This window comes from Scomber japonicus, chromosome 4 (assembly GCF_027409825.1).
Source record: "Scomber japonicus isolate fScoJap1 chromosome 4, fScoJap1.pri, whole genome shotgun sequence".
NCBI classification, from domain to species: Eukaryota; Metazoa; Chordata; class Actinopteri; order Scombriformes; family Scombridae; genus Scomber; species Scomber japonicus.
In genome coordinates this window covers 7,034,459-7,297,292 of record NC_070581.1, presented here as the reverse complement: position 1 = coordinate 7,297,292, position 262,834 = coordinate 7,034,459, and the positions used below count along the sequence as shown (strand labels likewise).

The 262,834-nt window shown below is 39.3% G+C and overlaps 12 protein-coding genes and 1 pseudogene across 19 annotated transcripts; 10 read left to right on the top strand and 3 right to left on the bottom strand.

Moving 5' to 3' along the window:
- Positions 1-38,577: 38,577 nt before the first annotated feature.
- Positions 38,578-89,550, top strand: tns2a (tensin 2a). Of its 6 annotated transcripts, none has more exons than XM_053318476.1 (28): positions 38,578-38,789; positions 52,467-52,572; positions 53,015-53,052; positions 69,599-69,637; positions 70,161-70,199; positions 71,269-71,318; positions 72,193-72,373; positions 72,646-72,696; positions 72,803-72,925; positions 74,460-74,524; positions 74,992-75,075; positions 76,574-76,686; positions 78,379-78,439; positions 78,951-79,026; positions 79,425-79,554; positions 82,027-82,092; positions 82,453-82,569; positions 82,880-84,466; positions 84,717-84,882; positions 85,103-86,310; positions 86,427-86,558; positions 86,693-86,788; positions 86,922-86,999; positions 87,146-87,223; positions 87,734-87,902; positions 88,035-88,103; positions 88,368-88,397; positions 89,415-89,550. In XM_053318476.1, the coding sequence occupies exons 1-28, from the start codon at positions 38,661-38,663 to the stop codon at positions 89,548-89,550; spliced, it is 5,217 nt and encodes a 1,738-aa protein (XP_053174451.1). In that variant the 5' UTR covers positions 38,578-38,660. The 6 variants fall into 6 exon arrangements, with proteins under 6 accessions (XP_053174451.1, XP_053174448.1, XP_053174450.1 ...); XM_053318473.1 differs by having other exon boundaries at positions 72,190-72,373; XM_053318475.1 differs by having other exon boundaries at positions 70,158-70,199.
- Positions 89,551-92,002: 2,452 nt separating this feature from the next.
- Positions 92,003-98,153, bottom strand: tmem106c (transmembrane protein 106C). Its single transcript, XM_053318479.1, has 8 exons — positions 98,091-98,153; positions 97,563-97,828; positions 96,644-96,707; positions 96,396-96,555; positions 95,752-95,892; positions 94,042-94,091; positions 93,844-93,897; positions 92,003-93,644 (listed from the first exon to the last, which is right to left on the bottom strand). Exons 2-8 carry the CDS (start codon positions 97,774-97,776, stop codon positions 93,476-93,478), a joined length of 852 nt encoding a protein of 283 aa, XP_053174454.1. The 5' UTR covers positions 97,777-97,828; positions 98,091-98,153; the 3' UTR covers positions 92,003-93,475.
- Positions 98,154-109,295: 11,142 nt separating this feature from the next.
- On the bottom strand, positions 109,296-120,793 carry gss (glutathione synthetase). Its single transcript, XM_053318203.1, has 13 exons — positions 120,715-120,793; positions 119,965-120,106; positions 119,382-119,527; positions 119,073-119,148; positions 117,491-117,630; positions 117,006-117,122; positions 116,155-116,235; positions 115,719-115,796; positions 115,525-115,594; positions 113,824-114,018; positions 113,494-113,575; positions 112,364-112,553; positions 109,296-109,760 (listed from the first exon to the last, which is right to left on the bottom strand). The coding sequence occupies exons 2-13, from the start codon at positions 120,094-120,096 to the stop codon at positions 109,637-109,639; spliced, it is 1,431 nt and encodes a 476-aa protein (XP_053174178.1). The 5' UTR covers positions 120,097-120,106; positions 120,715-120,793; the 3' UTR covers positions 109,296-109,636.
- A 1,518-nt stretch (positions 120,794-122,311) lies between these two features.
- On the top strand, positions 122,312-126,162 carry zgc:103759 (U8 snoRNA-decapping enzyme). Of its 2 annotated transcripts, XM_053317674.1 has the most exons (5): positions 122,312-122,384; positions 122,576-122,707; positions 122,878-122,918; positions 125,331-125,556; positions 125,659-126,162. In XM_053317674.1, exons 2-5 carry the CDS (start codon positions 122,576-122,578, stop codon positions 125,902-125,904), a joined length of 645 nt encoding a protein of 214 aa, XP_053173649.1. In that variant the 5' UTR covers positions 122,312-122,384; the 3' UTR covers positions 125,905-126,162. The 2 variants fall into 2 exon arrangements, with proteins under 2 accessions (XP_053173649.1, XP_053173648.1); XM_053317673.1 differs by lacking the exon at positions 122,312-122,384 and having other exon boundaries at positions 122,438-122,707.
- A 2,038-nt stretch (positions 126,163-128,200) lies between these two features.
- Positions 128,201-155,746, top strand: arhgap4b (Rho GTPase activating protein 4b). Of its 2 annotated transcripts, XM_053317505.1 has the most exons (24): positions 128,201-128,407; positions 136,477-136,836; positions 138,334-138,505; positions 138,593-138,755; positions 140,317-140,379; positions 140,493-140,663; positions 141,013-141,141; positions 141,424-141,645; positions 141,885-141,986; positions 142,085-142,270; positions 143,004-143,088; positions 143,194-143,221; positions 143,479-143,575; positions 145,862-145,922; positions 146,071-146,148; positions 147,429-147,557; positions 148,244-148,349; positions 148,466-148,693; positions 149,655-149,710; positions 149,963-150,134; positions 151,576-151,677; positions 151,907-152,017; positions 153,718-153,820; positions 154,251-155,746. In XM_053317505.1, the coding sequence occupies exons 2-24, from the start codon at positions 136,767-136,769 to the stop codon at positions 154,467-154,469; spliced, it is 2,853 nt and encodes a 950-aa protein (XP_053173480.1). In that variant the 5' UTR covers positions 128,201-128,407; positions 136,477-136,766; the 3' UTR covers positions 154,470-155,746. The 2 variants fall into 2 exon arrangements, with proteins under 2 accessions (XP_053173480.1, XP_053173481.1); XM_053317506.1 differs by lacking the exon at positions 151,907-152,017.
- A 2,413-nt stretch (positions 155,747-158,159) lies between these two features.
- On the top strand, positions 158,160-162,083 carry cav4b (caveolin 4b). The gene is made up of 3 exons (XM_053317507.1): positions 158,160-158,399; positions 159,831-160,018; positions 161,877-162,083. Exons 1-3 carry the CDS (start codon positions 158,160-158,162, stop codon positions 162,058-162,060), a joined length of 612 nt encoding a protein of 203 aa, XP_053173482.1. The 3' UTR covers positions 162,061-162,083.
- A 511-nt stretch (positions 162,084-162,594) lies between these two features.
- fam50a (family with sequence similarity 50 member A) lies at positions 162,595-175,829 on the top strand. Its single transcript, XM_053317463.1, has 13 exons — positions 162,595-162,839; positions 163,957-164,041; positions 164,342-164,441; positions 167,725-167,846; positions 168,612-168,688; positions 169,177-169,243; positions 169,385-169,446; positions 169,549-169,625; positions 170,319-170,373; positions 172,109-172,157; positions 172,291-172,361; positions 173,034-173,144; positions 175,532-175,829. The coding sequence occupies exons 1-13, from the start codon at positions 162,729-162,731 to the stop codon at positions 175,538-175,540; spliced, it is 996 nt and encodes a 331-aa protein (XP_053173438.1). The 5' UTR covers positions 162,595-162,728; the 3' UTR covers positions 175,541-175,829.
- A 718-nt stretch (positions 175,830-176,547) lies between these two features.
- On the top strand, positions 176,548-190,676 carry si:ch211-207e14.4 (interleukin-17 receptor D). Its single transcript, XM_053317344.1, has 12 exons — positions 176,548-176,670; positions 182,956-183,040; positions 184,373-184,531; positions 185,059-185,177; positions 186,943-187,066; positions 187,328-187,366; positions 187,481-187,626; positions 187,780-187,854; positions 188,484-188,559; positions 188,957-189,127; positions 189,239-189,411; positions 190,128-190,676. The coding sequence occupies exons 1-12, from the start codon at positions 176,548-176,550 to the stop codon at positions 190,674-190,676; spliced, it is 1,839 nt and encodes a 612-aa protein (XP_053173319.1).
- Positions 190,677-192,718: 2,042 nt separating this feature from the next.
- Positions 192,719-199,951, top strand: sars1 (seryl-tRNA synthetase 1). Its single transcript, XM_053317852.1, has 11 exons — positions 192,719-192,861; positions 193,907-193,977; positions 194,135-194,215; positions 194,363-194,521; positions 195,491-195,634; positions 195,937-196,092; positions 197,025-197,246; positions 197,351-197,480; positions 198,327-198,484; positions 198,599-198,728; positions 198,929-199,951. The coding sequence occupies exons 1-11, from the start codon at positions 192,726-192,728 to the stop codon at positions 199,093-199,095; spliced, it is 1,554 nt and encodes a 517-aa protein (XP_053173827.1). The 5' UTR covers positions 192,719-192,725; the 3' UTR covers positions 199,096-199,951.
- A 9,951-nt stretch (positions 199,952-209,902) lies between these two features.
- On the top strand, positions 209,903-218,943 carry LOC128357103 (glutathione synthetase-like). The gene is made up of 12 exons (XM_053317343.1): positions 209,903-210,037; positions 212,007-212,152; positions 212,411-212,486; positions 212,873-213,012; positions 213,111-213,227; positions 214,628-214,708; positions 216,610-216,687; positions 217,183-217,249; positions 217,415-217,609; positions 218,269-218,350; positions 218,514-218,703; positions 218,820-218,943. The coding sequence occupies exons 1-12, from the start codon at positions 209,903-209,905 to the stop codon at positions 218,941-218,943; spliced, it is 1,431 nt and encodes a 476-aa protein (XP_053173318.1).
- A 15,339-nt stretch (positions 218,944-234,282) lies between these two features.
- Positions 234,283-243,370, top strand: LOC128357518 (glutathione synthetase-like). Its single transcript, XM_053317879.1, has 12 exons — positions 234,283-234,417; positions 235,983-236,128; positions 236,370-236,445; positions 236,740-236,879; positions 236,978-237,094; positions 238,657-238,737; positions 240,951-241,028; positions 241,535-241,601; positions 241,767-241,961; positions 242,585-242,666; positions 242,830-243,019; positions 243,137-243,370. Exons 1-12 carry the CDS (start codon positions 234,283-234,285, stop codon positions 243,258-243,260), a joined length of 1,431 nt encoding a protein of 476 aa, XP_053173854.1. The 3' UTR covers positions 243,261-243,370.
- Positions 243,371-249,080: 5,710 nt separating this feature from the next.
- Positions 249,081-250,277, bottom strand: LOC128357102 (putative nuclease HARBI1; annotated as a pseudogene).
- A 1,537-nt stretch (positions 250,278-251,814) lies between these two features.
- LOC128357509 (glutathione synthetase-like) lies at positions 251,815-261,167 on the top strand. Its single transcript, XM_053317871.1, has 12 exons — positions 251,815-251,949; positions 253,975-254,120; positions 254,387-254,462; positions 254,851-254,990; positions 255,089-255,205; positions 256,610-256,690; positions 258,828-258,905; positions 259,407-259,473; positions 259,637-259,831; positions 260,492-260,573; positions 260,739-260,928; positions 261,044-261,167. Exons 1-12 carry the CDS (start codon positions 251,815-251,817, stop codon positions 261,165-261,167), a joined length of 1,431 nt encoding a protein of 476 aa, XP_053173846.1.
- Positions 261,168-262,834: the final 1,667 nt, after the last annotated feature.

The window sequence follows — 262,834 nt, the reverse complement described above, 5'->3', positions numbered from 1 at the left end:
GTTACCTATAACAATTCCACATGTGAAACAATAATATGCTAACTTAGTCCAGCCAATGCAATGAGCAAACAGCACAGAGAGAGTGAGAGTTAACACCAAAACAAACAGCTAATTCCTTAAGTAAAATGCATCAGTCACGCTCACAGCCAACATTAGTGATGTGCATATTAACAACCATTTTCCAAAATAAACTCAAAATAAACATACACAGTGGTGTCAGCTGCGGTCAGAATTATATCAGTTGGTAGAGTGACGGTTATTAGATTTTAACAACATACAGTAACCCATAAGTCCCCTACCCTCCATATTAGCTGATGGGACATGAACCAAACTAAAAAATCTAAGTACATGTCATATAACTTTTGACATTTGGTTCAGGTAATTCTTATTACACCTATGTTTGTCCAAATGCAAATTTATTTATTATTTAATCAATCAATCAATCTTTATTTATATAGCACCAAATCACAACAAAAGTCATCTCGCAGCATTATTAATGAGTTATTTTACGATATAAATCATGATTGACAGCTGTGATAGTTGCTCTCAAACCTCCTTCAGGCAACATGACTGCTGAGGGTGTTCCACATGCCTCACGTCATCCCACCACCCGACTATACTGCACAGACTCTGGCTCCAAATGACATCACACAAGCAAGATGGAAGCTCCAGGAAAGGCTTTTGGCTTCACTTTTGCATAGTGATATGAAGCTAAGATGTGTTGCCCATATTTACAGTCAGTAGTTACTCCTGGCGTGTTTATCTGTTTATTTGTTTCTTTTTTTTGCTGTGGAAACTGTTTACAGTGGAGTGTAATATTTCAGTTTTGGCAACTCTTCCAAGTACAGTGTAAAAAAGAGCCATTGCAACCTTTAAGTTCTTATGTAACAAGCATCAGAGGTTCTACAAGGTGGACATAGCTGTTTACTCTTGTGTTCAGTCTTTAAGCTAAACTAACCATCTTGTAGCTCTAGTTTCATATTGAGATATGACGGCAATCAACAAGAAAGTGGAGAAATGTATTTCCTAAAATATCTTTTTGGGAAATACACTTTTTTAATAATAAAAGTTTTAAGTCAGATATCAAATTACTATGCATGTACTGTTAACTGATATTATACCTACATATTATACCTTAATAAACTTGCAACACAGATCCAGATGTAAAGCAACTCCCCTGTTATGCACACTGATGGCTGTCTGGCCTCCAGCCATCATCCTCCTACACACCCAAGTCTGCAGTGAGTTCAGGAAATTCTTTCAGCTTGTGAGAATTTCACATTCTGACCCTCAGCTCTTTAGCCCTGTCCCATAATAGGCAGAAGGCCTCGTTTCCCATGCCATGTCCAAGCAGACCAGTTAAGCCCTGCGTTGCTGCTATCTGTTTATTTTCATTCATTTTAGTCATTTACATTCCTACGTGCTGTTTGATAAAAATGTAACCTCTTTTGGACTCAGTTGAAACACTAAATAACTTTATGTTAACAGGCTGTTCATATGTTGTTTATAGATATGTGTGTGTGTGTGTGTGGGGGGGGGGGGGGGGCAACAGAGTTTGGTAATTGGCTGGGAATTTTCTAGACTGTAGGAGATGATAATACAGCTTATACTTAACCTTTAAAAATCAATGCACTATTCATCTTCACAATGTCACGCTTTTAGGAAATGCACCCTTACAGCTTTCCACAGAGGGTAACATTCATCATTCTGCCAGATTCTAATCACGACTAGTTTCCCAACCGCAGCTGACAACAGTAATAGTTTTCTAATTTGTGCCAGTTTTCAGTGCAATATTGTATGCCACAGCTGGTATTGTGTAAAGTATCTGTGACAGTGTGTGTGCTGTCTTCTCTGACGCTCTTGGCCTTTGTTGCAGGGTTCTGCCATCACATCCAATTTACAGACAGACGCTTCACATTCTGTCCTCACTGGATGAAGCTGGGCCGACAAACCACAGAGACAGAGGGAATTCCAAAGGAGGTGAAGAAAAGTAGGGATGAGTGGACAGACAGATCTATGAGATAGATGGGATGATAGAAAGTAAAAAGGACAGAAGTGCATATTTCAACTGCATGCCAGCAATTCCTCAGTGAGCCTCGTCAAGATAGTCGAGATAACTGAACAATACCTTTTTTCCTGCATGGACAGAGGATACCCAGAGGATTTACTTTGCTCAGTCATGTTACTTGCCAAGAGTCATTCATACACTGTGTTCATGTTCACAATTCTAATGCTAGCATGTTGATGTTTAGCAGGTATACTATTTACCATATGTTGGTCTAGCATGATGGCAAAGTCATGAGTTCTTCAGGTATTTAGCCAAGTGAAATTTGCATCATAGTACATGGTGAGAAAATGACTTTAACAGCTGCTTCTTGGGGAGTCTGATTTGAAATTACAATATAAAGTTTTGGGGGAATTTATTGGGATCTGTTTCTGTTGGGATGAAACAGATCCCAAAAAAACAGATGAAAAGTCAATGTCAAAGTTATTACAATCCATCTATGAATAGGTGTACCAAATCTCACAGTAATCCATCCAACAGCAGTGGAGACATTTCAATAAAACTTTAACCTATGGTGGTGCTAAAGGAAAGGTTAGATGATCACCTAAGTAAGTAGAATACACCATCTGGTAACCATGAATGTATGTACCAAATATCAAAATGTGCCAATACTCCAAGTAGACTATTCCATAAAGGACTGTGTACCTGCAGGTTTTTGTTCCAACCAATCAAGAGCACATGATTCAATCAATCAACTGTCTAAAGACTTTCATTTGTGTTATTCAGGGCATGATTCAACATATTTCCCATCAGCACAGACATTTAAGAGAAAAAAAAAGATTGTGCACAAACTGATCCAATTTATTCAATAAAAAAGGATCTTAATCTTATGATCTTGTAACGTGGTGACATGTGATCTGAGCTCTCAATGTGTGTTGCAATCACCAAAAAATGTGAATACAACATCTTATAGATGAACTCCACAGTGTTGCAAGCACATTGCATCACCCAGAGTGTAGAAATCCATGCTCTGCCTCCTTTTTTTTATCTGACAGAATTACAGACCTTGTTATTTAATGTTAACAAGGGCAGGACTGTCGGAGGTTATCAGCAGCTATTATGAGTTAAGATAAACTGCTTTAGTGACCATAGAGTCCATTCAGAAGTTTCTCCAAGCCAGGCATGAGTCACTCATCACAGGACAGAGGCCCGCTCTATAAACTGTATAATCTCCTTTCCTCTAGAAAAATAGTTAACAGGGTTAGCGTAGATAAACCATGAATCATCTGTTCCTGTCGCACACACATAAACTCACATTCTTGACGTGTCCCTCTACCCCACACATCTGTTGGGTGTGTCGGGCGTGAGGCAGTAAGTCATCCAGTGCTCCCAATTCGACAGGCCTCCTCCCAGTGGAGGCTAAAAAAGGGTGGGGGGGGGGGTGGAGTGAGGGACGAGCAGTGGAAAGAGAAGGGTGTGGTATGTGTGTGCGTGCCTGCTTGTGTGTGTGTATTTCATTTCCTGACGGCCGCTAAAGCCACAATATTGACGTAAAAGATGACAGAAGAGAAAAAAGAAGGCATTGCTTCTTCTCCTCTTTAGGATATTTTTCCTCTGCTTGATTACTTAAATTCCCTGCCTCTTTGTGTGGATGTGTGCATCTCCACACACTGAACTGGAGCTACAAATAGGACAGCATATTAGTGTCAGTATTGATACTTTTGATATATCATATTTAACTTTTTTTTTCTTACTATTGGAAAAAAGACATGATTAGCATTGCAAATAAACTTAAATTTGCATCAGGTTTTTTTTAACTTGATGCAAATTCGAGTGAAAAAAATTCTTCTGAAAACTCCATAGCTATTTACGGTCAACTAACACAGAAAAAGTGACACAGTGTCTTTACTTGTTGTTGATTAATGTTTGCAGAGGAGAAGATGATTACTTATAGCTTTTAAGATCCCTACTCTGTCTGCCCTCTGCATCCAAGATTAAAGATGCTATGAGTGTGGCCATCATTTAAACATACACTCCCCTTTAATTGCCCTTCAGTCAATTTACACACACAGTCCCACTTGTGCATCGGCCCAGTCACATTCCCATGGAGATAATCTGCTGTACTCATGTACATATACTCTCACACGCTAGGTTAACGACTTGGTAGTGGGTTCATCAGTGTCATATTATGCTTACTCTTTTTTTCATGACATTTTTCTCTGTCTGTTCCCTAGAGGTTTGCACATTGAAAAACCATTCACCCTGTTTCTATGTTGCTGTTTTAATATGCTGTTTTATGCATCTCCCTCCATTTCTTTCCTTTTTCATGTTATTAAGAAAGGCTACTATGTACAAGTCATTTAGCAATACAGTTTATATGATTATCAAGTAATAATTATAAAGTGATCATTCTAACAGAACCTTGAACCTTTTACTATGTGGTGATAGTGAAAACCATTACACCACTGTGCTGCCCTGATTCATGTCATTCTCTATGCCTGAGTCTAATTGTGATAATAATTTTAGAGTCAGAGTTGCCAGAGCAGCCCCTAATTTAACATGAAGGGATGCTCATGGTGAGTCATCATCGTCATCTTCAGAAATCTCCATTTCTGAGAGTCCGTCACTGGGACTTATTTGAATCTCTCTCACTCAGACAAACAGTGGGAGATTATTTCCTGAAGCCAGTCCAGGGTGGAGTTTGGACAAAATGACGAACAATAACACAACAAGTCACATAACAAGCATAGTTGGGTCCAAAATCATCCCACCCTAATACGTTGAAAGTAGTAGTGTCTAATGGTCCTTCAAGGACCATCCTTGAATGGATGAACCTACATCAAAGAAGTCTTCATACAGTAGCTTACACAAGTACAAGACTTGAGCTGGATTTGAATAGTCAAAACAGCCTCTTTCACTTTCACAGGTAAAGCTGTGAGTCAGTGATGGTTTCTGTGTCCTCCTCGATGTCTGTGAAGGAATCTTCTCATCATCAGGTAGGGAGATGTTCATATGATCAATGGCAGCATAGGGCTGGTGTCTATATGGTCGAACAGGTGAACCATTATGACAAAAGTGTGTTTTAAGGCTTTCCTAGGAGCAACCATTTAAGAAGGTTTAAAAATGCTGTCCTCAAACTCAACAGCATCCCCCTTCTCTGGAACTCTTCACTGCATCTTCCAAATTTCTAGCAGTGTTCAAACACCTTGAAATTTGTGTCTTGACACCCATTTCCTTGTTGTATTCATCTAGTGAGTTAAGTCTCCATCCTGCATTGATAGAGCCCTGCTGCCTGCTGAAATAATGTTTGATGTTTCTCCCAGTACTAGGCAGGTGGTCTCCTGGTTGACCGAGTAGCTGGCAAATAACTTTCATCCGGTGGTATTTGCACTCCTACAGGGAAGAGCTTGATCCCAAAGCACAGGAATGCAATGACACATCCCTGTATCCATTGTATCTGTATCCCTGTATCTGGCTTTTACTTTAGACAAGGGAAGGGCCAACCCAAAGTCAAGAGTTTATCTTTGTGACTGACACACATAATATTGTCAGGTTTCAGGTCTGTATGAAGGATGCAGTAGGTTAAGTTAGGTGAGAAAAGAAAAGTGTGAATTCTGGAAGGAATTTAATCAATTCTGCAGTGCCTCAAAGGTAGAATGATGGACAGATGTAGTATATTAGTATTAACCCAGCATCAATTTGAGTGAGGGGTGGGGCAGGATGGGAAATAGGGGGAAGTAATTGAAGATAAACAGAAGCAGTGCTGAGATCAAGGGAATCATTGGTGGAAAGACACTGAATTGATTAAAGCTGCAGGAGGTTCAGAAACAGTAAAACCTACAATAGAAATCCAAACAGTGGTGAGTCAACGGTCTGCATTGTAAAACTATGACTCACTAATTAGATCCCACAGCATCACAGATGTGACAGATAAACATCCTAAATCACCTTAAATGACTTATGGGAACAGAAAACAGTTACTGTAAGTCTCTCTCACACTATTTGAAGCTGTCATTGTGCAAATATACTCAAAGTTATGGTGGTCAAGGGCAGTGGAGAGGTGACAGACAAAGATACAGGGGAGGTTAGGGGACTGGAGAGTCAATGTGAGGGAGAACTCAAGAAAATTAAAAATAAAGCCAGTTAAAAGAGGGGAAAACAGAAGTGTGGGAGAGAAATGTGGGGGAGGTACAGAGGGAGGAGGGGCAGAGGGCAGATTAAGTAAGAACAGAACTTGGCAATGTGCCACCATCCAGCCGCCGTTTTTCTCTCCCCATTTTCATTTTCCATTCCCGTTGCACAGGGAGCGAGCTGGAAATCCAAGGTCTGCCTCCTGAGTTGAAGAGCTGAATTGGCTGAACTTGTTGAGTGACTCATTATTCGTCTGGTTTCCGTGGAAACTCACCAAAAGAACTTGGTGACCAAGAAAGTCGCAAGCAGTATACCCAAAGGAGCAAGATGATTACCGCCTATGCTCTGCTAAAAATACAGCGGTGCAGCTCTCTGGTGTGCATGAATCTATACTAAAATGAGTCTTTCAGAAAGATGTTCCAAAGCCAAGACCAACACGTAAAAAAGCGTCCAGCTTTGCCTATGATGAAGCAAACTCTTAATCTTCATGATATATAGCAGAGCACGTTCTTTTTCCTTTCACCAAAGGGGCCTTTTTGACTTGAATCTCTTTAAAAGAAACAGTTTCATTAACCTTGGCATTCTTTGAATGAGTAACCAACTCACATTCCAGAGCAAAGGGTAAATGATTAAAACTGTAAATGGGACTGTGCTGGCCTGCTACTAAAGGTCTGTAACATGTCTTTCTATCCAACTGTCAAGCAGATCCCAGCTTGCGTGGGACCGATTCCTACAGAATATCACAAAAGTATGATACATTACATTTTCATTGGTTTTAACTGTACAAAAAAATTAACAAAGAACTTCTTTCTTCTTCTTATCTATTCTTTCTTTTTATTCTTTCTTTTTAAAATGCAAACTTTACTCAGTATTTTACCTACAAGAAAATGAAGAATCAGCAAACTACAGACATGTGTGAGGTGTAAAACCAGTGGAGTTTTGAGCAGCACTCAGTGCCAAGTTGGAGCTATAAACTTGTATACTCGAGGCCACAGACCCGGCTCCACCCTGACTTTTCTCTCCAACCTCGCTCACCCCCTGTCCACATAATGGAGGGTGGCCCATAGATTTATGGAGCATAAATCATCATTTTAACAAGAGACATGAAAGCCAGGCAAGAATATACAATTGCTGCTGTTGAGATATACTTTTACTTCCAATGTTTACAAGTCTAAAATAAAGAATAAATAAAGTTAGTAAAGCTTATTTGTCAGCTAGGCCAGACCACTGACTTTGGTCCATACTAATACCTTTGTAGTTTACTGCATGTTCATCAGCATGCTAGACATAGACTCACCCAGTACTTTATTTGGAACAGCAGTACACCTGCCTATTTATGCAAAATATTCCATCAGCCAATCATGTTCCAACAGTTCAATGCATTCAATCATAGAGATACAGGTGAGGAGCTTTGTCTAATGTTCAAATCAAACATCACAAAATGTGATAAAATGTGATCTGAGGACTTTGACCATGGCATGATTGTTGGTGCCAGATAGGCTGGGTCGAGTATTTCTTTTCATGCACAACAGCCTCTAAAGTTTACTTAAAATGGTGTGAAAAACAGAAAAACATCCAGTGAGCAGAAGTTTGGCAGCCGGAAATGCCTTGTTCATCAACAAGCCATTCTCCTCTGACAGGTCAGAGGAGAATGGCCACATTCTTTCACATGACAGAAAGGCAATGAGAACTCAAGTAAACAAACTGTGGTGAGCAGAAAGGTATTTCAGAAGACCATGGCGGGTTCCACTAAAATATTGTTTAGAATAGTATAGTATTGAACACCACAGCCAAGAATAGCTCATCGTAACTGCACAGTTCCAAGACTGGAAAAAACGTTGCCTGCTTTGATGAATTTCAATTTCCACTGAGAGAGCAGATGGTAGGGTCTGAATTTGGCATCAACAGCACAAATCCATGGACCCAACTTGCTGTGTGTGTTGTGTCCAGGCTGCTGGAGGTGCTGGTGGTGTAATGGTGTGAGGATTTTTTTCTTGGCACACTTTGGGCCCCTTAATATCATCAACCATTAATATAATTAACCATTGTGCTTATGTGAGTATTGTTGCTGACCATGTGCATCCCTTTATGGCAACAATTCACCCATCTTCCAATGTTTACTTTTACCAGGATAATGCACCAGGTCACTTTTTTTTTTTTACATTGTATTGTGCCAAATCATTTTTCACATAGAGAATTCAGTGTATTTCAAAGGGTTCCCCAGTCACCAGATCTGACTCTAATAGAAAAGCTTTGGGATGTGGAAGAAAGGGAGGTTTGCAGCATCAATGTCCAGCAGCTGACTAATCTTCAGAAATTACAGAATGTGATGCAATTATGTCAAAATGGGCCAGAATCTCAAGGGAATGTTTATCTTGTGAAATATATGTCACTAAGATCTTAATATGTTTTGAAGACAAAGGAAGGCCCCAACCAGTATTAGTCCGATGTTACTAATAAAGTACTCATTGAGCATATTTCTACCATAGGAAAGGGTTTCAGTGTAACTTACTGTATACTCATTATGTCATGATAGAATACAGAATGTGTTTATGCTGAACAGATTTTACCACACAGCCCCAAATATCTTTACAGCATGAACATACAAACCACAGACATTTAAACAAATTAATTCATTCAAGATTCAATTAAAAATCTGTTTTCTTTCAAATGTGGTTCCCTCACTTTTAAATGCCAGACAAAAACATCACTGGCAAATATGTAAATTATAAACCTAAGATGATGATGACAGCAAAGGCATGTGGCATCAGGATCATTACTGAGTTGTACTGGTCAGGCCTAGCCTAGCCTAGCATAGCCTTTTGTGTGCTTTGCAGTGAGTATGGCAGCGTTTGATTTGGACAAGTCTGTGATTAATCCTACTTTGTCTAAACTTTAATTTATCATTCTATACATGTTTTGCTGGTGGATGCATTGGTTTACCCCAATGTGCAATTAGAATAAGTCGAACTAGACAACTGGTTTTATATTTCCTAAATTATGGATTACTTTTACACTACAAACTGTACATTTCCTCTTATGGGAAGGGATCTAGTGCTGTAGTGTATGTTTTTTTCTCTGTGCTCACATATGTTTCTCCCCAGATTCCACCCTTCCTCCTCCTCACTGCTGCAATGATTGTGTGAGTACAGCTGTGATCACTTGTTCATCAGGGTGTTGAGAACAAAATCCAGGAGAGACGAGCAGACTAGGCCAGTGGGTCTGTCGGCAGCTTTTATGTTATGTGTTGAGTGTAAAACCTATCCTCAACTCTAGATGTGTACTGAGGTCGGTAAACCTTACTCCATTTTTAAGGGAGGGTGTTTTTTAATAGTGATGTGTTCAGCATTTGTATAATTTAATGGTTAACCTATTTTTCTTCATCTAGTCCTTTCTTTTATAGAAAGTCTTAAGTTATCGTTTTGTAGTCTTTTGTACATTTAATTTACATTGTTAATAAACTCTTGATTTTTTGTTAATAATCTTCCATGCTTTTTTTCGTTTACTCTCCTATGCTGGATTAATTTTGGGGACATAACAATACATTTTATTTCCTTGGCTTCTTGTCCGATGTTGGATGGGCTTCTAATTTATGGAAAGAACCAAATAAAATTGGGATAATTTAGGGACATTCATAAGGTATGTTTTGCTTGGGCACAAAACAAGTGGCAGGACTTTTGGCAAGATCTGTCGTCTCTCTCCTACCACAGTTTTTCTAATGTGATAGTGTGACAGGAAGTCATGCTGTGGTTCTTAAATGGTTTTAATATGCTCACAATGCCAACTCAGGACAAGAAAAAGGTTTGCTCAAAGAAGAAAAAATAAATTTAAACCACCACCTGATTTTGATGAGTTTTTCATGATGACTATGACACTTTGTACAAAGGCCGCTTTATTTCTCTTTATTTAATCCCAGATAATCCACTTACTGCAATGTTATTTGTGAGAGCGCTCTAATTATAGAGACCTGTTCGGGAATGTTTTTTTCTTCTTTTTTTTTGACAAGAGGAATTCCATCACAGGAAGGGAGGGTGTGCATTTAAAGAGATCCAAAGGTTGGAATGACCCTCTGTCATAACAGCATGCCCGGGAAGGGTTCACACACGAACATATACAAGCACGCACACACACACCGAGTTCAAAGACACGCACAGGAACACCTGCATACTTCATTTTCCTGTGCTTTCCTACAGCACAAAAGGCCCGTGTAACATAATCTTGACAAAGTTTGAGCTTGTTTGCGCGGGTGACATCTAAATCTCACTTAATGAGATGGAGAGTAAGAATGGGGTGTGACTCTGGGAACTTAACGACTGAGGCTTCTTTCTAATGGTTAGGAGTTGAACAAGAGGGATTTAAGAAGGGAATGAGGTCTCCAAATAGACCAGTGAGGGTTGGATGGGTCCCAGAATGAATCATCTGTAATGTTTAGTTGTTTCCCACATGATAAATAAATACTGTTTTTTTGTTAGCATATCCCAACAGGGCTGGATGAAAATATGTTTTAGATTCTTCCCATTCAGTCTCAGACTGGATAGCTCATAAAATTTAGGACTGGATAAGCACAAAACAACTTAATATGCACACTGTGGGTTTAAAAAACATTTTAAGCGGATAAGTTTAGCAAACTAAAAGTGATTAATGCTGGGAAAGATTATCTTCATCACATTGGATCAAAAGATAATACTGATTTTATTTCTGCCCTTGGTCTAAATTGTAATTGTATATTTCTGTGAGTTTAAGGACAGTTTCACAATTGTTCACATCTGCCTTAAAACAACAGTCAGGTACCAGAATGAACACTGAAACAGGTTTTTCTTGCTTTAATCATTCCTCCTGTTCATACTGACATTATAAGTTCCCTTCATAATACACAAAATCCACATCCGACGCCTGTGCAAAATCTGTATTTCATAGTTGATCTGAAGCTAATTAGCCATCCATCCAAATGAGTCAGATCAAGTCTTCTATGTTTCAAGGTTGCAGTGTTTTTAGTACCAAAGTCCTTCTTTTTGTTACTATATGTCCAACACAGCTCAACAGGGAAACACAGAGGGAATTAGATGCTAAAAAGACTGTAAATGTGTCAGATATCCACTAGATATGACTAACTCACACTGCTGAAGAATCACATAATCTTCACATCTACTTTAAAATGCTTTTTTGTAAGTCAGTAGGATTTATCCTCTGGGGACTACGAATGAAAAAAAGTAGTTGTCATGTTATATTTCAGTCTGGACCAAAGCTGGACCTTCAATAGACCAACACTGCCACCTCTAGAACCATGCTGCCAGCTTGTTATAAACATACAGTTTATAACAAGCTGATAAGACTATGGCTATTTTAAACAAGCATGAAAATATATGTAAAACACCAACTGAAAAACAAACATACTTTATCTACAGTATATGCGGATCATTGCATCACCGTATGCTAAAGGTGTGGTGGATTTTGTATCTATCCTTTAGTCTTAACATGAAACTCTTGTTCTGCACCTGCTCTGAACACAGGTGGAATAGTCCCAGAGCTTCCCAGCAGAGACACAGCAGTCACTTTTCATTTCAGTCTCTCAAAGCACACAGTAGTCCTTAGTGTCATTATTCATCCCCCCATTAAAACACTCTTAGAAGCTTGTTGTTTGTTGCTTTTTGTGAAAGTCCTTGCTCTTAAATACCACAAGCATTCCTTCCATGAAGAGGTTCTCTCCTTGAAACCTTTTACATGCCCATATATTCTCAGAGAAGAAAAAGCCACAGGATGCTCACCTGACATCATCATTTCACACAGGATGTTTTTTTTGGGATTGGGAGTTGGGGGTGACCGCTGAGTGGCAACAAACTCAAAAACATAGAAAGAACAAGCAGCGATTAATCTCACTGGATGGTGGTGCACTCGTGGGTCAAAGGTTAGGTTCATTCAGGGATTCTGTTTAGCTGTGTTTACTCGGTCGCCATGGTAACATGCTGACAAGAAGAAACTGACAAATTGTATGCTAAACACAAGCAAATAAAGACTTGGGGTTTGTTTAGATATTTCACAGGGGAAAAATTACATGTCTAACAGCTGGGCCGCACATGGAGCGTCATCCGTTTTCCAAGTAAATCCTCGATATATGTAAATGCAAAAAAATCTATTCAAGTTCATGTGTGTGCTCCCTCTTGACTTTCAATGTCTGCTTTTGTCTGCTATAGCCAATTGTGCATGACGGTCCATATATGATGTCAACAGAGGCCAGTCAGCGTCTGTCATCACACTGATACCTCCCCATGACCTCACAGAGTGTGGAGGCAGTGACAAAACCTTCACAGTCCTCTGCAGGCCAGTCATGCAGGACAGCTTATAAGTCCTGAGGTAGAAACAAACACGCAGGGGTTACCTGGCAGCAGTTTTCTCCAATGTTATAGAAAATAGGATATGGGATTGTACTTTTTGTGTAATCCGAGTCTACGTCAGCCAGGTCAGGTATTAACAACTACCAACATATAGTGGTAAACTTCCACCCTTTCCCCTATTCTTTAACACATCCTTTCCAGTGGAAGTGTTGTCCCCAAGGGAGCCACTTTTAGCAATGACTAACAGACAGGAAGTGCCACAGTCTGCTCCTTTCTTTCTGTAAGTGCTATACAGGATGTGCTGCTGGATTTCAACAAGTGCTACAAGGCAGGGCACTCTTCACTGACATGACTTTCATTTCTGAAATAGATGGACAGACAGTTGATATGTGACTAATGGGATCCTACAGTCAAAAAAAGCCAGTTTACGCAGCTATTCCTCATTTGGCTAATATTAGCACTTCACTCCCCCCTTGTGTCTGTGTAACTTCAGAGTGAACCAGAAAAGTCTAATCATTACACAACCCTAAAGAAAGCAAATAAAACTCTTCAGCTGTCACAGCCTGAAGGAGAAAAAAAGTCTCTAGTTATAAATCTTCATTTAATCATCAGGATCTAAACTATTTCCTTAATCCAAATCTCCAAAAACAGCCCTCTTCAGACCGCCCGTGCATGCTGATGAATTTTGCCAGGTCAAGCAGCAGTAATGCAGTTCAGTGCTGAGTCTAGTCCTTCCCAGCAGCTGGCTTATTTGGCCTCGAATTACTGTGATATGACCAAAAAAGGCCTTTCAGTGCTCGCTGCTACTGGGAATCCGGCCTTTATCTCTCACCCACATGGAGTTGGACTGTTGCAAAACGCTACTAAAGGTCACCATGAGGCGCTTGGGAAAATTGCAACAAATGAGGAAGACAGGATAGGTTGGACAGGAGGTGACACTGGTCACGTGGACACATCGGGACTTGTGACCTTTGAAAGCAGCTATGAAAATGATAGGATCATTCATACTTAAACGCAAGTTGTTTAATTATTAACTAAACTGCCTGATTTATAAGATGTATGTGCGAATGAGAACCACTGTAAAAATGTTAAAGGTATTTTATCTGTACTGGTAAACATTTACAAACCCTGCCAATATCTTGATGTGACAAATATGGCATTAACATATAAGAGTTATGACCTCATCTGTGGTAAAACCAGACGGCAATCTCTTCCTATGTTAAATATTCTGTCTTATCACACTGTGCAAACAAGTCCTTTATATGATGAAGAACAACTTCAAAAGAGAGTGAGAGACTGAGGCAGAGTTAGAGGAAATTGATTTAAATGATAGTAGACAGGCTGATTATAACCTCTGGAAAAGCATCAAACTTTCAGGCTTGGCCCAGATACTGTGTTCTTATGTAATCAGACTAAAGAGTGCTGTGGTCTTCCTGTGGTCTTTGGGGCCAACTTTGTGCTTTTGGACACAAAAACCTGAGGCTATGTAAGGGAGATTCCCGGAGTGATCTCATTGTAAAGGCAGCCCACTAAGTTGACCCCTCAATGTTTTGTCTTGACTTTACCTAATCTGGTGCGTCTCTTGGGAGTTGGCTCACCTCTGCATAGCCACAGCTCCTCGTCCTGTTCAATTTAGGCTGCCTCACTTAACAACAAGCCATCCTTATAAGAACAGAGAGGAGAGTCCAACTTGACCGTGCTTCCCACTTGGGAGGGTGTGAAATAAATAACCTTGTATTTAGTTTGCTTCTGACGCAAAATGTGAGTATAATGGTAAACAGATATGACAGTATTAACATTTCAACTTGCCTGGTTCAATTCATAATGACAGACGATCTGTTCCGTTTCAGGCCACCAAATTTCAGAAACTAGAACTAGAACCATATGTTTGATGCAAAATCAGACAAAATATCTTTCTATGCATCATTGTAATGTTGCCTCTCTTTTAGCCACTCTAGCAGCAGGGCTCTAGAGATGTCTATGTTGTTCAATTGCTCAGCCAATTTTAGACTGAATTATCTCAATATTGGATGGATTGACATGACATTCTACATGGCATTCATGGCCCCCAAAAGATGAATCCTGATCTGACTTTTTATCTAGTGCCACATTTGGCTCAGAGTGAAATATTGTATCTCAACAAAAATTGGATGGATTGACATTGTGTTTAGTGGAAAATATTGTAAATGTCAGCACTCTAACATGCAAAAACCCTGCCAATACCTCAGCATGTTACTGTAGGATTGTCATTGCAGAATGTGCTAAAAGCTGAATTACTTGAAGGTTTTTGGGTAAAGTTGATGCTGTGAAATGAACAGGGTGCTTCACATTATACAATATACAATAAAAGCATGCATTTAAAAACAAAGGCAATAAAAGCATACAATCAATGAGGCAGAAGCAATAAAAGCAATAAAAACTAAATGAAAACATAAAAGACCATTTAAAAAAGTAGACAGTAGTTGTGTGATGTATGTAAGTAGCTAGTAGCAGCTAAATGCTTCAATATGTTCACTATACATAGGCTCAGCACCATATAGTTAGGTGCTGGGCAAGTGTACACTCCCTGGTTTATCAGAGCTTTTACTTTGCAAACAGCTGCCTGCTGTAAACAATGCTGATGAGAACGGTGGGAGTGAATCACAACATTAAAGTTGTGGGCCGTAAAACCAAAACAATGAACTGAAGTACAGTAACAACACTCAATAGAGGCTAAGAGGAACAGTAAACTTAGTAATCCCCCTTAGGTATGTGACTAATAGTGTTCCGCTTTCAAATTACACATTGTCATCTGACCCACTGTTGATATAAAAATATTGATCAGAGTACCCTAGAACAGCCTTGTAGAACTGCTAGTGTGTCGGAAGAGTTTAAAATATGTCTCATACCTTCAATTAATACAATATTTAAATATACTGTATATATATATATGTTTGTCCATCCTCACTTGAACCACAGTATGGGAGTGATGACCCACTTTAAATCCACTCTGGCTTCTTGCCCATACATGTTAAAGACAAAAAGACATTTGTCTCAATCTAAGACACACACAGTCTAATGGGTCCTCACCCAAGATAATGTCTGCCTAACTTTAAGCTGAGATCATTGTCTGTTTTCTCCAGACACAACAGCAAAGAAGAAGCCCCAGCCAAGGCCTGGGCATGTCAGACAGCGTACTGACATGTCAGATAATTGAAGGCTATTGAACATAAGCAGTTGGGTCTTACTACTGTATCTTATGTCAGCAAATTACATATTTAGATGAAAAGAAATACCCACAGGTAATAAAATTGGATTGCATGACGTACACCGGTGTCAAAGAGGGTGTTAGTGTGTCACGCAATGAAATCATTACAAGAATGTTTGGGAGGTCCTTCCAAAATAATGATGTCAGTATAACCAAGCACCTTCCTCCCAATGACATCACTCCATTATACTATAATCCCACAAGTTTTCCTAGACAAGGGTTCACACAGTATGTATGTGTTCACAGGTGATGTAATCCACAAACCAGGCAATGGTATCAGCTTCACAAATATATAAACTGACCACTTTTAACCTGAACTTTAAACTTGAACAGGAATGGTCGATGTTAGACTCAAATCAGGCATAAATAAGTGGGAGGCTATAAAAACGACATCTGATTCCTCCTTTCTCTGATTCATGCCTTATATCACTTCAAGCAGAATATGAAGCAAACTGACATTTCCGTGAGCCGGACCTCTGGAAAACCTCATGAGACCTGTTTGCTTGCCAAGTGTGTTAAAAAAAAAAGGAGAGAAAGAAGAGGGGAGTGCAGGGTACGGATAGGAGAGACAAGGGAGTTTGAGAAAGTGTTGAGATAAGGGAAGAAATAATGATGCTGTTCATTAAATTGACTGAATGCCGTCGTAAGCCTTTCACTTGAACTGGTTCATCATGTGGTGCGTAATGACAAGGTAAACAAGTTGCATCTCTGCAGGGATTGTAGAGCTATAATTAACATTAGAACAATGCTGTATTTTACCAGACATAAATTCCTAAAGGAATAATTTGATAATTTGGAGCAATACACTTATTTGTAGAAGATTGATGCAACTCTGATTGATGCAACTCTGACATGTTGTACTTCGTTTGTTTAATCTGTACTGAAATTTAATTAAAAAAAAAATGTATACTTTCATAGGTTATATGCTGGAATTATTTCTCTTTCAAGCTAGTTTTTATGCTAAGCTAAACTAATTAACTCCTTGCACCAGCTTAATAGTTAACATACAAATAAAAGACTTGTATGTATGTTCTCATTAAAGAGTCAACAAGAAATAAGCACAGGTACATTTTTTGAGCAGCTACACTGCAGTTAGCTTAGCTTAGCATCACTGAAAGCAGCTGTAGTTTCTCAAGTTATATGCTGGAAGTATTACTCGTTCAAGCTAGTTTTTATGCTAAGCTAACCTAACTAGCTCCACATTTTTCTGAGAAGCTAAATGGGCATTATATCCTTATTTAACCATTGTTAGCTTACGTAACTCAAAGAAATACCTCTATTTAACCTTTAAGGTTGTACAGTAGCCAAGTCATTACCTTAATCATTTTGTTCATGGTCCCATCAGAGCTCACAGTAACTCACATTCTTACATTTATAGGCTTATTGTTTACAACTGTAAAAGAGTGTGGCCTTTTGTCATTTTTATGAGATGTTAAATCTGCTGGGTTCAGTGCACGTGGACAAGTCTTCTCTCTTTTCTCAAGTTCTCTCTGCTTGCCTTATATAATGCTGACAGGGATGCCTTCTGTGGGGTTTCACACCATGATGCTACAGCAAATAACCCTGTCTGCAAGGAATGTTGGACACCTGCAGGTTTAAAAGTCTATATGTACACACACACATGGATTTTACCATCACACAGGAAATTGTCCGAGTGGATTACAAGCATGGCATTAAGAGCCTTCCAGGCGCTAAATTATTAGTGTTTATTTCACTTCAACTCCTATAAATCAAATATTACAAAGATCATACTGTATCCTTCCGACCAAACTCATACATTCAATAAAAAACTTTGGAACAATTTAGCTGATTCACTTGTTCCGAATGTGCCATAAAGGTTTGCAGACAATATAGTTCTTTCACTGGTTGGCCAGAGCCCAGCCTGGCTCGCCTAGAGGGGGTAATGTGGTTGGGTGAATTTGAATTTCTAAAAGCCCTTCAGTCCGAGTACAGCAAAGAGTCTTTCTGAATATGTTCATGCTGAGGAATCTAAGGGATGACCCTGCCAGGAACCGCACAGTGATCTTACTCAAATCAAACCGTGTTTCACCCCAGGGCGTTAAACTGTAGTCAGTCAATGCTGGAGCAGAACAAGATTCAACTCCAATTTTTAAACATTATCAGTGTATACATTGGTCATGGAGGTAGTGCGTACTATTTTATATCAATCTTGTATTTTTATGTGTATTTGGTGTTAATGTTTTTATATGTCTTTGTATTTAAGTGCAGAAATGGTTTGGAGGATGGAGTTAGTGTCCCATCACAGTCTTTAACATTTGACAGTTGCCTTTTTATTAACCATAACCATGATATATTCCCAACCTTAATAAAGAGTTTTAAGTTTCCTAACCCTAACTATACATTAACTATATTTCATTTGCTATTTTTGTCTGGCAACAGTGTATGTTCTGACCACCCACCAGATGTTAGTCTTATATTTCCGTTCCTTTAAGCTGTTTCTGTGTCTACCAACTCCATCAAGGGAAATATCCATCTCCTTAACATCTAAATGTTAACAACCTAGTGGCTAATTTTGTTTGCTTGTTTTGTACTGGGAAGGAAGTTCACATTGAGTTTGTTGGGGAGGGGTTTGTTTGGTTGGTTTGGTTTTTTGTGGAAAGGAGCTGTCTGTAGGGAAACAAGAATGGTGAGAGTGATGAAAACCTAAAACCTTGTGAAAAACTACAAAGTCAGAATACAGTTTCCTTGTTGTCGAATCACAAGGAGCAAACCCTTTCAGCTAGTTATTTAATACAATAAAATATTGATTAGTGCAGCAACAAAAATGTGTTGGTCCTTTGTTAGCAAATATCTAATAACTATCAAAGAGAATTATTAATGATTAAAATCTATATAAATTATTAATAAGAATTAATAATAATAATGGGGCACCACCCTGAGATCAGGGAGAAAGACAGCCAACCGATAGATTCAGTTGCACAAATGTACCAAGCTATTGATTTGAAACCCTGATTTATAATTCATTTAATAACAATAACCAAAATTACCATAGCAACAGCAAGTTAATGTGTAAGATAAAGGGCTGCCAGGTTGAAAGAGGTTGTTTAGTTGCATGCAAGGCCTTTTCGCTGGATGTGATGTATGTAAAGCATATAAACATCAACTTAGAAGTGTGGCTATCCACGAACCTGACTATAAACATACAACCATACATGTACATCAGCAGCTGGGTGCTAACAACCGAGGACTATGGAAAATTGAGTTTCTTAAGAACTCCCATTGTTTCTTAAAGAGTTAAAATGTGGTTGGCCTGTGAGACTCAACAAATGCATTAGTGTTATTATTATTAGTATTGGGCAGGTGTATTTACTAGGAGCAAACATTATGGAAGGACATCCGTTGCACTTCCTCCAACCGTTGATTGACATAACCTCAAACACATCTCAACACAACATATATTTTATTAGACCAGGTATGATACATTGTCACTTATTGTGTAGCTTATATATGCGTTCTGAATACAGATGAGCTGATGACGTTAACTTAATAGGTTTGATATAAGACTCATTATGAACTGCTGTTGAGTGTCGGCCTAGAGTTCAATTGGGAGGCGATGATTGAAGCTTTGTCACTATTGGAGTTTTAGTATTACTCTCTGAAAAAAGACTAAAGTTTAATCTGGCTTGGTCTAAATAAGGTTTATGGAGTTGTGTCACTACATGACAGACTTCTGCCTAAATTCAGTTTTTGGAATAAAAAGAACAGTTCTGAGGAAAAAGTGACAGAGTGAAAACCACTCTGGGAAATTTTCCACGGAAAAGGTCGACACATAGCCAACTCACACACACACACACACACGCACGCACACACACACAAAGTCTATTCAAAGCACAATAATTTATGTCTACCCATCTCCTTTCCAAGCTCCATGTGTTTTTAGGTTAAACAGTTTACTGGCAGATGTGTGGTAAAGACACAAGAAGAAGCGCTTCAGTAATTAATTTTGAACTTTAAGTTGGCCAGATACAGAATAAACTATTGCGCACACATCGACACAATTATATGTTTTCAGTACAGGGAACTGTACAAAGAGTTCAAAAGTCTTGTCTCTCTGTCTTTGTTGATATTACAGGAGAAAAAGGTCTTCTTAATTATCACGGCATCGGAAAGGATGTCATTTGTTACTAGAAACTCTAAGTAAAGCTTTAGAAATAGGGTCAAGAACTTGCCACGGATATTATACCACCAGTCAAGAATTTAGAGAGCTATCAAGCTGCACAAAATCTCCTTCTGTGTGGTATGCATCACACTGTCGGGCTAACTAATACGTTTGTCTGGAGGTATTAAAACACACTTTCATCTGTATTAATGTCAAAGCTCTTACTCTCTCTCTCTCTCTCTCTCTCTCTCTCTCTCTCTCTCTCTGTCTCACCCACAGAAATGTCACATCCCCTACAATAAAGATCATATTTCCTGTCTAGCGCTGACAAGTAACTGACTGGTATTTGTGTTTGCAGCGGTTGTCATGACAACAGTAAATGAATGGGAAGTGCACTGTCCATGTGACGCTGCCTCGTCTGTCCGAACAGTCCAAAAAACGTATCAGGGTAAATGATGAATTTCTTTCACAATACTTTAACATTTCTCTATCTTCACTGAATAAACTTCCCTCTCTTTACTTATTTTCACCAATGACGTGACTAGTCAATTATTAGCCAGACAGAAGGCGATATGTCTAGTGGTGATCACCAAGCAAAGTCAGGTCATGTTAAAAAAACATTTTATTCCTGGGTGCAACATTAATAAAACATTTCAAACTGACAACTCCACAGTAGTTCAGACCTTTAGCCACTGCTGGAATGTGTGGGGGTGCCACTGTTGTCAAAACAATGATTGAACTGTTTGGGAGTTACTAAGACTTTCAGGCTTTGGTTTTGATGACCAGAAGGAAAAATTTGTGAAGGAGAAGAAAATCCTGTATAGCTGGTATTCTTTTCTTCTCTCTCGCCCTCCAATTTCAGGTTTACTCTCATCTTCATACAGGCTTTAGCCCCTATTAGTGGACTTCCCCATCCAGACTGCATTTGCATGTACACAAAACACACAACTTGTCCTTTAGGAACCATGCAAAACCTGTTACTAAAGAGATTATGGTCAGGTTTTGGGCAAAACAGACAGTCATTGAGCCAGGTGAAAGTAAAATCAACCTGACAATCCTGTAGCACCTCCCCTTAGTCCAGTATCACTTCAGTTACAGGGTGCAATACATCCACAGAACACATTTAGTCATTCAGTCTCATTCATTCAGTTGTATAACAGCAGAAATAGTTTAAAGAATAAGAGCCTAATGCAATAATATGACATATTATACCATAAATGTCACAGTTCAAGATGCATTAAAAAAGTACTAAGTTAAGCAGAGGTCAATAATAATTGTCATGGTATATTAAACTGCAGCGGAACAGCCTGAAATAAACTGAGAGCAGAGGTTCAGACAAATACATTTATTGGAATAGTCAGTGTAAGTGAAATAGATTCCAGCTTATTACTTTGCCTGCACTGCCCCCTAGTGACGGTTCGGTAAAAGTGCATCATCAGGACGTAAAGGGAGGTTTTGCTGAGTTCAACCACCAGATGACGCTGTAGTACACTGCCTGATGATGTGGTCTCAGGATTCACTGCAGAATACAAACAGTAGATAGGTAGGTAAAGTAAGAACAAAACATCATGAATTCTTAAACAAACACACAAATTAACATCAAACATGATGCTCTAAAATCCATTTTTCACCATGGAAACAGTTGATAATAGTACTTAGTAGCTATTCTGAATCGTCTGTTTCAAGGAATTTCTACTTCAAAACTTAGTAATAATAATTTGATTATGGGTTATTTTGGTGATTATTTTCTCAATTATCATTCAGCCTATAAATTGTCAGAAAATTGTGAAAAATGACCCATAAGCGTTTAATTTACAATTATATTAAATGGCGAAAAGCAGCAAATCAGCCAATGGCAAAGAATGTTTGGGACTACAATGATTAACTGGTTATCAAAGTTATTACCAGTTCATATTCTATCCGTTGACTAATCAATTAATTGACTGATAGTTGCACTGTAGACGGACCACGAGATGACCTGTTGTCAATCGCTGATTCAGAAGTCAATAATCAACTTTGAATGTAAACTTTTAAACCTACACAGATAAGAAATCTTTAAAGTATTCCCCCCAAAAATGTACTTGAACAATTGAATAAGAGAACACCATGTATGTAATGCAATTGAAAGATCCAGAACAACTACTAAATGGACTATGTAATGGAACTGCTTTTTATTAAGATCAAATCTGTGTGTAGTCTAACAGATGTGGATGACAAGAATCTCAGGAATTTGCGACTGCAGAGGCTGCAAGCAGGTGGTAAGGAAAAGCAGGTTGTAAGCAGGTTGTGAGGAAAAGCAAGGGGAGAGGGGGGAGGGGGATGGGCTGACTTTGATGATTATGATCCCAGGCCACACAACACAAACTGCTGCTTGGTCGGTCAGCCCAGGGCGCAAAACTAGCCAGGACTGCCTCTGAGACATAGCATGTTAGTGATTATTTATCTGTCTATACACACTGCAATATGCTGTCATGAAAAAGAGGAGAGAGACTACTAAGTAAACAAACAGAAAAGAGGTCTAATATCAGCCACATACATTTTTATAAGGGGGAAAATAAAAACTGCGTCACATCAATATCAAAGACAACTTGCACTAGTTTGTTGTAAGACATCACAGAACAACCAGGCTGAATGTTCTACACTGGAAGGAAACAATGTGCAGCTTGCACAAACCAGACTCAAATGCTTCCGAATAGCGTCTGTCTTTGAATGGGAAAAAGTCAAGTGCTTCAATCACACGTTATCAGAAAAAGCATGCTGCAAATGTTACTGAACATACCACTCTGACTTTGGCTACACCAAAAAATGCACAGTAAAACTATTGTCAAGGATGTGCAAAGGGGTGGAACCAACAGAACATACACCAAGTATAAAGAGAAGTCTGTGATGTTTCTAACATATGTAATCTAAGCTTTCAGAGAGAATAAAACAAATGTGCTACCTCACCAAGATCAGTTAAGGTCAGCTGTGTGCCCCGCCTAGGACAGCCTGGTGAAGAGAAGAGAAGCAGGGAGTGACGTCAGGAGGATGGTCCTCCCACAGACATGTGCAGATCATGATTCCAAGATGGAAAATGTCCATGTAGGCCCGGATCACAAAGCCACCTGGTCAATGCTGCTACAGGACAGTAAACAATTCCAGTCAAACAGCCGATCTGTTTTAGTTGTGTCAGTGTCCTTGTTCATGCCCTCAAGTAGTAAATGTTTAGGTAATTAGGGACCGAGCCGAAAGGCAAGAGGGCGAGGACTCCAGAGAAGTATTTTTAAATATTTTTCCTACTATCAGCCCTGTACTAGTGAACCATGACATACAGCAACATCCTGGCCGGATATGTACAGCTGACGCTCACAAGTAGAGTGTTGAGATCTTAGTGAAAAATTAGACTGTTCAAAGCTTAGTTAAGGTAATACAATATAATGACTGATAAGAGCCTAAGTAAGATTGAGGAACCATATGATGCTATTCTGTGTGGTAATCTTAACTGTAAAAACTCTAACCATAGATTAAGGTAATCAATAACAGTAAGACACCCTTGCCATCCAGTATTGATGGGATTACTGGGTCTGAAAATATTGTTGAATTATGGAAGAAACATTGTAGGGACATCTTTAACTGTGTTAAAAGTAATGAGCTCGGTGTGCAGGTGGTTGAGTGGTTAGAGTGCATGCCATATACCTAGCCGACCCCGGTTTGAATCCTGATCGGAGGTCCTTTGCTGCATGTCAACCAAATCAAGAAACACCTTTTTTGTATTGCTGTAGTATAATCTGTAGTCAGAGTATGCTAAGAGCAATGTGACAATATGGAAGATAAGTGGTGAGATAGTTAAAAGGGTTATTTTCAAATAATGTTATGTTATGTGTTAAAATGGTGCTGCATACATAGCACCCTCCCCACCTCCTGGGGCACGGAAAAAAGATGTTCCTACTATCAGCTACTGTACTAGTGAAGCATGACATACAGTAACATCCTGGCCGTATATGTACAGCTGACGCTCACGATTAGAGTGTTAGATAAGTGTAATGTAGATCTTAGTGAAAAATTAGACTGTTCAAGGCTTAAGGCAATACAATATGATGACTGATAAGAGCCTAAGTAAGACTGAGGTACCAAATGTCATATCAGGTTTCAAAGTCAGATACTTAACTGTTCTTTATCTAAACCTGTTGCGGTCAAGAAAGTGCATTATGTTGCAGCCTGCAGCTGATGACTCATGAGTAGGACATCTAGCAGTGCCATTTCAACTCCTCCCTTCTTTCTTTTCCTCAAAATAGTCCCACAGTGTGACAGAAATGGAATGTTGCTGTAATTACCAGTATGATTATTTGGGCCAAACTCTCCTCAGACTTGCTAATTGTATTCTGTTAGCATGTTTACTGAATTTGTGACAGAGTCAAAAATGCATGTGCATGTTATATATATTTTTTAATTTGTATGTATGTCACAGCTGACAAACTTAGCCAACTGAAGAACACATCATTAGGCTGAACTGTGCTTCTCTACTATACTGCTCTACTTTACTCTATGTAGTAACTGTAATGAGGAGGACAACACCCAAGTTATACTGATGTGAGATTTGACCGTTTAATGCTTTTCTTTACAATACATGATTGTAAACTGAACATCTTTGAGTGTACAACTGTTGGTCAGACAAATACATACATTTGAAGATGTCACTTTTGATTCCAGGAAAATGTAACAGGCGTGTTTCACTATTTGATGATTTCAGTTTGGGTGATTTTTGGTGAGTTCTGGTTTGATTACAACAAAGATCAGATGAAACTCCACATTCAACAGGTCTTCATTGAATCAAATACAAAGAAAAGCTCATTATGCAGATATAGATAATGACCAACACATAAATCCAATGAATTCATAAATTAGTATAAATAAGTGATTTCCCTTTGCAGTAGTCCAACCAGCATTTGCAACAGTTCTCACTCTGGAATATCATGGTTGCTGTTACTTTTCTGTGAAGGAGAGAAGACACAAGATCCCACTGTTAGTGATTCTATGGATGACCCACAACAAGGGTCCTAAACTCATATAACGATCAGAACTCTGTTCATTCTAACCTTCTTTTTGAAAAGCACAATTCAGACAGCAACAATGAAGACTGCAACCACGAGGCAAACTAGAACAAGTATGAGGTGGCTCCTCCTGTGAGCAGTGGGGTCATGTACATGTCCAGCACTTGGTTTCATGAGATCAGCATCTGTGAGACAACAGAAGACAACAAGCTTCATTAGCAGCTGTGAGACTGACATGAAGAGAAAGAACAGGTACTAATATACAGCCTCAAACACTAGACACACACACACACTGAACACAATTATTTGACATTTTAAAATACTCACCCAAAACAGTGACATTGTAATTGACAGTGTAAATTTTGTTATTTTCAGCAGTAATCCATCCTTTGTAAATGCCACTGTCAAGGACCTTGGCAGATGAGATGTTGACAGAGCCTGTCATTATGTCGTGGAATAGTCTTCCAGCAAACCTATCTGGGGGCTTCTGGTCCACCTGGCCTCCATCCACATCAATGAGGGTCTCTGGTTCCTGTCCTGTGCCAAAAGACCAGTGAAACTGCGAGACAGCCTTTGGTCCACTGAGATCACTTTGCAGATGGATTTGTCCTCCAGACTTCACTGTTAGTGTCTTTACTTCACTCTGTGCAACTGCCAAAATGACTGCCACTGAGAGAGAGAGAGAGAGAGAGAGAGAGAGAGAGAGAGAGAGAGAGAGAGAGAGAGAGAGAGAGAGAGAGAGAGAGAGAGAGAGAGAGAGAGGCAGAAAGAGAGATGTTTATTAATAGGGGGCAGCTTTGGCTCAGGAGGTCAACTAATCAGGAGATCGCAAATCTGGGTTAGGGTTAGGAGAATTCACATCTCTGTGTTTTATTATCTGTGTGGATCCCAACATCAATTTAGGCAGAGAGGGTGTTGTGCCATACTGTGCCACACCCATACACACATGCCAGAGTTGTCACATGTTCTCAGACACCGTCTCACACTCACTGCCCAAAAAAAGTCTCATGATCCAGGTAATGTAGTTCAATATTGAGACCCACTAGCTTCTAACCAGCCTTGGTTACATATATACCACTCCCACTCTGAGTCTGGTTCTGAGGTTTTCTTCCTGTTAAAAGGGAGTTCTTTCTTGCCACTGTTGCTCATGTGGGAATGTTGGGTCCCTTTAAAGTTTGGTTTAGAACCTGCTCTATGTGTAAAGTGCCTTGAGATAACTCTGTTGTGATTTGGCACTATACAAATAAAGATTGATATACTGTATGCTACAAAGTCTCTATAGTGACTGACCACAGCCTCACTGTTCAGTCAGGTACTTGCTATGAAGAGAGCCCTGGTAGCAGAGTGGTCACTGCGCCCCTGGTTATGGCATGTCTTACAGTCGCGATGTCCACGTTCAAGTGTGGTATCAGACCTTTGATACATGTTCTATTCCTGTTTTATTTCAGCAATTGTTAATTTAAAAAGAGAAAAAAAGGAAGCACTAACAATATATCTGAAAAATAGTGAAAAGATGAGCAGGGTGGGTATTTGGGTATGAAATGTGCTTCATAAATAAAGCTGCCGTGCCTTACCTTGCTTTGCCTTACATTGCTTTGCCTTGCCTTGCCTTGTCTTGTCATGCCTTGTGTAACATACATCTGATGAATTAGATAATCTAAACTTTGGTACCAAATAAAAAGTAACCATACGTTTGTTACTATTATTAGTCTGTTTTATTCCCTGCTTTCTCTTGCAGCCCCTGCTGCTCCTTACATCTCACACACACACACACACACACACACACACACACACACACACACACACAAGGTCAAACTTTCATATGCGGGTGTGTCACTAATCTATCTCTGCTTATTACTGGAGACGAGTGAAAAACACTGTTGGAGTTTCCAGTACAAACAACTTCTTTTTTCTCTAAAACAAATCTCAAAGAACTGTCACATGATGAAGAGTTTCTGCACAACTTTGTTGTCGGCAAGTAAAAAGTAACCATACTGTTGTTACTATTATTAGTCTGTTTCATCCCCTGTTTCCTCATCCAGGCCCTGCTGCTCTGTATATCTTACACACACACACACACACACACACACACACACACACACACACACACACACATATGCGGGTGTGTTATTCTACTGGAGACAAGTAAAAAATACTTGGTGTCCAGTACAATCAACTTCTGTTCAGCAGCTTTAAGATACAAGTGTGCTACTATTGCAATAACTTTTTAGTTTAAAAAATCTCAAGGAACTGTCACATGATGAAGAGTTTCTGCACCTGTCTGAGTTCACAAGTTTTCAGCTTTTATCAAACAGAATGACATAATGACAAATTATCACTTCATCATAATGACAATACAGAAGTTTAGAAAGGTACTTACATAGAATTGTAATCAACACCATCTTGTGAGAAAGCATTGTGTGTAGAGCCTCTCTGACTGCTTTTCCAGAATGACTGCACTGCCTGCACTGCCCTCACCACAGACTAGACTCTTACAGGAAGTTGACATTCTACATGATTCCTGAAATTTTCACTTTAATGTAATGTGATGCAACCTGTGCTCCAATTACACAAATGACAGCAGATAGTTCTTAAAAAGAGGTTTAATGAAGGCACTTGGTATGATGAGAGTACTTTTTTTAGATGGATGCAAACAAATGGACTGAAGTACTCCCAAGACTAAATATACGACATGCTGGAGAATGTGTGGAGAGAAAAATGCAGATATATATATTTAAGTGAACACATTTCACATCATTTCCTGTCACCACCCTATAAAGGCCGAAGGTGCAAAAGAAGAGCAGAAAAAGATAAGGAACAGAAACAGGAACATGAGGACAGGGAGGGGGAGTCTGCAATGAGAGGAGAGGTGAGTAATAGAAAGATAGAACAGGAAATACCACAAAACACATGAAACATGTAATACATGAGCATGTGAAATTGGAGTTTATATGGATCTTATACACAATATGTCAGACTTTACTGCTTCACCTGCAAATGCTTGCAAAAGTTTGACACTGTTAGGACAAGGGACAAAGCACCAATTACACCTGTTTTTAAAGTATGTCTGTATTAGAGAGAGAGAGAGAGAGAGAGAGAGAGAGAGAGAGAGAGAGAGAGAGAGAGAGAGAGAGAGAGAGAGAGAGAGAGAGAGAGAGAGAGAGAGAGAGAGAGAGATGTTTATTCTTCAATAATATGGGGCAGCTGTGGCTCAGGGGGTCAACTAAACAGGATATTGCAAATCTGCATGTCAATGTATCCTTGGGCAAGATACTTGACCCTTAATTGTTCCACAGTGTATTAATGTGTGTGTGAAAATGAGTTTCCCTCTGATGAGCAGATTGGCACATTGCATTGCAGTGTATGAATGTATGTAAAAAGGTCTTCTAACTCCAGTTAGTGTAGTTCAATATTAAGACCCTCTAACTTCTAACCAGCCTTGGTTACATGTATGCTACAAAGTCTCTGTAGTGACTGACAGCAGCCTCACTGTTCAGTTAGGCACTTGCTATGAAGCAAGCCCTGGTACTGTAGCAGAGGAAGCACTAACAATATCTGAAAAATACTGAAGATGAGCAGGGTGGCTGGTTTAATGTTTGCTCCTTCAGACAACATCTGATCACATCTATGTTGATGAGCTCCATCTGGATGGCTGTGTTATAATAATTGGATTTTATTCATCTATCTTTTTAATTGTATGTTTTATGCTTCTAATTCTTGCTGTCAAATGTTTGTTTTTATGTAAAGCATATTGAGTTGCCCCTAGGTATGACATGTGCTTCAGAAATAAAGCTGCCTTGCCTTGCCTTGTATAACATACATCTGATCAATTAGATCATCTAAACTTTGTTGTCGGCAAGTAAAAAGTAACCATACTGTTGTTACTATTATTAGTCTGTTTTATCCCCTGTTTCCTCATCCAGGCCCTGCTGCTCCGTACATCTTACACACACACACACACACACACACACACACACACACACACACACACACACACACACACACACACACACACACACACAGGTCACACTTTCATATGCGGGTGTGTTATTCTACTGGAGACAAGTAAAAAATACTTGGTGTCCAGTACAATCAACTTCTGTTCAGCAGCTTTAAGATACAAGTGTGCTACTATTGCAATAACTTATTTCTCTAAAAAAAAATCTCATGGAACTGTCACATGATGAAGAGTTTCTGCACCTGTCTGAGTTCACAAGTTTTCAGCTTTTATCAAACAGAGTGACATAATGACAGATTATCACTTGATCATAATGACAATACAGAAGTTTAGAAAGGTACTTACATAGAATTGCAATCAACACCATCTTGTGAGAAAGTATTGTGTGTAGAGCCTCTCTGACTGCTCTGTCAGAAAGACTGCCTGCACTGCCCTCACCACGTCTGCATGTACAGGAAGTTGACCTGATGTCGATGCAGGGGTGTGTGTCATAAAACCTTTGGCAACAGGGGTTTATTACCACCCTAGCTTCTATTTGACAGCAGATAGCAGCAGACACTGTTTTTTAAACACAGTTTTTCAAACAGTGTCTGCTGCATGTAACAAAGCGTGCTCATTTTCTTGTTCAACATGCTTTAACTGGACAGCATGTAAACATGAGTCCAGGATTATTTACCAAAGAGCATCACAATCCCTCCTGTTTAATTCAAAAATATCCAGTACTGTATAGTCACACATGGTGAACAAATATTTACTTTTTCCTGTGACTGACTGACTGTGGCTAGCAGCATTTTCAAGCTGCACAGCTGCACAGTGAGTACATGTAAGTAAATGTAGAGAACTGTTATCAAGTAAAGTTCATTAAAGTTTGGAGAAGAGTAATAATTACACCACAGAATGGCTCCTAAGTGTTATACTATCATATATTTCATTATTCAATCATTGAGACTGATTCATGATGTAAGTACTGTAGCAGTTTATTGCTGTAGTCTTGGTGGAGCTAATTCAAACTATTCTATATGCTGTTGTAAACTAATACTTGGCAACCTAATTTGGGGAAGCAAGTCTATAGAATTTATGATGGAATTGAAGTCTACGAGTGTACATGTGACTCTGAAAAGAAGGTTAGCAGGAAATAAAGAACATCTTAAATTCTTCATCCAACATTAGCACACACTTCCTAAATTCTTGACCTTGTAACCTTGTAAAAGTTCTAATTTATTTTGTTCTCCTTTTCTTCTACTGTGTGGTTAGCCAGAGAGCTTATTATTGTTTTATTGTTTGATTCTGTACACCAAGTGAGCTTTTCTTTTCTAGTTAGTGTGGGTTTTTTGTTTATTATTTTGGCCTTTGAAGACCCTGACACATTATTCACTTCCATTTCTGCAATTTAGTTTATCTCTGTCAATCATTTGTTTATCTTATCGTCTCAGACGTCTCCGCAACAGGAAGTGGCTTCCTAACGCTAACCCTAACAGATTTCACACTTCTATGCAGAGGTGTTGATGATATTTGCCAGATATTTTACAAAAAGTAAAATTATAGAATATACTTAATTACAAATAAGTACAAATATTATCATCTAAATGTACCTAATCTATTAAAATACATAATGCTGAATGGGCCTTTCATACAGTTATGTTATATTATTGTGTTACATTCTGATTTATATTGGGCTTTGCCTCTTTGTACTGAATATCTTTGGGTTGAGGACTGTTGTGGACATTTGAGTTGGAATCAGTGATTGACACTTTTCATCATTTTCTGATATTTTACAGATCAAACAATTATAATATATAATTATACATATAACAACAATAAATAGAGAAAATAGTCAACAGATTAGTTGCTAATTTGATATCTGACAGGTGTAATGTGTAATGACTCATAGAGTCTATTTGTGTGAGGCAAAAGTATGAACCCTTTCTTTCAATAACTGCTGTGACCCCCTTTAGCAGGAATAACTTAAGGAAGGACATGCGGGTTGGAATATAATGAATGAACACATAAAGACATAAATAAAGTATGCCCTTGTTCCTTGTCCTTCATCTCCCTAAGATTTTAGCCCATTCCTCCTTGAATATCAGTTGGACTGCCCCCTTCAGGTCTTTCAACGATATTTCTACATAATTCAGGACAGAACTTTTGATTCAGTCATTCTTGAGTTTCAGGTCAGTTTTGTTTTCGGTTTCAGACTTTCGACCCTGATATTACTTTGGGGAACAATCATTCATGATCCTTGTGATGGACTATATTCATGGGTGATGTTTGTAAGTGTTTGTAAATTGTTTGTAAATTAAGTTAGAAGCATATTGCTAGCATTTGCTAAGTTAGCTTCAAACTATAGCTGTTTTTATATAGTTTATGTTGCAGTGCTGTGTGGTCACACACTGGTGCACAGTGAAGATGAAGATTTCCTGTTTTGTGTTGTTGTCAAGAAATAAAGACATCAAATAATAAGGACATCGTTAATTACAGCCCTGCTTTTGACAGAGTCTCAGTTTAACCACAAGAGGGCGCTACATGCTTACTAACATACACCAACTCCTTTTGTTTTTCTCTTTTTAATCACTTGAATTATGAGTCCCTTGTCTAAGACATTTTTTAAACTGTAAAAGGAATATAAGCCTGGTGTTATTTTTCAGAAATGCAATTAGAGAGATATTTTACCCAACAACACATGGTCCAGCATTCCCTCATTGTCCACAAAGTTCATGAGATCATCAACAAGTTTTTCATACCACAGCCACAGGAGATTTTATCATTTCTCTTAATCAGCTCATTATGAGTCTGTTTTAGAGTGGGCCAGATTAACCAACATTTATGTGAGGAGTTTATTACTTTCTCATCCGCTGAAGGAAAGGCTCTACCACATATTTCAGTCATCTTGTGCAAAGTGAACATTACCTAGAAAAAAAATCACATCTTTAAACCACGGTGAGGTTAACTGTGTAGCAAAGTGGAGCCTCTTTTATGTTCACACAGACCTGTGGCTCCAATTTCATGATACTAAGTTATCTAGTAAAAATACCAGCAAAAAAAACACTTGCCGAGTGATTTTACAACATCATTTTCTAGACTTTTTCATACACAGTTTTGCTGATCATTAATGTTGTAATGAGTAATTGATTTCATATCAACCCTTGGACAAATTCTGCTACCATGTTATCCTTTCTTTTTATTTTGAGTGATTAAGAGCACAATGAGAGAATTGTTCTTTTATTGAACAGCTGCCTACACTTAGATACACTTTAAGCACAAAGACATTTTCCCAGCCTCTCCTCTCTGTTTCCTATGTTGGGTCAAATCCACTGGGATAGAACGTCAGCGGGTTCTGCCTAATCCATGTCAAGATGCCATCTCCAAAAAAAGAAATGACTGTCATTGCTGCTGTGTTCTCGGAACAGAGGTAATAATCTTTTTTTTTAATGCAGAAATGATATTGATTACGACCCTTGAAGTATGGGGATTGTATGTTGAGCTTCAGTCATTCCACTTAACCCCCTACAAAGAAATGATTTGGGCCCCAGCGCTGCTTTAAAGTTAGGATTTTGTGTTTTTGTGACAACCAAAAAGCAACGGTTAGATATTTTTAGGAAATAAGCTTATTTGCTTTCTTGCAAACAGTTAGATGATCTAATGCTTGACCTTAACATATGAAACTACAACCAGCTGGTAGTTAAAATGAAGACTGGAAAGTGGGAAACAATAGCCTGGCTCTGTTCATGGGAAGGTTCACAATTTTTGGTTGCAGAAGCCTAAATGAACAGTGAAAGAGGTTTCCCTGTAATCCCTGTTCATACTGGCTTCTAAAGATCCCCTTCAAATGTACTTTCAATGTAAGTGATGGAGGACAAAGTCCGGCAAAAATGCATTCAAAAGTAGATGTGAAGCTTGAATGCGGCTTCAGCAGTTTGAGTTAGTCATATCAAATGGATATCTGCCAATTTACAGTATTTTTAGCATCAAATTCCCTCTTTGTGTTTCCCTGTTGAGCTGTGATGGAAGAACAGTAACTGAAAGAGGGACTTTTTTGCACAGAGGACTGTGGATTTCCCCATCACTTACATTGTAAGTTTATTATGAAGGGATTTTCTAATTGTCAGTATGAACAGGAGGAATGATTACAACAAGAAAAATCTGTTTAAATCTTCATTGGACCTCAGGACTGTTGTTTTAAGACCAAATTTAAAAATTGTGAACCTGACCTTTAAAGGTAGAACAAGTCCACATACCAGCACCTCAAAAGCTCAATAATTAACATGTTATGTAATGTTTGTTTAGTTTTACTGGGGGTTATGTGTTGAACTATGTCTTGGCTGTATGCAGTGTCTTCCTGAATAATCTACTGGTCCCTGCACATAATAGAAGATAATGTGTTAGTGTAAAAATAAATTATTGTCTAAGCTGGTTCCTACACCATACTGAAGTGAATGGAAATATCTGCCTTATATATATTCCACAACACTACATATGACTTTAAAAAGTGGTTGAAGAAATGTAAACATGCAACAGCAACGTTATAATTCTTTAAGACCTTAATCCTCCTGTTGTCTTCCCATTGATTATGCATCTTTTGTCCTCCTGAGTGAATCTGACCCAGTCTGGTTTGACTGTTTATAAAGCATAAGGTATAAATTATCACCCAATTCTGTGTTAGACTCTTTTAGCCAACTTCATTCCAATTTATTACCACAGGTTTTGCACATATTTTGGGAAATTATGGTCAATAGGTCTCATTTAAATGAAATTATATCTCAATTTTGACTTAACACCTGTTGTCCTCCTGGGTCAAAATTGACCCTGGTCGACTGTCAGCGACAGAAAATCTGTATACTTTTAAAGCATTGAGAAATGTTCAGAGATTTAACATCACAGCATGTTGTTGTTGGTGATGTATGCACAAAAAAGTAGAAAACACTGACTGTCCTTGCATACAGCATGTCACACCATGTGGGTGCCTCATTTACTGTACCGGATGACGTGTAAGAGTCTTTGTGTCTCCTTTGTTAACCAGTTTATGTGAGGCACTGATGGCAACAGTGGTTTTTAAGATGGTCAAGCAGGTGTGAAAACTGTAAGTTAAGAAAAGTCAGGAAATACAAAGTGTAGGGGATGTGGAGCTGATAAAGCTGACCATTTCCATGTTTTGGGGCTGTCCATCCATTGGCAGCTACTGGCAGGAGCTTAAGAAGTGTATGGATAAAAATGAATGGTATTATACTTGGGGAAACTGGACATAGATTTTACAAGATTTGGGGACAAACATATTTATAGAATAATGTTAATTCCAAGCAAAAAAGCAGTCTGGGTTGAGGTAATACACAATATATATATATATATATATATATATATGATGGAAAAGTGAACTTTCTCTTTGAGACTGGAGGTGGACAGATTTAAAAGAATTTGGGAAAACTGGATAGAGTACATAAAACCAATTAGGTCAGACTTTATCTGAGATGTACGACATGGAAAAAAACCCTATTCATAGCTACAGGAGTTGAAATGTTTTGTTTCTTTTTGTTTCATTGTATGTTACTATACTGGCTACACTGGTAACATGGTAAAACTCTTAGTTTAACTGGTCAAAATGCATGGTAGAATGTAAATAACTATGTCCTGGGCATAATTTTATTTGTGTATGTAAATAGGTATTTTCCTTTATTTTGATTGAAAGTAAAAGACTGAGGAAGAGCGCCATGTTTAATTTAAAGACACTGCATTTGAAAAAAAAAACTCAGTCATTGTGTACCACTTGTATGCAGAATGTATGTTATAATGTTCAATAAAAAGAACATTGAAAAAAAGAAAAGAAAAAAGAAAAGCCAGGAAAGTTAAGAAAAAAGGTTTAAGTGATGAATTGGTAAAATAATATTGGCCAAATTTGAAATACCATAGTAACATAGCAGTAACCTCCTGACTGCTGTAAGAGTTTGGCCTCACAAAACCACCGCTGCACTGTACTGTAACTTACTGTAGATTTAAAGCATGAGTGATTGTAAACTTTTATTGGCCACTTTTACTGTGCTTTCTATTTGAACCTGTTGATTTATGCAGCAGAGGAAAGAGAAAGCAGCGCTGGATACTATTTTCTAGCTGCAGGATCATCACGGTGATTTGGATATGACAGATTTCTAGCCTGGCTTGGCTTTTATTTCAGTTTCCTTCCATCCTTTCCATGATGACTAAGCTAGGAGAGCGAGACATTCTGTTTCCGGCTTTTGTATTCAGCGTGTGCTCGGTGTCTAATCTGACGTCAATCTCTAACACGAAAGTAAATCCTCCCGACAATGACATTTCAAGGTTTATCTGCACCACACCTTTATATTTTTCAGCAGTGATGTTTCATTTTCTGCTATATTATTGACTTTTTTGTTTGTTTGTTAGTTTCACAACAGCTTGATTTAATATTTAATCCAATTTTTAAAGACCTGGTTTTTATTCCATTTCCTGTTCGTGAGCCTGTGACGCCCATTGGGCACAGAGGGCAACACAGGTGTGAAATATCTAGTCTAGCTTGATCCCATTACTTTTTACAGTTTCCCGTATGTACCTTGTTTTTGTTTAACTTTTAGGTCAAGAACCAGATAAAATCCTGATTAATTGAAATGCTGCTTGGCAAGCACTAAGTATGATATAAAGGATGAGATTTGTGATATTTTTAACAACTAAAACCTAATGCACTGGTTTGTCTCACAATTCTTCTTAACTTCACTTCACTCCCTGTGACACTCAGTCTATTGCTTTCCTGCTAAAGGCCTAAATATTTAAAAACAGCTCATCATTTCATAGCTTCTTTTTTTTTAAAGACACTAAATCATTTCTTAAAACAGCTGGGCTTTGTAGTTTAAAGCAAACGTTGAGACACAAAGAGAAGGTATGGTACATTTGTTTGACTATTTTTAGTGGCAGATTTAAACATGATTGATGCTCATGGCAGCAGGCACAAAATATATTACAGTCCTCATCTTCAACACAGAGGAGGATCATATCAACCAGTGCAGCAATGTGGAGTCTTTGACATGTTTTTAATATTACTGGGCAACAATGGAGCTCTATAGCACAGAGGAATAAGATCTAGACCAAGCACACTTGTTCGGAGGTTATTTGTTGGCGTTATCTTCTAATTGGACTTGCTGACTTTGAGAAAAATGTAAAAAACAGACTTTTCCTTTAAATATAAAGTAGCATTAAGGTATTTTTTGCTCACTGGGGGGCAATAAGACTCCAAAACAAACCCAGAAAAACACAGCTGTGATGCACCATCAGTGCAGTATATCAAGCTGTCTGTATGTTGACTTGCAATAGTCCTCCTGTCCTTTCAGTCCTGTGGATCTTGCACTTAGTGAGATGTGAGCTTAACCAGTGCACACACACTCTGCATGGATGTCCTTGGTCTTCAGCCCAAGAACTACTGACACACACACACACAAACACACACACACACACACACAGACGCCACACGCAATGAGGTTATGGGTAGTTCAAGACTGGCCCATGAACACAGATGCTTGGACACAGCAAAGGGGCCAAGGAGAGGGTGAGAGAGGCTTGTCTAGCACAAAGAGATGTGGAAGTCTGTTTTATAACCTTGGCAAAGTGTAACGCATGTTTACAACCGCTGTCCATCAGCTGGAGGAGTGAACATACATCCTCAGAGAGAAGACGCTACGAAAACGGAACAAGGCCTATAGATAATTTGAGTAGCGTCAACCCTGACATCATCACGACCGTGTCTATTTCTGTACTCCTTTGTTTCTTTTAGCATTTGTTTCTTCAGAATACAATCCCTCTCCTTTTCTCACCCATTCTCCATATATGGACTTGGTCTATCTTGTCTTTCTTAGCTCTTCTCGGATATGTTATACTTTCTTTCCCTCTATCCCTGTGTCCTTTCCTCCTTATCAACAACTCCCCCCCCTGTTTTCATCTTCCACAGATCTCTCATTAATCTCCTAGGATCCAGACTAAAAGTGATTTCTGCCAAGTCTACCAACCAAGTGCCAAGTATGTTGCAATAGGAGATGCCAAAAAAAGACCAAGTATTAGATGGTTTTGGTATTGGTGCCATCTACTTTCTAATCAGACGAAATCCTACTTTTTGGCTTTGACGTTAACTGTTCAGTCTTCCTAAACTAACTCCTGTCAGTTTCCACGTTTTCCATATGCAAAGCTAGGAGTCTGAAGGCACCTGAGTTGATTAGAAGGAGTTAATTTCATGGCATGTAAAACCAGGAGGGGGGTTTGTTGTAAATGCTGTCTGCACTCTGAGCTCATGTCTGAGACCTTGCCTGAAAGTGGAGACATACATCGAGGGGGAGGAATCACGTGAAAGCCAAAGGAGGAGGGGTTGGGTTGGCGTTGACCGGTTGAGTGGATGGATGGATGCATGGTAGGGTAGAGGAAGGGAGGGTCGAGGCTGAAGGAAAGGAAGGACACCTGGAAAGCTTGTCTGGGGCAAAATGTCTGCAATAACAAAAACCGCCTCTGCGTTCGAAGAGGCAGAATAATAAGAATAAAGAGGGAGACACAGTGAGAGAAGGAGAGAAAAACAAATGAGAGGAAAGGGGGAATGTAGAGAGTAAATACAAAGATGAGAGGAGGAGGAGGCGAGGGGGGAGGGGGGCTTTTTGGAGGCACATCAAGAATTTGCCTTTTAAGGGGTACAGTCTCACTCTTCCAAGCCTTGTGAGCTCTTGCGCAGCAGCCAAAACACTCAAGAGAGAAGAAATAAACAACAGCAAAGAGACTGCGAGGGAAAGAAACATGAGTAATGCTAATATTTTTCACACCCTGTGGCGATATTAAAAATGCAGGGGGACACTTTAAGTTTTATTTTTTATTTTCCATCACTATCGAGATGTAAATCATCTGAACAATGACGAGGATGCATCTGACTTTCGTAGATACAGCATCACGCATCCTTTGTTACACGTTAGGTGAAAGAGACCTTGTTTACCGGCTGTCGCACTGTAAACAAGGGAAGGCTCAGTCCGGTCTGAATCACTGGCTTACCAAGCATCCTAACAGCTGCCGTCACTGTTGTGGTTTCTTGGTTTGTTTTTCTAGACAATACCAACAATGAGTTGCCTGAGCCGAAGGGAGCGACTGCCTGTATCTAGGAGCAGGAAACAGAGGGGAGCTGAGGAGGAGAGATGGGTGGGGGTGAGAACAGAGAGGTAATTGTATATGTAAGAGTGAGGCAAACCTAGTAGACGGGTAGAAGCAGGAGGAAAGGGAGAAGGGAGGCAGAGACGTGTTTCTTGGGATGGCAGGATTGCAAAAGAGGACGAAAAGGAGAGTTAAGGGTGAAGGCAGGATACAGCTTTACTGGATTTGGAAGATGAATCATTGAGCATCAGCATTTGAGTCAAGGGTCAGATGAAGGAATTCAAATAAAGTAGGGGAAACCAAGTGAGCCTAAGAAAGTTAGGGGTGTGAAACAAAGAGGAGCAGTGAGAGGGGGTGGGGGAGGCAGAAAAACGGGGAGTCCACATGTGTGACTGCAGCAGGGCCGAGTTGGAGAGAGAGGTGTTTTTAAAAGTGTGTGTAGAGAGGAGAGGAGGGGGGAAGTCAGCGAGAGAGTGTATCCTCCCCTCCGTCCCCGTAGCAGTGAGGCTGAACGAGAGCCAGGAAAAGGGGAAGGGCCTCCCTCTCCTCCTATCCAGCTGACAAAAACAGCTGCCCAGGAGCCCAGGCTGGAGCCTGTTTAGAAGACGAAGGGGAAGAAGACAGAGAGGGAGAGAGAGGAGGGAAGACAGAAGGGAGAGAAGAGAGAGAGAGAGAGAGAGAGGAGGAGGAAAAAGACCCCAAGTCCAGGACCCCTTCACCTATATGGGTTGCGTCCTGAGTTCGGACTGGTGTGGGGAGGAAGAGGTGCAACCGGTGCCGGTGGTCAGAAAATCGTCTGTGAAGAGAAGGAGCGTGGAGAGGAGTGACAGTGGCAGGATGAGGCTGACGAAGGTCAGTGTGCATGCAGTGTTCACGTGTGTGTGTTTGTTTGTGTTTGTGATGAAATTACAGATAAATATGTTGACTGAAGCTGGGAATGCATTTGTTTATATTGACATCCATCCATAAAGTCTGTGTTTGTAGGGTAACTGCAATCTTTGACAAAAATGTAGGATATTTATTTATTAGAAATAAGTTGTTATTTATGGATAGACTGAATTTTAGTGGAAATACACATAGTAGGCTACCTTTGGGATATTATGCTAAATTGATCAACATCTACAGTAAAAGTTACAAAAATCAGTTACTTTTAAGTTTTACCTTGAATATCTGATGGGAAACAGCCGTCTTCTATTGAAAGGTCAAAGGTCAGCATGAGCTGGCAAATATCAGGTCCATGTGTCACAGAAGCGTGCCAACACATCAGTCATTCTTCTATAATTTAAGAATATATATATAGTATTGTGTTGCATTAACAGGTGATTTGGCACTAGAAGAAGTTGTTTTCTAAATTGGATTCTTACTGTGTGTGTGTGTGTGTGTGTGTGTGTGTGTGTGTGTGTTTATTTGATAATGATGATGTGGATTACGATGGCTTCTCCAAGCCAGGGCCACATCTGTCTAGATACAATAGCAGTGTTGTGATAGCCACAGCACTGGTGAGGAATTACCATAATGTCAACAAAGGCAGGCTAAGTAGTTAGCTGCCTGAAGGGATCTGTACTAATAGCCATCAAGACAAGCTTGTGAATCTTAACTTCTGTGCACCAGTTTACAGTCAGGAGTCCTGGAGGCTTTTTATCCAGATGTGGAAAGTTCTGAGGATGTTTGTGTGCATTCTAAAAGTGACACATGTCTTCTGGCATCCATGCTTGTTATCCAATATTTGTGTGTGTGTGCATGCTTGGTTGCACCACAGTCCCAGTGGCTCCATATCACATGCAGAGCAGCGTGGGAATATGGAGCCCTGTGGACTACGTCATCTTGCAGTGACTGACCCCTCTACATGGGTGTGGGAACCAGTTAGATCCCACTAGATGAGAAGATGTTGCCTCATCTATTTATGATCTTTTTTCATGTATTTGTTTATCTCAATTTTATCCTTCTTTTTTCCACTTCTTTTTAACAGACCTGCAAACAATCATGGGTTGCATGAAGTTCTGTAGTTCATAAGCATCAGTATCAGCATCAGTGAGAATATGACAAGAATATTGAGATGAAGCATTTAAAGTCTTAATACCCTGGCAAACATCATACACATGCAGACTCATGCCAAGCACTGACTGGAAACACTTGGTAACAGGAAAATGATGTTCCGCATGCATTTCTCAGTGTGATTACATAATTTGCTGATGATATGTCAGTAACATAGGAAAGGGATGCTAATTTCAAGGCTTTTAACAAAATATCACAAAGTGAATCTTTTTGATCCATTTATTGTACTGATTCAGTGAGATTCATATTTTCAATTTTCAGTTGTGTTGAGTGGTTGAAACACATCCATCAGAAAACACTGGATTCTGTCTTTAGTTTCATTAGATTTCTCCATAGCCTTAGCATGAATCCACATTATCAATCACCTTATGCTACCCAAATGTGCTTTCCATGCTCAAAACACGCCAAATATGCTTCTTGGACAGCTGTTGATGTAGAGTAGCTGTGCATCAATAAACAGCTCTCTATAAATGGATTCTTGAAATAAACAGTTCCTGACAGTGAGCATTAATAGTCTGTAACTGTTTTCTGTTTAAGTTCATATGGTAAATGATACAGATTTCATGTTGGACATATCACAGTAGATGAGCTTTTGACTTGATTGTTCTGATCTGTCCCATTGTGTGTCATATGATCACGAACAGACCCTTGGCATTAAAAGTTGAATGTGTTAAACATCTTGGCAGCCATCGTGATAAACATGTATTTAATTCATCTGGATGCGGAGCCAAGGTTTCAAGCCTGAGATTCATTAATGTACTCACTTGGCAGTTCAATTTTGATTATGAAAGCTTTTCTCTCACAGCTTCCAGAGACTCTTTAAGCCACGCTAGCAGCAATGTCAGTCAGCTGGTCAGTCCAACACTTTGGTTCAGACTAAAATATCTTAGTAACTTTTGGATGAAGTGCCATGAAATTCGGCACAGGCATTCATGTTACCCACAGGATGAATTGTAATAACTTTGGTGACCTCTTGACTTTTCATTTGGTGCCACCAAGTCAAAATTTGAATTTGTCTAATACTTTGGTTCTTGGTCAAATACCTGTAAAGCTAACAACATGGCATCAGCTAACATGCCAAATTAAGACATGGTAAACATATCTTGATAAATATCACTACATCAACATTGTCATTGTGTACGTATTATTATGGCTGACATTCAGCTCAAAGCACCACTGTGCCTCAGCTGCTTTGGGTAATTCCGTTCTTTCGACACACTGTTTGTCGCCGTCGAGGATTAAAAAAAGTAAATATAATCATGCTATTTCTCCTTTCTCCACCTCCTCCTCGTGGTGTCGGTCTGTAGAAAAACACTGAGACCTGGCGTGGTGACAGTGGTTGTAGCATTATATGTATTTGTTCAGCCTCCCTGTAATTTCTCATGAGCAACAAAGTTTAGATTGGCCATGACCAACACTGAGGCCTTGAGCCACAGGCATTCTCTACAAACCCAACCCAACACAGGAAGGAACACTGACCGACCAGGCGTAAATATAGACCCCTGCAACAGCCAGAATAGAAGAGAATAGAAGAGAAGAAAATAGGAGTGATTTGTGCACTCCTGCATGTTAGCAAAAAGGTGGATTTCTATGTAAAATCCAATGTCAGGGGGAGGTTGTCACACACTCGATTCCTGTGGCTTGAAAACAATGAACGGTCCCCAAACTGTGAGCAGGATTTTAGGAATGCCCGTTGTTGTGTGTAGTGGGCACACAGATGAAAGCTGATAGATGGAAAAAGGAAAAGACATAAACCACTTCCTCCAAACCCCCCCCCCCCAACATATCCCAGCACCACCCTTAAAAGAAAACACCTCACAGCAAACTATGCATGAAATATTTTCCTCTCTTACTCGTAAAAAATGTCGAGCTTGACGTTCGTCCAAGTTTTGAAGAAATATGCCGAGAAAATGTGTTTGGGAATACGGAGAGGGTTTTATTGAACTCATCGGCACAGTAAACGTGAACATGTGCCTCATTTGTGTCATCGCTATCTCTCACCGTTTAGTTTGCTCTTCCCACTGCTTTCTCACTCTTTTCTTGCTCCTTCAACAGCTGCACCTTATCAGCCTTTGGCTTTAGCGCTGTCTTACACAATCTGTCCTCAAGTCAAGCTACACACAGCCCCCTTTTTCTAGCCTCCTCCCCTCATTTCCTCTTGGCTTCGGTCCCCACTCTGTCCACCTCTTTCTCATTTACCTCCAAGCTCGATCCAAGTTCCCCCCAAGCTTCCTCAAGACTCTAAATTCACTGTTCTAGACATACCAGACAAAAACACACCTGGCTTCCCATGCAATATTTCATGTGATGTTTACTTGACATCAAGCACCTTGCATTTGTCATTAGAGTTGGTCTGAGTATAGCCAAAGCTTGACTCACTCAGCAGTCATTCCACTTGTCTGCCATATAAAAACAGCTCCCAATTCCACTCTTCTCGTCTCTGTCACAACAACTTCACCCGTTTCCCCATCTCCATCTTCATTCCAACATGACCCTCCCCCACTTTACTCACCGACTCCAACCCCTCATTCCAATCCCAAGCGCCAACTTCCTGTCTCTCTCCCTCTCTTTCTTTCTCTCGTGGTCACCCCAGTGTTTTGTTAGTCTCACATGTGGCCTCTCCACCCCTCCCATTACCTTTTTTCACCTTCTTACTTTGTTTCCCGCTACTAAATCCATCTCAACTCCCTCCTGTTCTCTCCTCACTCTTCCACCATCCAAAAGAAAGAGAGCTGAATATTCCACAAACAATTAAACTCCCCAAACTCTCTCAATCCATCAGTCCCCCTTTTTTTCTATCATGAGCCGGAAATTCCTGGGTTATAACTTAGGAATGAACTGCATTACTGTGCATATCATGAGTCACAGTCACATTTTGCACTGATTGGCAGTCTTCATACCTGCACGTCAATCTAACACATATGGAAGCGACTAAGAGATTGAAGATGCAGACAGAAATAATGCTCTGTGCATTAGGAGTCTGAGATGGGGGATATTATGGGGTAATAATTTGAACATGGCAACTAAAAAAGGAGGGTATTCCCAACATGGACCTACAGTATATAGAGTATAATCACAACCATAAGCACATATAGGCAACTTGGCAAATCATCAAAGCTTTCGATCACTGTGTTTGACGTAAAAAAGGTTTTGGCTTGTTGTAATTATATTGAATCCACTGATAGCTGTTTGGTTAAACCATCAAAAATGAATACATGCAAAGTTACATGATAGATGTTTTCAGACTGATTTCAATCAAGCATTGCCTATTGTTCCACTGTTTCAAAAAGCTGGTTGGTGTCGGTCTGTATTAATGACTGTCTGAAGCTGAGGGAAGAGTCTCTAACTGCAGAGCATCTGTGTCCAATAAACATTATGATTGATATCAAGAGATGCTTGACAGCACAGCACAGCTCAGCCTCATATGGAGCTTTTCTCTTGTTTCACCACTAGGTGCTGCTACTAACACACTAGTCAGTCTGCAGAAGTGCCAATACAGATGTTAATCAAGGCACATCTGTGTTTGTGTGTGTTTTGGGTATATAATGAGAGAATCAGGGCACTGAGCATACACAGCCATACATCTGACTAACATACTTTTGTTTCCAAAGCAGGCTAAAGTAAGATTACATTAGTGTACTGCTTGTACACATGTCTGTAATGTTTGATGAAGGTTTCTTGGAGGATGAAAGAAGAGAAGAGGGGGGCCCAAATCACTTTAAACATATGGGGCTCATAATTAAGACCCCCTTAATAGACTACATGCGTGTGTGTGCTACATTTCTACATGTATATTTACATATTCAGATCACATGTGCTATAAGGACCTCTCTTATGATCTTTTTGGACGTGTAGCTATAAGTATGATTTGTGACATCATGACTAGTATGCAATTTAAACAAATGTAATGTTTAAACTTGAGGCCCCCTGTGCACATATACTGACAGTAGAGTAGGAGACATCTTGTATCCAGCAGTTAAACATTTGAAATGAAAAATGTCAGATGTAACAAAGTAGATGTCCCTTTAAGAATTGACCTCATATTAGACTGAGTTTATTTCATTTTCATATGTCTTAAAACATGTTTGGAATCTCTTAGCTACTAAAATGCCAATAATACTGGACATCTCTAACATATCAGAAATCAATCTATACCTGGCCTGCTGTACAGGTATCATCATGTGATAGAATAAACCACCAAGAAGGATGACGTATTTTCGTGATCGATCACCTTAATCCTGCTGGTGGGTCCTCTAGGAATTACAGTGAGTAATTCAGCCAATCGGGATCGGGTATCCTCACGCTCCCCTCCTGTTATCACCCAATCAGGGGTCGTAACTCCAGTAATAGTACTCCCCACATGCTCCTAGCTGCATGTGGCTCCACCCCGCGAGCCCTAGCACTGAGCCCTCGCGCTGAGCCCTAGCGCTGAGGGTGGACCGGAGTAAAGAAAACAAGTTATCTCATAGTCGCAGGCCATGTTATTGATGGCTTTCCTCAGAATGAGAGGCAGCTTTTAAAAAACCAGGGGGCTATGATTAGCGGGAAAATGAACAAGGTAAGCTCACAAAGTCTCATTAGTCTGGAAAGAGAGAGAGTTAGAGTTTGGTATTGTTTGTCTTACATGACTTTAGTCAGTATTTAGAGTGTGTATGAAGGATTCAGGGGATGTATGATGCTGGTTTCATGTGGTGCCTGCTGCAGTTGCGCACTTTGAGAATATGACTGCTTTCTGTATGGACGCCACAACTTAAAAAAAATAGAAGAATTTCGACAACACTTTGTCAAATCTTTAATGTTTGACTAGTTCAGCCTGGTTTTATATTAAAACTTACTCAATACCAGATGTTTTTGAAGGCGGCGGCTCCCTAGCATGAACAATACTGTACGTCTGCGCTGTTCAAATAGCTTTAATTTGATATTACCTCTTCCCGCGTTTAGGTACTTCATGTTTTTTTAATACTTTGTGGTTACAGTTTAGTAGTTTTAAACCTCAGAGGGACTTGTTGCTGTTCTCTGGGAAGCGGCTCGATGCGTCGCACTTCATTAAAGTGACATAAAATGTTCTGAATGGGGGTCATATGATGTATTAAGCAGCCCCCCCCCTCTATCCACAGTGTTACTGCGTCAGAGCCATTCAGTCACTGTTAATGTCGCTAAGTCATGTTGAAGGAGGAAAAAAAACGGCGTCACCAATCATGTCTGTGCGCGTGCACGGTTTTGACGCAATAAGAGGCGCTTTAATTAATAACGATTCTAATTTAAAGTGCGTAGCCTGAGCTATTTATAGCTTTGAGCTGATTTTTCTGCGTTTATCTGCTAACCTTGCTAGTGTGTACCAAACTGTAAATCTGAATTGACCAAGGAGAAGAGTTGGAGAGGTGTTTTGACTTTCCTCAGCACTTATGTCGACCAGTTTTTAACTTAATGGAGAACTAGGCTTAAGTTTGTGTTTTGTGTGTGACGCAATGTAAAATGTGCCAAAATAGTTGAGTTAAAGTTTAATTTGGTTTTTAAAAAAAAGAAAAAGAAAAAAAGAGTGACTCGTTAAAGAAAAGTACATTACAGGAGAGTGATTGCAATTTGTTGCTTCCAGCCCTGTCAGATTGTGATGTCAAGCTTGGGTTGTGTGTGTGTGTGTGTGTGTGTGTGTGTGTGTGTGCTGTACAGTTTTCCTAAGGGCACTTTTAAGATCACAAGTTGGCTAAAAGAATGTGTACTTAGTGTTTTTGTCCACACTTCTTACTGTAAGTGTGTGTGTTAGTGTGTGTGCGTGTGTTTTTGCATGCAGACGCTGATTAATGACTCCTGCATGGCTCATACGTTGGCTAATTAGTGTTGGCTCCATATCATGATCCCTTGTCAGAGCTCCTATCCTGCTTTGCTGCATGAGGAAAAGTGCTATGGATTAATAATAAGATAACATTGTAAGACCCCTCCAACCTTTCCTTTACTGATAGCAGTGTGTTGCATTAGCAAAGTTCATCCTATGTTAAACATATTTGATGCATTGGGTCAGCCTGCCTTTTCAGTTCAAGTTGGGAGCTTGTGGTGAAGACAAATCGCACTTTCTTGGAAAACTTGGGGAGGAAATAAAAATGAGTAATGATCCTCCAACAAAAACTACTGTTGCCTTTCAGCAAGGCACGTCCTGTATGCCCACTCTTCCTTCTGAGATGCTTGATGACTAATATAATACTGTTGTTGTGCTCCGTGTTGAGCATCTATATTTCTATTTATTGGGTGTAACTGAGAAGTCTGACGGCCCATAAACGGCACACGAGGGCTGTGTTCCCTTGCATGGGAGACCCCCTCTTCGCTGCCAAGCCAAGAGGCTGAAAAAGAGGCTGTTTCACATTCCCCCAGTTCACATCTACAGTAGCAGCTATTCACCCTCACTTGGAAAATCCTGCAGTGTTAAAAGACGACGGATGCTAAATGATTCACACCTATTGCCGGCGGAGGCAGGAGACTGGGATCTGATGAGATCTGGTCCTAACTAACGTGTTTATAACCATCATTTAATTATGACCTCCGGATGATGTCATTCATTTACTGAGGCCACATCACAGCTCATTTTTGAGGTGAAACAGATGTTGTATTTTGCCAGTAAATATGAGCAACAGCAGCAGGGGTTGTTGGTGGCAGTATATTTGTGTGTGTGTGTGTGTGTGTGTGTGTGTGTGTGTGTGTGTGTGTGTGTGTGTGTGTGTGTGTGTGTGTGTGTGTTTGCAGCACAAGTCTTGGAGAACGGAAGTGTATCACGACGGCGTACTGACCTCACCTCAGGAACAGGCAGTCTCTGTTCCCTCCACTGCCTGCCCCACCCTTCGGACACACGCACACATACACACACACACACACACACACACATACAGATGTATTAACACACACATGCTGGCCTTGATGCCAACAAATGATGCAGGAACCCAGATACCGGCCCATGTGAGGTACTCTCAATGGAGGGTGGGATTTAAGTACACACACGCACGAGAAGTCACAAACACACCCATGAATGACTTTACGTGTGTAACCAACACAATATAATTAGCAACCATTGCCGAATTAACAATTTGGGGTTGTGTGTTATTTGAAGATAAAGTCCAGTGATGATTGACATTGAACTTTTGCCACTCGCTAAAATAGAGCCTTTTCTATTGAAAACTGAGGGTCAAGTGTGTAAATTCCTTCAAGGGCATTAAAAACCCCCCCACCCGCCCTTATTGCAGTAGACTGTGGTTGTCAATGGGAAAACCTGCTTTGCACTCACACCATTTGCACACCAGATGCGATTTGACCTGACAAACGGTGCCCCCCTTTTATTCATTATAGAGCCGAAACACTTATTGAGTCAGTCAGTTTTGAGAAAATTAAGTAAAACAAGAGAAAATTATAATCGGAAATTTTCACTAGCTTATTTTCTGACATTTTATAGACCAAACAGCTATTAGATCTCCACAATTTTCTAGAGTAATCTATAGACAGCATAATTGTTAGTTGCAGTCCTTATTCTTTATCAGTGAAAGCGACTACCATAGCAGTGATGTCACAGTACAAAAAAACAATCAAATTTAAATGTAATTAGTTTAATTTGATGTACAAAATAAGTTTGGCGTGATCAAATAATGTTAACAGAAACCAAGCATTTCCTCCAGTGCTGAAAGCCAGACTGAAACACCTGCCGCTGTAAATAACAATCAAAAGATCTAAAGAGCCATTATAAGTGACAGGCATGGAGTTTTTCTAATGGTAAAATCAGTTTAAAAAAAAGACTTTCTCCTTAATGGTGCTTTCAATGTGTGCTCTCACTGACCATCTGCAGCTGAAGCTGAGGTCACAGTGTCCAGTCTTGCAGTCAGTAATGTACCACTCCCACACAATGCCCATCATTGTCTAAATATCAAGACTATTTTTAGATAGAAACAAGAGGGAAAAGCAAGAGAGTTTCCAGGGATCTGAATGTGTGTGTGTGTGTGCATACGAATGGCTCCCTGTTTCTGTGTATTTGTTTTTACATTTGTATGCCTCCGCTTCTGTGTGCATCTCTTGTATATATGCGTCCAACCCCTCCTTCATTCAATCCAGCTTCTGTTCTTTGACGGCTTGGCAGACGTACAGCGAGGAAAGGGGAGGGATTTCTGGTTAGAAAGCATCTCTTTGACTCCAGAAACCTCTGGTTACCTTTTTTTTTCTTTCTGCCAGTAGTCTAAAAATATTAGAAAAAGGACCTTCTTGTGTGCGTAGCAGATGTTGTAGAAGAGGTTGGGTCTGTCCTGGCGCACGGGTGGACACGGGCACGGGAAGAGGAAAGGGAAGGGAAGGTTGTCTGTTTCCACTGACTGTCTGCAGGGATACGCATCAGCACGTGAGTGAGTGTGTGTGTGTGTGTGTGTGTGTGTGTGTGTGTGTGTTGAGTTTTCTTCCTGAGGTCTCAGGTAGCTGTTTACATCTTTGTCACTTCTGTGGAAATTTGGGCAGGTCCCAGCTGGTGGAGGATGTGTAGTTTAAATGGACACTTGTACTGTTTGCTTGTGCAGGTTTGTCCATCACTAACAAATCAAATCAAGGCATATCTTTTTTTATTTTATTGTTATTTTAAATTCTCTTGTGATCTTCAGCTCATTTCTCTTCGGGAGCAGAATGATCTAACCAGTAACAGCTTCTTTATTTGTTCAGAGAACAGTGCTGAACAACACATGTTTTAGCAGAGGAAGATGTTTTTTATCTATTACAGCCGTGACAGTAATTACTATCCCGGGGACCAGGTCCAGCATCACAGGTTGTTCTCATACGCTCACTCTACCAGCTGTTTTCTTCTTCCTCTGTTGTAATCCGTGAAGTTGTAAACGTCCTTCACTGGGGTTTCCTCTGCTGGACTCCCAGGTTGAGCTGAGTAGACTGTTCTGACAGATTTGAACTCAGTTTGCATCATGTGCACTTGTCTCCTCATGACACAGGACTAATACCAAGAAGTTGTTGTGAAGGGGGCATTTTGTTTTTCTTAGGTACCATAACTACACATATTAATCTTAAATACTGCATAAATAAGTAAATAATGTGAATGTTAAAATGCACCTCTTTTTTATCAGGGTAGTGGCAATTGCAGTCTTAGACATAGATAAAAACAAGATTAGTTAGTCACTGTTAAAGGTGAAATCGATATATTTACATATTTTGTTGCCCTTAATGGAGCAAGCTAATTGAAATGATGGTGAAATTATGCAACTATACCCGCCCGCACAATGAGCAGAAGAATTTTTGTCAGCTTAGCTTTCTAACATATAATTTTCCAAAGAGCGGTATTTCTATGCACACCTGGCTAACACGCTTATTTATGTAATTGAACAGCTAGTTACAGGTTGTATTATAGGCTAGTATTTTACTTTTTAATTTTGGTTGCTTCCTGTTACTTTCTAAAACTAATTTTCCACGGTGGTAATACTCCTTTTAGATTCATGGTGTGCAGAGGGTTGAGTTGCAGCCTGTGTTCATTTGTTGAAACGATTCCAAAAGTTGAAAAAAGTATCCACTACTTTCTGTAGTTCTCAGTGCGAGACTACAAATAATAGTCCATTTCCACAGGGTGTATTACACATGACAACACTATCTCACCTCAACCTCCATTAAGTAGCTATTCTGGCGCTTTTGATCATATCGCATGATCTTCATTAGCAGATGGAGTTTTCTTGGAATAGCAGGTGTTCAAATTTCCATTTTTCGTAGAACCTGAATGACGTCTTGTCCATGTTGCTTTAAAATATGAGTTTATTCTACTAAATGGACCTTGAAGTGAGACTGTTTTGTCAGCTGCTGTTTCCAAGGTCAAGAATGAAGTTTGCATCAAGTTATGCTCGTATCTGTTTATTCCAGTTATTTCATTTAGGTTCTACATTTTTGATACCATATTTGTTTTCAGGACTTTCTCTGGATGAGGTTGGTGGAGAGATCAAATCTGAAACCTTTGGAAAACTCAGCGGTTGCTCTAAGCACTTGGCTAACCTGTCACCCTGAGGAATAAATGGTTGCCATGGATGTTGCATTTGATACAGAAAACAACTTCACAATTCTTTTAGTAAATTTCTACGCCTTTAACGGACAGCCAAGTAGAGATGTGACAGGAAATGAGGAGAAAAACAGATGAGGGGATGTCATGCAAAGGTCCCCTGCTGGGCGCCAAATGGGGACATTGCGGCTTGCGGTCGGTGCCTTAACCTCTGACGCCGCCAGATGATGTCAGGTGCATGAAATATAAAGTGGACTCGTCTATGTTAAGTGGAGATTTACTTCATCATCTCCTCACACGAACCCAAGCGCAGTTGCTTATATTGGTGTCGATCCATTTGAGACCTTATAGCACCAAGTCGTGACTGTCTAATCATGATTGTCAGCGGTTGGACTGCATAGTGGTCTTGTTTGTGTCTGAAATAGGAAGAATCCTGTCAGCCTCTTCTCTGTATTATATGTGTTTATCTCTCAGCCCACATCACCAATGTGGTTTAGCTGACAGTAACCGGTTGCTTTTTTAAACTCAGTGTGGGCCTCATGGTTGCACACACACACACAGATTATTGCGCAAGATCACAGATGAGAATGAGGACATACTATAGATGGATCAGCAAGTAGATGAAGAAGCTTGCCAGATGTAGCCAGGTTTTCTTTTGTGACTGTGCGTCCACCTCTTGATCCTAACACGCTTGGTCTCTGGGCCATGAATGTCAAGGCAGAGCTAATGAGCAAAGAATACATGAAGTAGCTGAACTAGTCATGAGGAGCGTTTGTTGTGTTTGGGGTTCAGGAAAGGGCGGACTTGGAGTAAGACGGGAGAAACGCCAAATCATGGATTTATCAAAACAGGATCAAGATAACGTAAGATAACACGAAACTTCAACGAAGCCTGTAGCAGTTCAGGTTTGTTACTGCAGAATAAGTTTCTAAAATGAGAACAGGGCAAGTCAGACTGAGTCGAATGAAAACCCCATCGTAAAAAAATATGCAATTTCCGAAAGCAGTGACTGCACACTTTTAAAGAGGGACGTCAATCTCCTGACCGCACCATATTACATAACAGACATCAAGCCCCAGAACCACCCACCAGGTCTACCTCCACCATCCACGCTTGCTGCGGTCATAGTACACTTGTACTGGAGCCACTGAACACGGCTGGCAGAGGGTGATGCCAGGCAGGCAGCTGTCCAAACACTGTCCAGTCCCTAGCGCAGAGTCAGAGCAGCAGGATAATGGAAAAAGTGTGCAAACAGCCCTATTTCTTTGTTACCAAGGAAGGAAAAGCACACAGGGAAACAAAAAAAGCCTGTGTGTGTGTGTGTGTGTGTATCAGTTTAATTAATACAAAACTATGGAAACACAGTCCACAGCATCATCCCTTTCTTACATATAGCTGTTTTTTCTCTGTGATGACGTTCACGTGTGTTTGCGCTCATATTTACATTTAGGTGAGTGAACACATTCAGTCAAATATACTGAAAGAAGCACTGAGCCTGTTTCCAAGAATATGCGTGCTTCCTCTGAGCATGACATTGCTTGTTTGTTCACATCCCCCACCAGCCCACCCCCGCCTATTTCCCTCTTCCCTCCTTCTCCTTCCACTATGTATCCATGCATGAAAACATGCTTAGCAATCCCCGTACTTAGCCCGTGGTCATTAGCGTTCTCATGTTCAAAGCCTCAGTGAAGTCACGTCAGGCCCAGTCATCTGCGGATCTGATCCCATGTTGGGAAACAAAGAGGCACTGGGCGGGAATGGCTCTCATATGGACTAATACACACATACAGTGACATACACACTAATACACACACAGTGACACACATGGGGATAAGACAGAAAAAAGTGGTGTGACTTCTTTTATGTTTTCTTGCTGTCTTTTAGGAATTAGACCAACACATGTGTACCTTTTTTCTCTTTCTGAAACCTTCACACACACACACACACATTGAGGATTATAATGGGGTATGGGTGGGAACCACAAGGATTATTACTGAAAGACAGTTACACAACCAGAACAGAAGTTAAACAGGCACAATCTGGAGAGAATGAATGTAACACACACACACACACACACACACACACACACACACACACACACACACACACACACACACACACACACACACACACACAGACATACATTCACAGACATACATTCACTGGTCATATGTACAGGTTAGAGCCGACAGGTCTAAGCTCCTGTCATTTTTTCACTGTTTCTTGGAAGGAGTCACAGCAGTCAGACCACTTTCTGTGTCTTCTTTTCATCCTGTAAGTTTGAAGGGTTGACGGTTAACAAACCAGACGTAACGTTTGCCAAGTCAACCTCTTGGACCGAGGTCAAACAAGGATTCTTTGTGAGAGTTTGCAGCTCCGCATACTGAATTACCACGTCTGGTCCTGTATCCAATTACTAAGTTTAAATCTCATATTCCTTTTTGTGTGTGTGTGTGTGTGTGTGTGAATAGGCGGGGAAGGGAGAGCCCCATGTCTTCAAAGAAAAGACCTTCAAGAAGAAGCGGCAGTGCAGCGTGTGTCGCCAGAACGTCGACAACGTAGGCTCCTTCTGCAGAGGTAAACGTTCTACGATCATGTGTTTCACAGTTGGGTCACTCACAGCTGATCAACTCCAGAAAGTACCACAACGATATATGCTAATTGGATTTTTCGGAATAGTAAGCCCACATGCTTACATAGAAATCAATACAGCAGGTAACATTTTGGCGTAGTCTTTGTGTATGTTCCTCTTTAGAATATCAGACATACATGTAGTAAGAGGAGAGACTAATTATACAGTGATATGACAGGATTATACCAATATTAGACTTGGATCATGATGTGTAACCTGCCATTCAATGAAGATGGAGATCATAGTGAGCAGGTTGACCTCATGACTTTGGATGTAGTTTTCATGCTAATATAAGTAACATGACAATGCAATAACATGACAGTACTCATTGTGTTTTTCTTTTTTTCCTGTCATCCCTCCCTCCTTCCCTCTTTGCATTCCTCTTAGTATGCAAGACAGCCACCCACAGGAAGTGCGAGGCCAAGGTAAGGATTTAAAGTTCGTCTTCAGATCTATTTTTTTGCGAGTTCATGAGATCATCCAAAACAAACCTTTATTTCCCACAAACTGTGATGCAAACTGGGAATGAAAGGAATTCACATGGTCAGTGATCCAAGGACTGTCTTATGAAGCAATGTCAAAACAATCAGATAATAAATATGATAAAGGACACTGGGAACATTTTGGGGTTATATAAACATAACGCAGCTAAAATTAAGTTTGAAGCAGACTGCAGAAGTGGCAAGGAAACATGTTTTATCACTTACATATGAGAAATATGAAACACAGTAGTGACAGGAAATGCTACTTGTTAGCTATAAATACAGATAATATAAATAAGTACTGAACCTATCTGTCATTGCAATTATATAATCTGTCACCAAACATTTCTCTTGAGTCATCTTCTCTAAGGTTGTGGTGATAGAAATATAATTAAATATAAATTTCATTACATTAACACAACATAATATAGCAAGTCAATCAGTGTCAATGGCTGTATTCATTTAAAATATTTGAAGCTAATGTGCTCTGGTTGCTGAACTCTAATTCAGGGTTAAGTTCAAATGCTGACCCACTGATCATGAGTCAGCATTTGAAACAGGCCATTGGGAGAGCTGTGTTTGTTAGTATTGAGGTGACTGAACTGGACAATAGGAATATATATAGAAGGTTTTATCTCAGTTGTATAATTGAATAGTTATTCACACAGTGAGATGTGAAAAGTCCCATGACGGTGACACTGTCAGGGCAGAAGTCTTGAGATCTCCGCTAATATGAAGGCAGCTCCGTCGCATTCCTCGCTCAAACCCCTCCCTGCTGCCTCAGTGAAAGAGTCATTGATGGAGGGATGTTATAATGAATAGACAGAGGGATGCAGAGGGGGAGAATGCCAACCAGTGGCCAGAGCGGTGAAGAGGGGGTAGAGGCTGAGGCAAGGGAGCCTTGGCAGGCAGAGGGCAGAGGCATGCGGCAACGATGAGACTCATTCCTCCAGCATCCCTCCGTCCTCTTCTCTTTTTATCGAAAGAAGAGAGGAGAGCCCTCGGGATGAGTTCAGAGATGAAAGGGTGGCTTTGAAAAGGAAAACGCAATAAAAAAGTTAAATACGTTATCAGGCGTTTCAGTACAACTTGTGATTTTATCCTTGCTTAGAGTTTACAACATGGTTTTCTTCAGTTATATTCTTTGTACTATAGTCCTCTAGCTAGGGAAACCTAAACCTAAATGTTTAGAAACTGCACTTATACACCTTTTTGCAGAGTTAGATAAGTAGATAAACACCACTCTCACATCTCTACGTTAAATATTGGATTAAACATTATCATTGGACGGAGGCAGGCTAGTGTAGATATTTGCATTTCCTAATTGGCTGTAGACATTCCTTAGATAGGTTGAGTCACTAAACGGCAACAGTCATCGTACTAAACCATCTAATCTTTCTAATGTTTTTTCTCCTTTTGGAAAGAAATCCTTGAAATGTTGCATGGATTTTTATTAAAATTCAGATTTATGACACTTCTAGAGAAAGGCTGGACAATCTCCTTGTTGAGATTGATTCCAGAAAGCAGCAGGATATTGTTTGATAGCCTCACTGTAACCATCTCATGCGTGGTTGTTAGACAGTGATATCCATCGCTACTGCCCAGGAAGGGAGAGGTCAGATAAGGCAGGGCGTGGGGGTCTGGCTGCTGTGTCCACATTATCTAACCTCCAAAGTGAAATACTACAAAAATTCTGAAATGCATATGCCGAGACCCGGTTCTGTTATACACCTAAATAATGGATCTCAGCTGTCTGCCTTGCTTATTAGCTTTAGTCTGTCTTCAATAAAGAGAAACTTGGATTGCGCTGAACAGCTGTTGTCACCTGGGTTACAGGTGTGTTAAGTTCAAGGTCTTTCCTCACTTGCACTTCATTCACATTTGGCAGTTTTTATATATAACCTTGTGTTGAATCAGGAACCTCAACCCTCCTACGTGAACATATTTACAGTCCGTGTGTTTGTATGTGTGGTAACACACATCTGGAGGACTGCCGTCTGTCATCTGTAAGCTATCCTTTTCTCACCAGGGTTCTATTTACATTCACACCCAGCTGGCGTTGCCATAAGCTTGGTGACAAATCCTCTCATTACCACACTGTCCAGTATCCTGTCAGTGTGTCTGCTACAGTTATGTGGAAAAAACACATCTCTTAAACATCCCTCCAAGAGAGAGTGATTGGTGGTAATAGTTTGACAGTTTGTACAATTCATGTGTTTCTTTGCTTTTTCGTTGTTTTGTTTGGTCGTCCTCTCTCTCGATCTGTTCCCTAATCTTTGCCCACAAGGTCAACAGCCTCCAGCTGGCCCTTCTCTATTCTATTAAAAACGCCAGAGACTCTCTCTCACACACAAACAGAAGGCCATAAACAGTTTTATTTCAGCATGTTCTTCTCTCAGAGAACAGTTCCTCCTTATCTTGATCCCAAGTGGAAAATTTAGTCCACAGGGATTTAGGGGGGTGGGAGAGGGTGCGTGGGGCCTAGGGGCAAATAGATGGAGAGAAGGTTGGGGCAAGACAAAGAGATTGGGGGAGGTGGGGACAGCGTGAGGAGGAAGGATTAAAATTTGTGAAATGCAGCCCATGACGAGTTGACTGGGCTGTCTGTCTAATTAGGCAAGAGCAGGCATTTCCTCCGGTCAGAGGGGAAAAATGTCCATCAGTAAGTTACCAGCTATCTGCTCTGCTCATAGACTGAGTCACACAGGAAATCACAGCTTCACTGACTGACAGTACAGATGATTGGCAGAGAAAGATGCATAAGACTTATATGAAACACTGTGACTGAGTGAGTGGTGCACATCTAGACTGACTGATGTGGTGACTGGCTGACAGTTTGTAACCTAAGTATGGACTGAAGGTAACAGCAGAGTTGCTTTGTGTGATTAAAAGCACATGTTGGTGTTTCATTGGGTGTATTTTGGACAGGAAACAAACCCAGTAAAACACCAAATGATTACCTCTGAAACTAATTATTAGTTTGCTCAACATTTGTTATGGTTTAGAGCTGAATGATTTGACCAATCTGACCAATATCACTAATGCTAACTACAGTGTAAACTACAGCTTTAAATAAGATATGATTGTTCCAGGCTGCATCATGAACTTACACTGCTTCTAAATGAACAGAAGCAGTGTAAGTTTGCTTGACTAACAACCAGTATAGCTTACGTTTATGCTAGCTATATCTTTGACATCAATTAAAGTAAAGTATGTACTTGAATGTTTAACAAGAGAACTCTGCTACACTGTAACACTCGACAAATGCTTAGCCTGCTAGCTAGCTGTCTGAATTGAATGTGCACAGTCGCCTAAGCTAGATTGCATTAGTTATTATTTTGTCAAACATGAAATATGATACAGTTGTGTTTTAGCATCCAAAAAATTAACTGTGTCCTAAAAAAAGAAAAGAAAAAGAAAGCAAGGGTTTCTCATTTCACAGAAAAAACATTAACTTGCTACAGCTGAGGACGTTTTCCAGCAACAGTTGACATTACAGCCACCAAAATCAATAGACGCTGGCTTAAACTTTAACTTCCAGCTTGTTAAGACTCTATTATGTAAGTTATAATTAGAACAATGTCTCTTGCCATTTGAATATTGCAATGTTGATATAAAAATGATTAATTGCCCAGTTCTAATGAGTAGACCAACAGATCCAAATTCTTAAGCCTGTCATAGCACAGACTGCAAAAGTGGTGAACTGATAAGCCATCCTACAGATGGTGTATGTTGGCAGTGCAGGGCTGTGCATCACTGTAATTACAATCCCTGCTTCCCCTCCGTGTATCCAGTTTCCTCCTTGTCAGTCGTCCTATCCACAGAACATGTCAAAATACATTTTACATGAGACTAAGCTGCTCTCTGCTCCTCTTTACAAGAAGAGGATGTACAATCAAGTACAGATAGATAGAGCGGAAGTGGGGGAGGACTCGGGGATGAGAGGAAGAACAACAAACCCCGCCTGATGTTTCTCTAACATAAAACCCCTTTCATCAGGACAGCTGTGGTTAGAGCCCTCCACCCTAGACCCCAAAAAAACCCAATGTTTTTTTCTCGATTGGAGCCGTTTTCCTTAAAGCCATGGTGCATACATTTAGTTTTTCATGGCTAACAGGCAGTAAATTCACTTCTTCCAACTCCGTTCGACACACAAAAAACTGACCCGAACAAAGTCATACAGCAGAAACATAACATAGGAAGCGATGAGGAGATGGAACGATGGAGTAAAAAGCATAGTACGTGTTTTTCCAACATGCAGTTCAACATCACATTTGACCCAACATCCCCCCTTACCCTTCAAACTTCCTATCCACTGGAAACCTCCTGGTCAGATCTCTTCCTGATGGTTGCAGTGATGTCATTGTTACTGAAGGAATATGTCACACATGTCAGCCACAGCTTAGTTTCGAAGCAATTTTAAAAGGATACATCTGGTGATATTCAGTAACTTGCCTATGTCCAATCCCAATAGTTCCTTCTAAAGATGTAAATCAAAAGCAAAGAAACAGGCCATGAATATGTCATTTAATAAAATAAAATAAAAACTTAAAGATCCCATTCAGACATGTACTGTATGAAGATATAGAAAATACTCCGCACATACATCATTCTGCACAGTAAAGCTCAAACATCCAGCTGCAGTAGCAAGAAGAAAAGCATATTTTTAATTGTAGAAAGACTTTAAATCATTTTCATGAAACAGCTGGATTTCGTACAGAAGTTTTTAGCTAACGTTACTCAAACGGGAGTCAGGAAATTTTCAGCCTCAGATAAGATGCTTTACTCAGTATTTGTAAGGCAGAAGGATGTCATACTTGGGATTGACTCAGTATTTTGGTCTATTTTTTTGGATAAGAAAACTACACTATAACCAGCCTTATCTTGGTAAAAAAAAAAAGATAAAGTATGCATAGAGTTCTTGCGTTTGCTTAAAAAACGCTGATATTATTAATTCAATCAGTTTACTGTAAGCAAGCCTCTGACCCATTTCAGCAGGTGGTGGAAAGCATCACAGAAATGTTGTTTGGGGTGATGTGAGTGAGTAATCTCTCGTTAACACTTTGCGGCCTTGAGCTCAGTCCTCTGGTTTCCCCTCCTGCAGTCGCGGCACTTCAGCAAATATTCAAGCAGTCAGCGTGAGTCATTCAGGATAACAGCATCCAACTGTATCGTTTTAACATGAGCGGGACAGAGTCTGGCTCCGCACGGCTAAAAGGAGTCACCACTTTATCACGGACAGCTCTGGTAATTGCAGAGATAGGCCAGTGTGTGTTGAGTTCATGCTGTGTGCGCACGTGTGTGTGTGTGTGTGTGTGTGTGTAGTGCGGTGTGCGGCCTTAGCCAGGGAAGAAACAAGTGAGCGATGTTGATGAGAGTTAAAACCATAAGCATGACAGCTAACTTAGCCAAGTTGGTACTCCGCCAGACCGCTGTGTGTGTGTGTGTGTGTGTGTGTGTGTGTGTGTGCGTGCGTGTGCGTGCCAGCCAGCAGGGGCAAAAGCCAGACTAATTGGCCAGTGGGTTTGGTCTGTCTTGCATATAACACAGGAAGGGACAGTTTGAGTATCTCTGCTACCACGAATCTTAAATATTGACACCCACGCTGGTGCAGGACATGAGTCACAGATCTGAATGATAGCTACTGTAACTATTTGGACTGGCTTTCAATTATTCACATTATGAGAAATCCAAAAAAAAAATCCCTATTGAGTTAAAACTTAATGAATTTTAATCTGAAGTTGGAGAAAATATGTAGAAACGTCTGATATCGATCTCACTAAATGTAACAAAAATCATTCCAGATGTGCGCCTGTGACTGATGGGGTATCCCTGCAGTTGTGTCTTCTTGCCTAGCATCCTGTACATTTAAATTAATGAAGACTTTCCCTGCAGGGCCGTCTTGTGTGTAATGTAGAAGGAGACTGGCCTGAAAGCACCTAATGTACTATCTCTGTTTGAAGACTGTAAATATGTTTCTGTGCGTACGGTAAACACTGTTTAGGCTGCAGGAATGCTGCAGCTATAGAAAGAGGAGGGGACTTTGGGGAATTGTGTGTGTGTGTGTGCCTTCTTATCAGCAGGATGAATGACAGAGATGAAGTTGAGGGAAGCTCGGCCACAGAGGGCAGACAGGGAGGGAAAGACTGAAGATCTGTAATACTGCTCTGTGGTTGGTTCACAAGAGATTTTTTCCGTTGTTGATCTCTCCCGGTCTCATCACAGCTCATGTCTTCCTGCTTTGTTTATTTACCCGTGTTTATTTTTGTCCGGCTTTCCAGCTTTCTGCACTTGTTTTGCTCCGGAGGAGGATAAAGATAGGTGGTTGCAGTTTTCTGTGCGTGTGCTCCGGACCTCCTCATGTACACGCACCCATGAAACCCTCCATGCAAGCAAGCAGCAACATGTGTGCATTCTTGTTTGTGTCTTCCATCTGCACTGCTTTTATGGGTATATCTTCAGTATATATATGTGTGTGTGTGTGTGTGTGTTGTTGGTGTAGTCATAACTGTTGACCCCTCAGCTCCATAACAGGGAATTGCATCCCACTCGGTCATTAACGCTCCACCGCAGGGACCCACGTGACCCCTGCAATATCTCCAGCCTCCCTCTCAGCTGCTTGGAGCGAGAACGAAACACGGACAGACAGAGACCCCTTTCTTTCCTTTTGGGGTCAAAAGAAAGTGTGGGAACAAGAAACAAAAGAGTGTGAGAGGGGGGGTGAAACATGTGCTGAACAGTGAGAAAAAAAATGTAGAAAAAGTAAGAAAACATAGATAAACTCTCTGCTAGCTGGCCTCACATAGAGAAAAGCACTAAAAGTGTGATATGGTACTTTTAAAGTCCAGAGGATAGATGTGTTTCACCCATCGGTGTTGGTTTTGCTTATCCGTGGCCTTGAAGCCCCCTTATGTTAGGCTGGGTGCTTTCTGGTTTTCTCATGAAGTCCACCTTGTCATGATTAAGAGGCATTAGACATGTGGGGTGCATTTGAAGGATAGTTATACGGCTAAGCCAGGTAACTCTCAAAACTGCCATAAAATGAGTCCTGCAGGTTTGTGCAAAAGGGAGACCATCTGCATTTTTGACTGCCAGACATACATAAAAGTTTTGTTTTTTTAAAAGTTAGTCTTAACATTAAGGCATCGCGGTCAATCTTCACGAAGGCGAGCGGACCTCAGCCATTTCTGTTGGACGAGTCTCTTGGAAAGATGCCACATGGATGAAACCAGCTTCGGAAATGAGGGCTCAAATCAGAGATACTTAAATGCAAAAGCATGATGAACTGTACTTTGGTAACTATTACAATAATCCTACTTGAGTGTACATATAACACACATGAGAACCACTTCCCGAATGACGGATCCTTGAGTGACATTCCGGTACAGCTGCAGTCAGCGAGCATGTTAAAAAAAAAAGCGGGATTCCTATCAGCTTTGTGAGAACTAAATTGCTCCCCTAAAGGCCTCCTTATACTGTGGGATTTTGGGATGTCTGAGGCAAGAGCTGACAACCGTGAGAGAAACGTGGTGAGATCTTCGGTTGCCAATCCAAAAAACCATTCACAACTTCCTTCTTACAAACCAAAAGACGTCACAAATCCAAGACCATGTTCTGCTGCTGCACCCCACAACTAGAAACTAAGAGAATATGACATGAAATGATGCAGAATGCCAAAGTAATTGAGCCAGAACAAAAAAAAAACTGTTTTGTGGGACTCTGATGAAGGAGAAACCGTCCGGAATTCTGCTGCGTCTTCGAAACTTAAGGGAAACTCAGATGGATGATGACGCCTCTGCTCTCATATACACTTTTCTGTTTATATGGCAGCGCTATGGTTCACCACGCATTCGTCGCAGCCCTAAATTGATATCGTACAGTACTGACACAGATTACGACCCTGATTTAATTCGCCCATCTTGCACAGTATGTCATGCAGTAAACTTACACAATCGTTGTTGCCGCCCAGTCGAAAAGTGCCCCAACTCCTCTTTAGCAGGCTTTGAAAAACAGAGTGGTGCAAGGTATTATTTTCCACCCACATAAAACCATAGGGCTTCAGTCAACAGGTGGATGTAACGTTATGTGAAATTAGATCGAGCGTGGGACTGCCGAGCACTTCACTTTGAACAAATTGGTATGAAAAAGCATTCCTGCTGCTCCCTTAGCTCCTTTTTTTTAACATGATTTCAATTGGCTCGGACAGCTTTTAACATACATTCCTTAAACCGTTCATCCATTTGGAATCTGAGGAATGACAAGAAACAGGTTTAAGAAATAAAGACATACACCAGATCGCCTACACTCGTGACAAGCATGAGTCATGTTGCCTTAAATGTAGTGTAGGGCTCTCTGAGAGTGTAGTTAGCATCTTTGGTACATTAACCAGAACCTCTGTTTGAGAGGAGGCAGCTGTTATTATAACAAGACTTGACATGCAAGCAGTCTGACTGGTCAAATTAGTAGAACAGTAGTAAAAATGACCAACATCATAAGCATATTTCCTCTGTTTTTGGTATTCCACTTCTTCTTCTCTTCTATTTCCCTTGGCAAAACACTGCCCCTCCAATCCCCTTCCGTGCCTCCTCTCAGGTGGGTCCAGCTGGTGACCCCATAACATCCCTCCCGCCCCCCCTCTTTCTGTATTCCCTTCATCTGATCTGCCTCTTTCCTCTGCCAGCCCTCTGTCTTCTTCCTCTCATTTCCATTTTTTGCTGCAGTGGCCCTCGCTATTGAGCTTGCAGGACTTTCATCCCATTCCTGCTTACAGAACAGATGTTGTTGGGCTTCTTGGCATGAACTGCCTGCTTCAGGTCCTTCCACAGTATTTCTGAGCTAGCTTTCTTAATTTAGAGCAGCTTGTATGTTTGTTGTCTTTGTCTTTCTTCATGACGCACTTTCTGTTGAGCTCCAGGTCATGGACGGATATCTTGACCTTTTTTTCTGTAGAATTTGCTGGTGTAACTCAGAATTCGTAGCTCCATCAGTGTTTGCAAGTCATCCTGGTCCAGGCGCAGCAAACATGATACTACTGCCACCATGTTTCACAGATGGGATGAGGTTCTTATGTTGGAATGCGGTGTTTGCTCAATGCCAAACAAAACAATTCTCATCAAAGCCGAAAAGTTCAATTTTGGTCTCATCCATCAGACAGAACATTTTTCCAGTTGCCTTCTGGCTCATCTGCATGGTCATGAGCAAACCGTAGACGGCAGCGATGTTCTTTTTGGAAAGCTGTGGCTTTCTCTTCATAGCTCCAACCATACACACCCTTGATGTTCAATGTTCTTAGTTTCCTAGATGTTAACCTGAAGTCCCTTTTGAGCTCCCACACTATTACATGCATTGCTCTTTGTGTGATCTTTGTTGTCCAACCACTCCTATTGAGGATAACACTGGTGTTGAATGTCTTCCTTTTCTAACCCCTATCTGCCTGATAGTCGACTGGTGAAACCAAACTCTTCTGAAATTGTTTTGTAACCCTTTCTAGCTGAGGGCGTATTCACACCTGCCTTGTTTGGTTCGGACCAAACCAAAAAAATCGCTGGTGCGGACCTTTTGGGCTGGTGTGAACACAAACCATCGAACTCTGGAGCGGACCAAACAGTCGGACCGAGACCCAGTCGGAGAGGTGGTCTCGGTTCGCTTCCAAACGGACCCTGGAACCTGGAGCTTTTTGTCCAATGATTGAACGATCTTTGCACACATGTGGGTTTGCTGACAAATTCTGGTCCACTTGCGAAAAGCGCAATGTGAACAGGAACCGCACCAAGCCAAAAAAGAAACATTGTATTTTGGTCCGGACTAAATAAGCGGACCAAAGGACTTTCCTGGTGTGAATACGCCCTGAGTCTCAGCAACTCCTCCACACTTCCACCAACCTGTGTTGTGAAGCTCAGACTTTGACCGTGACTTTGACCGTGAAGACTTTAATTCTTTAAATAAATCAGGGCCTCCTAGAGTCACACTTGATTGTCATCCTATTAATTGAAACTCCTGACTCTAATTTCCCCTTGAAATCAATTGATAATCCTAGAGGTTTACCTACTTCTGCCTCACACAAATATGTAAAATTGGATCATTTTCCTCAATAAATAAACTAAAAAGTGTAAGATTAAGATGTCTCTTTATCTAGTTTTAGGACTTGGATGGAAATCTGATCACGTTTTAGATGATCTTTATGCAGAAATAAAGCAAATTCTAAAGGGTTCAAAAACTTTAAAGCAGCACTGTAAGACAGCTGTCCTCTGTGGCTCACTTTCTGATGATGGTGATGATGAAAGCACACAAGGTCATGGTCAGCATCGGCTCGCGCTGCTAATTTGTTACAGCTTTCATCATTGCGCTTTGATTGGGTCTCCCAAGGGAGTCTTAAGGGATGGAGAGACTTTTGGTCGAAGGCTTTATACCAAAAGGCTAACCATCAAAGAAAGTGCTGCGTTCAAATGTAACCAAGGAGCGAGAAATAGTTTGGCCAGGGTCAGGACTGGTACACAGTTATAGTGACTATCATGTGTTAGTACCTACTCTCAGTGCAGCTATGAATTGTTGCTGTGAGAATGCAGGACTTTGTTTCCTTCCTCTACAATTTATGATATTGTCAATCTCTCTGTTGCCTTTCAACTTATTTGTTACATAACCTAAATAGAGACACTTCATTAAAGTATCTGTCTTTCCCCTCTGTTCAGTTCCTGGAAGTAAAGGAGCATAAAGTACAACACACTAGCTGCTTTGAATCATTTGATGCCTGTAGCACAAACTATACACACAGTTTAGACAGAAATAGCTCATACTGCTGTACCTGAAATACCACTGTGTCCCGAAGCAGAAGTAGTCGACAGGGCATTACTTTTCTTTTTCAATAAAATAATAATAAGTTTGATTCAAACATAGCTCATGTAACCTCAAATGCAATATAGAATTGTAGGTATAGTTCAACATTTTTGGAAATGTTTTTCTTAATCACTTTCTTGCTGAGGCTTAGATGAAAGGATTGATGTCTCTACACTAAATATGACGCTAGAGTCAGCAGGCAATTAGCTTAGTTTAGCATCAGCCAGAAGCAAGAACATAGCGAGCCTCTGTCAGTGCAAAGCTTAAAAATATACCTACCAACAGATGTTACCAACCAAGATGTTATATTTGTTTCATCCAAAATTTAAAAAAGAAGTAAAAGCAAAAAAATGTGGTTTTACGGAGAGTTATGAGCTGGAACTTTTTCTTTTGCCAGGCCAGCTAAGCACTTAAGTAACAAGCTAACGTTACCGTGACTCAGTTGCAGAGTCAGCAACAGTCTCACCTTTATACTCAATATTTCCATTTATGCTTTCCAATCCAACATGCTTCCACACTTTTCTTCTCAGACAGCTTGATGACATTATTCTCCAATCAGCATAGCACGCCAGTTTAATAAATGTACCTCATTTTCTTATCATATCCTGTATTCACACACATACACTAAATTACACTCAAACACAGTCGCAGGCTCTCACAAACATAGCACTCACGTACCCGTTTCTCACACTAATAACATACCAAGGCTACTACCTCACCCCCTAGTTATCCCTCCCTGAGCCCACAGCTCTTAAGCCATGCGTTGAGAGGAGAGAGCTGTGCATTATCCATTAGCTATGCTCCTTCTGGCTTTGATGGATCAAAGAGCATGTAAAGAGCTAGAGGAGCAAGGGCCACTGCTGCAAAACAAAATGGACTGAGAGGAAGAGGACAGAAGGGCTGGCACAGGGAAGAGATGGAGGGAATACAGAAAGGTAGAGCTGCTTGGGGAGGGAGGGGGTATGTGTTATGGGGGTCAGGGCTCTGAGTGTCACCAGCTGGACCCACCTGAGAGGAGGCAGGGAAGGGGAGGTTAGGGGCAGTGTACTGAGAGTGAATGAGAGGCTGGGGGAACATGTACAGAGAGGAAGGATAATACCAAAATAGAAGAAATATACATATTGATATATCATATTGGTTATAAAGTCTACTATTACTTGTCTCTATTACTTTGCCATGTATTAAGATGATTTCAGGCATGTCACCAGCACTTGTATCCACAGCAAGTTAGAACAAGCGAGCGAGTGGTGGGTCTTTGTCTTTTTCAGGGATATTTGGTTACTGATGGACAGAGGGGGGGATCAAACCTGTGACCCTCTAGTTTTAAGACACTTCAAGACTGGCACCGTGAAGACGTAAGAGCAATGGTGGAGGTTTAAAAGAATAGTGAAAACGTTTTAAGAAAACAAGGCTGGAAGTCAGAAAAAGGTAAGAGGAAGCCAAACAGGAAGGGTTTTTATTAGAAATAGATTAGGGAAGAAAAGGCAATGGAAGAAAGAGGAAGGAAGTATTGGAGCAAATGGAGGAAGAGAGGATAAACAAAGGAAGAGAAAGGGTGATTAGGAGAAATTAGAGTGATGGACAGAACAAGAAGGACGAGGTGAAAAGTAGAGGGAGAGGGGAAGAGGTAAGAAAGGTAGGAAAAGTTCACAGGAAGAGATATGAAAGAGATAAGGACAAAAAGGAAGTAGAAAGTACAAGATTTAAAAGACAAAAGTAGAGCTACAAAACAGCAGAATAGGAAAAGAGAAAGGAGAGAAGAGAGATGCAAAATAGAGGGAGCGATTTGAGAAAAGGGGGGGGCAGAAGGAGAAAATAAGGAGAAATTAACTTGCAAATGGGGAATAGGCGAGAGGAGAGAGGGAAAGGAGGCAAGGGGGAATAGAAAGAGAGGGAGAGCAAGATGGGTGGAGGTCTATTAGCAGGAAGTTTGTGCGTAAGTGTTGGCCTGGGGAGATGGAATCTGGTGTGGTGTGTTTGTTCTGGCTTAGCGGCCGCCCTCTGCAGGCCCCTTCACTGGGCACCAAGAGACAGAAAAGAAGAATTAACAGAGGAGAGGGAAAGATTGGAAATAAGAGAAATCATTTAATACTTTTGACACACGCAGGATAAAAAGGTGAATAAAGGGTGAAACTACCGAACACTGATACGTGCTGCAGGGTGCAAAAAGTGGATAACGGTAGTCATAACAAGTTGAAATTTGAAACAGTGTGGACTGTACTTGTGTGGACTCTTTCCAGTATTGGCTGAGCGAGGAGAAACTGGAATCAGTGGGTGACTCCAGAAGGTTTTGATTTTTCTTATTAGAAGCTAGTTGGATCGCTGCATTTTCCAACAATACCACCAAATTTCATCACGAGTTCTGCGGCGTGGCTTTCATTGAACATCGTGCATAACATACAGTATAGCACTTGCCAAACCTCCCAGTTTTCCCAGGACTCTCCGGTTTACATTGTCCTCTTTTACCTCTCGGGTTATGATTTCTTCAGTAATTCCATTTTTACACAGTACACTCACTTCAAAAAGTATTTCTTTATCATCAGAGGCACTAAAATACATGCGCAGTTTTACCAATCCTGATTAAGCGATGTTCTTATGATGTTGAACTTGATGTTCAGATTAAACGATAAAATGGAATAGTCATGTTAAGTGAACAAAATATCTAGATGAATGATGAACGTGAAGTTAAGGTGCCACATTTTTGTAGTTATGCAACATCGCTGGACCGCCCTAAGTGAGATACGGTAGATAAATCTCATCCTGCCTCGAGTTTATTTAAGGTGTTTAATTAGAGGGAAGGCAAAGACAAAGACGCAGTAAATTCTCAGCACTGGGTGGTGGGAAAGTAAGAGTTGAAGACAGTCAGATGAATGGATGGATAAATGCTGAGCAGGCTTAGTTGGCTTTGATTGTGACTAAAGATGACAAGAGGATCCAAAATGAGACTGAGAGAGGATTTAAAGCCTTGAGAAGTTGCCTTCATGGTTACCAGATCTCAACCAAAAGCTCACTAAGACACTTTGTAAGTTGTTTCTTTGTTGATTTTTACTTTAAATCGTCACCCATCTAGAGTTGACAGTTTTTCCGTGATTTGTAAAACTTTGCAAAATCACTCTGGTAGCTACTGTACTAGATTCATAAAACAACATCCATCATAAACATCTATATTTTATTCTTTCATATTCATAGAACAATTCCTTTCGGGTGGCAATAGACGGTGTAAAACATACAGAATTGTTTGATCCTCTGCTTTTGAGCGTGTCCTCTAACTCCTATTACATCAAAGTGGTTGTATGATAGCTGACCCCATGTTGCTGTTGTGTGCAGTGGCAGGTAACGACTATTTCAGCATGTTAGCTCTGTGGTTTGAGGAATGGGAGCATTGTTTTTGAGCATTTAATTGTGACGTTCACTTATCTTCTATCCACCTGTTGAATGGGGCTTTACAGTGAACCGTACCGCTCTGATCTGAGATAGAGATGCATGTCACACTTGCTGAACCGGATTTTACACTGAGTTTCCATCACATATAATAAAATGTATTTGTCACGGCTGTACTGAAACCTAATGTTGAAAATGTATCTAGTTTTATTGCTAATAATAGTGGCAATTGAAGGTTGCATAAAAGGGTTAGGGAGGTTTGGGGAAGGTGCCTGTGTTTCATGATAATCTTTAGTATGTGAGTGCATGCACAGCCAAACAAACAAGCACATACTCGCTCCCAATACCTGGTGCTCAACCCTACACCCAACTGTAGATGTGCTACATATTCAGTTTCTGCAAAACAGTGACACAGAAGATACCTTTCAGTCCTGCCATCTCTCAGATGCCGTGCCTGAAAGTTGGAAGGACTGGCAGTTATGTCGAGCCTGTCCCAGAATGACACAGAAGACTGAGACAGGAAGGAGGTCATTCATGCCACGATTGTTCGAAAATGAGTGGTTAAGAGTGACAGAAGTAGGATACAGGATGTAATGTTCTGCTATTGCCCCGAAATCAGGTACTGCAACATTTACAGATCATGAACCCGATTAAAAAAACACATTTTTTATCACAGCAGAGGAGTTTCATATGTTGCTACACAGTCAACCTCACTCTCTTTTTAAACTGGGACTTTTTTAGAATTGCAGCATTCACATAAAAAAAAATGACTGACCTGATCCAGTCAGACTGAATTAACAGATATTAGAGCATTATGCAACCCAAACCTCTGTGGTGGTGAATCAGATTCAGGCTGAGAATGAAAAAGAAACCACAACACAGAACAAGATTTGAGATTCATTTCATCTTCATTTTCAGACGGAGATGGAAATGAACCATTAATTCTCAGACTTGAGTCATACAGGAACAGAGTCCAGTTAGTCATTTGATAGCTGATACTCAATCTTTGACTTCAGCCACACAACATGTCTCGATTTAGCTCTTTATCTGGTCCTCTGCCTTCCTGTTGATGTCTGTAGTTAGTAACATATGCGCAACACTGAGTGACTAAGTTCGATTCTGAAGAAGAAAAGGAAAGAAAGATTAACAAGAACTGTACAACAACACATACACACACACACACACACACAAACACACACCGTGGTGACACACCCCCAGGTTCAGGACCTGTGTAACTTCCTTTTTGTGCACAATGAGATTAAACAAGCCCTTGCCCTTTTCCTGTATCCAAATAAACAGTCCAAAAAGGACTGTGTTGCGGGAACACTGCCTTGTATTCGTGTGTGTGTGTGTGCGTGCGCGTGTGTGTCCGTGTGTTGCGTGAGTTACGTAAGCATGACTGTGGCCCAAAGCCTCCTTCATTAGGGCTGCTGTTCAGCTCCTGCTTCCTTTGGTCACAGTTCATTGACCTGTAGGCCCACAACAGACATGGGAATCGGATGTGTCATTCTCTGTATGTGTGTGTTTCTGTTTCAGCGCTCCTCCAGCTGCACGTTTGGCTCCACATTTACACATACTTTACATTTCGTAAATACGCTCTCGAACATCAGCTGTACTTGTACTTGTACTTGGCACTTAAGTGCATCAAAGTAGTTTTACAGACACTATCAATCAATAATGTAGCTCTTAAAAATGTCTCTGTCTGTGTCCCCCCCCTCTCTATTTGGGCCTGAAAGTGGTGAAATAGCATCTTAATCTTAAATGGGCAACATTCCCCACAGTAGTTGACAAATTAAGATATAATAAGATAATGTCACAATTGTTTTTAGTTACACAACACTGAGGCACTCACTGTTACTTGTTGATGCTCCAAAATTCCTCTGTAATTCATAATATTCTCATCCTCTTAAAGGACAGGTTCACAGTTTTTCAAGTCTGTCTTAAAACAAGTCAGGTGTCTGTATGAAGCTCACAAGTTAACATGTTTATATATTGTTTGCTCATAAATAAGCATATTTCACCAAATGTTGAAATACTCCTTTAAGGTGAACTTGGGGTTGTGTAGTGGGACAGACTTGTTTTTTTATTTGTGGCTTTTTCCATCTTTATCTTATTGTGTGAGGAAGCATTCGCTCTTAATCAAATCTGAGTGGTGACCCTGACTTCTGCCCTGAAGCAAAAAGGATGTTTCCTTTTTTAAAATGTGTGTGTGTGTGGGGAGGGGGCGGGGGGGCTCCGTCTTGGATTCACATGTGTCTGTCTTTGTGTGTTCCAGGTGACCTCTGCGTGCATCCCAGCTCCCTCCAATGATCTGGTAAGTCCCCTTAATCTACTCATATCTTGACCTCAAAAAGCTTTCTATATACTAGACTAGCTTCTCCCTCCTGGTCTATCCTTAGTTAGAAGATATAGCTTTCCAAAACCACTGTATGGTTTCCTCCTGCCGAATTCCTTTTGGGAAGAGCCCAGCCCTCAGCCCAGTTTGAGCACGGTTCATTCCCGGAGCGCTGCGGGATTCCAGTCCCCAAGAAGAAAAAAAAATGTTGATGTTGCCATAGGAAGTAGTGATGTTTATCCATTAGAGAGTCTGTTTGTTTAATTAACTCTCCTTTCCTTCCTCTGTATCCTCCCTCCTCTTTTCTCCTTCTCTCCTCTGTCCTTCCTCTCTCCCACCTCGTTTCAACCTCTTCCCTTTACCCTAATTCCTCTTATCTTTTTGCTCCTCATCCTGCTTTCTCTCCCCCACCTGCCTCCTTTCTTTAAAATCCCCCTCTCTCCCATCTCCTGTCTCCTCTTTCCCTTTACATTGTCACTCCCTCTTTCTTTGCATCCAGCAGCGCAGAGGGACCGCTCCATCTCGACACATCCAACACCTGGTGAGCACATTTTAACCTCCGTCGTCTCTCCTTGCCTCCGTATATCCCCCCCTGTACCCCCCCCCGTATCCCCAGTGTCAGGCCATCTGTCTCGGAAATCGCCAAAAACTGTCAGGATTGAACCATCTGTGTCTCCATCAAATTTGATTGAACACAGATTAAACAGAGCAAAGTGAGAGCAATACCAGCTCTTAGAAGACATAATGTTCATTACATGCCATATTATAAAATTGTCTTGACAGGTTTGTTAATGATTCCGCTTGGGGGCTTGAATGCACTCCACAAATTTAATGACTGCTCGTAAATGATGAGATATCTATGCTGGTATTTTAGTCTGATGGTGGCACGAAAATATTAACAGACGAGACACGCTAGAAAACATTTTCGTTTGTTTCATTCCTGTGAATTTTTATGTTTTTATGATGCATGGTATAATGTTAGGCATGTTTACCATCTCAATGTTAAACATGCTAAACAGTTGCTAATTAGCACAAATGCCACTTGCCTAGCTAACAAGATCGCTCTCATACTAGCAATGTTAGCACGCAATATTCATAAACCAAAATGTCATCACAGTTTTCATTTGCACAACTAATTAGAAACATGCATAAAAAGAAACTTAAAATGTAAACATTATTCGGCTTCCAACAAGGGTATATATGATAGAAGAACTTAGAAACTAATGTGTCACTGTGTTAAATAGTCACTTTACTCAATCATTCATGAGCATTTAGAAAGCAAAACATCTTTCTTCTCCTTTAAAATGTTCATATGTAAAATATTTTGACGATTCATCTTGAATTCTAGCTGACACTGTGAGCCCACAATTTGCCGTTAGCTAGTGAGCAGTAGTAGCTAACAGAGTGATATTACAGGTCAGAGACTTGTTTACATGTTGAAAAAAGCATAGTTGAGGTTATTCATTCATGTTTCCTTCCTCCCCCTGATTAAAGCAGGTGAGGGTGGAGGCTAAAGATGCTCTGACCTTAATTTTACTCTGACATGATGGTGGTGTGTACTGCTATCACCATGATTATTAATTGTATTTTTACATTTTGCTTTTCCACAGGGGTCCACCAAGTCTCTGACCTACACCAAACAGAGGAACACCCTACCAAGGTAAAAGTCAACTCATTCATTCTGTTACAATGAAACATGTTACTGTAAGATGAGAAGATGAAATGATGATGAAGATGAGAAGAACCTTATTTTGGTATTGGCTGCATGTTTTACATGATTTGATAAATATATTCTTTATATTGTTATGTACATTTGGAACTACTTCCCACTGTGTAGTTTGTCTGTATTGTCTGTATTAGTTTAGATTGGGCGGAGTGATATGCTACACAGTGAAGTCATGTATCAATTGAGTTGTCTGTGTTATGGCACTGCTACTTTTTTCGGGCCTTTTACTCAAGTTGCTCTCTGAAGAAGCTGTGCCCTAGTTGTTTCTTACCCACAACTCGAGGTAGGTTTAAGTAAGGTGACGCATTACATCATTGAAGCTGCTTTTCTGTAGCCATCCCTTAATGCAAATAATGTCTGTGGGTTTCCACATCAGCTCTGCTCTACATTCTAATCAGTGTCCTCTTTGTTTCTGCCTTCTTTCACTTGTTCCTCAGACTAATAGCCATCTCTCCCTCATTCTTTCCGGAAGGTTTACTGTCAACCATGTGATGGAGCAAGCTGGCTTTTGATCTGACCCACATGTCACACTCAGTATCCAGTTTCTCTCTTTTCTCCCTTTTTTTCCTTCCTCTCTCTTTCTCTTCACCTATCTAGCCAGAGGTTTCATTGACCTGAATGAAGGAGAGCGTTCACGACGAGCTGATGCAAACGACCTGTAGTAACGCTCATGACCCATGTCCACCTCTCTCTCTCTCTCTCTCTCTATTTCTCTTTATCTCTCTCTCTCTCTCTCTCTCTCTCTCTCTCTCTCTCTCTCTCTCTTTCTCTCTCTCTGTCTTTTCTGCATGAACCGTTCATCCAGAAGCTTCAGCGTTGACCGCGTGATGGAGCGAGTGATGGAGCGCCACTACGACTTCGACCTCACCTACATCACAGAGAGAATCATCTCTGTCTTCTTCCCCCCAAAGCTAGAAGAGCAGCGATACCGACTTAACCTGAAGGAAGTGGCGGCCATGCTCAAGTCAAAACATCAAGACAAATTTCTGGTGAGGGAACAGAACGACAGTAGAGCAGGACAGCTTTCACAAGAAGTCTGTGGTATTTCTTGCATTATTTGGTTGAATTCGGCTGCAGATGCTCGTTGCACAATAGACAGCAAAAGCCACAAAATACAGTTATAAACCAGCAAATAAGCAGTCTGTTTTTTTTTGTTTTTTGTCACACCCATAATAAAATAAGTAAAATGATAACTGGTTGGATACAGTACATTGTGTGGTTGGATGTGATGCAGTGATACAAAACATCCTTTCTATTCCAGCTGCTGAATCTCTCAGAAAGGCGCCACGACATCACCCGACTAAATCCAAAGGTAGAACTTCTTTCTCGTAACTCGCGTAATTTGGTGCTAAAAATTCTATTCGCAGCCTTTAATTAAATCACATGATCCTTTCTCCTCTGTCTCCATCCACCTCCAGGTTCATGACTTTGGCTGGCCCGACCTCCACGCCCCACCGCTGGATAAGATCTGTGCCATATGTAAAGCCATGGAGACGTGGCTGACCTCTGACCCCCACCACGTGGTGGTCCTGCACTGCAAGGTCAGAGTTCAGGGGGGCCGCTCTGGGGTTTTTCAGACGGACGCCCGTCTGTTTCCCAGGCTCAGAAACTAGCAGATGTATCACAATATAATAATAATAATGATGAGAACATTTTTATAGCAACATATTCTGAATTATGAGTATTCATTTTCTAGTTTTTAATGACCACATTTCAAATAAACAACATTAAAAAAGACAATTTAACATATTAAGTAGCTTACATAACAACTAGTTCAAGTAAAGGTTATATGAAAAAAGCAAGTGCATAAAGGAGGATGTAGCAAAATAACAAAATGATGTAATATTGCAAGTTTTTAGAGCGACTTATGTCATTACTCTTGAAACAGACCTGCTACTCTATAATATTACCACTGGTAATCCTGTCGCTGTAAGGGAACTTTAATGAGCATTTATTGATTAACATTCATGTAGTTGGTTGCCACAATATTACTAATTAGAAATGATAAACACTTTCCTTCCTTCTTTTTCTTCCTAATTATAAACGCTTCTTAACAGGTGCTTTAGTAGAAAGTGGTAATACTTGTGATTAGCTGTGTGCTTTTATTCCAATGCTTCCACTTAGCTGTGCAAGTTTAATATAGAAGTGTTTCAGATGACCACTTCATCTAATGCTAATGGAGAGATTAAGGCACATTGCCTGCTATTTAAAATGCAATAAATTGAGCCACTTATTGCAAACATAACTTGAATGAAACCAAAATTACAGAGTGCACCACATAATTCAATAACTGTTTTCCATGTTTGCCAGGAAATTAAATGTACAATCTATATGAAATTCTGTCAACCCAGTGTTTAACTTCCTCACCGTAACGCATCATTTAGTGATTAATTTATGTCAACTTTTCAGGAAATCTGTGGCAACGTTAACTTTTCCGCAGCTACCAGACACTGACCAGCTAACATTGAGGGCGACCGAGCTCCCACGGCTTGTCTGGATGTTTTATTTATTGGTTTTGGTCAGGAGAATTTAAATACTAAAACCAGACTACTTCTGTGGTCCACTGAGTTTCCAGAACATTCCAGCTACAGGCAATTCTTTCCCAGCTGTGGATCACGCCAGGGACGGGAATAAACAAGTTTATGTCAATAAAGAATCTTCCATTGAGGGACACACGCTGCAAAACAAGCTGTAATTTGTGCTGAACGTGTGCAGATTTCAGCCTGCTTGCTGGTATCTGGAGGGGTCACACTAGGAATTGGAAGCTGGAATGTCTTTGGAATGTGTCAGGAAGTACGGAGCGCCTGGTGTGAAAAAAAAAAAACCCCAGGGAACTTTTTAATTTGAACTCAATCTGCTTGTCCAAGTCCCTCTATGTCCCTGCCTCATCTCCATCTCTCTGTCTCTCTTGTTTTCTGTGTCTCTATCAAAAAAATCCACCCTGCAGCCAAAACTTGAAAACTGTATAAATCAGCTGTCTCCGTACCAAACCCACAGCGCCTGGGGATGAAATCAGCATATAACGACTTCATGAGCTTACATCAATTTTACTGTTGTTGTGTCTCAATCCTACAGGGCAACAAAGGTAAAACAGGCGTGATCATTGCAGCCTACATGCACTACAGCAAGATCTCTGCAGGGTGAGTGTCTGTGTGTGTGTGTGTGTGTGTGTGTGTGTGTGCATGAAGCATCCAAAGCCACAATTTGACAGTTTCTTGTTCATCAGAATTTCTGCACATGGAAAATATTAAAGGTTAATGAACTGACGTGCAGAAACATATTGGACTTAAATTCCAATACTTCAATGCCGATGCCAAGTATGGCAAAAGAAATTATTACAGCAGTATATCAAGTGGCTGATGTGCGTTACTTCAAGTATATGCAGCACAATGATTTCCATTCAGACTTTGTTGATAAGTCATTTGATAAATTAAGCCCTGTGGATTTTTGCAAAGGAACAGTGGAAACTGGTCTATCCTGTGGCCAGTGCCAGCTGTATCCTCTCCATGTACTTTCTGGCATCTAGAGTCTGGTGCAAGTCCCATGATGGGAATTGTTGGCTGAAAGCAATGTGTGCCTCTGTGTGTTTGCATGCATTTATGTGCAGGGCGGACCAGGCTCTCAGTACTCTCGCCATGAGGAAGTTCTGTGAAGATAAGGTGTCCTCTTCCCTCCAGCCATCCCAAAACAGGTAGAGGCCACGGGATGATCTGAGGGGTACTGTGTGTGTGTGTGGGGGGGGGGGTATCCCACATAAATGCATCCTTCCTGCATCCTGTTAAAGGGAAAAGGAAGAGAAAACAGCTTTTAGCTTCAAGCAATACATCTGCACAACTGCTGGATTTGATTCATCTTTAACTTAAGGTCAGAAATGTTGTCATGTCAAAGCAGGAAAAGCACAGGTGTAAATAATAAATTGGCTGAATTCCATTTAGCTGCTTCAGTTTCCAGGTCCTGGTATTTTCCTGTGTATTGGGATCACTGTAACACGGTAAACGTGGTTTACAGGGACATCCCAGATATGAAATAATTTAGAACAATTACAACACATTTTGTCAATAAAGAAAAAGCCTTTCATTTGAAATGAAGCAGGCTAGTTTAACTGCATGTCACCATCTTTTTATTCATTGCAAAAAAAAAACCTTAGATAACAGTTAAAGAAATAGGAAACATTTTAGGATATTGCTTTGCAAAAATGTTACAAAAACCACTTCACTTAGCATTACTTTTAAATGTGATTGATTAACACATTATATCTTGGTTGTTATGTCCTTACACAAACAATTATAAATCTCCACTCCATCCTCACAATGACTCAGCAGGAAATCACTGACCCAGCCAAGAATGTAACTCCCTGTAAAACCACAACTTGACTTTTTTTCACACTTGTGTTTGTGTACAGATTAAACAAATGAGATATAATGTGTTAATCAGTCACATTTAGTGGTGCTGATAGGCAGTTAAAGAATAAAAAAGAACTCGACGGAGCCAAGACAGCTGTTTGTCCCTGCGTCCACTCTTTATACTAAGCTTAAGGTATAAACTAGCGTCATATCGAGTGTACAAGCATGTGTGGTGTCAATCTTCTCATCTAACTCATGGCAGGATAGCAAGTTTTCTCATCCCCCCAAAATGAAGAACAAGTCTTTTGATTTCTTTTAAACATATAAATATACTTTCGGAAATTCTAGACTCACTTACAGTAACCTAGAAAACTAAAATAGAGAAAAAGAGTCAAGGACTGTCCTGAATGAACTTTAGCTTTGACATACTCATGAAATATTTCATCACCTAACAGTGAGATATTTTAAGTAAACAAGATAGTTTTTTGTTTTCTTTATACATCCCTCTCATCCTTTTTGAAGAAACCACCATTACTGGCTATCTGGCAGCAGCATCGTCTGCTCCAGGGCTGTTTGCATTTTTCCTCTCTCTTTTAAAGATGTTTGTACTTGATCTCAGTCTCCATCTGTTATTGTTATTCCCCATTTTTATCACATTCATTTTATATCATCAGCATCTTTCCCACTTTTGTTCCCTATTTTCACTTCTCTCTCTCTCTCTCTCTCTCTCTCTCTCTCTCTCTCTCTCTCTCTCTCTCTCTCTCTCTCTCTCTCTCTCTCTCTCTCTCTCTCTCTCTCTCTCTCTCTCTCTCTCTCTCTCTCTCTCTCTCTCTCTCTCTCTTTCAGGTATATCTATTACTTTGGAGGCCTTCTGTCTGGGGCAATCAAGATGAACAGCAGCCCGCTTTTCCTCCACCAAGTTCTTATCCCGTCACTCCCCAACTTCCAGGGTGAAGGAGGTGCGTGTGTGTGTGTGTGTGTGTGTGTGTGTGTGTTGTTTAAAGCAAATCACATTTATCTTCCTGTCGCTAATGTATGCATCTCCATGGTTACATCCCAATTCAAAATTTGTGGCTTCCATCAGTGTCTCATACTTGGAATCTACTCCTAGTTACAAGCTAAATTTAAGATTAATCCATGTCAGTCATATGTGAATAAATAGATCATCTCTGCCGGTCTTCACTGTGGAGAAACACTGGTCTGACTTTGAATTATGATGCCCTAAGTTAAAGTAATAACTGAATGTGAATTAATATCTATGTCTAACTGTTTTGGGTTTCCCCCAACTGATTAGCGAAAGCAAGACTTCTACTCTTTTTTTTTTGGTTTTTGTTTTTACTGTTTCTGAACTTTTTTTGTGAATAAAACCCACAAGCAGAGCGGAACATAGAGCCTTATATGGCAGTTTTAGTTAGGCGTGGATTATGTTAATGATCACATCACATGAACACGCAGCTCCTCATGAACAGGTGGCATTTAACAGACTGAAAGGAGCGAGTGCAAGGCCGTTCAGACAGTTTGTTGAATCAGACTTGGAAACGTTACAGAGAAAAGTCTGAGTTTTAGGATAAGAATACAAAAATGTTCTTGCATGGGGTCCATTAATCTTAGAATGATACACCAGAACTGCCTTTGCTCAAGTCTTTTATCAGACAGACGTTTTCATTGGAAATCTGTCAGTGATTGGACACTGCAGTTTAATACTGAGAGGAATAACAGAACCAACGTAGGTTTGCCATCAGTCCCAAGTTTCTTTTGTCCACATCTCGTGGAAAAAACAATATTGGATGTGTAATATATTCCTCTTTTATCTGGGAGAATCTTTTCACATATTTTAATCATCCATCAGCATAATTTCCTTCAATGCCATGTGATGCTGAAGTTTATATTTACAGAACTTCCTCTTTATCTAAAACATTTAAGATCCTAAATTATTTCTACAAATCCTGAGACATTGTCATCACATCCTTGGATTATTGAGTAATGAATTCACAAACTAAATATTTATAAATACAGACAAAGAATAAAGAAAATAAAGCGATTGCACAGCGTTGTAAATCCACCTACAAACTGTGGTTAGGATTGATATACACAGTATGAATAACACATTTGCAGATGTTTGTCAGACAGTTCATTTTAAGGGGAAGCATGGAAGGGCGTCTGTTATGAGTTCTAGTATTAATACATGATATTATTGGGCACTATGTCACAAAATGTGCAAGTGCAATGTATAAAGCAGCAAAAAACATCTTCATTCTCTTAAAACATGATTGGTTAGGTTGTCTCTGTTGCATCTTCAGTGAGAGGGAAGTTCAAAGGAAACACAAGTCTGGGCCAGAGTCTGCTTCCATATTCTGCTCTGCTGTATGTGTGATGTGATGTTTGTGTTGGCATGATGCTCTAACATGTTTCCCTCCTGAATCACAGCAATCTTACCCACTGCGAATCTCACAGACGGTCACATTCACCCTCCACCCACACACACACACACACACACTCACACACACACACACACTCACACACACACTCATGTGTTTATCTTTAATCTAATGATCATGTCCAGGAGGAGGGGGGTGGCAGTCAGCACATTCCTCTGTCTTGGTGTTGATAATGCTCGCTATGTCTAAATTTCTCCCTCTCTCTCTCCTCAGGTTACTACCCCTTCCTGAAGATCTACCAGTCCATGCAGTTGGTCTACACTTCAGGCATATAGTGAGTCTCTATCTCGCTGTCATGCGGCCAAATGATAAGGCGCACCGATAAGCTGGAGCGTATTTGTTGGCTCGGGATTGTTTTCTTTCCCGAGCTGAGGTTTCAACATCGTCACAATGTAATTAAAAAGATGGGAGGGGAGAAAATGAAGCAAAGGACATCATCATCTTCTATCAAGCTTTTAGCTTTTATCTTGTTTCAACCTTGCATATTTCTAACATTTCCAAATTAATTAATGGGACACAAAAATCTGTGACCCAGCAACTTCAATGCAGGTTTTTAATCAAAATAATGCTTAAATCACTCATTGAAACAGATCATCATAATTATACAAACACGTTCGTGATTATGTTAAGATGAGTTGTCCACGGCAACATACAAACAAATGAATCAAACTTTCACTGCGTGTCAGTTTGTCCCTGTTTGGTTACAAAGTCTGTCAGCTCGTGTCCCATGTGTGTTTTTTTTAGTTATCTAACAGGCTTGTTTGTGTTCTTTGTGTTGTCTACAGTGACCTTCAAGGCACTGGAGGAAGGCGACTGTGTGTGACCATCGAACCAGCTCTGCTGCTGAAGGGTGACATCATGGTGAGTTCACATGGGAAGGAAATGACAGAGGACCCCAGATATGGGTGGGGTTGTAATTGTGAGTGTTCTAATGCAGAAACACTTTGCAGTTTTTTGTAATCTTTTCAAGGCCAAAAAATAAACAATAATGAAAAGCTGATATATTTTTTATTGCTCTCAAGATCTTTATAAAAAATAATAATAAAAATAATAATAAGCTGCAATTCATAGCTCATTCCTAAAATATAAATCTAAGTCTGCCTAAGAGTTCTGTCACCACACATCTCATAATCATAATTTGTCTGCTTTTGTGCAGTTAAAGTGCTGGAACACAAAGCCTTACATTTACTGTCCCAACCCCAAATTATCCTGCATGTAGTTTGATCTGTGCTTCTGCCTCTCTCTGCTGCCCTCTGCAGGTCAAATGCTATCACAGGCGAGCCCAGGCCGCTGACAGAGACACAGTGTTCAGGCTGCAGTTCCACACCTGCACCATCCACGGATCCCAGCTCTGGTTTGGCAAAGGGGAACTGGACGAAGCTTGTATTGGTACGTTTATGTAGGTGGTAGAAAAAGGAATTGGCAGGAAATCACAGGCTATGAAGTGGTTGATTTGTAGGTGAGAGGGCAACTTTTTGAGTAAGACAAAGCAAGTCACCCCTTTTAACCCTGTACTTATATTAGATAAAAACATCCTTTGGATTAGAGCAGGTATTCTGTAGCATGGGCCACCGACAATGACTAGAATTGAATCTGCTTTTTTTTTTTTAATGAGCAATAATTCATATTTTCAATTATCACCCAAATTTCCCATTGTCTTTATACTCATTGTTTTTGTTTTACGGCCCAGCAACCATACAGTTTTGGTTCACTCACTGCTCTCTTCAGCAGTCAGCTATTTTCAGAGAAAATGTTTGATAAGCAGCACCAAATTTATTTATTAGTCTTTATTTTACCTCAAAAGACCTTTGAGGAGAAATCCTCATTTACAATGGTGTCGAGAAACAACAACAATGCAAAACAATATTAGGCAGGCAAATAGAAGAAGATTAAATGATGAATAAATACAAGTAAACAGATAAGATTATGATGAAGTTAAAAACATTTGTAATCAATAAAATAAGATCTGACATAAGGCCTTTGAACAGCTGTAATGGTGGTAAAGAATCTCATTTTAATGCGTTTTGTTTGTGTCCAATCTGAAAAATCAGTTACTGCATGTTTAAAGTGTGGCTATGTAACTTTTACTGAAGTAATAATTCTGGTGCATCCTAAAACAGCGTAACAGTAGTACAAGTTAAATGGAGTCTTGAAGTCACCAAACTGACCCAGTAATGTCAGTTACACAGAAATATCTATCCAGCTAGCTGACGTTAGCCACTGTAGGCTAACGGGTCATACCACACAAAAGTAAGTCTTTAACTGTAAAATCCCTCAATGTGTAGACTTGAGCAAGGAAGCCTTTTATTTTGTAGTAGTTGTTCTCTTTTTAAAAGTTGCATAGTTTCATGTGAAATGTACAAGAACAAATTACACAGCTCCCTGAAGACCAGCGTGGATTTTGCCTCATTTTCCTTCCTCTGAGAGTCTTAAATTGTCATTTAGGCACAATTTGTTTATACTGGTAGGATAATCACCACTTTCAAGTAATAGACTTACATTATGGAAATGTACTCACAGTGGTCTGGCCTCATAATACCGTGGTTGAACAAATCCCTAAACAGTTGTAGCTTAATCCCCATTCTGGAAATAATAACAGCTCCCTGGAGGCCAGTGTAGTGAGAATGAGCTGCACTGTAGCGAGGGAGAGGGTTTCTGTAACTATGCCTGTGAGAGTAAAGAAGGAGAGCGCTGGTGTCTACTGCTTAAATCCATAATGAACATGCTCATTACCTCATTTCCTCCTTGGTTTCATTTTCTGTAAAATGACAGAATACATGCAGCCGAGACGCACGCCTGTAAAATGTGATATTCACTCCGATACACTAAATGCAGCATTACAAATGTACAAAATGTACATATGTAAGTCACACACATCTGTGGAAGATATTAGTATGTTTGATAGATTGGAGCAGAAATGATGTTTGATTCCTTTCTGGGGGTTCCCTGCATCGCTGAAGCACCGGCACGCTTTCATAAATCTGGCTCTCATAAGGAGATGACATATACATTTGGAGAATAATATATAAAACTCCATTTCCACCATAAGTTCCAGGTATTTTGGACCCAGAGGAACTAATCTCAGAGACTAAACGTGGAACTTTAAAGTCCCTGTTGTGGAGTCCTGTTTGCTTGTCCGTCAATCTGAGGAACCAGGTAGATCATTCAAATTAGATCCATGAGAAATTTAAAAAAAGATGGCAGCATTTAGAGATGCACATATAATGAGGAAACAATAACACATGTTGTCCTGTTGTTCTCTGTATTTACTGAGTAGGATGTAATGAATGAATGAAAACGAAAATGTAGAGAAGGAAAGAAGGAAAATGAATCAGAACCTCATCTGTCTTCGCAGTATAACATCTGTTGAGTGTTTGACAGTTTTATTTCTGCTTAGAATGTAACTGCTGTAAATCAATCAGAAAATAATGCTCTCTCTCTCCCTCATGATCTCAGTTTGCTCATGCTATCAGTTTTTTTCTTTTGCGCTTTTATTTTAAGTAAGTTGACAATGCTTTACTTTTAACATTAACAAACAAAGAGAAATGTCCTCCACTTGTCCTAAAATGGTCCTGGACTGATATGAAAGCACTGCCTTGTTTAAGCTATGCAAGTTGAAGCAGCCCTGAAAACCCCATAACCAAAGTTCCTGTGCTTTTGGGAAGTACTACCAATCTCCCTGGAACTCAGTTTATCTCTCCGCTGGAAACACAGGTAGAGGGACCTGAGTTCCTCAAAGGGTTTTTAGTTCCTTCTGAAAGTTCCTGTGGCCGAAACACAGCTTAAGAGAAAAAGAGAACGATTTACTATGAACTTAAACTCTATGTTTTGTTGAGCATTTTTTGCTTTTCTTCTCTCTAGATGAGCGTTTTCCATCTGATGCTACAGTAGAGTTCGTCTTTTCCTCCGGACCTGAGAAGATCAAAGGTTTGTTCATCACTTCAAAGTCCTCTTCACGGGGTTGAGCATACAGTCCTCGTTGCAGGTGACCCCAGTTCGAATCCCGAGCTGAGCGGTCTTATCCTGCGTGTCATTCCCCCTCTCTCTGCCTGTTTCCTGTCTATCTCCACTGTCCTGTACATTAAAGGCAAAAGGCCCGAAAAAATATACTTAAAAAAAAAAAAAGTCCTCTTCATGTCTGTTCTATTTAAAAAGTTCAGTTTATCTTTGCCAAAGGGATAGAAGAGAAATTGCTGAACTGGAATCTAAATGCTTGTTGTCAAAAATGCTTTGGGTTGGAAAGGAAGGAAACAAATGGAAATCTAATGTATGTTTTTCTTTCCTCAGGCCGCGAGTACCAGAAGAACGACCCAGCCGTCACGGTGGACTACAACACTGCTGACCCAGTGGTTCGCTGGGATTCCTATGAGAACTTCAACCAGCGATACCAGGACAGCCTTGAGGGTAACACACCAGCTGTTGTCTTTATATCCCATCTTAGCTCAGTTTGAGGTTGTACAACTGAAAGGAAAGTCAAGTAACTACATTTATCTATAGAACACATTTTAAAACAACAGATGACCAAAGTGGTTTACAGGGAGTGAGAAATCAAATCAAATGAAAATACAGACAAAGCTATGAGGATCAAATGATTAAAAGTGTACAATAAATAAATAAAAATGGGATACAAATCCTAAAAATACAACAGCATTGTATAGAGAGAAAACAGTGTGACCGTTCATTCTTCATTATTATCTTTGTCCTTTTGTCTCAGATATTGCCCACACCAAAGGTCCTCTAGATGGCAGTCTCTACGCTCAAATAAAGAAACGCAAGGGTCCCAGCTCAGGTTCTCTTACCTCAACCAATGGCAGCAGCCCAGGCGGAGGCCTTGCAGAAGATCGGCCTGATCATCTCAACTCTCAACGTTCTGACTCCGCCCTCTCAGCCCACTCCAGCCTTTTGAACCAATCATCACAGCATCCTGACCACAAGGAGGAGCCCATTCGTCCGCCGCCTCCGACCAGACAGGAACGAGAGGAGCTTGAGCGCCTTCTCGGAGGCATAGAGGGAAACCGGGATGGAGAGCGGGAGACCGCCATCTTGGATGATGGTGATTCTTTGCCCTCAGAGCGAACTGGGACGCTGAGGCTGAGTCGGTCATGTTCCTGCCGGGACGGTTACCGGTCCCAGCGCTGCGCCGAGCCCGGCTGTGACCGCACCCTCCTCATGCCTAATGGTTACTGCCTCGATCGGGCACCCGGCACCAACGGGCACCACGGGGCCACCCCTTCTGCCAGCCCCAACTCAGCTGCTCCACCATCACACATGGATCTGTGCCAGCACTACAACCCCCACCCACACCCCCACCAGTCCCTTCCACCTCCAGATCTGGTGTGGGATCGCCAGAGTGGCCCGCCACACCACCTGCACCGCTCCTGCTCAGAGGCCTCGTCATCTCGCCACCTCTGCCCTTACCCAACACCAGACCTCACCCCCCACCCTCACAACCACCCCCACCACCACCCCCTGTCTACGTCGGGTCGCCTCTGCTGTCGAGAGGACGACTACGGCCCCTACCACCACCCTCCTCCACCTCACAGCCACCACCATCCCCACCCGCACCACCCCAAACCGTCCACCAGCCCGACATACCATGACATAATGTTAATGGATGGTATTCCACCTGCTGGCTGTCCTTGCAGGGACTGCAGCATCAGGAGGGAGGACACAGCAGCCTATCACACCCTGAGGCTGGACCGAGGCGACAGCTTCCATTGGGACAGAGAGGCGGAGCTTCAGCAGAGGGAAGTGGGGCTTAGGAGAGCCAGGGAGCCAGAGTTACCAAGAGGAGGGTCAGACCTTCACTGGGAGAGGGATGCTGGACTGAGGCGAGGCAGAGAGTTGTCCCTCCACTGGGAGCGAGACAGGGAGGCTGAGCTGCAGTGGGAGAGGGACAGAGAGGCTGAGTATTGGCACAGGAGGGCCACCGTAGCCTCCTACGGCCCACAGGGTCACGATCTCCCAGCCTTCACCTTCGACCCCTTGCCATCAGGTCACCCAGCTTACCCAGAGGCATCGAGGTCCCACGCTCATTCCCACCTGGACCTAAAGTACAGCAGCAGCAGCAGCGGATACCAAACTCCCCGCCAGGTGTACCCCTGCTCGCCTTACCAGCCCTCGCCGTCTGAAAGCAGGGGCTATGCCTCAGGCTACCAGTCTGAGTCCACATCCCCACTGCCTCCCGCTTCCTCCATGACAGGGCCCTGCAGTCATAGCAACGGACAAGCTGAGCACAACCACAACCATCACCATCACCACCCTGACTCTCAGCAGTCATACAGCTCTGACTCACACACTGGTGAGTCATTTCAAAACAGAGTCACTCAGAAATGTGTTTTCTTTCCCCAATGAGAATTGGGAGGAGATGAATTATCCATAATCAACAACAGCATGCAGGCAAACATTACTGCTTAACTAGATGGATGCCGTACTCATTACTCACATGGGTTTTTACACGCTTAATACATTCAAGTCAGGAATCTAAATGATATCAAATTAGCCAAGGTTACTTTTTGATAACGTTGTGCATTGTTCCCTTCTATTCTCAGATGGCCTTCGTAGCTCTGGTGAAAGTATGGGCTGGAGGGATCACATTACCCATGGTTCCTTCAAGAGGGTCCACAGAGAGGGTCACGGCCCATGCTCCACACCATCTGACATGTCTGGACCATCCACTCCTGTCCACACCAGCAGTCCTCTGCGCACACAGGAAAGGTATTCCGCTTTTACTCTTTTACTAAGTTAAAGTAGTGTGAGGTGGAAGGTTTCAGTTGAAGTCTCTATAAGTTATCATCATCAAACATCCAAGCCAGGGTAAAGCTACAGACTAGACGTTTGTGGTCACTCGATGACTATAGAGATTCAGGAGGTAGGAATTGTAGCACTAAATCACAAGGAGGTTTTTGACAGTAATATTCATGTCTGTCTGCTTAAGTCCTAGTCCAGGAGGAAGAGAGTATGAGATCCGGACCACGGACATCATCAACAATGACTACGATGCACCCCAGCCCCATGATGGACATTACCGAGCTGATATTATCGTCCAGGAAAGTCAAAGAAGCACCACAGACCCGTCTTCCCTGCCACAGCCCGCCAAAGATACACAAGCACACACAACCACACCTATTCAAACAGAACCCCACAACCACTGCACTGCACCAACCGACCCGTCCCCCTCCACCTCCCTACAGCAGCACTGTGGCTCAGATACACCCTCACCTTTGTCAACGCAGAACAATTCTTTTGACTCTGTGACACCAGCCATATCAAAGCAGGGACACTGCCAGGCCCCTTCGTCCCCCGTCCATGCTTCAGCTGCACCAGATTCGCACCCCCAACCATGCCCTCTCACTCTGCAGACCCCCCATCCTTCAGAGGCTGCTGCTCTGCCTTCCACTGTGATGCAGGCGGCATCACAGCCTCAGAGCCAGGTTGCCGAATCTGTAGGACCGACCCCGGTGCAGGTCAATGGACCTTCTGCAACCAGGCAGTCTATCCCAGAATCCCCAAAACCCACACCCAACTCCACAGCCGCCCCTGCATCCCCTACCCCGGCTTCACCGTCACCCCCTCAGCCTTCATCCAGCAGCATGGAGGGCTCCCCCATCTCTGATAGCCCTGTTCCTGGGTTTGCCACCTTGGGCAGGAGGTTGATGTTGGGCGGTTCTGACCAACCCCATCCGAACCACATCCAGCAGCACGGACCCCCGCATCACCACTACCCAGGCATGGAGGGACACGCCGCTCCTCTGGACACTAACAAGAGGCAGTGCTACTCCGCTCACAACCCACAGCTCCACCCATCTTCCTTCTCCAACTACTCCACTATCTCCATACCCCTTCCTCATCCACAGCCGCCTCTGCCAGAGAAGCGTCACCCGCCTGCCCAGCCAGGTTCACCCAACAATGGGGTGGGGACTCTGAGGCCAGCCGGGGGCCATGTGCCTCCTACCTCCACTGCCAGCACCACTCAGCATCAGCACCATGTCACATTCTCCCCTACAGTGGGTGAAATTGCACCCCATGCAGGCCAAAATGAGGTAGTGTCATCTGTGGAGGCTGAGAATGGAAATAGGGTCAGTGTGAAGTTTGTCCAGGACAGTTCAAAGTTCTGGTACAAGCCTGGAATCTCCAGAGAGCAAGGTAGATCTGAAAGATTTTCTTTTCCCTAACTAATGACAAATGTTTTTTTTTTTCTAGAATTACAGTTTATGAAATGAATCATTCCTAACGAGGACATTGGTTGTGTTTGACTGTAGCAATCGCAGCTTTGAAGGAGAGAGATCCAGGAACCTTCCTGATCAGGGACAGTAACTCTTTCCAGGGGGCTTATGGCCTGGCACTGAAGGTGGCTACACCTCCTCCCAATGTCAACAACCACAGCAGCAAAGGTAAAATGATTGTTTCTATCATTTAGAAATCTCATTGTCACCTTTTCGCTCCTACTGTTCAGCTCCAGCAGCAGAATGTCCTTGTTTGACAGTGATGTGTGCAACTTGTTAACAGTAACTCTCTGTTGTTACAGTGAGTGACCCTCTGGAACAGCTGGTTAGACACTTCCTAATAGAAACAGGCCCTCGTGGAGTCAAAATCAAAGGGTGTCAGAATGAGCCTTACTTTGGTAAGTTTAGGATACTTTCATGTATCATTCATTTCCTAATCCATTAGTATTAATGTGACAACTTAAGGAGAGAGGACTGTTTATCATGTTGCTTATGGCAAATGAAATGGACTGTGATTTACTATATCCACAGGGAGTCTGTCTGCATTAGTCTACCAACACTCCATCACACCCATCTCTTTGCCCTGCGCTCTGAAGATCCCAGAAAAAGGTTGGTACTCCTAAAATTAATAGTTTTTTGGATGACAGCCAGGATAAGTTAAAGTAATAATACCCTCAGATGCATTGCAGTATGCACTTTGATGAATTCTGAATGTAAAAAGCACTTTTATCTGAGTGTGATCTCCATGTTGTCAGATCTGATAGGAGATGTGCAGGAGGTTCAACCGGTGAGCAACATCAGCACGGCTGCTGACCTGCTAAAACAAGGAGCAGGTGAGTTCACCATCCTACCTTCTTTCTCTACTCGGGTCACATTATTATGTACAGTATATACTTTCTTCTCTACAGCAGTAGTCTCCAATCCTGCTCCTGGAGAGCTACTGCCCTGCATGTTTTAGGTACAGTATCTCCCCACTCTGACACACCTGATTCTAATCATTAACTCACTATCAAGCAGCTGAAGCTTGTCAAGGGCTTGATAATGAGTTAATGATCCAGGAGCAGGGTTGTTGACCATGGCTCTACAACCTTGGGTATAGCTGTTATTTCTTATACTGTTGGCCACTAGAGCAGCTTGCTATATAAGCACAGTCTAGAACAGGAACCAGAAACTATCACCTCAACCAATATTACCACAAATATCAATATCAGAAAAAGAAAAAAAGATAATAAAGCTGCAAATAATGACTGTAATAGACATAACTTCATGAAAACTTCACTTTTAACATAAGTTAATTATATATTTAAAAGACGACACTATTCATGCTCATGTTCTTCCTTCAGCCTGTAACGTCCTCTACCTGAACTCTGTGGAAACCGAGTCTCTGACCGGCCCCCAGGCCATCGCCAAGGCAACGGATGCTACCTTGGGTCGTAACCCGCGCCCCTCTGCCACCGTGGTTCAGTTCAAGGTGACATCGCAGGGCATCACACTGACCGACAGCCAGCGCAGGTAAGAGACATCCCACCCATAAATGAATACTGTAATTCTTCCTTACAGTCATTGATTGATTTACTATTTAGTAACCTCTAGTTATTATTAACAATGATCTTTTATGTGTTGCTTTATTTGTGCTGTATCTAGGGTTTTCTTCAGGAGACATTACCCAGTGAACAGTGTAACCTTCAGCAGCGTCGACCCTAAGGACAGGAGGTAGGTGATCAAGAGAAAAAGATTTCATAGCTGAACTATAACTAACCTAAAATCAGCAGAAATCGTAGACACACCACTGCAATCATTCATTCATTGCCATGAGCCCTCGCATGTATCTGGAGCTCTCATTTGTCAGTGCGTGTGAATGTTTGTGAGCATGCCTGCTGCGGCTGAATCGTGCAGCTGCATCAGCTTTTGTTCTGAAGCTCAGCCTGCATGTGTATGTCTGAGTCTGGTTTCTGTTTCTCTCTCTCTCTGCTTTAGGTGGACTAACTCAGACCGCACCACTGTTAAGTAAGTGCTCTGTGTTTGGTGACTGAGAGGAAGTGAAAGTGTGGGCATGTGTGTATTTCAAAGAGGCTTTATATGGTTGACTCAAGATGTTAGAAGCCTCTGCATGGTGTGTGAACCTTGGCAAACACTTCCAGCAAAACATGATTTAATAACGACAATCAAATCTTACATGACCCCATGTTACATCATACTAATTCCTTCATTAGTCAACTCTTAACCTTGTTGTTGTCTTTCTGTTGACCATGCAACTTCTGGTTAAAATGGACCTGGTCTGGTTTAACTGTTTATAAAGCATAAGATATAAGTTATCACCCAATTCTGTGTTAGACCTTTTTAACCAACTTCATTCCAACTTATTACCACAGATTTAACACATATTTTGGGAAATTATGCTCAATAGGCCTCATTTAAATGAAATAGTAAATATTTTTTAAGTTTAAAAGAAAAGCAGAAAATAACTAAATTTAAGATCAGAGGAAAATATGTTGATGGACTATCACACACTGGCATATGTGAAAGTTTACTCAGGATGCTGCTCTGAAACCATTTCAAATGTTTAATGCCGGCACATAATCACACCTGTTGTCCTCATGGGGTATAAATTATCACCCAGTTCTGTCTTTTTAGCCAACTTCATTCCAATTTATTACCACAGATTTAACATATTTTGGGAAATTATGGTCAGTTGGCCTCATTTAAATTAAATTATTGCTCATTTTTGAGTCAAAAGGGCAGAAATCAATTCATTATTTTAACTAAATTTAAGATTAGAGGAAAATATGTTGATTATCACAAACTGGTATATGTCAAAGTTTAGTCAGGATACTGTTTTGAAAGTATTTCAGTTTTTTTAATGGTGGTTAAAAATGACCCAAGGACAACAGGAGGGTTAAGGCTGTTACAAAGTGATGGTACTGCCTCACTGATGAGACAAATTCACTATTTGTGTGATCTCATTAACCTCCGTCTTGTTCTCTCCTTCTTTTTCCTCACATCTGTTTTTCCCGCCTCTCTCAGAGTGTTTGGGTTCGTAGCCAAGAAGCCGGGCAGCATGGCAGAGAACGTTTGCCACCTGTTTGCCGAGCTGGACCCCGAACAACCCGCCTCAGCCATCGTCAACTTTATCAACAAGGTCATGTTGTCACGCCGATAGACTGGAACAAAAACAGAAAACCAAACTCAGAGCACACGAGCAGTGGCAAGCAGCATATAGTGTAAACACATTTACTGTACATGAGCGCACCTGTTTGTTGTGTTGTTCTGAGTTTTGGGCAGCAGCACAAATTATATGATTTCAGTCGGTTGAAAATATTCCAGATCGTTTCAGTTTTCAAATATATTTAAGTATTGTTGGATGAAAAATAGACTAAATGAAACACTGTGTACAGACAAAGCCATGCCATAAAATGTTACAACTCCTCCAAGGATGAGGAGGCTTCAGGAGAAAACTCAACAATCCATCTTCGACATCTACCAGGGGCCTGTATCATGAAGTGGGTTCACTGTAAACCCAAGCAGACTGCCATGGCAACCTGTGCTCTGAATGCTACCGTGCTCCAGAGCAGAATCAGTTCATATGATCACATTGAAACCTGTCAACAGTACGCCCACTGGAAAAACTGACATGGACAAAAAGTACTGAGCTTACAGTCAAGTGACAAGTGTGAAAAGAGTAGGAGAAACTTTTTATAGATCAGTAGAATCACTCTGAGTGCCAAATCATTGTGTTGATTCTGAGTTTGATACAACACACTAAAGACTAACTGCTATGTTTCAGTCAGATCAATGATATCAGATTTATTCATTTTCTTCAGGCCTTTTTTTTGCACTGCTATCTGTACTTTTACTCTGAAAGTAGCTGAATCAACCTTACATTACTTTCATTTTATTAAGTGTGTCATTTTGTTCATAATGAGACAAAAAAGGACCAAAATGTATCAAATAAATCATCCAGTTATGGATAATGTAATACATTTTTAACAAGCCTAAAACTATTCTCATACTTATTATAGCCTTAGCCTCTAATCTAATAGTTGGCTGTTTTTCCTTTTCTTTCTACAAACACAGATATAGAACATGAACAAAACAAGAATACGTTTTCAAAAAGGAGCAGGAAGAAGTACACACATAAATTCTTACCCCTTGCTTATTACTCTACTCACCCGGTGTCAAATAATAAATAATACATTCATGTTTCTGATTGGCTTGTAATCAGGAACTCTTTTATGTGGACGTGCTCATAGGTGGATCAAAAAAATCCAGAGTAAACTGAGCTAACCAGTAATCCAGGCTCATTAAAGCCAGATAACTCAAAGAAAGCCAGACTTAGTTGAACTTGCTTGGTGATACAGACTCCTGGTTAAATGATGGTTGAACGCAGCTTTTTATCCTCTCGGTAAGGCTGGTGGTGTCCGGTTGAACAACAATAGAAATACTGAAAGTAGCTTTAACGGCTGTGTGGAGCGCTTACAAAGAGGATCTTTCCTTGCACTGTTCGAGGGCAACGACGCCCTATAGGATCAATATTTCACACATGATTAAAAACAAACAGCAGGTGTTTATATTTTGTATTTTTCTTTGTTTTTTAAAAAAAAAGAGAGAGACCAAAGCCCTGATGATGTAATTTAGTTTCTATATGTAGAGGTGTTCAGGTATCCAGATGTATGTACAGCATATTTACAGCCACTCTGCAGCACCTTTATCATGTAACATACACAAACACATGTAATCACAATTGACAATCATGTTTTTTTTGTTGTTATTTTTTTTCCATTCACACTTTAATCATCGGAGCGAGCGAGAGAAATAACTCTCTAACGAAAGCAAACACGAATGTGAGGTTCTTTTAAACTTTAACCAGTATGAGTGTGTGTGTGAGAGGGAGAGGGAGAGGCATGTGTGTGTGTGTGTGTTAAAGGGTTTTGGTGTGTTAAGGAGATTAAGGTGGAGTAACGGTAACGTCCGACTCTTAAAGAAACACGAAAGTGAAAACGGGGAAAAAGCTCGATGAGGAAGGACGTACAGTGTTAAAGCCGCACCATTGCCGTGAAATGTTTGGCGTTCATTCACCAGGTCACGCTTTTCATTTGGTGTGATCACGTTCATTATTAAACTCATTCACACGCACGACTGTCACTTATCCACGCATCCCAGTTAACAGAGCGGAGACACACACAAGCAAAGACAGACGTACTTAACCAAAGACAAAGCACTCTTGTATTAATAAGCTTTTTATCCAGCTATATTTTTGTACTTATTGCTTCTTGTATTTTTTACTACACATTTATTTTAGTGTGTCGCCTGTTTTGGTAAAAAGCTAGAAAAAAAAACACTACTTGTATTACAGCGATAATATATTGTGGTCTGTTTTCTCTGTTGATCTCTTATATTATGTAGTAATATATTTTCACATGCAGCTATAGGACCGCGTATGAGACATTTAAAAAAAAAAGGAAGCGTTTTGTTTTGAAAAGGATATTCTGCTATTTTGTATGCAAAAAAAATGAAGAATAGAATTAAACTGAAAATGATGTGGTACCTAAAATGTGTCTGAGTTGGTTATTTAAAAAAAACAAAGAACAAATTCTGGTGTCCATTATTCATTTTATTTATTCACAATCCACATGAATGACTTTTTTAGAACTTGAAAATATATACTGCCCTTTAAAAAAAAAAAGAAGAAATTCAGGTAAAATCATTTCATGATGCAAAAATTTACAGAGAACTTTCCCTTTAAAAAAAGTCAAATCAATAACTGTTTCTATGGTGGAAGTGGAGCTTATAAATATACGGAGTCATTTGAGAATACTTGAAATGTAAAGCTACAGTCAAACTCTCTGACATCATTTACTAACTGGTTTGAAATGCTCTGCCGAAGCATCCAAGGTTTGATTAAGCCACAGAGGAGTTGAGTTAAATACACAGATGTGCATACAGATGTTACATGGTGTAATATCTACTGTGTTCTCACTCCATCTTCTGTCTGTTCCATGTTTAAACGCTGGTGGCAGGACATGCTGCACATCTGGACTGTATTGCAGATGCTCAACAGAATATATTATGAGGTACAAATGTGCTTTTCAGTAATTTAGCTCGGAGTGTCAATGATTAAAAGAAACACTAACCAGAATAATCTCAGGCTCACATCAACACACAAGCTTTGCTGATGCCTTCAAGCAAATCTGGATACCCTGAATCTAAAAAAAAAAAAAAAAAAGTATCAGTGTGCTTCGACTTGCTGAGAGGTACCCCGAATTAACTGTATCACTCATTTAAAAACATCCAAATTTTGTAAATGCCAGTTTTAAATTTAGTTAAATAACACAGCAAAAAGCATTAAGTTTATCATTTTCCACATACTTTAAACACAATCCCTAAATGATCCCTCCTGCACTTGCATTAAATATTTATTCCAAAACATCAGCAGCCTCTCAGTCTACGCAGTGTTAAAGTGTCTTCAGGTCGCTCCGGCTGTGCTGAAGAATGCAGCGGACGCAGACGGGAGCTCTGCAGGGTTAATTCAATTAAAGATCGCCGACTCTGGAGCTTCATTGTCAGCGAGGAATGTCAACAGTGATCCCTTTAAGACAAGAAAAAGAGCTTTCCCTCTCTCTTGACATTTGTCCTGCATCCAAAACAGGGCCGGAGAGGGAGAGAGAGAGAGAGGGAGAGAAAGCTCGTTGTCGGTGACTCACTCTGTTTGCCTCATGTGACTCATGAGGTCAGCCAGTTTTGAAATAGTTTGAGACGTGATGAGTAAGCAAAGCAGAATATCACCTAGCTGCCCTCGTTCCACGTGGTGAGAAAACATCCGATTCCCTTCTTCTCTTCTCTTCCCTTTCTTTGCCCACACTTGTTCAGGAAAAAACGCTTCATTCAATGGCACTAGCTGTTACAGTTCTGTGTAAGCTTAAGAGAGACAGAGAAAAAAAAAGCACAGTTTGGTATTTTTTTGCTTTTTCTGCTGGTGGTTTCATCTGCGAGAAGGAAGCGCAAAATCCGTCTAGGAAGTGTGTGTGCTGATTGCTAAATGATTCATCCCTTCCTCCTGTTAGGACTGTGGTGCCCACCCCCCCCCATCACAGCAGAGGGGGGCTGAGAGATGTGGCTGGTGAGCGGTTGGAGGAATGGTGCCAGTGCTGGTGGGTTTTCTGGTGGTACGTGGTGTTGGAACCGCAGTCTATGTAGCGATAGGCCTCCAGGCTGTTCTGGGAGGTTCGGACCATGTACGAGGTTTTCACTGCTGTCCTGAAAACAACGCGGGATAACACAGAAATGAATGAAACATGCATCTGGAGAGGACTTTTCCCACACATCTTCTCTGCTGTATGATTCAGAAGTGATCAGAATGTTCTCACAAGCGGTGACCTTAAGGAAGTGGTTTGTGTGACGTGTTGCTTGATGTTACCACTGATTAAGAGAAAATAACAGAAGTAACAAGACTTACTGCATAAATACCACAATGTTGTGGACCTTGATGCTGGGCATGGTGCAGAAGGCACTGGAAAAAGACACAAAGAAAGCTTTTAGATGCATGTAATAACCTGTGACTCATTTTCTCATTTACTCTGCAGACATATTTGGAAGATTTCTACATTACAGTGATTATCAGCTGTCTGGGTAAAGATTAAGCAGAGGCTCTTACTAGACGTATGCCGCGCTGCTGCCGATCTCAACGCTGACAGTGTAGTTTACCTGCAGAAGGTTGAGAAACAACACAAACAAAGCACTCCTGTGTTATCTTGGGCTGAAAGAAGTGTTACGCAATGACTAACACGCAGATCAGATTAGTAGTCAAACAAAGAGGTGAAAACGTGATGTGACTTTTTCCTGTTTATAGTCAGTGACAGTTTGTTGCTGCTTTTTAAAAAAATCTTCAATCAGTAATGTAACAGACCACATCCTGTAGCCTGTACACCTACAACGTCAGGATGACTCTGTTTGCATACTGAACTCTGTACAAGGAAGCTCTACTGTCTCTATGGTAACAGTGATACTGTTTATTATGTACACAAATACACAATATTCACTGTGCTTATGTTCCTGGACAGTGATGGAAAACAACTAAGTACATTAACTGAAGTACTGTTGTACTACTTAGGTGAACTTTTCAGGTACTTTCCATTGAATACGCTCCACTACATCTCAGAGGGAAATACTGTACTTTCTACTCCACTACATTTATTTCACAGCTTTAGTTACTTTTCAGATGAAGATTTGACACAATGGATAATATGACAAGCTTTAAAATACAACACACTGTTAAAGATGAAACCAATGGTTTCCAACCTTTTTGTCTTTTGATGTCTTACAAAAAGCAGTGTGTAGTCAGGCTCACATTTCAGAGTTAACAGCTCCACCAAATAGTGATTTTTTTCCTTTAAACTTCTCACATGCTTTCATTTCAATTAATGTTCAAATGATCCAATATTTCAGCAAAAATCAAAGATTAGAGAAAAAGTCCAAAAACTGAAAACACATTTGTTTATCAGAACTTTGTTTTTTCTTCTTTCCTCTGACCGCTTTCCGCTGACCCTTTGGAGGGGCCCCACCCCTAGGCTGCGAACCACTGGACTAAACTAGCTAACTGTATATAAAGTAGTATAAACTAGCTAACTGTACTTAAAGTAGTGTAGACTAGCTAACTGTACTTAAAGTAGTGTAGACTAGCTAACTGTATATAAAGTAGTATAAACTAGCTAACTGTACTTAAAATAGTGTAGACTAGCTAACTGTATATAAAGTAGTATAAACTAGCTAACTGTATATAAAGTAGTGTAAACTAGCTAACTGTACTTAAAATAGTGTAGACTAGCTAACTGTATATAAAGTAGTATAAACTAGCTAACTGTATATAAAGTAGTATAAACTAGCTAACTGTATATAAAGTAGTGTAAACTAGCTAACTGTATATAAAGTAGTGTAAACTAGCTAACTGTATATAAAGTAGTATAAACTAGCTAACTGTATATAAAGTAGTATAAACTAGCTAACTGTATATAAAGTAGTATAAACTAGCTCCACCTCCAGCAGCTACAACAGTAACATGCTGCTCTAACACTGATGCTTCATTAATAATATAATGATGTCATATATAATAATATATCACTACTTTTACTGTAATACTGCATACTACATCACTCATAATACTGCAGTACTTTTACTGTAATACTGCATACTACATCACTCATAATACTGCAGTACTTTTACTGTAATACTGCATACTACATCACTCATAATACTGCAGTACTTTTACTTACATATGTGATTTTTTATGTAGGACTTTTATTTGTAATGTAGTATTTTTACATTTTTGTATTGGTCATGTTACTGTGTGCTTCTAACACCTCTGTACCTGTCTCTCGCTGAGCGGCAGGATGGTGGTGGTATTGTCCAGCTGCTGAGTTCCGATCACCGTCTTCATGTAGAGAACCTGACAGTTCACGCTCTGCACGAGCACCGAGAAGAAGTTTGGGTTGCTGAAGTTCAGCGTGCTCTGAAAGAAAGAAAAGTACATAGAGTCTGAAAAAGTACATGCTGAAATTAAAACAAACATTGCACAACTTTTTTTTTGTGTGTGTAAAAGTACACCCGCCCTGTTTATGCTCAAATGAAATTCTGGTGCTGGGTGTGTTCTTACACACAAACACACACAGGAAGTGACAAAGAGAACAGCTTAAATTAGACTCTTATACTTCTAGTTCAGGCATCAACATCGTTCTACATCTTTGACACAGTTATAAAATAGCAGTCGTGATGATGCTGATGACATTTCTATCAGTCCTAGGACATTATGAGCTCATGGAAAAGTGCTGACAGTGCAGAAAACATAGCAGAAGAAGAAAGGCTTAAAAATAACAATGGAAGTAAAATGCAAGCCAAAGGCTGTGCTCCTAAACTCCATCACTTACCATTTAACGAAAGCTTTAATCACATGATATTTCTCCCACCACACATATCTTAACCGCCAGTGGAATGTGTCGTTTTGCATAGACCTACCGTCATGTTCATGAGGACCCTCTGGTTGGAGTGGTCGAAGCGCACCGTCACCGAGCGAATCCCGTCATCCACCACGACCACTGAGCGAGGGAAGAGGAAGAAGGCCACGAGCGCAGAAGCCAGGAGACAGACCACAACCGACAGGACCACATATAGTTTCCTACAGCAAAGAAAATACAGTTTCTATGTTAATATATATATAAAAATAATGATACATGTTACAGTATATGTTGTAACTCGTTACTTACGTTCTTTGGGGCTGCAGCCTTTGGTCACTGTATGGAATCAATGCGACCAGTTCATTCACTTGACCTATCAGGAGAAGTGATAACAAGTGATGTAACATATCGATTAGTCTTAATCCTTAAAATAGACTTTTGGACGCATGACAAAACCTGCAAGAGAAGCTTCATTCAACTTATTAAGTATATATTCATCATGTTACATTGCTTAAAAATGTTAAGTTTGCTATTCTTATTCAGGTGTGTCTTCAAACAACAGTCAGCTGATCATATGAACGGTGAAAGAGGATTTCCTCGCTGTAATCATTCCTCCTTCAAATGTGCTTTCAATGTAAGTAATAGGGTCCAAAATCCACAGGGTGTCCACACTGTCATTTTATGCGAGGAATTCCATCCTAGTGTTTCCCCGGACAGTGTTTACCTGTTGTCGTGGAAGTATGGTAACAAAAGGGAGGGACTTTGGCACTAAAAAGACTGTAACGTTGAAACATAGAAGACTTGATTTGACTCATTTGGACGACTGAAGCTTCATATTAGCTTCAGATCAACTTTTAAATACATTTTTACACAGAAGGAGGACTGTAGATTTTGTCCTCCATCACTTACAATGTAAGTCCATTATGTAGGGATCTTCTAATGGTCGGTATGAACAGGAGAAAAACATGTTTCACTGTTCATTTGGGTTTATGTTGTTTTAACACAGACTTGAAAAATTGTGGAACTGTCCTTTAAGGCTCCATACATAGTAATAATATTGGCAGCTTGTAACATTACATGATGAGCCTGTGACAACCTGCACATGACCGCACTTCTTTTTAACACGTTTGATACAGAATATCAGTGTTAATTATGTTAATTGTTGCACCTGTATAAATAAGGTAAAATTAAACTTTGCTGTGGTAGTGTTTGAACGCTTTCTTCTCACCTGAGGGTATCCGTCCAGTGCCTTGACATGTCGGGCATGTTATGCTGTCTCTCCCGGTGAACTCCACGTACGGGAACTCTGCTATGTCCTCCCGTCTAACGAGCCCATCCAAAGAGTCATTATCGGAGTCTTTATTCTCTCCCCGGCGCCCGGAGCTCTGCCTCTCCGGCAGGAGTGACAAGCTGCTGCCGCTGCGAGTCCACCGGTTCCCCATGGCGCCTACCGGACAGTCAAACCGGAGTTTGACACCGACTACAACGCCCCAACTGCAGGTGGACGAGAACGAGCCATTGGGAAAAAATAATACAATATGTAAGTAAACTGACTCAGGGGCAAAATGGCAGCTGTGATTTACAGAGACTGGCCTCGCGTCTGCCAATAATAACCAATAACGTTAAATTATCTGTCCCTGTGCTAGCTGACGTGCTAACAGGTGTTGTAAAAGTTAGCCATTAACTACAGCAGAGTGTTAGCGTTTGTAGCGGTAATTAAAGCGGCAGCTGGTTTCAATACACACACTTTGCTTACCTTTTAGACTGAAGGCGTCAAAACTGCCATCACAAAGTCGTATTTACACCAGCGCACACACACAAGCGCGCGCGCACACTCACACGCAGCCTTCTGTCACACCAGTGTCTGTGTGGCCTTCATGTGCCCTGCGTTACTTTGTCTATCCAATAGTCATCCGAAACGACTCTTTGGTGCATCCAAGAGTGGTTATGTCTTACGAGACAATTCATAAGATTTACACAAGTGATACAGAAATTCAGCCAACATTGCAAATCACGTCTTCCTCCACGTGGTTAAAACTTTATTTGGTTTTTCAAATAGGCATAAAAAATAGGACACTCAAGTTTCCCGAGTATGTGAGGGCAGCATTTTAACGCAGCTGCTTGTTAGGTGGGAGAGGAGCTGCTGCCCTCTACCGCCCTCTACTGCTGTGGATGCAGGAAACACCTGCGATGGTTTCAGAACTAAATACTCAACAAAAGGAGCATAACACAACATCACAAAGTTTATTTTGTGTTTTTTTCCCCCACTCCAGTATTTACTTCACTCTTCATTTCCTCCACCTCTTTTTTTCTGTGTTCCACCATTCTGATTGAAGGTTTTTCTTGATGGAGAACACTGCACAAAACAAAGGGACTGGATTTAATTAATAATTTACCTCTCCAGCTCACCTCTCTCTCTCTCTCTCTCTCTCTCTCTCTCTCTCTCTCTCTCTCTGTCTGCAGGATGTTATTCTGAAGAAGAACAAGCAAGAGGAGACAAACTGTAAAAATGCACTGCTGGACATTACAGACACTTGATTTTTTTTATAAGAGTTGGTATGATTCCCTTTCATAAGCCATTAAAATAAAATATTTTTTGTCGCACACTTTGGTTTTGTTGTCCAAAATGTCGGTCCCACTCAGAAACAGGAAGAGAAGGAGTTTGCTGTTCTTCTTCACTGCCTTTTCTTAAACAGTATTTATCTGTTTTGTGGGTGTGAGATATGAAAGAGAGGTGACAGATTGCATGTCACGCATCTTAACAGGAAACATGCACCAACCATCATATTAATATAGAGCTCATATAGTGGATACACACTTGGTTTCCCATGAGAATACAATACCAGCAACATTTAACACGATACATTAATATAATTCTATGTTTACTATTATTTGCACACTGAATATGTGTACATTTCCAGCCAATATATATACTCTCATTCAGTTTATTATTCATGATTATTTATATTCTTTCTTATTTTGTATCGGTAGTCTCTCTTAACTCATTATCTCTTAGCTCACATGAATAATGTTGATTTCATTAGAGTTAATGATCCACCCCAGCAACCGTATCTAACACGCTTCCAGTTCACACATATTTCTCTGGGAATAATTAGAACACTCATTCACAATCGCAACACCTGAAACAACAGTGTCATGGTGGAGCTGAGGTATACCATTCACTAACAACAGATGATCTAATACAATAATGTGTTACAATAATGAATGTTTGGCATTTCAAGTGAACAGTATTAACTTGGCTGCTGCAGTTCTTTAGAACCCATCATTTATCTCGTTATCATTTACTGTCAACACCTAAAAATTTGCATTCATTAACCAATGTAAAATCATGATGGGATACGTCAGTAAAAACAAAGGAGAACAGTACACTGCTCAGAGAAACGCTGGTACATTTGTTCTGGTCTTGTTCACACACTGTACGGATGTGGAGTAAATGTAGGATTGCTGATCATATTACACCCATGTTTCTTTACTTTGGAAAAAAATGTATTGTTTAGATTCACTGAATACCATAGTAATCTTGGCTTGCAATTGTATTCACAGCATAAAAACCAAATCAAAACAAAAACAAATTTACCAGAGCATACAGCTTTACAGTTTTTATGTAGCCTAAGTGTTTATTTCCCTTATTTTGAGCTTTATTTTCTTTCCATCCTTAGTCCCCCTGGCATGGTTTCAACTGTGTGTCTCAAGTTGTATACACAAGCACTTTAAACATGTTAACACTGTACTGTATACTTCACTCAATAAAGATATGCAAAACACAAACCAACAAAAAACAAAACAGTACACAGCTCAGCTGTCATGATGAACATAACTACACCCAGTATGTCCAAATTGCTACAACTGACAAGGGCATTTTAATTCATGCTGCCAACGTACTTGTTTACATATTACAGCTATCATGAGATGGTATATATTGCACTTGGCATACTACACCACACTGTAGGCTAAATGACAGGTAAAATGTTTCAGACCTTTATTCACCAGCTTAACCGAGGTATTCTGACTGGAAAATACTTACATATGGCGAACAAACACAACACTGTTTAACCACCGCTACGGCCGCATAGTTTTAACATAAAACAAACTAAATGTTGCTGTATAGTTAATGAAATTGATGCCGAACAAAACAGCGGTGTGGAGGAATTAATTTAACAATGTTTAATATTTTATTTTTTCTATTAACTCAATAAAAAATGTCAATAAAACAATAAATACTATGAATTTCCAATGAAGTCAGTTTAATGTTAGTAATGACGCAGGACGTTTGGTTGCTATGGAGCGTCTATATTTGACAGACTTGTTCCAGAATCATCATTTCACTCTGAAACTTTGGAGAGAAAACTTTGGAGAGAAATCTTCACTCGACGATTGTTGAAAAACTATTCAAGCTAGCAGCGATTTACAAACGCACAGTGACCTCTACTCGACCCTGTTACCAGTTCATCATGGAAAATGTGAGAATGTAGCGAGTTTAACATCATTAAAACACTGTTTCTTTCAGCCTTTTTTTCGACGCCTCAGCAGAATTTCAGCGTCGAGGCGTCGAATGTTCGACGGCAGCTACTGACTTTAATGCAGGGTCAAGTTTGTTCATTAAAACATTTTAACTAATGTTAAATGTACAATATTAAAGACAGTAAGTGTTCAAAGTCCTTTAGAAAAATAGAATATTGCTTATTAAACACCTTCAGTAGGCCTATATTGCTGAAACAGTCAACACTTCAGTCTAAATTGCAAAGTGGTGGTTTAAATATGCCAAAGTTTCTCCTTTCAACCTGATACTTTATCAAGATAAAGCCATCATTCCTAACTTTATTATACAATTTATAAATGATCAGTATTTTTGTAGTTATGTCAACTTTAAAGTGAGAGTGCTGCTAAAACAGAAAAGCTGTTGTTTCATTTGTACATCATGATTAATGTAATCAGACGCCCAAATTACATTAAAGCAGGTTTTTGCTGTAATCATTCCTCCTGTTCATACTGACCATTAGAAAATCCCTTCATAATACACTTTTAATCTAAATGATGGGGGACACAGTCCACAGTCCTCCTCCTGTGGAAAAAGTGTATTTAAAAGTTTATTTTAAGCTAATATGAAGCATTAGTCATACGAATGAGTCAAATCAAGTAGATATGTTTCCATTTTAAAGTCTTTTTTAATGCTAAAGTTCCTCTTTTTCCTTCTACTACTATATCATCATCATCATCATCATCATCATCATCATCATCATAATCTTTGTGGTACAGTCCCATCTTAAACTGTACATTAATGTTTACAGATGTGTGATGTGCCGACTCACCTCCTTGACCACGTCTACTGGAGGAGAGAGCCTTGCAGGAGCCAGAGCAGCACCGACACCACCCAGGTAAAACACTTGACCTTTGACCTTTCACGTCTGGGATGCAGACAGTAAAAGTGTGATTCCTGTTAGATCCTATGGTTAGATCCCTGTTTGTGCTCATTTGAATTATTATTAGGAATAGTGTCTTTATTTTTTGTAATAATAATAATTACATTTCAGTGAATATCAGCTTAATTGTCCATAACATCAGTGAATATATGCTGGCTACATGTTTTAAAATGTTTATGTAGGCTCGAGGGAAAATGAACACTCACCGTCACTTTAGGTGTCATGTTGGTAACACTGGTACAAGCATGATGTTGCAACATATTGAAAGTTTGAAAGCAACAAATGTAGACACTGAAACTGTCTTTTTGATGACATCTAGTGGTGGAAGAAGTAAATAAAGTTGACAACTTGTTCACTTTCCACCACTGATTATATCTACTGTGTGTGGACGTGGAACATTCATGAAAAAAAGCATTAATGCTCAACAAAAAACAAAGAATCTGATTAATAAACCAATCAAAATCATTATTACTAATCAATTATTTAAGTTTTACATTAATGTATTACTTTTTGAGCCTCTATTTGACTTGAATTAATACTTCTTGATACTTTTCACTGACATTAAAAACTAAATCAAAAAACATTATGGAAAGTTATAAAGTAGCAAAAATAAAATCATCACTCAGTTGTTTTTATGGGGTCATTAGTGTCACTTTAGAGTTCAGATCCTGCCTTTGTATCCTCTGAACGTATACAGTGGATCACAATGGACTGAAGGTTGCATAATTGACTCAGTATCACAGAAATTAAACATATTAGCAGAAGGGGGGGGGGGGGGGGGGGGGGTTAAATTTCCTTTATTTTACATTAAAGTGATTATTTGAATTTGACCTGAAGAGACCTGAAGAGTATCAAGTAAAGTTTTACTGTGGAAGTCAGTGGAGATAATGGAGAGTAGAGAAGCTTTGTTCTAGTCAAGCCTCAGTTCAGGATGAGCATGAGATGGACATCAAGTATGAAGTAAGATTTTCATCATCAGTGATCATCAGGTCAAACATCACAGGATCATCCCTGAAGTGTCCCTGCAGTCCAAACATTACCCAGGACAAGATCTGTTTACATAGGACACTCCACTTCCTCCTCTCCACTGTTGCCATGGCAGCCAGTCACGTCACAGATCCAAGTTGTTAAGATGTGTTCCTGCTCAAAGAAGTGTAACTCCTCATATTATCCTCTCCTCTTCTCCTGGGAGCAGCAGTTGTTTGTACTACAAGCAGCTGATCCGTTGATTGTTTGTCCTCCTGCAGATCTTCAGTCCGTCTGGATGATGACGTGTCATTCTGCCGACTATGCGTTTGGTTCCGCCACGGTGCGTTGTGCTTTACTCTAAGTCATAAGTAAGTTGGATGTGCGGCTGCTGCTTCAGAGACCAGTGGGATCGCTTGTATGATGTCCCCAAATGTCATGGAGTAGTCCACAATGCTCAATACACCACTTAAGCATTGAGGAAATGCTCAAGTGGTGTAAGTAAATACCACTTGAACATTTCCTAGTGTACTTGAAAAGTCCTATGAATGTATTTTAAGGCTAAACAAAGTGTACTACTTAAATATACCCTACATCACACTTATAATGTACCTGAAATGTGCTAGTAATAGAGTAAAAGTACATGTGGGTTAGGTTTTAACTCATTTTTTAAACTCAATTTACTAAAGAGTACACTATGTTTCCATTTTAAACTAAGTTTGGCAACAATATACTTTTGAATATTTCATGACAGTATAAAACTAATATATTTTCAATCTGTGTAAGTGTGTTTCAATTACACTATAATGCTATTAGTGTTTAATAACACTTACTGTAAATATAATAGAACAGTATTAACAGCAAATATCCCAAGAGTGCATTTATACTACTGACACAATATTTAACTAAAATGACAGTTCACAGAAATGTGTTTATTACAAGAACTCTATATTTAAATTTAACTTAAGTGTGGTAAAAATATATAAAAATATTTTTGAATGATTTCAGTCTAATTACAATAAGTACACATCCATATAAATGTACTTGAAACAAACTTTGCAATATTTGAATACATTTTAAATAAGTACATATTAATTATTAAGTACATACATACATATATATATATATATATATCATACATATATATATATATTTCACCTGGGCAAACATCACATGTTGCTGTGGCCAAAGTAGCTGTTCAGTAAAAGTTACAGTGTCACTTGAAGCAGCTGATTTTACATATTCACTCAAAAATATAACTCCAGTATGTTTAAATCACAGTGACTTGTAATGATTGAATGTATTAAGTAAGTCTACTTGTTACATGGAGTCTCTGCCATAATAAAAAAAGGCTTTGGGTAGTTGTTTACTTATTAACAGTGTAGTAATAATACAGTTGGAGTCACCTCTGTCTGTCTGTGTGTGTGTTTGTCACTAACAGGCTGGTGGAAGCAGGAAGAGAGGGAGGGAGCAGGACAGCAGCTCCAGATCCTCTGAGGAGCCTCCGGAGAGAAGACTCCGTGAGGATGCTGCTGTCCTGTCAGAGAGGAGCCTCAGTCCACAGCCCTCTACCTCTACCTCTACTCCACCAGCCAGCCTGGAGGGTGTCCAGCTGGAGGTAAGCAGACTAAATGTACCCCCAATAGTCCAGACCTTTCTATTCTGATCCATCATGTATCTAAAGGCTGTAGCTGAACTAGTCTGACCTAGTTCTTCCTCTCCTCTGGCAGCAGGACATCCAGGCCAGAGTCCCCTACGTCAGGGCCAGAGTCCCCTACGTCACGGCTCCGCCAGCCTGGCTCGGCCCTTACAGACCCCAGCCGGGTGGACTCTCCCCCTCTGCCTTCAATACAGTGGCAGAGACGGTGATGGCCTGGATGATGTACTCTCCCTACGACCCTGAGATGTAACACACACACACACACACACACACACACACACACATACACATTGCACAAATGGTGCAAACATTTCATTCCTTCTTTCTTCCCTTTTTCTAAAAAAAAAAAAAAATTATAAGTTTGAACCATTTTATTCCTTTATAGTGTATTGATACGTTTGAACCATTTTATTCCTTTATAGTGTATTGATAAGTTTGAACCATTTTATTCCTTTATAGTGTATTGATAAGTTTGAACCATTTTATTCCTTTATAGTGTATTGATAAGTTTGAACCATTTTATTCCATTATAGTGTATTGATAAGTTTGAACCATTTTATTCCTTTATAGTGTATTGATAAGTTTGAACCATTTTATTCCATTATAGTGTATTGATAAGTTTTAACCGTTTTATTCCCTTTTAGTATATAGATGAGTTTTATATGTAGGTAAGTTTTTAACTCCTTCATTCCTTTTCAGGATGTGCATAAATTTTGTTACTCTGTTGTTTTACACAAAAACAAACACAAGAAGTGATGGTAAGTCTTTACACACAGACATTTTGGACCAAAGATTTGACACACTTAGTATGTAGACTAATGAGACTATTAGCTAAAAGGAGGAAAGCTGTTTAGGAGGGTCTGTAGACAATGTTCCATTCAAACCTTTTTACTGTGCACAGCTCTGCATTTCATGGAAAAAGACATGAAAAATGTTGCTCCATACTAATTCTAAATAAATAAATAAACAACTACTTTATTTGTTTATGCCTCAATATATTAAATGATGAGAAATGTAATATTTTCCTAGAAAATAGGCCAGTGTTTGATAGCTTATTTAACACGTGTCTTGTTATGTCATGATATTACTATATGAACAGTAAGAAACAAATATTGTGATGGAACATTGTCAAAGGGTCTGGGTTAGTGAGGGACAGACCCTCCTAAACATCTTTCCTTCTGTTACAAAGAGTTACACACAGCTGATCTCCTTACAACACAACAAGTTTACATAGAACATTTAACTATATAAAGAGCAGCACTGGTTGGATTAATTGTAGCAGATTTTATTGTTATAGCTGTACTAAAAATAGTTTTTGGACAGAACACTATAAAATGGATCAATCATCTAAAATAAAATCTAATACAGATTAAAAGTTATGTAGAAAGTTGATAATAACAGCAGCAGTGATACAATGCCTAACAGTTCATAGATGGGCTAGTAGAAGCTCTTAAAGTGTAAAAATCATTGAATTTAATTTAACAAAATTAATAAAAAGGAAAGATGTTTAAGAGGGTCTGCAGACAATGTTCCATTTAAATGTTCTATATTGTTGTTTATAGATCATTATTTCTATAATAATAATAATTATATTTAATGTGGTCTTATCTCAGTATGTTAAGTGATGAGCAGTAGAAACACATGTAGATGCTGTAGACCTCTAATAGATGGTTAAAATACATCACTATATGAAGAAAGTGAAACATTTGAATGGAACATTGTCTAAGGGTTAGGGTTAGGGAGGGTTAGACCCTCTTAAACATCTTTCCTTCTATTTCTGTCAAACGTAGTAACATTAGCAGACGTTAGTATGACTGATATTTCAGCTGTAGCACTTAAACTATATACTAATTAAATATTTGAAGTTCTTTATGGACAGAAAAAAACATCTTAAGTTTTGGATGGGATTAATGAAGTTGATCCTATCTTATAATGACTGTAAAAGAAGGAATGGGTTTTTACAGGGTTTATGTTTTGGGTGGAACATGGTGTTAGGGTTGGGGAGGGTTAGATCTATTGAGATCATTTAATCCAGAATTAAAATTGAAAAAGGAAATTTGTCATTATACACATCAAATATCTTTACATGTACTGGGTAGTACTACTGTATGTGTTTTAAACTGTTGTATCAAGTCCTTTGTGGCTCCAGAGGGAACTGTGAAAAATCTGATGAATTCCTTCAAGTGAAAAAAAATGTATTCAGTTTAAAAAGGGAAACATTAATTCTACTGATGAGCTGCTGCTCTACAATTTAAAAAAAGGATTTTAAAAAGTGATGAAAAGTATGAGTGGTGATGTTATCAGTAGCAGTAGCTGTATCAGTAGTATTAGACACATATCAGCTGTTGTCTCCGTGGTAATGACAGACTGTGATGGATGTCTTGCTGACTCATCACAATCAGGAGCGATAACATTACTAACAACTAATAGTAGCATTTAAAGTGTTTGTAAAGACTTAAGTTTTATCCATATTATTTAGTGTCTTGTGGTGAACTGGTCATAATAACTTTGTTTGTAAAAGGAGGAAAGCTGTTTAGGAGGGTCTGTAGACAATGTTGCTCCATACTAATTCTAAATAATAACTACTTTATTTGTTTATGCCTCACTATATTAAATGATGAGAAATGTAATATTTAGCCAGATAATAGGCCAGTGTTTGATATCTTATTTAACAAGTGTCTTGTTATGTCATGATATTACTATATGAACAGTAAGAAACAAATATTGTGATGGAACATTGTCAAAGGGTCTGGGTTAGTGAGGGACAGACCCTCCTAAACATCTTTCCTTCTGTTACAAAGAGTTACACACAGCTGATCTCCTTACAACGCAACAAGGTTACATAGAACATTTAACTATATATATAAAGAGCAGCACTAGTTGGAATATTAATAAGATGGTAGCGTAAGCACTGAAACATCATTCATCAGTACCAATCTACTGAGCATCAGTGATATCAGTGAGGTGAGGTGCCTCCACTGAGCCCAAAGACACTAAAAGAACAGCTTGTTACTCAGGCTGAGACTCCTAAATTCATCCTCCACCCTCCAATATAAAGAATAGTTTGTTTAAAAATAGTTATTTTATTAATCCATTTTTATTATTTATTTTTTTGTGAGTAGCATAATGGGACTACAAACTAAATGTCCTTATAAAGCCTTGTGTTGTAAAATGATAATGAGGAATGAATCTTGAATGTAATTAGGTGGATTGTTTGACTTTTAGACAGCACCTGGAGCCCTTTTCCAGTATTCATGCTAAATTATGGTTGGGTCTTATTCAGTGTATGGACATGAGGGTGGTATCTAACCCTTTTAATTCATGTGTTACTGTATTACACAATCAGAGTATTAACCCTATGATACATTCTAATGCAGTGTAAGATCCCTTAATACTGTTCATATGTTACATAATACATTTCTTTCAACATACTCTTAAACCTAATAAATATATTATTCAGACTTCAGGCACACTGGCTTCACCATTCAGTGATCTTCAGGGAAAAAATTATATATTTTATGTAGTGATGCAATTAAATGTTCAGGAACAGATTTATAAGACATACAACTCAATCATTAAAACCTTTTGCTGCAGTTAATGCATTATTTAATGACTGTGAAGAGGAAATAACCATTACTGACAATAATGACTAAAAATGGGTGTCATTTTAGCCACTTTTGTTAATGCATTCCAAGGTTAAGAAAGCAAAATGTCACAGTCTTTATAAATACTGTTTTTGCCAGTGTAAAATACCAGCTGTTTAATGAAACCGAACATGACAAGAGCCAATCCAATAAAAAAAAATCAAAGCACTGCAGTAAATCTCAAGTATCTTTATGAAACTTAAAGTCTCCTCCACTCAGCCATGTGACCAATAACTACAAGCATGAATCGTGACGTCACAGCTTATTTGGAGCCAATCATGGTCCAGTATTCAACTTAGAGAAACATGATGTGGAAATGTAAAAGTTCACATGCATTTACAAAATAGGAGACACTCTGAATGCAGCTGTTAAACTGTTCATAAGTTCTGGGACTAGATGACATCTTCAAAACAAGGTCATCTTTTCTTGTGGAAAAAAAACATGTCAGACACATTATTATTCAAAGCAGAGTATTTATATGTGGACTGGACCTTTAACATAATCAGATTTCATTAAAAGGGTTGTTTGGAGACTGTAATATACTGTGAGCTGTTTCCTGACAGTAACACTGGGTGCTTTCATTGCTTTGGTGACACCAAACCAAACATGTTGTAGTAACACAGGAGTTCCACAGGATGGCCATGTTTCTAATAATTTGTATGCTTTATGTACACACACAGTGCACCCAATTATAAACAAAATTCAGAAAAGACAAGTGATAGTGCTGCTGAAGAAGTTCATACTGAGACTTTTTATTATAATATTACAAGATATATTATTGAAGATGGACAAATTAGAAATAATGATGCATCACAGCGTGCACGTAATAAAGAACCGGTCTTAACTTCATTGAGGTAAATAAAGAGATCCCAGTATTTACTGAAAATATAGATTTTTTTTTAGACATAATTCTGAACTGAGGATGTTATGTTAAACATTGACTGCATTTTTCTTTCTTTTTTTTTTTTTTTTTTTACAGTGCTACTATACAGTATATGTTGCTTTTGAGTGTGTATTTGAGAACAGCACTCATCATATCATCATATTGTTAAAAACTTGGTCCTCAGTAACCCTGGAACCACTGACAGGGTTTCTGTCATTGTACTGCAAGCCTGGCAACCTGCTGGGCCTACACAGATTCCCTGCTGGGCATCAGCAGTGGTAACTTCATTACAATGTTTTTTTAACTAAAAAGTGTTATACAAGTGGAGTAGCTGCTTTAAGGAGAAGCTCAGGCAGGTTGCTACTGTCATGTTACTACAGTAGCCCAGAACAGACAATCCCATTTTAGAGTTTCAAGTTTAGTTTTACACTAGAAATAAATCAAAGACGTTGTCACCACTAATAGCAGCAATTACACTCTACAGATTGGAGGCTGTGATCAACATGTGAGCCTACACTCACACCACTTTCACTCCACTTATCTTGCATTAATTACATGTGGGACACATATTTTCTCTTCATTGATTTGTATGCTGTAGCAGTCACATTACAGTTACAGTGCGATTCGAATTTAACCTGGATTTCACTGCTGTCCTTTAATGATTTAAGTTTTTGGTTGAAGCCCAGCAGATGAGTGTTGCGTTGATTTTCAGACAAGGAGAGGATTGTCCAGCACAGCCACTCCTGCTGCTACACCACCGTCTGAATGTTCTGAACTCTTGGTTCTTAGCAGATGACCGATGCACTCGTTCATCACCATGTCTTTACCCTGCCTGTAAGGCAAGAAAGAGAAATGACACTTACAACTACCGTAGTAAATTTGTAAATATTTCATAGAAACTGGACAGGATTAAAGGAAAGCAACAGCAAAAGTTACATTTTGGCACCAAAAATAGAATATGATAAAATAAATAAAAAAGTTAGTGTAACGAGATAAAATGTCTTAAAATGAATACATCCACTGTTAGTTTTGCTTTAAATCATTAATTCATTGAAAAACACAACCTCCTTACAGAAAGTCAATATGGATTTAGAACAGACAGATCAACATCAATGGCACTAATGGAACTAATAGAAGAAATCACAAACTGTATAGACAATAAAAAAATAGCAATTGGAGTATTTGTTGACCTAAAAAAAACATTTGATACCATTGATCACAGCATATTATTAAATAAACTAGAAAAGTGTGGTGTTAGGGGAGTTGGGTGGAGCTGGCTGGCGAGCTATCTAAGAAACAGGCAACAGTTTGTGCAGATAGGTGACCATAAATCTGACTTCATGAATATTACATGTGGGGTACCACAGGGTTCAATATTAGGTCCGAAATTATTCATATTATATATCAATGATATATGTAGAGTCTCGCAGGTACTGAAATTTGTTTTGTTTGCAGACGACACGAACATTTTTTGTTCCGGTGAGAATTTGCAGCAGACTTTGGAGACAATCACAACTGAAATAAATAAACTAAAACTATGGTTTGACAAAAATAAATTATCATTAAATCTAAGCAAAACAAAGATCATGTTGTTTCGGAGACACAAAAAAGATTGTAATGTAGAATTGATAATAGACAATACTAAAATAGAAAGGGTACAGGAAATTAAATTCCTCGGTGTGATTTTGGATAATAAAGTCTGCTGGAGACCTCATGTTGGCGACATACGAGCAAAACTGGCAAAGTCCGCGGCAATTCTGTGGAAAACTAAACATATCCTGGATTATAAATCGTTGCACACTCTATATTACTCATTATTTTTGCCATATCTGACTTATTGTGTCGAAGTTTGGGGAAACACCTACAAAACCACTCTGCAGCCGATATGTACAATACAGAAAAGAGCATTAAGGACAATAAACAAAGCAGGATACAGAGATCACACAAACCCACTATTCATAAAATCACATATGCTGAAATTTTTGGATCTGGTCAAATTCAGAACAGCACAAATAATGTACAAAGCGAGAAATAACCTATTGCCAAAAAACATACAAGGAATGTTTTGTGAAAGGGAGGGGGGATATAATCTAAGGGGAGACCTAAATTTAAAAAAACCAAAGGTCCGAACAAATATGAAAAGCATGTGCGTATCGAGCTGTGGGGTGACTTTGTGGAACAGACTGGAGACAGAAATAAAACAAAGTGCAAATATAAATCTGTTTAAAAAAAGGTACAAAGAAATATTTTTAAACCAGTACATGGCAGAGGAAGTCTGTTAACGGAGGACAATGAGGGATGAGGTACAGGGATGGAGGTGTTTAAGTGACTCAGGTGCACGTTGTTTGTATGTGTGTGTATGTATTTATGTTTGTACATAAGTATGTCTATCTATGTATGTTTGTGTACATGTGTGGATGTGGATGTAAATATGGGGATGTGTATATATGTGTGTATGTGTGTACATGTATGTATGTGTATGTATGTGTGTACATGTATGTATGTATGTACATATATGTATGTATGTATGTATGTACATATATGTATGTGTGTATGTATGTGGGTATTTTTGGTGGAGGAGGTTGAGAAATGTGGCAATGATTTGTGGTGTTGATAACAGTGGGTATGGATGTGAATGTTGACATTGCATATGGTGTTGGTAGGAAATTGTAGGATTTTGTGAAAGGGTGATTTGATTGGGAACTGGCAAGCACTGATTTGAGAGTGGGGGTGGGATTCAATAAGTTTTGACTTCTTCCCACTCCATTTCGAATGTTGTTGACAGTGCATTACATTTTCTGTCGGGTGTAGGTTCGCTATTTTTGGTGAGAACACTGTGCTTTCATTTTTTATGTGCTGTTTTTGTTTTGTTTTTTGTCACGCATTCGAAATAAAAATAATCTAATCTAATCTAATCTAATCAAGTGTTCAATTCATAATGTCACTGTTTTGAACTGTAAACACAGTCTTTCTAGTCTGCTGGTTCTGTTAAGGTCTACACCAACAAGTATCTCTACACAAAAGTACATAATCTATCTGCTTAAAATGATAATTGATATGATTATTAGTGCTCTATATCAGATTTGACTGAACTTTGAGATGTTTGCTTTTGTGCAGAACGAGTATTGTGGATTTTGTTCTGTGTGTCGTACAGCAGGCTGAGGAGTTAATCCTGCAGACAGGAAGGATTACAGGGACAGAGACTCTCTGTGCTTATAGGCAGCGACTAGATAGACTTCATAATTCTAAACGTATCCTTTAATAAACATGGTATTATACTCCATCTGCTTGAAATGCAGTTCTGAATAACTTAGAAACAGCTTCAGCTGACATGAACAAATTAATCCTGAAAGCAAAACAAGTTTAATCAAATCTCATCTGACACAAAAGCCATGGACAAATACATTTCATACCAAAGCAATAGTGATTACTGACCTGACATACACTCCAAATGCCCCCAGCTCACTGAGACAGGTACTGACTTTGAGGGGAGCGTCTTGTCTCAGCAGGTAGTTCTGTGCGGGGGTGGGATGGATTTTATCCATCAGAATATAGGCTGTCCTCTCTGTACTCTCCTTCACTCCCTCTAGGACCTGACAGATCTCTGATCCATAGATGTTGTTACCTAGAAAAACAACAATTGTAATGAACCTGACTTTATATTTCTATAGTATAGTATTTTACACATAAGAAACAAATACAACAAGCTGCTAACTGGAATATCTTTGTATGACTGTGTGGATCTGCAGCCTTACATGATTCTTGAATATAAAACAACCTGGACCTGAGGCTTGAGTCACACTTGCTTGCTTTAACAATTGACGACTTATTTAAAACTCCAGTTCCTTATGATATAACATGAGACTTGTTTTGCCCTACAGTAATAAACTCCAAGTGCAATATACTATACTATATACAATGTACAATAGTCCAAATACTGGATGGAGTAATGATGTACATGCTTCTGAGAGTATTTAAGACACTGATATAAAGGAGTGACAGAAAAAACAGTCTTCAAGATTTAATACAACTGCTTTATCCAGCAGTAACACACAGTATTGGCTCTGTGTGTCAATCAGAAATAGTAAATCAGTTCTAATTTTCAGTTTATATAAATGTCTACTCTACACTGCTATATTTTGTGGTCCAACGCAGGATGACTCTTTAAACACAAACATGCCATCTGTAGCAGTGCTGATTTCCTGTAATATTAGGAAAATGTGTAGTTCATGTGGGCAAACTATTCAAACTAGAAGTATAAAACTATAGATAAATAACAAAAGGTTAAAATCTACTATAACTACAACTGTGACTTTTCACCCTGACACACTTGTGACTTTACTCAAGACTTGATCTGACAACAAAAGACTTGACGCTAGCTTGCCTCTAATGATGTGAAAGTTGATCTCACAGAGACAGCTCTGTGACTGACTGTCAGCACAAAACTACTACTTTGGTAGGAGTGAGGATTGGTAGCTTTCATTCTGTATGTATATCCTTCAGTGGAGGTAGGGACACTCACGCATGGGGAAATTCATTCATAAAATATGTTTCTTTTATTGTACCTCCTCCCTCTCGCTGAGGCTTCAGGACAAACCGGTCTGGTGTTGCCAAAGCCATCGCTACCGTTTCGTCTCCCTCTGAGCCCTGAAGACAATACAACAGGAAAATAAAACATTCAAGGACATGTTAGAAGAATACAACAATCTAACTTTTATATTTTCTGTAGAAAAGGCCATGATCAGATACAAAATCCTCACATCTGATTGGACTGCCAAAAACTAGGCAGGGCTTACGAGTTTTGGATAATGCAGATAGAAACAGAGCTACATTCCCTTTTCCAACTCCATGTTCATACTTGTGATGTAGTTACTTATTATGTGTCATTCTCTCACCATGTCTAGACTGTAGAGGCCAGCGAATGTCGCTCTAATCTGCTTCACCACGTCGGGCTGGTCGGGGAAGAACTTCTCCAGGACTTCAGGTCTGGCCAGCACCTGCTGGACCTTCTTGGTTCCGGCCAGGTGAGTGCTGATATCTGGACATTTGACAGCCAGAGAACGCTCCATCAGAAGACGAGTGTCCCAAGTCTACAAATCAAAAAGCATAATGTGTTTCTCTCCCTCTGGAAAGGATTCTGATACAACTCATTTATTCTAACCAACAGACACTAATTGAAGGTCAGTAAAATGCAAATTTTTACTTTATATTTAACAAATCAGCAAACCATTCTTATGTGAGAGAAACAATCATTATCTATATCATTCACATTTTTGTCAACTCAGAAGTGAGTCTGCACAGCATTCAGGGTGTTTGGTGCTTCATATATTTACTCCCTGTTGTTCAACATTCTTGACGAAACAGAGCACAGCAGAGCATAATGAAGTTTGTTTTTCTTTGACCCATGGGTGGGTGGGTGGAGGGTTACCCCTAGCTGACACTGACAGAAGAATAGAGTGGAGTACCACACAAAGCCACACAGTGGATTTTCTAAGCTGCTAAAAACATGACACTGAGAAACCTTCGTCAACATGCTACAATTAAGTGGACCATCAGAGTCAGAATAATATTCAGCAGACTATACCTTTCATTCAGTAGTGATTTACTACCTGGCTTTGGCTTGAAACCAATTGTAGTTTCTGCTCAGAGTCATTTAGATAGGAGTGTTCTCATCCGATATTTATACTAAAATACAGCTCTGCACTTAGAAAATGTGCCTGAATTAACAGCCAAGAACTGTCTATTTTAATCTTTTAAATCTTATAAAGCTTAATCAAAGAACTGATTATTCTGCATATTTATGTCCAATGTGTGCAACTCTAAAGCCTCTTTCACAGTGGACAAAAAACCCCACTAACACCCACTAAGATATGGCTTTTGTCTTCAGTGGGAAAGGGTACAATCAGCATTCATTCCTGGGTCGTCAGCTCCAGCTCTGATCGGCAGTGATGGAAACATGACACCCAAGTGGAATTTACAACCCTTTTGCGGCCGTAAACACATGGGCTGTGTCCAAATCACTCAGTCACTACTCCCCACATGATAAACACTGAATAGTTAACTCAGTAGTAAGCAGTAAATCAAGATTTCAGACATTAACTAAAGCTGTTGAGTAGCGTGACAGAGCAGAATAAGATAGAAAATAGAAATCAGGAAGAAATGAATTATGGGTATCTGTAATATATATCCAATCTAACTGTTTAAACAACTTGCCAGTATTTTTAAGTGAGAGAGTTTACCCACATTCAAAAACCTACATATATTCACTCATTTTGGTGTACAAATTACAATGTTTGATGTTCTCATTTGTCAAATCTACTTGCAGTCAATTTTTACTCTGTTGCCAACTAAATTTCACCAGACAGGAATTAAGTTTAGTCCAAGAATAGACTTGTTTCTCAATGGAGATTTTCACAGAGTCTTGTCTTTAGTTTAGGACTAGTCTTAATCTCTGTTTGAGAAAGTGGACCTTATAGGTGGTGGTGTCTGAGAAAAAGAGAAAAAAAACAAAAAAAAAACCCACAATTTTCCACTTTAACTGCACTTCATCAGAACATAAATGACTAAAACTAGGAATAAAGAAATTAAGTTAAGACCTCTTCAGAAATGTAGTTATCAGGCATGTAACCATTTCTGTAGTATACCACTGCAACCTCCTGGCCATCACTGGAAAAAAAAGAAGAGTAGCATGAATGCACAGTAATACATCTCCTGAACATATTTGAATGTATGAATGTATAAAGTTCATAAAATGTATGAATTTACATTTAACAGCTAAAAACAGACTTACACAAACAGCCTCTTGTCCTGATCAAGAGACCCTTTTTTATGGACATCATCAAACCGTTTTCTTACTGTGGGAATTTTCCTGAAACACAATGACAATGTGTGCAGTGTATTAGTTTTAAAAAAAAAATTTCACATCATTCACAATGCAGGCCAACATCTTGAGTGTCACCTTTACCCTGAGGAATAGAACACATCTAGTATAGTGTTATAAATGCAGGGGGAGACATTATAAAGTAATGGAAGCTAAATATGTGAATAAACGCTAAGTGCACAGAAAGAGAAAGACAGACATCAGCATATTTCAGTTAGCCAGGAGGCATCAGGGAATCATTGGGCATTAAAGTTAGATTTAGACATATTCTCCATTAAACCTGCATTACTTTTACTTTCATATGACATATCATATTGAGTAAGGCTCTTCAGCACTCAGTCCTCACCTCTTCCACAGTTCGTTCTCAATGAATCGCTGATCAAAGATGTTCCTTTGGCTCTCTTCCACCAAAAACATGACGACTGCTCTGTAATGACAACAAGTGCTCCTGTAAAACACCCTGACCGCTAACTTAAAACATTATCCCTAACATTTAAATACTCTTTACAGTCCACAGATTTCACTGGCAACTGATCAGGGACTATTCATGCATTTTTTTTAATTCAAAATTGTGCTGCTAGATTTCACCGAAACAAGGAAGAGGGAGCATTTTACTCTGGTTTCAGCTTCACTTAATCGGCTCCCAATGTCTTTGAGAAAATATATTATAAGTGGGCCTGTCACGATAATTACTTTTGTTGGACGATATATTGTCTCTGAAATAATCGTGATAAACTATATTATTGTCATTTGAAGATTTGATACCACTGATATAATGATAATATAATAGCATAATAATGTAAGTGGTGTGGGGGTGGGATTAGAGAGTGGGTGCTACACTTTTTTGCTAACTTTAGTTATTTACCTTTAATTCCATATAAGCAGCGCTGCTCACTTCTGCAGTCTCTGCTCATGATGTACACAGTGAGGAATGGAGGACACTACTTAACCAATGTGACATGAATAGCTGAATAGCTGTTAATATGAAGTGTGGCAATATGTATCATACGATAAGTCCATGTAGACATGATGATGATGATAATTTTGTTATTGTACGATAAATCGATAACGTAATTATTGTGACAGGCCTAGCTGTAAGTTAAAGTGAGTAAATTGAACAGTGAGTGAGTAATGTCTGGAAATCCATTAGTCAATGACATGTAGTTTCATAAGATGTAATTCAGTGGATGTACCTACCTCTCTGATCCATAGAGCTCCCAGGCCTTGGCAACAGCTCTGGCCTGACCAGCTGCAGGGTTGTTGTCAGGGATACGCTGGCTCTCCTCAAGCCGGCCCGCCACGTTAAGGATGTGTCTGTCGAACGAGAGGACAAATATTTATGGTTTACTACTGCCTTCTAGCCACACTTCCTTGAACTCCCTGACATTTATTTCTCAGCCTCAATTAAAAAAGCGACAGCACACTGTCATCTGCTTGGGCAAAAGATTTTACACAGAGGGTGACAGTGATAATGATACTGCATGAATTGGTTGACAGTGGACTTATTGTCTGCATAAACTGGGTTGCCATTTCTGTTGAGCTCCAGTAGGTAACCCATTTTGAGTTAAAGTGCTGATCACCAAAAGATGACACATTTTTTCATAACAGTTATGAAAATCATCACAAAACCCTCACATTACAAATGAAACACTCTACAGGTGATATACTAATAACTGACATACCTGTGTACATCTGGCGTGTGTGACGAGAGACCTCCAAAACTAGCAGCAAAGGTGTTGATCTCTATCTGCTTCAGAGTTGAGGACCCGTCTGCTCTCTGGTCCAGCATGTAGTCAGACCGATTGATACCCAACATAATAGACTGGACAGAAGACAGCGAATCCAGTTTCAGATCACTTAGATTTAATAACTCTGAAATGATTGTAATGATGAAGGCGTATGGTTGAACACTGTTCTTTTGTTATTTTAAAAAATGGGCCATGGGTGGTCAATAGAAAAGAAGCCACATTTAACATTTTTCACTTGCTTAAATAGGTAAACCGAGATTCTCAACTAATATCCAATAAACTAGTTTATAACTTACATAAAATGCTATTCAAAGTCTTTCAAATTCAGATTCCAAACTGTCTCCACATGTTTCTCTTTGTCCTTGCCCTAATTTTCTTATCTCACCACCCATCTTGGACTCTTTACAGCTACACTGACAGCTATTGAATAAGCAGCCATTGTGAAGGTGGACACTATCTGACTTGGCCTGTACGACCTTTAAAAATGTGTTATCCATTTTGTCTATTCATTTTGTCTAAGGTGTGCTATTAGACTAAAATGTCATGGCTAAACCTTCAGTGCCAAATTTACTCAGCAAGAAAAAATACTCAATTGCAATAACTAAGAAAACAAGAATTTGTCATGATTTATAAAATTAAACTAACATTTTTCATTAGCAATATATGTTTTTAGATGAAGTGTAACATCATAGTGGATAACTTAAAGCTTAAATTATAAGACCTGCTCTCAAATGTCTATGTAATTATTCTCTATGTCCTCCATCTGAACAGTGAGTCAGTATTAAATCAGGCATAGAGATGATGTTGAAACTTTGAAACATAATCACTAAAACAAGCAAACACATCTTGCTCCAAGTAAGATTCTTTCTAAATGGTTATTTTAAGACTGCAATGCAGAATTTGTACACTTTTCAATTAACATATGTTACATTCAAGAACCCTAACCCTGTCAAACAAGATCACACAATGTTGATTAAGCCTATCACTTTTATTGGCCAAGCTGGTTAACTTCCAGTTAGCTCGCTGCTTATTTAATTGTGTGGCTCTTCTAGACTTTTCAGATGTTATCATATAGAAATGTTATTGAATGATGTTGTTGGATCAAGTTTTGACAGTGAATTCTGACAAGTCATTTTGGGAACATTGTGTGATGCTCAAATAAATGTATTCACTGTTTTACAGTCACAACAGTAGCAACGAGGTAGGGCATATTTTTTGTATATTCTCATTGCCAGAAGGGGGAGACAAAAGTCCTGTACTCCAGCTTTAACTTTATATCAACTTCACTTTTTGGGGTATTATTATTGTTATTAGTAGTAGCAGTAGTAGTAGAAGTGGTAGTATTATGTGCAAACTAATTATGGTAATTATTTAGTTCATAGTAAGACAACAAAGCCTCAGACCCCAAACTAACCGATCTTTAAAATAAAACAAAAAAACATCAGTGTCAGCAAAAGCTCAGTAATTTACTTACATGTAGATCTACAGAAGCAAGTTTTCACATGTGCTGACATACCTGAGACCTTCCTTCTTTAAGGATCTGTTGGTGGATCCTGAACAACCTCGCTGTGAAATCATCAACAGCAATGGTGCTATAAACAAAGAACATCACTCTGTGAAAATCCTGAGAACCATTTCAATCAATATGTTGCTTGTAAATTATATTAATAAATGTTATATGAAAATATATCATAGTCAGATAATGTAGAAATATTGTGATCTTTGAGGGAAACCTTGTCTTGCCATGTTATGCTGCTACTTCAAACTACACAGTATAGCCTAACAAGCGCATAAACTACACAGGACAACATCATACGTATTCTACCTAGCGAGAGCCTCTTCCAGAAAGGTGGAATCCTGGCTGATCTTGTCCACCAGTATGTTGTAGTGTGTTTGCAATGACAGAGCCTGGAGGAACACGGCTTTTGGCACAGGCGTGGGGAAGAGTGTGAACGGAGCGTAGGTCACCAACTGAAAAACAACAGAATTTTTTAGAAAGTTTTTCCCCCCACCAAAAAAACACAACACAGGACATAATTTGCCTACGGGGGCTTAAACAAGAATCTGTCCGAAATCCTGCCCTAAGCACAACAAATTCCTAGCATGACTTTGCATTGAACACGCCTGTTTTAACAGCAATAGTGTGACATCACTGTGGTCTTGTGTCCTCTGTTATTGGCTGCGGCTCATTTTGTCAAATCAGGCAAATACAAGTTCCTTTTTAATTTGTTCAACAAATCAAAGGCTGGTTTTTTTTTCTTAAATACATTCAAATTCCAACAAAGCAAAACATATTTTATTGAATACTGCATGTATGACAGTATGTTTCATGTCAGGCAAATACTACTTAAATATTATGCTGTCATGTTCAGTGTAAAAGTCAGTTAAAAAAAATGCTAAATTCTCACCTCTGATGAGTTAGGTTTTTCTTGGATCCTCATTAGGACACCTTGCAGAAGAGCTGCATCTTTTGCCACATCTGCCAAGTCTTTTACTAACGTGGTATTCATCAACACCTCGTTTGGTATACCCTGGGCCATTCTCAGTCCTCTGACACAATTAAAAAAAACAGTTAAAGTCAGTGACAAAAGAGGAATAAGTGTCCAAGAAAACACAGGGGCGGGGACACACACTGTGACACAACATAACAAAAAAGCAGACAAGAAGATACAGTTTCCTTAAAGTCATATACATCCTATACTAATGTAAACAAACACAACTAAAGGGACAAAACTACAACTAATGGCACTACTACTGAAATAATGTTAAAAAACTGTTGTTGTGTAGAAACCTGTCGCACTTATTTTGCACATGACTTTATCAAAACGCTTCACATAAAGGCAGAAAGTAGCAAACATAAGTTATTGCATACAAAAGACTAATTACGGTATTACCCTTACAAACATACCTCTAAGTTGTTACAATGTCATTAATCATCAACAGTGCATAAAGACTTTAAGTAGGTTCACCCCCCTTTACGTGGACTCACTCTCTATATATAATACATGCAGTGTATGACCTATGTACTCAGCTCACCGTCGGCTGCTGATACATTAGCTAGTTAGCTGTCAACACTTACGCTAACATGTTTTCCCGGGCTTTGTGTCCCGTTTGAAAGGTTACACCCGCATAATATCTAAGTCTGACAACAATATTACCTTCTGAGGCGCACTTATATCCTCGGTGAAGCTCCAAATACAAGACTCCGCTGCCTCACTACCGTCATTCACGTTTATGAAGCGGAACTGTACTCAGGTCTCAGCATTCACACTTCACCACGGAGCTGTGTGATTGTAGTCCAGCCGGAACTACGTCGTATACTCTGCCTGAGCCACATAGCGCTCAAAGACGATCAAACAGTCAGATTGTAGTGTTGCTCCACGGTTCAGGTGAAAGCGCCGTGTTATTGTGTGAAATAATGTTGCAGTGTCACTATCGAGAGTCGGCAGTTCCGAATTTCCTAAATGCGTCCCAGTTAACCTACTCGGATGGCTTTTATTTCATTTTAACATGCTTTGATCCGTTTTCTAAAAAAAATGTTTTAATATCAGAAAAATTGATTTAATCCAATTGCCTGGAAAATCACATGGATGGTTCCATTCAAGTATACATTCATCTTTGCAAGTATAATCATCACTTCTTTCATTGAAACCAGGTCGGGTCAATTTTGACTCAGGAGGACAGCAGGGGCCTGTTTCAGGAAGCAAGTTTAACAAACTCTGAGTTAAAACTTTAACTTTAGGTTGACTGACTCTGAGTTGTCAAAATCAGAGTTTTCAGTTTCAGAACAGGTGATAAGAGTTAGTTCAGTCAACTCTGAGTCAAGGTAACCCAGAGAATGAGAAGCAATACAGTAGCAGCAGCAGAAGAACATGAGCTGGCATGGCAGAAAATGACTAACCGAGTTTGAGTTTTGTCTGGAGTAGTCCTTATTCAACATTTATATTCTGTGTATGTATGTGAGCTGCACATTTAATATGCATGCAGGTACAAAACATAGGCCTACTTGGCAGCAACTGAATATTAAATATAATAATCTAGCTCAAACAAGTCAGGTATAATTTCATTACAATTGTGATGTTGTATAGCCTGCCCTACCTCATTAAACATCATTCAGTGGCTACATTCAACATGTGATATATTTCGGTAGTTAGTGAAATCTTGAAGTCTTGAAGTACATTTTTCAGCTAACCCAACACAGCCAGTATTTAATATTGTATATTTGAAAGCAACACCTAAATGCCTTTATACATACAACGCTACAAAATGTAAACAATCCCATACAACAGCTCTCCCATAAATCCTATATTTATCAAGTTTATACATTTTCAGATTTTATTGACATTTTATTTTATTAATGAAGTAATAATGGTGGTGGTGATGTTGGTTTGTTTTTAAATAGTATGTCAGGGTTACACATGTCAATATCAACAATTATCAGTATCAGAATAAGAAAGAAAATATAAAGAAGTGAAAAAGGGGTGTTAAAAGGGAGTTGTGTCTTGCCACTGTTGCTCATGTGGGAATGTTGGGTCTCTTTAAAGTTAAAACCTGAAGAGTTCAGTTTAGAACCTGCTCTATGTGTAAAGTGCCTTGAGATAACTCTGTTGTGATTCGGCGCTATACAAATAAAGATTGATTGATTGATAAAAAATGCATATAAACCCCTAGTTGTCACCCTCCTCCACACCAGCAGAGGGAGCTAAAGCGTTTTGATACAAGTCACAAAGATCTTCCTTCAAACTTCCTGGTTTTACACACTAGCCCTCCATGAGCTTTCTGAATGCAAGCCCACAGGTTCTCAAGCTGATCATTTGGTTTCAGGCAGGTCTGTGCAAAGAATTCATTGACTCAGCATGTGAGGGAGGGAGAGAGGGAGGGATAAACAGAGAGAGCAAGTATATTTGGATGATGTCACACTGCCAACACATGACAAGGGGCTGCTCATCCATAGAGATCAGAAATCTCTGAACTGTGACTGTGTGATACTGCCCTGTGTGTTTGTTTGTATACTTGTAGATGGCGAGTGGACAGCTGTCGAGGGCGGAGGCATTGGCGTGTGCAGGCTGCAGGCATGCATGCCACGTGATGCTCTACTCTGACACCAAAACTCAGCTGTTTGGAAAAATCCCCATTAAACATATCATACTGGTGAGGAGGAGCATGTGATCAGGTGTCCTGTAGGAGTGGTGTATGGATGGAAATGGAAATGTCTCTTTCTTTGAATGCATCTTTATGTTTTCATAAAAAAATGTAATTCTCTGGGGGTGTTTATGTGTGTTTGTGTATGTGTGTGTAACCGCCTCTGTCACGTTCCACAGATGCAGATGCGCTTTGATGGTCTGCTGGGTTTCCCTGGCGGGTGAGTCTATCCTGGTGCTGCTTTTGTTATATTCTGTCATGTGCACAGGTACATGTAGCTCACATTTGTCTCCTTTTTTCAAATTTAAAAGAGGAGCCCTGTCAAAAGATATAAACCTTTCTGGCACAGAGTAAACATTCAAAACTTGTCACTTGAATACACATACCACAAGGGCAAAATATGCATGAGATAGATTACTGTTGAAACGGTCTTATCTTGCTTTTAAAAACCTGTAATTGTCAGACACATTGCAGTTCTGCTTGATTAGTATTCAACTTAACATGAGTCACTTGTGCCTTTTGTATCTGTGATTTTTCAGTAGTCGCTGCCAGAATTTCTAAGGGCTCATTTGCCAACACGGTAAAATTATGTAACAAGGCAAGAAGAAAAATTCTCAAAAGTCATGATGACATACACAACACAAAGGAAGACTGCATTAGAAAACTGTGGAGTCACTTGGGCCTTTGTATCTGTGATTTACAGTAGTCTCTATAAGAATCTCAAGGTATTATTTGCCACCACAGCAAAAATTATATAACAAGGAGAGTCGGAAAAATGGTGATGACATGCGCAAATCAAAGGAAAACTGCATTAGATAACAGTGTCCTAGTTACATTCTACATATTAATTCTGTTTTTCGCAGTCAGTACACAAAATCTACATACTTAACAAGTTTATGACAGGAAATCATACAATAAGTGCTCCAATACATGCAAGTTTGGAATGCCACTGTCAATTGAAATTCAGAAAAATGTTTAACATTCAGTAACTTTTTTTGTTTTCTCAGTAAAAGTGTTTTCTTTTATTCATATTTCATTTTCATGAAAGAAAGAATTGTAATAACTTTGGAGATAATAATTTTTCACCCAGCACCCAACATAGTAACCTGCTGCTGAACATCAGCATGTTAGCATTATCATCGTTAGCATACTGAAAGTAGCATTTAGCCCACCAACGCTATGCCTCACAGAGCAGCTAGCATAGACTAGTTTTCTCAATATTTTTAAAATGTATTTATATTTCAGTTCCATGCAAGAAATAAACTATTGTAATAACTTTGCTGATATGTCGTTAGCACGCTAACATGTGAAACTACGCTGGTGTACGAACAAGGAAACCTGCTGCTAACATAGACTGTATATAAGAAAGGCTGCTAATCATCAGCATTTTAGCATTATTATTGTTAGCATGCAAACAGTAGCATTTAGCTCAAAGTTATTCCTCACAGAGCAGCTAGCATACCATAGACTTGTATTTCAGTGTATGTTGGCCCTGAATTAGCATGTTGTGTAAATTTGGACACTACAGCACTCATTAAATTGTGTTTAACAACACATTTGCTTACCAATGTCGAGTTAAAGTATTGCTCATAATGAAAAGCTTTAGCCAGCTATAAAGAGAAATGTTAAGCAGTAGACAATACAAATGTGTGTGAGGTGTTTCTGCTATTGTGTCACTTAGTCATATGACATGGGCTCAACTCTTGAATTAAAAGATTGAAAGGTTCAAGTTTTCTGTCTGTCTTAAACCTAGGAGTCAAGTGTCTCTGTGAACAGTGAAAGAGGTTTTCCGCAATGTAATCATTCCTCTTGTTCATACTGATTGTCAAAAGATCTCCTTCAAATGTGCTTTTAATGGAAGTGAAGGCAGTCCACACAGTCATTTTAAAATAGATGTGAAGCTAATATGAGGATTCAGCAGTCTGAGTTAGTCATATCAAGTGATATCTGACACATTTACAGTCTTTTTAGCATCTAATTCCCTCTTAGTGTTTCCCTGTTGAGCTGTGGTGGAAGTGTAGTAACAAAAAGACTTTGGTACTAAAAACACTGTAACATTAAAACATAGAAGACTTGATTTGACTCATTTGGATGGCTAAAGCTTCATATTAGCTTCAGATCAACTTTTAAATACATTGTAGCACAGAAGGAGGACTGTGGATTTTGTCCATAATCATTTACGTTGTAAGTTTATTATGAGGGGATCTTCTAATTCAGTATGAACAGGAGGAATCATTACAGCAAGAAAAACAGGTTTAATGTTCCTTTGGGCTCCTGACTGTGTTGAGACAGACTTGAAAAATTGTGAACCCGTCCCTTGAGTTGTATTTTCACTAATGCATTTCCAACAGATACTGATTAAAAACTTGATATGGTAGTTTAGTTATTGTGTGCTATTTCAGAACATTTTCACGTGCCTCTAACTTGAAAATCCAGTGGACTTGTGACTTTCTTGTGACTTGAGGCAGGAGCGCGGCTTCTGTTGGCCTTTTCGAAACCCAACAAGCTTTTCAATCAGCTTGATTTATTCGCTACTGCTCAGAGGAGTCACAGGAGAGCAATACAGCTGACATTGTTTATCTACGTTCATATGTGATTCTGAACTTTGACCCCCACACCTCCCACGCCTCAGCCTCGTTAACCCAGCGGAGGAGACCCTGGAGGCAGGACTGGGCAGGGAGTTGCTGGAGGAGCTGGGTGTGGCTATTCCTGTATCGATAGAAGATCATGTGGACTCTTGCTATGCCCCTGCATCCTCCCGTCTTATCACTCACTTCTATGTGAAGAAGATGGAGGAGGAGCAGATTAGGGAGGTGGAGAGAGCAGCTGCATCCACAGCAACAGATCACGGGCAGGAGGTAAGGCGTGTATGTGTGTCTGTGTCTGTGTATATGTGTGTGTGTGTGTGTGTGTGCTATTCCCCATCACCTATCTCTCTCTTTCTCTCACTCTCTCTTTAGGTTCTGGGAATGGTCAGAGTCCCGCTCTACGTCACAAAAGGCGGGGGAGGCCTTTCTTCTTTCCTGTCGCACTCGTTCATCGGCAATGCTCGCTCCCAGCTGGTGGACGCTCTGCTGCGCTTCAACCTGGTGGCTCCTGAGGAATTACACAAAGTTCTGGCGTGTTCCCTGAAGACACACGCTCACACTGCAGAGGACCTGCAAGCAGCACTCGCGCTGACGGAGGCGAAGAGGAAACGGTTTTGAAATACACCTGCACGTGTACAAGCACATCCTCTGGAGCACGCTAGGCTCGAGATGCAGTTTATTGCCAGTCAGCGACGTGGCTCGTTCAACACAATCCTTCACATACACACACACTTAATCCTACACACACACACACTCACACTGTCATACTGATTCTGAGCTGGTGACTCATAATTAACTACTGTGCATCAAACAGTTTGGGGAAAACATGATCAACTGCTTTACCATTAATGGAAATAAAATCATTTACACTGTCAATCATATTCAAGCATGATATTTTTTTGTCATTTAACTCCTTTGACTCATGTGTGTTGCTGATAGAAAACACCTTATTTTAAGTCATCATATTAAGCATTTATAGGCAGTATATAAACAGTTAATAAATGCTTTATAACACTCTATAATGCAGTTGTTTGCAAATATAAGTGTTAACTGGATCTGGCTACATACAGACATGACGATGGTATAGTAACCGCAGTGTTAATATGTCTTCACACTTGTTGACAAATAGTGTGCAACTGTGCAACTATATTATGTGCTTATAAACCACAAAACCTATGTCAAATGTTTATATGCTGCTTATAAATGTGAAATAGTGGGAATGAATTGCTACAAAATGAATTATATGATGTTAATGCAATTTATTATGGGGATCAACACCTTATATCTATTTAATCACACCTTTTTATATCTTAATGTTGTGAAAAAGATGAGTGATTTAAACAGGAACTCGTGACACTTACTTTTATCTTCAGCAACCTTCAAGCACTCAAAGTAACAAAAAAAAAAAAAAAAAACACCCCGTCACAATACAAAATGTGAACAGAAACATAGAAGGCATCACACAGGGCTCTACCACCTTATATGGTAAAAGAAAAAAAGGCTCTCTGTGGTGCCAGGATCAAAAGAGGGCACGACTTATCAGAAAAATACCCACATCTCAGTCAGGTAGAATTTCTTCTCCTGTCTTTGTGCGGCTCTGGGTTTTTTTTGTTTGTGAAGTTGCAGCACAGTCACCGGTGCAATCCGAGGATTAATTACGTCCGTGACATACTATATAGCCTGCAGCCCAAGATTTGATTCTGTTTAAGTGTACCCTCGGTGCACATAACACGCCTGCGCCAGATGTTAGTAACCTCATTCCCAGACAATATTGCTGGCGATGAGCATGAGCAGACACGATGCTGCCCTAATGTTCATGATACCTACTGTACATTTACCAATTGTACAATCTATTCAATGCTCTTTTTTTGCAGACATATCCAGCTGACATGTATTACTGTTATGATGCAGAAACACAGCGAATGCAACACTTCTTTATCTTATATTCATCAATCATGCACCAGGTTTACTACCTTGCTTGTTTGATGAATCGGGCACATGAAAGAAAGAGATGAGGGAGGCACTCAGCTTTTTTTTATTCATCTTTAGAATACAAATAGATTTCATTATTGCATATTACAATGTCCACATATGCAGATTGACTCATCTTTTGAGCAGGTGTTAATTGAATTAGGGATGCAAGTGGCCTGCAAATCATTTATGAAGGAGTGTGTGTGTGTGTGGCACAATGTGATTTGCTGTCGATGGGTATCTGTCGATCAGAGTGTGTTTTTGTCAGCTGTCAAGGAGGGAAAAAAATGCACCGCATCCGGTGCAACAGACAGGAAGCTAAGGAGACTGGTAGTGCGAAACACTGATGTCTGTGGTTGTTATCATGTAAATGTGTGGGTCTTTGTGTGTGTGTGTGTGTGTGTGTGTGTGTGTGTACTTAAGGACATGCCTCCTTGAAGCTTGCATATCTGCATGTGTGTATCATTGCATCTTGCAAAAGAGTGTGTGAGGAGGAAAAGGATACTGCCATGTGATGGCGTTGTAAGGGCGAATAATACAAGGTCATCAGAAAAACATTTGGAGAGAAAGGGATGGAGGGAGGGCAGTGCGGGCGAGGGATGGAGATGGAGAGAGAGCGGGAGCGAGGGATGCTGAGGGAGAAAGACGGTATATTCATAGCAGCAGCGGTATTTATAGCAGCCCAGAGGAGAGGAGAGAGCTGGGGGTGTGGCTTGGGTTGTGGCTTTCACACTGCTTCACAAGGCAGAGAGGCAGAGAGAGGGAGGGAATGGGAGGAGAGAGGCAGCTCTGGAGCGAGTAAGAGAGAGAGAGAGCGGGGAGGCTATTTGGCGTATTTGGCAGGAGAGGGAAGAAAGAAAGAAGGGAGAGGGGAGGGCTGTTTTTTGAGTGTGTGCCTGAGAAATGAGAGAGCAAGCGAACGAGCGAGAGAGAGAGAGAGGGAGGGAGGGAGGAGGGTACTGAGCTGAGAGAAATCTGTCAGATTCAAACACACTGCTCTCTCTGTGAGTGTGCGTGCGTGTGCTTGTGTGTGAGAGAGAGAAAGAGAGAGAGAGAGAGTGTGTGTGTGAGATAGAAAGAACGAGGGATGAGAAGAGAGGAGGAGAGGAGCTGAGGAGCAGATAGAGACAGCAGAAGACCATAAAGTCAGGTATGTACAACTGTCACGAATCTAATAACAACCTGTGTGTGCAAATATATTTACAGTATGTGTGTATGTGTGTGTGTGAGTGCATGCATTCTTGTGTACATGCGTGATTAAAGTGACCGTCTGTGTATGTTTATATATAGTTTAGTGTTTTTAAAGGGACACTGTATTCACTTGGGGGGTTTTGTAAGTGGACAAATGGATGTAGGGTACTCACTGTTAGGGGTATCAATTATGTAATATGTGTGCACCATTTTCAGTGTTGATGCACTATGTATGTATGTGTGTGTGTGTGTGTGTGTGTGTGTGTGTGTGTGTGTGTGTTTACATGCTTGTGTAATTATGCTTAGGTGTTTATGTGGCCATTGTGTGGAGCCCTGCTACAGTGTCCTGGCCATATGGGTTGATTTACAGCCATTGTAAATATAACTCAACACTGCTGTGCTGTCACAACGGTGCAACCTTAATTCCCCTTTCTGGCTTATCACCTACAATGTATTGACAGCTGTTATTATAGGATGAAGATTAGCAAAGACCAAAAAAAAAAAAAAAACCCCAACAAAAACAGGCATCTCCCCAGTAGCATTCCCTTTGTGTTGTTGGTTTACAGTGTTACAACAAAGATTGTGATGGTAATGTAACAGAGCAACACAAGCAAAACGTTGTAACCTCAAATGCTCTTAAAAGACAACCACATTTTTTTTTTTTATCTGATGAGTTTAGTTAAGCCTCGAAGGAGATCCAGAATCAGCATCAGGTTTATCTACTAAGACGTACAGTGTACAGTGCTCAGATTAGAACTGTCCATTATGGATGCACGTTAATTATAATCATAGCAATGCAAAAGTCACATGTTGAAATACTGTAAAAACCATCAGAAAAACAAGCTGTAAATCCCAGTATGTCTTCTTTATATCAATAAGGTATGTATTTCAAGTGATGCTTCTTTATCTCTACTTTCATTTTCTAGCACTTACATTACAACAGAGAGTGGGATCAAAAACCAGCAGTGCAGTAGAATCGAAACTAAATGGATCTGTAATTAGCTGTCGTAGAAAAATTTCATTGAAAAACGTTGATATAGAACAAAGTAAAGGCTTTTAGTAGCGCCTGAGGAGCGGATGTGGCCAGTCTGACAGCCTCTCTCTCCTCTCACACTGCCACACTGTCGGGCACTGTTTTCATTTCACTTTTTTAATCCCCCTCACCCACCCCCACCCCCCTTCTTCTTCTTTTTTTTTATTTTTTTTTAAAGTTTGCCGTCTTCCAGAACCTACAGGTATGCATTCTGCAAACACTACCTGTAAACGATCCATCCAACACATAAAACTCCACCACTGAGACAGCTGTGGAAATTTTCCGGTGCCCTGGGTTTAATTTTGCAGGCCTGCCTGATGCAACATTGCCCCTCAGTACTATGTGCCATGCCCAAATCTGAAAGGCACTTTATATCTTGTATACTTACTAATCTGCAGTGCCAGAAGCTGTTAATTTCCCCCCTTTCATCATAAACATGCACCCTTTTGCTATATATGGTCATACTTTCTTTTATGTGATGCATTATGTGCAGTTAAACCTTGAAACTAGACTGTGGTGTGTATTTTGGTGGTGAGTACCAGGATACTCACCACCAGGCAACTGAAAACTGTCTGTGAGTTGTAGGTATACGGGGTAATTCTCTACAGATGGGGTATGAGTGAAAACCTGAGGTAGCATATATGGTTTCCTGTTTGCTATGGGAGCTGTGGCACAAGAAGCACCTCAACAAGAGAGAGAAAATGTGTGGCAAGAAGCACAAGAAGTCAGTGATATGATGAATTTGGACTTTGCAAAGCTAATCTTGCATCGCATTGTATCTCATGACACGTTCTAAATAAAAACCTTGGGGCCGGAGCCAGCATGAAGGCCTTCTACCTGTTGTAGTCTTGTCACTTTGGCTGTAGGAGCTGCTTTCAGATTTGTCTTGAAGTCTGTAGCTGCGGATGAATGAGCTGATGTGTCAGTTAGCTTCCTGTGGTTTAAAGTTGATCAGCGTTTTGTGGTAGCACGGCTGTGGGAAATTTCAGTGTCAGGTTTTGATCATGTCTTATGTCATTTTCTCACCTGAGTTCAACGAGAAGATTGTTACCGTTCTTATGCAAACTAAATTTGTTGCTGCAGGTGTTTAACTTGTGTAATAGGAACTAAGCTAGCCTTGCTCTGTCACATGGTGAAAGAAAATCCACCTAACAGCATGTCTAAAGAGCACAATTCAAGTTTCGCTCAAGGAGAAGTCTCGTTCTGAAACCTAGATTTGAGATACTGTTGAAATGTGCTGATTATCAGTCATTGCTGAGTATTTAGCTGATTTGACAACAACTCAACTCTCACGAAATTTCTCCTTGAGCATGACTCGGTTACACACAATTAAAAAAACAGACCAGATGAAGTGAGAGATAAAGAGAAACACATTATTTCTCAGTATGGTCCTTTCCATAATGTTATCAGACACTTGTAATAACAATCTGAACCTATCGGAGCCAAAATAAGCACTTTTAGTGGACGTATGTTGACAGGACGCTATTGCCCCAAAGGATTACGTTACAGCCCGTTTCACAGCTGCCAGCTGAAGCGCTCTCACTCAATACTGGACCAATTTCAAAAAGTAAAAAATTGTTGTCCGCACAAGTCACTTAGACACAAAAAGATGGGAAAATAGGGTCCAGGTTGAAAAATATTGAAGATATGACATCAAATATCATGATTGTTTAATCTGTGCAACAACAACAAAAGGTTGTAGTTTCATCAACAGTTTTGGCAAGAAAGCCAAGCTAGGCTAATCGTCTTCTGGATGTAGCTTTAAATTAGGCGTATCAGCATGTAACCCTCAACAGAAAAGCATATGAGCTACCCCCAAAAATGTCATATTATTCCTTTAAGTAAGCAGCCTGTTGTTGGAGGAACCTGAACCATTATAGCCAGACATTCCATCCATATAACATAATTTGATAAAGAAAATACATAACAGAGGCCAGCAGCTGTTGCTCCATAATCAATTGAAACTTATTTAAATCACCTACTGAAACAACCTCAAGTCATTATGAGGTCTGTAGAACAAAAGCTACTGTAAGCTGTAAGTTGACCGCAGGTCTTAATTGTCATTGCTAACTCCATTTCATGTCAGAGAAACACCTACATCTCACTCAGTAAAGTAACATGGTGTACATACAGTATGAATCACCCTCAATGCTTTGAAACAGATTTCATTGGATTTTCATTGGATTTTGTATTCAGCATCAGGCCAAACAGAATTGAGCAATCTCCCCGCTTCTTCCCGCTTCTTCCCGCTGTGAGCTCCATCTTCTCCCAATCATGTCTCTGCCTATGAGAGCCTCTCCAATCAGTCTGTCAGATAGATGAGTGTCACACCTGACTCTACCTGACTTGTGTTCACAGCAGTGAATGTACAGCTGTAACACGTCTGACAGCGCAAATTAGCATAAGATCATGCTCGACACTGTCATGCATCCTTTTTAACATTTCACTGCTTATCTGTGAGCATGCTGCACTGATAAAAATGATTCTAGAGCGCCTGTACATGCCGTTACTGTTTCCCAAAAGTCAACTTTTAGGGAAGTGAGATCATCTGGCCACGGGTCTCGTTGACACCCATGTGTTTTGTTTGGGGTTGGTTTTTTTTACACTGCATTACTAATGCTTTGGCTTTGCTCCAGGTTTGCAGGGATCGGGAAATGATTTTTCTACTCATAGGAGGCCGCTGTTAAGAGATAATGCACATGTAAGATTTTTTTTTAAATGGGGACACGTTTGTATATCATTGCAAGAAACATGACACTAGATAACGTTCTACACTAACAGGGTCAATGTAGCACACTGTGGTTGGCTCTCAGCGATATCAGGAAATCCCCATACAGAATCGGCCATAACATCAAACACAATATCCTTCTTGTATCCTGTATTGCTTCTGCTGAGTGCTTTTTTTTTTCTTCAGAAGAAATTAGTGGAAAATCCCCTCAGTGGCAATAAGGATCTATCTCAGTGTGCCACTTGTGTCCTCTCTTGTCTTTGGTCTATTTTATATTCGCCACGTGTACCACATGACCTCCTTCTTTCAATTACCTTGACTTTAAGAATGAAACACTGTTCTCTGATAACCTCTGCCTCTATGCCCTTTTACCCCCTTTTTTTTTGCTTCTCCCCCTGTCTCAGTTCTTCTTAGTCTTTTGCTGAATCTCTCGCAGCCCCTCCTCTCGCTTTCTCAGATCATTTACATTCGCTTTGTTCTGTGCAGATTAAGGTCGCACGCTGATGAAGGCCTTGGGAGCCTTCAAGGTCTCAGGGCCCTCTTAACCCAACTCTTAGTAGCAGAAATCTCTCTCCATTTGTTCGTTGTACTTTTCCATTTACTCTCTAGCTCAGTCTGCAACTGTCACTGCATCACATTCACTCCACAGTTTTGGCTGAGGAAATGAAAGTAGACGTCTAAGAGCACTTATTACATTCTAACTGATAAGATGAATATGCAACATAAAAAGATTCCTCTTATTCTCCACTCTCTGAATAGATACAGCGCTTCTAAACAATGCATTGATGCTTTCAAACAGGCATCAACACTATTTTGCACAGCACTGTGGGTTACAAGAGACCACATTTAACCAGAGCAGTATTAGGCCACCTTATATCAGGTTAGTGCTGGAGTGTGTGTGTGTTTTTATGGTCAAAGTTTTGGTTCAGTTACAGTTTTGGGTTTTAACCAAACCAAATAACTGCTTGAGGCTGATTGAGGAAGATTGTTTCCAGTGGGCACCCATTGCAGAGAGCGGAAATCAGTTGAGAAATTTACACAGGATGTGGAAAGCGAAGTTGCCTCTGTGTGTTTCTCTATGTGAAAGTATTAAAACTCATCAGTAGAGCTCGCACTGAACATCCTTGCAAACACACACTCATGAAATGTGAGGGTTTATTGTAGTCATGTGCATGTAGTAATAATTTGGCAAACCTTGTAGATGTAGGACACATCACTGTACCAAAAGTGCAGAAATCCTTTAAAACACCCTCTTAAGACATAATCTTCTTTTAAAGGGGTACTCCAGGGATTTAGTATTGCATTTTGATTGATTTAGTATTGCAAGGGGTGAAGCAAGGCTGTGTCCTAGCTCCAGCACTTTTCAGCATGGTGTTTACTGCCATGCTGCAAGACTCATTCCACAACCACATCACTGGGATTAGCTTCATCTACTGTTTTGAGGGTGGGCTATTCAGTCTGAGGAGAATGCAAGCCAAAAGAGGAGGAGGCCATTGTTCAAGAACTTTTGTATACTGGTGAATGTGATCTGGCTGCTGGCTCAAATGAAGAACTACAGGCCAGTATGGACCACGTCTCTTCAGCTTTCAACAACTTTGGCCTATTAATCAGCACAAGAAAGTCTGAAGGCCAACCATCTTTGTGAACAACCAAAAGCTTCAGCCATTGACACGTTTAAGTATCTTGGAAGTACCCTGTCTCATGCTGTGCAGATAGATGATAAAGTGAACATCAGAACTGTCAAGGCCAGTGCAGTCTTTGGATGTCTGTGTGACTTGGTATGGAAAAGGACTGGCATCACGCAGGAGACAAAACTGAAGGTCTACCAGGCTGTTATTACCAACTCTTCTATATGGGTGCAAAGCCTGCACAGTCTACACGCGCCATGCCAAGAAATTGAACCATCTCCACCTGAGCTGTCTGAGGAAACTGCTGAAGGTCAAGTGGCAGGACAGAATCCCTGACACTTAAGTCCTTACCAAGGCACAGCTCAGATGGACGGGCCATGTGACCAGAATGCCCTACACAAGACTGCCAAACAAGTCCTCATTGGCAAGCTGAAAACTGGCAAGTGAGCACAAGATGGCCCCGAAAAGCATTACATAGATAACCGTGAAAGCCTCCTTTATGAGCTTTGGATTTGACCTGAAGTCAAAGAAGTTGGGATAGGTGCAGACCTCTGTGAGAGCAGGGCAAACTCCTGTATTATGTCGAAGAGGCAGCAGTGCGAATCTGCCAAGAAAGGACTTGCATCCGCATCCACCCTGACCTGACCAGTGTACCATGGAGAATTCTGGGCTCAGATTCAGATCGGTCTGTTCAGCCATCTGAGCACTCACCAAACCCCAACATAACGAGACGTGACATGGTCATCACCAACTATGATGAACAAACAAGTGTATTGCACATCCATTAAATTGAAAATGGAAATCAGTGGGCCAATATCTTTATTTTTAGTTGCTAATTTCGTCCCAAAAGTGGATGCTGTGTATGGATACATAATGCAACTGATTCCCAGTCTTTTCATTAGACTCTACGACATCTTAAAACATGGATGTTTAGTTGATAACGCATGCTTTCAGGAGTTAAAGTGACTTTCATTGTCTCCATAGGCAATTTTAAGTGACTTTCAATTGGACCACTTCCATGGCTTGGATGGCCATGAAGCTCTCTTTTGTTCTTATCTTATCTTTTGTTGTCTCGTTTATTGATTAAAAGTCAAAGGTTCAAGCCTGTCTGCATAAAAACAGAGACAGTTGAAAGTTGAATTATTATGGTAACATTATCCAGAAGTCTCCCATGTTTCTATGTTGAGTAACACTGAGGTGATCATTAAAAGAAAAAACTGACAGGAGAAATCACAATGGGGAAAAATCGAATTGAATGTAAAAAAAAAAAAAATTAAATTAAAAATGGACGTAGCCACTGGGACGTCATCCAAGCCTTGAGTTTGGCTTTTTGACTTTTGTCATCTTGGACATTTGGAGCTATGACAATATTTAGACCAGAGGGTGGCACTGACCATAACACCAGCTGCTAGCTTGGTTAGCACAGTGGTGATGTTGCTAATGCTATTTTTCAGTGAAAAACAGGCTTAAAACCATCTTAAAACAAAATGTACTTACTATAAAAATGGACCATCTGACTTTTAGTACAATCAAGCGCTGAACATGACTTTTTTTAAGTGACCAAATGTTACAATTCATTTTCATGATCTAAAAATACAGTAAAATAGCAGCAGCTATACCTATACTCTGTGAATCTGGAGGTACACCATAGTTATGTTACCTAACCAGTGTTGTCACCGTAGTAGTGACTTGTCAATCACAACAAAGTTATACATAAAGCATACCCTGATTTATCATCTACTTTACTCTAAATGGGACCATAATTTACAAAGTGAACATCGTGCTGAATTGAAAAAGATTTGAAACTAGTGATTGGGGCCATAAACTCAAGTGAGAAGTAGGGTAGCTTTCTGATACAATCAGACTTGATGAAGCCTGTAGTGTCGACCCATGCTGGCTAACTTGGTTAACCCTGTTTACATTTACGAGTGTTATTCTTTCAAACGTATCCTCCCAGAGACACATAAGACATTTTCTCAGACTGAATAATAACTCTCATAATGCATAAACTATTTTTGAGGTGTAAAATTGGTGTACTTCCCTCTTTTTAGACCGTAGACCGCAAAGCAATGGTTAGAATTTATCAATATATTAGCAAACCACAAGTTGAGCCCAAATCAGATCATAGGCCACATTCAGGTTTTAAATATTTTACATCCTACTGTGATTCTAAATGTTTCCACTTTGTCTTATGTCTTTGAGAAATCCCATTTGACTTTGTATAAGGACACAAAAAATGTCAAAAGCTTGTTTGTATGATCGTTACCTTTAGGGCCATCCCCAACCCCTAACCTTGAGGCACTGAATGTCCTTCATTACCGCTGTTACTCATCACTTCTCATCTTCCCATCCCCCATCATTCCTCCCTCACATCCCCATCACTCTGCCCTCTTACTGTCCGTTCTGTGCTCTGCCCCCCACCACGCTGTCCCTCCTATTAAATCTCCCTTCTCTGGTGTCACTGTCCCTTTCTGTCTTGTCGCCCTGGCCTCATTTGTACCCTTCCTCTAGCTCTCTCATTTTCTCATTCTGATCTCAATAAATCTTCCTCTCTCTTTCCCCCTGTTGTCGTTTTCCATCCATCCACATCCTCTCCCTCTCTCCCAGCTCTTACCATTATCCTCTCTTCTGCCGCTCAGGACAGTTTACCTATGGATCAGCGTTCAAACCAGAGACCCAGGGGATTCCATGGACAAAGCGAACCCAACCGACTTCCCTGCTGAGGACAGCCAATCGACAGTGATGCTGATGTGCATGCAACTGTAGATCTGCAAGGCCAAGGGGTCAGGGGTGAAACGTCACAGACTACAAAGCCAGAGCAGGCACTGAGGTCGAAAGGTTTCTGGAAAGGAGACTGTGAGGCGAAGAGAAGAATCGGGGTTCAGGAAGAAAAGGGTCTCATTGACAGACGAGGGTCAGGGGTTCAAAGATGATGACAGCACATGCAAAGCTGAGGAGGGAGAAGGGGAGTCTCGCTGAGTATGAATCACAGATGAAAGGTAAGTCGCTCTGTGCGCATGTGTGTGTGTCACGTGCTTGTCTATGTGTACATCCGTGCCCTTTATTGCACCTCTGTTTGTGTATGTGCAATTACTTGCATGCATGAATACATACAAGTCAGCACATTCATTTAGCATTCATGCATAAACGTGTGCAGTTGTTCCACTCAGTCATCCAACCCAGCAGTCATCCAGACTCTCTCTCTCTGAATATATTTGTGCACACATGTGTACTCAAACATACCCATGTTGTCAGAAATGGATCGAATCACCCTTGTTTGAGGACAATTCATGCAAAGAGTTTCTTAAATCCTCTCAACCTCTAAAGGAGCAAAGATTCCTTTAATCCAAGTGAAACCATGAACATGAACAATATTGGCATTGCAAGATGCCACATGACAACAGCAGTGTGTGTGTGTGTGTGTGTGTGTGTGTGTGTGCGTGTCATGTGCTGTGTTTTGGAGGTTGCATGCCGTGGCTGGCTTGCTCTGTACTGTACTACAAGGGTGTATTTATAGCAGTATTAGTGATGCTGTCTCCTCACATCCAGTCAGCCCCGAGCTGTGTACTCACACAGAGACAGAGGATAAGAGTAAAGAGGGGAAAGAGGGAGCAGGCAATGTGTGTGTGTGTGTGTGTGTGTGTGTGGAGAGGAGGAGGAGGAGGGGGGGAGTTAAGAAAAGAGGAGCAAGAGAGGTGAGAGAATGATGTTTTTATTACACTTTTCAAATCAGTGTGCAACACTGGGTTACACATTTTCCTTTTTAAACCTTGTATTCAAGCTCATGTGTATACAGTTAATCAGCTGTCAAGCTACTTTGTAAAACAAAGGCGATCACACACACAAAAACACACAAATGATTCAATCTCGTGCCCTAGAAGAAAGACTCATTGATTAGGAAGTGATTTGTTTAACTGTGTAGATAAGGACATTATTCAAGTGAAATGTGCAATTTGAAAAGGCACTGCTATATATTTTATAATTTGATCATTTCTTTTGAATTAAATTATTGTTTTATTGAATGATATCTCAACACATCATGAGTGTCTCCCCTCAGACACAACTGAATCCATAGCCAGTCTTTATACAAACTGCGTAGGTCCAGAAAACACAGCATATAATACACACACACACACACACACACACATACACATACACACACACTACTGAAGGGTGTATATAATAAAATCAAAGAAAATACTTGGATATATAGCATATAATAATAAAAAGGAGCAATAATAACAATATAGTATAGTTTATTGTTTGGTGCAATCTACATGTATTATTATGTATGCTCATGCCCCTGTGGATGATAACAATATGATCATGATCATGTGATCACTGTGTTCATCCATGTATATTATGCATGTGTGTTCTCGTGTCATTCCCCGTGTTTGCATATGTCAGTGTGTGTGTGTGTGTGTGTGTGTGCCTACTCTTATAGACATGTATTTGCTTAAATGACTGTGATGTCTCTCTGTATCTGTGTGTCTCAGACCTGCGGGCCCAGCTGACAGACCAGATCAAGATTTTAGACTCTCAGGTGGAGGTGAAACAGCAGCAGCTCTCAGACCTCTCCGAGTTCCTCCGCCGCCGAGGAGACATTGAGGCAGAATATGCTCGTGCTCTTGACAAACTCACAGAGAGGTTCACCCACAAGACTAAGAAGTAAAGTGTGCTTCTTTTCTCTTTGTCTGCCGTTTCCCAGGTGTTTCATTATGGCATATTACAGTAAGGACTTGTGTTTTTCTCCAGGAAGGAGCAGTGGGGTCAGTCTGTGTGTCAGGTCTGGACCGTTTTGCTGACTCAGACGCGTTTAGAGAGTCGTGAACATGCAGCGCTGGGTGACACCTGCTGCAACACGCTCACACAGCGGCTGGTGCACAGTACTGAGGATACACACCGCCTGCACAAACGGGTGAGTTGGAGAGGGCTGCTGTCGTTTGCACCAACAGACACACTGGAAACATACAAGGCTTACACATATACACACCTTCACAGGAACAGTTCCATTAATAGCCATCATACATGCCCATAATCCATCTTTAAGCAAAAAATCTTGTTTTTGCATTTTGAGGCTTATGTTGTAGGTTGTCATTTCCATCCTAGGAGGTCATCCTTCTATTAGCTATTTATATCTATATAACATTTTGCTGAGATATGTAGCAAAACTTCAAGATGCTGTTTTAAGCAGCTTATCTGGTTTTGAAAGTGAAAATGTAGGAGGTATGTTGGAAAGTAAAGTCAAGGTTTGACCAAGCTTTGACCTACAGTACTATATGTACTAATGCCAGCACTGTTATGTACTTGTAATATAGTTGTGCAGCTTTGTCTGGCAGAGTTGCTGTACTGATGCACTCATATGCTACTGAACTTTATGTTAAATCCCATTTTCTCATGAAGCCAAGTACCTTTATTGATCAGTTGAGAACAGGTACAGTCCAATTGTTTCTGGAAGTCGGCAGATTCTGGGAGAAGTTGAGAATGAATCACATTTTTTACATACTGTGCCTGTTATGAGAATTTAAGAGCATTAGTATTAAGTGAATGATGTGTGATGATGATGGTTGAATGGAATATTTTGGAGCATAGATGAAGAAAAGATGAAGTGGCTTTCTAATTTTAGTGTCTTTAAGTTGGCAAATTTAGTGTATAATTGTTTTGTTTTTTTGTTTAATAGTGGTACTGAAAATCACATGTGATGCAGGATGTAGTTTTTTTTTGGTCTTGTAAATGAATGACACAATAATCAAAATTAATCAAATTAATCAGTAGCACTCCAGTTATAAGAAAATAGCAATCTTGTTTGATAAGACTTCTGGTGACTGTTGGAGCAAAGCAAAATAAGCAGACTGTACAAAAATCAAGTATCATTAGCAATCAACTTCCACTCTAATCAACAAACCACATTCTTCATTTCCTGTAAGAAAAACAAGCTATTAGTGCATAAATTCATAACTATAGATTTCTTGGCCTGTTATCTGTCTAGGTGCTGAAGTGGCATCTACAGCATCTTTCATTCTACACAAGAGTCATCTTGCTCAAATGACTGGTTGTCAGACTCATTCTCTGTATGTTATCATGGTTAAAAATGGAGCACAGTGTTTTATGATGCCTCTTCAGAGCAGCTAAAAGGTGTTTTTGGGCCTGACGCCAAGAGGAGAAAGAACTTTTAAGCACTGTAAGCACTCAATTCAACGTGTAATTGCTAAAAGTCAAAGTGGCACCATGCTTTTGTACTAGATTAAATTTAAAAAAAACATTGATACTGGCTATAAGAGAAAAAACACAGTATTATTTTTCTACCAAGATTTAGTTGCTTAAAATGAGCTGAACAGTACAATTCAGCTTTGCTAGATTTATATTTAGTTAGCAGATAGGAGAACAGATACTAATTTTCTCCTAACTCTTAGAATGAAAGTGAAGTACTATATCTCTCAAAATGTCAATGGCTAACAGTATTACTATGCACATTGCAGAGCAAAGAAGTTGGTATCCAGATGCAGGATGAGCTGCTAAAAGTCACCACTGAACTGCAGACGGTGAGCACTTGATATTCACCTGCATTTAATAACGCAAAATAATGTAATAGACACCGACACGGACAATGCTGACAAAGAGTTAATGTGTTGTTTGATGGCATGTGCGGATGAAGGCTCTGAAGACATATAACCAGTACCACACAGACTGCATGATAGCTGAGGGGAAGCTGAAGGATGCCGAGCGGTTGGAGGAGAGACACACCGGAAAGACCGAGCTCGGCCCCGGCCCATTAGTGGGACAGAGGCGAAGTTCTGTCAAGAAGATGGAGAGATTAATGGAGAAGGTGAGTGTGTGTAATGGTGTGTGTGTTTGTGTGTGTCTGTGTGTGTGTGTCAAAGAGAAAGAGAAAGAACAGGTCACAGGATGTCTTGAAATTAGTTTTTACACAGAACAGCATTTCCTGTTCCTGTTTTTCTGTCTGTGTGTGTTTAGATGTATAGAATTTAAAATTCAATAGAAGCCTATTGTCTTTCTATACATATTATTTGAGTGAAATGGGCATGTGATGCTCATATATCAAAATGTGTCATTTTACCTCTTAGTGTTCTTATGAATGTCATCCTCTTGTTTTGTGTGTGTGTGTGTGTGTGTGTGTGTGTGTGTGTGTGTGTGTGTGTGTGTGTGTTTCACAGAGGCAAGGCAGAGTGCAGGAGAACCAGCTGAAGTGCACCAAGGCTCGAAATGACTACCTGCTGAATCTAGCAGCAGCCAATGCAGCCATGAACAAGTACTACCTGCAGGACGTCAGCACTCTTATCGACGTAAGAAACATGCAATTTGTGTGTGTTTACGAGAGTAAGATTGATATTTTCAGCTACTTTTTTGTGCCATTTTCCCTTCTATTTCCTAAAGAAAAACTGATACATAATATCATGGTGGTTGAAAGACAACACTAGAAGTAGTGCAGATATTCTTGAGAATGAGTTCATAAGAACTCACCATCAAAAAATATCCCTTTGTTCCCTCTCCTGCTCCATCTTTGCCTGCCTGCTCCCATCAATCCACCTCTTCCTCTTTTCTCTGCCTTTTCCCCCTCCTTGCAGTGCTGTGACCTGGGTTTCCATCTGTCCATGGAGAGGGTCATGAAGTGCTACCTGACCTGTAAGTGGCGCATCCAGAAGACGGAGGAAGCGGGGCTCAAGCAGCTGGAGTCTGCTGTGACATCCCTGGACCAGGGTGGAGACAGGGATGCGTTGCTACAGCAGCACGACACAGCCTTCTGCCTTCCATTTAGATTCAACTACCACCCGCATGAGGGAGACCAGGTAAAATTACTAACCCTCTGCTAGTGGTGAATGGTTTACTAAATCCCTCCCTCAAAGACCAACTGTCCATTCACAGCTCAGCAGCTGTAAAAACTGCTGAAGCACTGGTCATGTGGTTGTAATTAGAGTGATATTCACTACATTAAGAGTTTGTAATAGTGTTTTCCATCACCTGTGGGAATCTAAGGAACCTCATAATGTCATATTGTATCACACTGTATTTTGTGTGTGTATTTTAGGTGTGTGAGGTGAGCGCGGAGAGCCAGGTGAGGTACGAGCTGGAGACCAGGTTCCAACAGCTTCAGTCTCGACTTGCTTCCGTTACCTTGGAAACAGAGGAGGTTAGATAATCATTCAATGATCTATCCATCCATCCATCCATCCATCGCTCTCCATGTGTCAAAAATCGTACTCTAAATGATTTCTTTCCCTTTCTCAGGTCAGCAAAACACTTAAAGCCACACTCACCGCCCTGCTGGACAGTATGTGTGACAGCGACAGTAACCCCTCCCCGGATGTGCCAAGCAGCCAATCACATGAGCCCCCCGTAGGAACCGCCGCACCAAAACTTACCCTTGCCAAGCGTCGAGCCAATCAGCAGGAGACAGAGACCTACTATTTTACAGTGAGTTATCACAGCTGGATAGAAGTGGATTGATTGTAGTTACAGTATCTCCAAAAATATATTTCACTCCAGTATTACAGACATATAACAGGTTGATAATGGCCTCTAAATCAAAATGTGACATTGGCAAGATATATATTCTTTAATTAATCATATCCAATCACTTTAGTAGTAGTAGTAGTAGAGGAAGTTGTGAGTATTCTTGTGAGTATACATAATATTTTAGAGGCATTTCTAACCCAAAGAAGATTCAATTCAACACTGTATGGCATCACTAAATCAGTAGTTCATTTATTTCTTGTTACTTTCTCACAGAATTTAAATAAACAGTTAATTTGTGGATATATTTTCAATTTCATTAAAGCTTTCATTTGATGTGTTTATACATTATTCAGTTTGAATAGGTGCTTTTTAGCTGGCTCTTGAGGATATTGAATAACTGTATGTGCATCCTAAAGAGAAAAGAAATGCAGAAAGACAACTTAAGTGGTATCTGTCACACTGACACAGTTCCTTAAACGGTTTGACTGACTCAGCTTCCGCATTAAACAAGGGAAATGTAATCTTGGTGGAAATGAATCAGTGGTTTATTCATTTATTTACTTATGACCCTTTTGAAGGAGTGATGGTATTTGGCTGGGCAATTAAAGTTTTGTGTAGCAAATGTATAAATTATCATAATCATTGCGGATTTCCAGAAAATGAGTCATTTTAAGTTTTTTTTTTCCTGTAGAAAGTGAAGGAGTTCCTCACTGGCAGTTCTCTGACTTCTAAACTTCAAGCCAAACATGATCTTCTACATGATGCCATACAAAAAGGTACAGATGATGCCTAGATGTATTTAAAATGATGCCACTGGTATTTGGTCCCTAAACTAAACCTAAACTAAACTATTTCACTTGTATTCTATCTCTTTCTTCCAGCCGAGGCCGTCGACACTGACCCGTCCAGGTAAACAGTGTATTTAAACAGCTGGGACTAAAGAGAGTATGACTGAGAGAGACATAGAGAAATGGAGAGAGGAGAGCAGAGGGGACAAGAGAGAAGGATTGAACAACTCTATTTTGGACAATTTATACATGACAAGCTGATTTTTGAAGAGGGGAAAATACATAAATTGATACTAATGACAGCAAATTAGAAAAAACATCTTTAGATCTTGAGTATGTTAAAACACCATTATGCAGTCTATCTATTATATTTCCCAGAACGCAATGTGCTCGGTCAGTACGTGTACGGAAGTCCAGACCTGTTTCCCAATTCTGCCACAAACTCTTCACCACAGACATAGTCTCCTACATAGAGGTAACACTCATACACACTCACACGAACACACACACACACACACACACACACACACACACATGCATTTACCCCCTTTTTTATTTGCCTGCTGCACTGCTCTGCACCGCTGTTCAACCCACTAGGGGAAATAATTCGGTAAATCCTGCCAGACTGATGCAGAAAAATGGGGGTGGAGTGGAGGAGGTGGGGGGGGGGGGGTTGTTGCAGCACATGCACACACTCACAGTCCACTCCCCCCCCCCTTCAGTGTATTAAATGCTGCCTTCATGTGTACGGTCATGCTTATGGCTTATTGCTGGCTTTCTCTCCTCTCAATCCAACCCCCCTTCCTCCCCCTTTTATCTCTTCCTCTCTTGTGAAAGGGATTAAAATGCACTGGCCTCTTTGCTGCCTCCTCTCTCGACTCCTCTATCGAGTGTGTGTATGTGTGCGTGTGCTTATGTGCGCCTCTTCCCACTGCTTCTAAATCTTTATTGCCCTTATTTCTTACTCTCCCATTTTCTAATCTATGCTTTTTCTCTGTCTCTACTCTGCTATGCTTGGGTTGGTGCAGAAGACGAAGGAGAATGTCTCGGACACAGGTACCAAACCTCCTCATTTGAGACTGCTTACAGTATATGACCAGGGCAGCTACACTGAGGTCATGTCCTTTGTATTTCCTCTGGAAAAGTAACTGAAACTGAGAATACTTTGACCTTAATGAAAAAGGCTCATTTGCTCTCTTGACAAGAGTTAAATGAGAAGATTGATACTGCCAGTTTGGAGGAATAGCTAGGCTTTGTTCAAAAGTAATTTTATGGCTGACAGTAAAAAAGATGGAGAAGATGGAGCCAAGTTGCGCCCCCCTCTTTGTGCTAAATTAAGCTAACAGGCAGCGGGCTCTAGCTTTATATTTAATGGACACAGCACAGACTGTATATAAAGATGGATGTAGCAAGGTGTAATGTCAACCGTTGGTTTGCATTGGAGCCAGTTTGAAGCCCAGTGTTGCAGCTTATGGTCAGTACCATCTTATCCATTTGGAGCCAGGACCTTCCGAATATGGGGTGTGTGGTGTTGCTTGGCTACCTCAGAGCAGAGTAAACTCTAGCTTACTGGGAACTTCGAGAGGTTGAAGCCAAGATAGAAGTATCTTACAGTGCAATGCCACCAACGAGGTGTGTTTTGTATTTCTAGGACATTCCTTCTTCATCATCATGCATCGTTGTTGTCGGTCATATCTGTGACAGTGACTAAATCATACAACTATTGTCATGTAAACTGTGGCCAAGCTGGAGAGAGCTCCTCGTCTTTTATGTGCACTAACAACATTGATATTTTAAAACACTATTTCAAGATGTGTGTTTGTGTAAAAGTTATCCTGAGCACAGAGCATAATTTTTTGAGAGCACAACAGATGCTGGCTCTAATGACTCCTATTACAATACTACATAAATGTTTTAGTCATTATGGCTTCAGTCTCTAAATTCAGGCCCTGTAATATGTGTGCTGGTGGTCATTTTAGTAATTATTGCTCTGTTAATAAGATTTGTAGACTTACATTAGCTTTGATGTCTAGTATGTGGGTGTTGACAGCTTTGATCGACAACTAGCAAATTACTTGACTATGATACCCGTCCTGTTAGCACAATTTAGCTAAAGTAACTTATTAACGGGTCCAAATGTAGTGATTGAGACCATAATGACTTGAAAAGAGACTTGAAAAAAAGGATTGAGTTAGTATTTCTAAAAAGAAGTTGATGCTTTGAATGGGTCAGTTGGAGCCAGCATCTAGAGGCCATCAGCGGTATTGCACTCTAAGGTACTTATGCACTGTCAGTCTCAAGCTGTGGTATTTGCTACTTGACACAGACATGAGATTTGTATTGATTTTGTCATCTAACCTAACTCTTGTCAAGAAAGTAAATGTCCTTCACTCTGAAGAATTCCTTTGACCATGGTGGATATGTTTTTATATATTTTCTATAAAAGAATCTTCTTGAAAAAACTCCTCAATTTAAGCAGTATTTCAGGTTACAGCAGGGGAATTAAATGATTTCCATCTTGCATCAACCCAAACACACACAAAGCATTCAGTCACTTTATCACTTCAGTATTCTGTAGCTATTTTAAACCATGCATTCATTGTTTCCCTCACATTTTATCTCCCTTTGCATGTTTTTTTCTTACTGTGGCTGTTATTTTCTATATTGTTCTTGCCTTCATCTTCCCATGAGTCTTTTGTTACTTTCTATCTCACTCTCTAACCCTCTCATCTCTCCTTCTCTAATCACCTCTCTTATTCAGAGCTCTGGGCAGCAGATTCCTGTGGTGGTTGAAAGCTGCATTCGTTTCATAAACCTTCATGGTGAGTCAGTCTTGATTCTATAGCACTAAACCATGCTGAGGGAGCTTTGGACCCTGAGTACACGGAAGTATTTGTGTAAGTGTGTGCAGTCATGTGTATGGAACATCAGGCATATATGAAATGATGTGTGTGCATGTGTGTCTTTCAGGTCTCCACCATGAAGGAATATTCAGAGTTCCTGGATCGCAAAGGGAAGTTAACCTCATCAGAGATGCATTTGAGAGAGGCAAGCGTTTACCTCATCTTAGAACAATCTTTCTCCTATAGAAAGGGCTATCCAGGATCTAATACTAGTCCAACCTTTTAGAAGCACCTTGGTCCTAAACATAATTAGGGGGGTGGGAAGCCAGTGGGGGGGTCATGTCCTTTGTGGTGCACTACTGACTTGTACTTGTCAGTTTGTGTGCCTGCACAAGTAGACACCCTAGACTACACCCAGGTGAAAAGACATAGCAGCAGCCTTTTGGTTCAACAGTGGAGTTAGAGGTAGAAGGGAATGTTTGGGGTTAATTTAAGGCTGGCGTAGGTTGTGGAAAAGGCAAAAACCCCTAACCTCACCAGTTGAGCACAGGGATATGCATGCGCTTCATAGGTGCAAGAAACACAACAGTGTTTATTACTGAACTCATAAACACCCACAACTTCCTCTCAAGGAATAACCTTTAGTTTACAGCGGTGGTAAACAGGTCCACCTCTCACCCGTTTTAAGTTTGCCACAAGTGTCCCATCTCCCTGGTTGAATTTGAGTCATTCTGTGTCTATTTCATTGTCCACCCCCAAAACATCCTCAGTCACCAGTCTGTTAGAAAGCCAGACTGCCATCTCTGAACCTAGTCACACAAGCAGTACCAGGATGCAGAGACAGCTTAGTATCTGACCTGAAGCCAAAGAGATGCCTATAAATCTATCACTGATTTTCACTTCTGGGAGCCAAGTTTACTTCCACAGATAACAGATTGTTTTCCTCTTATTGTCAAAGCATTTGATTTATTGATTACTGTCAGGATGTGCGCATTAGTTCAACAAAATATAAAAAATGCTTCTAAAATACAAGTCTAAGTGAAATATTTTGTCTCTGGTATAGTTTCCACTAACTCCCGAGGAAGTATAATTAAGCATTTTTTTATACATGTCATTGCATTTGTTTACCTAACGTTGTCTTATTTATTGATGTGTTCAGTTTTTGTGTTTTTGACTTATGTGATATCATGGGGTATTTTTGGCACTTTTGGGACTCCATACAAAATGGTCTTGTTCCATTTGTTTAACCTGAATATGTATTCAAACATGCCGCTTTTATTTCTATTTATTTAAACTTCCATCTACAATCTACACTCATTTCTTTCCTCAGAAGACTTAGGGTCTAAATAAATGATAAATTAATCATATTTTGTTTGTAGTGTATTTCCACTAAATGATCTATCTACATGTTTTGTTTCTGCATGACAAAGCCTGAGTTGATACATTGATATATTCATCTCACCTGTCTGTTTCACCTTCCCATAGGAGAGGATCCTCTGTCAGACAGTGAGTGTGACCTGGACTCTGTGGCTGGTGTATTGAAGCTTTACTTCAGGGGCCTTGAGCCTCCTCTCTTCCCTTACGACAGCTACTCTCAGCTGCTGGAGTGTGTCCGTAAGAAAACCCTTTATATATACTTCCATGTCTGTGTGTGTTTGTGTTTTCAAATGTTGCTAACCAGTTGGTTTCACTTGGGTTTTCAAGTCTGCTTTCAGTTACTTATTTATATCATTTGGTTTCTGGATGCTTATTGCCCTTCAGTCAAGCTTTCTTCTTCATGTACAGTAGAATGAGGATAAACTTTTGATTCAGCTTTTTGCCGCGTCTAAGCTGCCAATTATTTAAGAAATTCTCCCCTACAAATACATGTACTGTTGATGCAAGGTAGTGCAACCTCTACACTGTGACTGTTTTGTTTGCTCTCTGTTGTTCTCTCTCTCTCTCTCACTGTCTCCCTGTTCTTCCTGTAGGCCTATACCCAATTCCTTCTTTTCCAGTACAGAAACTCTGACTCACAATATTTGCACAGCTAACCAATGTTGTAAACCTGCCTGCAGGTTGTTTACTCCCCATAAATATATGTATATATTTCCTGTCAGGAGCTTAATAAATCAACTCAACCACCACACCTCAGTAGTCACAAAATGTCTTTTTGTGAGTCTTGGAGACGTTGGAAAGATTTGTGCATTGGGCACAGTTTCAATTTAATAAAATGGGAACAAACAAAAATTGTTATATCAATTTCTCCCCTTTAAGGTTTCATCTCGCTCTCTTTCTCTTTCCCTTTTTCTTATTATCAGAAACCGAGGCATTGACAGAGAAAGCTGCCGAGATTAAAGCGATTGTCTCCACCTTCCCACGGCCTCTCCTCATCGTAATGCGTTATCTTTTCGCATTCCTCAATCAGTAAGCCACAATATAACCCGATGTGGGATATTCATCACTTGCAATATCAGCTACAGTCACAAAATCTTGCATCCATGCCAAAAATAACTATTATGTGTGTGTGTTTGTTTTCCCAGTGTGTCTCAGTATAGTGATGAGAACATGATGCAGCCCTACAACTTAGCCGTTTGCTTTGGTCCGAGCCTGCTGAGGGGGGTGGAATCTGATGATGCTGTTGCTAGGCAGCCACAGGTCAATGACCTTGTCAAAACTATGATCCTCCAACATGACACCATCTTCCCTGGCCAATCAGAACTACCAGGCCCTGTCTACGAGAAGCACATGACACTGGAGCAGGAATACTGGTGAGAGATGAGACATTGATATAAATGTATTTTCATGTTTGCCTTTGACAGCTGACAGTGCCTAGAGACAGGACACAGGGGCAGAGAGGGGGGGGCGAAACATGCATCAGAGGTCTGAGGTCAGAGTTGAACAACAGGCACTGTAGTTACCTTGTATGCATCTGAACCAGGAGGCTAAACATGACACCCCATAAACATTGTATTAGTTATAGTGTGAAATGCTGTTAACTTCAATTATATAATTGGTGCAAATATTAGTTGAAAACACATTTTGTTAACTAAAAATAAATAAAAAAATAAAAAAAAGCATTAATAATAATGTACATTTTTTTCCCTTTACTATCAATCATTTTGTAATACTAAACTTTATATTTTTTCATACACTCCATTGCAGTTATTTACCATGATAACAAGGTTATTTATTGATGTGTCCATTGATTTCCTGTTTTAGGCAGTTTTGGGACTCCATATGAAAAGGGTCTATATTTATATGCAATTTCATCTACAATCTACACTTATTTTCCCCAAAAGACTTAAGGTCTAAATCAATGATTAACTGGTAATAGCTCTGCATTGCTCCAGAGACTTTTTGGTAATATCAGAATTTAAGACTCAGTCTGAAATATTAAGTATGTAGAGCAGCCTCCCCTGACCTCAGCCCTCTTTTTTCATAGTTCATCCCCATAAAAGTCAAGTTTATGCCAGGCCAAAGGCATTTCTGTGTATCTGGCAATGCTTTGTGTAAAAGACGCTTAATACTATTAAGCCTAGGGCAGTTTCAGTTATTCGGTCTGTTGTTTTCTGTGGAAAACAGAGGTTTTGAGGGTAACTTTTGTAACCTCATGGCGGTTTCAAATTTTCTAAGAAAAATGTGGCATTGCGTAAAACAACCAGCCTGTGCCACTAAAAGAAGAGGAACTTTGCTTGACCACTGACTTTAATTTTTACTGCTTGTCTGCAGTGAACCAATCACAGAGGAAGGAGATGGAGAGACTGAGCATCTGCCCAATGAGGATGGTGAGGAATTATTGTGTAGCACACACACACATGCGCACACACACACGACAGACAAAGACTTCCATGAGACATAGGCGGCTAACCACTCACCATACTTCACATAAAGGCACCACAGATATTGAACGTATATTGTACCTTACATTTACCCTTTTTTGAATAAGCCCTTTAATTTATATCATAAAGCTTTTGTATCAGATGAATTAAAGACAATGAATTTGCGTGAGCTGATTGTAGCTGTGTGTGTGCGTACAGAGTTGGAGGCAGTGGCTATGTTCGACTACACGGCCAGATCTCAAGCCGAGCTGTCATTCAAGCAGGGAGAGCTTCTTATCCTTCACAGCAAGGCCTCATCTGATTGGTGGAGAGGCGAAGCAGGAGGGCTCAAGGGTCTCATTCCTCACAAGTACATCAGCTTGCTGGAAGGGTGAGTGACGTTTCTGTTTCTGTGTCTGCTTCTACCGGCCATTCAGAACCACGGCCAAGACACAATTCTCCTGATGATCTAAGTTTTAAATGGACTGTTGAGCACTGGCAGATTTTTATGTGGCTCTTGGTTTCCAGAGCTACTTGTATTTACTTCCCAAATGAGTCAAATAAAGTTTCTTGGGTGACAAATTGCTTGTATTTGCCACCAGGGACGTTACGATGGAAGCTAAATCAGTTTTTCCCAAGGATGGGAGAGATTTGTTTAAAAGAGCCCAGAACAACAAGAAATACTCATTCCTTTTTTTTGTTGTTTGTTTTTCCTTTAGTCAAATTTTTATCTAATTTTCATTAACATGCAAGACTAGAATGGGTGAAATGTTTTTATGAATACCACAGTAACAAAGCCACATTTACTATAAAGGAATGGCCTGGCATTTTGGGAAAAATGCTTATTTGCTAGATAAGACGTTCGATGAGAAAATATGAAAGATTACTCTCATATGTGTATGTTAATGTAAAGTGGTGAGCTTTACAGGTGTTAGCAGGTGAATTTTGGCCATTGCAAGCTAAACATCTCCTGGCTGTAGCTTCATATATAACATACATATGTGAGAGACACACATAGGAGTAAATACGCTTGGACATGTTTTAAATGACCTGATAAAAGTGCAGTTTTGCGATAAGCAGGATCTCTTTTGTTGTTGTGTGTCAGGTTAATGCAATATGATTGTGAGTATACAGCAGTTACAAATAGCAGCTATTGGAACAAGTGATGGAAAAATAGATGTAACAGAAATGTTGCATCTCAGCTCTCTGCACAGTCTGATACCAAACCAGGGCCAGCTCAGAAAAAGTGCCTGAATGTTGCCAAAATCACACTGAACAGGTGCCACGGTTTTAAATCATTTTGGAACCACTGGTTTAGACAATCAGAGAAATATTAAAAGATCCATTTTTATTACATTTTAAATGAGTTTTATATTCTGTTCTTGTGTGTGTGGGTGTTTAAACTGCATATCTATCTCTTACACCATTTCAGATAAGTAGTGTAGAGAATGTATGACTAGAATGTGTAAATACTGTGTAATACAATATGATGTAACACCACTAAAAGCAATAGACTGAGAAATAGCCATGAATTTGAATCAGAGTTACACAGTCTCAACAAAAATTGAACACTACAAATTTCACAGAGGTAGTTTTTTTTGTAGGGTGATTGCATTTGTATTTAATTATCCATCACATGTAAGTTTCTGCTGTATTTTTTCAGTCTTAGAATAAATTCAATAAATGGCTGCACTTAATTTCACTCCTGCTTCTTCTCCATCCTGCAATTACTTTGTCACTGAACCATTATCCCATATTTAAACTTGTACTGGTTGTTCTTTCTGCTGTGAAATATATGCTCAATATATCTCTCTCTTCTTCTTCTCCCTCAGGTCAGAGCGAGGGAAAAGAGAGGAAGGAGGAGGAGGAGGAGGAGGAGGTGGCAGCACTGGAAATCTGACAGTAGAAGATCCACAGACGGAGAACACAACTCGGTATACACATACACACACATACAAACACACACACACATGCTAGAATGCACAACTGCACAATGCCTTCACAACAAGACGCGTGTAGTAATAGATGTAGAAGGAAAAATACACACGCGGTCAAAAATACTCACTTCCACATTATTGCATGCAGCTACACGCACGTACAAACTGGCTCACATGAATGCACACGGCCGCACAAATTACAAAGTTTCTCTGCGCGTCTCGACAGGATGCGAGTGAACAGTGACAGCGCTTCGTTGCCGGGGAGACAGAGAGGAAGTGAGGGGAGCCCCAATCGAAAGCAGCCACCAACCTCCCCGGCCACACGTCACCTGCCAGTGTAAGACAGGACTCACACCTCAGACACAGTGCATATATCCATGTATTCTGTACAGTATGAGTATACTGTACATCCTGCATGACTCATCACAATATGTAGAGGTTTATAGCCTCTTCAGATATAGCAGATAGACCACACTTAAGGTAAAACATTCAGCAAAAAGGGAAAAACAGTATTTCTACATTGATAATAAATCAGATGACTACCTGACCCTCTACCTCTACGGTGCATTTTAGCCTCTTTTAGCTAATTATTTTGGCTTTACAAGTCAACTGTGTTGGCTCAATCTCACCACTCAGCCAAAGCATGAAGCTGTTTTCAGTGTAAAAAGCTCTACAAATCCACTGTAACACCACCTGCTCAGCAGCAAACAGCAAAAGAGACACAGTTAGCAACTAGCTGGTGGATGTAGCAGAGCCTTTACGGCGTGAACACACCAAAGAGCGGCAAAAGTGCTATGGGGGGACGTTTGCCTTTCATTTCTGTCAATCTGTGTGCCGCAGTAATAAAAAAAACCTTTGCTGACATATCTGATGTTCTCTGAAGTGAGATAGGTTGCCAGAGATACGTCATCCCACCAAACTTTATTTTTCCAGTGGAAAAGAAATTATTTTAAATAATATTCATGATAAGAGATGCTCTGTTGCTCTGGTTTATTTGAGGAGTAAAAGGCGCTGCTCTTCCCGTCTGTGGGTGCATCACAGACCGGGAATGACCATGATGTCACCTAAGTGCCTGACATAAACAGCCTATCCAAATATTGACCCACATGCACATATAACATCTCAGTTCAAAACTCACTAGTCACACTGAGCAGACTGGAGATCTCTGTCCATACAGCTTCTGTTTCCGCATTACTATAACACGTTGTAGTATAGTAGTCTGTGTGATGTGCAGAAACAGTCACAATAAGTTTGTCTTCCATTGTTAAATGTGTTTCGGGCAGGAATACATTTATTGAAAGATACTTGGAAACATCAGACGACTCTGTGTATTGATTGGCTCTCGTCGCACTTCGCAAAAAGTTTTACTATTCTCAACTTTATTTTTGCCAAGAGATTGCATGGCAACTCGCTGCTTTTTGCTGCTCTTCGGTGTGTTCACAGCGTTAGCAGCTAAGAGCCAGTTTTTTCACTCAGGAGTTGGAGAGAGTAAATATCAGATTTAAATTCATCAGGTGGACACAAAAAAGACTCCCAATGAGTGTTAATGTTGCTCCAGAACTGCTAGATGTGTAAATAACAAAAGTTGCTAACATTAGCCATATGAACTTAAAAGCTGATATTTTGTTTCTGCCGCCCCCAGGTGGCCAAAAATTAGTTATTACAAGTTTAAATTTAACGTGTTAATGGTAATAAAATATAAACCATTAATACTACACATACCAGCTAATTAAATGCACCATTTCAAACAGTTCTGTACAAAGCATTCAGCAGGATGGTAGTGGTGTTGACAAGTGCCAATTTGGTTCTTATGGGTTGTTAAAGACAGCGTACTCTGCATTTAATTTTGATCTCTGCTATGAGAACAACATATTGTCAAATTCTCAAACCTATATTGCCTTTAATGAGTCAGACGTAAAACTTTTGTAGCCAAAACTATCAGAAACTAGATCATTTGACAATGAGAAATCAGCTTTTATCTATATCTTGGAGTGACCTGTTCTGTCCTGCTTCTGTTACCTTTTACCCAAATTTCAGGTCTCAGGAGCGAAGACACACTTTGGACACTGTAAGACCAGGTGGCTTCAGACCCCCAGACAGACCTTCATTTGTTCAGACAGAAAGACCAACCGTGGACAAGGTTAGTAGTTCATCCTCATGCTACAATATACTGTAGATATGCTACCTGCAATGCCCTCAGCTAATTCTGTTGGCCTACTTTCTGGGAATTCAGTAGACAGATGGACAGACATCAAAGGAGGCTAGAAACACATTTAGGTGGTGTAACACGTTTAGGTCCTGTGCCAAAAACCAGATTTAATTTGTGTTTGATGTAAACTCTGCTGAATCCAACCCACAACATAGACTGATACAAAAACATAGTCTACAAGGGTTTACCTCTTGGAACAGACCCATAATTTGGTATTTACGTAATGTCGGCTTACAAACTACCTGTTGTACCTGATTAATCACCTTCTAAATGAACGTGGATGGCCATTGTTCGGTAGAGCAGCTGTACACTGACTGTTAATTTCATGTTTCCCACATTCATACCTCTCTCTGCCCCTCAGGAGATGATCAGTCGTCAGATGAACTCTGTGTTCAAAGAACTCCTGTCTCGCCAGCCTCCCATGCAGTCGCCCAACCTCGCCACCGCTGCTGCCCCTGCCACCCCTGCTCCCTCTTCTTCCTCCTCCTCCTCCACTTCCTCTCTTCCTCAAGCTGCCCCTTCTGCCAAAAAAGTAGGATTCGGCCTGAGAGGACGGGCCCTTTTCAGACCAGTGGACTAAGACAGAGGAAAGGATGACTGAAATTATTGATTTATTGTTTGACGATGAACAATATGCTGATGCCTATCATGCATTTGGTGAAGATCTTGGTTTATTTTTATGACACATGTATAATATTTGCGTCTCTGCCATCTCATAGTGCCACTAGTCTCAGTGCCGTATTACAGTATGTCTAGTGTGTCTGTTTTCCAGCTGGTTTTGGTCGTTTTTATGTTTTGGTCTGTTTTTGTTCTCCAGGCTTTTGCAATTTTTTGGAGAATCAGGGATGTGACATCACCAGTGATCACACCAGACGGACCATTAATAGTGGTTGCCATTATACTTACATTTACAGCAAAAGACTTAAGCTGCCCCCTAGTGGCAGGTCTGAGATCAGCTCCTCCTCATAATGTTTATTTTAAAAAAAGAACAACTGATCTCGGGCCTGTGTCTAGGAGTGCCTTCACGCATTTGAACTCCTCACATTAATTTCACTTGAAAAGACCTGCTAGGTCTGAACCCTGCATTTATTGTGTTACAAAAATAGTGATCCAAGAAGATGTTTGCTGGGAAAACTGTATGCAGTGGGGTCAATATTTTATAGCAGCATGCAGTGTTAGCACACAGAGAAGACACACACACACACACACATGGAAAAAACACATTCCCCTTCATATGTGATACATGGCCTGACGCACAGGCCAAAACTCAGGGCTTTTGCAGAGTTAGAGACGGGCTAACTCAGGTTTGGCTTTGAAGGAATAAGTTAGAGAGTTTTCTCACTCAGGGCTTTGGTTGACTTGCTTTTTCAACTGGAAACTGTGCCCTAGCCTCAAGAGCCAAAATGGCCCCCCCATATCAGAGGATTCGGCGAGTTCCTCTGCTTTTTAAACTGTGAACGCAACGGCACCATTTTGGAGCCACAATCGAAAAACTCTTGTCTCGTTCATCCATGCATTCTGCCCCCCCCCCCCCCCCCCCCCCTCCTTTGACAAAATATAGCACCATCCACACATCCCATTCAAATGTGTTTGAGGATTTTTTGAAAGTGAGGTGTACAATGTTAATTACTTTGACTCCAAAAGCATTGGAACTGTTTTACATATATGGCATCTCCCTTCTGTCGTGTTTCAGTATCGGAAACATAGAAGTAGTCTTTTTTTCAATGGAATCTGCTTCTATGATTAAAACACCATGTTATTCTGGATCACTGTTTGAGGATGTCACTAAATTTACTGTGTCAAATTGTATATGTGGTTAAAAAAATATGAATACAATAAAGATGATAAAGTGATGAATGATTGAGAGGGTGTCAGTGTTTTTATATAGCAAAAAATGAACGTATTCCAGGGTCAGGTCTAGATATAGAACAAACTTACACAGTTACATTCACTCACAGTGAAGTCAGAGCTTCCATGTGTAAATTTAAACTCGATAACAAATGTAACTACCGTCTGCTAAACTCTATTTAATATTAATTTTCTTCACCATAACATTAGCCAGTATTTGAGTTGCCTGCTACAACAGAGCTGGCATATTCTTAACTTTTGAAAGTTAATTTAAGTTGTTCACTAGATGTGATTTTAAACAGCCAACTGCTGCAGTGTTAAATGAGAGTTGCATCATATATCAATTGGTACCATTTACATCAATCTGATAATCTGAGCACCCACCCAACAGGCTGCAGTATTTAAGTCATAAAGTAAATATAAATGAACAGCTGTTTATTGATTTAAAGGACCAGTGTGTAAGATTTAATGGAATCCAGCAATGAGATTGCAAAACACTGAATACACTTCCCTCCTCCTCTTCCAAGTGTGTAAGATAAACTACTATGGCCATGAAGCTCAGGAAAAATGCAAAAAAGTGTTTGTTTTTGTCCATTCTGGGCTACTGTAAAAACATGGCAGTGCCACATGTAGGAGGACCTGCTCCCTGTGTAGATCTAAAGGACTCATTCTTAGGTAACAAAAACACCAATAAGGTGATTTACACTAATTGCAACATACTTATGAATATTATAGTCCATTTTTGCCAAGTCTCTTCCACTAGAGGCCACTAAATTCTACACACTGCACCTTTAATTGTTTGTAACATATTAACCATGTTCTACAAAGCAGATTTTAACAAGTAATCCTTTCACATGTTAATTACTTTGTACAAAAGTGCAGCTAATTAGACTTATAAATGCCAGAGACTGGGCAGGGGGAAGAAGCAAAGATGGAGGATAAGATGAAGAAGAACTAGATGTGAGGGATGAAAGACTGAACAAAAAAGATGAGAAAGAGAAAGAAAGAAACTGATGGAGAGAGAAATGAAGACAGGAAGATAGATAACCTAACGACCTATCATATCAAATTCCAGGACAGTAAATGACCATTCCATTCACTAAAACATGTTTTTAGTTATTGGTAATTTTCTGTTGCCATTTATGAGAAGCAGTAGTATATATTTTTATGTGTGGACCCCCACCCTCCACCCTTCCATACCACCTCTTGCCCCCATAATGGTTCTGTTATATTCTGACTCACCACCATGTAAAAGTATTCAATACTCAGTATCTCAGAGTGAATTTGCACGTATCCACTGTATTATTAGTTTGTGTGTGCGTGTGTGTGTGTGTTTCGTTGTTTCAGTTTCTGTACCCCAGTGTTGTAACGTGATCTTTTAGACCCGTCCGCTCCTCCTCTTAAAATAACCCCTTTCCACACACACACACACGCACACACACACACACACAAGAAATAAGAGGCACTGTACCACATTAGCACTTCTGCCGCTCCAAGTCAGTGTCAAACAGTGTAGGTGTCTGTCTATGTGTGTGTGTGTGAGTGTATGTGTGCATGTGTATGCCTCTGTCTGGGTTCTCATATGCCAGATCAGCTCCGAGGGACATTGTGATTAAGCGGTTGAACTGATCTCATTGACATTTTAGATTAGCACTCTCTGCAGGGCTCCCCTGCCCCGTCTGATGTCACTGATACAGGATTAAGATAGCTTTGTAAGGTAAGTCTGGCACGAGTGATTATTTCTACTCTTGATGACCTTCTTGTGAATCTGCTCTGATGATTTCTTCACAAGCATATAGATGACAGCTGTATTGTGCCACCTTGCAGCATCAGTATCATGCATATTGTCTATCTAATACATGCAGGTTGGTAAAAAAAAGGTCTTAAATCAACCATTAAAGACTTTTAATAAATGTTGCTTAAAACTCCAAGTTAGGATTGCATTCAGAAAATACTTTTGAATCTTTAATTATTTTTTTTATTTAAGTGAAAGTCTTCACTCCAATTTAGCACAACTAAAATTGGATTATGAAGTGTTATGCTGTAAAAACACACATCTGAAGATAAAAATGACAATTTTCCTGAGTTGAATGCAGATTGACTATATGCATTTACATTTTACCAGTGTCATTTTAAAATTACCAGCTGCTATTTACAGATTTTGGTGTGGCTTCTTTTTTTGGGTGGCTAAAGAACAGGTGGAAGTGCCAGTTACACTCGACATGCCTGCAGTCTGCTGGAGGAGTGTGTGTGTCTGTGTGTGTGTGTGTGTGTGTGTGTGTGTGTGTGTGTGTGTGTGTGTATGTGTGTGCATGGATTTACAGCATGAATGTCAAAGTCAAGATCAGAGGAAGGCGATCTTCTCTATGTTCTTCTATCTTCATGCATTTTAAAACACGTTCTTCCTGCAGTGAGGATGATGATGATGATGGTGAGCGATGACTGTCTGGTGGAGTGTCGGATCGATGACAGCGATGAAGAGGATGAGGGAGAACAGATAAACACTCCCCCTCCTCCTCCAGAATTTGCATCCGAAGCCTCCACTCCATTGCCCAAAACCCCCACCCCTCCAACAGCCCCCGCCACACCCATACCCACCCCCACTCCTACCCCCAGCCTACTTGTCAACAGGGACCCTTACGGCATCAACCAGCACTTAAAGGTCCTCTTTTCTACACACACCCCTCCCCCCCCCCACTATAAATCAACAATGTCTGCATGGTCTCAGTTAGTCATGGTGGGGGTATTGAAAATGAAATCCACATTTCATGCCTGTCACACAGAGAATGTTTAACTTTGAGGTAAATAGTTTTCTTTGGCTAAATATTTAGATTTTTATTGACTTTAACTTACTGCTTCATCTGTTATTAATAATAACGATGTCCAAAGCGCTGTTGTATTTGCTTTTCTCTTTAAAATTCCTCCATTCTGTCCCTTGTGTTGTATCGAATACAGCTGGGCCCTCCATTTTATCCACAATAAACACTTTCCTGGTCAACAATCCCACAAAAAGTTAGATTTTCACAGTTTGTCTCTGGATCACTCTGTTCTTTTAAGCATAATCAATGCCTTACTGCTGTATCTAGACTCCTGAAATCATGCCATTTCAATTTGTTTCAATTAAAAACGCTGCTGTATTTTATAGAGGCAACCAATCCATACTGTGGGATTGTCTTAGATGTATGGAAGATAGTAAGAATAAGACCTTAGAGTGGCTACATATAGCAATCATTTCAATTTTTACCTGCAATGTGTATCTTAATTCCTCTACTATTGTCTCATGTGGTGTACCTCAGGGTTCCATGTTAGGATCTATTTTATTTGCATTAAAAAAAGCTTCAAATGTGGTCTTTCTTTAAGAAAATATAACATCGCTTACCATATACGCTGATGACAAACCGCTTTATGTTTGCTTAAAATTGGGTGAAGCACTTTACCTTCAGTCTCATCTAAGTTGTCTTGAGTTGCAACAGGGGTCTTTATCTTTGGTCCTCAAAATTTCACTAGTGATACAGTTAGTTTTCAAGTGTGTAGAGTATTATTTTTATGAGTTTATAGTTGCTTTTTAGGTCAATAGACATAACAAATGTCTCTCTTTTGGAGATCTTGAGACAATCTTTTATGCTTTTTTCTCACCTTCTCACCACTGTAACCCTTGTGTGGGAGTCAATCAGTCATCACTAGCTCACCTGTAGCTAGTGCAATATGCCTCTCTTCCTTGATTACCTGCAAAATGAGAGAAAGTGTTTTTTCAAGCATCTCCAATCTCCTCATCCCCTGTTCTATATCAAGACCCTTCCAATGCTACTCCCAGACATAGGAACAGTTTACCGTACCTATCTATTGAAAGTAAAACTCAGCTTTTTAAAGTCACATTTGAGACCTCGATCCTTAATTATTAATATAATTATTTAAATGTATTTGAACTGTGTTTGTTAGTTAATTAGCTATTTATTTTCATTTGAATTATTTAATTATACGTTTAATTTCTATGTAAAGCACCAGTCATAACACCTCAAAACAACAATGAGATCTATAAATAAACTGACTTGACTGACTGGAACATCCTCTTTTTTTGTTTCCTGTCCTGTAGGTGGAGGTCAGTGACGTGCTGGCTGAGCCCGCCACGCCTCGCAGCATAGACCAGGTGTGGTTTTACAGCATTGTCGGCTTCGAGAAGGCTCGTATCTGGTCATACCGCTGCCTCTCCTTGCTGTTTGCCGTGCCCTTCGCTCTCCTCTGTGGCATTTTTCTTGCTGTTCTCGCCTGTCTACATGTCTGGTATGCAATAAAAATGCATTACAATGAACACTAATTTACCTAATAGCAGAGGATACCCAATAACAGCACAGTTGTTCTAAGTGGGTCAGGTCCCAAACAAACATCATAATGTAATAGGTCTTGTTGAGCAATAAGTGGCCAAATCACTTCCAGTTTTTTTCTGACTTATAAGAATACTACACATTCTCTTGAAACAGTAGTTTGACACTATTTGCCTTTTGTGTCTCCAGAGGGAGCTGTGCAAAATTTGGTAAATTGCCTCAGGTGCAGTTTAGATGAGACAGTGTCGGTTGGGGCAGAAGGCTACAAGTTTAACAGTGAAAATACTTTGGGTGTGTGAAGGGAAAAAAAACAAGTGAGATCACCAAATATGTGGAGCTCACTCCTCAGGTCGAGGCTATAGCGGCTTGTAGCACCATTAGAAACTAGCGACTTGTAGATCACACCCAAATATGCAGAGTTCATAAAATCTATTTGTATTGTGGTCAATGCGGGTGCCAAGTTTTGGCAAGGAGGAGGAATGCATATATGTAGCATGCCTGCTGCCAGAGATAAATCATCATTGTTTATCTGATGTACTTTTTAGATAACATGTCACCACATTAAAAGAAATCTTATACATTTACATAAACTATGGTATGAACTTATCAAAACAGATTAAATAAGCAATAAATATCAAAATCACTGTTTAATATGCAGGTAATCTCAGCTGACATGACAACTCAGTGTTGCTAGGGGTCACACCACCCTTAGCAGAAAAGAAAGTCTCATTACTGACATAATTAGTCTGTGAACGGCTTAACAAACAGGTTTTGGTAAACAATAAAACAAGACAAGAGACCTGCAGGATGTTCTCTCTCCACATCAATAGCATGTCCCATTATAATACACAAAACCTGTTTGGGGTTTTGCTTGTCTGTTTTTCTTCGTATATCTTAATTATAAGCTTACTTTAAATGAAATACATTTAACATATATTTACTTTTATTTATTGTTTATTTTTCAGAAAAATGATCCATCTGTAAATCTGTGCAGCAACTGTTGGCTTTTATTAAGAGTGGCTGGGAATGAGCCTTTATTATTTAACTCAATATTGATCAAATATAGCCTGATATGATATGATATATTATGATATGGTACAATGTAATATGATACAATACGATACCTTACCATATGATACGATATGATATGATACGGTGCAGTGTGATACGATTCGATACTATACAATACAATACGGTGGGGTACAATACGATACGATATAATACAATATGGTAGGGAGCAATACGATGTGATACAATATGATATGATGCGATATGACACAGTACAGCGTGATACAATACACTACAGTGTGATACAATACCATACAGTATAATACGATATGATATAATATGTATGTACACCACTGTACTGTATTGTATCATACGGTTCAGTGGGACAATATATGATACGATACGATACACTACATTGGGGTATGCTACAATACAGTACATGGGGTATGATGCGTTACAATACAATAAATAATATTATAGTATATTATATTATATTATATTATTACAGTTGTTAAAACTGACAAGCTTCTGTGTACATATAAGCTTTGGGTGGGGGTTGGGTGACTCAGGAACCACTGGCAGACGATCTCTGGTTCTGCCGCACTGATTTTGAATTTGGCTGTACTCTGTTCATAACTTAGTTCCCTTGATATTATTATTGCACAAGTTCCTGCTCCTGCTCAGAGTTTTTTGGGAGTTATTAAACTCTCTCTCTCTCTCTCTCTCTCTCTCTCTCTCTCTCTCTCTCTCTCTCTCACTCTCTCTCTCTCTCTCTCTCTCTCTCTCTCTCTCTCTCTCTCTCTCTCTAGGTTTGTCGTACCTTGTATACAGCTGAGCAACACCTTCCTTCCATGCCTGAGGTCATTGTGTATATGTGCTATCAATGAATTCATCTCTCCCCTCTGTTCGTCTTTGGCGCTCTGCTGCAGCCAAATTGCCATTTCACTGTCTAACAAGGACTGGCATCAAATGAAGGAGAAAGAGACTGTATGAATGTGAGACGTGAGTGAGTGAGTGAGTGATAAGACGAGTGGCTATTTGATATGTTTTTCTATATGTAAAGCTAATTCATAAAAAATGTATTATTATTATAATTGTTTACACTGATTTCTGATGCATGTCTGAGGAAACTGTATTAACTGCCAATAAAATAGATGTCAAAAAATCCTTTGTGGTTTTTTATTTGTTTTTGTTTTAATCAAGATTATGTGAATTGATTTTTACACAGCAAACACATTCAGAATATATTCAAATATATTGCATTTGTCATTCATCAATTGAGATATTTGTAACACAGAAAACTAGTTACAAGTATAAGGAAAAAGGTGGCAATGTACTGATGCATAGAATATGATAATGAGAGAGGTTATGATGCTGTATTATTCAATTGATCCAGAACAAGCTGCATAAAACTTGTTTAATCGTTTGTGTGCGTGCTCATAATTACGAGGTTTCATAAAGCACCTGAAGGCAGCATTATATAGTTTCGCCACTACCCAGCATGCACTTCACCGTCGCCATATTTCTTGTTGTGGTGCACCGGGAGGAGTAGCGTCACACTTCTGAAAATTTGGGCTTTTATTTGAAGTATTTCTCTTCTTTTTCTGTCGCTAGTGTTTTCAGAGTTCTTCTAAGAGAGCTTGAAACACAAAGAAGACAACATGGCGCAGTACAAAGGAGCAGCGAGCGAGGCCGGCAGAGCCATGCAGCTGATGAAGAAACGAGAGAAAGAAAGAGAGCAGCTGGAACAACTGAAACAGAAGATAGCAGAGGTTAACTTCTTACCACAGATTATAACGTGTTATTGCGTGTGTGTGATATTTCCAAGAGTTGATTTAGACCTCTCTCTTTTGCCAGAAGTGACTCATAGTTGAGTGTCAGTGAACACAATGTGAGCAGACACGTTCACTGACTTCATGTCAATAGTAAACTCAGTCAGAGTTCACACAACTAAAGTGACCTTTTTACATCACATGTTTGACAATAATGCAATAACAAAACAATTAGGCATCATAATGTAGTAAAAGATAATATGAAGGACATGACTTCACTTCAAATACATTAAATGTTGCCTATATAACTTAAAAGAATAGCAACACATATTGGACAACATATACACCGATGCCAATATCTGCACATACTGTATGTTTCTGATATATCTGTATCTTTGTGATAGGCCAATATCAGCCGAAAGTGTTGGCTAACCGATCAATATCGATCGATATCAGTTGGGCTCTAATGCCAATTTGAATGTGCTAATTTATTATTGGTTATAAGTTCAACTCAAAATACTTTCTAAATTCACTCATGAAAAGTAAATGTACATTTATGGTATGTAAACATTTCCCCATAAAATCTGCTGATCTTTCTGCTTGTTGTATTCATAGTATAGATATGTACATCCTTGGCTTACAGCTTAATTCAATGGTTGGTTTGAGTGCCAAAGTCAGAACCATCATTACAAGAGTCTGACCTGTATCTTGGTTGGCTGATATTGGCCTATCACAGATATATCAGCATCAGTGAATATGTTGTCTGATATATTCTTTCTTTTTTTAAAAAAAAAAGTTATCTGGCAGTGTTTTATGTCAATTTGACCCTTTTTCTTAATTCAAGTTTAATATATACATTTATAGCTAATTCTAATGATTAAATTCCCAGAGAAGTTTACTGTTTTAGTGCCATTTCATACAATAAAGTTTTTTTTATCAATATATTCTGTACATATATGATCAGCCAATATATCAATATCATATTTTTCATGCAGGACTCCTACTTGTTATAAAGTATTTAATATTGCTGTTTGCAGTACTTTTACTTAAGTACAGGATCAGAATACTTCTTCCACCGCTGCTTCAGTGCTGTAACATTATCTCTGCTTTCTTACAGGACAACATGGTCAAGTCCAACATTGATAAGAAATTCTCTGCTCACTATGATGCTGTGGAGGCAGAGCTTAAGTCCAGCACAGTCGGTAAGTATGTTTGTTGTTGCAACCCTCCTGTAAGCTGAGCTGGAAATGCTTGGACTGGCTTAGAGTGTGACCCAAAAAGTTCAGTATATGACAGAAGAAGCATTACAGCTGCACTCACAGCTTCAATAATGACACTTTGCAAATCTGCAACCCCAGGAAAGAAATATATAGATGGAAACTTTAACATCACGGCATGTGAATTTAATAAATCATATACTGTATTTGATAACAGTTCTGAGACTAAATATCCCCATGAGTCTTGTTGTGAGGCCTGATTCATGTCTTTTATGTCTCCGTCAGGTCTGGTGACACTGAACGATATGAAGGCCAAGCAGGAGGCACTGGTGAAGGAGAGAGAGAAGCAGCTTGCCAAGAAGGAGCAGTCCAAGGAACTCATGCTGTGAGTTTGCTCACGTTCACATTCGGCTCACATTCAAACTGTAGTTTCAGTATTTTTTACTGTTTGGTTTAAACTACTTCAGTTCGGTGAGGTGTGAAGACCAGCAAGGCTTTCAGACCTCTAATGTTTTCATTTCTCATCGTGCTCCTTCTCATTTTGCTTTCAGCCTACAGCCGCTGCATGAAAACACATTCACTTTGGCAGTTCTGGTGCATATAAATGAATCAATTGACAACTTGACTGATCATTGCAGCTCTAAGAAAATACAAACATGATCTCTCTTTCTCTCCATTGAGTTAAAAAAATGTGCACACGTGCATCCATATACTTGTGTGTGTTTCTGCTCTGGAGCACTTTTACATGGTGTGTGTTTTGGCTCATTTAAAGTAAATCTCTATGCTGCAGCACTCAGTGAGATGTTAATATGATAGTTTGCATCCAACTTCATGGCAGGAGTTTGCTGAAGGGCTTTTCCTGTTTCAACATGGCAGGCCTCATCGCCCAACATCTGTGCCTGATATCATTGGTGCCCTGTAGCCAGATGCCAACATCTGGTGGAAAGCCTGTTAAATGCAGCTTTAACAGCACATTAATGCCCGTTGCTTTGAATGATATGTTAAGCAGTCACGCATGGGTGTAACAGCGCAGGTCTACATGCTTTCAGCCATGTAGAGTTCAAATAAATCATATACAGTACTGTGCAAAGGTCTTTCACAAGTTTACTTTCTTAATATAACTGACACTGATGCAGTGAGCCAGAATAGAAACAGTTTCTATCATAGTTCAGTGTTTTGCAAAGATTTAGTTTGAATGTAAAACTAACACAACTTATTTGGCACATTTCAGTCCAACTGATATATTGGTTAGCTGATATTAACGGCCGATATTGGCCAATCACAGATCTATCAATTTCTGTATTTATATCATCTGATATGTGCCTATTTTTTAAAGGTATATACAGGCAGCTTTTTTTCAGTGCTTTGTTTAATGATTTTTTAAATTGAAAACAAACACAACATATAACCCCCCCCCCCCATAACAGTCTCAGCAATGAGGACACATTTAAAAAAGAGAAAAGAAAAAGAACGAGTTAAAAGTGTATCCACATCATTTAGAAATAGTAGTCCCCAAATACACACATTTATACATATATACATATACACATACATTCAAATATATGTCAATTCAGCATTAGAACAACAAAACAAGTAGATAGGTTCAACTTAAATAACTATATATAATAGGAAGAAAATAAACAATAATAATCATAATTATTATAAGACGCTTTTTATGTATATTTGATCCTTTTTTATTCATTCAAGTTTAATATGTTTTATTTATAGTCATAACCATTACATTTCCTGGGAAGTTTACTGTTGTCATTTTATACAATGAAGTTTATTGTTTAACTGTAAAATATCACACCTCCATTATATCTTTGTCACAAGTGTTTGTTAACCACATTTGAGGGGTCAATGTAAAAAAAGTGTGTTGAGATAAATATATATTCTGTAGGATTATCGGCCGATATATTGATATCAGAACTTTTTTACTCCCTAATATTGGTATCGGCATCTGTCCCAAAGATCCAGTATCAGTCGGGCCTTACTATAAAGACATCTATATAAATAGCTCTGCTTTTAGTAAAGAACTAATTATGTGAATGAAGAAATTTGATGTGCTCCAAGAATAGTCTTTGATGTAGAGCACCAACGATTAGTCGATTAGCAGATCAGCATTTTCCAAGCTAAAATAACAGAATATTTGCTGGTTCTCAGACAGGAGGATTTACTGCATGTTTTTACCATATGTGATAGTAAATATAATGTTTAATAAAAGCGAACAAGCAGTATAAGGACATCACACTGTCAATTTGTGATGGGGAGCCTTTCACTTCTTTTTGATTTAAAAAAAAAAAAAAATCATTGGTTGCAGCCCTACATTGCATCTTCATCTCACTGTTCCCAACATGGTTTAGACTTTAGACAAGTACAAGCACAGAATACAAACTGACCTCAGTTTCACTCACATTGGTTTTTGATTTTGATTGAAATATAATCAACAGTGGCACGAAAAATCTAAAGAAAACAAAGAACCACCAAAGCAAATGACTTAAATCCCTCCATTCTCTCTGCTGTACCTCGGGCTAAATGACAAAGGATATCTGGCGCCTGATTCTCCAGCTGTCGTTCTTTGCTTATGTGAAAGAGCTGTTGCCAGGCTCCTCACTACAAAATAAAACCAAAATCACACCAGTCACACCTTTCATGAACAGTGCCAGGGTGAGTGCAGCAGCGTATCTGCAGTCATGCCAACATGCACCCTGTTTCTGTTTCTACTGAATGACAGGAGCTGAGCAGGCACAGGCTTGTTTAACACTCCTGGGAAAAACTTAAGCTGCTGCTGGAAGTGGAAGTGCTGCTGGTGGGCCAGTAGGTGGCAGTCTTCCCAAAACCAGACTAACTGTGATTATGTTACTTGCAGCAAAGAGTAGGGGGTTCCCTGGTGGCCTGACTCTCTCCTCATTTCTACCTGATCACCCCCCCCCCCCCGTGTGTTTCTGCAATTGGCTCAATGGTTCCCTCCCTCTATCCCCTCAAACTGACGTGTGTGTGTGTGTGTGTGTGTGTGTGTGTGTGTGTGTGTGTGTGTGTGTGTGTGTGTGTGTGTGTGTGTGTGTGGTGAAGTGTTCTGGTGCCAAATGGCTGTCATGCATCACCCAGCAAAATAAATCGCTATATCAATGTAATCCATGATAATTATTGTCATCATCAAGCTGTCAAGAGGAGAACCAGAATCAGGTTTTTTTTTCTGGGTACAAGTTCAGCTATTGTTCAAGAGACTTTTTGTAGTGACAGTGGGCTTGTGTGATCGGGTCATGGGCCGGTTAGTCCTTCAGTAAATCAGTAGAAGAAGAAGAAGAAGAAAAACACAGGAGGTGAAGCGAGACAGTGGTAACAGCCAGCTTACTGTCAAAGAACAACTAATTCTCTTTTGATGAATCAAAACACGCACACACACACACACACACACACACACACACACACACACAAACACAATTACTTACCGACCTGCCAATAAACACACACCCAACACCTGAAGCACTCTCACTCTCATCTACAATTACCACTGATTTCCTTTTAGTGTGTGCTGTGTGTTGAAATCAGAAAGCATGAATACATTGTGCAGTGATAGTATGTGTGTGTAAGTGTGTGTGTGTGTGTGTGTGTGTGTGTGTATATGTTGATAACAATGGCTATTTTTTTCTCTCTCTCGTTCGCAGCAAGCTCGAGAAGCAGAAAGAGAAGAAGAGGAAGGAAGAACAGAAGAGGAAAATAGCCAGTTTATCGTTTAACCCTGAAGATGAAGACGAAGAGGAAGAGGAAGAAGAAGATGATGATGATTGTGAGTATATTTATTCATTACATTTATTTGATAGAGACAAGGCAAGTTAGTTCTGATGCAATGCAAACAGATTATATTGCTAGTCACCAACTCTTGTTCTTATTCAGGCTTTTAGCAACAGAAAGAAAGTAAAAAACAAAGTAAACAGGTTACACACAATTTAAAACATGATTAAAACATTTCAATTCATGTCATATTAAAAATACATACAGCTCTAATTCAGCTTCAGGTAGCCTTTAATACTTTTATTAATAATATCTTGACAAAGCACTGACTAAAAGAGACTAACAGTGCTGACAAACACTTTCAGATGTATGCAGTCTCTGATTTTTCAGATCACAAAGATCGTTCCGTCCTAAATCAGTCTGGCTCGGTCTAAGCCAGAGCTTCATCACTAATTAAAATAAACAGATGAAAAACTAATGAAATCTTGAAACAGGATCTTGCAATGATTAAAAATGTTGGAGTCATCAGAGGCTGCAAGTTGTTGCAGCATCAAAGGCGCTTCTCAAATAGAATTTATTTCAGTTTGGAAAGTTTAGAATGAATTGCTTTTTGAGTCCCCCCCCCCCCCCCCTATATTCACCCTCTTTGTTGCCCATTGATTGTAGTCATGAGTGATGTTCTAAGCAGTGGTAATCATCCAATTAAACTAGTTATCGTGACAGGTCTATTGGTTGCTGCTGTATATGACACTGTTTTGCTCAGCAGGTATTTTACAGCTCATTAATAATAAGATAAAATGTTTGAATGTTTGTCTGACAGATTTTACCTCAAAGAAGAAGAAACTGGGGAAAAATCCAGATGTGGACACAAGTTTCCTCCCCGATCGAGACCGAGAGGTGAGCTCAGACTCAGTCACAGCTACTTAGTGCCAGATGAATATTAATTAGAACATCTGTCACTACTTTTAGAGTATTACATTTCCTTTTTTTTGCAAGACGTGCAGTGTGCTTATTACAATCACATTTTAGGGTTGCCCTCTGGCTGCTATTTGAGCTTCGGAAGCCAACACCTTTATTTACATTTTAGGTTTTCACTGTGGAACAGGTGGATTAAAATTCCTGTTTTACTTGACACACGCTGTAGAAAAAACATTCAAGCCAATGATTACAGGTAGAAGTAACTATTGATGACTAAGCACAACCAGCTAGACTAGCAATTCTCCATGTCGGCTGTATTTCTCCAATCTCTGTTTCACACCGTTGAAACTACCACACATACTGTATTGTCGTTGCCGAAATCATTTGTTATTTTGTGCGTTGAGTCCGATCTCTAATGCACGATGCTCTAATATAAACTGACATTCTCCATTCATCGATGCGTCCAGGAGGAGGAGAATCGTCTCCGAGAGGAACTCAGGCAGGAGTGGGAGCTCAAACAGGAGAAGATTAAGAGTGAGCGTCTGGATTATTTGCACACACACACACATAAACATACACACACCTTGCTGTTACTGTGACTGAGTCATGCTTTAAGTCATGTGCACACTCACACTTACTCTCAGTTCAAATACTGATTTATATCTTTGTTTTCAGGTGAGGAGATCGAGATTACTTTCAGTTACTGGGATGGATCCGGACATCGTAAGACTGTCAAGGTAAAGCAATGACTACATGTTCCCCTTGTAGAGGAATTCAACACAGTGGATACTCTTTTTTATATTTCCTTTCATGTCTTTCTGTGTTTATTTCACCTGCAGATGAAGAAGGGTAATACCATCCAGAACTTCCTGCAGAGGGCCCTGGAAGTCCTGAGGAAGGACTTCAGTGAGCTGAGGTAAGAGAATCAGGCTTTATTCTGATTCTCTGTCCAAATTACTATCCACAACTTTTCTCTATAGTTCATCTGTGGTACAGTAGTATTAGATATTACCACTCAATCAAACACACACACACACACACACACACACACACACATCATGATATCGATATATTGGCTGAGTACTTTGAATACACAAAATATATACAAAACACACAGGTTTTTGAAATGAATGAATGCTTTTATTGTCATTGCATGTTCGAAGGTTGCGGTCTCTCATAAAAGAAAACAGTTTCCATTCACTCACACAGTCCATGGTGATGCAATTAAGATTATTGCGGTGGTCTGATCCCTCATATGTGGTTATCAAACATTTAAAATGACATCAGTGCACAGAAACAGTAAACTTTACAGAGATTTAATCATTGTAAATGTAAACAGAACATGAATAAATATATATGTAATATATTTAAATTAAGATAGGATCAATAAACATTAAATGCTGCTTATATAACTTACTGTATATAATGAACAACATATATGCTGATATCTGGGATACACCAATATCGGCTGATAATGTGGGCTGCCTGACTATATCGGTCAGGCTCTAACACACACACACACACACGCACGCACACACACACACACAGGAAAATATATTGGTAATTTTTCCCTCTTGATAATAATCTTCAAACTTCCGTCTCTATACAGGTCTGCTGGAGTAGAACAGTTGATGTACATCAAAGAGGATCTGATAATCCCACATGTGAGTAAGCGAGCGCCTGAATGACACACCCTCAGAAACCCGTAGCTGAACTATCTCCTTAGTTTGTTTTCATTCGCTCCGTTTCACTTCACCTCACTTAACATTTAAGTGTTTGGACGAAGTTAACACCTCTCATGTGCATCTGTGTTCACAACACAAAGGACATACGTGTCTTTATAGCTATGGTAGCGGGTCATGTCTGAACAATCGCCTACTCCACTTTTACTTGCATGTACAGACAGAAAAGTATGCGTCTTGTTTCCACTTCCAACATCAGCGCAGTGCCCCTTAAAGACGTGCCTGTTCTGGCTGCTACTTCAACACATAATAAAATGAATGTACTTAATGTCAGGTATGAGTGAGTATATACACCAATAAAGCAAAAGAAACTAACTTCTGTTATAAATAAGTATGCTTATAGTAAATAGTCTTTTCTCATTTCAAGTAGACTAGAATAAGGGCTGTGTTTAAAAATAAAATAATGTGAATCTTGAAATAAAATGCATAGATCATACTGGGCTATCAGATCGGTTCCTATTTGCTATGCTTTTACCTGTAGTGGTGTTTCACAATCACCACGGTTACGAAGCATATGAGACAGACTGGTTTTGAACTTCCTGTGGAAGTAACTTCAGTAACTACAGTCGTTGTGCATTGGGCTCTTAGCACTTCCAAAATGCAGGTGACTTACGCTCAACCATGTACCTGAATTCCTCCTGTTCAATCATTCACTGCTGATCTGCTAAAAGTGCCTTCTGTCTAGACACAGGTCAGAGTGTCCACTCTTGATTAAAGGCTCAGTTGTTTTTTTTTGTTGTCTACTTTTCTTTCATTAGAGCACTTTTCTCTGACTCGTGTCACGTCTCGCCTCTGGTCTCTCCTTCACATGCAGGAGTCATTCAGCAGAGTCCTGAAGCTCCACCCTGCTCCTTCACAGAGCACAGTGGCGTAGTTCATTAATATTAAGTTTATTAATAGCTAGTGCGAAAGGCTGAACAGTTAGGAAAAATATCTTATTGCGATTATTTTTGACTCATATTGCAATTCCGATGTGATTTGCGATATTAAAGGTAATTAAAGATCATTTTTACAGCACTTTTCATTTTTAATGGAAAAACTGATTAAAATAATTTTTGTTGGGATCTGTACAGAACAAATATGTTTTCTTGAGCCTTTAACAAAAATTGCGCCTTCTGTGATTATTGCAGTCGGCCATATTGTGATTTCGCTACAATTTCAATGAATTGATCAGCCCACGTACTGCCATTGTTCGAATTGCACCAAATTTAACACTGCACTCCGAGCCATACTCCCGCCTTGTTGTATGGCTGTGTGGAGTCCATAGAACGGCCGGTTCAAGAGATACACAAAGGACATACATACAGTGATTCCTTCCTTTTTGTAGAGAGATATATATCATCCCTGTCATCTTCTCTTTTATACAAGGAAGAGGAAGTCAGTTAAATAAACTTTGAGACACAATAAAAACAATTTCCCTGTTGTGACAGACGGCAGTAAAAATGTCTCAGACAATTGTTCAGATAGAAGACACATGCTGAATTGTTCTTTTAACAGCAGGAATTCTTTCATGTGATGTATCACTGTTCAAAAATGCACATTTTCTTTTTTTTTTTAATATCATGGTGTGATTATTTTTATGGTTTTGTTTTTCATTCGTTCAGCAGCTGTGTATGTTTTTGAATTTTTTAATATGTAATGTCTTTGTTCCAAACAGCACCACAGTTTTTATGACTTCATCGTGACCAAAGCCAGAGGCAAATCTGGTAAGTGAACACCGACAGCTTTCAGATATTACATTCTGAACTGTAAGTAGCTGTTTCTGTACAACATATGGAACAATGTGAGGTTGATCTATACAGTTACTTATTTAACCCCACCCCCCCCCCCCCCCCCCAGGTCCTCTTTTCAGCTTTGACGTCCACGATGACATTCGACTGGTGAACGACGCCACAGTAGAGAAAGACGAGGTTAGGATTAAACTCATTCGCTCTATCTGCATTGAAACAAGTATTGCAACAATTACAGCAACCAAAAACTGCCCCAATGAACATCTGGGTACATGAATATTGTTTTAAGATAGACTCGAAAAGGAGTAATTACCACGCATGCCACATTAAGGCAGCGTCTCTGACAAGAGACCTTTGCCGCAGGTCATTCCCTTCTCTCTCTCTCTCTCTCTCTCTCTCACTTTCTCTCTCTCCCTGTTTCCTGTTGGCCTCTCTGCCACTTACTATCAAATAGCATTTTATGTTAGTATTCATAAGTGGGTCACAAATATATAGTTAAACTTTTTGTTATTCCCTAAAAAAGCTTTTATTTTTAAAATGAATTTAACTTAAACAAGAGATAAGAGTGTAGTGATTTGGGACTATTTTAAGCTGTGGATTAATACACATTTATCACTTTACTGAGTCTCTGGCAGCAGGATGGTGCAATTTGAGCCAAAATAAACTACAGTGTGTGTGTTGATATTAATGTAGGAACATGACAACCAGTCAATACGAGTTAAGAGTCAGTTCGTTTAATCGGAAACTAGAACAAGAGCAGATTTATTCATATTTGAGAGAAGAGATTTGTGCAAAGAAAATACATTTTAAAGCCACATTAAAGTGAACCCAGTTGTCTTCTCTTTGTTAAAGTCTCACGCAGGTAAAGTGGTGCTGAGGAGCTGGTATGAGAAGAACAAGCACATCTTCCCCGCTAGCCGCTGGGAGCCGTACGACCCCGAGAAGAAATGGGACAAATACACGGTGAGGATTACTGCGCGTTTACGGAGGTTGACAACAGCCATTAACAGCCAGTCATCAGTTCTGTTGAGTTTTCAGGAATTTAACCTTTGAGGTGGCTCTGAACTCAGCGTAACCTCGCCGTCACATGAGAAGCTCTAAAAGCTCGAGGCTCCCCAGATGTACTGTTCGTCCTGACTGAGATACCGAGAGGCTACATCACACAAACATATCGTCATTTACCATGGAGATGAGAGGGCGGGGGGCGGGGCTATAATTGAGTAATATAATTTATCTGTTCTATTCATGCCATTGTATCATGAAAACATTCATTTCTGATTAAGTCTATTTGACATCTGAAATACTTAAAAACATGCTGACAAAAGATAAATCAAAACTGAAAGTAGAGTGGATATAAACAAGCTTTTTAGAGTTTATTCCATTTCCCCCGAGAGCACACTAAAAACTCACCCAGCCAAAAGTGCAAATAACAAATGACTGTAGGATTCAAATCACTTTGTTCCGCTCACGCAAAGATTAGTAATCACTGACCGTGTAATTGATTTATTCCTACATTTCGTGCTCACATCACTCGACATTCGGCGCCGATTCAGGACGTTCAGTCTATTGCTGGTCTAAGCCGTCGCACTCAGTTCAGTTCAGTTCAGGACAGAACTGGCCTGCACAATTACTGCACATTAGTTTAATCTCATTTTTATAGAACAAATAATTGCAAAAAAATGCATACAAACAGATGTAATGACAATGAAAGGATGAGTTAATCAGAAGAGAAATGGGAGCGATAAATAAATAGGTATAGAAATAGGCAATGAATGAGTCCCAGATAGCCAAAAAGCTACTATTATTATCATTATTATTATGATTTATTTAATAGGGATATATAATAGGGCTAAAAACACTGATGCAAGTGTTTATAGTTCATGCTAATTTGCAACACCTGTCCCCAGAAGGGCTTTTGTGACAGTAGGATATTTCAAATATATACTTTTTTAAAGTAAAAAAAAAGGAGGTAAACTAGTTGTATGATTTTGACTGAGTCCGTGGAGATTTGTTGGCTACATCTACCGTAGACCTCCACAACCAAATCGCAATACGTCAAAACACACTTGTCACTATGTAGTTTACACAAGCTGGAGGAAGGAAGGAAGGAAGGAATGAAAAGGGAAACAGAGGAGATAAAAAGGAGATTGTCAAATAGAGGAGGATGAGAACTCCTCAGATGCTCCACTCACAGTTGTGTTCAAGTTTTGTAAAGAGAAGACAATATGAAGACTGGATTAGTGCTTGTTTAATATAAATGAATCCACACAGTCACTTCTACATGTGACCTCAAGGAGTAAAAATATGAGATTTAAACTTTAACTTAATAAATTGTTGCCTTTTTTCTAGCTGGAACTACCATCCATGAACAGAACATTTGTTATGCACCCACTCTGTTGTTTTCACCCATTATTATTCAATTAGAATATTTCTCAATAGTGAGCATGCATTAACTCATCACTTTCTTCACATTTCACCATGATGAATGTGTACGCTGATACAAGCCAAGACCCAGCCGAATGTTAGCCAATAATATTAATGTCTTCTTTATTTACCCCCCCCCCCCAACATCTTTATAGTGTTTATTTCTGTCATATCACATATTCTCACTGTCTTTAACCCTCACATACTTTTCATATTCTGACTCATAACTAGTCTCTACACCAATTCACAGTCATCATTTTAATCTCATGGAAAAAACACAATCACTATTTTATGATCCAGGAGAATATCTTATAGAAGACAAGGTGTTTAAATGTTTCTTTATAAATACAGGTCAAATTTGTACATTTGCATATATAAAAATGTGTATCAAATGCACAACAAAAAAAAGATGCATTTTATTTCTAATTTTGTAGAATGTGGTTCACATTAGGGAGAGTACAGGTAAAGGAAATGTGTATATGGTGTTTTTAGAGCTTTCAATTGTAAAAATGGGTCAAATTTGACCGTATATGAGTATATGAGCATATAATACTAAGAATATAATGACACATTCACTTTCAATTATAAACATGTCATGGAAAGTATTGGAAGTATGAACTTTTTATGACTCCTCTTTGGCAAACTGAACTGGATGAACAGCTTTTCCTCCAGTGAGTTGTCTGTATGACTGTAGTAGAGAACCCTGCCCAGTGTGGAGCTGCCAGCCTGTTCCTGCAGGGGCACGCTCCCTTCTCTCTAATCACACAAGCCCTCAGTCCATCCAGATGCCTGGCAAACACACACACACACACACACTTACTATATCTAAATAAATAACCTCATAATTGCAATCATTGGAGCAGGAGCGGATCAGATTATTTCTTGGAGTAATGAAGCATTTAATAAGATGTGTTTTTGTGTTTCAGATCCGGTGAAAGCGGCCGTCTCCTCCCCTCTCTGGAATCCTCGATGCAAACATTTCTCTTTTTTTTCTCCATTCTATTTTTACTTACGTTACAACATCAGTGCTTCATTACAGTTTGATATAAACTATTGATTCCTGATTAACTTTTGTTTAAATACTAGCCACCCCCTCCCACACCCCCTCCTTCCTCCTCAATTTACCAGTGTAATATTTCCCTATGAAAACAACTCCACATTCATATGTATATAGCTCATTAATATGTTGTAGTATATGTGCTGAATAAAAAACAAACTCGCTGGACTCAAGAAAAAAAGTGTATTTTATTTTGGCATCATCGTTTTGCATGCATCTACCATACAGGCAATTTGGGTAAGTGCACAGGGGCCCCAGATCAGAAAGGGGCCCTCATGGCTTACTGCATTCTCTTGAAATTGATAATTATGATTAATATCAGAAGCCTATGAATATGAATTGCATGGTTTCATTGTCCAATCAGAATAAAATAAAAGTGATTTGGGGGGACATGAGTTTCAGCCCAAGGGCCTCTGTGGGGGTACTAATGCAGATTTTGATTTTGTTTTGGTCTCTTGTTGAATAGATGTTTATGTGTGTGATGATGTGGAATGTTTTTTGTGGGGTTTTTTTTTTTTTTTTTTTTGTGGCTCCGGCTGTTGACCGTATGTGTTGACCCAAACTTACCTCCTACCTTCTGTTCCTCCAGCACAAAATGAGCATTAGTTGGGCAGCGCAACTGTTAAAACATGCTGTCTGCACCTCCGCCCGTATAGCCTCCAGACACCACTCCCCTCATCGTCTCTTTCTCTCCTCTGCCTCCTCTGGTTTCTGTCACTCCTCTCTCACTCACCGTCGGTGACGCATCCAGATCTCACCGTTTTTACGCCCGCTGAGTCAAGTCTTCTGTGAGTGTGTGTGTGTGTGTTTGTGTTTGTGTGTGTGGGTGATTTTTGAAGCCCTGGTGCTCACAGTAGAGGACAGTGTCATGTTGGCTGTAGCAGCATGTGGACGGTACTTCTTGTGTTGTTCCAACTCTTGGTGCTCTGTCGGTCGCTCCGGGCTCAGGGTGGTGTCTCAGCCGCAGCCATCACTCCTCAGAACTGCACTATGAGCTGTCTCCAACAGGTAAGCTTGACTGTCAGCTGAACACATGATTTCTTACTTTGTAACACACTACTATAATATTATAACTTCCCACAGTAACAGTAGTGTAAGAGATTCAAATATCCAAAAGCAATTACGCTGCGTAAATGCGTCTTTTTGCGTGCGCTGCTATCCAAACGATCCAAAAGATAAATGAAGGATGAGGGAGAGCACTTTAACAGCTGGAATTATTGCTATTATTTTGACTTTGTATCAGTCAAAGTTACAACTAAAAACACCCGTTGTGAACTTTGTGCGTGCAGCAAAATAGTACGGCGGTACAGGAATGTGAAACCTGTCCAAAAACACGTGTTGTGCCGTAATATGCACCTTTGTGGCGTAATACCCCCCTACCGCAGGGGCGTATAATATTGCTGAACATAACGCCGATTCAGAATCACCTAAACTGCCATCAAACCAGCTGAATATCCTCTGCGTAAAACTAGGAATGAAGCGCGCCAACGACAAAGAGCCATGAAGCCGCTCACAGCAGCACTAGATGTTTAACTAATGCTGTTATGGGACTTTGAGCCATCACAAATCCTGATGTCCACAAATCCGGACATTTGCACCCTCTCAATGACAGCTGGCCTTCCAAATGTGATGGTGAAGGTGCGTCTACATGCCCAAACCTCTTTTAGGGGGATTTATTTAGGCAGATTTGCACTAGTAGTCATAATAATCATTTTCATTATTGGCAACACACAATTAAAACAAATACAGGGGTCAAATAATAGGCTAAGACTAAATGAAATCTCTGATATTGAGCTCACATTGGAGGAAGGATGGTTTAGATCTATTTATGTATATATCAAATGATATTTTTCAGGCCACCCAGATTCATGTTGCTGGTGAAGTGAACAGCAAAGACTAACATACTGTATGTCTTCTGCTGCTGTCAGTTGTCAAACGAGAGAGCTTCTGACAGCAGAATGTCACAAACTGCCTCTGTATCCACAATCAGCCAGCCATGATGAAATTGACTTTTTTCTCCCGCATTTGAGACAGACCCTGGAGAAAAAGAAAAAGAAAAAGAATTATTGGACCATTTAAGGTCGGGGGGGGGGGGGAGAGGGGGGGGGGGGGTGGTGGTGGAGAGGTACTCAACAAAACATTGACAAGGAGCAAAACACCCATCTGATCCCATCTGACACACCTGTGGAGCAGCTACATTTTGTTTAGTTGGTTTGGTTTTCACTTTTAGAAGGAGAGCAGAGGTTTGACAAGCTGCTGCTAATGACATACAGTTTTTGTTTCCTTATTTAATAGGTGAGAGCAGAGATAACAGAACAAGAGGCTGGACACATATCAGCCTTAATGTAGTGTTTAATGCTTTATATTTAGTAAATACTCTTTATAACAGAATATGCAGGAAAAACTAAAAGTTTAATTTTTTTATAGTAATATAACAAGTAACAACTAATTACTTTTGATGCCAAATAACAAGTAAAGTTCTTATAACTTTTTAAAGGAGTAATAAGTGAAAAGTAACTTATTTCACATCCTGAGTAAATTGCTAAACTCTGTTAGGCCTCTGGTATAAAAGCACGCTCGTCTTCTGGAGCACTTTCATTTCATATCCTGGGTGGTCTAATCCACGTGGATTTCATGTAGTCAGACTCCCAGTGCTAAAACACACCTGGATTATACTCTGAGTGAAGTCTGCTGGTTGTCCTCCAGCACTGTTTCTGTGGAGGAGCTGCCAAGAAATGTTTTATTTTAATGTATTCTGGGCTGCAATCAGTAAAAGAAATAGTCTGATTGTGTGTGTAAATATGCAAATTCACATACAGTCATACATAAATGCATAAAAGGAGGCTGATACTTATGTATATAACAGATGAAAACAACACAGTAACACAACTCATAAGATTTCTGCAGGCTGAGGATAAAACATAAAATGCTTCAAGACAGGATATTAAAGCAACTTATGGCAAAATAAAAAGTAGACTCAATTACAGTAAAAACAGGAGAATATAAAGTTACAGCGCAGTGTGATATTAACCGTAAAATTGTGATTTAATAAAAAAGCAGACGCAAAACAGAAAAGTCTCAAGCTGTGATTGAAATGAAGTGAAAGTTGAAGCGGCCCTGCAGTCTTGTGGGAGTTTGAGTAGGCTCAGTTTATAACACAGATACTTTCAATAACATGTCATATTTGATCTCAGAAGGTAACAGGACAATACAAAAATAACATATATGTCCTGTAATGTGTATGGCTGGTTGATGTTTTCATTTTTGTTCAGTATGTAATTTTCACATTTTTAACTTGCTATGTGTTTTTTTTAATGTTTTCTACAGCTGTTCCATAAAAGCATTGAAATACAGTCTTCACTTATTGTTTTATGAACGTGTAAATTACTCTCCAATAATGATAATAATGATATAGGTTTTTTTTGTTCAAAACATAATTTGAACTATTTTAAAGTTGACCAGATCTTTACATTTTTGAGCCTTTAATTAAATACACAGTGAGTTTGTTGGCTCATCGTAGTTCATCTTTTAAATCTCTTCCTCAAACTCACTTTTATCATATGGCTTTTTTCTGAACTGTTGTTGTGTTATTATTTATTGTATATTGTCATTGTTTTAACTTTGGATATTTTTACTTGCATTCTGTTTATACAGTAAAGTGCTTTGTAACTTTATTTTGAAAGGTGCTCTAGAAATAAAGTTATTATTATTATTTTTCATGAGCTTGCTTTTTGACTAAATTCCCAAAGATGATCATTTTAGTTTTTAAGAGTCAAACCAACTCTTCAGTATTTCCACTCAAAGAGCAAAATAATGTATAATACAATTTATATAGCACGATTTTAACAAACACAAGGTTTTCCAAAGTGATGCACAACAAGATTAAAACACAATAAATACATAACACAATAGAAGCACAATAAAAAGATAAAGTACACAATAGAAAGATAAACAGTTTCAAGAGCCAGGAAAACCACCACTGCATATTATTTTCTGTTGTTCCCCTCTCAGATTTCATAAGGCTGTCCTAGTTTTTTATTGCTGTTCACACATTACGTTATGATGTGATGAAATAATGAAATCTTTTATACAATATTTTTTCCAGTATTTAAGAGAAGTTTAAATAGAGATTACACGTCTGTCTCCAGCTTTGTATACTGTTGTTGTGACTTGAGCTGTTTTCACTTTGCTCACCTCTTTAAACCAATTACTTCTTCTCTGACAACAAAACCTGTACTTAAAGGATTGGTACACATTTTTTCCAGACCAGATTCTGGCTTTGGGTTTTACCCGCTTGTTTTACAACCTTCCATTAGCCTCAGATCGATTTTGGAAAGTACTTTCTCATTCCAACAAAACTTGAGTCCAAGTCGTTGACCACAGATTGTTTCCTCCTCTCTATCTCTTTCTCTCTCTCTCTCTCTCTCTATCTCTTTCTCTCTCTTTTGGCCCCCACTGTTTCGGCACATTGGGAAAGCGATTGTTTCCAGAAACCTTAAAGTGTAATTTTTGTTTTTTTCTGTTTGTTTTTGTGATCATGTTCAATCATTAGTGGTTCCCAGTTTGGAATGTGTCAGAGCCCCTCTAGGGTTGCAACATAAATCTGAGGGAATAACCTTTTTTCCAATTTGTAATCTTTGCTTTCCTAATGTGAGTTACTGGAACTGACTTGATCTCAGATGGGTCGTGAGTTAAAAGTTCTGAAAACAGAAAAAACACATTGCAGCTACACAAGATAATGTTTATTTTTTTTAGACTTTCTTCTCTTTCAGAACTTTTGCTCATGAGTTTCTGGATATGTTTATAGCTTAAGACAAAAAAAAAAGAAGAAAAACTCATTCTTTGATTTAAACAGGGTTAGAAACCAATGCTACCAGATGACATAACCTACACGCTATTATCCTCAGACAGAGCTTCATTACTGTATCATCATAAACTGGAGTCTCGTGGCCTGTGTTCAGCCTCTAGCAGAAACTTGTTTATGTTCATATTGAAGAAGTACATGTACAAAGAAGGAATGCACAGCTGTCAACCCAGCCTGAACTCTAAGGTTAGTGTGTGTTCCACGGCGCTGCTGTGACTGACACGCGCTGTTGTTTTGCTGGTGGGCAAATTTCACTTGTTCTGTATTGAGTTTCTATAATTTATCCTGTGTGTATTGAGTGTAAACCACACCGAGTTTTATACTGGAAACATTTTTGCAGGGGTTGACTGTCATGATCTTTTTTGCCCCAGTCTACTTTTACTATACAGTATGCGTAATATGTGATTTATTTTTGGCCGTATTGAAAAGTCTCCCACATGCTGTCAAAGTGTCAGTGGAAGAATTCATTTCTGTATTGTGCTTTAAAAATGTGGGTTGTGCTCTCTCATGGGCTCGCATGCAAGAAAGCATTTACACTACAAAGATCTTCTAACAGTCATACCTAGCCTCACACACACATACACACACACACACACACACACACACACACACACACACACACTCTACATCTCTCATGCCTGAAGCAGAGATAGACTATTATTTCTTCCTCTCTTGTTTTACCCCACCTGTTAGTCTAGTTGTGGTCTTCTAAACCTGCAGGACAAGTCGGCCGTTTGTATACGAGTGTGTGTGACTTTTAACTCGTCCTGTTTACTCTGTTAGAACTTCGTAGCAACGGTTTGACTCAACAGTAACAGGGTTTGTACACATGATAGATGACTTCTAACATGCGTTGATGTCAGGAACATCCAGAAACAGAACCATATTGTTTTATCATCATTGTGGTTCATGTTCCCCCCCATTAATTCGTTCTGACTGTGCGGTCAGTGCTGATGGACGGTTTGAGCCATTTATGTAAAGTAAGTGCAGATGTTTGGAAATCAAAGAGCCTTATTCGGTCCGTGCTTGGCTTGTTATTCACTGCGGTTCATTCCTCTTGTGGACGGACACTTCAAATACACACATCCTCTCTTATGATATATGGAAGTTCGGACGTGACTGCAGCTGTTGTTTTTTTTTTTTTAAATGAGTAAATTTTTGAAATATGTTTCCCAATGTGCTCATATATCCACACAAGGTCGCAGCATAGTAACAGCAATATGTCAAAGCAGACAGATATTTGGAGAATACAAGGAACACTCAGCACAGTTGATCCAAAGCACTTTACAGCACACATAAAGACCAAATGAAGGATATGATATCAGAGAAGAACTAATAATACAAGTAAATTAAATTAAAAATAATTAAATCTCATGAGGAGCATTGTTAAAGGCATCAGTATGCTTCACTGATGGTGCATTGCATGAAATTTGGTGGCTGCAGAAACCAATCAGAAACCAGAGTGAATGTCAGATCGTCATTCATATTTCATATTTTGTAAAGGTCCAAAATTGTCAGACACAGCGCACCCAAGTCCAACATCAGTAACTTGCCATGTGGTGGGGTTGTTCGACAAGTACCTCAGTTAAAGCATAAGCAGAAAGGAGAGAATTCCATAGTTTTGGGGCAGCTTTTAAGAAAACCATGTGACTGTAGCACTTAGTCCTGGATCTCCAAACAGACAGGATGAGCCTTTGGTCAAAGGTCAGGTCTTGGACAGGATCTCTGCAAGAGTGAGCATTCCCTCCTTTTTCAGCTTGTTAAGAACATTGGCAAGGACACCACGTTAGATCATAGTGAACTGATCTGAGTTTGGAGACCATGTGGAGCTTATTAAAAATTGATATAAGTACCTGATTCACATACATTTGCCAGCTTCGGTTTTAAAATGACATCAAGAGTAGATGAAGTGTAAAAAACACCTCATAAAGCAACACACTTCATAACACCACAAGCTGAAACCTCCATGACCATAAAGTTGAATCAGCGCCTCTTTAAGGCAGTTTCAGTACATTTATTTTGATGATGTTATTAACTGCGATGTATACAGCTTTTTTTCTGCTCTTTAATTTCTAATTTCCCTCTCGGGCAATCAGAGTGTGTTCTTCCAAATTCTTGTCTCTGACCCAATCCCCACACTCTTGGCAGCTGAACGAGGAATGTACACAGTCCTCGACTTGTTTTGACCATTAATCTAATTTAATGTGATTTTTAGATTGAGGTTGGCAAAAGTATACGTGCTCTACTCTCTGCGTGTTCATACATATCTTAATAGTTCATCCCTTGTTGTTGACCTCAGGCATTTTAAAATTAAGTTACCTTTATATCTCCAAATTGTTCAATTGACATGAAATTGTCTTCAATGTACAACGATAAAAATGCATCTACTAGTGCTGAATCTAAATCTGTTTTTGCTATCTCCTCTGCAGGGAGGTCCTGGATGTGAATACTGCAGAATAACCAGAAATGATGTGAAAAGCATTCTGGGCTTCAACTCCATTGAGGCATTTGGAAGTAAGTCTGGTTCAGACAGGCTGCACTCACCAGCCTAATGTTGACTAATTACACTGATAAACTGTGTTAAAGCACTAAATACACCTACAAACTAATGTGTACTCTGATGAGAAGATAATGTGGTTTACCTTTTGTGTTGTCACCCTGTGTTGAACTTAATTCTCAGCATTAGCATCATAATGAGCAGATGTCACATTGTTTGCACTTTAGGATTAGCATGCAGGCAAACCTAAAGAGCAAATACATTGACGTATACATGACCTGTTGTTCTTAATGAGGTCTTGCAAAATTAATGCTGAATGTATTACTGCGTTCCATTTACCTTGGAAGTTGGAAGTCAGAGCTATGAATGATGTCACACCCGAGTTTGATTCGTTCCAGTTTAGAAGTCAGAAAATCAGTTCTAGACAGGTGAGACATTGTTGGCAATACAAGTTAATAAAAACACCTTTTGCTATATTTTGCTCATACAAACAGTGTAGCAACATGTCCACAGATAGAAGATGGACAGTGCTGTGTGTTCGACTGATTTAATGAGACACAAATAAGACAAAACTTCTAATAAACAGGGCATTACTACAACGTTAACACTGTAAATGCATGGAGCTACCATCTTGGATTTTGAGGTCCTGGCTGGTGAAGTTCGTCCGACTTTCCAAGTTGGAAATCCGACTTCGTGGGGCATTCCAGTTGAAATTTCTGACTGATGGGAACTTAAAAATTCCGACTTCCAAGTACAACTGGAATGCACCATATCACCCCTAAGCCTTATCATATATAATGACAGACCCAAACAATATTGGTTGATGAAGGTTTAGTGTTACTGCTGGCAACAAGATCATCAACATTTGGCCTATTCGGCTTTAATAGTTAACATCTCAGTTATTTTAGCCAAGTTAGAAATGCGGCTCTGAGAATGGCAACGCTGGTCTGTTGGTTGACCCACCACTTGGGTCCAGAGTAATTCATGGTCTCCATACTATGAGACCTGACTTGGGTGATCTTCTGACTTGTCCTGTAGCCTAGCACCACCATGAGGGGTGATGATGTAGTTTTGAGTGAAATTTCAAAAACCGTTGGATGGTTTTCCATGAAATTTGGTTCAGACATTCATATCCCCTTACTTCTGCTCTAGCACCACCATCAAGTCAAAATGTGTCCGATACTTTGGTATTTACTACATCTACATACATTACAGTACATTGTGTAAGCATAGTCATTGTAATTAAGAGCCTGGGTAAATATTACCTGTTAAACGTTTTCTTTTTACATTACAAGAATATTTTCCCAAGGATGCCATTGAGACTGTATGTCTATGTGGACTCTCCTCAGGTTGTGTTCCATGGCCATGTCTTAAGCTGCTTGGAGAAAATGACCCTAAAATCTGTCAGCACTACGTACAAGCACCGAATGATGTGACGGTTGAGCTTGTAGACGATCCAGACCCTAGATCTGATACTATTGTAATCTCCTGGAAGCCCAGTTACTATGGTATGTTACATTTACATTACATTTCTCATTTGACTTTGATTTGATTTAAAGCGAGTTACAAGACACTCGAGTATTACAACTTGACATGGGTGGAGAACTAAAAACACTCTCCTCTGTATTTTAAAGCAAATTAAAGTGAGAATGTGGGTGTTGCAACTGTTTTAAGAACACAAAACAGAAACATTTTTTAAAATTGGTTAAGACTCCTGCAGTGGACAGTTTTGAAACTCATTTATCATGTTTGACATGAGTAACCCTCCCAAAGTAATTTCTTACATCAAAGTCTGACAGGAACAAGATTTATTTCAGTTGGCTTTATGTGAATTGTTGAAAGGTTAAAACTATGCCTTGCACAACAAGAATTCTTTAAAGCATGAGACAGATTTTTTTGTCAAAAGCTTAATTGACTATGCGACTATGCATGGGAGTGGTGTAGCACAAGCAGCACAAATATGTATTTATATGCGACATAGATGATGGGTTATGTAGCAACGGTGATTTCACAGTCTGTTTTCTGTTTGCTGCAGGGATCGCCTTCCTTCGAGGCTTTCAGGTGTCTCTTCAGGTTTTGGGAGGGTCCAGTGTTGCTTGTCAGCTCTTTCTCTTTCACCGTAACCTCTCCCTTCCGGCTTCACATGCTCAAAAGGTAGGAGAGACCCCCCCATTGCTATGGCCCTTTGCTTCTTTCTCTGTTCTGGTATGCTGTCTTTGACACCAGGAGTTCTCACGGTTTTTTACTCTCAGGAATGTTCAAAGCTAATTACTTCAACAAATAAAATGTTAGAGGTTGTTTGTTTTTTACTTTTTTTTCACATTTCAAAGTCCAGTGAGAGAGGAAACATGGGTATAGTGTCCTGCAATAAAGGTCCGCAGCTGGAATTGATCTGTTTTTATCTGAATCAGCATTATGTGAACTAATTGAAGTTGCCAGTAGTCTTTAAACAGAAGACTAGAGGCAACATTTCCTTAAGATTTTGTGGGATTATCCCTTCTTTTGGCTGTCACGACTTGATTTAAGTGTTTTCAGTTTTAGTGTTTTTGGGTGTTCTCACAAATCATGACCTGGTGATTGCAAAGTATATTGGGTGAGATCATAGTGAAATCCTCCTCCACACAACTGAAAAACCCCCATCCTGTGAGAAAACAGCTGTGCATTTTACACTGACGATTTAGTAAAAGCTGTAAACATCACAAGAGGAGCCATGTCAAGAAAAGCCCATTATTCATGAAGCCTTTTATTACAAGTGTGTCCTGCAGGACTTCACATACCATATGTGACATCATACACCACACTATACTGGATAAGTAGACATGAAAACTTTACGTGAACCAGTGGTAAAGAGGAAATAAGAGCCACGTCAAGAAAACATCCAATGAGAACATCAGCGTAATGGATACAGTGTGCCATGTTTACTCGCCGCAGAAACTTTAAGAAAATGCAAATTATCAGTCAAAATGATTTGATGAATGTGGGTTTTCATATTTATGTTAATTCAGAGAAGTTAATCCACTGAAAGAGAGACGCAATGTTTTGGTTTTACTTTGAAACCATCATCAGGAGCAGGGTGGGGTCAGGAAACAGCAGGGAGTAGATACATGTGTGCCAGATGATTGCATCAATTTAGGCTGATGATGTGTTGCAGTCCCATGCAGTTTGTAAGGTAGAACAATACACAGTCACATTTTTGGTGACTCAACAACAGTCACAATTTAATTAATTAATTAATTTCATTTTTCTGATTAAAAACGACAAAGGACTTCATCTGGTAGACAGTTGTGTCAGAAAATGGAAACGCAAACTGGGAATTTCTTTATGACCTTCATATTATTTATATTTTACAGAATTTCAAATTCAATTTTTACATTTTCTTTCTTTAAATATACATTTTAAATGGAAAATAGAGTTATTCATACATAAGGAAATAAAATGCAAACACTCATATACATATATATATATATATATATATATATATATATATATATATATATATATATATATACACAATATATCTGTTCAATATTTCAAGTAAAGAATTTCACATAATAGTTCATTTTTTTAATGAAATACTAATTATCAACAACATATGTCAAATCAGTAAAGACTCAATGAAAATGAAAACAATTTATAGAACCTTATAAAAAGAGGAAAATATGTTTTGTATTGGATAGGTCTTGACATATATTGTTTCAACCTTTTCTTTTACAGCAAGAAAACCAAAAATAGTGACATAAACAGTAATAACAATTTTTGCAAATTAAAACAAAACTGACAATAAGCAGTTAAAATGGACATCAGTTCTCCTCAGTAACCAACAAAGCAAATGTTAAAACTTCTTATCAACAAAACCCATGTGTGCAGAGTGTGCTTAAAGAAACAACAAGGTCATAACTACTGCTGTTTACTCCTGCAGGTGTACAAGTCGGACCCTATCACCGGCCTCTCCCTGGGAACCCAGTATGCTCTTACAGTCATAGCTCTGCCAGTGCCTGAGGAGTGGGAGAGGTTCTACCACAGCAAGATCTTTTCCACACGTTGTAAGACTCCCCAGGAGCCCCCAGGCCAAATAACATCTCATAAGAGACACACACACAAGCACACAGACAAGCATGTAGAGTTTGTGGATTAGACAAGGTAACCAATAAAATCCACTTCTGCCGGCTTTTTAGTGCAGTTAGTCGTTAAAACCTCTCATGCTTGTCGACACTATAAAAGTTCACGTTGCCTTCACTTATTCTGTAACAGATTTGTCAAAACTATGATGGATTTATTTTAATTTGCACATTATGGTTTTACAGCGTGTGCAGAGAAGAACGGTCTTGAGCATTGCAAAAAAGGTGAGAGGAAACACTTCACATTTTCACTGTCAAAAAACTCCAGTCTGGTCCAACATCTCTCCAATGCCTTTTGATTTATTCTCATTTGTCAGTATTTTCTGGTCTGGTTTGCAGACTGGTATCCCAAACATGTTGAGATTCAGCAGAACGGAACCGTCATCACTGTCACCTTCAACCTTGCTCCGTCAAACCTTGGCATCAAAAGCTACTTCTCATGGTGCTACGCAAACGGCATGAAGAAATACATCGAGATAACTCCTGTGAGTGGCTCCACCTTCTGTAGCTGTAAATGTTGCTGCTTTGGTTTCATTTGGTGGATAAATACCATACCTCTGTGATTTACATAACAGTACATATATCTGTCAAGTCAAATTTAATAATTGTATCATTAACAACTCATTTAATTTCCTTAGAATACCAACAGGAACAAAACTCACCACAGTTATCAGCTGAAGGACCTCGAAGAAGGAACCAACTACACTTGTGAGGTAAAATAAAAGTGGATTTTGTAATATATAAAACTACAACCACTGCCACCAAAAGACATTGAAATAACAGTTTTATAAAATTTTTAAAAGTGATTTGTTTCTTTAACATTTTTTGTACTTTCACAAGATAATCTCAAGGTCCATGTATTAGCTTTCCACCACATTTCATGGACTTCATTGGCAAATGGAGTTTGAACAGTTGTTCCAGAGATAGAAAAGTTATACAGAACTCTGTGAGATGTGGTTGAAAGTTCTGGAAAAAGCAAGTGGACCCTTGAGGTAGCTACCCTCATCAGTGTTTTCATATTGAAAATTGATCAAATCAGGGTAACCTCAATGGGAAGCCCACAGGGATGTGTAAACCAACTCTGCACTTCCATTCAGCCTTATGAAGCACTTTAGTGTCTTTAAGCTCAATGTGAATATTGGATTCCAGAAACTCAAAATTAATACAAATGTAACCTCATATCTGCTGTTTGGTATCAATTTAAATGGTAACTATAGCCTATGTCAGTGTTGTGTTGTGCTGCCTCCTAGTGGCCAAACATGCAAGTAAAAAAATTATTATGTCAAAGTACTATTTCCAAGGTCGAGAATGAACTTCACGCCCAACATTTCTTGTGTCACAGATTGCAGCTAACGAAATGGATGCAGTGAGGAAAACGTTCAGTGTTCAGGTCGTGCAGGATCGAAAAGGTAGTGGAGGTTTGTTCCTGCTGATCCACACAAACAATATATCATGCTATAAGTGCTATGCAAAACCTCTATTTACTCTCAGAAAGTCTTACTCATTTGGTGATGGAGATGCAGAGGCTTAAGGCGACTGTTGGTCAACGACAGTATTTAATATGTGCTACAGATTAAGATTTAAGATTCACTTTATTGTCATTTCATTGAGTATTTGCATACGCATTGAAACGAAATACTGTTTCTCACCAGCTCAAATTATCATACCATACTTAATGCGAAACTTAGCTAATCTCCATAAATATCATACAGACATGAGAGTTGTATCAATCTCCTCATCTAACTCTCTGCAGAGAAGCCAATAGTTAAAAGTTGTTACATAATTGTCATGCAATCACAACTGTCCTTTCCTCAGATGAAGCCACGCCACCCTCCGCCACTCACGCCTTGGCTGTGGCGCTTCCATTGGGCCTGGCTGTGGCAGCCATATTTGTAGTCTTACTGGCTGTTCTTACCAAGAAGAAGCCATATCCGTGGATGAAGAAACTCTACATAAAACCAAATGCAAAGATAGATCAAACCTTGGGTAAAATCACTTTTTGCATGATTTTGTATTTTTCATGAAAGCAAATGTTTGTCTTTCCTGTTACCTCAGTGTGTGAAATGCAACCAGATTTATTTTTTGTCACCCGTTCAGATATTATCAAAGAGCATCACGAGAGCCAGACCCAGGAGGAGGTTGTAGCAATGCCAAGACACAGGCTGACCCCTCCTCGTCTTCTGATTTGCTACAGCAGCTATGACGGACCTGCCCATGTCAAAGCAGTCATGCAGTTGGGGTCCTTCATACAGCAGCACATGGCCACTCAGGTAGTAGACTTCTTTGTAAAGAATGTTTAGGGGGCATTTCATGCATTTACAAGATGGCAACAGTTGAGAGATGCTAGGAAACAAGAGAAAGAGATGTGCTAAGGGTACCTGGCCAGATTTTAATCAGTTTATGTTTGATATCTTAAGGTCAGATCTAACTTACTAAATCTCACGTTTGTAAGATTTAGTCTTAAAAGGATCATATCATGGGGATTGAATCAGATAGGTAGAAACATTCAGACATATCATGATATCACTATTGTGACATCTTTCCAGGGTGCTAATAATATATTCTTTTCAATTATTTGATATGAGGTAAGGGTAGGGGGTTAAATGTGTTATTAGGTCAGCTTCTTGACATCCAGGGGAGGGTAGAAGAAGAGCCGCTGCTCCTTTGCATCGAAAGGACCCAGCTGAGGTGGTTTGAGCATCTGGTCAGAAGCCTCCTGGATGCTGTCTCTTAGAGGTATTCTAAACATGTCCAACTGTGAAGAGGCCCCAGGGCAGACCTAGGGCATGCTGGAGGAATGATCTATCCCTCCTGGCCTGAGAATGCCTTGGGATCTCCCAGGAGGAGCTGATGAATGTTGCTGGTTAGACAGATGTCTGGGTTTCATTCCTCAACCTAATGCACCACCGTGACCTGGCCCTGGAAAAGCGGCAGATGATGGATGGATGGAGATCGGCTTTTTGTCAACCTGTATTTTTTCTTCCAGGTGTTTCTGGACCTTTGGGATTCTCTGACTGCGGCTGAGGAGGGCAGCATGGCCTGGCACTGCCGGCAGATCCGGGAGAGCGACTTTGTCTTGGTGATCTGTTCTCGTGGCCTCAACCACAGACCTGAGCTCCCACAGCAAGAGAGTGATGATGAACATGAGGATGAAAACGCAAGGCTGCGCTATGGGTCCAACAACTTCAGCTCTGATGCAGCTGTCCACCTTATTGGAGAGGAGGTGGGGAGAGCCAAAGCCAGGGGGCAGGACCTTTCCAAATACATGGCAGCCATTTTTGAGTATTCTGATGAGACGGACATCCCCACTGAACTGAGACTGGTATCTCAATACACGCTGATGAGTGACTTACCACTGCTTTTCTCCCACCTCCATGGAGTGGCTCTCCATAAGCCAGGAGGTTACCTGAGAATAGACCACATCTCAGAGGAAGGTTTTACTAAACTACCAGCTGGAGCCGCTTTGCAGTCGGCTATCTACAAGGCTGGGATGGCCATGAAAAAAAGGGAGCCCCCTGTGGAAGGAGGAGACTAAACACAAAAAAAAGGATTCCATATATTGTTGGTAACATTGAAACGATGTATTATCTCAGAAATAATCACGATAAATGATATTATTGTCATTTGAAGATCATTTTATACCACTGATATAATGATAATATAATAGCATAATACAAGGGGGGCGGATAATATGAAGTGTGGCAATACTGAGGTAAAAAACATGATCAAGGTCATGTCAATCTATCATATCTCAATATATAGACATGATGATGTTGATAATTATTGTGACTGGCCTAGACTGCATTGAGGATAGAGGATGATGGCCAAAAAACGGCTGGTTCCATTTCTGGCCATACAGGACGATGTTTGGGAGCTCACAACTGGAGGGCGACCGTATATTCACAATCAACACAACTACTGGTGACATTCCCTCAAACAGCTGACCAACTAACCACCTCTTCTTCAGCTATGCTGCAGTGACAGCCACTGAGCACTATGACCTATGATATGTATTGTGTGTGTACAGGAAGGATTTGTTAAAAAAAAATGTCCAGTAATGTATGTAATGATCAATAAAGCTATCTTAATCTTACACAATTTTAAGTATTAAATGTAGTATAATATTTTCTGTTCATTTTATGTAAAACTGTATGAAAATATCATTTGTAATATACACACTGTGCATAAATAAACTATTAATCTCACAAATTAGTTATCCATGAGAATGTTTGCCTTAAAGTGCATATTGAGCAGTATATCCATGAATATTTAAAGACATGCTTATAGGCTATTTATACATGTACACACACGTATTGTATTTGTGTGAAAGTATGGATTTTTTTATATCCAATCATCTAATAAAGCAAAATTAAAATGACTTTCTACTCCACATTTATTTGACAGCTTTAGTTACTTTTCAGATGAAGATTTGATACAATGGATAATATAACAAGCTTTTAAAATACAACACATTGTTAAAGATGAAACCAGTGGTTTCCAACCTTTTTGTCTTTTAACGTCAAAAAGCAGTGTGTAGTCAGCTCACATTTCAGATGTCTATGAGTTCAGCTCATAGACATCTGCTCCAAAAAATAGTGATTTTCCATACTCAATTCAGTTCTACAGCTTATACAGTTCACACACACACACACACACAGACACACACACACACTTACTACCTGCCAATAAACACTCATCTACAATTACCACTGATTTCCTTTTAGTCTCCTACAGGCAAGCGGCAACACGTGTGAGGCAGCAGGTAAGCATATGGGCAACAAGGAACACAGGCAGCAAACACATTCTAGCACCCTCATGAAGCGCCCATATGAAGGATAAAGCAGGGAGCCAGGTGGAAAGAAAAGAAAGATAAAAACAAAAAACACATGTTATAATTCACACAAGCTTTAAAGAATGTGACATTGATTTATTTATTTCCCTACAAACTTCTCACATGATTTTTTTTGGGAAGATTATAGAAAAAAGTCCAAAAACTGAAAACACATTTGTGTATCTGCTGACCCTTTGGAGGGGTCCCACCCCTAGGTTGGGAACCACTGGACTAAACTAGCTAAGTGTACATAAAGTAGTGTAAACTAGCTCCACCTCCTACATTACTCATAATACTGCAGTACTTTTACTGTAATACTGCATACTACATCACTCATAATACTTATGTACTTTTACAGCAGGACTTTTACTTGTTGTTGAGTACTTTAACATTGGTACTTCTAGTTTAGTAAAGGATCTGTAGACTTCTTCCATCACTGTCAAATGCATTATATAACACTTCATAACCTCTGGTGCTGAACAGTCTTGCTGATGCTGTGGGTTGCCAGGCTGTAAGAAATCCTCTGATATTTTGTGTCTAAAAATATATTTAGTGACACATCAACCTTATCTGAATACATTACATTCAATTGAATTTTAATTTGTGTGTGTGAATGGGATTGGTTCATGAATTGTACACTTTAAAAAATGACATTTAATCAAGTAGCTGTGCGGCTTAATTCTGGCACGACCTGGCATCCGGGAGGCGTCATCACTGTGAGCTCAGTCATTCTTCTACAGGCAGCGTGGAAAGATGGTGCTCGACTTGGACCTGTTTCGGACCGATAAAGGTGGCGACCCAGAGATCGCCCGTGAGACTCAGAGGAAGCGGTTTAAAGATGTCTCACTCGTTGATAAACTGGTGGCCGCAGATTCAGAATGGAGAAAATGTAAGCTCCTTTCGGTTCATGTTACTGTCGCTGTAGCTAATGTTAGCGTCACGTCAGCGTGTATTCGCCGGTGGAGAGCAGCTAACGCTTCAAACTCCATCACAAATCTGGGCATTTTTAATGTTAGTTTGGTAAAACAACAAACTGTTAAAGCCTTACTGCGAGATTGAAATATATGACACATTTTGGGGACTTGTTCATCCATTCGGCTTCTTCAAATGCAAAAACAACACATACGAAATGCACATTTATCATGAATTACCTTTAAAATGACAGCGCACTGCCGCCGCAGTATGTTGACGGCCACCACACTGCAGTGGTGTATAAAGCATTTCAGAAAGTTAACTATTCATTCACGTTTTACCATTTTATCCATGCCGAACACACAAGTGGACACTGTTTAAACAAGGCATACAACAATTTACCTTTGACCAGAAGCGAATGACTTAAATTAAGTTTGACATAAATTGTATCTCCAGGTTTGAATGGAGTTTGGTTTGATGCTCACGCAATTGGGGCTAATGTTAGCAAAGCTAGCTCAATTCAACGATATCAAAATGAGCCATATGGTTATCCTTGAAAGAGTTAACCGCAATTAACTGACACTAACCTTCTATTGGGTCATTCTGAGCTGTTTATTGCTACACATTTCCATTATTTTAAGGACATTTTTAATACGAGATGCCGGCTAATGCTGGGTTAGCTTAGCGTTGCCGGTCAATAACGTGCTATCTGATGCAATCTCAGTCAGCACCATGTCAACTGAACCTCGCCCTACAGTTTAGCTACTGACTGTATTATTATGATCCAGCTCAAGGATGCCACAGCTTCTGTCAGTTTATTGCTGTTACTATTTAAGTGACAGTAACAGTTTGTTTGCATCTTGATCATTATATTTGGCTGTGTGAGGGTGAATTGCTCCTGATAACACACCTATCAGCAGGTTACTTGACCTGCTCCTGCAGCACAAACAAACACACACAAACACAAACACACACACACACATAATTCCATGATGCACTGACTGTCATATACCTCCCAACAGGCCGCTTCACTGCAGACAACCTCAACAAAGCAAAGAACCTCTGCAGCAAGAGCATTGGGGAGAAAATGAAGGTACAAAGAACATAACATGAGTGAAGTGTAAAATGAAAGAGAGAGGAGGTGTCTAGTATGTGTCCATTAGATATTGTTTTAAATGGAGATACTTGAGAAGTGTGTAGCAGTTTTAAACTCTGTTTTCTTTCTTTAACTCCTCATGTTGTGAATGCAGAAGAAGGAACCAGTCGGGGATGAAGACTCTGTACCTGAAGAAGCACAGAGCCTGGAGTCCCTAACAGCTGATACACTATCGGTATGACTTATCCCCGCCTATGTGTCTGCATTTTTACATGTCATTAAACAAATTGGTATAAAACCCAACATAACTTAAATCCCACAAATTGCTTCATTTCTTTATTTGGTTTGATTTGACGATGTTTCCTCTTCTCTGCTTCATTAGGCCCTGACAGTTACCCAGATCAAGAAGGTGCGTTTGATGGTGGATGAGGCGGTGGAGAAAACTGACAGTGAGAGGTTAAAGCTGGAGGCAGAGCGTTTCGAGTACCTGAGGGAGATCGGCAACCTCCTGCACCCGTCTGTGCCCATCAGCAATGATGAGGTGGGTGTTGTTTTTACAGTAAAAGTACAAGATAAATTTACAGATTGGATTTAAAGACATTTGAAGTGGCTTTTGTCATTTGTGAGTGCCCGACCCTTAAAATTACTGATGTTTCTTCACACTGCACTAAGATTGAACTTGATGTGATTATCTGAAACCAAAAGAGTGAAATTTATAGTTTAAATTCTTTGGTTTTGTGATGGCGCCCCCTAGTTTTACATTCATTCAATTAAACATCCTTCCATTATCTGTCTACATTGCTGCTGATCTTATTTAAATCCAGCTAATTAAATCTTACATGAAACAATAACAATATTATTGTGGTTACTTTGAAGTAGAGCTCGACTGGTCAGAGCTCAGCTGACCAACCTATCACAGATATATGTTGTCTGATATGCATAGATTTATTTTTTTAATGTTATATTGGCAACATTTTACTTATTTGATTATTTTTCTTAATTCAATTTTAATATATATGTATATGTTTTTTCTTTTTCTGTTATGTAGTCTCTTCTACATGTAATTCTCTGATTTAACTGATTGACACAATTAATGCATGCAAATTAATCCAATTTAACTTGATCAACTAAGTTCAATTCCACAAGTCTTTTAAGTCTTGTATTATGTTGTGGTTATGGTGTATTATGTTGTGGTTATGGTGTATTATGTTGTGGTTATGGTATGCTGAATATGACAATTTACACATGGAAAATAAGTTCTTTAATTCTGTACAGAAGAAGAGAGAGAGTGCTTCCTTACTGTGAAGGAATTGAACTATTTTCATAACCCTAACCCTATTATTATTATTATTATTATTATTATTATTATTATTATTATTATTATTGTTATTTTTGTTCAGTAAAATACAACTAACTTCTTCTTATAGCCTTTTTTCAACAAACTTGTAATTCATAGAGATGCTAAATGCTTGCTATATAACAATATGATTTATGTCATCATATCAAACAGGATGCAGACAATAAAGTGGAGCGTACTTGGGGCGACTGCACCGTCCAGAAGAAGTACTCCCATGTTGACCTGGTAGTCATGATTGATGGCTTTGAAGGAGAGAAGGGAGCCGTTGTGGCCGGGAGCAGAGGTTACTTTTTGAAGGTGAGTATATATATATATATATATATATATATATATGACACACACACACACACACACACACACACACACACACACACACACACACACACACAGAGTACATGAAGGAAAGGAAATAACCGCTGACAAGCACACACAGGCCAACATTCTTTCTCCTCATAGCATTTTTTTTCCCCCACCAAAGTGACACATTTAATCTCATAGACCCACCCAACAAAGAACCTGACGTTCCGCTTTCTGATCTGCAGATAGAAGAAACCAGCTGTTAAGTTGTTTTCTCTCTCTGTCTCTTGTGTTGTCTTCAGGGGCCGCTGGTGTTCCTGGAGCAGGCCTTGATCAATTATGCCTTAAGGATTCTACATAGCAAGAAGTACACCATGCTCTACACACCATTCTTCATGAGGAAAGAGGTCATGCAGGAAGTCGCCCAGCTCAGCCAGTTTGATGACGAGCTGTACAAGGTACAGAAGATTTTTAATCATAGTTGATCATTGTCATTGGCACCAAGCTTTAATATAAATGTATAGTACTCTAGGCCTCTCTAGTCCTGCTGGAGTTCAAATTTATGGAGTCCCAACAAGTGTTGCTCCAAAGCCAAAATCGGTGAATGAAATAAGTCATATGATGCAAAATTAACCACAGTAATCTCAAAGAATATTTGTACACATTAAGACTGAAATAATTAGATGTGTTTTGTAATTAATTAACTCTAATTTAAAAACTTTAGCACAGTTTAAGTTTGAATTATTGAGTTTCTCTTGTATTCACCAGTAGAGGGAGCATTTGTGCTAATCAAACAGAAGCAGAGCAACCACAGCATGACCACAGAGCAAAGCTACCTGTTTGTGTAGCTCTTACATCTGTGGCCATGATGAGCCACAATAATCACACCATGACAGTCAGATACCGGCACATTTGTAGGTGTTAGTGTGTCATTTTTAGATCCAGAATGTAAGTCTGATGTCTGATGATGGTGACACGGCAACAGCTCGCCTCACTCTGACAAGTGTGAGCGTCAACCTCGTGGACCAGTTCTATTTGACATTTAAACATGACCGTAAATCATATTTCACATTATAATACATGATTATCTGGTTTTTATGGCTTCATTTTTGTCTAGTCTGTGCATGTCTCTCTTAACATATCCTTATTTCTATCACCAATAAAAAAAAAATGTTTTCATTATTTTTTTTCTATCTTGTGGTTTTATAGAATAACAGGTCATAATTCACACTGTTTTCCCCCCACTCACAAACTTTTCCCAGCCTTGAAAATCATCATCAATCATTTTTCAAAATTCTACCACTTTTCCAGGTTTGCAACAAGCATCCAAACCCTGTCCGTCCATTGTTCCTTTTTTTCTCTCCTAAATCTCTCTGTTTTAATATCTCAGGTCATCGGCAAAGGCAGCGAGAAGTCAGACGACAACTCCGTGGATGAGAAGTACCTCATCGCCACCTCCGAGCAGCCCATCGCCGCCTTCCTGAGAGAGGAGTGGCTGAAACCCGAGGACCTGCCCATCCGCTTCGCCGGCTTCTCCACCTGCTTCAGACAGGAAGTGGGCTCCCACGGCAGAGACACCCGCGGCATCTTCAGGGTGCACCAGTTTGAGAAGGTAATTGTGAAAGTGGTGTTTTTAAATGACCTTTCAATTATTAAAACGAATTCCAAGCTGAATTTCAACCACAACAAAATATATAAATGTTCTTTCCTCTTCAGATTGAGCAGTTCGTCTACGCTTCTCCACACGACGGCAAATCCTGGGAGATGTTTGATGAGATGATCGGAACAGCAGAGGAGTTCTACCAGTCTCTTGGCATTCCTTATCGCATAGTCAACATTGTGTCTGGTAGGTCTGACGCACACTTGCTAATGAACAGAAACTTAAATTCACACTTCCGCCCTTTAAACTGAAAGCTTCCAGAAGAAAATAAATCAGAAAGTCTCTAAATGTCTAATAACAAACCTAATTCCCATCCAATATTCTAGTACAGGCAACTAGTGCTTGTTTGCAGTATGAATAAATGGTATATACAAGCTGGAGCAGTAGTAGTGTGTTTGATGTGTCAACAGTTATCAATATTAACCTCAGTACTTCCTGCATCATTCAGAAGTGCTGTCTGAGGAGCGGGACATTTGAAGACATTTGAAGATATTTTAGTGGGTAAAAATCATAAAGAGGTAACTGATCACCTGGAAAAGGTTTCTGAAAAAGTCTCTGCTGTCACAAAAACCAACAAAAAATAGCAGATCAATAGAAAATAATCAATTGAGCATGATTTTCACAATTGATTTATTACACTAATTGATCAATTCTACTGAACCCTTTCAAACAAAAATGTTGGCTTTGCCTCTTTTCTGTCTTAACATGATAGTAAATGGATGAGTGATGGAGTTTAGTTTGGAGTTAGGAGTTTAAAATTCAGTATGTACTTTGGAAAAAAGTCAATGCTACAATAGTGATTTTAACTTTAAGTTCGCCACAGTGGCTACTTTGTCTTTAGCTCACCAAAAAAGTTCATATTGTCCCATTCCAAGTATATATATGTATATGTCAATGTGATTTTAAAGTGTTCTTAAACAGATTGCTAACAACACCTGTGGTCTGTTTTAACCTCACTACAAAAACACCTGTTGTGGTTAGAGTTGGTAGTAACATCAGCTAACCAGTTACTTTATCGTCACGTTATCGTAGGCGCCCTCAACTACGCAGCCAGTAAGAAGCTGGACCTGGAGGCCTGGTTCCCCGGCTCCGCTGCTTACAGAGAGCTGGTCTCCTGCTCAAACTGTACCGACTACCAGGCCAGACGCCTCCGCATCCGCTACGGACAGACCAAAAAGATGATGGACAAGGTGAGCGGCTGGAACACACTTCTTCTTCTTCTTCTTCAAACAGCTTACGTTACCTTTATTAAAAAGTATTGCTCGTAATAATTGCTGAACACACTCTTCCTGGTTGCTACACAGGCAGAGTATGTGCACATGTTAAACGCAACCATGTGCGCCACCACACGCGTGATGTGCGCCATCCTGGAGAATTACCAGACCGAAGAAGGCATCATTGTTCCAGAGAAGCTCAGGCCGTTCATGCCTCCAGGTGAGCCACCATATAGCTCTAGCTGCACATTAAATCATTGTATCCCCATTCAAGTCAACAGAATCAGCATTGACTGAATTTGTTTAAATGCAAAACTTTGACATTGCAGGTTTAAATTCATATGTTGCACCTTTTTGTGTTTTTTTGGATTTCTTTATTTAAATTCATATATTTTCATCCCCCTGCTTCGTATCCTCCAGATATGTCTGAGATCATCAAGTTTGTCAAGCCAGCCCCAATCGACCAGGAGATGTCCAAGAAATCCAAGAAACAGCAGGAAGGAGGGGGGAAGAAGAAGAAGCAGGGAGGAGGAGGAGATCAGAACCTGCCCAACTCCATGGAGAGCATGTCCGTCAACGACTCATAAACGCCGGCGTACAACAGTGTCGCTTCACCGAACTCACAGATAGAAACTTATGGAACAGAGCCTCACGCAACGGTCGGCTAGTTAATGATAGATAGTTAGAAGCTGGGCAAACAAAACTTAAAAAGTGATTATAGTGAAGGCTCTATTCCATCTGCGTCTATCTTGATTGGACAGTGTCGATCATCTCAGCAGTTCCTCCTCCTCCTCATTCACATAAAACAAAAGGGATCGCTCTGTGCAGCCACCAACAGCCAGAGACTCTCCACCTGTCCGTCTGTCACTCTTTCACATCCGCAGCAACACTGAGCCTAAAACGAACAGATAATGTAATATAATATATGAATCAATAGCTTCCGTCTGGCTTCACAGCAGTTGGTAGTTTCCGTGACTGGTGTTCAGTGCAACTGAAACACCGTAATCTGTACTAATCATCCAAAAGCGGGGCTTCTGATGTATTTTGTATAACTGATCTAAGTGAACTCTTTCATTCATCGTTTCTTCAAGAACAAAACCACATCTAGATCTCTTCTGTAGAACTCTGTTAATGTCTGAAATGGCTTTAAACTACATGTAATTATTCGAATTCAAAAATCCAGCTTGTAAAAGTGATCAGGTATTTTAAGTCTGTCTGTTTTAGGCTATAAGTTTTACCCTCATGTTGCCTTTTATCATCATCATCATCATTTTCAACCGTTGTTGCTTCACGTCACAGTCGATCATAAAGCTGTTCATTGCAGTATGTTATGATTCAGGCATTGTCTGTATGTACTTGCTAATATAAAAGGTATATATATGATTGCGCATTGATTCAAGTGGAAGTCACTGTAAAGGAATATTAAATACAGTTGATATGGAAGTTCTGTGTCTGTGTCTTTTCAAATGAGACTTTTATGAGACACCTTTGAAGGGCAAAGACTTCCAATAAAAAATGTATCGACAATACTAGAAGCACAATGTAGATCTGATAAACGAGAGATAAGTTAGACCTTTCAGTTTCTAAATGACCCCAAAAGACTTGACAACCAATCATTTGTAACGCACTGAGTCGACATTTATGTACTTGTAAATGATACATCTTTGCATCATATTGTAGGGATTAGTTTGGTATTACTTGAGTTCACAAGAAACGCAAAGTACATTTTCAGCTTGCGTTTGCCGTCAAGACCTAAATACACTAAAAAAAAAGTGCAAAGTAAATAATGACATTTTAAAAAGGAGTTATAATGGTTGCCTTTAACCGCCATCATCATTTTCAGCCACTGTTGCTTGACGTCACAGTCAATCATAATGTTGTTCATTACAGCACTGAGGTTTTGTGTGTATGTACTTGCTAATATAAAGGTATATATATGATTGAGCATTGATCAATGTGGAGGTCAGTTGTGTTTTATCAGTGAGTCTATATGTTTTAAAGATATCTTAATAGGGAAACGCCCCTCAATAAAATGTATCAATGAAGCTAAAAGCACAGAGGATAACTGATAAACGAGAGATAAGTTAGACCTTTCAGTTTCTAAATGAATGACCCCAAAAGACTTGACAACCAATCATTTGCAATGCACTATGACATCTATGTACTTGTAAATGATACATCTTTGCATCATAGCCCATCACAAGAAAAGAAACATGCACTTGTTATGGTAGATATGTGGTCAAAATGGGTGCACGCGTTCCCAACAAACAGACTGTGGTACATACGTGTGTGCCTGCATACATATATCCTGCCAGTAGGTGGCAGTGTCACTAAACGTAACTCATGCTTTCTGGCTATACGCTGCACTTGTTCTGACTCCGTGAGAAGTAAACACCGTTCCTCTGAAGTAGCTTGCCTGCTAGCTTTCTTTCATTCTTACAACACAGACAAGATGCTAGTGCGGTCACAAAAGCTTTGTTAACAGAAATCATCCCTAGATGGGGAATCCCAAAAAGACTGTCCAGTGGTAATGGATCACATTTTGTGAACCAAGCAATCCACCAACTAAGTCTTGGTATAGATTTGAGAAATCACTGTGCTTATCATCCAGCAAGTGGGGGCGCAGTGGAAAGAGAAAATGGCACACTAAAAAACAAATTGGCAAAGATTTGTGCAGATACCAAATGAACTTGGACACGGGCTCTCCCACTGGCACTGATGTACATGAGAATGAGGAGAAGAACGAGAACAGGACTCAGTCCCTTTGAAATTCTGTTTGCTGTTCCTCCTCCTTTAGGAATCTCTCCTCCAAGGCAGCCACTTCCATCCACAGACCTTTGTGAGAATGCTATTTTGAGATATTGTGTTAACCTCTCCTCTAACCTTTCCAAAATCAGAAACACAGTAGCAGCAGCTCTTCCCAAGCTTGCCATAGGACCACTACACCAACTGAGACCAGGGGACTTTGTGGTGGTCAAGGACCTCCGAAGGAAGTCTTGGCATGCTCCCAGGTGGCTTGGCCTGTTCTAGGTGTTGCTTGTGACATACACCGCCATCAAAATCGCTGAAAGGGCAACCTGGATCCATGTCAGTCACTACAGAAAAGTTCCATTAGCACCAGAAAGGGCTGATGTACCTGTGAACACTGGTTCAGACACACAACTGAAACCGTACCATATCGTCTTCTTCCGCTTTATCCGGGGTCAGGTCGCGGGGGCAGCAGCATAAGTAGGGAAGCCCAGACTTCCCTCTCCCCAGCCACTTCGTCCAGCTCTTCCTGGGGGATCCCGAGGCGTTCCCAGGCCAGCCGAGAAACATAGTCTCCCAGGCAGCGTTGACTCAACACAACCTTAGGCGTGAGCCTATCACCGTTTAAGGTTGCTCCAGTGAAATCCACAATCCACATACATGCTCAACGAGTAGAAAAACACACTGCACAGACTGTTTATGCAGCTGAAGTTCTCCATGCAAGTTGGAAGATGTCCAAACTACAGACCAAGAAGAAAGAATTGGTAAAAGTGAAAAGGTCCACACACTTGAAGATTTTGTGTTGTTTGTATTGTATTGTGTTCAACCTTTATGTTGGTAGCTGTGTACAATTGACTTTGTAATTGTAGAATTAATTCAATTCATCATTCATTAATATTAATATATCCAAGGTTTTGCCAAATTAGCAGTTTTAATCTCTTTGCTAACCTATTAGTAAATCTTATTGTTACACAACATTTGAAAAATGGAGCACCACCATCCATTTAGACTCCCAGGCTTGTGCGGTATTAGAGGTACCACATGTTGTTTAGCATTAATAATAATCATAATCGTAGGTCCAATTCTATGGTGGGAAGCTAAAATCAACAAACAGGATGACAACGACAATAATACCCTGACGCGTGAATCCTGTTCCATATCACTAGATAACAACACCAAAACAGCTTATGAAACAAACATATGGTATCAAACGGTCCAACTCTTTGTGAAAAAAGCAGGAATTAAGACCAGTTGTTATGTATGTGCCTATGCTCCCCACTCCTCTGAAGGTGTTGTACCCGTAGTTCCATGGCCTTTAAACACTTCAGAGGTGTTCGGTGTTATGATAGCCATGACACTGACATTTGTTGATAACTTCCGTATTACTGAAGCGGATAACCCAAAACAGATGGCCACTGTGTTTGTCCTCGACATATCAGATGAACTTGATTCCTCAGTGTTAAATATAACTCTGCCAAACTTTAGCGGGGCTAAAATGTATGTACAAAATGGAATATAAAAGTTGCTGAACTGATGGAGATTAACCCAACATGGCACCCTGTGGGTAGTGTTTGTTTCAAGAGGCAATGCATAAATTCCTCTTTTCCTTTAGGTCACAGTGAATGTAATGTTCGAGCAACATGTAGATTCAGTCACACAACCCCTCGAACTGCTTGCCTGATGGACTCACCGTTCATGGCAAGATTAACAGAAGGCTTAACCTATACCAAATGTAGCGCAAAGAACTGTACTGACAACCCTCTGTTGTTTATTCCAAATGATGATGGATATGGCAGCCTAACTCAACATGTGTGGGTCTGTGGGAAACATTTCTATCAAATGCTTAGGCCAGGATGGTGTGGAAATTGTTATTTGGCTAAAATAAGCATACAAAATTCTCTTTCATACTACTACACCCACTATGACCATTATTATGAGTGGCTATAGCCTTACCTTGATAAGATCTATGTGTGGATGACTTATGAAATCACAACAACTGATCAGTCTATCTCTAAGTAAGGTTATAGCCTTACTACAGCCCCTACATCTAAGTAAGGCTATAGCCTTACCTTGATGAGATCAATGTGTGGATGACTCATAAAATCACTCAATTTTAATTAAATAAGTATTGTGATAATGCAATGCAGTTAACTTGTGGCTGTCAGCACAGCTAAGGCACTGTGTGCAAAGCAATGGAGTTGCAAATGTCTGCAAAGGAAGCCACATGACACAAGTGGTACTCAAAATATTTTGCCAAGGTTGGCAGGTCTGCAATTCACAAACAGAGCTAGATGCAAACTTTGTGTGAAGTCGTTTGACATCGCCAACCTGGGGGAGAAGGTGATTCTGAGCCACATTAATGGAAAAAAACACTGACGTCTTGTTACTGCATCACATGAGTGTGTGTGTGTGTGTGTGTGTGTGTGTGTGTGTGTGTGTGTGTGTGTGACAGAGTGAGTGTGTTAAACAGTTTTATTTTCAGAAACTCGAGTGACACAAAAAAAGTTGTAAGCATTGAACTGTTAAAATAAAATTCAATGCATTGAACTCACCTCAGTTTTTATTTGCATGCCATTATGGTACTTGGCTACAATCCCCTATTAAGAATAATTAAATATGATGTGAAATATGATACACTGATATATTTACTCAGATGTCAAATATTCTCTGAAAAAAAAATGCTGAGAAGTCTGGAAATTAGGGTATGGAAAAGTATGGAATTTTGTAATTCCAAATGTGTAGGAACCCTGATCATATTGTAGGGATTAGCTTGGTATTAGTTTAGTTCACAAGAAACGCAAAGCCAATTTTCACCCTGCGTTTGCCGTCAAGACCTAAATACACTAAAAAAAGGTGCAAAGTAAATAAAGACATTTTAAAAAAGGAATTATAGTTGTTGTTTGATGTCACAGTCACTCATTATGCTGTTCATTACACTATTGAGGTATTGGTATGTACTTGCTAACATAAAGGTATATAGGATGAGCATTGATTAAAGAGGTCAGTTGTGTGTCTTCTCAATGAGTCTACATGTCTTTAAAGTTCTAAAAATGTATTACAACAGCCTAAATGTAAGGCCCCCCCTTCTGTTAAACAGAAATGCCCTTCAATAAACACCCTTTAATGAGTCATGAAATGTATGTGACAGAGATAAGATTAGTTTCCTTTCAGTTTCTAAATGAACCCAAAGGACTTCACACCCATCCTTTTATAATGCACTAAAAGCAGTTTCACCCTGGCTCAGCAGCATCATGTATATATATGACTGAGCACTGATTAAAGTGGAGGTCAGTTGTGCGTCTTATCAGTGAGTCTATATGTCTTTTAAAGATTCATCATCTTTAACGCCCCTCAATAAAATGTATAAATGAAGCTGAAGGCACAAAGGATGTCTGACAAACGAGAGATAAGTTAGACCTTTCAGTTTCTAAATGACCCCAAAAGATTTCAAACCCATCCATTTGAAAGGCACCGAGTAGTTGATTCACTCTGGTTAAGCGGTTGCACTGTATTTACTAAGGTAAGATGCATTTACACTATTTGTGTCCTGAGATCATTTTTAAATGTTTGTTTGAGACATCTGTGTGTCACACTGCAGGGTTTGGCTGGGTATCAGTCGGGTTCACACTAAACTCAAAGCCAATTGTCACCTTGTGTTAAATAATACAGTACAAAGTAAATAATGACATTTAAAAAGGGAATTATAATGGCAGCAATGTAGAGTGTATTAAATGTGCTAGGGAATAATGTGAGAGGTATCTTTTCTATCTCAGAGCATATCTATCAACCTGATGATCCGCCCTAAATGACCATTTTTCATTGGCTTCTTACAAGCTGAGAGAATTCTACATGTGCTGGAGGTAAATCTACAGATAGTTGTGGATCAAGGTTCAATCACTGTTTCATGTTTTGATTTTAAAAAGCAAATCAGCATTAAAATTTCTAACATCTTATATTTCAACACTGACTTATAGATTGCGTTCCATCATAATTCAATACTGTACACAACTGTATATTTAACTATATTATGATATATTGCAATTGGATCAACATCACAGTACTGATTTGATGTATGCAACTTTCTGTGCATATGTAACTTGAAATACTTTTATCTCTAGACCATATTTCCAAAAATACATACCTCTAAATAACTCAGTGATCAAACATCATCAAATGAGACTCCCTAGAAAAAGAGATTATAGCCCCTTTCTGAATAGATATGAGGGAAAGCAGCTGTATCTTTTCGAATGACTATGAAAACAGTATTATCCATGTAAGCAATCTCTTTTCAATGCCCTGAACACAAGTTTGATAATATTAACACGGTTAAATCAACTCTAAATAGTACACGTGGCAATTAATGAAACATTTACTGTGGGTCAAGTAGGCCACGTACTTTCATATTCATATTCCACACTTTTCATTTTTTTTAGGTCAGGAGATTTTACATCTGCTTGGTAAATTTCATACATCTATGTCAAATTTATTGGTGGGGGCTTTGACTTGGAAATGTTATTGTGGGCAGCATATGCAAAGTTTTGTGAGTTTTCGAGTACCCCTAGCAAAAAAAAAAAAAAAAAAAAAGAAAGTGCATTTGAATCTTATTTTGTAAAATAAAATTACAATAAGAATTCCTTCAAATACAATAAGGTCTTTGCACCACTTGGTGCTAGGCAGCTTATAATAATAAACCAGCCTAAATTTAATAGGGTTGTACACTTTGGGGTTTGAACCCTAATTAAGTGCTACAAACTTAGTAGAATCTTCCCTTTAGAGATTTGAACCCTAATAATAAATTATAATACATTTCTACAATGTAATGAAATAGCTTGAATGAATTATAATGATGCACTGTTTTGTTGCCAATGGTATACTTTATTTATGGTAACAATACAATATATTGCATTTATGATGTACTTTACTATAATATATAACTAATTTACTGTGATTACTTGCACTACAGCATGCTTTAAGACCATAGACTGTGATTGCCACAGCAATGGGCATCATAAAACACTGTAGAAGTGATTTCTGGCAGACACTGCTTTTACAGGAAGGCACTGTTTCACACATTGCACATCATCATCATTGTGGTTCTTGTTGGAAAGGAAGTAGGCGAGTATATGTGTTTTTGACTTTAAAAGAATACAGTCACCATTTAATATAAAGTCAACAGCATCCAATAAAATATCCAAGGACTCAGAAAAGGTAATTTGAGATATTTATCATGTGTACTGTATACATTAGGCCGGTAACCTACAAGCACAGTAGTACAGATGCTACTGTGTTTTCTGCAGTATACATTATTCAGGTATTATCTGGATGATTCAAACTTAATGTAGTGTCAACAGCTTTATAATATAATTAAAGTATTACTGAGTTGAATGACAAAAATGCATTCTCTTATCTTTTTCATTTCATTTGAACATATTTACAATACTTTCTATATAATACTGAAAGCAAACCTGAACCAAGTCAGTACGTACACAATCCAGAGCCAATTCATTCTTTTAGTTTCACTTTTTCATTTTTTCAGTTGACCATGCTGACTATCTAAATGTTTTATATTACCATCATTCTGATAAACGTGATTGGTTGAAAAAGCTGCTGAATGGATTGTAAATGTAGCTGTATTGAGCTAATCTATGATTTGCATGATGTAATTATACTACAAATATAATTATACTATACTACCTACAATGTAGCTCCTTGGATAATCAGTGTGGTGTAACTACTTTATATGTTGCATCATTTATATTTCTGTAGTTTCTATTTCTATTTGAGTGTTCTCTATTGCCAGCTGGTGAAGAATCAGGGTCTCACTGGTTTAATGCTCAACCACCAATATACATACATACATACATACATACATACATACATACATACATACATACATACATACATACATACATACATACATACATACATACATACATACATACATACATACATACTACCATGGTTGAATGTAGAAGTGCCTTTTACAGATCTAATGGCTGATGTAGATGCTACCTTCTAAAATCTAGAAATTAATAAATTAACTAAATTATTCATTATATTTTGACCACAAACATTCCATTGGGGGATTATTATATTATACAATTATAAAATTTGTATATAGCTTTTTTTGCTGCATTGTGTAAACTAAGGTCAGAAGTTCTTTGCTGCATTCTGTAAACTGAGGTCAGAAGTTTTTTTTGCTGCATTGTGTAAACTAAGTTCAGAAGTTCTTTGCTGCATTCTGTAAACTGAGGTCAAAGTTTTTTTTGCTGTATTTCGTAAACTAAGTTCAGAAGTTCTTTGCTGCATTCTGTAAACTGAGGTCAAAGTTTTTTTTGCTGTATTTCGTAAACTAAGTTCAGAAGTTCTTTGCTGTATTCTATAAACTGAGGTCAAAGTTTTTTTGCTACCTTTTGCAAACCGAGATCTGATATCCTGTAAATTGTCTTAATATTCACGTTTTAAGATTAGAAACATTGAAAGACACTATATTATGATGGTGTTCTAAGCTCCATTTTACAAATTGAGATGAGAGTTAAATAACTTTTAATCTTAAACACTTAAACATTAAAATAAAATTGAAGATATGAATTCAGTCAAATCAAATTCTTACATTTTCCTTTTCGATAGATAGATAGATAGTACTTTGTCTCAGCTGACATTTCTCTTCCCACATGATGAGAGAGAGAGAGAGAGAGAGAGAGAGAGAGAGAGAGAGAGAGAGAGAAAGTAATCTAACTGGGCTGGGCTGGTCCAAGTTGTAAGACAGGAAGTCTACCTCCTGGACTGAGAGAGGAGTCTGATAGTTGAAGACCCTGCCTGCAATTCAACTTTCTATGTCTCTATGACAAAGTAAGCCTTCTTCAAGATATGATGGAGTCTGATCATTAAGGGCTTTGTAAGTAAGGAGAAAGATTTTTATATTCTGTTTTGGATTTTACATGAAGCCATTGTGCAGAAGCTAAAATGGGAAAAATATATTTTTTTATATTTATTTATTTTTTTACGTGCAGCTGCATTCAGTACTAGAGTCTTCAAAAACTTGTTAGGGCAGCCTGATAACAAGGGACTACGATAATCTAGTCTAAAAGGAACAAATGTGTGCATGTTTTGAGACAGGCTGTGCATACCCTTACTTTATGTTCTTAGGACATGCTTGGAGATTAGTGATTGGTTTCATCTGGCTTCATTGATAATTATAATTGGGTATCATCTACATAACAAAGAAGACTGATGGAGTGTTACCCAATAATATTACCTAGAGGAATAGTATTGGTGGAAGCCTAGAACCTCCGTGTTGCATGGAGGATTGATCATGAATCTATATAAACTGAAACTGATAAATAGGACTTAAACCAGCTTAATGCAGTTCCTTTAATACCAATTACATATTCCAATCTCTGTAATAGGATGTGATGTCAATTGTATCAAATGCAGCAACAATCTCTCTTTTGGAGAAGATAGGTCAAGGTTCAGGTTTACAGATTATTGATGGATATTAAGAATAAACATAGTCTGCCTACCTTAGACTTGTGGATATTCTTATAAATTAGAAATTGTATGAACATTTTAAACTAGGTTGTATGAGGCATCCAGGTACTCTTCGTGAACAATTCTACAGTTTGGGACATCAACATTTTATGAATTGAGTCATTCAGCCTGGCTTCCTGAATCAGCCACCGTGATTGGCAGGGTTAAGAATGAGTTTGGGGCTTCCCAGATGAGTCTTTTGGTAGAACCTTAAGCTTCTGTGCATAAACAACTGGAACAAACTACCAGCAGAACTGAAATCAACCCCAACTGTGAACACTTTTAAATCCAGGTTAAAAACATTTCTCTTCTCCTGTGCTTATGATTGAGCTCCTTTAAAGCACTTTACATTTTAATCTTTCATTTGCACTCTATGTCCTTTTAATGATTTTAAAGCTAATTTATAATTTTATGCTGCAATCTTATATTTAATGCTCAATTCTAGCATTTTATGTATGTCTTTCTATTTTTCTGTACTTTGTTTTTATTATGGGGGGTGGGGGGGGGGGGGTTAATTGTATTTTTTAATGTTTCTGTTTTATGTAAAGCACATTGAGTTGCCATTGTGTATGAAATGCGCTATATAAATAAAACTGCCTTGCCTTGCCTTGCCTTACATTCACATGAAGCGCAGTCTCAACTTCTACATAACTATCAATAGAAGTTAAACTAGTAAAAGTAAAACTAAAGACAATGGACACATGCTGGAGATGTGATAAAGAGCTAGGGATATTTTGATGCGTCCATATCAAATGTGCATACCGCCCCCTACCGTATTAGATGGGTAGCCCGCCTCCATTGTCCATCTGTGATTGGTCCCCTATCTCAAGCGAAGATTTAGTCTTGGTGGCCATGCTTACTTTCTGAGCAAAGTAGAATCACGCTGGAATGAGAGCATGGGTTTACCCAGGTTACTATTTTGCGGGACAGACCACGAAAACCAAATAGCCTCTTTGTTTTCTTTTTGATTATGGCATAACATGTGCAGTCTTGAAGGAGAAAATGAAAATGCAAATTGGATGATTTATTATTAATTTAATTTATGAGTCAAATAATACAGCCACATTGTTTTTCTTTCCTCACAGGTTACTGCCTTTTGCCTCTACACCCACAGCGATGGCAACACGAGAGTTTCTCCAGCAGCTCATCTCAAACCCTGACAGACTAAACGATTTAGTGGAGGATGCAAAAGAGACTGCTTTTCAACATGGGGTTGTAATGCGGACACACGAGACCCCCAATTCATCAGAGGTAGGGGCAACCACAACGATTTTGCCGTATTTTTTAATGAATTCTAAATAATTTCCAAAAGAGGTGGATTTAAAGAGTAGTAACTGCACATCCCTACACCTGCTCATCTATATTCTAATATTTACATTAGTAAACTGGGCCATGGATAGATACTATCTTTCTATAGATACTACTAAGACATGGTCTAAGTCAGGTATGTTTGCTTTGTTTCATATTGTATTTACATTGGTTATCATGCCGTGCCTTCTCTATAAATAATGTATCTTCTAATATACATTCATTCACAAATACTCTCAGAGTGTACACACCTGTTTTATAGCACCCACTGTATCTGAGGGGAGTAGTTCCTATTATAACAGACTATTACTGTTCATTCACACTGCTGCTGCTTCTTATATGTAATATATTTAACTGTCATGTAAAGTCAAGTCAATTTATTTATAAAGCAGTAAAACAGATGTAGACCAAAGTGCTTTACAGAGAGATTCAAGTGTGATTGATGGTTACAATCAAACAAAATTACAAAACATTTTATTATTTTATTCACCATGAACTATTCTTCTGTGCCTCTGTCATTACCTCTGTGTTCCTTGTTGCTATACTTTTATCTGCCTTGTTTGGTTTTATTTCTTCTCTAAAGCACTGTGTAACACTGTGAAGAAATATATAAATAAAGTTTATTATCATTATTATTAACCTATGAGGTATGATCTCTATTTTAGAGATTTTTTTGACTGTTAATGTTGTAGATACTATATCTATACCGTGTGCTGCTCGTGCCTAAGAGGACAATTCACAGCCTTGTGACCAATGGAAAAGAAGTTCTTTAATTCTGTATAGAAGAGACACTGATTTGCACTCTGTGAGGGATTTTTTGTGTCATGAGGGACTCATTGTGTCAGGTGAGCCATAACAACTATAAACATCTAAGCCTCAGGCCTTTTGTTACAATAAAAGCAAAACTGACCATCTGTTGACCAAGTAAGGGGTCAGCACATGATATCAGTAGTCTATGAAGAGTTTCTGTCTTTTATTACTTTACAACATCATTTGTTGTCTTATTCAAACTTCCACTGGGAGGTACAGTATAAAAGCTGAAACTGGTTGTTGAACGACTGTGTGTCCTTCTCCATGCTGGAGAAAGATTCATCATTCTGGCGTCAGTGCTTTTCTTCAGAGAAACTTCTGTTACAAGAATTCTACCCAAGGGAATATTGTATACAAAGAGAGGCAGAACACAACCCCAGCTAGCCACTATCATACTCTGCTCCCAAACTGTCCTTGATCTCCTGCATTCTCACACCACATATCCTGCCATACCATATATATGTATATATATATATATATATGTACAGTATCACAAAAGTGAGTACACCCCTTAAATATTTTATTATATCTTTTCATGGGACAACACTAGAAATAAACTTTGATATAAGTGTAAGCTTGTATAGCTTATAGATTTACTGTTAAATTGTATCAAAGTTTCAGTTCAAAAATGTGAGGGGTGTACTGACTTTTGTGAGATACTGTATACATATACATATATATACACACATTATATATATATATATATATACATAATTAATTGTGGTGTTTTTAGTTACAGCCAATATTTCTTTTTTTCTTTTTTTTCTAAAGAGGTAGCTGTGTTCAGAGAAACTGAAGCTTATTTTAGTCAAAGCACCACTAGGCAGAAAAAGATATGAGTGTAGTTAGCTGCTCCATGTATTATGATTTGATCTCTTTTCAGTTCAGCAACAGCATGGGTGTGATGTACTAGTGTCTGCAAAAATACCTGCAAAAGTACCTTTGAGGCAAAATCTCATCAACATAAAATAATAAACCTTAAACTAATACCTCAAACAGTATACCACTGTGTAACTCGTCATGTTGAACTGAAAAACATATCTTGATTAATGAATGTACTAATCAAACCTGTATCTTCTACATTTGTGTCATCTTTCTTCAGGTCGTAACCTACGCTCCGTTCACACTCTTCCCCACTCCTGTGCCCGAAGCCGCCCTCCTCCAGGCTCTGGCAGTGCAAACTCACTTCAATACCCTGGTGGACAAGGTCAGCTGGGACCCAGACTTTCTGGAAGAGGCTCTTGCAAGGTTGACATGAATTAGAATATGTTGTTGAATCCTACAGCCACAACACAAACAAACATAAATAAAACGACTGTGTGCCTCTAGATTATGTAGAGAGTTGATTTTGACAATTAATTATGCTACTTTTACCAGCCACAATTTGCATGAAATGAAAAAAATGTTTAGTCTTTACAACTTCAGATGTATAACAGATGATATTTAAAAGTGCAGTCCTTCATTGCAGAAGTCTAACGTTTGTGATTGTCTCCTCCCACATCACAGTACAATCCAGGCAGATGACTTTGCAGCAAAGTTATTTAGCATATACAGACAAGTGCAGCAGGAAGGACAGACACAGGTAAGAAACTTGATAATACAGTGTTAAAAGTGTAGATTACCTGGCTTTGAAACTGTATTTGAACTCTTAAAGGTTAAGGCTGGTGTCATTTCTTATTGTCAACTAATCCAAAACTATAAAAATGTGGTAGTTCATGTCTCAATACTTACTGACTTCCATACCTTGTCTGTGGCTCTCAGCCTCAAGCCTACTGGTTCCTACTGGAGATGTTAATCTTTCACAAAAGGTCAATGTATGTGGGAAAATGTATGTGGGATTGAGGCAAAATAAACACCATAGTAGCAGACATGAAACATTAAATGTAAAAGGCTTGGTAGGTGTTGGAAGGATTGTCACAGTGGAATATGGGCAAGTGCGAAATGTAACTTTTGACATCTTACTCCTAGTCCATTGTGTTGGGTATGACCCGGTCTGACTATATGGTGGACCAGAAGGAAGATGGAACACCTTCCCTGAAGCAAGTAGAGATCAACACTATTGCTTCTGGTGGTTTTGGAGTAACTGACCGTCTGCCTATGGTGCACAGGTATCTGAGGACATTTGGTTTTAATTCATTGGTTAGAAGTTTAACCAAAGAAGTGGTACGGTAATCAAAAGGTCTGGTGTGCTCCTCTTATTTGTCAGGCATGTACTGCAGTCAGTCGGTCTTGTGGAAGAGAGCAAGCGTATCCAGGATACCAACAGGACTGCTGCAATGAGTGCTGCCCTTGCCAAAGCCTGGGAGCTCTATGGACAACAGAAGTAAGTGTAGCGATGGTAGAGATCTACCTAGTGCATGTCAATGGTTCTCAAACCTAGGACCCCTATACTGATTCAAGTTAGACCATGGGATCGGATAAGATTTGTACTGTAATGTTTTATTTCAGAAATAGTCATACATTGTCATGTACTTATGCATGGAATTAGAATAAAAATTCCCCTTTTTGCTGGGGACCCCTTGGAAATCCTGTAAGGACCCCAGATACCCACTTTGAGGACCATTGCTGTATGTGACAGAAAATGTTTAGAAGTCAAGGAGATCTCATAGCCATTAGTTGCAGTTTTTGCTTGATTACATGTAGTATTAGAAACATGCAACACTACAATTTTGCTCTGTTTCTTGTAATACACGTTTATAGAAATATGGTGCAATATTTATTCTAGATTTTAACTAAATTTGACCAGGGCAGTTGAAAACCCTGACAACAAGTGCAACAACACCACCCTGGGACTGTCACAGGTTCTTTTATTAGTACAGAGAAGATAAGAAAAAAACAAAAAAAAGAGAGCAGAGATGTGAATTTCTAAGTTTTTACACAGATTTAAGTTTCAGACAGGTTAAAATTGGGGGGTCACCACCTCCAGTAGGTACGAGAAGAAGAGGTCACACACTGCAAGACAAAAAAGGCACACGATTAGAAGACACAGCGATTTAAGCATGCACATAGAACCCAGACAGGGGGGAAACCCTCCACCCAGTGACCCACCACCTGTAAGCATATGACAGCCCACCTGCATTAACACTAAAGAGAGGCCCACTATACTGAGAATATTAAACAAAACCATACAACTTAAAGATTAACTTACCTGCGAGTTACATGTACAGTTTATCCAACTAGGATCTGGCACATACACACCACACTCAATGCATGCGCCCACTATATGACACACAAGCCAAGAACAAGTCATACCTTAGTTGACATCGGCATCCCTCAAACAACTGTGGAGTCAGAACAGGGTGAGGCAAAACCTGCTGCTAACTGCTCACAGCTACATTTAAGGACTGACAAGTGATTAGCCTCACCTGCTGACAATCAATGATTGCAGGGTGTGGCTAAAGTAGAGTGGGGAGGGAACGCTACCATCACATAAAGAAGGATAGGTTCATAATTTGTCATTTGTCTTAAAACAATAGATAAGTTGCGGATTTTGTCACTTACATGAATGGAAGGAATGATTACAGCAATATTTTTCAGTGTTCATAAGGGCACATTACTATTGTTTTTTTAACAGACTTGAAATATTGTGAACCTATCTTTTAGGGCTATTGTTTTATTATTTTGCCTAAGACATAGATAGAGATGTTTTGTTTAACTGTATTTTATCTTTATCATGCAATAATAAATGACAAACCACTAACAAACCTGATGGTCTTTCTGCAGGGCAGTAATTATGTTTCTGGTTGAGGAATCCCAGATTAGCAAATTAAGTCATCGTTGCATTGAGAAAGAGCTTTGGAAAAGGTAAGGATGACATATTTTAAAGATAAGTGTGGCTATGATGACTTCTTTCTTATTCTGTTAACTGGTTCTGGTAGATTCCAGAATCTAACACAAGTGTCAATGTGGCCTTAGCCAGGGTCCAAATCAGTCCTGTTCCTATTGGTACACAAGAAAGTACAAGTACACAAGAAATGCTGTTTGAGTTACAAGGGCTACTATGCTATCTCCTGCCTATCAGTGAGTAAGAATGAATATCTTCTTCCAGTGTCTCTTGTCACCAGATAACATAATAATAATAACAGTAACAACAACAGCAACAACAACGCAATTACTTATTCTTGTAAGTGGAATCAGTATGTGTTGAAGAGGTCTCTTCTCCTCCCAAAAATGTGTTAGTATCTTACAGAAAGTCCCCGCACTGTGGTAGATACTTCTCTCATTATAGGCTTTCCAGAATAGCATTTTTAACAAATTAGAGAATTATTAGAAAGCAATGTACTTGATGAATTGGATGAGAAATGATGATAAGTTTATGTTTTTCAATATCAGAATGATCTACTTATGGTAGTTTTATTCAGCACTAAGAGGAAATTACAAAATCTCAAAAGAGTACAGACATGGCCAAAATGACCGGTACCCTTGCATTTTATTAAAGTGACAATAATTTGCTTTGAACAGTGTTGAAGTTACATTGTATTTTATTATCAATGCATGTCTATATTTGGTTTGCAATGGAACAAAAAAAAGGAAAATTGGACAGTGATCTGAAGACATTAAAAAAAAGGTAATAGCTAAGCATGGTCATGCAAAAGGTCACAAGACCATCTCCAAAGACCGTGTTCCTGTGAGCACAGTTGCAGATATTATTAGGAAGTTTAAGGCTCGTGGAGATGCAGCCAAAATCTCTGGATGTGGTCATGAGAGGAAAATGGGCCCAGAATTGAACAGAGGGACTGTTTGAATGGTCAAGAAAAAACCAAGGAAAATTTCAGTACAGGTCCAAGGTGATCTTCAAGTTCAAGATAGAATAGTGTCAAGTCACACCATCTGTCACTGTCTGAATGAAAATGGGCTCGATGTTAGAAGACCCAGAAAGACCCCACACAAAAAAGCAAGACTGGACTTTGCCAAAGTGCATGTTGACAATCAGATGAAACAGATTAATCAAATAACACTTGGTGTTACAATCCTGAAGATTCATCACTTTACCTGCCAGCATGGAGTTGTTCTTGGGTATCACCACCAGATGGAGCCACCATTGTGACACACATCATAAGTTGTGTAAAACAAAATTTGCTCAAGAAGAGTGAGCCAAACTACCAGTGGAGACGTGTAGAAACCTTATTACACATTAGCTGTACTACAACAGTAACAGTATTTTTGGTCACACCTTTTTAATTTGTTTTAGTGTATTGAATAATATATTAAGTTGTATATCAAAAGTAAAGTTTCTGTTTTATTCAGTATGAAGTTAAGAATGATGGATACAATATACTTGTCAGTGTCAACTTAATACAAAGAAAATATTGGGGGGTTATCTAAGTACTAAGCGAAAAATCTGTTTTAAAAAAGAAGAAATAGAGAAAACAACTCACAAATAAGTAAGTGAACGCATGAATCTTGGGTCAAATATGCAAAGATCCTGTTTTCTGAGAATTTATGCCGGTGCATCTTCAGTAAACAACGGCTCTAACTGACAAAGTGAAAAACTGTACATCACACAGCAGTACTTTCAGCAACACTCTCAACAACATTAACCACAGCATCACACATATGAAGGTTTCAGATCTCAAGTGGTTTCCCATTCTGTGAAGTAGAGCAAGCATCTTTCAGAAATAGTTCCTACAGTTGGATGTTTAAGTTTCATTGTGCAGAATGATGTATGTATTTTTAACATTAACTTCGTGTCTTCGTGGTTGCAGGAATATTCCTGTTATCCGCAGGAGGTTTGAGGAGGTGTCCAGAGGAGGATCTCTTGATGGTGACAAAAAACTATTTGTGTGAGTTTGCATTTAAGTTTTATAGTTGTGAAACACGTAAACAGTTAAAACTACACATGCTGTGTAGTTGAATGTCATGCATTTGATTATATTCAGAACTTGATCAAAGGAATGGTTTGACGCCTGTTTGTAAGATGACACCACTTTCATGTCTGTGTGTTAAATATGAAATCAAAACCAGAAGATGGTTAGCTTAGCTTAACCAAATTCTAAACACTATAACTTTTGTTTTGCTGTAACTATTTCTTTGCTGAGATGTAACATGTTAATTAGTAAGCTTTAGAAGTGACGGAATCAGTATGTGTTAAAATAAGGTGATAAGAGAGTGATTTAGTGCATTTCTCAAAACGTGGAACAATTTCTTGAACCGTCACATTTTATTGTGTGACTGGTTTGGCCCCTTAGTTTGTTTAGAGCAAGGGACATGTCAGTTCCTTTAATTGTGTTGAAGACATTTCTGGTAGGTCTTAACACTGTTAAACTGTTACTCTACAGAGACGGGTTGGAGGTAGCTGTTGTGTACTATCGCTTTGGCTACATGCCAAACAACTACACTGAACAGGTAAGATATGAATGTGAATATTCCCTAATACTTATGCTACCTTGAAGCTACATTAACTTGTTTTTTGGAAACTTGGGGCCAAAACAAGCCAGAAACATTCACATATTATCACCCTATGAAGCAAACATGAGTCATTTCTAACACAGAATTCATGTATATATGTAGAGTTGGGAGACTCGGCTTCTGATGGAGCGTTCTCTGGCTGTGAAATGTCCGGATGTCGGCACTCAACTGGCTGGAACCAAAAAGGTCCAGCAGGTGGTCGCCAGACCTGGAGTTCTGGAGAAGTTCTTCCCCGACCAGCCCGACGTGGTGGAGCAGATAAGAGCGACTTTCGCTGGCCTCTACAGTCTAGACATGGTGAGAGAATGACTGCGTTACATTTTTTTCTTGCAGAGACAAACAGGTCATAGGTGCTTCTTACCACAATGCACTGATCCTCGAAGACTGACGATGATTGAAACACTATTTTCATCATTAAAAAAAACTGCAAAGAGATGTGAGGATGAAGGAATTATGTCACCATTCACTTCAGCATCATTTTTAGGAGATGACAATTACTCATGACAGTCAGCATCTCAAATGTCTTGGCTTTGGATGTAGCAATAAGTTTTAGAGTTTTAACCTTTAAAACCTCTTTTAAAGGTATTTACATTTTATGGCACATTACTGCCACCAACTGTTGATTTGTGGAATAGGATGAACTTTTCAGCAGAAATGTGTATTGCAAAACAGGAAAAACAGGAAAAACAGGAAAAACATAAAAACATCGCTCCATAATGCCAGCAGTGTCCAGAAACCTCACAGGGTACTTTTGACTTTGGTAAAAATTGAAGGAAAAGACAAAATGCTACAATGTTATGTTCAGCGTATTTTTTATAGACTCTTAAAAATAGAACATCAATCAAATATGCTGTTTGACATGAGACATGAGAGTAAGAAATGCTGTAGCTGTTCTGGCTCTGGTATGTTGCCAAAAAAAGAGAGTAGTTTCAAGTTTTTCTTTCTTTGGGCTCCAGGGTCCAGAAGGAGACCGGACAGTGGCCATGGCTTTGGCGGACCCGGAAAAGTTTGTCCTGAAGCCTCAGAGAGAAGGAGGAGGTAAGGTGACATCAGCATACCACCAGAAAAAGCTAGCACATGATGTGAGCTGGTATTCTCTTAGGTGTTCTTTAAGATGTCCATTTGGTGGTATTCCCACAGGTATCATTGCAAAAAAAATAACACTACACATGACCTCACATACTGTATCTGTATTCTTTAGGGAACAATTATTTTGGAGATGATATTGTCAGAGTACTGCAGGAGGTTAAAACTGATAAAAGGAGAGCTGCTTATATTCTAATGGACAGGATCCGACCCAGAACAGAGCCAAACATCCTGCTGAGGAAACAGCTTCCAATCACACTCGCCTCTGTTTGTTATGAAATCGGGGTTTTCGGAGCCTATGTGAGGTATAGTACACACAGAGACTTACAACATCAATGAGGCATGAATGACACACCGAAAAAAAATCATATAAAAGGCACTGACATCTTGATAATCATATGAAATGTGTGTCTTTATACAGGCAAGGTGGAGAAATGGTTCTCAATGAGGTTTGCGGCTACACTTTGAGGACTAAGAACAGTGAAAACAATGATGGGGGGGTAATTGGTGGAGTGACTGCGTTTGACAGTGCATTTGTCATCTGAGCAGTCCCTGACTCGTGTGATTAACAAGGCCTCAAAACGAGCTGTGGACCACCATCAACCCAAAGGCGGGAAACACAAAGTGAAACAAATTCACAGAATTTAGTTTTATGTTTTCATTTGAGTATGAGGGGGAAGATAGTGCCTTAACAAATATATTTATTTGTAGTTATAGTGTTGTTTTCATTCATGAACAAAAAATATGTTTAATCAATAAGCAGAAAGCTGCAGTTTGCCTGACTTGACACTAGATGGCAGTGAAACCAAAGGCATTTTCACACATGAACTAATCACATAACAGGAGATCTGCAGGGTTCAAGCCAGGCAAACAAGGCAGCAACAGTGCAGGAAGGACACATCAGAGCCACTGATTCCCGTATACCTCACAAATGCACCATTTACATACCAATGCAACAATAGTTTCATCTTGATTTTAAATGTTTCCTTAATTTTAATATAATTATTCTTAAAGATTTTCCACATGCAGTGAACAAGAATGATTTCAACTGTAAAGGCAAATCAAATCTTGATATAAAATCATTAGTGATACATTTCTATGACCTACTGTATATGATGCAACCCAATGGAGAAAATTCTTTTTATCTTTATATAGACAAAAGCAATTGGACACTTGATTGATGCTCCCTAAGAAAAAAGGGAGCAGAAATGTTACTTGAGACGCCAGATTTCAACGAGATGTTGAAATCTGGCAGCTGTACCTAATAAATATTATTGTCAGCTTCAGCTTCTCTTGTTTTTATGTTTTTTACAATGATGTGCATACATACTGTAACTTTGTCTTGATCCCAGTGTTAGCAGGTAAGGGATCTCTGAGTGTGTATTTATGTATGAATATGAATGAATAACAACTACATTAAAATGAAGATTCAAAACAATACAACGTAGCCTAAACATTACAATCATTTCAAAATAAAGTCTTCCTGTTATTTGTATTCACATCCTGTTTTTATTTCTTCCTCACCATTAGAAATATTTGCTGCTGACTGGAGAGTGTGACAAATTCCAGAATGTCATCAAACAGAGACAAGGGTCATTGCCATTGCAATACAAGATGTGGGCTACAATGACAGGTGCGAACGAGGTAGATTACTCTAGAAAAGTAAGACTTAGTTTAATTACTTGGAAGTCGCCAAATGACTTTCTTTAACGAGTTTCGTTAGTTTATATAATGCAGATTTGTAAAATATTACTTTTATGAGGGTCACAGTCACAGACAATAAACTTACCATTTGATAATTGTGGTAACAGCGGTGCAGCAGATGTAATGAAGTCCACGCAGCACGCTGGATGCAATATTAAGCCTATAGCCTATTCATTATAAATCGATGGACATAAATTGAGTTATTTTGCCTTAATAATGACAAAATAATGCTTCCTGCATCATTCAGAAGTGCTGTCTGAGGAGCGGGACATTTGAAGACATTTTAGTGGGTAAAAATCATAAAGAGGTAACCTGGTGATCACCTGGAAAAGGTTTCTGAAAAAGTCTCTGCTGTCACAAAAACAAACAAAAAATAGCAGATCAATAGAAAATAATCAATTGGGCATGATTATCACAATTGATTTATTACACTAATTGATCAATTCTACTGAACCCTTTCAAACAAAAATGTCGGCTTTGCCTCTTTTCTGTCTTAACATGATAGTAAATGGATGAGTGATGGAGTTTAGTTTGGAGTTAGGAGTTTAAAATTCAGCATGTACTTTGGAAAAAAGTCAATGCTACAATTGTGATTTTAACTTTAAAGTTCACCACAGTGGATATTTTGTCTTTAGCTCACCAAAAAAGTTCATATTGTCCCATTCCAATATATATATGTATATGTCAATGCAGTAGCGGAACAAATCAGTGCTGGGCCGGGGGCGGGGCACATGACCGGGCCCTTTAAACTCAATAAAGCTCATGATAATGTAACCTATTTTTTCGGCAGACAGCTTAGAGTCAATTTATGTTTCTTCCGGTTTAGCATTTACAGTGTATATGTGGGGGGTTTATTTTGGAGGGGTGGAGCGGAAGTGACTGTGTATGTTTTTGTGTGCTGCAATTGACAAAAGGAGAAAGAGGACACATCCTGTTTAACAGCGGAGCCTCCTTGTTTTTTATTTTATAGTCTAAGTATAGAATGTTCCCTGCCTGGACATCCGCCATAAGACAAAAAATAGAACCACAATAAAATAACACTTTACAACACACAGTAATGTCAATCAAACTGACATGAAGTCTAACAAACCGAGAGAACAACACAAACATTAGGCTACCTGGCCCCTAATAATAAAACAAAACAAATTCAAAGCAGTTCAGCACCACGGATAGCGACCACATCATTATGACACTAATTATTTAACTATTTAAATTAATGAGAGCACAGTAGGCCACTGTATCAATAGCTATAAAGTTTAGTAAAATTGGCACAGTGTCCCACATGTTCACATACAAACAAAAATGAAATATGTACAGTACTATATACAAACTATTTAAAGGGCATACGACGAGCCTTGCGCTCTGCGAACTCGTCCACGATGCGCTGTATGTCCATTTTCTTTGCCCTGTCATTTTCTATGGACAACATGGCAAGTCCACTCAGTCTCTCCTGTCCCATGGTGCTCCTCAGGTGGTTTTTAATTATTTTTAACTTAGAGAATGAGCGCTCAGAGGTTGCAACAGTGACGGGAAGAGTCAAAAATAAAAGGAGGGCGGTGCAAACCTCACTGAATGCAGAAGTTACTGCTGGGTGGTTGACAATCAGCATTTTTGCCAGATCCGCAACAGACTTTTTCTTTGGTATCTGGTCCCTGAAAGAGGTCCTAAAAGAGAGCAGCTGGCCAGGGAAGCTGGGGGCGATGTCCCGACTGTAGTGCTCACTAAGCCGCCGGGCAGCTTGGTGTAACTCCTCATCCCGTGCTTGCAGCAGTGTGTTGGGGTGAATTGCCTCAAATATGTTGACAGTTGCATTTAAGCTGGTGAATCTTTGGGACAGTTGCTAGACGACGATATCGAGGCAGGCATTAAAAACGTTCACCCGAAAGGCGCTCTCTGCGTCAGTGAGGCGACTATCTTCAGACAGTTCATCAAAGTGACGCTTAACTTTTATGGCCCTGGTTGTTTCAAACTGCGTTTGACTTCCCCATTTAGTAGCTAGAGCAAGAGTGGCAGACTTAACCTCATCAAATTGCTCCCTAAACTCCATTCTTGAGCGCACTTGCTTCACCACGCTCATCTTTTTCGTCACTGGTCAGGGATATTTTGTCGAGGGCTCTTATAATATCTCCATATCTGTGCCTTAACGCAAAAAGCGCATCATGTCGAGAAGACCAGCGAGTGGGACAGAGGCGTTTTAATGTGACATTTCTGCTCTCTGGTGGCATTAACTCACCGAGGAGCGCCCATCGTTTGATACTGTGACCAAAAAAGTTGTACAGCATCTCTACAGTGTCATAGAACTGCTTCACTCCAGGGACGTTTTTAAGTCGTTGAGAGCCAGGTTCAGATTATGAGCAGCGCAATGAACATAACTGGCTAGGGGCTCCTTCTCTGTTATTCTTGCCTGTACGCCTGAATACACACCACTCATATTCGCGGCCCCATCATAGCCCTGTCCGCGGCATTTTGACAGATGTATTCCGTTTTTCTCTATAGAGCCCATGATTTTGTTTTCAAGCTCTGACGCTGATGAGCCCACAGTCGCTTCAAAACCCAAAAACACTTCATTGATCTGTATATCTGTTGCAATATCCATGTCATTCTTAACAACAGTGACGTAACTGTAAACTTGACTCAGCTGGTCTATCTTTGACACATCTTGCGTTGTGTCCATGATAATGGCATAAAACGGGGTTTCGTTTATTTCATTAATGATGTCAGCCTTCACACGTTGAGATAATATGTAAATAATCTCATCTTGAATCAGGTGACTTAAGTATTTCACTGACCCTTCTGGTCGGTTGATTAGCTCTTTCAAAACAGGGTCGTAGCGAGCTAATACTCCGATTATTGACAAAAAGTTGCCAGCATTTCTCTTACCTAGAACCTCCCTGTGCCCCCTGAATGCCAGGTTGCATGAAGCCAGAGTGAGAGTTACATTTACAATGCGCTCCACGACCTGTCTCCAAAACAAGGCTGCATTACGCACATTCCTCTCCATTTCGGCGTCTATTGTGCCGTTGAGTTTCCACTGCTCATAGACTATGCATGCACCAAGATGTATTTGTGTGGATTCATGCTTCTCAATTTTGGTGGAAAGATGTTTCCAGTCTTTTATTCCGTTTACCCATGCGTTGTTGTAATATGGGGCACTTCGGTTGGCAAAAAGCCAGCAAGGCTCACAGTAACAGCAGTCTAATTTGGGGGAATAGCACATCCAGCTGCGGGGAAGTTTCATCCCAACTTTAGTGGTAGAGATGTAATAACTTTCGGAAAAACACCGATTGTCATTATCGGTGGGAAATAGTCCTTTGGGTCTGCATGGGCCCATCTTAAGGATGTATCTTTTAATGTTGGCATCCTGGATGTTTTCAGCAAAATTGGCTCGATCGGACGGAAAACCCTCCAGAGGAGCGGGAAGGTTTTCATCATCCGCGGTCTGCGTGTCACCTGTAGTGTGAGGAGACCTACTGCTTTCATTTCCAGTGTCCAGCGCGGGTGGGGAGAGGGGCTGCTGGTCAAGCACCAGGTCTGGCTCTACCCTGGAGCACCTAGCAACTGCTGAGTCCCTAACATCACCGCTATACAGCCGAGAGAGAAAGAAGGGGATAGCTAGGCGGCTGGGCTACTACAATTGCAACAACCATATCAACAGTCTATTAATAGCTAATAATAATAATAATAATAATAGGCCTAATAATAGGTGATTTATATAGCGCCTTTCAAAACAAACAAACAAAAATTAACAAAACAAACAAACACAAATACTAACTCACACATTGTATAGTGATTGTTAGAATGGATTGCTACCAGTCAATGTGATTTTAAAGTGTTCTTAAACAGAGCAGGGTCCAGTTCTGTCTCCTCATGCTGACGACCCACTTGTCCAGCCTGTCCGGATCACCTAGAGGGAAACTTTAAAATGACACATATAGGTGCTCAGCAACTTATAGATCAGAGGCCTGTACTACGAAGCTGGATTTTCTCTTATCGAGGTAACTTCAGGGTTAACTCTGGGTTTTCCGTACTACGAAGCTGGTTCACTTCTTACCGGGGTAAATCACCATGGTAACTTATGCTGAACGGCTAACCTGCTCCGGAGCAGGTTATGTTCTGGATAAGAGATCAACGAGTACAAAAGCACCACCTCCTGACCAATCAGCTCTCTTAGAAAATGACCTGCCCATTCTTAAAAGATCCTGGCTGTCAACATTGGTGCGCGGATCGCTAGAGGAGCGCTTAGGAGAGAAAGAGTTTTTAGGGATAGATGCAATTTTTTAATTGGCCAAAACATATATTTAAAAAATAATCATTGAGGCACGTGGGGGATATTATTCTGTATGTTATAGCCTACAGTTGGTTTGAAATCATTCACTCAAATGGTTGAAGCATAATAGGTTTGTATTTTGAATGTTGAATATTAAACTAACTTAATGTCTCTTATGAAAGGAAGGGCACTGAGGAAGCAATCTGCCCCAAACGTCTGTGCTGTAATAAAGTGGCATTGTGTGATCAGAGTGCTGTCCGTTTATATTGTCTGATAAATTAATATTGTATGATCTCGTGAATTTACACATTAACAGAGTCGGCAATTTTCTGCCAGCATTCCTGGCTTTTGCTGCATCATCAGTGTTGCTTTTGGCCTGGATGATGTGTTTGAATTCTTCATATTGTTGAAGAATAATTGTCTGCTCCTCCATGGTAAAGGAGGCTGCTCGGCAGGGTTTCTGCATGTTTGTGATTGGTCAGACGCTGCAAACACCTCCCCTTTATGTGAACGCGCAGAGATCCAGATTGGAAAACCCTGGGTTGATTTACCGAGTTGATAACCAGCTTCGTAGTACCGCTTATCCTGGACTGCGAAGATCTGGTTAAGTCAACCCAGGTAACGGAGAGAGATCCTGGATAGGTTAATCCAGCTTCGTAGTACAGGCCTCTGAGGTCACAAACCTTTTTGATACTAAGAGCTATTTGAGGATATGGAGTAATAAAAAGGGCTTGGCTTGATAAAAAAGTTCCTTAATAACAAAGTTACACAGTTCACCTTTAATAATAATACCAACAATGAATATAATAAGAAATACATATTGTATTTATTTATGGGTGGCCTGATCTTGTTTTTGAACATGATTAACGATTTCTGAAATCAGTATCGCCAATACAATACAGATAGATTAGAAGCTTGCTTTTTGCAGTGTGGCATTAATAAGCCTATTAATTTATTCATTTAAGTTACTTTTGAGACTGTAAGTATTATTAAATGAAAGATAATAATAATAATAATAATAATAATAACAATATTAAATGAAAGATAATACAGAACATTATATATATTCTATATTATATCCCGCATTAAACGGACTGAGAGCACAAAACACACCGCAACAGCAGCTAACATTAGCTGCTCTGGTCATCTGTCTGTATCAGCAGAGACCATGAGTCGGCAATAAAGTCATTATAAGCTAGCGGCAAAATACGCCAATACATGTCAATAAGTGCCAAAATCCAGGTAAAATATATTTTATACAGTCTATGGGTAAAATAGTACTATGGTTTACTCACCGAAAAAACTGCAACACAGAATCCTTTGTCGGTCGGTTAGTACAATCGACAGCACAACACGCCATTTTGCCAGCAAAAAACTACCCGAAAATAGGCAAACAAACACGGACACCACAGGGCCTGTCAACTGCTGGATGTAGCCGCGGACCTCTGAGTGTAGCCAATAATGTCTCTGGTGTAGCCTAGTCTAGCCCAGCCGATGCTTTAGCATAGAGCTAACTGCTAGTAACTGTCTGTGAACCTGTCACTCAACGTAACCACGCCCTTATTTATGCTAGAATTTTAAGCGTTAATGACACTCAAGCGGTTGTGGTACAAAAAAATTCACAGTGTTCACTGAGGTGGAAACTATCGGTAAAGACCAAAAACATAAAAGGCACCAGGCTTTAAATATGTTTTTTTAAGCTGTAAAGTCGGCTATTTTAATATGAGGCTCAATGGGAAATTGCTCCCTTCTAGCACCAGCCCCCAGAGGCCGCGGGGGGGACTGCAGCTTTTTGAATGCGGAAGTGGTCTTCACTCGGACAACCCACAACTCCCCTCTTGGTTTTACCCTCATGTTGCCTTTTATCATCATCATCATCATTTTCAACCGTTGTTGCTTCACGTCACAGTCGATCATAAAGCTGTTCATTGCAGTATGTTATGATTCAGGCATTGTCTGTATGTACTTGCTAATATAAAAGGTATATATATGATTGTGCATTGATTCAAGTGGAAGTCACTGTAAAGGAATATTAAATACAGTTGATATGGAAGTTCTGTGTCTGTGTCTTCTCAAATGAGACTTTTATGAGACACCTTTGAAGGGCAAAAGGGCAAAAAAATGTATTGACAATACTAGAAGCACAATGTAGATCTGATAAACGAGAGATAAGTTAGACCTTTCAGTTTCTAAATGACACCAAAAGACTTGACAACCAATCATTTGTAATGCACTGAGTTGACATGTATGTACTTGTAAATGATACATCTTTGCATCATATTGCAGGGATTAGCTTGGTATTGAGTTCACAAGAAACTTTTCAGCCAATTTTCAGCTTGCGTTTGCTGTCAAGACCTAAATACACTAAAAAAAAGTGCAAAGTAAATAATGACATTTTAAAAAAGGAGTTATAATGGTTGCCTTTAACCGCCATCATCATTTTCAGCCACTGTTGCTTGACGTCACAGTCAATCATAATGTTGTTCATTACAGCACTGAGGTTTTGTCTGTATGTACTTGCTAATATAAAGGTATATATATGATTGAGCATTGATCAATGTGGAGGTCAGTTGTGTTTTATCAGTGAGTCTATATGTTTTAAAGATATCTTAATAGGGAAACGCCCCTCAATAGAATGTATCAATGAAACTAAAAGCACAGAGGATATCTGATAAACGAGAGATAAGTTAGACCTTTCAGTTTCTAAATGACCCCAAAAGACTTGACAACCAATCATTTGCAATGCACTGAGTTGACATCTATGTACTTGTAAATGTTAGATACATATTTGCATCATAGCCCATCACAAGAAAAGAAACATGCACTTGTTATGGTAGATATGTGGTCAAAATGGGTGGAGGCGTTCCCAACAAACAGACAAGATGCTAGTGCAGTCACAAAAGCTTTGTTAACAGAAATCATCCCTAGATGGGGAATCCCAAAAAGACTGTCCAGTGATAATGGATCACTTTTTGCGAACCAAGCAATCCACCAACTAAGTCTTGGTATAGATTTTAGAAATCACTGTGCTTATCATTCAGCAAGTTGGGGCGCAGTGGAAAGAGAAAATGGCACACTAAAAAACAAATTGGCAAAGATTTGTGCAGATACCTTAACTTGGACACAGGAGGCCTGTACTACGAAGCTCGATTTTCTCTTATCGAGGTAACTTCAGGGTTAACTCTGGGTTTTCCGTACTACGAAGCTGGTTCACTTCTTACCGGGGTAAATCACCATGGTGACTTATGCTGAACGACTATCCTGCTCCGGAGCAGGTTATGTTCTGGATAAGAGATCAATGAGTATAAAAGCACCACCTCCTGACCAATCAGCTCTCTTAGAAAATGACCTGCCCTTTCTTAAAAGATCCTGTCAACATTGGTGTGCGGATCGCGAGAGGAGCGCTTAGGAGAGAAAGAGTTTTAGGAATAGATGCAATTTTTTAATTAGCCAAAATATATATTAAAAAAACAACCCTTGAGGCACATGAGGGATATTAGTCTGTTATACAGTTGGTTTGACATCATTCACTCAAATGGTTGAAGCGCAAAATAGGTTTGTATTTTGAATGTTGAATATTATTAATATTAATATATCCAAGGTTTTGCCAAATTAGTAGTTTTAATCTCTTTGCTAACCTATTAGTAAGTCTTATTGTTACACAACTTTTGAAAAATGGAGCACCACCATCCATTTAGACTCCCAGGCTTGTGCGGTATTAGAGGTACCACATGTTGTTTAGCATTAATAATAATCATAATCGTAGGTCCAATTCTATGGTGAGAAGCTAAAATCAACAAACAGCATGATGACGACAATAATACTCTGACGCATGAATCCCGTTCCTGATCACTAAATAACAACACCAAAACAGCTTATGAAACAAACATATGGTATCAAACGGTCCAACTCTTTGTGAAAAAAGCAGGAATTAACACCAGTTGTTATGTATGTGCCTATGCTCTCCACTCCTCTGAAGGTGTTGTACCCGTAGTTCCATGGCCTTTAAACACTTCAGAGGTGTTAGGTGTTATGGTAGCCATGACACTGACATTTGTTGATAACTTCCGTATTACTGAAGCGGATAACCCAAAACAGTCTGCCAATCAGATGAACTTAATTCCTGGAATGTCCGACTCATAAAATCACAACAACTGATTAGTCAACATCTAAAAAGGCTTTAGCCTTACTACAGCCCCTACATCTAAGTAAGGCTACCAGGGAGCTGCAGGTAATTCATAAATTAGCCCTGGTGATGTGTGCTGAAGTGCTGTTACAAGCCAATTTAATTATTACATTCTTGAAAATAAAAACATCTATTGCAATATACAAAATAAATTATTACCATTTCAATTAAATACATATTAAAATAATTTTAATTAAATAAGTATTGAAATAATGCAATGCAGTTAACTTGTTAGCTTGTGGCTGTCAGCACAGCTAAAGCACTGTGTGCTAAGCAATGGAGTTGCAATTGTCTGCGAAAAAAGCCACATGACACAAGTGGTACTCAAAATATGCATTGAACTCACCTGAGTTTTTATTTGCATGCCATTATGGTACTTGGCTACAATCCCCTATTAAGAATAATTAAATATGATGTGAAATATGATACACTGATATATTTACTCAGATGTCAAATATTCTCTGAAAAAAAAAATGCTGAGAAGTCTGGAAATTAGGGTATGGAAAAGTATGGAATTTTGTAATTCCAAATGTGTAGGAACCCTGATCATATTGTAGGGATTAGCTTGGTATTAGTTTAGTTCACAAGAAACGCAAAGCCAATTTTCACCCTGCGTTTGCCGTCAAGACCTAAATACACTAAAAAAAGGTGCAAAGTAAATAAAGACATTTAAAAAAAAATGAATTGTAATGTTGAATTGTAAAAAATGAATTATAGTTGTTGTTTGATGTCACAGTCAATCATAATGCTGTTCATTACACTATTGAGGTATTGTCTGTATGTACTTGCTAATAAAGTTATATATATTGTTAGGGAATTTTCCATCATTAATATGCACTGGGTCAAACTAGGCTTTGCGGTTATAGCAAGGCCTCACCAAATGATAGGTTTAGACACTGTCTCCCCTTGAGATAGTGGTAAGCAGTGATTCTGCTCCTTTTGGGGAAGACAGGAGGCATTTTGATAGTGTTGCTATAGCAGCCGAGGTCAGATATGTGTTTGACTGTTTTCCCTGAATGGGATAGAGGCAACTGGAGTCAGAGGTTTGATATAGTGTTGGATGTAGGACAAAGGTCCTGAGTAAGGTCTAAGCAATGTTTTGTCTATAGACCAGTAGACTAAATTCTGTATATTGTAGATGTGTTGGATCTGCCCATATTTGGGCATGGCTCAGCCATGGGCATTATCTGTGTGGTTTAAAGTCTATCCCCGGAGGAGAGAAGCTTCAGAATTGAAGGAAGCATCAGGGCATATAACGTGTACTGATCATTCATTCACTTCTCCTTGATCAAGTAAATAAACCTTTTCAATACAAGACATCCTGGACTCCTGTCTACTCGCTCCATTGATCTATGGGCTGCATAATTAAAATTACTATCATATATGATTGAGCATTGATAAAAGTGGACTTAATTAGTTTATATGTCTTTAAAGGTTCCTCTTATGTTAAACATATTTTTAGAGAAATGCCCTTCAATAGACATCCTTCAATGTAAGTAATGCAATGAATTTGACCAATGACAGGTAATTTAGACCTTTCAGTTTCCAAATGTAATGCACTAAAAGCTTTACTCTAATAATACTGTTCATTACAGTATTGAGGTATTGGTATGTACTTGCTAACATAAAGGTATATAGGATGAGCATTGATTAAAGTGGAGGTCAGTTGTGTGTCTTCTCAATGAGTCTACATGTCTTTAAAGTTCTAAAAATGTATTACAGCAGCCTACATGTAAGGCCCCCCCTTCTGTTAAACATCTTTGTAGAGAAATGCCCTTCAATAAACACCCTTTAATGAGTCATGAAATGTGACCGAGAGATAAGATTAGTTTCCTTTCAGTTTCTAAATGAACCCAAAGGACTTCACACCCATCCTTTTATAATGCACTAAAAGCTGTTTCACCCTGGCTCAGCAGTATCATGTATATATATGATTGAGTATGGATTAAAGTGGAGGTCAGTTGTGTGTCTTATCAGTGAGTCTATATGTCTTTTAAAGATTCATCATCTTTAACGCCCCTCAATAAAATGTATAAATGAAGCTGAAGGCACAAAGGATGTCTGACAAACGAGAGATCAGTTAGACCTTTCAGTTTCTAAATGACCCCAAAAGATTTCAAACCCATCCATTTAAAAGGCACCAAGTAGTTGATTCACTCTGGTTAAGCGGTTGCACTGTATTTACAAAGGTAAGATGCATTTACACTATTTGTGTCCTGAGATCATTCATGTACTTTAAATGTTTGTTTGAGACATCTGTGTGTCACACTGCAGGGTTTGGCTGGGTATCAGTCGGGTTCACACTAAACTCAAAGCCAATTGTCACCTTGTGTTAAATAATACAGTACAAAGTAAATAATAACATTTAAAAAAGGAATTATAATGGCAGCAATGTAGAGTGTATTAAATGTGCTAGGGAATAATGTGAGAGGTATCTTTTCTATCTCAGAGCATATCTATCAACCTGATGATCCGCCCTAAATGACCATTTTTCATTGGCTTCTTACAAGCTGAGAGAATTCTACATGTGCTGGAGGTAAATCTGCAGATTGTTGTGGATCAAGGTTCAATCACTGTTTCATGTTTTGATTTTAAAAAGCAAATCAACGTTAAAATTTATCTTTCAACACTGACTGACTAGATTGCGTTCCATCATAATTCAACACTTTACACAACTGTATATTGTCGTGGAAATTCTGTGCTCTTGATGAAGAATGAAATAGAGACTTCTGCCGGCCGACAAGGTTATATTTTCTTTGCAAAGAAAAGGTCAATCAACATAACATGCGAGCGGTTCGGAATGAAGAAAATGTAATTACTATTACAGTATTTAACTATATTATGATATATTGCAATTGGATCAACATCACAGTACTGATTAAATTAGTCACTTGCATACTCCAAGTTTTCAGTGCATTGTTAAAGTTTTGATTTGATGTATGCAACTTTCTGTGCATATGTAACTTGAAATACTTTTATCTCTAGACCATATTTCCAAAAATACATACCTCTAAATAACTCAGTGATCAAACATCATCAAATGAGACTCCCTAGAAAAAGAGATTATAGCCCCTTTCTGAATAGATATGAGGGAAAGCAGCTGTATCTTTCCGAATGACTATGAAAACATTATTATCCATGTAAGCAAACTCTTTTCAATGCCCTGATGAAAAGGCAAAGGGGAGGGGGCGGGGGATCAACTTGCGACTGCAAAGGCTGTGAGCAGGTTGTGTGTGAGTCTCACTCTCAGAGGAAAAGCAAGGGGGGGAGGGGGATAGACTGACCTGTGATGATTATGATCCCAGACCACACAACACAAACTGCTGCTTCCAAATAAATAGTAATACATTTCTAAAATTAATACAGACCCGTTATAGCTACATGTAAGTTATTGGGTTATGTGAAAATGCAATAAATAAATAAATAACTTTATACCTGCACTTTCATGTGGTCAAGCACTCTCTGATAGCAATCTAATCACCCAGAAAACATTTTTTTTTTTAAGTATATTTTTTGGGCTTTTTGCCTTTTTTTAATGGTCAGGTTAGTAGAGATAGACAGGAAACAGGAGGCAGAGAGGGGGGGGGGGGACATGCAGGACTAAGACTGCTTGGTGCAGGATTCGAACCGGCAACTTTTATTACAGCTGACAGCTGTAATAAAAGTATAGCTACTTTATATGTTGCATCATTTATATTTCTGTAGTTTCTATTTCTATTTGAGTGTTCTCTATTGCCAGCTGGTGAAGAATCAGGGTCTCACTGGTTTAATGCTCAACCACCAATATATGTGGTTTAATGCTCAACCACCAATATACATACATACATACATACATACATACATACATACTACCATGGTTGAATGTAGAAGTGCCTTTTACAGATCTAATGGCTGATGTAGATGCTACCTCCTAAAATCTAGAAATTAATAAATTAACCAAATTATTCATTATATTTTGACCACAAACATTCCATTGGGGGATTATTATATTATACAATTATAAAATTTGTATTTCCTGGCTGCTGTGGTCAAAGGTACAAAGGTGTATGTTAGTGACAAGCTCAACTGGTGCATTGCTCTCATAATTGTGGCTGTTCTGACAATAGGTTTTTAATATCTTTGTTTGTTGTTGGATATTTTTCTTATGTACGTGTTACGCCCCAGCCGAGGGGAAACCCTTTTGACTTCAAAGTTGACTGCAGAATTGTTACAGGCAAGCTGGAAATTATAATGTAATTATAATCTCCAGCAATTAGAGATTAGCATGCATTGGACTCTTGATTTTTTTTTTTTTTTTTTTTTTTTTTTTGCTGCATTTTGTAAACTGAGGTCAGAAGTTTGCTACCTTTTACAAACCAAGATCTGATATGGTGGTATGGATGGTATGTAAATTGTCTTAAAATTCACATTTTAAGATTAGAAACTATATTATAATGGTGTTCTAAACTCCATTTTATAAATTGAGAGGAGAGTAAAATAACTTTTAATCTTAAACACTTTACATTAAACACAACATTAAAATAAAATTGAAGATGTGAATTCAGTTAAATCAAATTCTTACATTTTCCTTTTATTGACTACTTGTTTTAATTAACTCTGATGTGGTTAATATGCTGACCTTTTTCACATTGGTTCAATTAAATTTCCTGGTTGTTTCTTGTAGATGCATTCTATTCCCTGGGAGAGGCTGAATTCAAAGTTACGGATATATATTTTGACACCTACCCCAGTTTACATTTAATTTAGATTGCCCTCGTTTCTTTTGTGTAACATTATTTGAAGTTCAAACCAGCACTGACTTCAGTGTGTGCCATCATATTTCAAGAGTTGTAAGCCAACTCTTGAACATAGACAGGTTTCACAGGAGAGGAGCCTGATAGTTGAAGACCCTGCCTCCAATTCAACTTTCTGAGTCTCTAGGAATGACAAAGTAAGCGTGCATTCTGGGAGTGTAGTGTTCTAGTGGTACTGACAAACCAAAAGTTCTTCAAGATATGATGGAGCCTGATCATTAAGGGCTTTGTAGGTAAGGAGAACGAGAGCATGGGTTTACCCAGGCTACTATTTTGCAAAATTGTTTGTTTTCTTTTTGATTATGGCATAAAATGTGCAGTCTTGAATGAGAAAATGAACATGCAAATTGGATGATTTATTATTAATTTTATTTATGAGTCAAATAATGCAGCCACATTCTTAAAATGAAAAAGCATTTCTGCAAATGCATGTTAATTTAAATATTGGTCACGATTTGCTTCCATACACTTGCTTAGTCAGGCCCTGTGAGACAATGCTGAATGGGGTCAAGATCTTTCAGCCGATCTGCCCCCCACCTCTGGAACTCTCTCCCACCTGACATTCGCACTTCAGACTCTGTCTCCACCTTTAAATCCCGCCTGAAAACGCACCTATTCAGAGTGGCCTACTCTGTCTCCCACTGACTCTGCAATCTTATTCTTGTTTATTTATTGTACTAATGCACTTTGTAGTCACATTCATATTTATTCTTTATCTTTGCACTAAATGTCTGATTTATATTGTTTGATGTACTGTTGTTGTGTTATATGTGCCTTGTAAGGTGACCTTGAGTGCTCTGAAAGGCGCCTTTAAATAAAATGCATTATCATTATTATCATCATTATTAATGCTGTGATTCCTGTTCTGTTTCCTCTGTGAAATGTTTTTTTCTTTCCTCACAGGTTACTGCCTTTTGCCTCTACACCCGCAGCGATGGCAACACGAGAGTTTCTCCAGCAGCTCATCTCAAACCCTGACAGACTAAACGATTTAGTGGAGGATGCAAAAGAGACTGCTTTTCAACATGGGGTTGTAATGCGGACACAAGAGACCCCCAATTCATCAGAGGTAGGGGCAACCACAACGATTTTGCTGTATTTGTTAATGAATTCTAAATAATTTCCAATAGAGGCGGATTTAAAGGGTAGTAACTGCACATCCCTACACCTGATCATCTATATTCTAATATTTACATTAGTAAACTGGGCCATGGATAGATACTATCTTTCTATAGATACTACTAAGACATGCAGCCAGTCAGGTATGTTTGCTTTATTTCATACTGTATTTACATTGGTTATCATGCCGTGCCTTCTCTATAAATAATGTATGTTCTAATATACGTTCATTCACAAATACTCTCAGGGTGTACACACCTGTTTTATAGCACCCACTGTATCTGAGGGGAGCAGTTCCTATTATAACAGACTATTGCTGTTCATTCACACTGCTGCTGCTTCTTATATGTAATATATTTAACTATCATGTCAAGTCAAGTCAATTTATTTATAAAGCACTAAAACAGACGTAGACCAAAGTGCTTTACAGAGAGATTCAAGTGTGATTGATGGTTACAATCAAACATTATTTATTCACCATGAACTATTCTGTGCCACTGTCATTACCTCTGTGCTCATTGTTGCCAGGGATGGGCAGTATTTCTAATACATGTATTTAAAATTCTTATTTTGAATACATATTACTATTTTGTAATTTTTATTTTATTGAGATTATGAAAATTCCTTCATATCTTCTATCAAAATACTTAAGTGTTGTGTATTTTTGCATTTTCAAAATACTATCCATCCATCCATCCATCCCATGGTCAAGCCCCTGCGATACCGCTCTCGGACACTGGGAATTTTTGGTGCTTTTTCACACTTGCTATGTGCATGCACATTGCACACGCTACAGGCGGCGTTTATTTTCCTTTGCCAGCCAGCCAATCAATCTATCTTTATTTGTATAGCGCCAAATCACAATAAAGTTATCTCAAGGGTCTTTACACAGAGCAGGTTCTAAACTGAACTCTTTAGGTTTTAACTTTAAAGAGACCAACAGTGGCAAGAAAAAAAACTCCCTTTTAACAGGAAGAAACCTCAGGCAGAACCAGACTCAAAGTGGGTGGCCATCTGCCTCGACCGGTTGGGGTTGAGAGGAGAGAAAGGAAGGATAGAAGAGAGAAGCACAATGAAAATCAACAATGAAGCTAGAAGGTCCGGGACTGGAATTTGTCATCTGGACATCTACAGGCCCAGATTACCTGTGAGACGAGAAAGTACAGACAACTCTGGGGAAGAAGATTATGTTATTGAGACAGGATATGTCTAATTTTTGCAATATTTCGCATATGAAAGAAGGCAGTCCATGAAATTTGTTTTATGTGGGAATTAGAGGACAGATCCTGATCAAATATAACTCCTAGGTTCCTTACAGTGGTGCTGGAGGCCAAAGTAATGCCACCCAGAGTAGTTATGTCATTTAACAGGCCCCATAGGTGTCGTCTGAATGCATCACTGTTGGAGAAGTTAGTTGTGCTTAAAGGCATCAACTGAGGAGACACCACTAGCTAAGGTGGCTAAGGTTACACATACTCCTTTGCTCACTCCTTGGCTTGTGTCATCTTTCTTCAGGTCGTAACCTACGCTCCGTTCACACTCTTCCCCACTCCTGTGCCCAAAGCTGCCCTCCTCCAAGCTCTGGCAGTGCAAACTCACTTCAATACTCTGGTGGACAAGATCAGCCGGGACCCAGACTTTCTGGAAGAGGCTCTTGCAAGGTTGACATGAATTAGAATATGTTGTTGAATCCTACAGCCACAACACAAACAAACACAAATAAAACGACTGTGTGCCTCTGATTGATTGTTTTTTACCAGCCACAATTTGCATGAAATGAAAAAAATGGTTTAGTTTAGTCCTTACAACTTCAGATGTATAACAGAAAATGATATTTAAAAGTGCAGCGCTTCATTGCCGAAGTCAAACGTTTGTGATTATTTCTCTCCTCCCACATCACAGTACAATCCAGGCAGATGACTTTGCAGAAAAGTTATTAAGCATATACAGACAAGTGCAGCAGGAAGGACGGACACAGGTAAGAAACTTGATACAGTGGGTATACTGTGGTAGTCCATGTCTCAAGTCAATACTTACTGACTTCCATACCTTGTCTGTGGCTCTCAGCCTCAAGCCTACTGGTTCCTACTGGAGATGTTAATCTTTCACAAAAGGTCAATGTATGTGGGAAAATGTATGTGGGATTGAGGCAAAATAAACACCATAGTAGCAGACATGAAACATTAAATGTAAAAGGCTTGGTAGGTGTTGGAAGGATTGTCACAGTGGAATACGGGCAAGTGTGAAATGTAACTTGACATCTTACTCCTAGTCCATTGTGTTGGGTATGAACCGGTCTGACTATATGGTGGACCAGAAGGAAGATGGAACACCTTCCCTGAAGCAAGTAGAGATCAACACTATTGCTTCTGGTGGTTTTGGAGTGCCTGACCATCTGCCTATGGTGCACAGGTATCTGAGGACATTTGGTTTTAATTCATTGGTTAAAAGTTTAACCAAAGAAGTGGTACGTTAATCAAAAGGTCTGGTGTGCCCCTCTTATTTGTCAGGCATGTACTGCAGTCAGTCGGTCTTGTGGAAGAGAGCAAGTGTATCCAGGATACCAACAGGACTGCTGCAATGAGTGCTGCTCTTGCCAAAGCCTGGGAGCTCTATGGCCAACAGAAGTAAGTGTAGCAATGATAGAGATCTACGTAGTGCATGTCAATGGTTCTCAAACCAAAGACCCCTATACTGATTCAAGTTGAATGGGTTCATCGGATAAGATTCGTACTTTAATATGTTTTATTAAAGAAACAGTCATACATTGTCATGTAACTTATGCATGGAATTAGAATGAAAATTCCCCTTTTTGCTGGGGACCCCTTGGAAATCCTGTAAGGACCCCAGATCCCCACTTTGAGGATCATTGCTGTATGTGACAGAAAATGTTTAGAAGTCAAGGAGATCTCATAGCCGTTAGTTGCAGTTTTTGCTTGATTACATTAGAAACATGCAACACTACAATTTTGCTCTGTTTCTTGTAATAAATGTTTATAGAAATATGGTGCAATATTTATTCTAGATTTTAACTAAATTTGACCAGGGCAGTTGAAAACCCTGACAGCCAGTGCAACAACACCACGCTGGGACATTCACAGGTTCTTTTATTAGTACAGGCCCACTATACTGAGGAGAACATTAAACAAATCCATACAACTTAAAGATTAACTTACCTGCGAGTTACATGAACAGTTTATCCAACTAGGATCTGGCACATACACACCATACTCTTCTAGTGGAGGGAGCAGCAACTATCTTCAATTAGCTCCCATATTCTTGCAATTACACCTGCACAGATGTGAGGGAGGAACTCAATGCATGCACCCACTATATGACACACAAGCCAAGAACAAGTCATACCTTAGTTGACATCGGCATCCTTCAAACAACTGTGGAGTCAGAACAGGGCAAAACCTGCTGGTGACTGCTCACAGCTACATTTAAGGACTGACAAGTGATTAGCCTCACCTGCTGACAATCAATGATTGCAGGGTGTGGCTAAACTAAAGTGGGGAGGGAACGCTACCCATCACATAAAGAAAAATAGGTTCATAATTTGTCATTTGTCTTAAAACAATAGATAAGTTGCCATTTGAACACTGAAACTATTTTTGTGCAATGGAAACAAACTAGACAAAAAATATCAGCAGATGAGAACATTGGTAGACATTGATTTCTACTGTTTGAGGTTTGAATGTAGTGCTTTAATTAAAGCATCTTGTTGTAGCCTCTTCTTATGCAATGGTTTAATTGGAACTGAGTGGAGAATTGGCGCCATCCAGTGTTCATATTGATGAGCCCAAAGCCAAATATTCACGTAACAGTAGTGAATGGAAAGGCACATTAATTCACATTTTTACAGCTAGTTTTCTAGATATTGTTTGTGCTATATTTGGATGGAAGCTTGATCAGTAACAAAAGAGATAATTTTGTATTAAAAGTATTTATTTTTATTTCTATTTTTATTTTTATTTTTTACAGATTTTGTTAATTGTGGATTTTACTATTACTATTACACATTACTATTGTTTTTTTAACAGACTTGAAATATGAACCTATCCTTTAGGGCTATTGTTTTATTATTTTGTCTAAGACATGGATAGAGATGCTTTGTTTAACTGTATTTTATCTTTATCATGCAATAATAAATGACAAACCACTAACAAACCTGATGGTCTTTCTGCAGGGCAGTAATTATGTTTCTGGTTGAGGAATTCCAGATTACCAAATTCAATCATCGTTGCATTGAGAAAGAGCTTTGGAAAAGGTAAGGATGACATATTTTAAAGATAAGTGTGGCTATGATGACTTCTTTCTTATTCTGTTAACTGGTTCTGGTAGATTCCAGAATCTAACACAAGTGTCAATGTGGCCTTAGCCAGGGTCCAAATCAGTCCCATTCCTATTGGTCTGTTGCTAACCCTAACCCTAACCATTCACAAGTATACAAGAAATGCTGTTTGAGTTACAAGGGCTACTATGCTATCTCCTGCCTATCAGTGAGTAAGAATGAACATCTTCTTCCAGTGTCTCTTGTCACCAGATAAAATAATAATAATAATAATAGCAACGTGATAACTTATTCTTTTAAGTGGAATCAGTATGTGTTAAAGAGGTCTCTTCTCCTCCCAAAAATGTGAAAGTCCCAGCACTGTGGTAGATACTTCTCGCTTCTTCCAGATCTTCCAGATTAGCATTTTTAGCAAATTAGAGAATTATTAGAAAGCAAGAGAAAATGCACTTCATTAATTGGTTGAGCAATGATGATAAGTTTTTGTTTTTCAATATCAGAATGATCTATTTATGGTAGTTTTATTCAGCACAAAGAAGAAATTACAAAATCTCAAAAGAGTACAGACAAAATGATCGGTACCCTTGCATTTTATTATAATGACAATAATTTGCTTTGAACAGTGTTGAAGTTACATTGTATTTTATTATCAATGCGTGTCTATATTTGGTTTGCAATGGAACAAAACAAAACAAAAGTTGTGAAAATAACTAAACTCATGTTGATTCTACAAATACTTTCTAAAATAGCCTGGAGAAAATTATTGGTACCCTTTAGAAGTTGTAAGAAATTATTGATTTGTAGTGACACTTTAAACAGGCTAGTGGGTTTTCATTAGTATCTTATAATGCATATGCAGCCAGTTTAAAAGAAGAAAATGACCCACTATGCTGTTTTGAGCTCCTGTGTGCATCATACTGAATATTGAAAGCAAAGGAAAACTGGAAAACATTAGAAAAAAGGTAAAAACTAAGCATGGTCATCCAAAAGGTCACAAGACCATCTCCAAAGACTGTGTTCCTGTGAGCACAGTTGCAGATATTATTAGGAAGTTTAAGGCCCATGTTTAAGGCCAAAATATGTGGATGTGATCATGAGAGGAAAATAGGCCCGAAATTCAAGGAGAATTCAGAGGGATTGTTCGACTGATCAAGAAAGAACCAAGGAAAATTTCAGTACAGGTCCAAGGTGATCTTCAAGCTCATGATAGAATAGTTTCAAGCCACACCATCCGTCACTGTCTGAATGAAAATGGGCTCGATGTTAGAAGACCCAGAAAGACCCCACACAAAAAAAGCAAGACTGGACTTTGCCGAAGTGCATGTTGACAATCAGATGAAACAGATTAATCAAATAAGACTTGATGTTACAATCCTGAAGATTCATCACTTTACCTGCCAACATGGAGTTGTTCTTGGGTATCACAACCAGATGGAGCCACCATTGTGACACACATCATTAGTTGTGTAAAACAAAATTTGCCCAAGAAGAGTGAGACAAACTACCAGTGGAGACATGTAGAAACCTTATTACACATTAGCTGTACTACAAAATATAAAGTTAACAGTATTTTTGGTCACTCCATTTTAATTTGTTTTAGTGTATTGAATAATATATTAAGTTGTATATCAAAAGTAAAGTTTCAGTTTTATTCAGTATGAAGTTAAGAATGATGGATACAATATACTTGTCAGTGTCAACTTAATACAAAGAAAATATTGGGGTTTTTGTCTAGTACTAAGCGAAAAATCTGTTTAAAAAAAGAAGAAATAGAGAAAACAACTCACAAATGTTTGTCCTATCAGAAGTCTACACTATATATATCTTCAATTCAAAGCATTTCCTTGGTCCTATGTAAGCAGATAGCAGAAAAAAGAGGCTATTCTAAGAAAGCATGAATCTTGGGTCAAATGTGCAAAAATCCTATTTTCTGAGAATTTATGTCGGTGCATCTTCAGTAAACAACGGTTCTAACTGACAAAGCGAAAACCTATACATCACACAGCAGCACTTAAGCAACGCTCTCAACAACATTAACTACAGCATCACACATTATATGAAGGTTTCAGATCTCAAGTGGTTTCCCATTCTGTGAAGTAGAGCAAGCATCTTCCAGAAATAGTTCCTACAGTTGGATGTTTAAGTTTCACTGTGTTTTTAAGATTAACTTTGTGTCTTCGTGGTTGCAGGAATATTCCTTTTATCCGCAGGAGGTTTGAGGAGGTGTCCAGAGGAGGATCTCTTGATGGTGACAAAAAACTATTTGTGTGAGTTTGCATTTAAGTTTTATAGTTGTGAAACACGTAAACAATTAAAACTACACATGTTGTGTAGTTGAATGTCATGAATTTGATTATATTCAGAACTTGATCAAAGGAATGGTTTGACGCCTGTTTGTAAGATGACACCACTTTCATGTCTGTGTGTTAAATATGAAATCAAAACCAGCAGATGGTTAGCTTAGCTTAATCAAATTCTAAACACTATAACTTTTGTTTTGCTGTAACTATTTCTTTGCTGAGATGTAACATGTCAATTAGTAAGCTTTAGAAGTGACGGAATCAGTATGTGTTAAAATGGGTGATAAGAGAGTGATTTAGTGCATTTCCCAAAACGTGGAACAATTTCTTGAACCGTCAGTTGTTAGAAACATTTTATTGTGTGACTGGTTTGGCCCCTTAGTTTGTTCAGAGCAAGGGACATGTCAGTTCCTTTAATTGTGTTGAAGACATTTCTGGTAGGTCTTAACACTGTTAAACTGTTACTCTTACAGAGAGGGGTTGGAGGTAGCTGTTGTGTACTACCGCTTTGGCTACATGCCAAACAACTACACTGAACAGGTAAGATATGAATGTGAATATTCCCTAATACTTATGCTACCTTGAAGCTACATTAACTTGTTTTTTGGAAACTTGAGGCCGAAACAAGCCAGAAACATTCACATATTACCACCCTATGAAGCAAACATGAATCATTTCTAACACAGAATTCATGTATATATGTAGAGTTGGGAGACCCGTCTTCTGATGGAGCGTTCTCTGGCTGTGAAATGTCCGGATGTCGGCACTCAACTGGCTGGAACCAAAAAGGTCCAGCAGGTGGTCGCCAGACCTGGAGTTCTGGAGAAGTTCTTCCCCGACCAGCCCAACGTGGTAGAGCAGATAAGAGCGACTTTCGCTGGCCTCTACAGTCTAGACATGGTGAGAGAATGACTGCGTTACATTTTTTTCTTGCAGAGACAAACAGGTCATAGGTGCTTCTTACCAGAATGCACTAATCCTTGAAGACTGATGATGATTGAAACACTATTTTCATCATTAAAAAAACTGCAAAGAGATGTGAGGATGAAGGAATTTTAGGAGATGACAATTACTCATGACAGTCAGCATCTCAAATGTCCTGGCTTTGGATGTAGCAATAAGTTTTAGAGTTTTAACCTTTAAAACCTGTTTTAAAGGTATTTACATTTTATGGCACATTACTGTCACCAACTGTTGATTTGTGGAATAGGATGAACTTTTCAGCAGAAATGTGTATTGCAAAACAGGAAAAACAGGAAAAACATAAAAACATCGCTCCATAATGCCAGCAGTGTCCAAAAACCTCACAGGGTACTTTTGACTTTGGTAAAAATTGAAGGAAAAGACAAAATGCTACAATGTTATGTTCAGCGTATTTTTTTATAGACTCTTAAAAATAGAACGTCAATCAAATATGCTGTTTGACATGAGACATGAGAGTAAGAAATGATGTAGCTGTTCTGGCTCTGGTATGTTGCCAAAAAAAGAGAGTATTTTCAAGTTTTCCTTTCTTTGGGCTCCAGGGTCCAGAAGGAGACCGGACAGTGGCCATGGCTTTGGCGGACCCGGAAAAGTTTGTCCTGAAGCCTCAGAGAGAAGGAGGAGGTAAGGTGACATCAGCATACCACCAGAAAAAGCTAGCACATGATGTGAGCTGGTATTCTCTTAGGTGTTCTTTAAGATGTCCATTTGGTGGTATTCCCACAGGTATCATTGCAAAAAAAATAACACTACACATGACCTCACATACTGTATCTGTATTCTTTAGGGAACAATTATTTTGGAGATGATATTATCAGAGTACTGCAGGAGGTTAAAACTGATAAAAGGAGAGCTGCTTATATTCTAATGGACAGGATCCGACCCAGAACAGAGCCAAACATCCTGCTGAGGAAACAGCTTCCAATCACACTCGCCTCTGTTTGTTATGAAATCGGGGCTTTCGGAGCCTATGTGAGGTATAGTACACACAGACACTTACAAACATCAATGAGGCATGAATGACACATCAAAAAAGAATCATATAAAAGGCACTGACATCTTGATAATCATATGAAATGTGTGTCTTTATACAGGCAAGGTGGAGAAATGGTTCTCAATGAGGTTTGCGGCTACACTTTGAGGACTAAGAACATTGAAAACAATGATGGGGGGGTAATTGCAGGAGTGACTGTGTATGACAGTGCATTTGTCATCTGAGCAGTCCCTGACTCGTGTGATTCACAAGGCCTCAAAACGAGCTGTGGAGCACCATCAACCCGAAGGCGGGAAACACAAAGTGAAACAAATTCACAGAATTTAGTTTTATGATTTCATTTGACAGTATGAGGGGGAAGATAATGCCTTAACAAATATATTTATTTGTAGTTGTAGTGTTGTTTTCATTCATGAACAAAAATCATGTTTAATCAATAAACAGAAAGCCGCAGTTTGCCTGATTTGACACTAGATGGCAGTGAAACCAAAGGCATTTTCACATATGAACTAATCACATAACAGGAGATCTGCAGGGTTCAGGCAAACAAGGCAACAGAGTTCATGTGAGATAAGCCACATGCAAAAACATTGAGATTCAACAGTGCAGGAAGGACACATCAGAGCCACTGATTCCCGTATACCTCACAAATGCACCATTTACATACCAATGCAACAATAGTTTCATCTTGATTTTAAATGTTTCCTTAATTTTAATATAATTATTCTTAAAGATTTTCCACATGCAGTGAACAAAAATGATTTCAACTGTAAAGGCAAATCAAATCTTAAATTAAAATCATTAGTAATACATTTTCTATGACCTACTGTATATGATGCAACCCAATGGAGAAAAATCTTTTTATCCTTATCTAGACAAAAGCAATTGGACACTTGATTGATGCTCCCTAAGAAAAAAGGGAGCAGAAATGTTACTTGAGACGCCAGGTTTCAACAAGATGTTGAAATCTGGCAGCTGTACTTAATAAATATTATTGGTAGCTTCAGCTTCTCTTGTTTTTTTTACAATGATGTGCATACATACTGTAACTTTGTCTTGATCCCAGTGTTAGCAGGTAAGGGATCTCTGAGTGTATATTTATGTATGAATATGAATGAATAACAACTACATTAAAATGAAGATTCAAAACAATACAACGTAGCCTAAACATTACAATCATTTCAAAATAAAGTCTTCCTGTTATTTGTATTCACATCCTGTTTTTATTTCTTCCTCAGCATTAGAAATATTTGCTGCTGACTGGAGAGTGTGACAAATTCCAGAATGTGTTTGGGGGGTCATCAAACAGAGACAAGGGTCAATGCCAGTGAGGCCTGTCTAGGAAATGGCCGATCGATGATGTTGAAAGCAAAACATTGTCATGGTCGATGGCATCGGCCGGGTCCGGGTGGGGGGGGGGGGTTGTTGTTACGTACTTTATTATTGTTTCACTTTGCTTCATATTTGATACACGTTGTCCGACTTGTTCATAGGAGAGAACAGGAGAGTTCTCTCAGTAGGTTTTAATTCAAAGTTTTCCAATACAAGATGTCGCCAAATGACTTTCTTTAACGAGTTTCGTTAGTTTATATAATGCAGATTTCAGGCCAGCCGAGAGACATTGACTCAACACAACCTTAGGTGTGAGCCTATCACCGTTTAAGGTTGCTCCTGTGAAATCCACAATCCACATACATGAAGACACTTGAAGATTTTGTATTGTTTGTATTGTATTGTGTTCGACCTTTATGTTGGTAGCTGTGTACAATTGTCTTTGTAATTGTAGAATTAATTCAATTCATCAGACTCCAAGGTTTTGCCAAATTAGTAGTTTTAATCTCTTTGCTAACCTATTAGTAAGTCTTATTGTTACACAACTTTTGAAAAATGGAGCACCACCATCCATTTAGACTCCCAGGCTTGTGCGGTATTAGAGGTACCACATGTTGTTTAGCATTAATAATAATCATAATCGTAGGTCCAATTCTATGGTGAGAAGCTAAAATCAACAAACAGCATGACGACGACAATAATACTCTGACGCATGAATCCCGTTCCAGATCACTAAATAACAACACCAAAACAGCTTATGAAACAAACATATGGTATCAAACGGTCCAACTCTTTGTGAAAAAAGCAGGAATTAACACCAGTTGTTATGTATGTGCCTATGCTCCCCACTCCTCTGAAGGTGTTGTACCCATGGCCTTTAAACACTTCAGAGGTGTTAGGTGTTATGGTAGCCATGACACTGACATTTGTTGATAACTTCCGTATTACTGAAGCGGATAACCCAAAACAGTCTGCCAATCAGATGAACTTAATTCCTGGAATGTCCGACTCATAAAATCACAACAACTGATTAGTCAACATCTAAAAAGGCTTTAGCCTTACTACAGCCCCTACATCTAAGTAAGGCTACCAAGGAGCTGCAGGTAATTCATAAATTAGCCCTGGTGATGTGTGCTGAAGTGCTGTTACAAGCCAATTTAATTATTACATTCTTGAAAATAAAAACATCTATTGCAATATACAAAATAAATTATTACCATTTCAATTAAATACATATTAAAATAATTTTAATTAAATAAGTATTGAAATAATGCAATGCAGTTAACTTGTTAACTTGTGGCTGTCAGCACAGCTAAAGCACTGTGTGCTAAGCAATGGAGTTGCAATTGTCTGCGAAAAAAGCCACATGACACAAGTGGTACTCAAAATATGCATTGAACTCACCTGAGTTTTTATTTGCATGCCATTATGGTACTTGGCTACAATCCCCTAATTAAATATGATATGAAATATGATACACTGATATATTTACTCAGATGTCAAATATTCTCTAAAAAAAAAGCTGAGAAGTCTGGAAATTAGGGTATGGAAAAGTATGGAATTTTGTAATTCCAAATGTGTAGGAACCCTGATCATATTGTAGGGATTAGCTTGGTATTAGTTTAGTTCACAGGAAACGCAAAGCCAATTTTCACCCTGCGTTTGCCGTCAAGACCTAAATACACTAAAAAAGGTGCAAAGTAAATAAAGACATTTTAAAAAAGGAATTATAGTTGTTGTTTGACGTCACAGTCAATCATAATGCTGTTCATTACACTATTGAGGTATTGTCTGTATGTACTTGCTAATATAAAGTTATATATAAAAGTGGACTTAATTAGTTTATGTCTTTAAAGGTTCCTCTTATGTTAAACATATTCTTAGAGAAATGCCCTTCAATAGACATCCTTCAATGTAAGTAATGCAATGAATTTGACCAATGACAGGTAATTTAGACCTTTCAGTTTCCAAATGTAATGCACTAAAAACTTTAATAATGCTGTTCATTACAGTATTGAGGTTTTGGTATGTACTTGCTAACATAAAGGTATTAAAGTGGAGGTCAGTTGTGTGTCTTCTCAATGAGTCTACATGTCTTTAAAGTTCTAAAAATGTATTACAGCAGCCTAAATGTAAGCCCCCCCCTTCTGTTAAACATCTTTGTAGAGAAATTAATGAGTCATGAAATGTATGTGACCGAGAGATAAGTTTCTAAATGAACCCAAAGGACTTCACACCCATCCTTTTGTAATGTACTAAAAGCTGTTTCACCCTGGCTCAGCAGTATCATGTATATATATGACTGAGCACTGATTAAAGTGGAGGTCAGTTGTGTGTCTTATCAGTGAGTCTATATGTCTGTTAAAGATTCATCATCTTTAACGCCCCTCAATAAAATGTATAAATGAAGCTGAAGGCACAGAGGATGTCTGACAAACGAGAGATCAGTTAGACCTTTCAGTTTCTAAATGACCCCAAAAGATTTCAAACCCATCCATTTGAAAGGCACCAAGTAGTTGATTCACTCTGGTTAAGCGGTTGCACTGTATTTACAAAGGTAAGATGCATTTACACTATTTGTGTCCTGAGATCATTCATGTACTTTAAATGTTTGTTTGAGACATCTGTGTGTCACACTGCAGGGTTTGGCTGGGTATCAGTCGGGTTCACACTAAACTCAAAGCCAATTGTCACCTTGTGTTAAATAATACAGTACAAAGTAAATAATAACATTTAAAAAAGGAATTATAATGGCAGCAATGTAGAGTGAATTAAATGTGCTAGGGAATAATGTGAGAGGTATCTTTTCTATCTCAGAGCATATCTATCAACCTGATGATCCGCCCTAAATGACCATTTTTCATTGGCTTCTTACAAGCTGAGAGAATTCTACATGTGCTGGAGGTAAATCTGCAGATTGTTGTGGATCAAGGTTCAATCACTGTTTCATGTTTTGATTTTAAAAAGCAAATCAGCGTTACAATTGCCAATTGGCACTTCTGACATAGGGTATGTTTTTTTTTTTTTTTTTTAGGTCTGAGGGGTATTGCACAAAAGTAGAATAAAGAAATCCAGGATAACTGAGCAAGCGCAGCTTGATCTAGTCTGACCGGCACATCTTGGCTTAATCGGTTGTACGTTTGCTGAGCCAGGATGAAAAGGTGCGGCTATGTCAAGCCAGGTGTTGATAGTTGGGACCCACAGCATTGATCACAGAATCACAGATTGGAAAATGGAAAAGTGTCGCGCGTCATTCTTCACGGTCGCTGAACAACAGCTCGATGGAATTTCATGATGAGGTTAAAGAAATTCTAAGAAAAAAAGGCAACACAAGCACTGTAATTACGTAAAGGGAGAAAGCCTGGCAGACAATCGCGGACTGGCTCAATGCGTACAGTAAGTAGTGCAAAAATGTACAATTAATACACAGTGCTCCATTAGAACTGTCATAATTACAATTAAAGGACTAAAGACGTTACTTTCCAAGCCCACTGATCCACAGTTGTACACTTTGATTTAAATGTGGCAAGTAAAAGTGCATGCTACTCAGGAAATATAATTAAGTGCAAACAATTATCCACAGTGTGTGTCAATGTTATCTATTTAATCTGTTTTTCCTATGTTATGTGTTTTGTCTATTTCATTGATCTATCCTTCATAAAGAACAAACTTGTCTGGCCAGAAGAGGTCCTGGCAGCAAGTCAAAATTAAATATAAGAACATTTTGCAAGCTGGTAAGTGACTTCAGTTTAGATTACAGTGAACAAATGAGGTGAATAGATTAGGGTTAGGGTTAGGGCTGACATATTGAATATATGATTTGTAGCAGTAAAAAAAAAAAGTCCATACAACTGGCACTGGGGTAGCCCGCCAAACCAGGATATGACCCCAGCAGAGGCCTGGCACTCCATCTTAATAAAGGGAGGCCAGTGATGGAGGGGATCCCGGGAGGGACTGTCACAGACTGTGTCCCAGCAATGGACACTGACTGCTTCATACAAGGTATATAATGCAGCACTACTGCACATGAAAACAATCCAAACAATACATTACTGTCTGTACTTTCTTGCAGTGTCTGGGAACACAGTCACTCTATTGGAGCCACCAGAAGACGATCCGGTTAGTTCATTTTATTGAAATCACAGGCCTGGCATATCCTGTCAAAAATCCTAATAAAAGTTCTTGTATGTATACGGCAGGGGGAAGGCACATCTGCAGCTGCAGGATGCACTTCTGCAGATGAGGAGACAGTGTTGCTGGACTCCAGGCTTGAGGTATCAAAGACATGGAGCTTGATTCACAAATAAAGCCGCAAGACCCTCAGGAAACTGGACCTGGAGACTTAAAAACTAGAGAGAGAAGTGAGTATGTCAGTGCACACTGTAACCATAACTGTATGCAGTGTATTAATTGTTCCTTTTGCCCTTTGTATTCCAGGTTCCAGACAAATGAGGACCGCAAAATAAAATAAAACATTTCAACTGGAAAACATTGTGACCTCCTCCTTCTTTCATGTGTGTGTTTAGTGAAGTGAAAACCACACACTGTGCTACCAAAGCCAGACAAAATGCACATAAACAGCAAAATGTAACTTATGATATTTTATAGGTGACTTAAATCCAAAGCTAACTGAAAAAAATGCTCAATGTAATGCTCTGACAAGCCTGCCATGTCTGTTGTCTGGAAAAGTAGCAGCATTTTTCCATTCAACATCAATTGCCACTCGGGGGGTGGGGGGGGTGGCGGGGGGGCATCTCTTTTCTCAGGCATGCATTGTTATGCAGCACTGCACATGCTGCAACCAGATCACAGGCCCTGTCTGGGGAAACCCTCAGGTAATGCAGGCACTGAAATCTGGATTTTAGAAGACCAAAGGTCATCTTGATTCGAGCCCTTGTCTTTGCATGGCCTGCTGTGGTGAGGTTTGGGTGTCTGCAAGGGGAGTCAATAGGAGGGACTCGCAGACATAGTCTTCGTCTCCCAGCAGCACACCAGAGAATTCACCTGATGATGCAAGATATAATTTATGAAACTACACAGCAGAGTTAAATGCTCATAATGTCCAAGGTGCTTACAAATAAGATGTGTGGCTTACCTTGTGAGAGTCTCTCATAAATTGGACTCGCACGAAAGACTCTGGAGTCATGGACTGAGCTAGGCCATTTTGCCTCTACATTGCTGATAAGGCAGTCAGCATCACAGATCATCTGAAACATTAAGATGTAACCATTGAGGTCTATTAATTCATGCAAGTCACAGTAACCACAAACCACTCTTACCTGAACATTGATGCTGTGGAAGGATTTTCTGTTAATGAAGTCCCCCTCGTGTTCCCCTGATGGCCGTTTGATTTTGACATGAGTGCAATCCACTGCACCAATGACATTAGGGAAAGCTGTGACAAAAAATAGTGATTATCCAACTCTGATTACAGTACAATTGGAAACTAATATTTGCAAGTTGAAATTTATGTTACCTGCAATCTTGTAGAACTCCTCCTTAATGTATAGGGGTCTTCTGTGGCCAGGGAAGGTTATGAATACATGCACAAGAGACTTCAGCGCCAGACAAACACGTCTTATCGTGCGGCATATGGTTCCTTTATTGAGGTTCTCTGCATCCCCAACAGAATAAAGGAAGCTCCCACTTGCAAAGAACCTCAGTGTAACACAGACCATCTGTGGAACAGTGAGGGCCTGGCTTCGTGCTGTCTGGTGCTGTATTTTTGGCCCCAGCAGCCTACATAAATATCTCAGTCCATCGGCTGAGAATCGATACCTCTCAATGAGATGGTCATCTCCAAAAGCCAATGGGTCCAAGATGTCCCAGAAGACTCTCTCACGCCTAAATGCTCGTCTGATGATTAGGGCATCCTCGTCCAGAACATCCTCCAAAAAAGGGCACGTCATTATGAAGAGGGAACAGGTGAATGGGAATTGGACCTATATATACTGTATTACCCTCGTCACAGACTTAATTGATACCACCTTTGCAACTTTATTGGTGGATATTTTTCTTATGTACGTGTTACGCCCCAGCCGAGGGGAAACCCTTTTGACTTCAAAGTTGACTCAAGAATTGTTACAGGCAAGCTGGAAATTATAATGTAATTATGGAGGGAGACTTCAACCAAGTTAGGGATTTATGCATGGATAAAATATAATAACATGCATTGGACTCTGCATCAATTTGAGGTCCATTTTTTGTCCAAGTTTTTGGCTGCATTTTGTGAATCGTAGTCAGAAGTTTGCTACCTTTTGCAAACCAAGATCTGATATGGTGGTATGGATGGTATGTAAATTGTCTTAATATTCACAATTTAAGATTAGAAACATCGAAAAATACTATATTATCATGGTGTTCTAAGCTCCATTTTATAAATTGAGAGGAGAGTAAAATAACTTTTAATCTTAAACACTTAAACATTAAAATAAAATTGAAGATGTGAATTCAGTTAAATCAAATTCTTACATTTTCCTTTTATTGACTACTTGTTTTAATTAATTCTGATGTGGTTAATATGCTGACCTTTTTCACATTGGTTCAATTAAATTTCCTGGTTGTTTCTTGTAGATGCATTCTATTCCCTGGGAGAGGCTGAACTCAAAGTTACGGATATATATTTTGACACCTACCCCAGTTTACATTTAATTTAGATTGCCCTCGTTTCTTTTGTGTAACATTATTTGAAGTTCAAACCAGCGCTGACTTCAGTGTGTGTCATCATATTTTACTTGTGGTAAAGTGGTAAAACAACTAATTTTTCATAAAAGAGAAATTTGAATTATTATTTTTTTTTAATTCAATTTTATTTATAAAGCACCAAATCACAACAGAAGTTATCTCACAGTTATCTCCCTCTTTTCACAGAGGGCAGGTCTAGCTTATACCCTTATCTTATCAAACAGAAGTGGGTGGCTGTCTGCCTTGACCGGTTGGGTTGAAAGAGAAAGAACTTATAGACAAGAAAGAGAGCGAGAGAGAGAGAGAGAGAGACAGTAGAACAATGTAACTGGGCTGGTCCAAGTTGTAAGCCAACTCTTGAACATAGACAGGTTTCACAGGAGAGGAGCCTGATAGTTGAAGACCCTGCCTCCAATTCAACTTTCTGAGTCTCTAGGAATGACAAAGTAAGTGTGCATTCTGGGAGTGTAGTGTTCTAGTGGTACTGACAAACCAAAAGTTCTTCAAGATATGACGGAGCCTGATCATTAAGGGCTTTGTAGGTAATGAATGAATGAGAGCATGGGTTTACCCAGGCTACTATTTTGCAAAATTGCCTGTTTGTTTTCTTTTTGATTATGGCGTAAAATGTGCAGTCTTGAAGGAAGGAAAATGAAAATGCAAATTGGATGATTCATTATTAATTTAATTTATGAGTCAAATAATACAGCCACATTCTGTTTCTTTCCTCACAGGTCGGCTTTTGCCTCTACAACCACAGCGATGGCAACACAAGAGTTTCTCCAGCAACTTATCTCAAACCCTGACAGACTAAACGATTTAGTGGAGGATGCAAAAGAGACTGCTTTTCAACATGGGGTTGTAATGCGGACACAAGAGACCCCCAATTCATCAGAGGTAGGGGCAACCACAACGATTTTGCTGTATTTTTTAATGAATTCTAAATAGTTTCCAATAGAGGCGGATTTAAAGAGTAGTAACTGCACATCCCTACACCTGCTCATCTATATTCTAATATTTACAATAGTAAACTGGGCCATGGATAGATACTATCTTTCTATAGATACTACTAAGACATGGTCTAAGTCAGGTATGTTTGCTTTGTTTCATACTGTATTTACATTGGTTATCATGTCGTGCCTTCTCTATAAATAATGTATGTTCTAATATACATTCATTCACAAATACTCTCAGGGTGTACACACCTGCTCATCTATATTCTAATAAACTGGGCCATGGATGGATACTATATGTCTATAGATACTACTAAGACATGCAGCCAGTCAGGTATGTTTGCTTTGTTTCATACTGTATTGGTTATCATGTCGTGCCTTCTCTATAAATAATGTATGTTCTAATATATATTCATTCACAAATACTCTCAGGGTTTGGCTGCATTAAAGAAACAAGACTTGCCCATGCAATACACACCTGTTTTATAGCACCCACTGTGTCTGAGGGGAGCAGTTCCTATTATAACAGACTATTGCTGTTCATTCACACTGCTGCTGCTTCTTATATGTAATATATTTAACTATCATGTAAAGTCAAGTCAATTTATTTATAAAGCACTAAAACAGATGTAGACCAAAGTGCTTTACAGAGAGATTCAAGTGTGATTGATGGTTACAATCAAACAAAATTACAAAACATTTTATTATTTTATTCACCATGAACTATTCTTCTGTGCCTCTGTCATTACCTCTGTGTTCCTTGTTGCCAGGGATGGGCAGTATTTCTTATACATGTGTTTAAAATTCGTATTTCAAATACAAAATACTATTTTGTAATTTTTATTTTATTGAGATTATGAAAATGCCTTTGTATTTTGTATCAAAATACTTAAGTGTTGTATTTTCAAAATAAATCATCAATTTGGATTGTTTGTCTTTGAGTTATTGTCACTGATTCATAGTAATCTATTACACCAAGAGAGTAAATGAATATACTTAAGGAACATTTCTCAGGGCAGAGGTTTATATTGGGATGTCTCTAACATGAGGGGTCAGCATATCTAATCTGCTGAATGATTATAGGAGGAGTCTCTTGCTTTCAGATGTTTTTCCAGGTAGTGTAGGAAGGGACAGATGAAAAAGGCTATTAGAGAAAGGTTGTTTAAAAAACTACCTTGGGGAAAGAAGTATTTTGTAGTATTTTGAAAATACAAAAATACAGTATTTTATTTTGAAACATTTTTTGGCTGCTGTATTTTATAGCTTATTTTGATATATTTTTAAGGTGGGTATTTGGTATTTTATTTGGAAATACATTTTGATGTTTATTATCATTATTATTATTAACCTATGAGGTATGATCTCTATTTTAGAGATTTTTTTGACTGTTAATGTTGTAGATACTATATCTATACCGTGTGCTGCTTGTGCCTAAGATGACAATTCACAGCCTTGTGACCAATGGAAAAGAAGTTCTTTAATTCTGTATAGAAGAGACACTGATTTGCACTCTGTGAGGGATTTTTTGTGTCATGAGGGACTCATTGTGTCAGGTGAGCCGTAACAACTTTAAACATCTAAGCCTCAGGCCTTTTGTTACAACAAAAGCAAAATTGACCATCTGTTGACCAAGTAAGGGGTCAGCACATGATATCAGTAGTCTATGAAGAGTTTCTGTCTTTTATTACTTTACGACATCATTTGTTGTCTTATTCAAACTTCCACTGGGAGGTACAGTATAAAAGCTGAAAATGGTTGTTGTGTGGCAGAACGACTGTGTGTCCTTCTCCATGGCAACAGCATGGGTGTGATGTACTAGTGTCTGCAAAAATACCTGCAAAAGTACCTTTGAGGCAAAATCTCAACAGTATACCACTGTGTAACTCGTCATGTTGAACTGAAAAAAATATCTTGATTAATGAATGTACTATGAACCTGTATCTTCTCCATTTGTGTCATCTTTCTTCAGGTCGTAACCCACGCTCCGTTCACACTCTTCCCCACTCCTGTGCCCGAAGCTGCCCTCCTCCAGGCTCTGGCAGTGCAAACTCACTTCAATACCCTTGTGGACAAGATCAGCCGGGACCCAGACTTTCTGGAAGAGACTTTTGCAAGGTTGACATGAATTAGAATATGTTGTTGAATCCTACAGCCACAACACAAACAAACACAAATAAAATGACTGTGTGCCTCTGGATTATGTAGAAGTTGATTTTGACAATTAATTATGCTGCTTTTACCAGCCACAATTTGCATGAAATGAAAAAAATGGTTTAGTTTAGTCTTTACAACTTCAGATGTATAACAGATGATATTTAAAAGTGCAGTCCTTTATTGCAGAAGTCTAACGTTGTGATTATTTGTCTCCTTCCACATCACAGTACAATCCAGGCAGATGACTTTGCAGCAAAGTTATTTAGCATATACAGACAAGTGCAGCAGGAAGGACGGACACAGGTAAGAAACTTGATACGGTGTTAAAAGTGTAGATTACCTGGCTTTGAAACTGTATTTGAACTCTTAAAGGATGATACTGGTGTCATTTCTTATTGTCAACTAATCCAAAACTATAAAAATGTGGTAGTCCATGTCTCAAGTCAATACTTAATGACTTCCATGCCTTGTCTGTGGCTCTCAGCCTCAAGCCTACTGGTTCCTACTGGAGATGTTAATCTTTCACAAAAGGTCAATGTATGTGGGAAAATGTATGTGGGATTGAGGCAAAATAAACACCATAGTAGCAGACATGAAACATTAAATGTAAAAGGCTTGGTAGGTGTTGGAAGGATTGTCACAGTGGAATGTGGGCAAGTGTGATATGTAACTTTTGACATCTTACTTCTAGTCCATTGTGTTGGGTATGAACCGGTCTGACTATATGGTGGACCAGAAGGAAGATGGAACACCTTCCCTGAAGCAAGTAGAGATCAACACTATCGCTGCTGGTGGTTTTGATGTGTCTGACCGTCTGCCTATGGTGCACAGGTATCTGAGGACATTTGGTTTTAATTCATTGGTTAGAAGTTTAACCAAAGAAGTGGTACGTTAATCAAAAGGTCTGGTGTGCCCCTCTCATTTGTCAGGCATGTACTGCAGTCAGTCGGTCTTGTGGAAGAGAGCAAGCGTATCCAGAATACCAACAGGACTGCTGCAATGAGTGCTGCCCTTGCCAAAGCCTGGGAGCTCTATGGCCAACAGAAGTAAGTGTAGCGATGGTAGAGATCTACGTAGTGCATGTCAATGGTTCTCAAACCTAGGACCCCTATACTGATTCAAATTAGACCATGGGATCGTCAGATAAGATTTGTACTTTAATATGTTTTATTAAAGAAACAGTCATACATTGTCATGTACTTATGCATGGAATTAGAATGAAAATTCCCGTTTTTGCTGGGGACCCCTTGGAAATCCTGTAAGGACCCCAGATCCCCACTTTGAGGACCATTGCTGTATGTAACAGAAAATATTTAGAAGTCAGGATGATCTCAGCCATTAGTTGCAGTTTTTGCTTGATTACATAGAGTATTAGAAACATGCAACACTACAATTTTGCTCTGTTTCTTGTAATACACGTTTATAGAAATATGGTGCAACACCACCCTGGAACTTCCACAGGTTCTTTTATTAGTACAGAGAAGAAAAGAAGAAAAAAAAAGAGCAGAGATGTGAATTTCTAGTTACAACCACTAAGTTTATTTACACAGATTTAATTTCAGACTCAAATTTGGGACAGGTTAAAATTTAGGATTTATTACCAAAATATATTTATGATTCACTAAATAGATGCCACTACAGGAAGATGATTACCAGTGCAAGAGGGAGTGAGGGGAAAGGGGCGGGGGGGAAGTAGTAGTTACGGGAAGAAGCACCGCAAAACAAAAAAGGCACACAGTTAGAGGACACGGCAAGAAAGATAGGTTCATAATTTGTCATTTGTCTTAAAACAATAGATAAGTTGCCATTTGAACACTGAAACTATTTTTGTGCAATGGAAACAAACTAGACAAAAAATATCAGCAGATGAGAACATTGGTAGACATTGATTTCTACTGTTTGAGGTGTGAATGTAATGCTTTAATTAAAGCATCTTGTTGTAGCCTCTTCTTATGCAATGGTTTCATTGGAACTGAGTGGAGAATTGGCGCCACCCAGTGTTTATATTGATGAGCCCAAAGCCAAATATTCAGATAACAGTAGTTAACGGAAAGGCACATTAATTCACATTTTTACAGCTAGTTTTCTAGATATTGTTTGTGCTATATTTGGATGGAAGCTTGATCAGTAACAAAAGAGATAATTTTGTATTAAAAGTATTTATTTTTATTTATTTATTTATTTTTTACAGATTTTGTGAATTGTGGATTTTGTCACTTGCATGACTGGGAGGAATGATTGCAGCAAGCAACATATTTTTCAGTGTTCATAAGGGCACATTACTATTGTTTTTTTTAACAGACTTGAAATATTGTGAACCTATCCTTTAGGGCTATCATTTTATTATTTTGTCTAAGACATGGATAGAGATGCTTTGTTTAACTGTATTTTATCTTTATCATGCAATAATAAATGACAAACCACTAACAAACTTGATGGTCTTTCTGCAGGGCAGTAATTATGTTTCTGGTTGAGGAATTCCAGATTAACAAATTCAATCATCGTTGCATTGAGAAAGAGCTTTGGAAAAGGTAAGGATGACATATTTTAAAGATAAGTGTGGCTATGATGACTTCTTTCTTATTCTGTTAACTGGTTCTGGTAGATTCCAGAATCTAACACAAGTGTCAATGCGGCCTTAGCCAGGGTCCAAATCAGTCCCGTTCCTATTGGTTTGTTGCTAACCCTAACCCTAACCATTCACAAGTATACAAGAAATGCTGTTTGAGTTACAAGGACTACTATGCTATCTCCTGCCTATCAGTGAGTAAGAATGAATATCTTCTTCCAGTGTCTCTTGTCACCAGATCAAATAATAATAATAATAACAACGTGATAACTTATTCTTATAAGTGGAATCAGTATGTGTTCAAGAGGTCTCTTCTCCTCCCAAAAGAGGCTTTGTAGAAAATGTACTTGATCCATTGGATGAGCAATGATAAGTTTCTGTTTTTCAATATCAGAATGATCTATTTATGGTAGTTTTATTCAGCACAAAGAGGAAATTACAAAATCTCAAAAGAGTACAGATATGGCCAAAATGATACCCTTGCATTTTATTATAATGACAATAATTTGCTTTGAACAGTGTTGAAGTTACATTGTATTTTATTATCAATGCGTGTCTATATTTGGTTTGTAATGGAACAAAACAAAAAAAAAGTTGTGAAAATGCCTGACTTCATGTTGATTCTACAAATACTTTCTAAAATAGCCTGGAGAAAATTATTGGTACCCTTTAGAAGTTGTCAAAAATTATTGATTTGTAGTGACACTTTAAACAGGCTAGAGAGTTTTCATTAGTATCTTATAATGCATATGCAGCCAGTTTAAAAGAAGAAAATGACCCACTATGCTGTTTTGAGCTCCTGTGTGCATCATACTGCATATTGAAAGCAAAGGAAAACTGGAAAACATTATAAAAAAGGTAAAAACTAAGCATGGTCATCCGAAAGGTCACAAGGCCATCTCCAAAGACTGTGTTCCTGTGAGCACAGTTGCAGATATTATTAGGAAGTTTAAGGATCATGGAGATGCAGCCAAAATATGTGGATGTGGTCATGAGAGGAAAATAGGCCCGAAATTCAAGGAGAATTCAGAGGGATTGTTCGACTGATCAAGAAAGAACCAAGGAAAATTTCAGTACAGGTCCAAGGTGATCTTCAAGTTCATGATAGAATAGTTTCAAGCCACACCATTCGTCACTGTCTGAATGAAAATGGGCTTGATGTTAGAAGACCCAGAAAGACCCCACACAAAAAAGCAAGACTGGACTTTGCCAAAGTGCATGCTGACAATCAGATGAAACAGATTAATCAAATAAGACTTGGTGTTACAATCCTGAAGATTCATCACTTTACCTGCCAGCATGGAGTTGTTCTTGGGTATCACCACCAGATGGAGCCACCATTGTGATACACACATGGACACACATCATTAGTTGTGTAAAACAAAATTTGCTTAAGAAGAGTGAGCCAAACTACCAGTGGAGACATGTAGAAACCTTATTACACATTAGCTGTACTACAAAATATAAAGTTAACAGTATTTTTGGTCACTCCATTTTAATTTGTTTTAGTGTATTGAATAATATATTAAGTTGTATATCAAAAGTAAAGTTTTTGTTATATTCAGTATGAAATTACGAATGATGGATACAAATATACTTGTGTCAGTGTCAACTTAATACAAAGAAAATATTGGGGTTTTTTGTCTAGTACTAAGCGAAAAATCTGTTTAAAAAACGAAGAAATAGAGAAAACAACTCACAAATGTTTGTCCTATCAGAAGTCTACACTATATATATCATCAATTCAAAGCATTTCCTTGGTCCTATGTAAGCATAGCAGAAAAAATTCTAAGAACGCATGAATCTTGGGTCAAATGTGCAAAGATCCTGTTTTCGGAGAATTTATGCCGGTGCATCTTCAGTAAACAACGGCTCTAACTGACAAAGCGAAAACCTATACATCACACAGCAGTACTTAAGCAACACTCTCAACAACATTAACCACAGCATCACACATTATATGAAGGTTTCAGATCTCAAGTGGTTTCCCATTCTGTGAAGTAGAGCAAGCATCTTCCAGAAATAGTGGATGTTTAAGTTTCATTGTGCAGAATGATGTATGTATTTTTAACATTAACTTTGTGTCTTCGTGGTTGCAGGAATATTCCTGTTATCCGCAGGAGGTTTGAGGAGGTGTCCAGAGGAGGATCTCTTGATGGTGACAAAAAACTATTTATGTGAGTTTGCATTTAAGTTTTATAGTTGGGAAACACGTAAACAATTAAAACTACACATGCTGTGTAGTTGAATGTCATGCATTTGATTATATTCAGAACTTGATCAAAGGAATGGTTTGACGCCTGTTTGTAAGATGACACCACTTTCATGTCTGTATGTTAAATATGAAATCAAAACCAGCAGATGGTTAGCTTAGCTTAACCAAATTCTAAACACTATAACTTTTGTTTTGCTGTAACTATTTCTTTGCTGAGATGTAACATGTTAATTTGTAAGCTTTAGAAGTGACGGAATCAGTATTAAAATGGGTGATAATATAGTGATTTAGTGCATTTCCCAAAACGTGGAACAATTTCTTGAACCGTCAGTTGTTAGAAACATTTTATTGTGTGACTGGTTTGGCCCCTTAGTTTGTTCAGAGCAAGAGACATGTCAGTTCCTTTAATTGTGTTGAAGACATTTCTGGTAGGTCTTAACACTGTTAAACTGTTACTCTACAGAGACGGGTTGGAGGTAGCTGTTGTGTACTATCGCTTTGGCTACATGCCAAACAACTACACTGAACAGGTAAGATATGAATGTGAATATTCCCTAATACTTATGCTACCTTGAAGCTGCATTAACTTGTTTTTTGGAAACTTGAGACCGAAACAAGCCAGAAACATTCACATATTATCACCCTATGAAGCAAATGAGTCATTTCTAACACAGAATTCATGTATATATGCAGAGTTGGGAGACCCGACTTCTGATGGAGCGTTCTCTGGCTGTGAAATGTCCGGATGTCGGCACTCAACTGGCTGGAACCAAAAAGGTCCAGCAGGTGGTCGCCAGACCTGGAGTTCTGGAGAAGTTCTTCCCCGACCAGCCCGACGTGGTGGAGCAGATAAGAGCGACTTTCGCTGGCCTCTACAGTCTAGACATGGTGAGAGAATGACTGCGTTACATTTTTTTCTTGCAGAGACAAACAGGTCATACGTGCTTCTTACCAGAATGCACTGATCCTCGAAGATTGATGATGACTGAAACACTATTTTCATAATTAAAAAAACTGCAAAGAGATGTGAGGATGAAGGAATTATGTCACCACTCACTTCAGCATCATTTTTAGGAGATGACAATTACTCATGACAGTCAGCATCTCAGATGTCCTGTAAATGTGTTATGTAGCAATAAGTTTTAGAGTTTTAACCTTTAAAACCTGTTTTAAAGGTATTTACATTTTATGACACATTACTGCCACCAACTGTTGATTTGTGGAATAGGATGAACTTTTCAGCAGAAATGTGTATTGCAAAACAGGAAAAACAGGAAAAACAGGAAAAACATAAAAACATCGCTCCATAATGCCAGCAGTGTCCAGAAACCTCACAGGGTACTTTTGACTTTGGTAAAAATTGAAGGAAAAGACATAATGCTACAATGTTATGTTCGGCATATTTTCTATAGACTCTTAAAAATAGTACATCAATCAAATATGCTGTCTGACATGAGACACAAGAGTAAGAAATGCTGTAGCTGTTCTGTCTCTGGTATGTTGCCAAAAAAAGGAGTAGTTTCAAGTTTTCCTTTCTTTGGGCTCCAGGGTCCAGAAGGAGACCGGACAGTGGCCATGGCTTTGGCGGACCCGGAAAAGTTTGTCCTGAAGCCTCAGAGAGAAGGAGGAGGTAAGGTGACATCAGCATACCACCAGAAAAAGCTAGCACATGATGTGAGCTGGTATTCTCTTAGGTGTTCTTTAAGATGTCCATTTGGTGGTATTCCCACAGGTATCATTGCAAAAAAAAAATAACACTACACATGACCTCACATACTGTATCTGTATTCTTTAGGGAACAATTATTTTGGAGACGATATTATCAGAGTACTACAGGAGGTTAAAACTGATAAAAGGAGAGCTGCTTATATTCTAATGGACAAGATCCGACCCAGAACAGAGCCAAACATCCTGCTGAGGAAACAGCTTCCAATCACACTCGCCTCTGTTTGTTATGAAATCGGAGGTTTCGGAGCCTATGTGAGGTATAGTACACACAGAGACTTACAACATCAATGAGGCATGAATGACACACCAAAAAAGAATCATATAAAGGCACTGACATCTTGATAATCATATGAAATGTGTGTCTTTATACAGGCAAGGTGGAGAAATGGTTCTCAATGAGGTTTGCGGCTACACTTTGAGGACTAAGAACATTGAAAACAATGATGGGGGGGTAACTGCAGGAGTCACTGTGTATGACAGTGCATTTGTCATCTGAGCAGTCCCTGACTCGTGTGATTCACAAGGCCTCAAAACGAGCTGTGGAGCACCATCAACCCGAAGGCGGGAAACACAAAGTAAAACAAATTCACAGAATTTAGTTTTATGATTTCATTTGACAGTATGAGGGGGAAGATAGTGCCTTAACAAATATATTTATTTGTAGTTATAGTGTTGTTTTCATTCATGAACAAAAATCATGTTTAATCAATAAGCAGAAAGCCGCAGTTTGCCTGACTTGACACTAGATGGCAGTGAAACCAAAGGCATTTTCACACATGAACTAATCACATAACAGGAGATCTGCAGGGTTCAAGCCAGGCAAACAAGGCAACAGAGTTCATGTGAGATAAGCCACATGCAAAAACATTGAGATTCAACAGTGCAGGAAGGACACATCAGAGCCACTGATTCCCGTATACCTCACAAATGCACTATTTACATACCAATGCAACAATAGTTTCATCTTGATTTTAAATGTTTCCTTAATTTTAATATAATTATTCTTAAAGATTTTCCACATGCAGTGAACAAAAATGATTTCAACTGTAAAGGCAAATCAAATCTTGATATAAAATCATTAGTAATACATTTTCTATGACCTACTGTATATGATGCAACCCAATGGAGAAAATTATTTTTATCTTTATCTAGACAAAAGCAATTGGACACTTGATTGATGCTCCCTAAGAAAAAAGGGAGCAGAAATGTTACTTGAGATGCCAGGTTTCAACAAGATGTTGAAATCTGGCAACTGTACTTAATAAATATTATTGGTAGCTTCAGCTTCTCTTGTTTTTATGTTTTTTACAATGATGTGCATACATACTGTAACTTTGTCTTGATCCCAGTGTTAGCAGGTAAGGGATCTCTGAGTGTGTATTTATGTATGAATATGAATGAATAACAACTACACTAAAATGAAGATTCAAAGCAATACAACGTAGTCTAAACATTACAATCATTTCAAAATAAAGTCTTCCTGTTATTTGTATTCACATCCTGTTTTTATTTCTTCCTCAGCATTAGAAATATTTGCTGCTGACTGGAGAGTGTGACACATTCCAGAATGTGTTTGGGGGGGTCATCAAACAGAGACAAGGGTCATTGCCAGTGAGGCCTGTCAGCAACACAGCATCTCCCACAGGAAACACTCCAGCTGAAGAAAAACACCTCTGCATTCTGTTTTCCCTGTGAGAGGCTGAATTCAAGGTTACGGATATGATTTTTGGCACCTACCCCAGTTTACATTTAATCTGGATTGCCTCCATTTTTTTTCTGTTTGTGGTGTCAAATAATAATAAGTTCAAACCAGTACCGACTACAGCGTCTGTCATCATGTTTTTTTTCTACTAGCATTTATCTTCCCACATGATTGTTTACAACAGTTTGTAGCATTAAATCATTTGCCAGTGTCAAACGAGGACAGCAGTGTTGGCATCTAACAGCCTGCTGATGGATTGAAGTATGCTCCTCCTGATCTTGTTTTACATTTGATCAGTTTCACATGATCCTGTTAGGAAAACAGTTCGGCACCAATGAAACGGCACCGGCAGTATTATGTTTGTTATGTTTTATCTTTAAATCCCAATACGCAGCTTGAACTGCTTACAATCCAGCTCCAGACCAAACATTTGCGGTGTAATAAGCCAGTTACACAAGCAT

What these genes read in the sequence shown, in the direction of transcription:
- tns2a (XM_053318472.1), top strand. Translation starts at nt 38,661, where the DNA reads ATGGGTTGCGTCCTGAGTTCGGACTGGTGTGGGGAGGAAGAGGTGCAA. An exon ending in CTCGACACATCCAACACCTG is followed by an intron (nt 70,200 to 71,268) that starts GTGAGCACATTT and finishes GCTTTTCCACAG; the next exon opens with GGGTCCACCAAGTCTCTGAC. An exon ending in AACATCAAGACAAATTTCTG is followed by an intron (nt 72,374 to 72,645) that starts GTGAGGGAACAG and finishes TTTCTATTCCAG; the next exon opens with CTGCTGAATCTCTCAGAAAG.
- tmem106c (XM_053318479.1), bottom strand. Translation starts at nt 97,776, where the DNA reads ATGGGGAACCGGTGGACTCGCAGCGGCAGCAGCTTGTCACTCCTGCCG. An exon ending in AGGCTGCAGCCCCAAAGAAC is followed by an intron (nt 96,556 to 96,643) that starts GTAAGTAACGAG and finishes TCTTTGCTGTAG; the next exon opens with GAAACTATATGTGGTCCTGT. An exon ending in AACATTGTGGTATTTATGCA is followed by an intron (nt 93,645 to 93,843) that starts GTAAGTCTTGTT and finishes CGTTGTTTTCAG; the next exon opens with GACAGCAGTGAAAACCTCGT.
- gss (XM_053318203.1), bottom strand. Translation starts at nt 120,096, where the DNA reads ATGGCCCAGGGTATACCAAACGAGGTGTTGATGAATACCACGTTAGTA. An exon ending in GAGCTCTATGGATCAGAGAG is followed by an intron (nt 116,236 to 117,005) that starts GTAGGTACATCC and finishes TTGTCATTACAG; the next exon opens with AGCAGTCGTCATGTTTTTGG. An exon ending in GAGAACGAACTGTGGAAGAG is followed by an intron (nt 115,797 to 116,154) that starts GTGAGGACTGAG and finishes ATTGTGTTTCAG; the next exon opens with GAAAATTCCCACAGTAAGAA.
- zgc:103759 (XM_053317674.1), top strand. Translation starts at nt 122,576, where the DNA reads ATGGCGAGTGGACAGCTGTCGAGGGCGGAGGCATTGGCGTGTGCAGGC. An exon ending in CCATTAAACATATCATACTG is followed by an intron (nt 122,708 to 122,877) that starts GTGAGGAGGAGC and finishes CACGTTCCACAG; the next exon opens with ATGCAGATGCGCTTTGATGG. An exon ending in CTGCTGGGTTTCCCTGGCGG is followed by an intron (nt 122,919 to 125,330) that starts GTGAGTCTATCC and finishes CCCACGCCTCAG; the next exon opens with CCTCGTTAACCCAGCGGAGG.
- arhgap4b (XM_053317505.1), top strand. Translation starts at nt 136,767, where the DNA reads ATGATGACAGCACATGCAAAGCTGAGGAGGGAGAAGGGGAGTCTCGCT. An exon ending in CACACCGCCTGCACAAACGG is followed by an intron (nt 138,756 to 140,316) that starts GTGAGTTGGAGA and finishes TGCACATTGCAG; the next exon opens with AGCAAAGAAGTTGGTATCCA. An exon ending in TCAGCTGCTGGAGTGTGTCC is followed by an intron (nt 147,558 to 148,243) that starts GTAAGAAAACCC and finishes TCTTATTATCAG; the next exon opens with AAACCGAGGCATTGACAGAG.
- cav4b (XM_053317507.1), top strand. Translation starts at nt 158,160, where the DNA reads ATGATGATGGTGAGCGATGACTGTCTGGTGGAGTGTCGGATCGATGAC. An exon ending in GCATCAACCAGCACTTAAAG is followed by an intron (nt 158,400 to 159,830) that starts GTCCTCTTTTCT and finishes CCTGTCCTGTAG; the next exon opens with GTGGAGGTCAGTGACGTGCT. An exon ending in CTCGCCTGTCTACATGTCTG is followed by an intron (nt 160,019 to 161,876) that starts GTATGCAATAAA and finishes CTCTCTCTCTAG; the next exon opens with GTTTGTCGTACCTTGTATAC.
- fam50a (XM_053317463.1), top strand. Translation starts at nt 162,729, where the DNA reads ATGGCGCAGTACAAAGGAGCAGCGAGCGAGGCCGGCAGAGCCATGCAG. An exon ending in TGAAACAGAAGATAGCAGAG is followed by an intron (nt 162,840 to 163,956) that starts GTTAACTTCTTA and finishes GCTTTCTTACAG; the next exon opens with GACAACATGGTCAAGTCCAA. An exon ending in CAGTCCAAGGAACTCATGCT is followed by an intron (nt 164,442 to 167,724) that starts GTGAGTTTGCTC and finishes TCTCGTTCGCAG; the next exon opens with CAAGCTCGAGAAGCAGAAAG.
- si:ch211-207e14.4 (XM_053317344.1), top strand. Translation starts at nt 176,548, where the DNA reads ATGTGGACGGTACTTCTTGTGTTGTTCCAACTCTTGGTGCTCTGTCGG. An exon ending in CTATGAGCTGTCTCCAACAG is followed by an intron (nt 176,671 to 182,955) that starts GTAAGCTTGACT and finishes TCTCCTCTGCAG; the next exon opens with GGAGGTCCTGGATGTGAATA. An exon ending in TCTTGAGCATTGCAAAAAAG is followed by an intron (nt 187,367 to 187,480) that starts GTGAGAGGAAAC and finishes TCTGGTTTGCAG; the next exon opens with ACTGGTATCCCAAACATGTT.
- sars1 (XM_053317852.1), top strand. Translation starts at nt 192,726, where the DNA reads ATGGTGCTCGACTTGGACCTGTTTCGGACCGATAAAGGTGGCGACCCA. An exon ending in GCATTGGGGAGAAAATGAAG is followed by an intron (nt 193,978 to 194,134) that starts GTACAAAGAACA and finishes TTGTGAATGCAG; the next exon opens with AAGAAGGAACCAGTCGGGGA. An exon ending in TAACAGCTGATACACTATCG is followed by an intron (nt 194,216 to 194,362) that starts GTATGACTTATC and finishes CTGCTTCATTAG; the next exon opens with GCCCTGACAGTTACCCAGAT.
- LOC128357103 (XM_053317343.1), top strand. Translation starts at nt 209,903, where the DNA reads ATGGCAACACGAGAGTTTCTCCAGCAGCTCATCTCAAACCCTGACAGA. An exon ending in AGACCCCCAATTCATCAGAG is followed by an intron (nt 210,038 to 212,006) that starts GTAGGGGCAACC and finishes ATCTTTCTTCAG; the next exon opens with GTCGTAACCTACGCTCCGTT. An exon ending in GTTTTCGGAGCCTATGTGAG is followed by an intron (nt 218,704 to 218,819) that starts GTATAGTACACA and finishes GTCTTTATACAG; the next exon opens with GCAAGGTGGAGAAATGGTTC.
- LOC128357518 (XM_053317879.1), top strand. Translation starts at nt 234,283, where the DNA reads ATGGCAACACGAGAGTTTCTCCAGCAGCTCATCTCAAACCCTGACAGA. An exon ending in CATCTGCCTATGGTGCACAG is followed by an intron (nt 236,880 to 236,977) that starts GTATCTGAGGAC and finishes CTTATTTGTCAG; the next exon opens with GCATGTACTGCAGTCAGTCG. An exon ending in GAGAAAGAGCTTTGGAAAAG is followed by an intron (nt 238,738 to 240,950) that starts GTAAGGATGACA and finishes TCGTGGTTGCAG; the next exon opens with GAATATTCCTTTTATCCGCA.
- LOC128357509 (XM_053317871.1), top strand. Translation starts at nt 251,815, where the DNA reads ATGGCAACACAAGAGTTTCTCCAGCAACTTATCTCAAACCCTGACAGA. An exon ending in GAGAAAGAGCTTTGGAAAAG is followed by an intron (nt 256,691 to 258,827) that starts GTAAGGATGACA and finishes TCGTGGTTGCAG; the next exon opens with GAATATTCCTGTTATCCGCA. An exon ending in CAAACAACTACACTGAACAG is followed by an intron (nt 259,474 to 259,636) that starts GTAAGATATGAA and finishes GTATATATGCAG; the next exon opens with AGTTGGGAGACCCGACTTCT.